This window comes from Vulpes lagopus, chromosome 2 (genome assembly GCF_018345385.1).
Source record: "Vulpes lagopus strain Blue_001 chromosome 2, ASM1834538v1, whole genome shotgun sequence".
Lineage (NCBI taxonomy): Eukaryota > Metazoa > Chordata > Mammalia > Carnivora > Canidae > Vulpes > Vulpes lagopus.
The window spans coordinates 36,893,146-37,181,503 of NC_054825.1; the positions used below are offsets into that span (position 1 = coordinate 36,893,146).

Below are 288,358 nucleotides of genomic sequence, written 5' to 3' on the forward strand. Positions count from 1 at the left end.
GGAGGGATATACCTGCCTGCAGAGGCTCAACACCCTTGAAAGCATATCTTAGAAACATTTAGATGTATTTAGAGGGACGGGGACTTAGAGATTAGCTTGTGGAAATTCAGATGTCTAGAGAGGCCAGACAGATAATATAAATAAAATGGACCAGATTGGAACTGGCATTAAATGAAGAGCAGCGTCCAATTTAAAGACCACTCCCTCTCAATCAGTTCAGGCTAGAATTTTCTTTCTCTCTTTGTCTCTGTCTCTGTCTCTGTCTCTCTCTTTTTTTTTTTTTTTTTACAACCAAAACCCCACTGTCCTCAGCATACACATCCTTTTCCTCAGGTCACCAGAAAGAACTGCTCTCAGAAGGGTGAATTCTGAGAACCAGGAACAGGGCATGAGCCTCATCATCTTCAGGTGCTACAGAAAAGGAATGAGGTGGGCAATTGGGCCTTTCTCCGTGCCATTTGCAAATGTGAGAAGCATGTGAGACATAGAAGGGAGTCACTGAGGCCAGATTTTCCCAGGGAATTCAGATTTGGATTTTGCAAAATCTTGAATTTCATGGGAAATCTCCTAATTTTAGAAGGTTGCCTATGAACTATTTTTTTTTTTTTTTTAATTCTGTGAGGGCCAATCCCCAAGCTTAGCTGAGAGCTAATTTGTCTCATTGCCCAGTGGTCTAATCTCTACCCTAATTCAATCCTCTAATTTCATACAGCAAATAACAGACTCAGAAACTAATGGCTTGCACAACATCCCTATTCTTTCCAGTCAGTAGTAAAATAGCTGAAAAAAGTGGAGGAAATGTCTGCCAACTATGAGACAACTCTTGTCAACTTTAAGTTGGGCTTGATATGAGCCATGCTACTTGGCAATGTTGGTGCTAGGATGCTTCAAAGATTTATCCTAACAACGAACATAGTACCCAATGTAGAAAATGGTGATTATCGCCAAGGGGCCAGTATGAAAGCAAAAGATGCACTCCAATGGCAGCCATGGGTTTCAAACGGGCACTGTGATGGCCCTGTCAGACATAAGTAACAGGAACATAACCGCGTATGGAAAATCAGCTGCAGGATAACACGTCAAGAAATCCTGGGTAAGTTTGCCATCGTACTATTTCACAAAACTAATAAGAGAAGTGCTTATGGATTTTACTATTAAGAAAGTAATGGCTCCATATCACACAGGAAATACAGTGAACATGTTGGTCTGGTGCAGAAACTCAAATGAAGAGGAAATGGAGAAACATTCAGAAGACAGCTGGAGATTCAAATTTTGGGGCCATTTCCAATGCATCCAGTGGTCTTTTCATGGAAACAGGAACTAAAAATATTTTGGTACCATTCAAGAAATTCCATTTTTTTATTGTTCACTCCACATGGCTAATTCTTGTGTCTTGATATTCCAATGGGAGAGCCAAGTGCTGACGTCATCCTCAGGTTTTGTGAAGTCTTGTTCACCTCCCACTTATTCTGTTAGGGCAGAGCAGGTGTCTAAATTTTCACTGTTCTATTCCTAGCGCAGTTTCTGACACTCATAAAGCCCTCAATAACTTTGTTTTAATTGGGTTGAATTGGCTTAGATGGAACTAAAAAATCAGAAGCAATTGGAAGGGATCTTAGACATAGTTCTCATGGTCCACATACACTCCCACCTCCCTTAGTGTGACAATACCCCCTCCTCTCACACATCCACTTCCATCAGCAATGGGAAATGCGATATACTAGTGTGCTATAGTTGATAAGCAGCCAAACCTAATTGCTCTAGACCCTCCCCAGATGATAATGACTAACTCCAAAACAGATTGTCATAATGTTCTTGGCCAAAAGCCCATAGTTTTAAAATGAGATTTCATGTGATTCATGGATTTTAATATAACCATAACAAGTATTAATAACACATGCTGCATAATCAATTGGCATTCTCCCTCAAAGAGCTCTAACTCTTCCTATTTCATATTGTGCTATCTTTGTACTTACAAATGAACATTAATAAATCTTTCTTCATAAGGGGTAAAACAAGCTTTTAGCTCCATGGAACTTTCCCAACAACAATGTGATCTAGCTCTGCTAGGCTGGAAGAGCAAAGGGCTTGGGAATTTTATTTTTTATTTACTTTTTTAAAATTTTACTTTTTAAGTAATGTCCACACCCAGTGTAAGGCTCAAACTCACAATCTCAAGATCAAAAGTTACATGCTTTACCTACTGAGCCAGCCAGGCATCCTATAGACTTGGGAATTTTAGTCACTGAGGTAACTCCAGAATGGCACTTAATTTCTGAATGCACACTCTCACTCCATCCAAAATGAAAGTTTCTAACTTGTTTAAATCAGGGACTTCCACACCTTGAAAACTTTGTGTTCTTTTATCCATTCACCCAATAATTAAGTTCCTCATATATGTCAGGCACCATGCTAATTACCAGCGACACATGGTGAGCATGATGGACAAGGCTCCTGTTCACACTGAGCTTTCTAGTTTAGAGCCAAACAAAATGAAAGCAAAGAGCAACAAAAAGCTCAAGTTGCAAAAAAATTATGAAGGAAAAAATATGCTAAGATGGAGGAAAATGGAGAATCAGGGAAATTGAGTTTAAATAGAATGGTATCAGAAGACCTCTGGGGAGATGACATTTTTAGCTGAGGTCTTTGCAAAAAAAGATGCAGGGCTTTCTAGGCAGGAGGAAAAGGGAATACAAGGGCCTCTGCTTCCTTGGCTTGATGCTGAGGAAAAACAAAGCGTGACCACAGTTCTAGCAAGACATGGGATGTGGCACCAGATGGTGTACAGGGACATGACACACTCATGGGACATGCTCAGAGGGGCCCAGATTTTGTTTCAGGGCTTGGGAGCCACCAAAGAGTTTTAAGCTGTGAGGCAATGTGGTCTAATTTAAATTTTGAGAAAAATGTTCTTGGTGTTCTAATGAGAATGGTCTGGAGGAGGCAAAGAGCAGAAACAAGTAGATGGGTTAGGAGGATACTACCCCAGGAGTGGAAGGCCAGACAGCAGGCTAGATTAGGGTGTTGGCCGAGCAGATGGAAAACAAGTGATGTGGTTCGGGTGTTCTATTTTGATGAGGTAATTGACGGGACTTGCTGATGGATTGATGTGGGAGGTAACAGGATGACTCTTGGATTTCTGGCTTGATAAATGGAATGCATGGAATCTCAATATAATAAAACCATAAATAGAGCTGCTCCACTTAAAGAGGAAGAAAAGAAAAGGGGATGGCTGGGTCCCGTCTACTGGGGTGCCTTCCTCTTTTCCAACTCTCCTTGGGTCTCCCCAGAATACCCACATGTGGTTCACTGTTTGTAGGGTGCTGAGCCACTTGCAAAGCTTATTAAATGCTGGTTCCTACATGTAGTGTTACTGGAACAGAGCACTTAGAGCAGAGACAGATCAGAATGGTTAATCTGGATGTGTCTGCTGATAGGAACTACATATCCACTGCTTTCAACTAACCCGTGGATTGTTGATTAGAAATACCTTAAAGCAACTGGCAAGCAGTTTGCTGGCAGGCTTATGGCTCCTTTTTGTAAGCTTTTTCATTTTTTTTAAAGAAGTGTTTTTTTTTTTTTTTTTTTTTGTGGACCTTGTGCTTTTCTATTCTTCACACTCTACTGAAATACAATAGAGCCAGAGCCAGTAGCTATTATTTATATTCCTAGAAACTCTACCAGTGGTTCTTCCAGTGGTTGGGATGAATTGTCCTTCCTTTCTTCCTTCCTCCCTTCCTCCCTCCCTCTCTTCCTTCCTCTCTTTCTTTCTTTTTTTCTTTTTCTTTCTTTCTTTCCTTCTTTCTTTCTTTCTTTCTTTCGTAGGCTCCACACCCAAAGTGGCACTTGAGCTCACAACCCTGAGATCAAGAGTCACGTGCTCTACAGACTGAGCCAGCCAAGTGTCCTTGAATTGTACTTTCTTAACTTAATGATGTTGTTGTGGCGTCATCTATAACCACAAGAACTAAGTAACAAGTAACATGGATGTGTAAATATGTGTCTCTGCTGAAAGCAGTAGAGACAATAGTGTCCCATAGTGCAGCTTCAGAACATTTTGGATATACTTACAGCATATAAAAAACTAAAAGAAACTAAAAAAGGATTTGGCCATTGTTTGTTTCCCATGATGCCTTATCTATTTGAACTGGCTTTACCCCCATCTTTTATCAATTTATACTTTCTGGATTTATTAAAATGAATAAAGGTGAAGCAGAAACATGCTAATTAATCCATTAAGAAGATTCAACACAGAAGGTCACAAAAGGTAAATCAGCCCCAAACAAAGCTGGCTGGTTTTTGTTTTCCGTTATAATGGTTTGGGTTTTTTGCTTTTGCAAGTAAGTGTAACCAGTCTGTAACGTGTTTCTGTTGTTAGCAGGTGAGTTGTCCAGCTGGAGCCACGCATCCCTCTGAATGACTTTCACAAGCCATGTGGTCCTGCTGAGAGCAGGTCCTGCCCATGATCACTCGTTCTTCTCTTGAAAGAGAATGTTTCCACTCTGCTGGTGTGTATCTCTCGCCCTTCTCTGAATCATTATCACACCTCTGTGACTCCTCTGCCACTTGCTACATCCTGCTCAGCAGTCCGCTGTACATCTTTCTTATCTCCCCTACTAGACATTGCGGACATTCCCCAAGATCCAGGCCTTGCCCTTCTGCTCTGGTTTCATCTTGGCTTGCTTGCACTGAAGATTTTCATACCATATCTCTCATTTTAACCTTTCCCCTTAGCCCCGGACCTGAATTTCCAACAGCCTGCTGAGCATTTCATACCCGCCTCAAGCTCCACATGTCTAACATTGAAGAGTTCCCCAGCTGCTACCACCTCTTAACTTCTCTGTTAATGATCACCATCCTCCTGGCTGGAGACACGCACAGTCCTCACGTCTCTCCCACTCCATCTCTCATCAGGCACTCTATCCTATTGATTTTCTCTGCCCTCATCAAAATGACTTATTTACTCTCTGCCAAATACACCTTGCACTTTCCCTTTGCTAATATTATTAGCTGCAGTTGCGCCTACCAAGACAGCCCTCCTATCTGCTTACTGAAAGGCTCCCAGAGAGAGTTCCAGCCCCACCTGTAAAGTCAGCCTCCACCTGGGCAGCTTCTCTGCCAAGAATTCCACTTCTGACTTCCTTTTTCAAAATGGTCACACATCTTTTCCTTTTGAGACATCAGGTTGTAGTGCAGGGTTCTTGAAATCTTTTCTCATTATTCAGTTTCTCTCATTTCATGGCTACCTATATGTCGGATTGTGAATTTCTTGAAGACAAGAACCATGTCTTAAAAACACTATTGTACTGTGCACAGTGCCTGAACAGACTAGACACTCAAAACTACTGGTTGGTTTGCACTGGATTTGTCTGATGAGAGAAATGAAGGAGAGACACACACTGCAGTTCGGTTTGCAATTTAGCTGCTCATTCAATTCACCCATGAAATGCAAATTATTTCTTTTCAAGTATATTGCTCACAATGTGTTTTTTTCCCAGCGATGAATTGAAAAGAACAAAGTAGCATGATAAAAACTGGGGGAAAAGGACTTCTGGTAGATGTGTTTGCAAAAGTGTATCCCTTCATAACGTACAAGAGTTGCTGGCTGGTGAATTTATTTTCTTCCTTGGCTAAATGATGCTTCATGACAAACAAGCACAACACCCCAGTGGCTACAACAGTAAATCATTTTTTCTGTGTGAGTGTGTGGGCTGGCTGGGCAGTTCTCCTGATCCGAGCTGTTCTCAGTGCGCTCACTAATGTCCCCCAAACCGGCTGTGAGGATCGTAGCCAGTTTTGCTGATCTTGGCTTGGCTTTCTTGGCATCTGGGGCCTTGGGTAGGGTGGCTGAGCTGACTGAACTCAGCCCCATGTGTTCTCCCATCTTCCTGGAGGCTAGCCCAGGCTTGTTCTTGTGGCCATGCAGTGTTGAGAGAGAGAGAGAGAGAGAGCGCTCACCAGGTGGGGGCATGGCCTCTTAAGATTCAGAGGTAGCCCATTGCTATTACTCTTTCCCACTGGCTAAAATAATCACCAGACTAGCTGGGATTCAAGGGGGGAGTAATAGACCCCACTTTTGATGAGGAAGATACAAATTCACATGACAAAGTATATGGAACTAGAGGTGGAGAGCGTCCCAGTTGTTTTGCACTCAGTCTACTCCAGACTTGACCAGGTTCCACATACCAGCACTGCTTCCTAGTTTGCATTGTATTGGGCAATCCATTGAACTACTGTGTAGGGGCCAAGGGCAGGCTGCCCCAAGATGAGTTGCTCCGGTATGAAGATTATTTGAAGCGAAAGACAATCGAGACCCTACAGGTTGAGAGACGTTTGCCTCTCTGTGAACTGCCTAGAAGAATCTAAATTGGGGGTGGGGTGGAGGAGGGCCTTTCCCAGAATAAGAGTTATTGGTAGAGGTAAATTTTATCTAAGTGACCATCTGTATGGCGGGGCAAACATCTAAATACCAAGCATCTGCTCTTTTTGTTTCCCTGTGATTTGCATTCCTTGTCTCTGAAGTTCTAGACCTGTTCCCTGTTCAGGAAAATAAATATGCCTCACCTCATTTTGCCTGTTTTCAGAATTTCTGTGTCTGTGTGGATTCCCTATAAATACACTAATAAATTTAATTTTCTCTTGTTCATCTGTCTCACGTCCATTTGATTCTTAGTCCAGCTAGAAGGACCGAGAAGTGGACAAGAGCTCTTACTCCCCAAAACTCTGAGCTACTTTCCCTCACTTGGAAAATTGGCACTGCAAGAATGAATGGAATACACAGGGCTGGAGCACTGGAGGGGATTCAGTAAACCCCCTCACAACCCACCTCCAGCCACATCAAGGTGGGAAACAAGTGTACACCAGCTGTGAACATTATGGACATTAAATAACTTTATTTAAATTTAATCTGGAGAACCAAAATGCTAAAACCAAACACATACGTTGGGGAAAAAATGACCTAAAAGTTTCAGCAACAATTTGAAAGATTGTGGATAAATTAACTGGGAAACAAAGCTCAATGTTATTAAAATCCTCAGGGCCTTGTGCTCCTCCAATGGGAGCAAGAAAGGGCAGGTCATGAAGTCTGTGGGTCAGGCCCTGGGGAACTTCTCACCTCCTTTTTTTCCATACTCCACATCTGGTTGGGACAAAACCAGTAGCTTTTGTCTCTTTCCCATTCTTTATGGAAACATGCATTTCCATCCCAGATGTGTTCCCTGAAGGAATCTCAGCTTGGTCAGAGAACTCTCAAACTGTACACACAGCAGCTCTGAGCCTGGGAGACTGTTGATTTCAGGGAGAAAGCATTGGGTTAGGTCTGAGGCTATCATGGTCCTGCCCATGGCTGCTGACTTTGTTCTGAGTAAATGATTCATAAATAGTAATTGAATGAATCTACCAAAGGAAGAACATCAGAGGTAAACAAACAAGGTGATGCATAGCTACCTTCACTCATCCTGCAAAGATTTCTTGAAATTCCTATTCTGCTAGCATGAGGTGGGGGGGGGGGGGGCGGGAATTGTAAATGGACAGGGTTCCTGCCACCAAGTAGCCTATCCTCTATGTGCTCAAGAGAGCAGTATTTGTTATTTTCAGCTAACATGTATTTTTTTCTTTTTTAGATTTTATTTATCCATGAGAGACACAGAGAGAGAGAGAGAGGCAGAGACAGGCAGAGGGAGAAGCAGGCTCCATGCAGGGAGCCCGATGTGGGACTTGATCCCGGGTCTCCAAGATCAGGCCCTGGGCTGAAGGTGGCGCTAAACCACTGAGCCACCCAGGCTGCCCAGCTAACATCTATTTTTATTTTTTCCCAGCTTTCCTGAGATATGATTGGCAAATAAAGATTGATCTAATATGCACAATGTAATGATGTGATATATATATATATATATATATATATATATACACATTATGAAATGATTACCACAATCAAGCTAATAAAACATCCATCATGTCACATAGTTACTTTTCTTGCGTGTGTGTGGTGAGAACACTTAAGATCTACCCACTGGGAAAACTCTAATATACAATAGAGTACTATTAACTATAGTCACCATGCAGTACTTTGGATTCCCAGAGCTTTCTCATAAGTAAAAGTGTATATCCTTTGACCACTATTTCTCCATTTCTTCCAGCACCGACAATGGCAACCACTACTCTACTCTCTGCTTCTGTGAGTTGGAATTTTTTAGATTCTACATGTAAGGAAGATCATACAGGAATTGTCTTTCCATGTCTGGCTTATTTCACCTAGCATGATGTCCTCCAGGTTCATCCATGTTGTTCCAAATGGCAGGATCTAGTTCCTTCTTTATGGCTGAATAATATTCCATTTTATAAACACATACCACATTTTCTTTATCCATTTGCAGCAGCATATATTTAGGTGGTTTCCTAAAAAGCATATAATTTCCTAATAGTGAATAATCACTTCCTATAGTGAATAATTCTGTGAACATTTATTAAGTCCTTACTGTGTGTCAACTCCTGTGCTAGGTACTTTAGTAGTATGCCTCATTTAACTTCCACAACAGACCTACAAGGAAGGTGTTCTTATTTCATTTTGTAGGTGTAGAAGCTGAAATTTTGCATTGCCCAAGGTCACCTAGCCAGCAAGAGGTGGAGCTGACTTTGAATTCAGATCTAGCTAAAAGCAGAGCCTGAATTCTTTTTTTTTTTTTTTTTAGAGCCTGAATTCTTAATCACTATGGGCTAGAGTTAAATGGGAAGGCTTTGATATGTTTATTTTTTTATCTCATTTATTTTTATTATGACAATTTTCAGAGAAAATGTTGAAAAAGTATACATCTGCTGCTTCCTAAATTCTAGGTTAACATTCAACTAAATTGCTTATCACCTGACTCTCCATCTCTCTCCCTCCATCCAACCATTCACTTTTTTTTTTATGCCTTACAAAGGAAGTTACAAGTGTCAGTAGAAGTTGGGATTTGAATTAAGCCTGGAAGGATGTTATCAAGTTTATAAAGATGGAAGAGAGAGAAGAAGCAGAAGTCCAGGTATGGGGAAAAGTGTGGCTGAAAGAACACTGGGCAGGAATGTGCATGATGACTTCACAGAGCAAGAAGGAGACTATGACAGAGGGTAACAGGTGGAGAGAGTGATAATTAAGGATGGACAGGAAGGCTGGATGAAAGAGAACTTTGGCAAACCAACAGAGGAATTCCATTTCAATGAGAATAAAAAGTAAAATAGGAACTACCAGAGTTTCCAGCAGAAAGAATGTAGGGCATGAACAGTATCGGAAAGGTTAGTTGTCCAGATGGGCAGGAGTAAGGGAATACTAAACTAATAGAAGGCTCTGCATAAGGGAATCTGAGTCTGGGGATCGGTAAGAATAGATAGGGAGAGAACATAATTATTAAGAAAATTTAATATAAAAAATTTGTTTTATTGTTGCTTAAATTCAAAAACAGTATTTGCTAGGATAGAATAATAATGTAGAACAACACAATCTAAATTAATTTTTTTCTAATAATGTTTTTCACCTGTGATCTTCAGAAAATACCTTCACTTGACAGAGCTTCGTGAGTGAGTGGATATCCATGTTCTGCAGATGTTAACCTGGTCAGGCTCTGTGCCAGCTGCATTCATGCCCATTATCTCATAGAATCCTCATAGACCCAGAGAGGGAGGCACTTCTGCTCCTCTCAGCATTCCTCTAACCCAGTGGTTGCTACAGGAGGTGATTTTGCCCCTGCCCAGGGGACATTGTGGCAACGTCTACAGACAATTTTGATTGACATGACCAGGAGGGTTACTGCTGGGTAAAGACCAGGGATGCTGCTGAACATCCTACAATGCATGGGGCATCCTCACGATGAAGAATTATCAGGTCCAAAATGTAATTAGTGTGGAGGATGAGAGTCTAACCTAATTAGTTCAGAAGCTGGGATAAGTAGCTGCTCAAGTCATATTTTTTGAAAAGTACTATTGGTCTAAGCTTATAGATGAGAAGCATGGGCTTAAGAGGGTTAAGAAATTTCCTAAGTTCATACTGCCAAGGAGTGGAAAAATGGGGTTTTTACTTTGGTCTTTTGGTTCCAAATTCAATGTTTCCCAGTTATATTAAAGACTCTGAGAAGAAGAAAAAGGGGTTAAAATAATTCCATTGTTTCAAGTCACAGGAAATGGGAGAATTTTAGCACCAAAGACCAAGGTGGTGATGTCTAAGAGGAAAAAATAGAAAGTCAGGGTGGGGGTGGTGGTGGTGGTGGCTAACCACAGAGTGTACTAATAACTTCAGTTCCTGATAGGTTAACATTTGAAGGGATGGGGTGGGGATAAGTTAAGTGACTATGTCCACTGGGGATCTGGCAAGAAGTCCTGAAGCTCAGAAAGAGGTCAGAATCAGAAATGCACTGCCTGTGACAGGCAGGTGTTAGCCATGGTCATGACAAAAGGGGTGTGGGATATGGGTTAATAAAAGAGAGCAGAGAAATAGAGGCTGAAGTCTAAGAAAATGTTCGTAAGAAAAGAAGTGCTGAAAAAGGAACCGAGGAAGACAATAAAGAAAATGGGATCCCAAAGCTGCCCACAGGATGTGATTTTATTAAAGAAGCCAGAAGATTAGGAGTTTGAGAAGAAGGTCATTCAGAAATTTATGTTTCTTGGTGTGCCGGGAACAAGGTCCCTGTTTCCCATTCCACAGATTGCCCTAATTTGTATAACTGGCAGCTGACAATACTCGCATCTTTTGTATGCTGTTTGTCGTTTTCCTTAGAATTGTTATTAGTCATAAAAATAAGCTTTCAACTTCTATTTAGGCAAAAGCCTCAAATTGCCAGCCCTAACCCTTAAGCTTCCGGTAGCTTCCGGTCTGACGTGGACACCCCAAATATTACTTACCTGGAGCCAATGTTCTCATTTCTCTCTGCTGAGTCCACACATCCTTGTTTGACCAAATAACAGGAACAAACAATTCCCTCTATAATGGATGTACCCTAAGGTGTCACGCTTCCAAGAATCTCAGCTGAAAATTGATTCCTCTGAACTATGGTGCAATATGATTTTAGTTAACACTCTTCCTATTGCTGGACCCAAATGGTAGGGATTTGAGCAAGTATGCCTAGCCTCCAGGCCAGGACGGTGGAGGTAGCGCCCAGCTCTGAGCAGGGAGGAAGAACGGAGGGGTGGGGTTGGAGCACAGCTCTAAATGGTAGCTGCAGTCCCAGAGCAGCTGACATGTCAGCAAAAGGCCATTTAACTAATAATGATGTAACTGTAGTACTATGTCCCCACAACAACTTTATTTTTTACAGCAAAATGGCTATTAATGCATATACTGGTAAGATTTTTTGCATGTTTGCTATATGTAGGGAATTACATTCAGTGCATCCTATGGATTACTCCATTCTGACCCTCACGAGGATTCAGTGACCACGAGGACTCAGTGGCCTGCATTTAATTATCAATTCCTCCACCCACCTTAGGACAGCTGAGGTTCTGACAAAGATTTGAAAAGCTGGAGTACTGGGGCTCGCTTCCTCATCAAAATCCTGGCTCTAAGCACCACTGTACACTAAAACTTTCTGTGATGAGGGAAAATGGTTTATATGCTGCCCAATACAATAGCTACAAGCCACACCTTGGTTTGGAGCCCTTGAAACTTGGTTAGTGCAACAGACTAGCACTAAACACACACACACACACACACACACACACACACCCCACCTGAATTTTCATTAAAACATAAATATAAATTGCCATATTTCATAGCCGTATGGAATGCAAAACATTTTCACCCTTGAAGGATGTTCTATTGGGTAGCGCTGCTTAGGAGAAATGTTGCCTTTTCCCTTTCCTCCCTGGTGGGATTCCAGGGCAAGCAGAAGGGTCTTTCTCCTCACCTCCCACCTCCTCCAAACCTCCAACCTCTGACGAAGGAGATTCCTCTCCTCTCCCCTTCTTTCCCTGCTCCACTTCCACACTGCCCATCCGCAGAGCGTCAGATTGTTCAACAGCCTTACCCACGCAAATGGAAATGACCTTTCCAAATCAGGCACTGCCAGGCGGCATCACCCTCTTCTTCAACAATCTGCAATTACTCCACTCTCACAAGACGGAAATCATTCTGCCAGAGCCACAATCAGGCAAACTAAATCTGAACATTCCAAGAATCAAAAACAAACACAAAACCCAAACACATAGCATTTAACGAAATAAACAAAGCGCATGCTTTGGGCTTTGCTAGAGCCGCTCTGTAAGTGGTGACTTTAGTTAGACAGAAAGGAAGCCTGTGAGGTTTCCTTCTACTCTCCAAAACTTTTTTTCCTCAAAACTTTTTCATAGAACTGGGGGATCCCTGGGTGGCGCAGCGGTTTGGCGCCTGCCTTTGGCCCAGGGTGCGATCCTGGAGACCCGGGATCGAGTCCCAGGTCGGGCTCCTGGTGCATGCTTCTCCCTCTCTCTCTCTCTCTCTCTCTCTGTGACTATCATAAAAAAAATTAAAAAAAAAACTTTTTCATAGAACTGGTTGTCCTACATTATTTAAATGGAGAATGGACCTTATTTGCCACCCAAAACAATGTTATGAAATGCAAAAGTATTCAAGCCTGGAACCTAAAGACCTTCACAGATGAGTGCTCAGGGCTTTCCAAGGCTCTGCGTTTATAAATCCATTTTCAGTGCTAATGAATTCTTTTACAAGCCGTATTTGTTAATTCTTAGGTGTGTTTTAGACATAGATTCGCTAATCATTACTTAGATGTAATCTAGAGGTTATTGCAGGGAAAATAGGACATAAAGTCCAGATTTATAAAGAGCAGAAGATTAGGGGGAGAAGAAACGATCAGGGGTAAACCGAGGAAGGGCTTTATTAGTCTATTTTTTAAATATCCTGAAGTATTGGGTGGGTACTGCTCAGTAACTGTGCAGTTCCCTTTTCAAATTTTCCTAAAAATCTAACTCATCCTGAAACTTTGATATACCACTGATCGAATCACCCAGGGATTCTTGTTAAGACGCAGATTATCACTTAGAGGTGCTGGGGTTGGGCCCGAGATCTCACACCCCTAGCAGGCTCCCAGGTGACCACGGTGCTGTTGAGCAGCAAAGGGTGGAGACGGCAAGAGGCTGGAATCAGAGGGCAGTTGAGAGAACTTGCTTCTGACACAGTGATTTACAGGAAGGTTAGCCTAGAATCTGCCTTAGGTGGGGAACGTCTGGGCAAACCTGGGACGCCGCTCTGTAGGCCCTGAGACCCCAGCCTTTCAGGCAACGTTTGAGGGATGGGGCGAACCTCCGCAGACCCACAGCAGCAACGTCTCGGCCCCGGGGGCGTCCTACGCGCCCAGCACCTGCACCTCCTTCTTGGGCCCGCGCCGCACACACAGGGACTGTGACTATTGTCCCTTCGCAGGAGAGGAAAGTGAGGCTCAGGGGCTTAACTTGCTCAAGGTCACGGCGCTTCAGGAGCGTTGAGTCCAGCTTCATCTAACTCCGAGACATCACGCTTTAGACGAACACTTTGGAGCCTCAGTTTCCCGAGCTGTGGGCGGCGGAAGGCGCGTCCCTGCAGGACAGCGTGTAAGGGCGCCCCTTGCCCGCCTTCTGCAGACCTTGCTCGCCGACCTGCGGGGAGAGGTTCCTCGGGAGAGCGCGGAGCTCCCTCCGCTCGCCCCCGGCTGCTAAGGGTCGCGGCGGACCCGGGAGCGGAGGGCGGTCCCAGAGCGGGCGGGCGGGCTGGGGACACCGCGGGACACCGCGGGCAGAGCCCCGCGCCCCGCGCCCCGCGCCCCGCGCCCCGCGCCCCGCCCAGAGCCGACCCCCGCCAGAAGCCCCTTCGGCCCGCGGGGCAGGGTCCGCCGCGGCGCTGGCGGGCGGGGGCCGAACCTGCGGCGCGGTCCGGGGTCCGGGCGCCGGGCTCCTCCCCGCGCCGCTCCCCCTCCCGCGCCGCCCGCGGGCCCCCGCCCCAGCCCGCCGGCGCCGCCGCCCCGAGCGCTCCCCGCCCCGCGGAAGCGCGGACCGCGGCGGCTGCGGCCCGGGAAGGGGGCGCCCGGGGGCATGTCCGCGCGCCGCCGCCGGGGATCCAGCGGTCCAGCGAGGTAAGGGCGCGGCGGGCGCGGGCGCGGGCGCGGGAAGGGGAAGGGGAAGGGGAAGGGGCAGCGGCAGCGGCCGGGCTGGGCTGCCGGGCTGGGCTCCCGCGGGCGGCCGTTCCTCCGCCGGTTCCCCGGCGCGGGGGCTCAGGGCGCCCGGGGCCGTGCCCACCTGTCCTGTGGGTGTCGGGCCCGCGCCCAGCAGTGTCCGGGCAGGTGGCTGCAGAGGAGGCGCCTCTGATCCCGCGCTGCTTCCCAAGGGCACATTTCCCGGTGGGACAGACACTGCTTTTCCGCTGGACTGGGCTGTCGGTGTCTTGAATCTTCTGCCTCAGGTAATAATTTGTATTTATCGTGTGCGATGCACCAACGACACGTCAGCCTTCAGAACCCTCAATTTACTGAACTTAATTTCTCTTCCGTTTCTTGTCCTCAAGGAGGGCCCTGATACCTGCAGTGCAGACGTAGGGACAAGTGTTGGCAAGCAAAATTTTAAAGCCCTGGGGCTGTTTGGTTAGCCTTCCGTTTCCACAACTCAGCTTTCTGACCATCTTACAACTCTCCCCGCCCCCCCCCCCCCATATGTTGAGTCAGATGGAACCTACCAGAACACTGGTTAAACCATTCCATTCTGATGGGACTCAAATTGTTTCATCCAACTTGTTTGCTGAGAGCTCGGCACTCTAAAGGCGTAGCCAGCTTAACCCAGAAGAAAGACAAGGTCTGACAATTTTTTTTTTTTTACATTTTTAAATTTAAATTCAATTCGCCAACATATAGTATAACCCGCAGTGCTCATCCCATCAAGAGATGCCCTCTTCACTGCCCATCATCCAGTTACCCCATCCCCTTAGGAGTACCCACCATTTGCTTGGAGGTGGAAGGCCTGACAAATTTAGAAACACATTGTCTCCACAGATACCCGAGATCACTAGCTTTTAAAATCATCAACGGATCCTGCAGTTTGTCTCCCTGCCAAACTAGGCTAATGGTGTCTGACTCTCCCCAGGTGCCCGAAGTATGTCTGTTAACGAAATAAATGATGAAAATAAAGAGTCATAAATAAGTGACTAGATTTGGTCACATAATCACAGGATCTTGGAAATTGAGAAGGGCTTTAGGGATCTTCTACTCAAACCCTTTACCTTGCCTGCCAGGAAGCTCAGATGCCGGTTGGCAAGGATTGGCTAAACTCATACTGTTCGTTGGTGATGGAAGCAACACCACAGTCCAGGCCTTCTCCTCTCCACTTAGTTCTGCTTTCAAAGCATCTTGCTTCTAGGCATTTTGAACAAAAAGGATATAAGTAGAATCACCTGGAATGATATCATTTTCCTGTTCTTATTTATTTATTTTAACTGGTGGTGTTTTGAAATAATTGAGAGGTGATTTAGTCAAACCACCTCTGTAGTACAGTTTTAAAATTACAAACCCTTAATTTTAAATAATATTTGCATTCTTGAACAATGATGAATAAATATGCAGATACATCCTAGATGAATATCCAGAGAAGAAAGGTACTCAAAACAGGTGGGCTCAGTTTATCTCCATCTCTCCTTGGAATCTCAGCTCCCTGTGGTGATGACTGGTTAGAGTAAAAGGTACAATGTATGACTTCGGGGCCAATTTGAGAAAAGGGGTTTATATGAGGATCATTTGTGTGCCATGATGAACAGCATGAACTTATAACAGAGCTGAGATGGGAACACTAAGCTGACTTCTTCAGCATTTTGGGCATTGCACATTGTTTATGTTTTTCAGTTTAGTTCAATTTAACAGAGATATTTATTCACCTACTATATTATATAGTGCCTACTATGTGCCTGGTGCTGTTCTGGGCATTTGGGATCTATCCGCCAACACAGCAACGAAGTTTGTTTCTGTGGAGCTCAAGTTGTGATTCATTCATTGGAATTTTTTCTGGATTTTGTTTGGCAGATAGAAGAGAATTTTGGTTTTGCCTAAAGTGGGGAAATGAACATAAATATTCCAAATTATCTTCCTTCCAATCCCCTGATCCTGCTGATTTTATAATCACTGAAAACAAACAAAAGAAGGGAATTCATATAAAGTACTTTGACTCCTATGAATGTATATCCTCCTGTACATGAAGAGCGGGTCCCACAGTTGTCTATTTTATGTATGTTCGTTTGGAGACCCTTAAATTATATTTCCTTTAGTGCAGGGCCATCATTGTGCTGACATTAAACTTAATGAAGTGTGGGAGAATTCGTGTTCTTGATAGTGTGAGCGCTAGCCATGTTAGTGTTGCATACTGTAATTGTACCAATGTGTGAGATGGAGCTTCTTATTTATTTATGAAGATGGTGTTCTGCTTTCATTTTCTCTCACTTTACATTCTGTCCCCCACTCCCCTCCGCATCCCCAGGCCTCACAGTGTTGTGGCTTCTCGGTAAATCCGTTACCACGGAAGGTTTTATTCAGACATTCCAGTTTTAAGCATTTTTCTAGTTCCCTCAACTGCTTTTTCTTCAAAATGGCATGGTTTGCAAGCTTAGGCATGTTTATTGTTTTTAACAAAGGCTTATCAAAATGAACTTGGCAGTTTTTCAGTCATATACAGCCAAAAAAAAGTATTCAGTGCAGCTTTTGTGGTTGTTTATGCATTCCTTACCTAACCTATTGCTTTGCTTTTAAAAATCGCTAATTTGGAAGCTATTTGCTTCTGAGAACCTTGGTAGGATATCTCAAAACTCACCCATTAAAGTGGTAGAGTATAATAATTTAATTGAGAAAAAATCAAATCCACATTTGATGTTGGGAGATTTTGAGTACCAAGATTTTTCTGTTTTTAATTTGTTCGACATCAAAGGATGTCAGAAAGTGTCATTATCTAACAATGTCCTATTTGAATATGGTCTCTGTTAAACACTTGGAGAAGAGTCACGATTTTTCTTTTGTTTTTTTTTATTTAAAAAAATATTCACGAGAGACACACATACACACACACACACGCACACACACACACAGAGGCAGAGACATAGAGGGAGAAGCAGGCTCCTCGCAGGGAGCCCGATGTGGCACTCTATCCCTGGACCGGGACCACGCCCTGAGCCAAAGGCAGATGCTCAACTGCTGAGCCACCCAGGCATCCCGAAAGTCATGATTTCTGATGGCTGCTAGGGACCCAGATTAGTTGATTGCCTTCAGCTGGCCACCATGTTGCCCCATCAGATGCTCATCTCCGCTTTCCCTCTTCTTTTATCCCACATTGATGGATGGGGTGAGCTGCTGTAGCCACATAGGAAGTCACACACACCTAAATAAATTATTTAATGTGCTCCTTCTTTGTTTACTTAATAAATAATAAATACTTATTGAACTTCTCCTTATTTTATATATTTGTATGAAGATGGGGTTTTGAGCACCTCTTTTTCCATGCTGGTGGCAATAGGGGATATAAAGCCACAGAACCTGCCTCTGCAATAGCTTACAGCCTCGTATGGGAAAAAAAAAAGACATTGTATGACTAGCTATAAGACAGGTTGTGAACACCATGAGGTAGGTAAGTACTTTGGAAATTAAAGGGGAGGAGAGAAAGCATGCAGAGCCTGCGGATGCTGTGAGGAGTACAAGGTTCGGGGAAGACGTGCTTGAGCTTCTCCTTGAAAGACAGGTAGTAGGATGGTAAAGCTTCCTAGAAGCAGGAGGGTATATCTGTCTTTATGGGAACATACCTTTGCTTTTTTTTTTTTTTTTTGAAGAACTATCAAAGAGTTCCTTTTAGGGGCCAGGTAAAGCTGTGTTGGGTTGCATGATAAACACTTATCACTTCTGCACTGTCTGCCTGCTTCGCCCTCCGTCTTGGGTAATAGAGTACTGACCCACACTAAAATAACTCGGGGTTGGGATGTTTAGGTGGCTCAGTTGGTTAAGTGGCCAACTCTTGGTTTCGGATCAGGTCCTGATCTTGGGGACCCGATCACCTTGAGCCCTGCGTTGGGCTCCACACTCAGCGGGCGTCTGCTTCAGGATTCTCTCTCGTGCTCCCTCTGCCTCTCCCCCTACCCTCTCTCTCTCTCTCTCTCTAAAATAAATGAATAAATCTTTAAAGGAAAAAAGAACAACCAACAACTCAGGGTTAGCCAGTACTCTCCTTCCCTCTGAAACCCCTCCTGGTTGTTGCTTAGATCACAGAGGTCACTGTGGCAAATAGCTATCATCACAGTAAATTGGTGTATTTTGCTTTTTTATGAGCTCTTGTGCATGCTTATAGTAGCGTTTGCTCATAGTCCTGTGTATTCCAGTAGCACTGGCCATTATAATTTTGCAGTTTAATGAAATATTACATAAGGTGATACAATGATACATTTACATAAGGTAAATGCCAAAGAATGCTTTTCTATAAAAACTAAATTGATTGCCATAGGCGCATAAAAGTAAGTTATTTCGAAAAACAATGTCAACACATGCTATAACATGAACCATGAAGACATTATGCTAAGTGAGAGAAGCCAGGTGCAAAAGACCACAGATTGTATGATACGTCCACAATAGGCAAATCCATAGAGACAAAAGTATGTCCGTGGTTGGCGTGGTGTGGGGCCGAGGAAAATTGATCATGACTGGCAATGGGTACGTCATTTCTTTTTGGGATGATGGCTTTGTTCTAGAATTAGATGGTGGTGATGGCTTTATAACATGTGAGTGCACTAAAAACCACTGTAGCCTTTAAAATGATTAAAATAGAAATTTTATCTCAACCCCTATTCCAAAGACAATGAAGCTAAAAAGAGAAAGGGCAACATCAACAAACAGCTTACTACTGCTGAGATGTGGTAAAGCTGTAAAAGATTAGAAAACTATATTAAAATACAGAAAGATTTTGTACTCAGGCTTTTCCACAAGTAACTTTAAGGTACAAGTACTTTTATTGTATTTGAGAAATGTGGTACCGTGATAGACAAAGTGAAAAATGCTGATCTAGTGGACTTCTTAGAAGTGATCTTGTTTTTAATGTCATTTGTTCTTATTTTACATAGTAATGGGAATTCTTACCCCTTGTTACCAGTTAGATATCCCCAAATGTATTTTCACTTTTGATTTTTGTATTAAAAGTAGCACTGTGGTGGATTTGAGCAGTCTGAACTCTGTTTTGCAGATTTCTGTGAGTTTTCAAAGAATCTCGGGAGCTGTTAGGGACATGGGGACAATGCAGGGAAAGATGTCCTTCATCCAGCGTGGGGTTCTTTAGGGTGATCTCTTCTGTAACCTGAGCAGGTGTGCTATTCTAGATTTCACATTTTGGGTTTCCAAGTAAGATTTTATCTGAACAATGGATTTCTTGGTGCAAATAGGTTTGTAAATGATTGGGCCACGTGTTTGTAAGTTTCTGTTTCCCTTTCCCTGCCAAATTTGGTTATGTCATTCTGGTAGTTCCTAATTATTTCAAAATACTACTGTGCACCTGTGTTGAAAATGCATGGGAAGACATTGGTCTTATTAACTTTATATCCTCTGTGCCTGAGAGAGAGCCAAAGAGCAGTTAGATATTCTGGGCAAGAAGCATAGATTGGGAGTTATTAGCATAGAGAGTCAGTGTAAGTCCTGTGTGTATGGAGGTAACCACCCAATGAGAGTGTTGATAGAGAGATGTGTGGTGAGTCAAAGATAAAATTCTGAAGAATGGCTGTGCTGGGTCAGGTACCCTCTGTACTCACATTTTGGTCAATAAAGTTTTCTCTTTAGTTTGCTATTTCCCCACATATGCTTGGGCATAATTGTCAAAAGAACTGGAGCCTGAGTGTATACAAGTGGGGGTGGGGGTATGGGGTAGGGTCGGAGCATAGGCTGTGGAAAGCAGCCAAGGAAGTTTTCTCTTTCTTTGAATACCCTACATCCTAGAGGGCTCCTTCTATATGTGTATTGATGTACAGAACGAGAAGATAAACTTGAGTGTTTGCCTCATGGATTTGGTACTGAGAGAGCCATTGCTGTGTTTTTGGCATGCAGTGATTTATTAAGAAGCATTATGGTTTCTTGGTTTTTAAAAACATGGACTCCACCCCCCGCACCTCACTCCAGGTCTTCATTCTAAACTTGTGGTACTAAAGTGGTGACTGCCAGGTTCTGAGTATGGTCCCAGTGAGACCTCAGGTAAGTCCCCATTCTAAGGGGTCTGAAGCTTTATTTTGTTTCTTTGACACAGTTCCTAACTTCAATGCTGGCCAGCTGTTTGGCAGATTTGTTACAAGTCTCAATAGGCAACAGCCTGTTAACATAATTTATAAACTCATAAACCCTCTCAGAAAAAAATCAAAGTACCATGGTAAAGAATAAATAAATGTTCATAAATAAGACACTGGCAAAAATATTTTACTTAATAATTAGGGAGTTCCAGTGATAAGGGTCATTGTATCAAAAAATTAAGCACCACATATTTTTCCCTCTTGTTTTTACTTCTTTCATTTGACTCCTTCCACATTCAAAAAAGATAAGTTCTAGGGACACCTGGGTGGCTCAGCAGTTGAGCACCTGCCTTTGGCCCAGGGCGTGATCCTGGAGTCTCAGGATCAAGTCCCGCATCGGGCTCCCTACATGGAGCCCGCTTCTCCCTCTGCCTGTGTCTCTGCCTCTCTCTCTCTCTCTCACTGTGTGCCTATCATAAATAAATAAAAATTTAAAAAAATAAAAAAAAAGCTTTAAAAAAAGATAAACCTTAGATAACCATATATTCTAATTTTATGAGAAATTAAGGTCTAATTAAAATTTCAAATTTCGGGATCCCTGGGTGGCGCAGCGGTTTGGCGCCTGCCTTTGGCCCAGGGCGCGATCCTGGAGACCCGGGATCGAATCCCACATCAGGCTCCCGGTGCATGGGCCTGCTTCTCCCTCCGCCTGTGTCTCTGCCTCTCTCTCTGCCTCTCTCTCTCTCGCTCGCTCGCTCACTCGCTCTGTGACTATCATGAATAAATAAAAAATTAAAAAAAAAAATTTCAAATTTCATTAGAGGGCACCTAGGTGGCTTAGTTGGCTAAACATTTGACTCTTGATCTCAGCTCAGGTCTTGATCTCAGAGTAGTGAGTTCAAGCCCTGTGTTGGGCTCCATGAAGCCTACTTAATCAATAAAATTTTAAAAATTAAAAAAATTTCAAATGACATTGAATAGCTGATGCATCTGAGTTGGCGTTTCAGAATCATTCTGGCACATTCTGCTTTCTTCACAAATTTTTGCATGATCATATATCTAATTAGCAGCAAATACAGGCCGTGTTAAGGTAAAGTTTCAGTTTTGTTTTTAAAAATTTTTTGTTTTAAGCTTGGAAGAGACATTTGAATGAGATAAAATAGAATTAGTTACTTTTAAAGCCTCTAATAAAAAATACTGGGATTAAGCAATGTTAAAATAACTCAGTGAATTTACCTTTTCATCAGGCAAATGTTTGCTGAGTACCCAGCACGTACTAGACACTGTGTCAGGTGCTGAAGGCCCACAGGGAATAGACAGGGTCTTACCCAAAGGTTTACAGTCTCCTAGGGAAGGCAGATGTGTGGACAAGTAGTTAGGGCATGGTGATGAGTCACCTAAGTGACCACTTGCTTTGGTTCAGAGCCAGAGGTACTTAATGCTGTCAGGTACTTAATGCTTCCTCAGGTGAAAAACCTGAGGAAGGGCATTCTAGGCAGCAGGCACAGTTTGTACAAAGGCGCTGAGGTAGGAAAGTAACACTGGGCACTGAAAGACTCGTGTGGTTCTTCAGGGGGGTTAGGTGTAGCTGACCTGCAGGGCGAACATGTGGCTGGAAGCCAGATGGGATCAGAGGAACTGGCAGGAGCAAGATCATTCAGGGTCTTGATGTACCACACAGAGGAGTTTCGGTTTTGCTTTGGCTGCTAAGAGGAGTTCTTGAAGGCTTTTAAACAGATGAGTGGGGGTGGGAATGGGGGTTTGGTGATAAAATTAGCTTGTGTCTCAAACACACATTTCTGAATGAGGCTTGAAGAAAGGTCCAAGAAGGTGATGAGGTAGGGGTCTGTTGAAATGGTACAGATGGGGAGTAAGGTTCCTGCCTCATGATGAAGACTTCTACTTTATTCCTATTTATATTTCTTGGTGCTTGATGACCTTTAGGGCATTTGGTGGAGATGTCTGATAGGCAATTTGATATTCTGGGCGAGCAATCCAAGTGTGGACATCATCAGCTAATAGGCTCAGTTGAACATGACAGGATTGGACGAACGAGACATAATTGGGTGTAATTACCCAAGGAACATATAAAGAATGAAGTGTGAAATGGGTCAAAAAATTGTGGAGAATAATTAGGGTATGTTCACATTATACCCTGGGCACATGTTGGTCATTGTACCTTTCTTTTTCCCTCAGGTTACATGCTGATCTTTTTCTAGACCAAAAGAGAGGGCAGGGACTATGTCTTCTTTCCAATGTCACTGCCATTGTTCGCGGTTCAAGTCCTGTGTTTGGAAATAATCAGGGAGAGTGTTTATAGAGAGACGTGAGATGGGTCAGAGATAAAATCCTTGTGCAGTTCCAGAAAGCACCACTCATGTGTCTGAGTAGATGCGCCTCACTGGGAAGAGTGCCTTCTGGAGTTGTGCTTCAACTGTTGCTGCTTCGCTCGGGCCAGCAGCTGTCATGGTACCTGAGATGTGGTAAGTGTTCCATGTTTGTTGAATATATGAATCAATGACAGAACATCTAATGAGTGGTCAGAGAAAGAAGGATCTAGCAAGAAGTGTAGATCTATAGGGAAGAAGAATAAATAGGGAAGACTCCTGTCATGGAAATTCAAGGAAGAAAGAGTTTCAATAATGAGGGAGTGCCAGATGCTACAGAGAGGTCAACTGATGAAGGATGGCAGAGTTACCACGGGCAGTTAGGAGTCACTGGTGCTTAAAAACAGCTTGAGTTAGGGGAGGGTGGAGGCAAATTCCATTCCATTGAGGTGGGAATGAGAAAAGAGATGAGGAGAGTGTAGACGGGTCCTTAAGAGGCTGGGTTTGTGAAGGGAAGAAGGTAAGTGGGGGCTGCTGGGAGGCAGGCAGGGTTGACCGGTGTGGGGCCGTCTTCCCGTCTTCAATCCTCTTCCCTTCTTTCCTCTCTTGCATTCCTCCTTCCTGCTTTCAAGGTGAGAGATATTTGGGGAAATTTATAGGCTAAAGAGGATCCAGTGTAAAGGTCTAGGTTCAAAATAGAGAATCCAGGAGAGGGGAGACTCACCTGAGAAATTAAAATACAAAAGGGAGCGTCTTTCTTTGTCAAGGGAACAAAAGGGATTAAGGATGCATGTGGATAGGGATGAACTGGAGGAATAAAGCTGAAGGAAAAAATGGAAAATAAACAGCCCACGTGGGCAGCCCGGGTGGCTCAGCAGTTTAGTGCCACCTTCAGCCCTTCAGCCCGGGGCATGATCCTGGAGACCCACATCAGGCTCCCTGCATGGAGCCCGTTTCTTCCTCTGCCTGTGTCTGCCTCTCTCTCTCTCTCTCTCTCTCTCTCTCTCTGTGTGTGTGTGTGTGTGTGTGTGTCTCTCTCATGAAAAAATAAATAAAATCTTAAAAAAAAACCAGCCCATGTTTTCTCTACAAACTAGTAACTGGCATCTTGGGGACATTTTATATGTTCTAAGCATTGTTAAAACCACTATGTATGTTAACTCTCTGAGTTCTTGCAACAGTCATGTGAGGATGGAGTGATCATCCTAATTTTACAAATGAGACAACAACAGCAGAGATGGGCTAAACATCTTGCCGGAGGTTGTGCAGCTGTTCAGAGGCCGGACCAGGATGCCTTTCAAGCTGGTCCCCATCCTGCTGTGGAGTACGTAGAGTACTTAAGATCTTGAATAAGCAGTGTGCATGTGGAACAGGTACAAGTGTTGTTGCTGAGTCACTCCACGCATTTAGTTTGGGTTGGAAATCATCATTGCGCCTTTAATTTGCAAGGTTGAGAGACTTCCTCTGGCAAAACTTGCCTTACCAGTTATAGGAACTGAAATATTTGGATGGTCAGATTGATTCAAAATTGGGGATTGGTGGCTTGGAAGGAGTGGGGGTGTCAAAAAGAGAGCAATTGACATGATGGAGAACAAGCTCCAGTCTCTAAGGAGCAGGCAAGCTAAGGGAATGGGAGAGGCCAGGGCCCTGGGAGCTCAAGGAGGTTGGAAACCAGGTGCAAGAAGAGTTAGGGAATTGTGGAGGAGAGAAGGTTGGGGTTAGGGAGGGATACTAACATCTCACAACTACCGTAGATTTCAAAAGTGAGGATTGGTGCAGGTGACCATTGGTTGATGACTTGGGGAATACAGGGCTGAAATTGAATGGAGGTGAATCTTTTTTTTTTTTTTTTATGATAGTCACAGAGAGAGAGAGAGAGGCAGAGACATAGGCAGAGGGAGAAGCAGGCTCCATGCACCGGGACCCTGATGTGGGATTCAATCCTGGGTCTCCAGGATCGCGCCCTGGGCCAAAGGCAGGCGCCAAACTGCTGCGCCACCCAGGGATCCCCTGGAGGTGAATCTTATAGGATGTGATGAGGTCAAGATTGAGGCTGAGATTGGCAGAGATGTTGGGCATGTGTTTACTATACTCTGATTCTTGTTGGAAGATGGTGCCCAGTAGCCCTAAGGACTGCTCTGGACTTTAGAAAGCTACAACCCAAGCATGTTATGGTTCTCGGAAAAGATGCAAAAGGTTGGCTGATCTCTGGCATGCAATAAATATCATCTGATAGTCTCAATAGAACATTGTCAAAAAAATGGTTGAATAGCTTCTATTTTGCATGGTAGCTTTTGAAAAAATAACTTGCAAGTATCCGTTGGCAAAAACTACGTTTCACAAGCAACTTCAGATGCTTTAGCCAAATCATCATTATCACCATGGAAAGAAAGGACTGTGTGCGCTCAGATGAAACCTCCTCTTCTTCTTCCTTCTCCCCCATCTTTCTTTTCTCTGGGAATGTGCAGTACAGCACTCTGTGGGTAGAGAAGCAACTGAAGATCATCAGGCTTCCAGCTGTTGAGCTTTGTTGTGATCTGTGGAGGTGGGGGTCATGGGAGAGGGGCCAGAAACTTAAATGAGGACTCAGTGTGGTGTCTTTGCCTCCACAGCTGTGCATACCACTGTCTGCTTTTCTCTTCTGCCCATTCAGGATTTCAGGAAATCAAAATTAGATCTGATGTAAGCTCAGCAGCCCCACACGTGAAGACATGGAACTACTGCCTAGGGACAGAATATGTGTGCTGGGCATGATATGCATGTGAGTGGCATGTGTAGATAGTGAATCAGGTAGGCTGTTCTGGGGTATAAGGAACAGAAACCCCAACGTGGACTGGCTTCACTGGCAAGTAAAAGGATTTCTTCATTTAGCAGAAAGTCTGGGAGCAGAACATTTGGGCTCTGATGTTATTTTTCTGTGATTCTCTTGGCTCTGTCCCTGCCATGTGTTGGTTTCATTCTCAACCTGATTGCCCTTGTGGTTCCCAGATGGCTACAATTATTCAAAGAGTCACAAGGAGATAGGAAACATCCAGTGGAGGGGGAGAAGCTGCATCTTCGTGCCTTCTCAGTAGTGAGGAAATCTTTCCCAGAAGCTCCCAAAAGACTTCCTTATCCCTGGCAAAGATGGGGTCACTGCCCTTTCCTTAAATCAGTCCATGACTGGCAGGCCCAACAGGATTGCTGTAATTCTTGATTAACCACTTGGGATGGACTGGATGTTGGGAATCACGTCCATGATAGAAGGCTTGAGGCCATGGTTATAAATTTCCAGCGTTTTCAAGGGTAACAAGCCTCGGATGGCGGTCAAGCCCCACTTCAGCATTTGCTGGCAGTATGAACTCGGGCAAATCACCGGCTTCTGTGAGCTTCTGTTTTCTCTTAGAGGATCATCGTGGTCTGGAAAACACTTTATATAAATGTTAAGGAGCTAATTTGTCATTTAGCAATGATGATGATTAACGATGATGCAAATAACAGTTCCATTTACTGAGCACTTATGTGACCCAGGCACTTGCTATGGGCTTTGATGCATTTTCTTTATTACTCACTAAACACATATTAAGCAACCATCATACTCAAGGCATTCTACTAAATGCTTTATTTCTGATCTCTGTTAAGCTGAGATCTGGAACTGTAAGGCTAGGGACAGAGAAGGGGGTGGTGCTCAGTTCACCTATGCGTTTCAGTTTTTTTGGCCTGTGTGACCCAGTAGTGGAAGCTGGCTATGGGGCCTCTGACAATTGCTCCCTTGTCTGCGGATGATGGTCTTTAGCTAACTAGTTCAGGGTTCACCTCACCAGGGATTTGCAATACACAGGTGTACAAGTGCTTTTAGAATATTTGATACTCTTCTTTTCCTTGTTCCTGTATTTCCCAAACATAAGTTTTTTTTTGTATATTTATGCTTTAGCAATATGAGAGGGATTTACAAATGTTTATTAGATGCTTGTCTATATTGTCTCTGAGCCTCATGAAGAAGTCAAGCCTGGATTTGCATTTGTATTGAGGCTTAGTGGTCAGGAGATCCATCAGGTAATGAAGTCAGGAGGTGGTGAGTGAAGTCAGTAGGTGGTGGGGCGTCATTTTTTGTTGTTGTTGTTGCAAATTACCCTGCTTTGAACATTGTTGTGAAGTGAACTTTTCCCATATTTTGGTTTCTGTCCTTAAGATAGTTCCCCTGAAAGGGAGAATCTAGGCCAACGGGTTTGAAACTTTTTATATGGATTGCCCGATTGATTCATGGAAGGTTTTTTGTTTGTTTGTTTTAAAGATTTTATTTATTTATTCATGAGAGGCACAGAGAGAGAGAGGCAGAGACAGGTAGAGGGAGAAGCAGGCTCCATGCAGGGAGCCTGACGTGGGACTCGATCCTGGGTCTCCAGGATCATGCCCTGGGCTGAAGGCGGTGCTAAACTGCTGAGCCACATGGAAGGTTTTTGAATTGTGAAAATGACACACTAGAGTTATTTGGGGATTATGCGTTTTCTCGTTCTATATTTTATCTGTCTGGGATCATAAAATATTTTGAACTGTTCTAAAACCCCATCCAACTTACATTTTCCCAGGTCCCCCTTGCAATTATAATAAAAACAGTGTTTCTGTGGCTCAGCCTATGCTGGATTTTGAGGAAATCCAGTCTATGTCATTCCTTCTCATTGGTTCGTCGTAAAGTCCTGGGGAGAAACTAGTCCATCTTGGTTCATCCTTTCCTTAATGTGAGTTACTGCCCTTGAGGCTTCTTGGTCTGCCTCCCTGAAGGTATCCCTGAAGAGACAGACTCCCTGAAGGTCTATCTTTGATATACATCTGCTTTTTTTTTTTTTAACATCTGCTTTTTATTCATAGTTCTGGCTCTCATGCTGGGAACTCTGCTCTTAGACGATATTCAAGTAGGTTGTTGCAGACAATGAAGTGAGATATACTGGGTTTTTTGCTGATGCAGTATGAATATGGAGAATCTGTTTTGGCGTTGTGGTAGAAATATGAAGACTTGTATTCATATGACTTGACTTCCCTTGTAATTCTCTCAATGGTTCCTAAAAAATGCTTCTTCCCACCTCTTCCTACCCCATCAGATATATTGATGAATAAAGCTATGTGAGCAATGGAAAGTCAGAGGAAGGAACTGTCCTTATTCTTAAATAGATTTTTTAAAAATTGTAGCTGCAACCATAGCATATACAAGTTGTATTTGTATTTTGTCCTTTGTACATTTCCTTTTTTTAATAATAAATTTATTTTTTATTGGTGTTCAATTTGCCAACATACAGAATAACACCCAGTGTACATTTCCTCAGCTAATTTTAAACACAAGTGTGTCAAGTGGGTAATAGGAAGAAGCAAAAGAGTGGGACTCTGGAGGGGACCATCAGTAGACCACACAGTGTGACCAGGACTGAGGGGGACACAGAGAGTGCTCTGGCAGTGACAAGTTGTTTGGGGGAGGGCCCGTACCACCCTGGGCAGCAGTAAAAACTGGAGACCCCAGGACGCCCATCCTACCTGGTTACACAGCAAATCAGTGGGAGAGCCTGAATTTCAACCCAGATCTTTCTACATTCAAATAGCACCTTCTTTATTTGCTTCTTTTTCTAGATTTGAATTTTCAAAATTATCTCTAAAATAATTCAGACTTTACAGAAGGGAACGGGAGGGCATACTGCTTCTCCTACTTTCTCTTACATCTCAGATTTACATTATTTTTTTATTATTTTAATTCCAATATAGTTAACCTACAGTGTTATATTAGTTTCAGGTGTACAATATAGTGATTCCACATTTCTCTACATCACCTGGTGCTCATCACAAGTGCCCTCCTTCATCCCCATCACCTGTTTCACCCCTCCCCCCACCCTCTGCCCTTTTGGTGACCATCAGTTCTCTAGAGTTAAAAGTCTGTGTCTTGGCCTGCCTCTCTCCCTTCCCCCCCCCCCCCAACTCTCATTTGTTTTATTTCTTAAATTCTACATGTGAGTGAATCAGGTTTACATTTGATATTTCTAACCTCCCCCTTCTACCAATAGGATTTTCGTTTTGAATTTTTTTTAAAAAAGGCTCTTAAACATTTGAATTTTTCTTGAATTAGGCCTTGTCAAGAACTGTTTGCCTATCATGGATTCAGTGGGTTCCTGACCCTTATTGGAAATATCAGATTGGCCACAAAACTCTTGTAACTTGGCCAGAATGTTGACCCAGAAGAAGTGCTACAATTCAAATGGGAAACTACAGCACCACTTAGTTCCTGTCATTTGCCAAGTAGTACGAGGGGATTTAAAACAGTTACTCACTGTCTTCCTCTTCAGTTTGGAGAACTTTCCAAGGGCAAAGACCAGGCACTGAGCTAAAATTTCCCTTTCCAGCTTGATTCAGCCAATTTGCCCTAATAACAAGTTTAAAGGAGTTTATAATTGAGTAGGAAACAAGGTAGGCATTCACCTTGCCAGGTAAAAACAGGGTGCTAAGCAAGTAACTTGTAGAAACAAGATCACAGAGAGAATACATATATTCCTACAAGAAATCTTATCAGTTATTTACAGTATCCGTTTATGAGTAAATGATCGGTCATGGCACTTAAACCAGAGGTTGCAAAATCCCCGGTCTTTAGGAGCTCAAGCGTGAATGTGATCTAACAGGGAGTGTCTGGATCTCGCCAAATTAAGAACATTCTTTCTATTCGTTTTTGAGGCCCTTTCACATGGCCAATGTTTCTGGATAAGTGAGATGACTGTAACTACAATATAAGCCTCAGCCTTCTGCTTGTTCTGTTGTCTTAATTTGCCAAATAACCACAATTCTAAAATATTAGTGGCTCTACAAGGCAGCCCTGGTTTAGTTCATTCTAGTTTTGCTATTTCGTGGAAAATGCAGCATTGTGAAAAATTCCACCTGTCCTCATATTGATTGTGACGACTGCTTGATGATGACTTGTGCAGTTTCTGAGCACCCCGGAGGACAGAGGACGGATTCCCTGGCTCGGGGCTCCCCCATCCCCGAAACCCCAACACCTCCACCCCCACCCCCGACAGGGAGCAGTCCTCTCATGGGCCTGGTTTTCTGCCTAGCAGTGTGGCTCTGATGAAGTCACTAGAATAACAAGCCCGGAGCTTGGACCTAGGAAACCATGTGCCTTTTCTTTGAGCTTGTGGGAAAATGGGGATAGGAAGCATCTGTGACTGTACTTTTATCTCATTTTCACAAACGGAACTTCTGCTGGGCTTCCAAAGTAAGGTCAGATTGATAGTTTTGAAGAGAGAAAATGCTGGCTGCTGGCAGGTATTAAGAGACCTCTGTCCTTGAGAGACTGTCTTTAGCAATTTAGCGGGTACTAAGGACATGAATGTGTGTGGGCTGGATTCCTGTCTTGGGAGCTTGTTGGCATGTGTGCCTGGGAGCTCCTGTTTTTCTCGCACTTCGGGGGTGCTGTGCTGACCCAGGAGGCAGCAATCCTGTCCAGCTAGGGTCTCAGCATCCCCAACCTGGAGCGTTTTTGACTGGGGGGAACTGCGAGCCCTTATGACCACACCTATTACAGAAGTGCCTTGGATTGTTCTAGTGAATCCATGTGCCCCAAGTGATCATATCACCCACTGAAACCGTGGCCAAACATCTCATGGGCACCTTTAAATTCACACAAAGTCCCGTGGGCACTTTAGAAGGCCAGTGTTTGTTTCTCCCCTTCATATATTGAAGCCCCAACACGTAATGGGGCCGTGTTAGAAGAGGGGGCCTTTGAGGTTTAAGTCTAGATGAGGTCTTGAGGAGGGAAGCCCCAGGATGGGATTAGTATCCTTAGAGGAAGAGGAAGGGAGATAAGAGCCGAGGGAGGCCGTGGGAGCACGCAGCCAGAAGGTGGCCCTCTGCAAGCCACAAAGAGAGCTCTCACCAGAGCCCCACCCGGCTGGCAATCTGCTCTCGGACTTCCAGCTTTCAGAACTCCAGTAAAATAAATGCCTGTCGTCTAAGCCAACCCAGACTGTGGTATTTTGTGGGGACAGCCTGAGCAGACTAGGACAGGCTCCGTGCCTCTTCTTAGGGTCTTACCTGATCTGTTGATAGGCTTGATAAGCTTTTCCCTTTCTTCTCGGACGTCTGACCCTGTGCTTTCCTGGATTTATCTTTACCTTTCTCAATTTCCTTGCAGCCTCTGCTTTTTCTAACCTTCCCTGAAGGACTGGCGTTCCTCAGAGTCTGCTCTCTCTTCTCTTCCACCCACCATCAGGATACCTTGCTCCTCAAACTGGGGTCTGTGGACCAGCATAGGCCTCACTTGTGAGTTTGTCAGAAATGTGAATCTGCTGAATCTGAATCTGCAATTAAGGAGATACCCACAGAAGTCTGAAAGGCCTATTCTGTAATATCTCCATGACCTTTGCTGTGCCCCAACACCAAGTATACGTCTGGACACCAGATCTCTCCTGGGCTCTAGACCAACAGAGCCCCTGGTCTGTCCACATCAGGGTCCCAGGATGTCGCACTTTGCCAGTCTAGAGTTTTGCTCCTCTTTTTTCCAAATATGCTCCTCTTCCTCTGGGCAACCAATAAAAGATAGGGGCTCTTCAGAAACTTCTACTTTAGAACTCCCATTCAACCTCATACTCCTAGTTTAATGGTTTCTTTGGGGTTGGGAGGGCTAAAAGCCAGGCTAATAGCTCTGATCTGGCTGGCCCATTGTTCAGCTTGCCTCTCTTCTGATGGATTGGTGCACTAACAGCCTTTTGTTAAATATTTTGAATATCGCCCATGGTGTCATGTTCAATTAATAACTTGTCTCACTTTTTTCTTCTGTAGTAAGTTTGAAAGTACATAGGTACTGAATATTTTAAATTATAGTTAATAACAAATATGAATAATTCTAATATATTAAAGGTACTCATACTTAATACATATTTTTGATTGTGAGCAAATTGGAGGTTCTCTGACTGAAGTGTAAGATTTTCAGAATATTTGTGATCATGGATAGCCCAAGGAAGGTTAATTGGGAATGTAGTGTGACCTGATGTGTCACATGATTAAATCCTACAACATCTTTTTGGGAGAGAAAAATCAGAGGCAATATGACTGTCCACCAACAGAGGATTGGTGACATCAATCATGGTGCAGTCATACAAATTCTTTGTAGCTATCAGAATGATCAGAGTATATTTGTTAACATTCATGGTATCAAATTAAGTGAAAAGAACAAATTACAGATAAAGTGATAAGTTTTAGATTTTTGTGAAGTGTGGTGAAATAAATATATATTTATTTATTAAATATATATATATACCATGTATATTATATGGTATATATGGTATAATATATATATTATACCATACATACATATATATATATATATATGTATGTATGGTACAATTTACCATTTTAACCATTTTAAGAGTATAGTTCTGTGACATTAAGAACATTCATATACTGTTGAGCCACTATCCCCACTATCCATCTCCAGAACTTTTTTTTTATCATTTCAAACTGAAACTCCATACCCATTGGACCATGACTCCCCATTCTTTGTCCATCCAGCCCCTGGCAACCACTGTTCTTTTTGTTTCTATGAATTTGACTCCTCTAAGTACCTTGTATAAGTGGAATCAGATAATATTTGTCTCTATGCGACTGGCTTATTTCACTTAGCATAATGTCTTCAGGGTTCATCCATGTTGAAATGTGTCAGACCTCCTTGATTTTAAGGCTGAATAATGTTTCATTGTGTATCTGTACCACATTTTGTTTCTTCATTCATTTGAACACTTGAGTTGCTTCTACCTTTTAGCTATTGTGAATAATGCTGCTATGAATAATATGGATGTATATATATCTGTTTGAATCCCTGCTTTCACTTCTTTGGGGTATATATCTAGCAGTGGAATTGGTCAATTGTATGATAATTTTTTTTTAATATTTTGAAGAACTGTCATATCATTTCCAATGGAGGCGACACCATTTTACATTCCCACCAGCAATGCACTAAGGGTTCCATTTTCTCTGTGTCCTTGCTAACACTTGTTATTTTCTGATTTTGTTTTGTTCTGTTTTGTTTTTTATAATAGTCATTGTAATAGATGTGAAGTCTCAGTTTTGTTTTTAAAAATACATACTTACATACATATATATAATATTGAAAAAATTTCTCCAAGGACTGACTCCAAATAAAAGCAGTGCCTATTGGATGGCAGGATGTCGATGATTTTTACTATCGTCCTTTTGCTTTATTCTCTCCTTTTTCTGCATTAAGGATATATGTTATGTGTAATTAAAGATGCCTGAAATTCAGAGTCAAGCTGTGTAAATTCAGGTGTTGGCAGTAACTTGTTTGCCTCTGGCTGTGCAGCCTTAACGTGGGCTCTCATATTTGCTGATTTGGGACTCAGCGCTGCCCCAGCACATTACCACCTTGCCACTCTTCCTGTCAAGGCCGTCCACGGACGCTCCAGTGCTCCAGGCCTGGCTGCCACTCCTTCCTCTGCAGAGTGGAACAGCACCAGGCTCTCTTGGTAGTGGATGAGGTGAAGGAAACTATTATAACCAGGTCTCAGCATGTGGCCCTAGGCCACCTTCCTTCACCATTTGGATTTTTAGCACAAAGAAATCTCCTTTTGCTGTCTGTTTATTCAGCAAGGTTTTGGCTGGTCCTCTTAGTTGATGACAATTGAAAGGGAAAGTTACTTTCTTCCTATTCTGTGAATTATATATTCTGTAATTTTCCAAAGAGTTTCAGGGCTCCTTCATCACAAGAGCCCGTGTGCTTCCAAAGCAGTAAGGATTACACATGTACCAGTTCAGAAAGAGCCAAAAGTAATCCTTTCATGGAGCACATCACTACATTTATGCAAATGAGAGTTGTCCAGTTTACAATAATTATTCCTTTCTTTTTTTAAATTATGTGCAGGCAGCAAAAGGGTGGCTTTTTGGCTTGTTTTTGAGGGAGTGAGAGGGAACAGGGTGGGGGGGGGCAGGTGATAAGGAAACACAGCTTCTGTTGAGACTCTGTACCTGTGACTGGGTGTTTTAATCAATTATCAGTGACCTTTTGTGGGAACCTTCTCATGGTGGTTTTGTTTTGACCTGATGGTGCTGGCTGCCTAGTTTGAGGGCCAAGATGTTGAAGCAAAGTCAAAGCGACTGTTGAACAGTTCAAATTTGAACTGTCAGCACCCGGTGCTGGTTTCGGGTCGACAGGAGAAAGACTGGTTAAGATCTGACAACCAAGTCTGGGGCCTCTTAGAGATAGAAGGAGTTGAAGCTGAGGGCAGATTGTGTACCGGGAGGCACAGGAGCAGCTGCACGTCTTCATCATGTTCCATCTGGACAAGGTATCACTGTTCCTTTTCTTTCAACATTTCTTTCTTGTACCCAGATGTCTCACAGACTTCTCAAAAGAGAAGCGGTCAGTGACTCTGGGTGTGGCTTTCTATCACCTTCCTCCCTCACTTCCCGTGTCTCAACCCGGCGGCTTGTCTTCCTCCATGCTCGCCATTGGTTTCTGGCACCGTGGCCCCACCTGGCACAGGCCTTGGTGGCCCAAATCATCTGGGGACGACTGCGGACCCCCCTGCAAAGCACTCTGCCTGCCCACAATTGGAGTGTGGGCTCAGCTTCTCAGGTTAGACAGAGCACACTTGCCCCCAACCCTGCTGGCCCCATGGTGTTCCTCAGGTCACTGCCTATGACTCACCCGCTTATGTCTCTTCTTTCTTTAGACACACCTAGAAAAATCCATGTGGTCCAGCACTCACTGGACTTTCCCTCCTCTCTTTCCCCACAGGGTGCAAGCCAGCTTCATGTTTGTCTGTTCACCATTGTGTATATGCGCATGGAGAAGGCAGCCAGCCATTGGGAGAGGTCCTTCTTAGGTTAATAGGGTTTTTACAGGGAACTTTTAAAATTCTAGATGGGATAGCAACTGTGGATTAGAGGGCATTGCATTAACTATTTGTCAGTTTTCTTCTTCTTCTTTTTTAAATTTATTCATGAGAGAGAGAGAGAGAGAGAGAGAGAGAGAGGCAGAGACACAGGTAGAGGGAGAAGCAGGCTCCATGCAGGGAGCCCGACATGGGACTCCATCCTGGGTCTCCAGGATCAGGCCCTGGGCTGAAGGTGGCGCTAAACCGCTGAGCCACCTAGGCTGCCCTGTCAGTTTTCTTCTTACCAAAGTTAAGTCACCACCTTATTTTAAAATCTTTCTCAGATAAAAACAAGACCATGTTTATGTAACATGGCTAATCCAGGACCTACCACTTCAGTAGGACAGATTTAATATAAAAAGAAAGTAATGAAAAAAAAAAAGAAGTCACAAGAAATAAGTCATATTTATTTATTTATAAATTTTATTTTATTTTATTTATTCATGAGAGACACAGAGAGAGAGAGAGAGAGGCAGAGACACAGGCAGAGGGAGCATGCAGGGAGCCTGATGTGGGACTCCATCCTAGGACCGCGGGATCACACCCTGAGCCAAAGGCAGATACCCCACCACTGAGCCACCCAGGTGTCTCCGTTTTGATGTATTTATAATTTAATAAGATTTGTTATTCAAAGAGAGGGTTGCCGTATCCTTTTTAAAATTTATTGTTTTGAATGATGTGGGGCTGCTTCTGAGAACATTCATCAGAGAGAAATGAACTAAGTGCTAGTCTGTTCTGTAAGGTACTTATTACCTAACGGGACCCCCCTGACTCTGGCCTCAGATCCAATTTTGGTTAAGGGGAGAACACACGTTTTCTATAAGTTTTGCTGGGCACTATTGCTTCTCATTTTTAAAATTTTTGCTGAAGAGGTAAGAGAGAGCCAATTGCTGGCTTCTTTGGACAGATGGAGGTCTAATGGATATGAAGTTGGGGAATTCCTGATCCCCTGCCAAATTAATATTTATAAGCATCTGTTGGTCTCAGTCTGTGGCAACCCATGTGATTTGGTAGCTGGAAACTTAAATGTATGCTCTTTATGGAATGGGTATTGACTTTATCGATGCCTGGCAAATGCATAGCCAAGATGAGTGATGTTTATTTGCTTCTGCAATCACAAGGGCTCAACGCACTTGACACATTTTTGATAGCCCTCCAGTGCCTGGCTCTGAAATCCTGCAACCCCTTGGGCAAGATGTTGAATTCTCAGGAGCATTGCCCGTCAGCTGGTGAACGCATGCAGGCTCCAGTTCTGTTGTACCAGGAATATTTCTGTGAGTGCCCCTCCTGCTTGAATTCCAGCATCGGATGGTACTTGTGTGAGCTGTATATTCCCTTCACTCCTCTCAGGCAGGGCTCCTAAGCAGTTGTGAATTTGTGAGTAGCCAACCTATGTAACTGAAATGAAAAGCAACATGGTAAGGATCAAACTGTTTTCTATTTGTGAGGCCATTAATCTCTCATTTTCAATAAACATTTGTTGGGGGCTTGCTATATGTTAGACTTATTCTAGGTATTGGGACTCCAGCAGTATTTAAATAAGAAAGGCAAGATTCCCTCCCTCAGGGAGCTTACAGTTTTATAGTGAAGACAAATCAGAAACAATTAATGAATGAGACTTCAAATAGAGGTAGCTATAAGGGAACGAAAAAGTCTAATTAGTAGAAAGTTACTAGGGGTTGTGGGGATAAGGGACATTGTAAATTATGATGGTGAGGAAGAGCTGTCTTAGAAAGAGGCATTTGACCTGACATCTGAATGACAAGAAGGAGCCATCTATATGACCATGCGGAATGAGGGGGCTTTCAAGGCGTAAAGGAGCAAGTGCCATGAGGCAGAAATGAATTTGGCAAGTTCAGAGAACAGAAAGAAGGCATAGGACCCTACTCCTTCATGATTTCATGAAAGGAGGAATAGTAGAAGGTAACATTTGAAGATTTGAAAAGGATCACATCAAAGGGCCTTATGGGTTATGAGGAGGTTAGGCTGTATTTTCAGGGCAAGGCAGAAGCGATTAGAACATTTTAAGCAGGGGAGTGATATGATTTGATAAATGGTGCTGCCTACTACCCGACTTTGCATTGCTAGTCCATTGTCTTCCCTTTTTGTATCCTGACCTTTTAACATGTAATATTCCAGATGTTTTATAAATATTTATGTTTGATAAAAATGGGGTAGATCATGCATAGTTTGTAACTTAGTGCATTTACATTTCTATATATTTGGAACAACTTTCCTTGTCAGTAATTATGTAAATGAGAAATCATAGCTAATGTAATTAATCTCAATCAGTTGAACTAGTAAAAGTTACTGTCCTTATTTTTACTGGTCATAAAAGTAATACTTGTTTCTTGTTATATTTTTTATTTGCTTTGTTTTTTTCTTGTCACATTATTTTTTAAAGATTTTATTTATTTATTCATGAGAGACAGAGAGAGAGAGGCAGAGACACAGGCAGAAGGAGAAGCAGGCCCCATGCAAGGAGCCAGACATGGAACTCAATCCCGGGTCTCCAAGATCAGGCCCTGGGCTGAAGGTGACGCTAAACCACTGAGCCGGGCAGTCCCGGTGGTGCAGCGGTTTAGTGCCGCCTGCAGCCTGGCGTGTGATCCTGGAGACCCGGGATGGAGTCCCACATCGGGCTTCCCGCATGGAGCCTGCTTCTCCCTCCACCTGTGTCTCTGCCTCTCTCTTCACTCTCTCTGAATGAATAAATAAATCTTTAAAAAAATAAAAATAAAAATAAACCGCTGAGCCACCTGGGCTGCCCCATGGGGGATGTTTTTGTAGTGTTTTTCGTCATATATTTTCTCTGCTTTTGGGACACCTGTTATCTGTATGTTGGATCTTCTGAGTTAATCCGATAATTTTCTTAGGTCTCCTCTCTAATATTCTGTATTTTTGTGTTTTTGTCTGCTTTCTGGGCAGACAAAAATTTCCTTTCCAATTTTTCTATTAAATTTAACATTTCTACTCTCATTTTTTTTAAGATTTTAAAATTTATTCATGGGGGGGGGGCAGAGACACAGGCAGAGGGAGAAGCAGGCTCCGTGCAGGGAGCCTGATATGGGACTCGATCCTGGGACTCCGGGATCCTGCCCTGGGCTGAAGGCAAGCACTGAACTGCTGAGCCACCCAGGCGCCCCTCTACTCTCATATTTTTGTTTTTTAATTCCTATTTTTTAAATTATCTTTATATATTTATATTTTTTAAATTATCTTTATATTTTTAATTATTTTTTAATTATCTTTAAGTGGGCTCCATGCTGAGATCAAGAGTCAGATACTTATCCCACTGAGCCACCCAGGCATACCTCTACTGTCATCTTTTTTCTTTTTTAAGATTTTATTTATTTGAGATAGAGAGTGCACATGCATGAGCGTGGGGAGGAGAGGGCAGAAGGAGAGGGAGAGAAGCAAGCTCCCCGAGGAGCAGGGAGCCTGATGTGGGGCTCGATCCCAGGACTCTGGAATCATGACCTGAGCTGAATACAGATGCTTAACCAACTGAGCCACCCAGGTGCCCACTGTTGATGATTTGCTTTTTAGGTTAGGGTCTCTCTAAGTAGAGTTAAAAAAAGCTATTGGAAAACTATATATATCCATTCTGGCTTGGAAACACCCCCCCACTCCACCCCACCCCCCATATAAAGAAAGCACTCTTTCCCAGTTGAAAAGCACACATTTCCCATTTCAGCAAATGTACCATGGCTGACTCTTACTGGTCTAGCTTGACTCCCGAGTCTCTGGATAAATTGGTGTCTCCAAGTGGTCTGGCCTCTCCAGGAGCATGTAGGTTCCTAAGCCATGTGGACTGAAAAGGGATAGGATGCCCAAAGAAGGGCCATGGATGCTGGGCAGAAAGAGAAGCAAGAGCTGACCATTTCCCTTCCCTGCTTTTCTCACTAGATTGTTGGAGACTGAAATACAGTAATGTTTTGAATTATAAGCTCCATAGTGCTATATAACCAATGTAAGATATTCTTTTTATACATTTTATGGATACTCATCTATGACTAGGTAGTACAGAGTTACCTACATAAATTATTTGTAGTTAATTTTTTCAAGCTCTTTTAGGCCTGAACAGAGTGTCCTTGTGCTTTTTCCCAAACTGTTCTCATCTCAGGCTCCATGAACTGAAGAATAACTTCAAGGGAAGATTGATAATAACCTTTAGTGGATAGTCTATGTTCATTTATCATCATCATCTATATAGAGTCTTGTCAATGATATAATGATCATGATAGATTATTCTGTCTTGGTGCATAACAGTTATGGCCAATTAAGATATGCACAGTTTTAAAACATTGAAATTGATCTTTTGTTTGCTTGTAGGTATCACACAGAAATAAAAGAAGCTAGTGGGAAGACATGGTTATTATGTTAGCACAAAGTATGACAGCATCTTCCAAATACTCCCTTTTTCTCTTGGCGACCTATTTTGATAATATTTATTTGATAGAGAGCAGGGGGAAGGGCAGAGAGAGAAGCAGGCTCCCTGCTGGGCAGGAAGCCTGATGTGGGGCTGGATCCCTGGACCCTGGGATCATGACCTGAGCTGAAGGCAGACCCTTAGCTGACTGAGCCACCCAGGAACCCCTTGAATCTATTTATACTTAAGTTGGTATTGCCTCTGGAGCTGAGTTCCAAAACTTTTTTGTGGGTCCTATCGATATACCCTCATTTTGTATAGATGGAATTTTGAATGAGCACTAGTTATAGAATGTAATAAAGCTGCAATTTTATTTTTATTTTTTTGAATTTTTACTTATTTATTTATTTATTCATAGAGACACAGAGAGAGAAAGAGAAGAGGCAGAGACACAGAGAGAGGGAGAGGCAGGCTCCATGCAGGGAGCCCGATGTGGGACTTGATCCCTGGTCTCCAGGATCACGCCCTGGGCTGAAGGCAGGCGCTAAACCACTGTGCCACCAGGGCTGCCCTGCAATTTTACTTTTCATCTCCTATTTTCCTTTAGAACTTGTTCAGTGGAGAAGAGCTCTCTGCCATATCCGAGTAAAGACCTAGACAGGTACCATGGCTTTCTGTTCAATGTTGGATAATAGGTGGTCCCTGGTCACCTCAAGTCACAAAAACGGTCTCGATTCAGAAATTAGAATAGCTAACCCATGCAAATAATAAGAACATAGAATTTAATTTAATGCCAATCCTCAACCTCTCCCCCAGGCAGGGCCACTAAAAAATTGGCTGTTTGAAGTGGGAGAAGGAGGCATGATTCTTTCGTTTTGGCCAGCCTAATGTTCCTTCCTTACTAGCTTGCTATAATTTTTTTTTTCCTTCTAGGGCCTGGCTCAAGTAGGAGAGGGGATGAGGAGAATAGGGCACAATCTTACACTTGTCAGCTCTTTATCTAGTGGATGGTGTTTGTTTGTTTGTGGCTCTTGTTTTTTGGTTTTGGGTGGGTTTTTTGTTGTTGTTGTTTTATTTTTGTTTTGTTTTTTTGCTCAACCCTGGGATGCATATGGTACTTCTCCTCTGGCTGGTTGCAAACTGTCTTGGCTCCTGGTTCTCCAGCAGTTATGGACTTTTGGTGTTAGAGAAGCACCACCCCCAACCCTGGCAGGAAGCCCCCTTGGTTAGGACTCTAAAGGCTCTAGACAGCTCTTCCCTCAGCAAGGTCTGGGCCTGGCCTCTTGAGTCATTGTGAGAGAGGGGGAAGAGTCACTCTACTTTGTGCCAAGGTCAAAGCCATGTATCAGGCACTCTTCTGATTCACTGGGCCTGGAATCAGATCCCCTTGACTATGTTTTCTTTTTTTTTTTTTTTAAAGATTTTATTTATTTATTCATGAGACAGAGAGAGAGAGAGGCAGAGGGAGAAGCAGGCTCCACACAGGGAGCCCGATGTGGGACTCAATCCCGGGTCTCCAGGATCAGGCCCTGGGCTGAAGGCGGTGCCAAACCGCTGAGCCATCCGGGCTGCCCTTGACTATGTTTTCAAAAGCAGAGTCCCAAGTAGGATCTCCAGTGGTTTCACTGATACCTACCTTTCTAAGCTTGAGGCAGGATGGGGGCATTCTCCATCTCTAAAAAAAATTGCCTTAAAAGAAAAAAAAATCTTGTTTTTAATTTCCACTCTCTCAGCTTTTTTGTATTTTTAGAGCCTGGTGAGGAGCCCAAGAACTGTGGAATGAGTTTTTTTTGTGTGTAAATTCTGAAGATAGTCATCTGGCCAGTCACAATAGGATTTCACATTTATTTTACCTGGATGTTTCAGATGAGACTTTAACATTAACATATTTCTGGTATGATTAAAAAATCTATTTGGTCTTTGTTCTTGGCTCCTGGCACAGCACTCCTAAACTCTTGGAATTTCCTGAGTGTTAGGAAAATGTCTTTTGTCACTTAAATGGAACTGCTTTTGAGCTTGAGTTTGTGCTAATGAGGTAGCTTAGGGTGGGGCCCCTGGTAACCTCAGGATGGATCTGATCACTGGAAACACCATGTGATTTGGGTTTTCCAGCCCTCACTGATCTCCTGGAAGGGGAAAGAAGTGGAATTGGAGATTAAGCACTATGACAACTCTTGAACATTAAGATTCAGAGAGTTTCCGGGTTGTTGAATACATCCACATGCATGCACCTGCCAGGAGGGTGGATCACCCCAATGCCATAGGCAGAAGCTCCCAACTCAGTACTCCCAACTCAGGACCCTTCTGGACCTTCCCCTATATACCTTTCCATCTAGCTGTTCATCTGTATCCTTTATAATAAACCGGTAATCATAAAGTGTTTTCCTGAGTTTTGATAGCAAATTATCAAGTCTGAGGAGGGGGTCATGGGAACCCCAGTTCCTAAGTGGACGGTCAGGAGTATAGGTGATCCAAAACTTGAGAGGGTGGCTAGCTAGAGTGGGGGCAGTCTGCAGACTATGGCCTTTAACTTGTGAGGTTTGGTGCTAACTCTGGATTGGTTGTGTCAGAATTTAATTGTGGACACGCCGCTGTGGAGGATTGTAGGAGAGTTTGAGAGAGAACATTGTTTCATGTATAAGCCACCACAATCTCTTCTAGGCTTTAGGAATTGCCAGCAGGTTCTAAGTTTGTTGCAAGTCCAGATTCATCATGATTTTGTAATCCTTGAGCCCTTCAACATTTGATCTATTTTTTTGCCTGCTGAAGAAGAGCCCTACTTTTTAATTCCTCTTCCTGTGAAGACTCTTGAAGTCTTGAGACACTGTAGTTATCTACCTTTGACCCTTCTGAAATTGTTATCTTTTTCTTGATTTTGAAATGAACAGAACTCTAGCATTATGGATGCTGATGTTTGATACAAGGGGAATTATATTTTGTAGTTTGTTCCTATTTCCAGTTGGTGATGACCAGTAATTATTAATTATATTGACCCTCTTGATTGTAGAAGTGCATTGAACTAATACCATTAGGAACCAGTCAACAATAACTTATACACCTTTTTTTCATCATTTCAGAAATAACCTTATTATTTTTCAAAAAGATTTTACTGGGATCCCTGGGTGGCGCAGTGGTTTAGCGCCTGCCTTTGGCCCAGGGCATGATCCTGGAGACCCATGATCGAATCCCACGTCGAGCTCCCTGCATGGAGCCTGCTTCTCCCTCTGCCTATGTCTCTGTCTCTCTCTCTCTCTCTCTCTGTGTGACTATCATGAATAAATAAATAAAATCTTAAAAAAAAAAAAAAAAGATTTTACTTATTTGACAGAGAGAGCGTGCGTGTGCACAAGCAGGGGGAGGGGCAGGTAGAGGGAGAAGGAGAAGCAGGGCAGGGCTCTTGGGGCTCCATCCCAGGACTCTGGGATCATGACTTGAGCTGAAGGCAGATGCTTATCCGACTGAGCCACCCAGGTGCCCTGTATAACAAACCTTATTATATGTTCACATGTTCAATTTTTTTTTCATTTAAAGATTTTATTTATTTATTCATGAGAGACACAGAGAGAGAGAGAGGCAGAGACACAGGCAGAGGGAGAAGCAGGCTCCATGCAGGGATCCCGATGCAGAACTCGATCTCGGGACTCCAGGACCATGCGCTGAGCTAAAGGCAGAAGCTCAACCACCAAACCACTCAAGCACCCCCACATGTTTAAAAATTTTAATACAATATTGAGTCAAAAAAATATATATATATCTTAAAAACAGCCACTTTAGGCATTTTTAAGGTCAACCTATCATCATTCACAATATTTTAGAGCCTCATTTTTTTGAAAGTACTGTGATTTTGCAAACATCAAACAGTCATTGGGAGCCATGTCTGAGGTGTGATTTTTTTTTTTTTCCTGAGGAGCGATATTGATGATCACATTGAGCAGTACTGTTTTGATCAAAATAATGTGTCTATATAAAGAGGTAGGCCTGGTTTCCTTATTTAAAGGAAAATAATACCAAGAGTAATTTTAAAGGTTTCTTGACAATGATAATGCCACTGATACTAATATGCCCACATTTTCTAGAGCTGCTATTTAAATAAGCAAAGAGCACAATCATTCTTTCTATCCTTCTGAAAGTCTCCTTCCCTGAGGCTGGACAGTATCCAGAGCTGACAGAGATGAAAGCCACTCACTTGTCACTTTTCTGACATGTCCATTTTCATTTTGACTCTTGTCACATCAAAGCTTCTACTTAATCCTGATACTGTGCAGAGTAATCTCAACCAGGCCTGGGTATCACTCGGTAGAGCCTGTATCTTACTTAGTTTCCTATGGGCTCTTTGCATCTTTGACTGTATCCTTCCTCCTTATTTCTTTTACAAAAAGGTGGTGGTCCTTTGGGAATCCATAATGCTCAGAAAAGGAGCGTCTCTAGATTTCTAAGGCATCTGGTGGGAAACTGTCACTTTGATTGGTTTGTTGCTGCTCCTAGCCCAAGTATATGCATTACAGTGACCAAATTAATTAAAGCTAGATTATTTTCAAACTTCCCTGAACCTTTCGCACAGCCTATTAATTTGAGGGAGAGGGTGTTTGCTTGCCAAGCTCTTATTAGCACTTCTTTAGGCATGGAATCAATTTGGAAAGGAAAGTGAAATTCTGCTAAACAAAATCATGGTACCACGATGCCAAACTCCACCGACAGTGAAGAGCAGGTACCCAGATCCTCTTCTGAAAGACCACTATGTATGTGAGTCCCTGAGCACAGTGCCTGGCCCATAGATCAGTGCTCACAAAACAGGTGCTGTTGCTATTATGATGATATTAATCTATAGAATTAAAATGTTGAGTTGTCTTTTTTGCCACACCATTCTGGGCATTTCCTTTAAATACCCAATTAGTCAGTCAAATGTTCTTTCCCTTAGAGAAGACTTATTGCCTTGTGCATGGTGGTCATGCTTGTTTGGAGGAAATCTGATCCTTTATACAAATTGCACAGAGCCTATGGCCTCCTTCCTAACTGGCTGTGAAAGGGAATCATGGTGGCTGCCCACTAGCTTTCTGAAGCACTGCCTACTGGAGTGAAAAAGTCTGCGATTCATCCCATTCTTCCAAATTTCATCCTTCAGTGTCTTTTGCCCTGCAGGGATTGATTTGCTACCAGGAAGCACACACATCTCTTCTGGAACACTGTGTATTTACTGTTTTCTGACCTAGGACCTTTGACCTGCCAATTGCAAAAGTAACTTTTCTTCAGAATCACATTTCCATATTAGAAGCAAAGCTGAGAAAAAGAGAAATAAGAGATTGAGGAGGCTTCTGTTTCTGTAACATTCATTTCCTTTTTTCTTTGTTTTTAGACTTATTTGTATTTATTATACATCAGAGTCACAACATAATTTGCATATGCTAATCACCAACAGCATTTGACTCTGTTTTTTAAAAATTTTCTTCCTCAGAGAAATTTAATGATTCTTTTTTGGGGGGCACCGGGGTGGCTCAGTCAGTTAAGCATCTGCCTTTGGCTCGGGTCCTGGGATTGAGCCCTGCGTTGGGCTCCCTGCTCAGTGGGGAGTTTGCCTCTCTCTGCCACTCTCCCTACTTGTACTCTCCCTCTCTCTCTCTGTCAAATAGATAAATAAAATCTTTAAAAAAAAATAATGATTGTTTTTTTTTAATCCTGAAACTCCTTCTTTGACTGAGGTGAGGGGATGTCTATTTCTCAGTCTTTGTGGACTTTTTCTTTTTTCATATATAGAAGGAAACCATATGGCATTTACATGCAATGCCAGATGCTCCTAGTGCCAGGTAGTGAGCTGGCTGCTCACCAGTCCTGCAAGTTCCCCTTACATCTCTGGGGACCAAACAGCTCATTGAGGACCCTTTCAGCTGATGGGCACAAGTGCTAGAGATTTCTGCCTCTGCTCTGGTTTATTTAGCAAAAATGACTCTAAGCTCTTGAATTTACTGGATCTTTTCTTTTTTTTTTTTTTTAATTTTTCTTTCTTTTTTTTTTTTTTCTAGGTCATCTCTATTGCTCTTAGACCCTTAGCAATGATCTCACATTTGGTTACAGATTTGTCTGTGATACCTCCCTCTCCCTTCCGATGATTCCAGCTTATCATTGGTGGGCCTGAAACCCATAACTTATTTGTGTAGAATACACAGTAAAAATACACTGGCCTTTGAAATGTAGACTTCGGCCATTCAATCAGCCTTTTTTGCTGTGTTCTTCACTGGTTGTGTTTTTGAGAAATGAGAAGCAGAATAAATTGAATTTATATTATTTGACACTTGATTTTTAAAAAAAAATTTTATTTCTTTATGAGAGACAGACAGAGAGAGTCAGAGAGACAGGCAGAGGGAGAAGCAGGCTCCATGTAGGGAGCCCGATATGGGACTCGATCCTGGGACTCCAGGATCACGCCCTGGGCCGAAGGCAGATGCTCAACCACTGAGCCACCCAGGTGTCCCTTGACACTTGATTCTAAGTGAGGAATTTCAATTTAAGACATGAGTAATTAAATACACACAAAGCTATACTTTTAAGTCTTATAGATGATGGTTTTGTTGAAATAAAAATGTTTATTGGGCAGCCCAGGTGGCTCAGTGGTTTAGCGCTGCCTTCAGCCCCAGGCGTGATCCTGGAGACGCAGGATTGAGTCCCACGTCGGGCTCTCTGCTTGGAGCCTGCTTCTTCCTCTGCCTGTGTCTCTGCCTCTCTCTCTCTCTCTCTGTCTGTCTCTCATGAATAAATAAATCAAATCTAAAAAAAATTAAAAAGTTTATTTTCTCTGTTCAGATTATTCTCATTCCAAGATTCTAGGAATTATCCAATATAATTCAAGCCTGTATTCTTATCCTGAAGACATTAAGTAACTACTTTTCCCCCTTGCCCCCAGTGAAGATGATTTTGTCATTGTCAGAGTTCCCTCAAAAAGCTTGTCAAAGAAGAGAGAATAATGTTCTCATGTGAACCTAAGATGCTGTGAGCAAGGACGTCACATTCTCATTTTCTCCAGTACAATTGTCCTAAGGCAGACTTTTTCATGCTGTTACTTACCCATCGAATATTGCAACACTATGTAAGAGGAAAAGAAACTTGAAAATTATAGTAAAAGATCAGGAATGTCTTTATTTTATACACACAAATACACACACATTATACCATATATATATATATATATATGAAAAAAAACAATAAAACTAAACTCTGTCAATTTAATCTTTCCTTAGACAACCTTAAATATGATCAGAAATCTTCTCTTCCCACAGGTACATTTCTTGTTTTCTGCCTGTTGGGAAGAAAGGAAGTGAAGGATGACTTTTAACTCATGTGTGAGAGGGTGGTCCCAAAGCAAAGCCTCCTTAGGTATTACTGGGAGGATAAAATCTTGACAAGTTGAATAAAGACAGCAAATGTGATCAATATATTCAATGGGAAATATTATCTATGTCAAATATATAAGAAAGCATATATAAACTGACGTAAAATGGAAGAAACAGCAAGTACACACTCAATTACAAGTATGTAGAAATGGTTTTATTACTTTTTATAAGAAGACCGAGTCTTCCAAGAAATTCAGAAAAGAACATTCATAATCTTACTTTCTTCACACAACTACTTTCTATTTTTGTGCATTCCTTCCTCATTTTGTCTTTATGCATATGTATTTTCTGTAGTTGTACTCATGGCACATACATTTTGTGTTCTGAGTTAGCTGAGCGTTGGCGTGGTTTTGGTGCTGCTACAGTCCTGACCATCACTGGGAAGGGTTTATTGTAATCCATGCCTGGGACGTGCTATTCGTTTACCTCTTTGGAAGAGTCATCAAAAGGGAAGAGAATGTGGATTCAGATATTTGGTGTACAGATAATTGCCTGCAAAGAATTTCAGTGTGCATTTCCAAAGAACCAACTAAAATACTGCAAAGTGAAAATTGATCTAAAAGTTCAAAAACTGAGTTCTGCTCGAATCTTCATTAACTCTCTTCTTCTGCTGGGTGTAGGATCTATTTGCTGTTTTTTTCTCTAGCTCCTTTATGTGTAAGGTTAACTTTTGTATTTGAGTTCTTTCCAGTTTTTGAATGGATGCTTGTATTGCGATGTATTTCCCCCTTAGGACTGCTTTTGCTGCATCCCAAAGATTTTGAACGGTTGTATCTTCATTCTCATTAGTTTCCATGAATCTTTTTAATTCTTCCTTAATTTCCTGGTTGACCCTTTCATCTTTTAGCAGGATGGTCCTTAACCTCCACGTATTTGACATCCTTCCAGACTTCTTGTTGTGATTTAGTTCTAATTTCAAGGCATTATGGTCTGAGAATATGCAGGGGATGATCCCAATCTTTAGGTATCAGTTCAGACCCGATTTGTGACCCAGTATATGGTCTATTCTGGAGAAAGTTCCTTTTTTTTTTTTTTTTTTGAGAAAGTTCCATGTGCACTAGAGAAGAATGTGTATTTAGTTGACTTTGGATGTAAAGTTCTGTAGATATCTGTGAAATCCATCTGGTCCAGTGTATCATTTAAAGCTCTCGTTTCTTTCTTTCTTTTTTTTTTTTTTAAAGCTCTCATTTCTTTGGAGATGTTGTGCTTAGAAGACCTATCGAGTATAGAAAGAGCTAGATTGAAGTCACCAAGTATAAGTGTATTATTATCTAAGTATTTCTTCACTTTGGTTATTAATTGATTGATATATTTGGCAGCTCCCACATTCGGGGCATATATATTGAGGATTGTTAAGACCTCTTGTTGGCTAGATCCTTTAAGTATGATATAGTGTCCCTCTTCATCTCTCACTACAGTCTTCGGGGTAAATTTTAGTTTATCTGATATAAGGATGGCTACCCCTGCTTTCTTTTGAGGACCATTTGAAATCGAGACCAGAAGAACTGTGGAACAGATTAATAGTTGGTTCTTTGAAAGAATTAATAAGATAGATAAACCATTAGCCAGCCTTATTAAAAAGAAGAGAGAGAAGACTCAAATTAATAAAATCATGAATGAGAAAGGAGAGATCACTACCAACACCAAGGAAATACAAACGATCTTAAAAACATATTATGAGCAGCCATACGCCAATAAATTAGGCAATCTAGAAGAAATGGACGCATTCCTGGAAAGCCACAAACTACCAAAACTGGAACAGGAAGAAATAGAAAACCTGAACAGGACAAAAACCAGGGAGGAAATTGAAGCAGTCATCAAAAACCTCCCAAGACACAAGAGTCCAGGGCCAGATGGCTGCCCAGGAGAATTCTATCAAACGTTTAAAGAAGAAATCATACCTATTCTACTAAAGCTGTTTGGAAAGATAGAAAGAGATGGAGTACTTCCAAATTCGTTCTATGAGGCCAGCATCACCTTAATTCCGAAACCAGACAAAGATCCCACCAAAAAGGAGAATTACAGACCAATATCCCTGATGAACATGGATGCAAAAATTCTCAACAAGATACTAGCCAATAGGATCCAACAACACATTAAGAAAATTATTCACCATGACCAAGTAGGATTTATTCCCGGGACACAAGGCTGGTTCAACACTTGTAAAACCATCAATGTGATTCATCATATCAGCAAGAGAAAAAACCAAGAACCATATGATCCTCTCATTAGATGCAGAGAAAGCATTTGACAAAATACAGCATCCATTCCTGAGCAAAACTCTTCAGAGTGTAGGGAATAGAGGGAACATTCCTCGACATCTTAAAAGCCATCTACGAAAAGCCCACAGCAAATATCATTCTCAATGGGGAAGCACTGGGAGCCTTTCCCCTAAGATCAGGAACAAGACAGGGATGTCCACTCTCACCACTGCTATTCAACATAGTACTGGAAGTCCTAGCCTCAGCAATCAGACAACAAAAAGACATTAAAGGCATTCAAATTGGCAAAGAAGAAGTCAAACTCTCCCTCTTCGCCAATGACATGATACTCTACATAGAAAACCCAAAAGCCTCCACCCCAAGATTGCTAGAACTCATACAGCAATTTGGTAGCGTGGCAGGATACAAAATCAATGCCCAGAAATCAGTGACATTTCTATACACTGGAGACTGAAGAAAGAGAAATTAAGGAGTCAATCCCATTTACAATTGCACCCAAAAGCATAAGATACCTAGGAATAAACCTAACCAAAGAGGTAAAGGATCGATACCCTAAAAGCTATACAACACTTCTGAAAGAAATTGAGGAAGACACAAAGAGATGGAAAAATATTCCATGCTCATGGATTGGCAGAATTAATATTGTGAAAATGTCAATGTTACCCAGGGCAATTTACACGTTTAATGCAATCCCTATCAAAATACCATGGACTTTCTTCAGAGAGTTAGAACGAATTATTTTAAGATTTGTGTGGAATCAGAAAAGACCCCCAATAGCCAGGGCAATTTTAAAAAAGAAAACCATATCTGGGGGCATCACAATGCCAGATTTCAGGTTGTACTACAAAGCTGTGGTCATCAAGATAGTGTGGTACTGGCACAGAATAGAGAACCCAGAAGTGGACCCTGAACTTTATGGTCAACTAATATTCAATAAAGGAGGAAAGACTATCCACTGGAAGAAAGACAGTCTCTTCAATAGATGGTGCTGGGAAAATTGGACATCCACATGCAGAAGAATGAAACTGGACCACTCTTTTTCACCATACACAAAGATAAACTCAAAATGGATGAAAGATCTAAATGTGAGACAAGATTCCATCAAAATCCTAGAGGAGAACACAGGCAACACCCTTTTTGAACTCAGCCACAGTAACTTCTTGCAAGATACATCCATGAAGGCAAAAGAAACAAAAGCAAAAATTAACTATTGGTGTTTCATCAAGATAAGAAGCTTTTGCACAGCAAAGGATACAGTCAACAAAACTCAAAGACAACCTACAGAATGGGAGAAGATTTTTGCAAATGACGTATCAGATAAAGGGCTAGTTTCCAAGATCTATAAAGAACTTATTAAACTCAACACCAAAGAAACAAACAATCCAATCATGAAATGGGCAAAAGACATGAAGAGAAATCTCACAGAGGAAGACATAGACATGGCCAACAAGCACATGAGAAAATGCTCTGCATCACTTGCCATCAGGGAAATACAAATCAAAACCACAATGAGATCCCACCTCACACCAGTGAGGATGGGGAAAATTAACAAGGCAGGAAACCACAAATGTTGGAGAGGATGCGGAGAAAAGGGAACCCTCTTACACTGTTGGTGGGAATGTGAACTGGTGCAGCCACTCTGGAAAACTGTGTGGAGGTTCCTCAAAGAGTTAAAAATAGACCTGCCCTACGACCCAGCAATTGCACTGTTGCGGATTTACCCCAAAGATACAGATGCAATGAAACTCCAGGAGACCTACACCCCGATGTTTCTAGCAGCAATGTCCACAATAGCCAAACTGTGGAAGGAGCCTCGGTGTCCATCGAAAGATGAATGGATAAAGAAGATGTGGTTTATGTATACAATGGAATATTACTCAGCCATTAGAAACGACAAATACCCCCCATTTGCTTCCACGTGGATGGAACTGGAGGGTATAATGCTGAGTGCAGTAAGTCAATCGGAGAAGGACAACGTATGTTCTCATTCATTTGGGGAATATAAATAATAGTGAAAGGGAATATAAAGGAAGGGAGAAGAAATGTGTGGGAAATATCAGGAAGGGAGACAGAACATAAAGACTCCTAACTCTGGGAAACGAACTAGGGGTGGTGGAAGGGGAGGAGGGTGGGGGGTGGGGGTGAATGGGTGACGGGCACTGCGGGGGGCACTTGACGGGATGAGCACTGGGTGTTATTCTGTATGTTGGTAAATTGAACACCAATAAAAAGTAAATTTGTTAAAAAAAAAGACCATCTACAAAAAATAAATAAATAAGTAAATGTTAAAAAACTGTGGTATTTCTTTGATGTTTTCTCTGTCATTTTCTCTGCTACTCTCTGTCCATTATTGAACTCTTTTGTATTGTCTGTATATCATAAGAGAAAGTTGACATAGCAACATAAAGTCATTGAACGTCTCCTTGCCTTTTTTTCCTTTGGATGCTTTAGGAAGGGAAATATGGGTGCCTTCAGCTATGATGAAGATATTCATTTACTAATAATTTGGTAATCTTGTCACTATTTGAACTGGTCTAAGTTTAACTTAGGTAAGCTTGTTTTGAGTGTGTACTGTGTTAATCTGAGAATATTTTAATAGGTGGGAGGTGCTTCTACATGTACTTTGCCCTTTACTCCTTACTAAAGCCCTATTAGAGAGGAACTAGTAACTCCGATGTACACAGCAGGAGTCTGGGATTCAGAAAGCGACGTCACGTGTCAAGGTCGTTCAGCCAGTGGTTTTCTGAGCTGGGTTTCCAAGCCAGACAGGTCTGAGCCACCCCAAATGCACTGTTCTGTGTGTTTAACAGTGTGATGCAATGTTCATATTTGTGGCAGTTTAAAATGCCCAAAGAGCAGTAGTAGAGGGGAGAGAGAACCCCTGCCATCCTTTAGAGTGGGGTTCAGTCAGAGGAATGTGGGTTTCTTTTTATGTTTTTAAAGATCTATTTATTTATTTATTTTAGAGAGTGGCGGGGGCAGGGTGCAGTGCAGAGGGAGAGAAGCAGGCTCCCTGCTCAGTGCAGAACCCAACGTGGGGCTGATCCAACAACCCTGAGATCATGACCTGAACCCAAATCAAGAGTTGGACACTTAACCAGTTGAGCCACCCAGGCACCCCTCTTTTTTCTTTTAAAAAATTGTTTCTGGCCATCTTATGTTACTGTTTACCACTGTATCATGGCCTGAGGGCCTCTTGTAAGCCTCCTTCTCAGAGAACTGCTCTCTCGGAACATTTTTCGCACCCAGCCTCAGAACACACATACATGCTCCAGTGTGAAGTCTCTGGACGGGGAAAGATGATAGGTCTTCGTTTGCAGTTTATAAAGTTCTACCTGATGTACCTGTTACTCTCCCATGCTATCTCAATATAAAAAATTATAATAATCATAGAATATGGAAATCTTAAGTTCCTAACCCCTCTCTTAATGCCCATAGAGACAGTCTACAATAACAAGACTAATAATAGCTACCATTTATTTGAATGCTTATGCTGTGGGGACAGCCTATGCTTCATGATGTAATATGGATTATTTCATTTTATTTTCCAAGTAACTCCATGAGGCAGGAATTGGGATTTGAAAGGATCAATGAAAAACATTCCTCCTGGGGATCCTTGGGTGGCTCAGTGGTTTAACGCCTGCCTTCGGCCCAGGGCATGATCCTGGAGTCCCAGGATCGAGGTCCGCATTGGGCTCCCTGCATGGAGCCTGCTTCTCCCTCTGCCTGTGTCTCTGCCTCTCTCTCTGTGTCTCTCATGAATGAATAAATAAAATCTTAAAAAAAAAAAAAGAAAAGAAAAACATTCCTCCTTTCTCTAAGCTCAAAGCCAATTTAGAAGTAGAAACAGGAATCCAACCGATGAAGATCAAAATGCCACCTTCAGTGCTCATGATACTAATAATCGGGGAATGAGGCTTACGACTACCAGCCAAGTAGGATTGCAATACTTTCCCCTGCGTAAGTCTGTAAAAAAAAACACACACACACTTACCTAGTCATGATCCCTGCCACTTGCAAGGGTACCTGGCCCTATTTCATTTATGGGAGACCTGAGAAGGATGAGCACTCTCTACTAACAGGCAGATCCCAGGAGGAGTGAAAACAAACAGACACCAAAGAGGAAAAGGGCTGAACCGAGCATATGTGCACCTGTTATCTGTTTCTCCCAAACTCACAAATCAGATAACTGCTTTCCTCCTGTGGGGAAAAGTCAGTGAGGAGGTGGAGAAAGGCCAGGATGTCACAACTACCAGGGTTCCTGACACATGAATCAATGTAAAGGAGGTCTTTGTGCCCAGTTGTAGGTATTGTCCACAGATCTGTCCTGCAGATAAGGTAACCCAGGCCCTGAGAGACTAAGTAAGAGTTTGCGATTAGTGAGTAGCAGAGAAGTCTAAATAGGGTCAGTCTCTAAGTGATGGATCAAGCTGGACAGGTTGGGGCAGGCTCCAACTCCATCCCAGGTACAAGACAAAGGGAAATAAAAATGGAAAGGCAGATGTGAGAGGCACACAAGCAGAAGTGATAAGAGTTCTCCTATGGGGCACCTGGGTGACTCAGTTGGTTAAGCATCTGCCTTTGGCTCAGGTCATGATCCCTGAGTCCTGGGATCAATCCCTGCGCAGGGCTTCCTGCTCTTTGGGTGGCCTGCTTCTCCCTCTTTATTGCTTGTGCTCTCTCATGTGCACATGCATGCGCTCTCTCTCTCTCTCTCTCTCTCTCTCAAATAAATAAATAAAATCTTTAAAAACCAAACAAAGAGTTGGCCTCACTTGTTATGAGAGCTGGGGAGTTGTTAAAGGGACTCAAAGTGTTCTAGTATGCCTAATTGGAAAATGCTAAAAGTATTACACACACACACACGTTGTGTTTCCAGGGGAGAAGAGCCTGTGCTTTTTTGCACAGGTGAGTTTGAGATATCTTGTCGGCTGGGCTGTTGGAAGTTTGAGGGAAGGTTGGGAGCGGAGATGCAGATTTTGACATTGTCCCTTTAAAGGTGACTGCTGGCTGAAATTAAGGGAGCACTAAAGTCAGAGCAGCAAAAGAGGCAATCAGTTTCACAACTGAGTTTTGTTTTCAAAATAAGACAGAGGATCTGAGTTGGTAACCTTGAGTGACTTGATGTTTAAAGGTGAGCCCATAACGACTTAGGGACTGACCTCATCTTTTAACCATAGCCCTGGTGCATGACACAAGCTGACAGCCCACACTGGAGTGCAGGCCAGCTGCCATTTGTCCCTCTAAGTTCACTGCCCATCCATTTCTACCCTGGGAGAGTGACATGTAGGAGCTGCATCAACTGGATCCCCATTGGTTCCCCATTGGTTCCAGCCACTTGGGAGGCATCAGGAATGAGAGGCTAGTGTATTTGTGTCCTTGGCTCTTTTACTGTCTGATCCTCATGGACTTGCTGCTTTCCTTTGCCCAAGACTTCCTATGGTAATTTTATAGAAAGTTCCAGTAATTGCTTTCTCTCTCTGTCCTTCAGGCCTAGAGGTGGTAATATCTTCCACTATTATGAGCCCCAGGGGATTCAGCTGACCTTTGTTAGAGTTTATGAACACAGCTCACATATTTTTTTAAAAAGATTTTATTTATTTATTCATGAGAGACAGAGAAAGAGAGAAAGAGGGGCAGAGACACAGGCAGAGGGAGAAGCAGGCTCCTCGCAGGGAGCCCGATGTGGGACTTGATCCCAGGACCCCAGGATCACGCCTTGAGCTGAAGGCAGACACTTAACCACGAGCCATCCAGGCATCCCAGCTCACATCTTTATAAATGTCTTTGTTGAAGTCTTCCCGACTTCCTGGCCCCTACTAGGACCATGGATAAATAATATATCTAGTAATTCAGAAGGAATTTATGTTCTCTAAAGTACTAGCCTTATGCTTAATAAACAGAGAAGGGCTTCTAATCTGAGGGTCTCCGACCCGGAAAGGGACAAGAGAATTAGTACAGGGTATGCAGGTCCACATGTACATGCAGCACCGTCCATGAACAGAATAATAGCTTACACAGTTGCTAGGCTTTTTCAAATGTTTGTTAAGTGCCTTAGTGATTTCTAAAATTAAAAAAAAATGCATTTGAAAATACCATGAAAATGTTTTTTTTTTTTAAAGATTTTATTTATTTATTCAAGAGAAACACACAGAGAGAGAGGCAGAGACACAGGCAGAGGGAGAAGCAGGCTCCATGCAGGGAGCCCAACATGGGACTCGATCCCGGGTCTCCAGGATCAGGCCCTGGGCTGAAGGTGGCGCTAAACTGCTGAGCCACCTGGGCTGCCCCTGAAAATGGTTTTAACTGATATCTTTATATATTTCCTTTTATAAATTTTTGTTTGTTTGTTTGTTTGTTAGAGTGAATGGGGGGCAGAGGGAGAAGGAGAAGCAGACTCCCCGCTGAGCAGGGAGCCCAAGACAGGGCTTGATCTCAGGACACTGAGACCATGACCTGAGCTGAGCCAAAGACAGATGCTTAACCAACTGAGCCACCCTGTCACCCCTTTATATATTTTCTTAACCAACAAATAACATATAAAAAATATAACTATTGCCATGTTTGGCTAAGGAAATATTTACTTTTAGGAAATATTTAAAAATATATAGAGTGAATTCACATGTGAAAATGTTGGTTGGGAACTTAACTTCTAAGACTTTTGTTGTTAAAGTTCACCAAACCTTTCCTTGGGTCCAAAACTAGAAGGAAGTAGAATGACCCGGGTCAGTTATAGCTATTTCTCTCATGACGGAGACAGACGACCACCCACATCTTGAAAGAATTTTTGTAAAATCATTTCTAAGTTTTTCATTTCCAGAATGAAATTCAGGTCCTTGATCTTACACTAAAGAGTACACCACATTCTCAGCCTTGGCAACACCTTGTCCTTTGTGTGACCTACTGTGGCTCAAGCAGTGAGCAGAGTCTACAGAGCGCAAAAATAAACATCTCTAAGGGCCTGTGGAATTTGATGGCCTGTGCAGTGTGGGGCAGACAGTGGGCTGAGTGCCAGGCTCTGTAGGTGAGCCCTCCAGCAACCCGCCTGCATTTTCAGCCGCTCTCTTGGTCACCAGAAAGGCCAACCCGTAATTAGAAACTTGGGATTTTCAGCCCCACACCCACCTCCCTTTTTCAGAGAGAGGAGAGGGGCTGAAAATGGAGTTAATAATTGATCACATCTATGTGAGGAAGTTTCCATAAAATCAAAAGTATGGGGCTCAGGGAGCTTCTGGGTTGGTGAACACATGTAGGTGTGGGGGAAGTGTCATACCTGGAGAGGGCACATACCTTGCTGTATGTGTCTCTTGCATCTGGATGTTCATCTGTATTCTTTGTCACAGCCTTTCATAGTAAACTGGCAAACATGTGTAAGTGTTCCCCTGCTAGGAGCTGCTCTAGCAAATTAGTGGAACCCAAGGAAGAGGTAGATCAGCGGTTGGTTGATCAGAAGTTCAGATGATACCCTAGGCATGTGACTAGTGTCTGAAGGGAGGGCAAGGGACAGTCTTCTGGGACTGAGCCCTAAACATGTGGGATCTGACACTTTTTCTGCATAGAAGTGTCAGAATTGAGTTGACATCTTGGATATATTGTTGGTGTGCAAGAATTGCTTCTTGGTGTGGAGGTCACCAGAAGTGTCAGAAGTGAAGCATCCTATGTAAGTGGTAAAGGAGGCTCATGGGAGAGAAACACATAGTAGGGAACAACTGGATTTTCCCTACTCAGGAGGGAAAAAATCTGAGTTTTTCCATTATACTGACAATGATGTTTCCAGGTTTGGCCTGGTCTGGGATTAGTGAGATATATTCACTTAAGGCTCTGTTACCCAGATGCTGGAAGGCTGGTTAATCTGGTTTGACAGTGGATAAAAAGAATAAAGAACTGATGGGTAATTCCTTGCCCCATACTCCTTCCCCATGTGATTTGAGAAAAGATCCAGAACTCGAGAGTTAGGGATGTTCATTCCCTAAATATCTACTGAGGGCCTCTTCTCTTCCAGGTCGTGTCAGAGGCAAAGGAGCATCAAGGGCCCCCCGGCTCTTAGGGAGCTCGTACTCCATGCAGACTTGAGTCCTGCCTACACTGTCTTACAAACACCAGTTCTCCACAACACTGCATGACTTGAGGGGTTAACTTCTAGCCAACTGAAATATTTGACTGGTTGCCTCTCCCATTCTGACAACATGGCGCATGGTAGTGATTATAGAGTGAGGAAACTGTTGTGGTATAGACAGGCAGCGCTGTTCTTCAATAAAAGGTTCTCTGTGAACTAACAAAAAAGACTCTGTGCGATACATCTCAAGCCCCGAGATTCTCCTCTGCAGCCAAGCAACCTCTGATAGAACATATTCTGACCTAATAATTCTATTCACTGTAAGAGTACAAAATTCGAATTAAAGACTTCTGCAAGGCCACAGAGTTAGACACAGGAATTTATTCCCTGAGCCACACAAATGTTGAGCATCAGCTATATGCCAGAAACTGCCAGGGACAGGCATCCCTGTGTATCATATTTTTTTTATCGGAGAGGGCCATAGCCCAGGCCTATCACTTCTTTTATTGGCACTTGCAAAGAAGAGAGACAAGAACTCCATCACTGTAGAAAATGGTCATGGGGGCAAGCTCCTGGTTATGAATTACACCATCAACAAACTATTAGGTGCAGAAGTAAGCATTTTTCTGATGTTGTCTAGAATCAGTGACTCTAGGGGTTAGGAGCTGGCAGGGAGGGAAAGAAGGGTGCTTTCTACTCTCTGTGTCTTATGTGGATCACAAGTTGTACCTTTCTCTCCCTTTCTGTAAACCAAATGCCATATAAATTGCTCTGCTGTTTATTCTAGGTCTTATGTAAAGTCTTCCTGTCCCCAGGGTCTCATACCCAGTGTAGGCACTCAGGCAGCTTCGTTACCAGAAGCCAGTGTTTAGTGCTCAAAGGCACCCGACAGACACCCCCACCCCACACACAAAATTTCTGGTTGAAGTCTATAGTTATGTATTCCCTGTTGCCAGAATCCGTGGGAGGACTAAGCAGAGAGAAGCAGAAAGGAGAGGGGAAAAAAAGCAAATGACTAGTTTTTCTTTACTAAGAACAATATTATTTTTCATAGCACATGTGTAATACCATTGAGCAACAAAAATAAATAAATCCATATGCATTAGAAGGCATCTCTAAGACCAGAAACTCCAGATGGAAAAAATAGTTGGCTCCCTGGGCCAGAGACAGTGCAGACCCAAGCAGGGGTTTCTTTAATTTCCCTCCACATTGAGTCCTTTTCAGAGCTTGTGCTTGCCCCAGGCTAGAAGTCTGTAAGGCCAGCAGCTGGAACACTGCTCTGCTGCTAGGAAGGCTGGGCGGAAAAGTGTTGGAATCCTCTCCCAGCATACTTGGAGGATTGCCCTGCGGTACACAGGCTGTCCTCTGTGATTCCCGGCCATTGAAAGTTATCAATCAACTTGGGTAGACGACATCGTCCGTGGAAGGAACATAGTATCTCCCACTCTCTTTTAGGCATTTATAGACTTCTCTCAGCACTGTTTTGTAGTTTTTAGAGTAAAAATAATGCAAAGATTATGTTGTTTATTCCTGGACATTTTGTGGTTTTGGATGCTACCAGAAAGTGATATTTTTAAATTTTAATTTGTAATTGCTGACCATGAATATATAGAAGTACGATTGACTACATAACAGAAAAAAAAAAAAAGAATAAATTCCAGTTCATCAAAACTAATAGTTTCTGCTCTTCAGAATGTACTGCTAAGAAACAAATGGGCAAGCCACAGAATGGGAGAAAATATTTGTAATACATGTCTACAGAGGACATGTATTCCAAATACAAAGAAATGTTATATCTCAATAAAAAGACAAACAACCTCCCCCAAAATGTGCGTGATATTTGAATAGACAAAAGAAGATGTATGAATAATTAATAAGTACATGAAAAAAAAAGATTAACATTCTTTGCTGTCAGGGAAGCATAAATTAAAACTACAATGAGACAATTACATGCTGGGGAAACTGGACTTCTATTACTCATAATATTGTGTAGCCATTTGGAAAAATAGTCTGGGAGTTTCTTCTAAAGTTAAATATATACTTACAATATGGGGATGCCTGGGTGGGTGGCTCAGTGGTTGAGCGTCTGCCTTTGGCTGGGCATGATCCTGGGATCTAGTCCCACACTGGGCTCCCTGCAAGGAGTCAGCTTCTCCCTCTGCCTATGTCTCTGCCCCTCTCTCTCTGATTCTTATGCATAAATAAGTAAAATATTAAAAAAAAAACACAGAATGACTCAGTAATTTCATTCTTACATATTTATTCAATAGAATGAAAGTAGATGTCCACAAAAAGACTTGTATATGGATGTCACAGAATCTTTGTTCATAATGGTCTAAAACTAGAAACAACCCTAATGTCCATCAACAGGTGAACGCATAAATAAATTGTGTGTATTGTATGTTTTATGTATATCCATAATACAGATTTCAGCAATTAAAAGGAATCTACAGATATAATATCCTAGATGATGTGTCTCAAAACATTATCATGAGTGAAAGAAGCTGGAAACAAAATAGTCCATATTGTGTGATTCCATTTTTACAGAATTCTTGGCTGACAAAACTAATCTATATTGGACAGAAAGTAAATTAATGGTAGTGTGGTGCTGAGGTTGGTGGAGATTGACTGCAAAGGAGCATAAGGGAGTATTTAGGGTGAGGAAAATATTCTCTATCTTGGTTGTGGTGGTTGTGGTTGCATGAGTTTATACGTTGTCAAAAGTCACCAAAACATAGATTTAAAAATGGGTGCGTTTTATTGTGTATAAATTATACTTCAATTTTAAAAAGTTTGTAGCAGTCTTTGCCAGTTTGAAGTACTCTCTTTTAGTTAAAAATAGACCTGCCCTACGACCCAGCAATTGCACTGTTGGGGATTTACCCCAAAGATTCAGATGCAATGAAACGTCGGGACACCTGCACCACGATGTTTCTATCAGCAATGGCCACAATAGCCAAACTGTGGAAGGAGCCTCGGTGTCCATCGAAAGATGAATGGATAAAGAAGATGTGGTTTATGTATACAATGGAATATTCCTCAGCCATTAGAAATGACAAATACCCACCATTTGCTCCAACGTGGATGGAACTGGAGGGTATTATGCTGAGTGAAATAAGTCAATCGGAGAAGGACAAACAGTGTATGTTCTCATTCGTTTGGGGAATATAAATAATAGTGAAAGGGAATATAAAGGAAGGGAAAAGAAATGTTGGGAAATATCAGGAAGGGAGACAGAACATAAAGACTCCTAACTCGGGGAAACGAACTAGGGGTGGTGGAAGGGGAGGAGGGCGGGTGTTGGAGGGGAATGGGTGAGGGGCACTGAGGTGGACACTTGACGGGATGAGCACTGGGTGTTTTTCTGTATGTTGGTAAATTGAACACCAATAAAAATTAATTAAAAAAAAAGAAAACAAAAAAAAATAAAGTACTCTCTTTTATCTTAATCTTTTTTGGATCAACAGTTAGCGAAATCCAAGGTTAACCTCTAAGTAAGTGGTGTTTCTTCTTTCTGTGGTATTTTTCCCTCCTTCTCCTTTCTGCCCATCTGGTTTAGGGGAGAACTCCTGTGTGTCTTCATGAGGTGGTTGGCATGCAGGTCCTTGAATTCTCATTGGCCTAAGCAGAGCTTTCCTTAGTATTGGCGCTTAGGCATTCTGCCGGTGACACTCATCTTGCTGGCCTCTAGGTACTGGCTTCTGTCCTCACCGTCTCCCGTGCCACACGTCTGCTGCTGGTGGACCTTCTGGTTCGTACTGTCTCTATGACCAGGACCCAAGAGAGTTGCCTACCTTTCTTGTTGCAGCTCTTCTTGAAGATCAGTGACGACTTCCATTAGGCTCAGACTATTTCCCTTTTGCCACAGCTCTGCCTCTCATCTCTTAGTTGTAGTCCATGTCTCCACTGAGAATATGGGAGAGCATCTGTTACACTCCTGTGTCCCAAGGGAGGTGAGGGACAGACACTGAGCTCTGTCTTTGGCTTTCTCTCTGCCCAGACACGTCAGAGGCCAAGGGCACCCAATGAAGTTAGGTCTTTTCCCAGGTACCCACGGGATACATAGCACAAGCCTCCTTATTGCAACTCCCTCTCCCAAATACCCGGTTTCCTAGTTCTTCACTCTACCACTTATCTACTCCTGGTCAAGACTCAAGGCAATGGGAAATGCAGTCCTGAAAAACCTAGGCAGCTCATCACTATTCCTTTATAAAAAAAACAAAAACAAACAAAAAAAAAACAAAACCTTTCCCCCTTCCTCTCTGGGTAGGTGTCTACTTTCCCTTTGTATAGTAGAAATTTCCCCTACAGTACAATCCTATGATTTCATAGTTATAGATGAATTTATTATGGATGGGACTCATCTTCCTGTGTCCCACAGCAATAAACTTCTTGGCTTAGCTTTAATGATAGAAGGGGACCAGTGAGAGAAAACCAGCTTGCCCGCAAAAGGAAATAAGTACCTCAAGAGATATTCCAAAAATATTACTTGCAGTATCAGAATATTTTAGAAGTGCCCCAGAAAAAAGAGAGACTGGCAAATGTCATGATTCTTAAGTAAAAACAAAGAGTAGAATCAATTAGAGTTTACTGAGAAGTGCCCAGTCTACCAGAAGAGATACCTAATAATCAATTACCTGGTTTGAAGGATAAACGTCCCTTCAGTAATCCAACTCCCTGGTTTTATAGATTAGGAAATGGTAACAAAGAGGAGGTAATTTGCGCAGGATCATCCAACTAAGTTGTGTCACTTGGACCCAATGGTCTTAACTCCCGCTCTTGGTATCTTTCTCCCACACACCTTTATCTGGTTTGTGGCTGCAAAGCAATTTATAAAGAAGGGTATAGCTAAAGGTTAAGGTGCTGGAAGTAAAAGGGAATGGAGGAAGGAACGAGCAAGAAAGATAGTTGGAAGCCTAACAAAACAAGTGGTTCCAGGACCACTGTCAGACTTTTCTCCTGTAAGAAGTACAGTAGGTCTGCTACCGACAGAAGAGATCACTTCAGAAGACTTTACCAAGGATAACACGAAAGATTTGCCCCACAAATGCTATGCTTTACTGGAAAGTTCTTGACTGTTAGCAAGAATTCTTTGCAAATGGTTAGATTTTTGAAAGCAAGGAGGATGAAGTGAAATTGAGCATATATCCTAATTTGTACTATTAAGGAGTAATCTTAGAGGAACATCATGACATAGAGCCTCTCTTGTTCCAAAAAGATTTTTCTGGAACTAGAAAGAGATGCAGAATGCAATTATATTTTAGTGGTTGGATGTCAAAATGAAATAAATTGGAGGCTGATTAGTAAAGTGAAGAATTATGTGATGCTAACATGCTTCCTTTGCATATAGTTTTAGGTATACTATTAACTCAGTAAAGGACTTTTTTTTCCCTTATATTTGTGCCATATCAGGTCAGTTAATTATTTATAAGAATGCACAGGCTAATATTCTAGGGGAACTGCAGGCTGCTCCAAAGTCTCTATGAAACTAAATTAGCCTTGTGTAACCTGTGCATTCTTCTGAATACATATGGATCTATTAAATGACCTGTTTTGAAAGAAACACAAGTTGTTTTTTGGGCAGTATACCCTTGGGCAGGCTTTCCCCTGTCTTTTGTCGTGATCACTCACACAAATGGGTACTCAAGCTTTACCATTGTTTGCACAGCTTATTGACAGAAATGACCAATAGCGGTTTTGAAATCTGGAGGGTGGATGGGCAAGTGCACTGTCCAAAATCTGCCAGAGCCGCTGGTCTCCACCTGTATCTCCATGGAGAACTACCAGGTGAGTCTCTTCACTTCTTAGGGCTTCAGCTTCATCATCATGAAAGGGAGAAAACCTGGAGGATCTGTCCCTGGGGCTTGTGAGGCTCAAGTATGCCTTGTTTATGAGGAATCATTAATCATAGTACTGCATACCGATGCCTTCAAAGCCATTCCTCCCCACCCTGGAACCCTGTGAGAATGTTCCTGGTTCTGTGGTTGACTTTAATTTACAACAGACTGCTGCTCACTGTGCTGTCAGAAAAGCACTGCTTGGGCATGTTACTCACATCTTTAATTTGGACTAAGTAAGTGTATCTTTTGAGAGATCCTCACAAATTGCTTCTTAACTCGGGCGCCTGGGTCGCTCAGTGGTTGGGCGTCTGCCTTCAGCTCAGGTCATGATCCCGGGATCTGGGATCGAGTCCCACATGGGGCTCCCTGTGGGGAGCCTGCTTCTCCCTCTTCTCATGTCTCCACCATTCTCTCTGTGTATCTCATGAATAAATAAATGAAATCTTTAGAAAATTACTTTTTAACTCATAAAATGTGGGAATGCCAAAGAGAAGTTGCTCAACTAAAACAAATGAAAATAGAATCATCTGGAGACTCAAGTGGCAAAGTAAAAGTTAATGATGCTTAATATTTTTGTAATGAAATGGAACATTTTATTTTGCCAGGGCTTGTTACCTATATCACATTCTACTGTAAAATCACCTAATTTTTATTGTGTTGTACAATAAATGATATGGTTCTTTCTAGTTCTTGAGATACTATCCAGGGGAAATTTTTGTGCTCATATTTACACCGCAGGAATAGACCTGAACTATCTAAGAAAACTATATATAAATTGGTATTGGGGGTGCCTGGGTGGCTCAGTTGGTTAAGCATCTGCCTTTGGCTCAGATTATGATCCCCGAGCCCCCTTCCTGCCCCCACATTGAATCTCAGCATTGGGCTCCCTGCTCAGTGGGGAGCCTGCTTCTCCCTCTGCCCTTCCCACTATTTGTGCTTTCTCTCACTCCTGCTCTCTCTCAAATGAATAAAATCTTTTAAAAAATAAAATACAATGGTATTGAATACAATTTTGAAAACAAATCATAACAATTATGCCAGCTGTATACCTTTTTGCATAGTCTTTGCAACTGTATACCTTTTTGCATATCCTTCCTGTTCTTTGTGACAGCTGCAAGTATACAACTTTTATGTAAGTTTTCGATAGCTTCGCCTTGCCATGTGCACACAATTTTAGGGATATCTTTTTGCCTTAGCATGGCATCATAGATGCTTTCCCATATTACAGTATTATCTTCTTGCTTATGGTTTTAAAGGACTGGATACTGTTCCATTTGTTCCATGTGTTATAACTCTCGGATCACTTCCTAGTTGTTGAGCACTTAAGTTGTCTTTGTTTTATATATTATTCATGATACAACTATTATTTTCCACCCCTAGTGTCTGTCTTAAATTGTCTTGTTAGGATAACTTCCCAGCAATGAGATTACTGTTCAAAAAATTTGAATAACTTTCTAATTCTTGATCTATTGCACTCTATGACGTGGCGTGTTTTAGCATTCTTGAACAGCCCTGAGCAGCACTGACTGATGATGGTCCTTGTACAGGACATTTATGTGTTGGTGGATTTATAGTCTTCAATTGGAAAACAGCTTAACCTTAGAGTCATTTTAATGGAAAAACTGTGAAGAGGCTAGAACTAAACCAAGACAGAGGTTTCTGAACTTTGGCTTTCTTGCTTGTACAATTGATTCTATCATTCCATGATACTTGGCACCAAATTATGTCTAAGCAGTGAGTTATTTCAGAGTGTGTGTGTATGTATGCCCAGGTGCAGGTAGAACCTTGAATGCTAATCCTATTGAAATTGTGAGAGAGAGCCCTAGACATAAAGCATCCCATAAATGTGACACATCTGGCTGTTTAAGAAACTTTGACTTATGGCAACTTGGGATGGGCAGATGTTGAGAAGCTGTTGCTTGCAGGGGCCTGTCAGGTGTTGTATATGAGTGAGACAGCAGAGGTTGGACAGTACAGGAGTCAGGGACAGAGTGAAGTGGGGTTACAGGCCTTATCCAGGAATGTGCTGGTACTTGACTCTCTCTGACAGCTGCCACAAAAGAATGCCTGTCTGATATCTTCAGCACTTTCAAACTTTCAAGGGAATTGGGAAATCTAAAGTTTTAGGTGTCTTAGTCCATTTGGGCTACTGTAACAAAACTACCATTGACTGGATGGCTTGGATAACAATCTTTATTTCCCACAGTTCTGGAGGTGGATAGTTTAAGATCAAGGGGCTGGCAGAATGGGCACGGGTGAGAGCCCACCTCCTTGCTCCCAGACAGCCTCCTTTATGCTGTGTCCTCATCTGGCAGAAGAGGGTTAAGGAGCTCTTTGGGCCGCTCTATGAGGGAATGAATGTCATTCACTGTCTTTGCTCTGTATTTGCTCTCTGAACCCATAGGCTGCCAGGTTGTTCCAATGGCTTTAAAGATGCATATTTGCAAGATTCTACTGTGAGCCCTCCCCACCCCCAAGAATTATAGTTTTAAAGTAAAATTTTTATTAGTTTGATTTTCCCATAATTTACCAAGTGGTACATAGCCTATGTTCTAAGTAATGCATGCTTTGTCATAGTTAGAATGATGTTTCATTGAATTATTTTTACTTAGGATTTCTTCTGGTGCTCATAATCCAATTGTACCAAGCAACTGAGTGATTTGCTCTGTCCAGGGGAAAAAAGTATCTGTCAAAACTCTTATTTTTGCCTCTTAAACAATTAATCCCTAACAATAATTCAGAAGCCTGTCTGACATGTTAAAGAAGACTTTAAGAAGCACCTTATATCACAGTTTCTGTGAGTCCAGAATCCAGGACTCAACGGGATCCTCGGCTCAGGATGTCACAGGCTGTGGTCAAAATGTTGACTAGGCTGCATTCTCAACTGGAGGTTCACCAGGAAAAAATCTGCTTCCAAGCTCATTTGGGATATTGGCAGAATTTGTTTCCTTTCTGTTGTAGGGCTGAGGACTTCAGCTTTTTACTATCTTCCAGAGGCTGTCCTCAGTTCCCACAGGCTGCACACAGTGCCCTCCACGTGGCCCTCTTTCTAGGCAGTGTGCAATTAGCTTGTTCATCAAGGTCAGCAGGAGAGTGAGAACAAATTTTCTAGCAAGATTAGTCTTACATAGCACGATATAATCTTGGGATTCATCTCCTTTCACCTGTGCCCTACTCTCTGGTTAGGAGCAAGTCACAGGTCCCACCCACACTCAATGGGAGGGTTTATACAAAGTCAAGAAAAACAGGAGGTGGGACCATAGGAGTACCTTAGAGTCTGCCCCCCATAAGGATTCCCGGTGCCTTGAAATACTACCTGGGACATAGTAGACACTCAGTAGATTCTGGTAGTTGAATGACTTAATGTTGCAGATATTACTTCTTTGCACCATGTATTGCTAGTGTTTTTTTCGCAAATCTATAGCTTATCATTTGGCTTCATTTATTACATGTTGTGATATGTAGAAATGTTAAATTTTAATTAGACAAATTAACTCAAATTTCCTTTTGGTTTATTACATGACTTCACATCTCAGGGAATCCTTCTCCTATCTAGAGACCAGATAAATATTTGCCTGTATTTTCAGCTGGAATTTTAATGATTTCTTTCTTTTTCTTTTTCTTTCTTTCTTTCTTTCTTTCTTTCTTTCTTTCTTTCTTTCTTTCTTTCTTTCTTTCTTTTTTCTTTTTTTTTTTTTTGCATTTAACTCTGACCTATCTAGAAGGTTAAGAACTAAAGGGAGAGAGCTGCCAGGGTGGCTTAGCTGTTTAGCGTTGCCTTCGGCCCAGGGTGTGTCCTGGAGACCCGGGATCGAGCCCCATGTTGGGCTTCCTGCATGGAGCCTGCTTCTCCCTCTGCCTGTGTCTCTGCTTCTCTCTCTGTGTCCTTCATGAATAAATAAATAAAATCCTTTAAAAAAAAGTAGAACTAAGGGGAGAGTTGTAACATAATATAATGAGTAATCCCTTTTTCTCCACCAATCTTTACTACCTTATTTAGCTATGTTGAATTATTATGTACTTGGTACTGGGCCCTCTATTCTAGTTCATTTATTTGTCATTCTCTTCTTGCTTTAACTATACACGTAAAATATTATAGTATTGGGGACACCTGGGTGGCTCAGTGGTTGAGTGTCTGCCTCTGGCTCAGGGTGTCGTCTCGGAGTCCCAGGATTGAGTCCCGCATCAGGCTCCCCTCGAGGAGCCTGCTTCTCCCTCTGCCTATATCTCTGCCTTTCTCTGTGCCTCTCATGAATAAATAAACAAAATCTTAAAAAAATATAGCATTGAAGAAGAAATTTTAAAAATAAAAAATAAAAATTATAGCAGTGCTAGTCAGAAATGCCAGAGAAGTTACTATCAGACTCATTCAGTGTCATAGGTAGGACATGGTCTAAGTTGTTGTAACAGCAAGACTCCAAAATACAAAGGCTCAAATAAAATGGAAGCTTTTTAGTATTTAGTATTATGGTGTAGAGGTACGTGAAGTCCAGAGCTGGAGAGGCAGCCTTTCTCCACCATCCTCTGGGGACCTAGGCTCCTTCTACCCCGTAGCTCTGCTAGCACCCAGGGTGCTATCCTGGTCTATGTGGGTGAAGCTGTCTCACCCCCACATCCATGCTTGTCTTCTATGTGTTAGAAGTCCTGGGAACGTACCTTTGCCTTTGGGCTCATGAGTCAGAAATGGTATATTACTTTTTCTTCCATACCTTTTATTTAAACAAGACCATGTTGCCACATCTACCTTCAAGAGAGGCTAGGAAATATGGTATCAAACTGGGTGGACATGGATTTGGCTAAAATTTGGGAGGCTCTATTATTAAAAGAAGAAAAATGGTGCCAGGGACAATTAATGGTCTTTGCCCCAGTCCAGCATTCATAGTTACAAATAATCGAATTTAACAGGAAAGTAGTGATCATTTTTGTCAAGTGAAAAAAATCAACCTTTGGATATGTCAATAAAATATAATTATGTCCTTATTTTTGGTTTTAGATGGCCAGTAACTCATGTGCCAGGTAGCATTCTATGCCAATCTTGAACGCCAATCGGAAGTCACTGCACGGCATACCTGGTCCAGGATCATAACTGGGCTAGTGGAGTAATTCAAAAAAGAAAAAAGAATTGAAGCCATGGCAAAGGGAACTAGAGTTCGGTCTACCTCTCCTCCAGATGGAGGCTGGGGCTGGATGATTGTGGCTGGCTGTTTCCTTGTCACCATCTGCACCCGGGCAGTTACCAGGTAGGTGGCATTCTCTTCTTCATTAATAAGATGATCTGGCTTGTCTTTTCTTCTAAGTTTGCTTCATTCTATTTCTGAACCTGTCATTCTGAAAATATCTGTTTAGGTATGGGATATGTGGTGTGTATATTTCCTTTGTTTGAATGTCTTTTTCTTTGCAAGGAATGTGATGTTCTGACACTTGAAAGTCCTGGATAGTGGTGTCTTCTATAATATCTGGCACATAAACCTGGGGTATTAGGACATTTTTAGACTAATGTTGTGGCTATTCCAGTCATTTGTTTTCATAAGCAGCTCATCCCAGAAAAGAAAAATATGTAAGGTCAAAACATCCTTTTTTTTTTTCTTAGGATTTTATTTATTTATTCATGAGAGACACATAGCGAGAGGCAGAGACATAGGCAGAGGGAGAAGGCGGCTCCCTGCAAGGAGCCTGATGTGGGACTCGTTCCCAGGTCCTGGGATCACACCCTAAGCCAAAGGCAGACACTCAACTGCTGAGCCACCCAGGCGTCCCCATAAGGTCAAAACAATTCTTGAAAACCTCCTGACTCACCAGATACTGAGCTACTGAAGGCTTATAATCTAGAATTTAAATTCTTCTGCTTCATTTTACATTTGTCTGTGCTGCTGGACGCTAAGTTCTAGGTTGAAGGAAAGGAACAGCATAAGTACAGGCTACTCTCATTCTCATTTGTTCATTTCTTCTCTCTTTCTTTTATCCAAGGGCATACTGTTGAATATACTTAAATTACACTTGTATACCTTGTGACTCATTCATCTTATTTATATGTGGAATAAATACATGCTTGAACTCTGCATGTGCTAGCTCTTTCCTCTACACGTGCTTTCTTTCATTCAAGTAAGAACTATTTGTTGCTCTTCTCTGGCAACACACCTTTAGCAGTGAATGAAAGTAATCTGCAGTAAAAACTTTTTTTAATGACATCCTCAATACACACACGCATCAATATTTCCCCCCCATAGCAAATATATAATGCAAGAAAGAAGCGAGATATTTGTTTTTGCTACAATAAGAGTTGGTTGATTATGTATCATTAAAACTATAGGTTTGTTTAAAATAATACGATTGGTATTGAAGCTGATTTTTTTCTTCTTCTTTTTTTTTTTTTTTCGTAGTCAATTGCAGGAACAACCTGCACCCCAGAACACTTTATTAAGACCTTATTGCTTACATAGTTAGAGACACAGACTGAGTTATACCAAATTTCCCTGTGCCTGGTTCCAGGTTACTCTGTGTAGAGCTTCCCTAAGCTATTGAGAGCTAGGACACTGCTAGGCAGGGGCAGGACCCGCAGTGAGAAGAATGGTACCTCCTAGGAGTTGTAGAAGGGGCAATGGGCTTTGAGAAGGCCCTTGGGGTGAGCAGAGAGATCAGGAATATAGCCTTAAGCCAGGGCCTAGGGGCAACATTCCCTGAGATGAGTCAAGCTCCAGCCCTCTCTGGAGTTTCCAGAACAAAGCTGGGTGGATTTGGAGAGCAGCACTGTGAAGGGAGCAGGGGGCATTGTCTCCAGGTGCTGCTGGAGCCAAGGGAGCTTGGAAGAGAGGCTGGGTAGCAATAGGGTTTCTTGCATTATGGTGCGGGGATGAATGTCTCTAATGGGGGATTCACGTACCAAAGCTGGGGTGGAATAGCTGTCACCAGGCCTGGGGGCAATGGGTCTGCTGGGGTGACCACAGGAGGCAAGGAAAGCCAACTGTTGCCCACACCCCACTTAAAACAACTGCATTCATGCAGGATGAGGCAGGGAGTCTCCTCTAATGGGGATGGGGTCGTTTTTAGGCCGAGGTATGGATGCTCCCTCAATTCCTTAGTGTGGATGAACTTTTGGGAAGTTAAGTTTCTTTAATTAAACTCAGTCTCCTGGAGTAACCCTTCATTCACTCACTTCCAGAGACTAACCTGGCTGCTCTCACTTCCCCACCTGTTGTCACAAGGCACTTGTTACAGGGCTGGCTGCTGAGGAAAAGGTCGGGAGGCCTGGGAGGTGGCTCTGATGGTGGCCAGTCTTCAGGGTCAGGAGTCCAGGTGGAGGTGGTCAGGGGCTAGCGGCTGCCATAATACAGGTGCACAGCCAGACCAATGAGCAGTGTGGCCAGGAAGAAGGCAGCTGTGAGCTGTAGCCACAGCAGGGCTGCTGAGAACACGGCATTGACCACAAGTGAGCAGAACACAACAAACAGGCGTGTGATGCTGCTGCCGTGCTTCATGACAGCTGACACGAGTAGTCCATTTACTGCCTGGCTCAGTACCACAAGCGCTGCCCATCCTGAGAAAACCTTCAGGAGCCCCGGGCCAGGGCCGCCACCTGCATGCAGACCTAGATTTAGGAGCACACCAAAAGTGTAGAGGAAAAGGTTCTGAAGTGCTAGGGGCAGCCGCTGTCGCTTCATGAGCAGTTCTGTGTACACGGACGAGAGGCCTGAGATGAGGCAGTACAGGATGAGAAGCAGCAGTCCAGTGGAGTGATATGCAGGGGCATGGGGCCAGCAGCAACTGCTAATGCATAACAAGCCCCTGCCACCATCAGCAGCAGTAGTGCTAAGCCCTGACGTGCAGAGAGGCGGTGTCAGAGACAGAGGCAGTAGAACAGGGCCATGCTTCCAATCTTGAGATTGCTCAGCACCTGGTAGGTGCTGGGGTCCATATAACGTTGAAGATAGATCACTAGGTTGTTGTTAGCTCCGTAGAGTAGGGCTGATAGTGCAAATGGGGCAGCCTGGCACCATGGTGGGGCCCCCTGGGGCCATGCCTGCCAGCCCACCAAGAGGGAGAAGGCGCACAACAGTAGCTTGGTCAACTCGGTCAGCCAAGGAGGGCCGGAAAGGCACTTTGCCATTCACATGGCACAGTGTCAGCAATGGGGCATGGGCACCATACATGGCAGTGGATAAGAGTAGCATCAGGGTCCAGCGGGCCTGCCTGGGACAACCCAGGCCTGGCATACCCCCATCCTCTACACTCAGGCCCAAACCAGACCCTGGGGGGGCCTGTGTAGCTAGCAAGGGGGCAGTGGGAATTGTATCAAGTTTGGGGAAAATCAGTATGGAGCCAGCTCCCCGGAGGGAGGAGCTGTGGTACATTGCTAAAGAGTATACTGAGAATCAGAGTCAGCAGCAAACTCCACAGTCAGGGATGGAAAAGAAAGGGGCTGGTGGCTCTAGAAGCCACAGTTTTGGGGTCAATCCCATGGGGTTAAGGAAGGGCATCCAAACTGCTGGCTGATAAGCCACTGTTTACCCTCTGTAGGAAGGAAAGCAAGGATGAAGGCTGTGGGCAAGTTGGAGGTAGCAAAAGGGTGATAGGTTGGGAAGCCAAATATGGTGTCTGTGGTTGAAAGGCCTCTACCTGCAGGCCAGAGGTGTTCATCCTTTCTCCCCCATGGGATCCAGAGCTAGTCAGGCCCCTTCCACAATGACCGAACATAGTCCCTCAGTGTCTTCTCCACATTGGGCACGGCATATGCCTGAGCCGTGTTGATGCCAGTGCAGGTACCCACAGCAAAGCCCAATACTGCTGATGCCCTCAGTTTGGCCACCACATAGCCGGCTAAGAAGTCCTTGAGGAATGGGGAGGACAAGAGCGAGCCATCCTGGCTCATACCACTGCTGACTTCTTCTTTCACACGCTGCTGCAGGCATTCCAGATGGTTCTTGAGAAATGCCAGGTCCTTAAGCTTGGGCGGAGAATCCTTGTCATCCGCCATCTTCCCCGGCTAACTTGTTCTGATTTTTTTTTCTATCTGTATCATGGATCTTGTGTGCTGGGTGTGAGGAGTCATAATGTTAAAAAGGAATCTCTTGATTCTTACATGTGTAAGCTTCCATCATTTCCATGATGGGAAAGTTCTGGAAGTGAGTTTAGGGCTTTATAAGGAGGGCTTAGGTTGATATATTTTGGGTAGTAGAGTCTTCATGACTCAGTTTAGGCAGAATAGGCTTATTTACCCCCATGTAATAGATTAGGACACTGGTGCTCCGAAAGGTTAAATGATTTACCTACAGTTTTGATCTGGTGAGACAAAACTGGACTGGATTGCTAATCTTTTTTTTAAATTATTATTTCTTGTGTATTTGCCATTGCGCATGCACACATGATCCATTGACTCCTTCCAACACAAGTCAGGCACTTTCCTATCCTGTTATTTTTCATACATGCCCCATACTTTGGCCTGATCTTCCACATACACATGTCCTCTCTTATTGCCTTTTCATTGTGAGAAGTGACTTTGCTTCAATCTTTGCTTTCAGTCTTTGCCTCTGCTCCAAGATGTAGGCACTTTAAGGAAGCTCTGTGGCCAGTTCCTTGTCCCATCGAATACTTTGCACCTTATCCTCTAGGACAGCATAGTCCTACTAAACATAGGTTTTTAGAAAAATTGCCTTGGTGATGGAATCATTGTCTTAAGGTAGGCTACTTCCTAATATCCATAGCGTTGTCATGTCAGTGATGAGAAGTCATGGTGCCAGGGGACAGTTGCTTCTAAATTATTTTTACAGAGGGTCTCTCCTCTCCTCATCCTGTTGGTAACCAGTCGTAAGAATTGTTACCCCAATTTGTGTACAAACAACTACACATTAAGGTTGGGAGATGTGGATTCTTTGAGTGCTGCCCTCTGGAACTGTGAAAATAACTTGGGGTAAGGTGTCTGTAGAAAATGGAGGACTTATATCAAGGACACTGATATATTGTTGCTCTTTAATGCCATTTAGCATCTTGTGTGGCTTGTCTTGTTTGGCAGGACACTGAATCTCAGTTTTTTTCTCAGTCACAGTGGATTTGCCAGTGGAACCCATGACTGTCGCCAAAGGCTGAAGGTCTTGCATATATATATTTTAGGTTGTACCCCTAAGTTATCAACTTCAACTTAACAGAAATCAGGTCCGCTACTACATAACAATGCATTCATTGAGGACAAGGCTCTATCTAGGTGCTTCCCCAAACACAGATGTTGGCACACCACCCAGTGGGCTCAGGCACAAACCACTGAAATACAAATCAAAATGTTCTAAATATACATCAGGTAAAAACAGAGTGTAAAATAACACTGGTGAGGGGTTCATTCTGACCTTGGAAGTTCAGGGCAGGCTTTCTAGAGAAGTTGTCCCTGGAGTGAAGTCTTGAAGAATGGGTAGAACTTGGCCAGGAAGAAATGGAGACAGATGTTTCCAGCTGCATCAGGTCCATGCGCTTCATCTGCTACTTGGTCTGTGGTAACGGTGGGCAGCCCCCATTCCTGAAGAGCTAAGAGTTTAGCCGGGAACTGGAAGAGGGTTGCGGCTGGTAGAAAAGACCTATTTATTATCAGAGGTTAATGGGAGAGACTGAGAGGGGGCATAGCTAAGCAGAATTAAGCATAGAGGAGAAAAGTGTGAAGACACAGCCAGCATTGGAACTCAGTGTCTTGAACAGGCAGCAGCCAAGAGGACTGGAGATAGGGCCAAGGAAAGCCACCAGAAGGATGATTTGTCAAGGCAGAGGGTCAGTTAAGTCTTTTTCTCCCATTTAAACTGTATACTTAAAAATTAAACCATATGGGGGTGTGGGGCCTGGGTGGCTCAGTTGGTTAAATGTCTGAAAAAAAAAAATGTCTGACTTCAGTTCAGGTCATGATCTTGCGGTCTTGGGATGGAGCCCCACATCAGGCTCTAAGCTCAGCAGGGAGTTTGCTTGTCCCTCTCGCCCTTCCTCTTCTTCTCCCTGGGCTTTCTCTTTCTCACTCTCCCTCTTTCTAAAATAAATGAATAAATCTTAAAAAAAATTAAACCATATATGCAGATGGTAAAAATTTGGACAACAGAGATACATATAATAGTCTTTTTTCCCTTACTTTCTGAATGCCAGTTTTACTGCCAAAAGTTAACCTTGTTGGGCAGCCCCGGTGGCCCAGGGGTTTAGCGCCGCCTTCAGTCCAGGGTGTGATCCTGGGGACCGGGGCTCAGGTCCCACGTTGGGCCCCCTGCATGGAGCCTACTCCTCCCTCTGCCTGTGTCTCTGCCTCTCTCTCTCTGTATCTGTTATGAATAAATAAATAAAAATCTCTCTAAAAAAAAAGTTAACCTTGTTAATAGTTTCTTTGGGCCTGTACAGAAAAATTTCAAGAACTTTATATCCATATATAAAGCATATTCTTTTCATATTATACACAGTGTTTTGAACCTTTTTTTTTTTTTTTTTTGCTAAGTAATATCTCTTGGAAATACTTCTATACCAACACATACAGTTCTACCTCACTGAAAAATAACTGCTTAAAATTCCATCACAAGGATGCATGCATAATTTAACTTATTTTTATTGAAGGACTTTTGTTCCCTGGTTTTTGCTTTACAGATAATGCTACAATCATGACCTAGGCCACTTTAAAACCGTATTTCAGCTCCTGCCTTGTAACTAGTGATACTGCCTTACATGTAAAATTTATGTAAAGCTTAAAGTTCCCCAGGCTATTAAAGCCATCATTCTTACTTATTTTCCCTCTGTTTGTTAATGTGTATTGATTACTTTTTTCCTTCAAGATAACCTTATTAGCAAACACATTCTCTATTTTAAGAATCATATTTCATTGTGAAATTACATGACATTCTATTTGTAAACTGACAGCTTGAGTTGCGGTTGACTTGAAAAGCAGTAGTTGATTTAAATGTTCAAGGAAAACCTCCAGCTATGTGACCTATTTTTCTCTTAACGTCTTCTGGATCCAAATTAACTTAATTGCAGTAGATGTCTAAGTCCTGTGAAATTGAGGAGCTCTTTTAACAACAGCTGAATTCCTATAAATGATAGCTAATGTTAGCTGAGTACTTGCTCTGTGCTGGTTAACATTGTTCCAAGCACTTTTCATTCATTAAGTCATTTAATCCTTGAAACAACAGAGGTTGAATGATATATCCAAAGTCACGTTGTTATCCTGAAACCAACATTGCACTGTACGTTAACTAAGTAAAATTTAAGTAAAAATTAGAAGAAAATTATACAAATAATACACGTTTACTTTAATTAAAAAATTAAAGAGCTGCAAAAACCAAAAATAAAACAAACTCACACAGTTAGTGAGTAGTAGTTCTTTTTACTACTAGGCTGCGCTGTCTAGTGAATCACTTCCTGCATTGATGTAGTGGATAACTTCATCAACCAGAAGGAAGTCTTAACCAAATACCAGATGTTGTCAATATCCAGCTCTACAGAAGCCAAAGAAGAGTTTTATAGCAGAGTGGTAAGGTGGAGATAGTAGGCACTTTGTCCCCTTGAGAGAATGTATCTTTGAGAATATTATTTCACACCAGATGACACTTGGGTGATTCTTTGTTTCCTCATTCTTCAGAATAGAGCCTATCAACCCTTGAGGGATGTAGGAGTTGTTTGCTACTGCAGCGTGATCTAATACCTTACGACAGATCTAGTTGTGTTTATCAAACTGCTAATTTCGTAAATGAGGAAATTGAGACCCTGAAAGATAAAGCTTTATCAAAATTCTTACTCAGTGTGAGCATCAGAGATCAGGACCCAGCTTTCCTGACATATCAGATGCACAAATTTTCCAAAGTACAGTAAAAATTACTTCTGGAGTGAGAAGCATATGTGCTCCCAATAACATTTGTTTTCTTTAAGGTCAAGCCTATGTTTAGAAACCATAAATCATTAAACTTTACCATTTGAAAAGTACTTCTCCCTTTTGAGAATAAATAAGAAGTGATACAATATTCTTCCTGTTTTTTTAAAAAAGATTTTATTTGTTTATTTATTTGACAGAGAGAGATAGAGAACAAGCAGGGGGAGTGGCAGAGAGAGGGAGAGGGAGAAGCAAGCTCCTCAATGAGCAGGGAGCCTGAGGGGCTCGATCCCAGGACCCTGGGATTATGACCTGAGCTGAAAGCAGACGCTTAACAGACTGAGTCACCCAGGTGCCCCTATTCTTCCCATATTTTATGAAAGTCACAGCCAATCAGAAGCATACGTGTGGTTATTAAACTACCTCTGGCACACTGACTCACATGTTTATTTATTTATTTTTAATTAATTTTTATTGGTGTTCAATTTACCAACATACAGAAAAACACCCAGTGCTCATCCCGTCAAGTGTCCACCTCAGTGCCCGTCACCCATTCCCCTCCAACACCCGCCCTCCTCCCCTTCCACCACCCCTAGTTCGTTTCCCCGAGTTAGGAGTCTTTATGTTCTGTCTCCCTTCCTGATATTTCCCAACATTTCTTTTCCCTTCCTTTATATTCCCTTTCACTATTATTTATATTCCCCAAGTGAATGAGAACATACACTGTTTGTCCTTCTCCGATTGACTTATTTCACTCAGCATAATACCCTCCAGTTCCATCCACGTCGAAGCAAATGGTGGGTATTTGTCGTTTCTAATGGCTGAGTAATATCCCATTGTATACATAAACCACATCTTCTTTATCCATTCATCTTTCAATGGACACCGAGGCTTCTTCCACAGTTTGGCTATTGTGGACATTGCTGCTAGAAACATCGGGGTGCAGGTGTCCCGGCGTTTCATTGCATCTGTATCTTTGGGGTAAATCCGCAACAGTGCAATTGCTGGGTCATAGGGCAGGTCTATTTTTAACTCTTTGAGGAACCTCCACACAGTTTTCCAGAGTGGCTGCACCAGTTCACATTCCCACCTACAGTGTAAGAGGGTTCCCTTTTCTCCACATCCTCTCCAACATTTGTGGTTTCCTGCCTTGTTAATTTTCCCCATTCTCACTGGTGTGAGGTGGTATCTCATTGTGGTTTTGATTTGTATTTCCCTGATGGCAAGTGATGCAGAGCATTTTCTCGTGTGCATGTTGGCCATCTGACTCACATGTTTAGATAAGAATGTCCGGTGTTATTTTTTAATTTTACATACCTTAAGTTTCACTGATATCACTAGTCAAGTCAGTTAAGAAAACCATCAAGCAGAAAACAAAACCATAAAGCAAGAAAACAAAAAAGTCACAGAGACAAACATAGTCGTACAAATATTAAATCCTTCAGAATGATTTAGTGATGAGAGGGACTATGATTCACAATCCCAAAATGTCTTATCATCATCTGGGACCGTTTTTTCTTAGGCTTCTGCATTTCCCTCCTACTAATTCGTCTGTCAGCATATGAACTCAGATTCTTCATATCTCTACTGTACCTTGTCTAGCTACACGTTCCTGGGTAGCTATCATCTGGTCTTCGTCTTTCCTTTCCTTCATATATGTCCTTGAAGCTGCTACTCAGCCTTGCTTCCTCAGCTTCCAATCACTTCTTTACTCATGCTAATCATTTCCTCCTTCAATACCTTGAACCTTGGACAATATTTAATGAGCACCCACTACATGAAAGGTAGTATACTAGATATTTGGGATTAAGTGCAAGATAAGACAGATATGGCCTTTGCTGTCACAGGGCAACAGTCTGGTGGAGAGTACACACAAAGGTGAAGGGAATTGCTATAAGCCTGTAATGTGGTTAAGTGTCCTGCATGTCATGTAAACATTTAAGAGAGGTGTCAAACCCAGATTCAGGTAGTTAGGGAAAGCCTTCCTGGAGGAGTTGACTGTTATCTTGAGAATAAAAGGATGAGGCAAGCTGAGAGAGAATCCTAGAAAGGAAGAAAAATCTTTGATGTTCAGAGGTGTGATACAGTACAGGTGGTGTGTTGAGAGTAAGCAGTTCCATCAGTGTGAAGTGCAGAATGCATTTTGGGGTGGGGGACAGGGGTCGGGGGTGCACACTGAGAAGGGCCAGTCATGTAGGTCTCAGAAGTTGTGTTAAAAGGTTTGAAGCATCAGGATATATTTCACGTCCTAGTAAAGTTACTCTGACCATTGCATGTAAAATGTAGCCAAGGCAACCGTGTGAGTTTGGGGAGAACAGTTAGGAGGGTTTGGGCTGTAGTCCAGGGGAGAGGTATTGTCATGAATTATGAATGATAAGGGGAATGCAGAGATGTGGAGGCATTTGGGAGATAGGTACAAGGTAGAATAAGTAAAACTTGACCATAGATTAGACTCTCAACCAGGCTGATTTTGGTCTTCAAGGGGCACTTGGCAATGTTGGGAGACATTTAGGGTAGAGGCCGGGGATGGTGCTAAACATTGTATGATGCACAGGACAACATGACCAAAATGTTAGTAGTACTTGGGTTGAGAAACCTGGGCTAAAGATAACTATTTTGATAATGAGGCTAAATCCAAGGGGTGCCAGAGTGGCTCAGTTGGTTGAGCTTCCAACTCTTGATTTTGGCTCAGGTCACGATGTTGGGGTTGTGGAATTGAGTCCTGTGTCAGGCTCTATGCTCTGAGCAGAGTCTGCTTGGGATTCTCTCTCTCTCTCTCTCTCTCTCTCTGCCTCTTCCCCAGCTCACACACATGCTCTCTCTCTTCCTCTCTCTAGATAAATAAATAAAAAAATTTTTTTTAAATGAGGCTGTATCCAAGAAGTTATTTTTCTCTTAAATTGAAGGCCTTGTGATTAGGAGAAAATAATAGACTTTTTAATGCTGGTCAAACAATCTTTGAGATGTTAAGAAACATGGGGCTCCTGGGTGACTCAGTCAGTTAAGCGTCTGACTCTTGATTTTTGGATCAGGTCATGATTTCAGGGTCATGGGAACAACCCCCACATTAGGCTCTGCACATCAGGCTCTGCACTCAGCAGTCTGTTTGAGATTCTTTCCCTCTCCCTCTGCTCTCTCCCTCCAGTTGTGCAAATACTCTCTCCCTCAAATACATCTTTTACCAAAAGATACTAAGAAACATCACGGAGGTTTTTTTGTTGCTTTTGCACTGAATTAAAACTAGCTTAAGGCTGTTGCAGTTAATTCATGCTTTTAAAAAAGCTCTGCAATATTTTAATTAAATTCAAATTCACGGGACGCCCGGGTGGCTCAGCAGTTTAGCGCCACCTTCAGCCCAGGGTGTGATCCTGGAGTCCGGGAATCGAGTCCCACATCAGGCTTCATGGATGGAGCCTGCTTCTCTCTCTGCCTATGTCTCTGCCTCTTTCTCTGTGTCTCTCCTGAATAAATAAATAAAATATTAAAAAAAAAGAAATTCATATCATCAGCCCAGTAGTTTATGTCACTATTCTCCATAACATTACCTATGACTGTGTTACGGTACTTCAAACTCTGATACAATGATTAATCTAGCATCAGATCTATTGCAGTATGTTGTCTGGCTTCTTAAATCAGTGGATGCAGAAGGGCCACTTTTCATATCCTGTGACAGAGAGAATTACCTAGGGTGCTCAATGCGGGGAACAAGAGCAAGACTGTGGTGAACACAGTGGAGTGCCACTCAGACAGGCTCAGCCATGGTGGATCCATCAACAGAGGACCTGCAGCTGTCAGCGTCCATGGGCTCCCTCCCCCACGGGTGGCCACCTCCCCCAATAGCGGGAGCACACCCTGCCAGGGGCGCCCACCCACATACAGGGATGGATTGAGGGAGGCGCACAAAGGGTCACCAGAATCCTCAGTTCTTTGTGTTCCTTAGAACACCATTACCTTCTTTCTGTATTTGAAGTAAATTTTGGTTTGAAAAAAGCATGACCTCTCTACCTCCATACTTGCTCAGTTCTAGATGTAGCTTACCTTGTGCTCACTCTGCATCTTACCAGACTCCCACACATTGTGAGTCTACCAGAGTTTGTGTCTCTAATACTACATCTGTCAAGGGAAAGGCAAAGAATCGAAGCACATTGTATTTGTGTCTCCTCTGCTTGTGTGCGTGCCCCATTGTTCCTTTCAACTTCACTTACAAAAGATAAATTCAAAGATAAAATTGTTAGGAATTTTAAGACTGTGACAGCTGAAATTCTGTGCTTCTGAGTACCAAATTCTGGGCAGTTGCAGAGGATGCATGCTGGTAAAGCTAGACTTGCCTAACATAATCACTCTGGTTATACCTGATTCTCTTCCTTTTTCTTTTTCTGCATCACCCACCTTCATATCCAGCAGCAACTGGAGAGGGGAGGAGTGAAATAGCAGGTTACCATGGGCTGCGGAAGCATAATGAGTCAGACTGTAGCCCTCTCGAAAGGCACTGACAACCTCCTGTCTCATCCCCATCAGGGCCTGATTCACCCTTGCTGTCCCAGAGTACTGAAAGCTCCTGCCCTGAGTTAGGAAACTTGCTAATCTGTATGATGTTCATTTCAAATTGTACAGTGATACGAACTATTGCTCCTGAATCACTTAGGTCTTTTTTCCCTAATTAACAATTTTCAACATAAAGTTTCTCTTCTCTATTTCTCTCTCTCTCGATCATTTATAATCTCACCATTCAAGTATTTTCAATTTATATACTTTGGCATTTTTCTATTTATATGAACTCTGGGGTTTTTTTTTAATCAAAACAAGCCTTATTATATAAAGTACTTTGTAACTTACTTTTTTACTTAACATTGCGTTGTGGATTTATTCTCAAATTAATAAATATATATAAAATCATCCTTTTTAACACCTAAAAATATTTTATTGATAATTCAAAATGTATTTATCCAGGCTCCTTTATTGATGGGTAAACAGATTCATTATGATATTTGGCTATTATAAATAGTTCTCCAGAATATATCCTTTCATGTGTATCTACTATTGCTATTATTATCATCATTTGATTATTACCTTTTGTTAAAACCTGGAACTGAAATTGCCTGGTGATGTATAACTCTTAATTGTCAAATTTTAATTTGTATAACAACCTCTTAGAAGTTACAGATGTTAGTGAAATATTAAGATAAATATGAACTCATGTTTCTGACCTGCCATCTTTTCCATAAAACCTTCCCTACAGCAGTCATCCTCATACCCACTTGGCTTCAGCAGCCCTTCCAGTGGATAAATATTTGTTTTATCCTTTAAATGGCCCAATAGCTTCTGACATCCCACTTACTATGGTCCAATAATGTACCCCTGAAAACCAGTTAAAGCCTATGGAGATTCAAACAGCTGAACCAGAATTTCAAGCTGTGGTTTAGATCCATGTTCATTCATTAAAATAATAATAATAATAATAAAATGCTTGCACTGTATTTTTCAGATGTATTTCAATTTTTTTTGTGGAGTTCCAGTCGTACTTCACTCAGGATTATGCACAAACAGCTTGGATCCATTCCATTGTAGATTGTGTGACCATGCTCTGTGGTGAGTATTACTTACCAGGGATAGATAGTTACTGGATAATCTTGAACTATACACAACAATGGTCTTCTACTGCTTTTGTTTATCCATTTTTTTCTGAAGAGCAGATCTTTGCTAAAAATTGGCTAACACTATGTAAGAAGAAAAGACCAATCCTACTCTCAGCCAAACCCAACCAGACATGCTCTTGGAATTAATGATGTTGGCTGAGGGCAGGTGGAATAGGTAGTTAATACTCTGAAGAAGATACATATTATTTGGTTCTCCCATAATGAGATAGGATGCTGGGCATCACAGGACTCCTCCTGATTTGGGAAACAGGTAACCATACAGTACATGCAGGGCTTCTCTCTTCTAAATGCTATGGTCGCCTCATTCTCCAGGCATGTAAGCAGTCATTGGATAGCACTCTGAGCCATTTCTATACAATCTCCTTAAACAAGTGCCAACAATATGTGCATCACATCTCAAGTCTTGTTTTCATTCTGTTCCCTTCCAAGAGGTTCAAAATTTGGCTCATGGATTTCATTTTTCATGCATAAATCTTCATTCTTAGAAAAAGTATGAGGGAAGGATCGGACGGTGTAGTCATGAGATAAGCACACTCACCATGGCTATAACTTCATTCAAAGAACCCCAAGGGTACAAACAAAGTATATAGAGTATTCTCAAAATTTGTGGAATCTCTCAATCCATCATATAATTGAGAAAAACTAACCTTGAGATTTTTCTTTTTGAACATTTTAAACTGAAGTTACTAATACTTAGAGAGTTTCTGAGATTGGGTCAAATTGAAATGATCTGTTTGCATTTTATTTAATTATTTATTTCCATTTAATTATTTTATTTAGATGAATCTTTAGTATTAAAAAACTACTTATCTCTTCAAGCCATGTTTTGGTGGCAAAAGGGAAGTACCATATTATTCAATAACTTGTAAATAACCTCAACTAACTTCATTCTAGATACTGATTCATATTATTTTTAGAAAAAAATGTACATACTCAGGAATCAATTGAATTGTGCTGAAATGTACTTCCTTTGTTGGGAGGAATTTGAAAGCAGTTTTAGCGAGTTTCATGAGAAGGCTAAGTTGACTCTGTCTCCTGATAACACTGGAAGGTCTTATGGGATCAAAAATAGCTTCGTGTTCACTAATCTGTTTTTTTAAAACCAATAAGACAATCACTTTGTTTTCAGGGTCACATTATTAGTCACAGCCTTTGTATGAGCATGCTGAGTGAGCCATGTTTATCTTTCTCAGAGGACACAGGTGACTCATTTCCCTTACTGTTACCTCCTGGAGAATATTTGTAATCCCCAGAAGAGGAATAAATGGCCTTCGGTGACCAACATGATCACGGTGACTGTGTGATAAAGCAGGGTCATGTTAGATGTTGCATTTTTAAGTTCAAAGACTTGAGGCCATGCAAGGACTTCAGACCTGCTGTATCCAATTACCATGTGCCCACTTGCTCGCTCACCTGGCAACATTAGTTAAGTTCAGGAGATGGACAAGAGGCTGCAGAGTCATATATAGGACACTCACTAGGGGCATTGTGCCCTATGATAAACAGAGAAGTAAACATTTTTCACTGAGTTTGGTCGAAATTTTCTCACTTGCTGATAGCCATAGCAGTAGCCTGGAGAATTAGATATATTCTCGGGAGGTTTGCTCCTTCCTGTGTTTGAGAGGTTGTCTATAGAGCCAGCCACTGTTTTAACTAGACAGGAGACATCAAGCTGATGACTGGTTCCATCACGTACATTTTTGGTTTTGTTTTTGTTTCATTTATTTTTTTTTATTGGAGTTTGATTTGCCAACATATAGTATGACACCCAGTGCTCAGCCTGTCACGTGGCCCTTCAGTGCCCATCACCCAGTCACCTAATCCCCCCCACCCACCTCCCTTTCCACTACCCCTTGTTCGTTTCCCAGAGTTAAGAGTCTCTCATGTTCTATCACCCCCTCTGTTTTTTTCCCCACTCATTTTCTCTCCCTTCCCCTATAATCCCTTTCACTATTTTTTATATTCCTCATATAAGTGAAACCATATAATGTTTGTCCTTCTCCGATTGACTTACTTCACTCAGCATAATACCTTTCAGTTCTATCCATGTCGAAGCAAATGGTGGGTATTCGTCGTTTCTAATGGCTGAGGAATATTCCATTGTATACATATACCACGTCTTCTTTATCCATTCATCTTTCAATGGGCATCAAAAATGTCCATCAGTTTGGCTATTGTGGACATTACTGCTATCAACATTGGGGTGCAGGTGTCCCAGCGTTTCACTGCATCTGTATCTTTGGGGTAAATCCCCAGCAGTGCAATTGCTGGGTTGTAGGGCAGATCTATTTTTAACTCTTTGAGGACCCTCTACACAGTTTTCCAGAGTGGCTGCACCAGTTCACATTCCCACCAACAGTCCAAGAGGGTTACCCTTTCTCCACATCCTCTCCAACATTTGTGGTTTCCTGCTTTGTTAATTTTCCCCATTCTCACTGGTGTGAGGTGGGATCTCATTGTGGTTTTCATGTGTATTTCCCTGATAGCAAGTATCACATACATTTTTTAATCAGGCCCCAGGTGCAGCCTGATCAATATGAAGTTATACTCCACAAATACCCAGAGAACTTGCTCTTCTGATCTTGTTACTAGGAGTACTGGGATCAGTATGAGTTGTTCCATAGAAAGAATCCACATGCTTTCCCCACCCATCTCCCTAGCCATCAGTCTGGGAGGCCCAAGGAGACAGAGTTAAAAGGGTGAAATGACCCTGCACTTGGTGTCGGGTGCCCCGAGCTGTACTTCTTGGTGATCCTGGACATGTCATATTCCCCCAAACTTCAATTTCTCCTCAGTCACTTTCCGCTTTATTTGATTCTCTATAACCTGGAAGTCGGCACAATTCTGACACAAATAGAGTGAGGCCCACCAAAATGTCACCATGGATGTGAAGCGTTTGTTTTGATTTCTCATCCACAGGGTTTCCTAGAGCCTGAAAGCAGTACCAGATTGTGAAATTTGTCTGTGGGCTTTTCCTGGCCTTTCCTGCCTAACGCTGCTGGCCACCTGGTGTTGCTCATTTCCTTCCTCACCAGCTAACAGTCATAATTATTGCTAATGGTACATGATTAATACTATATGAAACATATAAAGCCCTGAGATGATAGAATGGAGAAGTGGAAGGGATACTGAAATGCAAGTCAGCAGACTCGACCCTATGTCTAGCTTTGCTACAGGGTCTCTGTGTGACCAGGGACAAGTCGTTTCCTCTCTCCTCAGTTTCCAAATCTGTAGAATGAGTAGGATGGGCTTGATGCTATAAAGGTCCATCATTCTTGGCTTGGTCAATACCACACCAGAGCCTTTTCACAGTGCCATCAAGGCTTTTCTGTTGAACCTATTTATTATTGTTTTTGAAGCTCCACTTGGGAGTGTTGTCAGTAACCATTTATCCTGTCAAGTGGGAATCATGCTGGGTGGCTTGCTTGCATCTACTGGTCTCATCCTGGGCTCATTTGCCACCAGTCTGAAGCATCTCTACCTCACTCTGGGAGTTCTAACAGGTAAGGGCACTTTGTACCACTTTGTCTCACCCCTCCCCATTCAAGTATTGTCAAGCACATCAACAGAACCATAATCCATAAAATATTCATCTTGTTAGATGCATAATTTAGCTGATCTCTCTTTTGCCCACCTACCTATCAGTTAAAAGAGCTAGAAATACAATTGATTGTACTACTGTAATGAAAATGTATCACCACTTGAATTCAGCCATATGATAGAAGTAACTGCTGGCCTCCCCTTTGGCAATAGTGTATGGCTGCGATTCTGTATCGGAAGCAATGAGATATTAGCCAGCATAACATAAATTTTCAGCAATGATCTTTCCCCCAACATCTTTGCCAAGACATAAAAATACTGCCTGTGGTCAACCTGAGTTGCCCCTGCTTTATAGTGAAGATCATTGTCTAGTAAATGGGAGTTTAATTTAAAAAAGAAAGCCCCTTATTGTGAATATTCTTATATTATACATTCTCTCTCAATGTTATGGAAGTATACTTTAGAGAATTATAGGGAACCCTGTAGGAAGAGAAGTCACCTATGTACATTCCATAAATCACACCTAAGGAGGCTACTTAGCATCAAGGTGGGATTGGTTGGTAGCACTGGAGTGGCAATTTGCCCCATCACTCAGAGGGATGTGTAGTAGCATTCATAGTCTGGGTACTGTGCATAGGGTTAGCATGATCTGGCCAATAAAGGACATAATCTCATAATGATTTTATAAATCTAGCTCTGTCAGCTAAAAAAAAAAAAAAGGTATCTGTCCCATGTCACCCAAAGGGCCCACCTGCTAGGGTGTCTAGTCATTTGTTTCCTGAGGAGCATCCTGGTCTTAGCACCCAAAATCTCACATCTGGGAAACCCATCAGTCCAGGCGGATCAGGATCATTGGTCACCCTGCAATACAGATGGAAACAGGAGCTGATGGTGGTTCTGTTTTTCCATTTAGATGCCATGAATTCCAGGTTTTACACCCTTCAGATTTTCTTGACTTAACAGGAATAAGAGCTGAAAATTTTTAAGAGGCTTTCTGCTGACTTTAAGAAATATTTTCAGGTTATATGTTCACATATAAAGTTGACATAAAGTTTCCCAATTATGTGAAATTATGTGAAATTCCCAATTATGTGAATTGCTCTGGAACTTTCATGTATGCTATTTAAATCCAAATTCCAGGGTGGTCCAGATTATCCGAGTTCTGTTTTCTTTCTTTTCCTTTTTTTTTAAAAAAAGATTTTATTTATTTATTCATGAGAAGCACAGAGAGAGGCATAGACATAGGCAGGGGGAGAAGCAGGCTCCCTCTGGGGAGCCAGATGGGGGACTCAATCCCAGGACCCCAGAATCAGGCGCTGAGCCAAAGGCAGGTGCTTAACCACTGAGCCACCCAGGTGCCCGCAGAGTTGTGTTTTCATGGGCAGTGAAGAGTTGAGGTAATTCTCTGGATAATTTATGATAAAAAAGAGTGTTAATGGGGAGAATAAGTTTGTTAGGTCAGCATTATCCTGATTTTCTTGTTAATTCAAATTCAGTTTGTGTAATAGTTTCTAAGTTCTACATTTCATTTTAAGAAGTCCTATTTTTTAAGATTTTCTTCCCAAGGGGAAAGTCATACATATGCTGTACTCTCCAAACTGGGTGACCGGTGGGGAAGACAGCTTCAGCTTGGTGAGGAAATAGTTTTAAAAGGGTTTGACAAAAGGCCAGATTCTCCTTTATCCAAATAAATGTATTCTGAGAGGTTTTCTTTCATTGGCTGTTGATGGTGGCACTCATAGACCTCTCTCTCTCTTTAGGTCTTGGATTTGCACTGTGTTACTCTCCAGCTATTGCCATGGTTGGCAAGTATTTCAGCAGACGGAAAGCTCTCGCTTATGGGATTGCCATGTCGGGAAGTGGCATTGGCACCTTCATATTGGCTCCTGTGGTTCAACTCCTTATTGAACAGTTTTCCTGGCGGGGAGCATTACTCATTCTTGGGGGCTTCGTTTTGAATCTCTGTGTTTGCGGTGCCTTGATGCGGCCTATTACTCTGAAAGAAGATCAGACAACTCCAGAGCAGAATCACGTCTGTAGAACGGAGAAACAAGACTTTAAGCGAGTATCTCTCTGCTCCACTTGGACTAAAAAATGGGGGCAGACCTGCCTTTGTTGCTCTTTGCAGCAGGAATACAGTTTTTTACTGATGTCAGATTTTGTTGTGTTAGCCATCTCTGTTCTGTTTATGGCTTACGGCTGCAGTCCTCTCTTCGTGTACTTGGTACCTTATGCTCTGAGTGTCGGAGTGAGTCACCAGCAAGCTGCTTTCCTTATGTCCATACTTGGCGTGATTGACATTGTTGGCAATATCACATTTGGATGGCTAACTGACAGAAGGTAAAAGTCATTGAAACCACACTTGGTTCCCTACCAGGGGACTTTGAGTTTTGAGTTCCCCTCGTCCTCTTACCCTGTAGAAAACCTGTGTCTGAATCCTGTTTTCAATTCAATTGCTGGTTTTTCTAGTGAGAGGTTGGCAAACTTTTCCTGTAAAGGGATAGCTAGTAAACATTTTTGGCTCTGTGAGTCATATGATCACAATTATTCAACTCTGCTGTTGCAGCGCAAACCAGCTGTAGACAATATGGGAACAAATGGCTATGTGCCAGTGGACTTATGGATACTGAAATCTTAATTTCTCATATAATTTTTACATATCAACATAATGTTCTTTTGATTTCTTTAACCAATGACTTGAAAGTAGAAAAACATTCTTAGTGCACAGATAGTGCAAAAACAGGTGGTGGGCTGGATTTGGCCATAGTTTGCCAGCCTCTGTTCTAGATGGTTTAGGATAGTGAGTGGGTCTAAGTTGCAGAAACCTGTGTTAACTACAAGTCCTGGTGACAGATTTATCTCCATCCCAAGTCAGTGTTCAGGCTGGGTATTGTGCTTTTATTTTTTAACGACCCCAGAGACTGTCTGGCAATGGAGAGAGGAGCAGAATTCAGTCCAGGCAGGAAGATCAGATGCAATAACTATATATAATCTATAGGCATATATTTCTGTTTGTCAATACAAATAGCAAATACTTATTTCATTATCATTTTAGGCTTAGAAATCAGAGTTGTAAAAAAAAAAAAAGAAATCAGAGTTGTCAGAAATCTGCCAAGTAGTTTCTTCAGCTAATGCTTATCTGTTAGAATTGAAGAGAGCGAGGTACTCATCTTCTCATCAATGATGGACTCTTCACACTTGAGCTATGACCTGGGAGAGCAATCATCCTGTGGCTTCTCACATATTATGTCTTTGGTAATTAATCAGGGTTCAACTGCCATTCACCAGTGCTATGAATATAATATTTAAAATTCATTCCAAAAAATGTAATGGTTAAGGAAAAGAGGGGAGAGCAGAGGTATCTATATTGACAATCAACTCAACAACAGCCCAGTGTAGGTTTGATAGAGGTATCTCTAGTTGGAGATGTTCAAGACCTAAATTCTTGTGCTGGCTCTGTCCCATATTATCCCTGTGACCTAAGGAAAATCACTAACTCTCAGATCCTCAGGGGTCATCATCTATAAAACAGGCCAGTGCAGTATTTTTCTGTTAACTTCTTAGTATTCTGTGAGGCCCAAAGGGGACAGTGGGTTGAAAAAAATGTTTGTAAAGTACTAATTACTGATATTTGCTGAGTCTTTGAAATAGTGATGTGTTGTGCTTTTAGTTATTTTTTAACAGTGCTGATATTTTACTGAGCCTTTGAAATAGTGATGGTATCAATGCCATTTGGTATCAGTCATGAGTTTGGAGATATAGAGGAAAAGTGGAATGCAAGTGCCACTGGCAAGTCAAAATAAGACTTAGTCCTAGTACAAGACCTTCATAATCCCTGGCAAATCATTTTAATGTCTTCATATTCTAGCTTCTCCCTTGTATAACTTGGGTTTTTGAGCATATATAATGTGCCAGACACTAGTGGATGTCCTATATGAAAGCATATAATATGATAGAATGCTAGAAAATATTAGTCTCCTGATACTCTACATGTTATTTTACAACTATCCTCAGGGTAACCCTATGAGATAAACTTCCCATTTTATAGCTAAAGAAATTGAGATTAGAGTTAAGCAGTTAGCAGATGATAGAACTGGATTCAAACTTCCATCTTTCTAACTTCAGAGCATATATTATTTTCTGCCACACCATGTTTCCTGGGAAGATGAATTGTGTTTTCATATACCAAAAGAAAGATAAGCAGACAACATAGATAACACACCATGGGAAGTTATGCTCTATGAATAACTGCAGTGCTTACTGCTGCATGGCCATGGTTCTAAAGCTCTTTGATAGAACCTGTGCATACAGCACTCATTCTTGATCTTCAAATCTACAGGTGCCTGAAGAATTACCAGTATGTCTGCTACCTCTTTGCCGTGGGACTAGATGGGCTCTGCTATCTCTGCCTCCCAATGCTTCAAAGTCTTCCCCTGCTCGTGCCTTTCTCTTGTACCTTTGGCTACTTTGATGGTGCCTACGTGACTCTGATCCCAGTAGTGACTGCAGAAATAGTAGGGACCACTTCTTTGTCATCAGCACTCGGTGTAGTATACTTCCTTCATGCAGTGCCATACTTGGTGAGTCCACCTATTGCAGGTAAGTTTCCAGAGAGATCCCCCAAGCACCTCTTCTCTTTGCTATACTGATGTGAAAAAACAGTGAACTCACACATAGACAGTGATGATTGGAAGTTATGTTGGGATAATTTTCTTCCAATTGAGCGGGGACCTTAACCTACTTGGAAAGAAGAAATCCAAAATTAAGGTCCTGATTCGATTCCACACTAATGATGGGAGCAATGGAATGGAGCAGCTGTTCAGATTTATAAATAAGTTAGGCACATTACAGAGGGAAGTCTAGAGGGAGTACAGGGTCCCACTTGGGGATAGGGGGCAGTGAGGCTGAAATGGTAAGTGACTGTCATAGTAGCATGTCTTGAGTGCCAGCCAAAGGAGCTAAAAGGTCCCTATATTCTTCAGAGACTATGGATAATATTATAGTTTTTGTGCAAAGGGGTAATATGGTAAAGAGTCTATTTTAGAAAACGTGACCTAGCAATCGATCTAGTGCTTTAGGGGAGAAGCAGTTAGGATTCCATTCTAATAGTTCAGAAGCAAATTAATAAAGTCCTGAACTAGGGCCGTGGCAGCAAAAATGAAAGTGAGCTCTGGGGGTGAGGAGGAAGTTTTGGAAAAAAATATCAACTGAATTTAGCATGTGAGGGTGAAGGAGGGGAAAACTCAAAGATAAGCTAGAAAAGAATGGCATAGTTGAAAGCAAGAAGGAAGTTAGAAAAAGTGGCTTTGCCAGAAAAAATAATGAATTAAAAGTTTAGAGAGATTCAGAAATCTGAAATACCCAATAAAATGTCCAACATTGCTGTGTGAGGATGAAATCTGAGCTTTAGGGATCCCTGGGTGGCTCAGCGGTTTGGCGCCTGCCTTTGGTCCAGGGCACAATCCTGGAGACCTGGGATCAAATCCCACGTCGGGCTCCCGGTTCATGGAGCCTGCTTCTCCCTCTGCCTGTGTCTCTGCCTCTCTCTCTCTCTCTGTGTGATGACTATCATAAGTAAATAAAAATTTAAAAAAAAAAAAAAAAGAAAGAAACCTGAGCTTTAGAGGGAGGCCAGATTTAGATTTAGAGTTTTGGAGATCATCAGATAAAGAGCATCTAGAATGTTTTGTAAACTGTCAAATGCTATCGAAATTTAGTGTGGTTAAACAAGTAACTTGACAAATATTTATTGCTTGTGTACACTAGCATTGCTTTTGGTGCTACCAGAGCAGCCAACAGGTCAAAGTCCCTCCTTCCTTCATAGAGTATGTGGTCCAGACCAGTGTCTCTCAAAATGAAGTCATAGGACCGCCCACCCACCCACCACGTCAGAATCTCCTGGAGCCCTTGCTACAAAATACAGATTCCTTGATCCTCCATTGTGATCTGAATCTTTCCAGGAATCTATATTCTCAACGAGCTTTCTTGTGATGTTCATGCACACTAAAGACTAAGAATAACTGGCGACGCCTGGGTGGCTCAGTGGTTGAGCGTCTCCCATCAGCTCAGGGCGTGACCCCAGAGTCCCAGGTTCGAGTCCCGCATTGAGCTCCCTACAGGGAGCCTGCTTCTCCCTCTGCCTGTGTCTCTGCCTCTGTGTGTGTGTGTGTGTGTGTCTCTCATGAATAAATAACTAAAATCTTGAAAAAAAAGATTGAGGATAATTGGTTCTGATTATTACCTGCCTGAAATAAAGCCAAGAGAGTGAAGATCCCTGAAGACAGGCAAAAAAGAAATGAGCCAAACATTTGCTTAGAAGAAAGGAAAGGGAGTTTTTGAAGAAGGCAGGATTTCTGCTTTAGCTGCTATTATGAATAAACAATTTAGAATTATTTCCAAACCTCAGCGATTGCTAAATCAGCAAACTAAGGGAAACTGCTTAATGGCTACAGATTAAAAATCCTGGTCAGTTTAAATTCTGTGATATAAGACTATGCGTTTAGGAAACGCCCCCCAAATGTCCCCACATCCTCCCTCAATAGCCAATTTTTGTGTTTACCAACCTTTAGGAGCAGTGTAATTCTGTTAAAAAGTCACAGTGCATTATGGAATTGGGATTCCTAGATCTTTTTTCAATCCATGGCCTTCATTTGGCAAATCAGACATCATACTCGTTGCCAGGCATCAAAGGATTAGGGTTTAAGTTCTTACTGTAATAGTTCTCTTATTTAGTCACCTTTAAAATGACAACTCTCAAAAAAAAAATGACAACTCTCTACTCAATCATTTCTGTTTGGTGCTACAGAAGTACATAAGTAAATCACACAGTAACTAAAATATTTGAGAGTAGTTTGGATTGCAAGAAACTTTGTGAGGCTTATAACAACTTCTACATACCATTTTTAATTAATGAGTTGAAGTGCGTGAAAGGAAAAATCATATATTTTTACAGTGGATTTAAGTTTAGAGGAACTTTTTAAAAGATTTATTTTATTTATTTTAGAAAAAGATGGGGGTGGGAGGAAGAGAGAGAGAATCTTCAAGCAGACTCCTTACTGAGTGTGGAGCCCAGTATAGGACTTGACCCCATGATCCTGAGATCATAACCTGAGCTGAAACCAAGAGTTGGATGTTCAGCCAACTGAGCCACCCAGGCACCCCAATTTAAAGGAGTTTTTTAGAAAAACTTTTTAATCACAAAATAATTGCCTGCCGAGGTCTAATTTGACTCCATTGATTCTCTGATCATTATGGCCCATTATTTTCTTATCATGTGCCGTGATACTCCTCAAAATTTAGAGCTGGAAAAAATATTGAGATTCATTTGTTGCAAGAAGAAATAAAGAGGAAAAAAAAGCCATGATTGTAGAATGATACCTGATGAAGTTTGCATTGACAACCTCTACAATGGCCCAAAGTTCTGATTTTCAAACTGCATAGGGTACAATGACTGGATCTAATGGAAAATATGGATTCGGCTTCATCCAAAGGCATGTTATGTTACTCATGATAGACAGTATGTGGGTACTGGGAATATTACTAACGTTCAGTACTATTATATTCTCTCAGCAGACATAAATGATCTCAACATCAATATTTTGAGTGACACCATTTTTATCTTTTCTACCATATTAAAAATAATATATATTGTGTGATTATTGAGAATGAGACACTCTTCCAAGTACTTTACAGAACAACAGTACATTTTAGGAGTTTCCTAGAAAACAGAATGCACTTTTCAATTGCTGCACAATATTTTTAGATATGCTTTTTGTGTCAAAATTATAACGGTGATGATAGCAATCTATCGTCATTATCCTTAGAAATTATTAGATTTGGGAGTAGGTAAACAACTGGATTTTCAACTCAACAATGTAATTTTGCTGTTGCTTGTTACAGGATGGCTTGTCGATACAACTGGCAGCTACACTGCAGCATTTCTTCTCTGTGGATTTTCAATGATATTTAGTTCTGTGTTGCTTGGCTTTGCTAGACTTGTAAAGAAGATGAAAAAAACCCAGCTGCGGTTCCTTGCCAAAGAATCTGATCCGAAGCTGCAGCTCTGGACCAATGGATCGGTGGCTTATTCTGTAGCAAGAGAGTTAGATCACAAAGATGAGCAGTCTGTGGCTCTAGCTCTGTCGATTACAACCCCACATGACCAATGGCCTTGAGCCTGGGAATCTTCAGGGCTGAGAGAGGTGGGACCACTAGATTGTACATGTCTCTGAAGCATTTAACTTTGGCAGAAGCGTTGCCTTCCAAGGAAATTATTATTATTGTTTTATTAACATGTTTATAGGGGAAAATAGCAAATCACAAAGCAAGTTGGAGTGGCTCAGAGTTTCCTCATTTAGCATTTGTACTCACAATTGAACTCCTATCTTTCAAGCAATGAGCATCACTCCATGGGGAATGTTAGGATGTAGCTGCTATAATTAGCTGTATTAGGGGTAATTTCAAAATATGACAAAGGCAGACTTGGGAAGCTTTGTTGCAAACTCTCTGTGCCTCCATCTTACTCCCTCAGAATGTAAACAGAAACAATACATGGAGGTTTGCTTACTTTATGCTTTACTTTATGGAGAAAAGGGTCTGTATTAATCACTGCCTTTTGAAGAATCTAAATCTTTCTTCAACAACCCTGTCTAAAGCCCTAGTGAGAGACCCCATTATGAGGAAGGTTTGACATCTTCACCTTCCACCTCCACCACAAGCTTTCTTCCTATGACTGAGCCCTGACTTCTGACCAGGCACTCACCTCTGTTACTATCACATATAATACTGAATTTAACAGAACACACCACGAAATCAGAAGGTTATTTCTAAATCCTACCTGAAATGTGAACACCAACGCTTCCCCTTTTTTTTTTCTTTAGAAACAAAGCTTTTATTTGAATTGCGCACACATTCCTGCTAGGAACTGAAAAATGTGGGCAGTATTCCAACTGGGCAGGAACTGAATTCTTGGATCAGCAGGTCTCTGATGAGAGTTTTCTTTTCAGATCAGACATTTAGGTTCATCATTACCCAAAACAGACCTTGGGAGGTTAGCCTGAAAAATATTGTTCTAGAGATAGTCTAAAGGTGAGATTCCTTTTCCCTGTGCTAATGCTTGCTTGTTCCAATGTCCACAGCCCGTTATCTCCTTATCGAGAATCATTAGAAACTTGATGGGCCTCTTCAGTTGAATGAGAAGGCTTCAGGGGTTAAGCTCAGCATCACAGTACTCCTTAATTAGAGCTTTGGTCAGGGGAGAGGGAAGAGAAGGTTGAGAAGGCAGTGGCCTTGTAAAGTGATACTTTACAGTTCATAGAACTCTTTCACATACCTTCACTCATTGGATTGGAATAGTTAACTCATTCTTAAGTACTCTGTTTTCCGATAGTTTGGGATAATCTCTGACTTTTCAGAGGGAGGATGTGGGAAAGAAGGGAAAGGTCAGATCCTTCAGCTGGTCGTCAGCCATTTTATATCCACAGATGATAGTGCTGAATCCCCAAATCATAATATACCTGTAAATGAGGAGCAAGTTGCACAATTGGAAGGGGATTTTAATTGTTGAAAAATTTTAAATCTGAACCCCAAAGAAATCATTTGTCCCTGAAGAGGCTTCACAAATTCCCTGCAAGCACTGAGGAAGATCCTAGGTGGGCTAAGCATGTTCAACAAGAGTTTTTGCCTATTACTGGATTATTTCATAAAATTACATATTAATATATTGCTTTCAGAATGAAATGCTGACTTGATTGAATGGTAAAAAAGCTGTAATATTTCATAGTTGTTTTCCAAAGATAAATTTGAATGTTGCCTGTTATCTTTTACTTAGACTTTCGTTTTGAACCCATTTACTTTGTCATTTTCAATTTAAAAACAATATTTGGGAAATATCTGTAAAAAGTCAGTTACAGTGAACTTACGTGTGTTTGGAACAGCACTTTACACTAAATGTCATTTCTTGAATCTTCAAGCCTAAGGATTTTTTTAAATATAGTTATAAATATTCTTATATATATATTTTTCCTAGTGATCACAGTAAAATTTTGTTTATCCAGCTCTGCAATATAATTTCTCTAAAAGTATTATAAGTATTCATGAAAAATGAGTATAGAAACCAGAGCTTTAAAAAATTTGTATAAGATATTTCAGATATTTTTACTTTATACATGCATAAATTTATATCTTATTTTCCCTTTTGGAGCAGCATTTTTAGAAAACCAGCAAGGGAAATGTAGATATTAGAGTCTACTGTTGTCAACTCCACAAGATTTTACTGTTAAGGTTCCATGTGCCTATACTGTTTATTTCAAAAGGGAGGGATTTGTGGAAATGATGTTTTGTGGGATCAAGAATAAAATTATGGTGCAATGATTCTACATCTAAATATTACTTTTTATCACTGTAAACTCTACTTTGAAATTCACTAGAAAAGCAAAGAAACTAACTTCTATAGATACATTGTACCATTGGGCCTTTTTTCCAGATTGTGATTCTACTAATAAATCAGATATTTATGCTAATATTTTCTTATTTCAAAAGCATAATAAAATGAGTTTATATTTGTGTTTGGAAAAAAATCTTTTCCTTGTACAAGGGATTTATATTGAATGGTGACTGGGCTTGTCTGAATTGCTAAAATGTAGCTGGCATATAAAGATGTGTAAATAATCAAATAATTTTCCAAAAGCCAAACCCCATTTATTGAGTACTTCCAATGTATTAGCTACTGTACTAAGTACTTCCTATGCATTGTCTTATTTAATCCCCATAATTACCTATATTATTGTCATTTGATAGATGTGCAAACTGGGACACCAGGTGGCCACTGCATTTCTCTGGTTTCAGTGAAATCCTGTCAAGCTAGGAAGCAATCTGATGCTGGAACCTGCCTTCTTCCCTTTGCGTCTACTTAGGTTTTCTTCTTACATGAATTCAAAAAGCCATTTGAAAACAGGCCCTCTTTTAGGAAGTTAAAATCCTTTGGATTATGCTTCACTCTTACAATTCATATAGATGGGAAGATTCTAAAATGGAAATTTCCAAGAGTTTTCCCAAGAGTCTTGTTCTATCAAGACCACTACTTCCAGGCTAAGTGGTTTAATTTGCTGTCTATTGATCCAGGCTTCTCTTTGGGAGTATTTATGTTTGTGTAGCAGGGAGAAGGTTGGAAAACGTACTTTGTCCCAAAAGAGAGTTCTATCTTCTGCGTTACCAGAATTGCAGGTAGGAGTTGAATTCTTTCTTAAGTGCCTGCGCCATTCATTGCCCAGTGATAACGAAGATGGTAATGTCTATCTGGCACTCACCTTCCTGGTCTCTGAAATTGTTTATTGAACTGAAATAGCGTGAACTCAAGGTAGATACTGGAGTTTCTCTTCTCATACTTCAAAATTCAAGTCTTTATTTTTTCTACTCTGCCAAAGAACAGATTTAAAAAAAAATTTTTTTTAAATGATTTTATTAATTCGAGAGAGAGAGAGAGCATGATTGGGAGAGAGGGGCAAAGAGAAAGAGGGAAGCAGACTCACCACTGAGCAGGGACCCCAATTGGGGATCGATCCCAGGACCCCAAGATTATGACCAGAACTGAAGGCAGATGCTTAACTGAACCACCCAGGCACCCCAAACAATAGATTTTTATACCTGTTGCCAGAGCAGCCACCAGTGAGAGATGACTGGGATTTCTTTCCATAACACAGAGAATTATTTGTGAAATATTTCACAAATAGAATAGAGAAATACTAAATCACAATAAAGAGACTGACATTTAAAACATTTTATTATGGAAATTTTTAAACGTACAAAAATAAAACAGTAAAATGAACTTGACATAACGATCCCGTAGCATCTACAATTACCTACTCTTTACTCTTCTCCTTGATGAAACTGTTTGAAATATATAAACATGCTGACAGGACATGAGTTCCTTCAGCTGTCAAGGAATAACTGAACCTGGCAAGAATAATTTATTCATGCAACCAGAGGGTATGGGTGGTTGGTATCACCTATTAATGGATCATATCGTTACAAAGCTGATCGATTCCCCCCTTTTTTTTTCTGTGGACTTTGGGTGTCTGAATTCTAGGTTAAAATGTCACTTTCTAGACAGCCCATCTTTAATCACTGCCCCATCTAAATTACATATCCCCACCATCACCACCTACATTACACTCTCAGAACACTGTTCTTTTCCTTTAAAGAATATATTCTTGGGGATCCCTGGGTGGCGCAGCGGTTTGGCGCCTGCCTTTGGCCCAGGGCGTGATCCTGGAGACCCGGGATCGAGTCCCACGTCGGGCTCCCGGTGCATGGAGCCTGCTTCTCCCTCTCCCTCTGCCTGTGTCTCCGCCTCTCTCTCTCTCTCTCTGTGTATCTCTGATGAATAAATAAATAAAATCTTAAAAAAAATAAAGAAAGAATATATTCTTTAAAATGTTATCTCCTTCACAAAACCACAAGCTTTCTGAGGATAGGGATCATACTGACTATTCACCAGTCAGTCCAGTGTCTAAAATATAGTAGGCACTTTATAATACTTGGTGGGTAAATGAATTTAAAAAAAAAGGAAAAAAAGAATGAAAAAAGCAACTGCTAATGAGAATTATAACACAGCAGGATGGGATCTGTTTGAAGGGTTGGGTTTTCTTGAAGTTGCTCTTTCACTCAGAATGGATATGATATGTTAGATGTTTCTAATTCCATGGGTCTAAATAAGACACCTGGTGTGAAGTATCACATGATAGTAGGAGCTCCAGAGCACCAAGTATCATGGGACAGGTTTGGGACAGCAAATAAAGGTGGCAAAGAGAAAAGTTGGTAAAAGTACATGACTAAAGCTTTTGATTGAGGCCTGAAAGTGTTCAACCCCAACAGGCTTAACTAGAAAGTTTTGTTGGGCTCAGATTGAGCAGAAGCCCCAGGGGTAGGGCACTGCTTACGCAAAGAGCCCCAGAACATTAGGGTAAAGTGGAGCATTGTGCCTCATGCATGACAAGAAGGGATTTCAGGTACAGGCACCTCACAAGCTGCTTTTCCTTTACAGGGAAGACTACCTGTGTTTGGCCAGGGGAAGACTAGAGTCTTTTGCACAGTCCTATGGCTGTCCTCTAATTCATAGCGCATTACTGAAAATTAGCATGCTGGCAAACATTTTCAAGAGTTGGTGAGAGGCTTTAATCACCTAACAACTATTTATCACGCACCTCATCAGAATCTGATATCATTTTTTTATGGCAGGGAATCCAAAATACAGAGAGCACACCCTCCATGATTTCAAGTTAATTGCCTAATTGGTAAATCGAAACCATTGCCTTGAGAACAACAACACCATGAAGTTGTTAAATGCTGACCTGAAGCTAAGAGCACTGCATATTATGGAGGTTAGGAGAGGAAGAATTCATTAAGGGCTGAAGAAATCTGAAGGTCATTCCAAGGAACTCAGATATAAGGCTGAATGGGTTGGAATCAGCCTCTACTCTTTTTAGGGGAAGAAGCTGGGAGTAGGGAAAAGGGGTGTGGGCAGCCACTTTATGTGTGTGACCCCCGAGGTTCCCACATACACTCAACACCAAGGGAGCCCTGAATACAAGTTAACACTAATAAATGTCCTGATGAGCGGATCTATAAGGGTGTCTGAGACTTTGGGGATTGCTGTGATTTGGGTGTCTCTAAATTGAAAACGGTAATTTTCAGGGAATGGGGTTATACTCGTTATTCACTTCTCAACTCTAAAAAGGAGCCATTTAGGAGTGCCTGGCTGGCTCAGTTGGAAGAGCGTGCAGCTCTTGATCTTGGGGTTGTGTGTAAGTCCCACGATGGGTGTAAAGGTTAATAAATAAAACTTTAAAAAATTAAATAAAAAGGAATAATTTGTAAGTTTTCTCTCTTAAAGGGTCCAGAGCTTCAGGAAGTTTTTGGTTTTCGTTTTAAATCGACATGTTATGCAGCACTGCCATCTGCTGGAATTAGTAAGACCACCTCCCAAAATTTGGTGGCTCCTCCAATTACAATTCAATTGGACAAGGCCAGCATTAGAAAAAACATGGAAGTTTGTTGTTGTTTCCTCCTCCTCCTCCTTCTTTTTTATAAAGATTTTATTTGTTTATTCATGAGAGACACACTGAGAGAGGCAGAGACACGGGCAGAGGGAGAAGCAGGCGCCCTGCAGGGAGCCTGATGTGGGACTCCATCCCAGGACTCCTGGATCACAACCACTGAACCACCCAGGAGCCCTCTTTATTGTTTCCTTCTCTTCTGGCCCCCAGTTCCTGCTCATTATCCATCCCATGTTTATCCTCTTGCAGTAAAAATATAGGAATAAAGATGCTGTGTTCTATTTTTCAGCATTTTGATTGCCTATGTCAGTTTTCTATGTGGAGTATTAAAGTTAATATGAAGGTTTTGATCGACTTAACTAAAGATAACAGTTGGTAAATTTTAACATAAAAATTTTTTTTGAGGGCTCAGTGGTTTAGCGCCTGCCTTCAGCCTAGGGCATGATCCTGGACAGCCAGGATCAAGTCCCACATTGGGATCCCTGCAGGGGCCTGCTTTTCCCTCTGCCTGTGTCTCTGCCTCTCTCCCTCTCTCTCTCTCCCTCTCTCTCTCCCTGTGTCTCTCATGAATAAATAAATAAAATCTTAAAAAAAATTTTTTTTTTGAGCTTCTGCCTTCCTTAGGAATCCAGATTGCCATCCCGGATCCCCTTCCCGGTTCCCTACTAATATGTTAACTGATTTGATACGTGAGACACAGACTCTTAACACATATCAGAAGTCAGATTTTGAGAAATGTTGAAACCAAGTGACATAAAGGAGTGTATTCTGTGCCAATTTGGAAACATAAAATAAAACATCATGTTTATTGTACACAAATCATGAGAATCAGGGACTGGATTTCCTTTAAAATGTATAATTCTTATGAAATAAAAGGGGATACTATTTGTGTATAACAGTAATTGCCTTCAAAGGAAAGTGGATGGTGTTAAAAAGGAAAGATCCTTTGGTTGAACTTGATGACTTGGCTATGCGTAAGTGGATCTGTGGCTGATTGTTAGGAAGATTTAGAACTGAATTGCTCTTTAAGGAAAATGGAGGAATTGGTTCTAACTTCAGAGGGAGAGTAATAGAGGAAGGAAAGACATAATAAGGCCCAGAATCATGGGAAAAGGCAGGAGCATCAGGAAATGGTTGAGGGTGTTTCCTTCTTTCCTTCTCTGTCTCCCTCAATCCCTCTCTCACTTTTTCCTTCTTCCTTTCTCCACCCCTTCTTTTCTCTCTCTCCTTTTCTTTCAAAAACAAAAGGGGGGGGGGTTATTTCATATTAAGTTTTAAGTTGTAGATTCTTCCCTCTTGAAACCTCAATAAAGGGGGCAGCCCGGGTGGCTCAGCGGTTTAGCGTGGCCTTCAGCCCAGGGCGTGATCCCGGTCCCATGCTGGGCTCCCTGCATGGAGCCTGCTTCTCCCTAGGCCTGTGTCTCTGCCTCTCTCTCTGTGTGTCTCTCATGAATAAATAAAATCTTTAAAAAAAAAAAAAAAAGAAAGAAAGAAACCTCAGTAAAGGGTTTTTATATACAAATGATCTGCAAATGGTTTTAATTTTTTGTGTTTGTTTTGGTTTTTATGTTTGTTGTTGTTTGCTTGTTTTGATGAGATTGAAGCATAAGGTTGCTGGAGTTAATGTGATATGGAAAAGAGAAAGCATGTGAAGAGAGGTGAAGCTACTCCAACACTAAATTAACGTCCAGTGGAATTAGAGCTCACAGCCACTTTCCAAAGTCCACACCTTAGAGGCTCTAGGCAAGCCCAGACTGTCTTAAAAGGCAGGTGGTCCTAGCCTACCTCTGGCTGTTATATTGTTACAGCACTTTTCTCCCTTGCCTTCTCCTGGGGCTTTCCACACTGGGAGGAGGCTGTGATTCCCTTTGTTGTGAGAGACATAGCCTTCCTCCCTAGGACAAACGACTGCGTGTCTTGGCTTCTAATTGTTTACTGGTTCTTTAGCTTTCCAAAGTAGGTTTACTTCCTTTTCTGGGGAATTTATTCCAAATCTCTGCTTTCCAATATCCAACTCAAGACAAGCCTCTCCTTTAAATTGAGTTCCTTGGTTTCTTAGGCCATTTTCTCCAGGGGTTTCAGAGCAGCTTTTTTTTTTTTTTTTAATTTTTATTTATTTATGATAGTCACACACAGAGAGAGAGAGAGAGAGAGAGAGAGAGAGGCAGAGACACAGGCAGAGGGAGAAGCAGGCTCCATGCACCGGGAGCCCGACGAATCCCACGTCTCCAGGATCGCGCCCTGGGGCAAAGGCAGGCGCCAAACCGCTGCACCACCCAGGGATCCCTCAGAGCAGCTTTTAATCCCAGGATCAAAGGTAGCTAATGAGGACAACTAGATCTTTTTCATAATGCCTTCCAGGGAGTTTTGGGACTCTATGTAAAACAGTGTTGGGGGACCTATGATTGTAGAATGCCTGAGCTTGTGATCCTCTGTAGCATTCTCCTACAGTCTCTATAAAGTCTCTATAAAGATTGGTCCTTTAATTAAAAAAAAAAAAAAAAAAAAAAAGATTGGTCCTATCTCATTCATTATTCCAAATTTTAAGACTATATCAAAAGTGGTTAAGTATCAGACATCTAGGGTTTGGATCCCCTTTCCACCTCTTCTTAGCTATGTGATCCTGGGCTTACTTAATTTCTCCAAATTTCAGTTTATTCATATGCAAAGGAAAGAATAAAAATGCTTATCTATAGGGATTTGGTGAGGACTTTATACGTTTAATACATGTAATGTACTTAGAACAGCACCTGGTACATAGGGTATCCTGTGTAGAAGTTAGCTATGGCTATTCATGTGTCACCAGTACCTACAGATGGCAGAGGGAGAAGCAGGCTCCACGCAGGGAGCCCGATGTGGGACTCGATCCCAGGTCTCCAGGATCATGCCCTGGGCCTATGGCAGGCGCTAAACCGCTGAGCCACCCAAGGATCCCTTAAGTTTTTATTTTTAAGTAATCTTTATAACCCAACATGAGTCTCAAATTCATGACCCTGAGATGGAGCCACATGTTCTACTGACTAAGCCGTCAGGTGCCCCAGAGTACGGTATAGTTTTAAATAAAATTTAGCAAGGCTGATGGGGAATCCTTGAGCCTAGATTGCCTGTCAGAGGAGTTGTGCATCTCTCAGGTTAGGGCCTGAGTTGGTATCCCTGCCATGCTGGGAAGGGTGGCCTCAATGCAAATGCAATGATAGATGTCAGCATATAGCAGATAGGACCTTCAGCCAGTATAATCCTTGTAGCTGGAGATCTGAGAGGTGCTTCTCATGGCCATCACGCTAGGGTTATAGTGTTGTTCCTGAACTACTCAAAGGAGACTATTCTGATTGTCAAGGCCAAAAAGATTCTCATTTCTTATAATCCACCAATAATACAAAAGCATTTTAATGTGTTTTATATTTCTGTCATGTTCTTTAACCTCAACAATAAATACATTCCATAAAAGAACCACCCTTGGGCCTTGTGTTGTGGTTGATGTCATTTAGGCACAGTCACATCATGGCCAAACTGTCAAAGGTTAATTGATATGACAAATGTTATTGATTACAGGTAGAAACTGTCAAACAGTGAAGAGTGCTGTTGAACTAGGAGCAGGGAGAAGAAATTATAGTCCAAAAAGATGGTAGATCTTAAGTGATGTTATCAATGTGGGGCTCAACTTTTTTATTGATATATTTGGTTAGAGCAGGGTCCTCCTGGTTCTAAAGTTCTGTGGATCTATGAAGTTTTTCTTGAACTGAGGTAATTTCCATCTTGGACTTCTAGGAAAGAATACTGACTGTTTATATTGTCCTTGAAAGTCAAGCAGATAGCATATGATCAACTGCTAAGATCAGCTCTGCACCCAGAGAGGTTAGAAAATGTTTAAAAGCTCCATTACTCTGAAGCCAGTTTTCTTGCCAGCTGATTCATTTGTGGAAAGGGTTTAATCTCAACTTTTGTGAGACTGGCAGTATAGCTTTAGTGAACAAAATAGCTTCCAAGAGCACCTGCCATCCGTTGAAAAAGGCTCTTCTATTTTCTTGAAGAGACAGATTACCTAAAGGGCAATTACAACCACTTCCCTGAATATATATACATACACACACACACACACACACACACACACACACACACACACACACACACATATATATACACACATACATGGGTATGTTTTTTTGGTTTGTCTAATAGGCCAAGAAATAAACTCAGGCCTGATGTCCTGGACTTTGTCAGGCCAAATGATGAGTTTATATAACTACTATGATTTGGACCCATTTTACAGATTTTGGGTCAATTGTTAAGGTTGGCTTTCAAACTTTGCAGCACAATAGTTTCACCTAGGGAACTTAAAAACCATAATGCTGGGATCCCTGGGTGGCACAGCAGTTTAGCACCTGCCTTTGGCCCAGGGCATGATCCTGGAGACCCAGGATCGAATCCCACGTCGGGCTCCCAGTGCATGGAGCCTGCTTCTCCTTCTGCCTATGTCTCTGCCTCTCTCTTTCTCTCTGTGTGACTATCATAAATAAATAAAAAAAATTTAAAAAAAAAACCATAATGCTGGGTGATTAGGTGGCTCAGCAGGGTAAGCATCTGACTTTGGCTTGTGTCATGATCTCATCCTGGAGTTGGGTCCAAGTGGAGTCTGCTTATCCTTCTTCCTCTACCCCTCCCCCTGCTCAGGCTGTCTCTCTCACTTAAATGAATGAATGAATGAATGATGAATGAATGAATAAATAAATAAATAAATAAAATCTTTTTACAAAATTGTAATGCCAGTTTAGTCAGCCTCTGAAATGGAATCCAGACACCAGTGTTTTGTTTTTTTACTTCTCAAGTGATTCCAATGTGTAGTCAAACTTGAGGAGCAATGAATGATGTAGACTCTTACCTGAAAAATAGCAACATTATGATGTTGCTGGGACCTTGCTTAAAGTGCAGAATCTCAGGCCCTCTGTGAAATCCACAGAATCAGAATCTACCTGTTAATGAGATTCCCAAATGATTTGCATGTACATTAAAATCTGATAAGTGTCGTAGTAGGCCATGTTTCCCAAAGACTTGTTGTGTATGAGGCAGCTCTTCTCTGCTGGTTTTCAAAAAGAAGTTATTGAAACAAATAATCTTTTCAATGATTCATTGTCCAAATGGTCCCTGAATGTGAGTTTTATGAATTAGGTGGCAAATGTCAAACTTATTATATTCCTTGTTATCTCCCCTAACCTCTTTATTTGGAGAGCTTGCACATAACAGATTGAGAATTGTGTGCCTAAATTTGGACTGTTAACCTTTACCTAACATATATACAGCTTTCCTTAGGATTTCTACTTGCAAATGGCATGCATACGATATAGAACAAGGCCACCCACCAATAGTATTAGAGGCTGTAACAGTCATTTCCCTACCTGGCTAAACCTCAGAATCACTTTGGTTGCTTTATAAATATGTAAATTTCCAGACCTCACCCCTAGAGGTTCTGGTTTAGTTGGTATGTGGTGGGACCTGGGAATTTGAGTTTTAAAGAGCTTAACCAGTGACTCTGAGAGTTAGGGTTGTGAAACACTGATACAAAGTGGACCATAAATTAGGTCAGATCTGATTTTATTTTTTTTAATTTTTTAATTTTTAATTAATTAATTTTTTCAGATCTGGTTTTATTTTTTTTTTTTATTTATTTTTTTTTCAGATCTGGTTTTAAATCTTAGTCCTACCACTTAGTAGCTATATGATCTTCAAAATGTTACTTAACCTCTCTGAGCCTGTCTCTATTCATTTGCAGTGTTGAGATAGTTAAAGTGACATACTAAAGTGCCTAATATACGGAAATGCAAAGCAGTATTTTTACATGGGTCTTTGCCATCATGAAATACATATATATGTATGTATTATATATATAGGCTGATCACATGGGTAATCTGATTTAGTCCTTCAATGTCCAGATCTTTCCATGCCTACCTAATTTTATCCTCTCCCTTTGTCACCTTGAATTTGCACTAGTCCTGTTCAAGGCCTGGAGACCTCACAGCAGCTGGTGAATAAGGTGATGATGGCTTTATCGGGAATTGCTCAGCTTTACAGATATAATTTCAGTTGTCATCTTTGGTACTTCAAACACATTCACAGGTCATAATGCTTCTGGTTGTTTTACTTTCTGAAGCTGTCTGAATTACAATTGGTAGTCATCACTACAATGTATGACTACTTCCCTTCTTCTGTCTGCCATACACCATCCCCTTACGAGTCTGCCCTCTATGATGCTAAAGTGGAAAACATATCTGAAGGAATAAAGAGGAGTAAGAGAACCAGATTAAGAAGACACAGCACCTGAAATCTCAAGAAAGTTTACCAGGGGCTTCAATGTTAAGAAGGACTCTAGCTCTTTTTTGAAGTATTTTACTTGCTACAGGGAACTATATGGAGTAGGGGAAAAAGGTATTAATTTGAATCTATATACCCTTGGTGTTTGGGCTGTCAGTATCCAATACCAATTTTCTTGAAAATTTCACCCCTGCACCTTGTAATCCATATGCTTCCAGGGAAGTCCATTTTCTTCCTATTCCTCACTTTCAGGGGCAGCTATGTGCCTCAGGCCTAACTAAAGAGCATGATAACTTCCTCCCTGGCCATGATGACTGATTTGAGAATGGCACGTACTCTACGACAGTCCTATCAGACAGCAAACTTGGACTTCTTAGGTCCCTGGGGGAGCAGACACATGCTTTTCTACTGCATTGTGACAGAGTACATGTGGCAGCCATACATGTGGCATATCACAAAGATGGAGCTTTCTTAGAATAGTGCAATTTGATCACAGCTGAGTAGAGTATGTCTTGGTCACACTGCTTAAACAAGATTAGGTCTTGCTTGAAAACTATTTATTTGTTTGTTACTATTGTATTTATTTATTTGTTACTATTTGTTATTTGTTACTATTATAAATATTTATTTGTTACTATTATATTTATTTGTTACTATTATAAAGATAACTTCGGTTTTCCATTATCTGTTATTTGTAGTGATTAGCATTTTATATACAAACTTTTTCTCAACTTCTTTAAGAGGTATAGGTTATCTGAATTGAGGTGCTGAATGCCACCAAGTGACATAAAACACTTTCAAAAGCCAAATGTTCAGGTACAGGATGTGAAAAACATCCCTTAAAAGGCATGTGTGGAAAAACCAACACATGGGTAGTTACCAAGGAGAGATTTTTATTTTGGCTTAATTGAAGTATAATTTATAGAAAAAAGAAAAGGTCATTCTACCATCTTCCTAAAACCTTACTTTGGGTATTATTAAATTAACCTCTTAGCACAAACCACTAGCAAAGGATAAACATAATTTGGAGAGAACTAAAGTTAATTATGATGGAGATGGGGATAGGTTTAAAGAAAATGGCATATTTAACTTGAATTCTTAGGGGACATAGAGTGATTGTCTTCAAACACTTTTAAGACATGTATAGTAAACATTTGGTTTTTGGCTAGTCAGTATTACTTGATTTACAATAGCCATGTTATATATATTTGGTGACTCACTTATCCCTTCAAATTTATCTGAAAGTAGTACTGCCTCTAGACTATTAAATTGCAACAGCCGTTACATTCTCATTTTTGCTTAGGTCAGTTTGAGCTGGGTTTTCTGCCATTTGAAACTATGAGTTCTGATATCCTGATATCACATCTATAAAGGATAAGATCTTCGAGGTCCCTAAAGACAGCTCAAAATATTTAAACTTTAGGCTAGAAGTCTTCAGTTAAGTTGAAGGAACAAATTTCTAAGAATAAGGACTACCTGAAGATGAAAATATCACTTATGAAGATAATTCAAGCTCTAAGTTTTGATGGTTAATTGATAAAGGTGAGTGAACTCTGAGGTCTTTTTTTTAAATCCAAGACTATGAAATTATCTCTAAATATTTTTTTTAAATTTATTTATGATAGTCATACAGAGAGAAGGAGAGAGGCAGAGACACAGGCAGAGGGAGAAGCAGGCTCCATGCACCGGGAGCCCGATGTGGGATTCGATCCCGGGTCTCCAGGATCGCGCCCTGGGCCAAAGGCAGGCGCCAAACCGCTGCGCCACCCAGGGATCCCTCTAAATATTTTTAAATTTTAGGAAGGCAAGCGCAATTAGTGACAAAATTTAAAGTTATTATAAATATACTAATTTTAGTTCAGTATTTTATAGTTATATTTTTCATATGCTGATTTTATACTTTCTTGGTATTTATGACTTCTTATATATTGGTATAATATCTAGTGAATTTTAAAGTCACTTAATAAACTTTAAAGACTAAATATCTAAATAGAGGCTTATAGTTGTATTGTTGTTTTGATATCATAACTGTATTATATTGTGTGTGCCTTCCCTACTTGGGAACATAACGTCAATTAGAACATTAATCCCAATGGAGGAAGGTGACTTGCTGCAAAATAAAATATTTGCTACAAAATGTGACAAATGCTTATACTGATCAGTTAGGACTTCAGTCCTGAATTTCTGAAATACTTAAGTATCATTCCTTTCCTCATTCTTCCTTCTCGAATAAACAATGAAATGAGTAAAATAAACAAAAACAGCAGGGACTTAAGTAAAGCAAACTTTTAAAACATTTAATTTATGAAATACATTGCAGTATCCATGTATGTTTGATTATGCATAGAAAAAATATCTGGAAGGATACAAATTAAATTGTTAACAGGTTACCATGGGGGTGTAGAATTAGGGAAGGGCAAGGGGGTTCCCTTTTGCCTTTAAACTCATATGCATCTGTTATGTTTGAAGTTTTACAATGAGAATTCATTACTTTTATAATAATAATAGAAAAAAATTTTTTTTAGTAACAAGAAGTAAAAAAACACATAAAACATGTATACAGTAGTTTTAAGAGCTACATTAGAGGTATAGAGAATTAAAGCACATGGCACACATTTCCACTAATACTGTGGTGGTAAATATAATTGTGTAGTCTATAATCAAAGAAACCACATTAGAGAAGCTATTTTTAGCAACATCCCATTTAAAAATGTCCCCTGGGATAAGAGCCCTTAAACAGTGACCCTTCCAAGATGGTATTAATACTGAAAGTAGGGCTTAACTATTCCTGTAGGATCTATCGGAAAACATGTCATTCTGAAAATCTTAGACAAAAGAAAAAGCTTTACAGAAGTAACTCTGGAATACTAAAACAGTTAACCAAAGGCCAGAAATTGGGAGTATGAGAATGATCCAGTCCAGGCCTGAAACCAAACCATGGAAATTTTGGTAATCTAGGATGTAGGTTAGGAACATCTCTATTATCCATTTGTTTATCATTTCTCCCAATTTCTCAATTGACCTGCTTTCTATCTCAATGATTTTAACCTAAAAATACTGGAATTTTAATGGGAAGGAATAAAATTGATTTCATCTAGATTAGTTCAGGTTCATTCTTCCTGTTTTAAAAAAACCAGAGAAACTTACATGATTTTCCATTATTCTTTTTTTCCCCTCATAACTATTTCTAGCTATTTAATGAACATTTTGAGAGATACTTGTGATTTCTCATGGGTCGCTTAAATTCTGTATTTGAAGAAATCTTTTTTTTTTCCTATGCGTTTTTTTCCTCCCTTTTTTGAAGTCACCACAGATGACAAGCTTTTTATTGTTAAGAACTTTTTTCTTTCAACAAAGTGGATTCTTTAGGTTACTATCAGGTTGATGGTTAAATTCTCATCTAAGTCAGAACATCTATAACTGGAAGGGCCCATGTTTTGCAAGCTACCTAGTTAAGGGCTTAACTAATAGGATTTTGCATTCCTGAAAGATTTTCTTGACCTAGGTGTCAAAGGTTTATGCAGAATTATACTCACTGTGTAATATGGGAAATTTAACAATTTAATAGAAAATTATTATAAATAGTACAGATAAAGAGTATAAAGTCATAATGGCCATACCATTTTTAAAAGTTACAATAGCTGAAAGGTTTCTGTTTCTTAATGGGTTATATTAATTAAGAAAAAAGAAAACAGCAAAAGATTCATCATTGCATATATATAAAATATTTAGCATGATGCTTGGTATATAACCATTAAAAAAAAATGGCTCTGTAATGAACAACGGATTAAAATAAAAAAAATATAATGACCCAAAATGGAGAGAAAAACTTAGAACTAGTTTCCTAGAGTATGTATTTAAACAGAAAGTCGAAGCTCACAGAGAGCAGTAAGGAATTCTGCATTTTCTGGATCTACCTTTTGGGCCCTCTCATAGTATTCAGCAGCTTGCCTCTTTTCTCCTTCCAGCTTATAAACAAACCCTAGGGCACTTAAACTCTGCACATCTGAAGCATTGTGACCAAGTCTCTTGATAGCCAGTTTCTTCAGAGCACTTGCCAATTTGGTGCGTAGGGATGACCGGTCTTTGACCTTTAAGGCTTCTAAATAATGGTGGATAGCAGTACTTTCTGATTTTCGGTGAAATTCCTGAAAGCGGCCATAGTGATAGTGGATCTGATGTTTGTGATCATCAGTTATGTTCTCCAGACGAAGGGCTTTCTGGAAAACGTCTTCAGCATTGCTATACTGGCCTCCCTCAGCATACATGTTGGCCAGATCCGTGTAGGCAAATGCAAACATAGAGTCTCTTTCCACAGCTGCTCTGAAATGAAATATGGCAGATGTAATCAGCTCATCAACTTTCATTTTATCCTTTCCTTTAGGTCTGTTGCGTGTGGCCTTCTTGATTTGGATCATTTGTGCCCTATAGCAAAGTCCCATCTGGTGATGCAGAAAAGAAGAGGTTGGTGTCACTTCCAAGGCCTTTTTCAAAAGTTCCAGAGCTTTGTCCCAGGAATTTTTTCTCCTGTAGAACTTGGCTGCATAACGAAGGACATATGGTTGGGCTGATATCTGGTCCAGGATTTCTTCAATATACCTTTCCCCTTCAGCTTCTGCATGTACATCTTGAAGCTTTAGTGCCAGAAAAACTTTAATGTAGGAGTTATCTGGGTTCAGGGTAACAGCTTTCCTCAGAGGGCCCAGGGAAAAGCTCTTTATAGACCCCTCTCTGTCAGAATCATCCAGCCGATACACTGTGATGGCATAGCCAATGTTAAATTCTGGATTGTCGGGTTCCACTTCCAAAGCCTTCTCAAAAGCCGCTTTAGCCTTTTGGTAATACTTTCCTCCAAATTTCAAGAGTGCCCACCCTTTTTCACAGTCAATCTCAGGACGCTCCAACTTGTAGTTAGAAGGACTGGACAACTTCTTGCAAACATTCCCTATCTTGTCTATATACTTCTGAGATTCTTTGAGCTGGTCCATGTGATAATATACCCAGGCATAATTTCCCCAAGTGACCAAACTTCGTATTTCCTCTTTGTCTGAGTGTTCTCGCCGGATTATTTCTTCTGCGTGTTCCAGGCACTTTAGAGCATCTTTATTTTGGCCTTTTAGGTGTTTCACATAGGCCAATAGGTTATAAAGAGTGAGTCTGGATTTTGTGGTAAGAAATTCAAGCTGTTGCCCAATTGTATCTTCCACATCAAACAGATCAATGTCTTCCTTAAGTAAATTCCACGTAAAGTGACATTCTAACTCCAACAGAATGGCCTTCAAGGATTCCTTAGGAATTTCACTGTGAAAGACAAAATTCCCGTTAATTTTGAAGAAATGAAGGAAATAATCAATCTTTAAACCTTAAATACTGTTTTTTGCTTAACAACAATTCTACCTTTTATTTGATCTTACAGTTCAAACACTAGTCCCCTGTATCTTTATATAGGCTTCCTTGGTGTAGAATTAAATTCCAGAAATATTCTCATTATGTACTGCAAAAGCAGTTCTGAAGAGATGACAGGGTTTTCTATGTCGCAGGAATCTATTTCCTTTTGGCAGTCTTTAGCTCACCAGTGCCTTCAATTTTTACTGAAGGGAATTTTAAATGTTTTATTTACTTAACTTGAAAATTAAGAATAGTAAATATATACAGTCAATGCTTAATATAAAAATTCCATTCCTATATTATGAGTAGGAAGGGGGAGAAGAAGAGGTGAGAAATAAGAAAAAGAGTACACTAAAGGAGACACAGAAGCCACACCAATGTCATTTTTGCAGAGGAGAAAGAAAGGGAAGGAGAGAGGGATGAAGGAAAAGAAAGGAGGAAAGAGGAGAAGGAAACTCCATAGAGAGAAAAAGGACAGAAAAGGATAGTAACTGGTATACTAAGAGATGGGGAGAAGCATAAGTTTGAGATAGGTAAAAGGAGAGTAACAGATTTCCAGAAAGATGGGGGAAAGGCACAAGGAAATTAAGTAAGCTTATTAGATTCGATATAAGTGCCACATCTTTTCAACCTCTGGGGTTGTGGGCAACTATACTTATTATTACCTTAACATTGCTCTTAAAATTCACTTCACAAATATTTGTTGAGCTCCCTTTGTGCAAGGCACAGTATAATCTCTGCAGGGCACAATGGAAACACTACCTCTGAATCTACAAAGATAAAGGAGGAAGGAAGGACAAGGAAATGTTTATTCATTACTGAGGCCCTTTTATGTGCAAGATCTTCTAAATAACCCTGGGTATGTAACTGTGAACAAGACACAGCCCTGCTTATGCAGAGCTTTTAAGTAAACAATTATAATTCAGCATAAAGTTCCATGGAAGTGACCCAGGAAGTGTACATAGTCCAGTGCAGTGGACATCCGTGGTTTTTACCTGGTGAGGATCCTTTCTTTTGGTTTCCATTTCTGGAACATCTTCTCCCTCTACTCTTAGTCTATGTAATCTGAAATGGACTGTCTACTGTTTAGTCTGGGAAGGCACATGATATTCTGGCCATTCCCTGGTCCCAGTGATTTATTCAGAGATAGTCCAATTAAAATATATTTTTGTTGGGATCCCTGGGTGGCACAGCGGTTTAGTGCCTGCCTTTGGCCCAGGGCGCGATCCTGGAGACCTGGGATCGAATCCCATGTCGGGCTCCCGGTGCATGAAGCCTGCTTCTCCCTCTGCCTGTGTCTCCGCCTCTCTCTCTCTCTCTCTATCATAAATAATGAATAAAAATTAAAATAAAATATATTTTTGTTGAAATGGGACTTTGATGGAACTATCTCTCTTCCTTCCAAAGGTTCTATAAGCTTGGGTTTGCTGGTGGCCATCTTTCCAAAGTTGGCAAGAGTCACCCTGCCTGAGAAAGAATCTAATATAGAGGAAAGCAGAGCTTAGGAAGATAAACTGCTCATGACAGTGACTAAACAGTCTTGCCTGGATCACCCTGTCCACCCCTGCCCCTTCTATTTACTTAAGGAAATTACCCCCACACACACACCTTAAGCCACTCTAAATTAGGTTTCTACTGTCTGCAACTGACAAAATCCTAATTAACATTCTTGGTTTTATTTATTTGTTTTGCCAATAGCAATAGCATGGCACTCAAGAAGACATTCTTAGGAGCACCTGGGTGGCTCAGTCAGTTAAGTGTCTGTTCTTGGCTCAGGTCATGATCCCAGGGTCAGAGAATTGAGCCCTGAGTTTGGCTCCCTGCTCAGTGGGGAGCCTGCTTCTCCCTCCCCCTCTGCCCCCCCATGTTGCCTGTGTTCTCTCTCTTGTGTTCTCTCTCTCAAATAAATAAATACAATATTTTTAAAAAGGCTTTCTCAGTCTACGATTAACCATAATTAAGGAACGTACAGAAAAAAAAATTCCTTAAGGCTTCTCAAAAAGAGGAAAATGCCCTAATTGTGGGATGAACAGTATACAGGGCATGTGTGTATGAATGTGTATTTATTTCCCTTTCTGGTGCATACCGAACACCCCCCCCCTTGTATGTAAAATATAAATATATAGTCATATAAATGTTTATAGAACTATGTAACAGTGCCATCAAAATATTCATTGAGGGGAACCCTGGGTGGCGCAGCGGTTTAGCCCCTGCCTTTGGCCCAGGGCGCGATCCTGGAGACCCGGGATCGAATCCCACGTCGGGCTCCCGGTGCATGGAGCCTGCTTCTCCCTCTGCCTCTGTCTCTGCCTCTCTCTCTCTCTCTGTGTGACTATCATAAATAAATTTAAAAAAAATTTTTTTAAAAACCAAAATATTCATTGAGCACCTCATGTAATATATGCCATGGCATATGCTAGGTAATACTATAGTTGTAGTGGACAAGTTAGAAAATGGCTCTTTCTTCATGGCAATTCCATTCTGGGCGAGGAAAGAACTAAAGGAGTTGAGGCAAAACAAATATGTAAACAAATCAATATGAAAAGAAATGGGCAACATAATGCCAGATAGTAGTAAATGTTAAGAAGGAAAAAAAAATCAGAATAACGGGATTAAGGGTAGTGGCGGTTATGGGAGGGGGAGGGGTACGTTAGTTATAATTATGAAGGATCAACTTTTGTAGAAAGGGACAATTTGAAGTAAGAGCTCAGCAATGAAATGGAGGCAATCATAAAAGATCTGAGGGCAGAATGATCTAAGCCACTGCTTCTCAACCAGGGTGCTTTTGCCCCCTAGGGTATATTTGGTATGTCTAGAGATAATTTTGGTTGTCACCACTAGAGGAATGCTATGAGCACCTACTGGGTAAGGGCAGGGATGCTGCTAAATATCCTACAAAGCACAGCTCAGTACCAACAACAATGAATTATCCAGCCCAAAATGTCAATAATATTGAGACTGAGAAACCCTGAGACCAGTGAGTGCAAAGGCCTTGATCTGAGAACAAACAGAAGTGTTCAGGGGACAGAAGGAAGAAAAGTGTGGCTGAAGCATAGTAAAGAGGAATAGCAGAAGATGAGGTGTAGTACTAGGCAGGGACAGATGATGCAAGGTATGGTAGTCCATGATAAGGAACATAAATTTTACCCTAAATTTCGAGATGTCTAAAGCGAAGATGCCAAGTATGAAGTTGGATATTAATGAATAAACGACTGAGGAAACCACTGAAGGAAACTTTTTAAGTAGGAAAATGATAATGTTTGATATAGGTTTTAAAAAGAAATCCCTCTGTCTACTGTGAAGAGAATGGATAATGGAAGGTCAAGGGAGGAGGCTGGGAAACTGATAGGGAAGCTATCTATTCAACCAAGAATTACTGAGACGTACAATGTAGAGGGTACTATTCGAAGTGTAAGGATACACCAATGAACAAAACATAAAAAACACCCTGATTTCATGTAGCTTATATTCTAATAGGGCAGTCGGTGTGTCAAAAAAAGACCAAAAAATAAATAAAAATATATAGTATGTGAGATTGTAATAAAGAAAAAAATAAAGCAGAAAAGAGAAAAAAAATGAGAAGTTGGCAGGGGAGTCTGAGAAGTAGTTAAAATTTAAAGAGCATGACCAGAGGACATTTCCCTGAAAGAGACATAAAAGCAGCTGTTGAGGAAATTCAAGGAGAGATGATACAAGTTTACACTATAGTTCTAGTGGAGGGTTAGTCAGGACTGGATTGGTTATACATGAGACAGAGCTGACAGGTCTTTCTGATGGATTGGGTGTGGAGAGGGCCATAAGAGGGAATACCCCAGGATGATTCCTATGCGTTCGACTTCAGGAAATGGTAGATAAATCAAGAACACTATTTGGAAATGTTAATTTTGAGATGTCTAAAGCGAAGATGCCAAGTATGAAGTTGGATATTAATGAATAAACGACTGAGGATAAAAAGGAGTGAAGTTGGGATGCCTGGGTGGCTCAGCAGTTGAACTGGCACTGGCGTGATCCCAGAATCCAGGACTGAGTCCTGCATCAGGTTCCTTATGGGGCGTCTGTTTCTCCCTCTGCCTATGTCTCTGCCTCTGTGTGTGTGTGTCTTTCATGAATAAGTAAATTAAAAACAATTTTTTTTTTAAAAAAAGGAGTGAATTTAGAACTAAAGATATAAAATCAGGAGTCACTGACATGCAGATGAACTTTAAAACCACAAGATCTGGAATAAAATTACATAATGACTGAGCATAAACCGAGAAGAGGGTTTTCAACTAAGCTGTAAAACACTCCCAAGTTAAGCAGACTAGAAGGACCAGGAAAGGAGGCAAAAAACAAAAACAAAAACAACAACAACAACAACAACAAAAAAACAAACAAAAAAACACAACAATGAGGGAGCTGGAAAATTAAGAAACCGGGTATCAATGAAAGCCTAAGGAAGAAAATGTTTAAGAGAGATGAATATTCAATGTCTAAAATGATTCTAAGAGACTGAGTAATTGAGGACAGAGATTATTATTTTGTCAGGAGTAAAGCTGAGGAGGACCATGATAGGTGTTTCACTAGAAAGGTAGGGATGAAAACAGTACTGGAGTGGGTTGAGGGGATAATATTTGGTAAAGAAGTGGATATGGGGAATAGAGGCCACTCTTTCAAGAAATTTTACTAAAAGAAAGTAGAGAAATAGAGCTAGAATGTCAATTGGCATCTCAAATAAACATATGCAATCCAGAAATCTGGATTCCTTGAGCCTGTTCTTCCCTCAATCTTTTTTGGCACCTCTTAATTCCACAGGCCAACAAATCCAGGAGTAATCTGATTCCTCTTCTCTCAACCTCTCATCCAATCCAAATGGAAGTCCTGTTAATTCTACCACCCAGTTCCCATCCACTTTCCTCCAATTTCTACTGCTGTTTTACTAGTCTAAACCATAATTACTTTTCCTTTGAGCTGGGGTGAAAATCTGGTCTCCCAGCTTTGACTCTTGATCCCTTCGGAGTCCTACTATACTTCTGAAAATGTAAACCAGATGATGTCAGTCTCCTGCTTAAAATCTCCCACTGGCTTCCCAACACCCTTAGATATTAACCTAGCCCTTGCTGTGCCCTACAAGTTCCTAAAGAACTTGGCCTTATCTGTCCAAACTTTTCTCCTTCTACTCTTCTCATTCACTGTGTTTTGGACATACTGACTTTCCTTTCTCAAACATATCAAGTTTCAAGGACTTTTCTACCTGTTGTTTTTACTCGTGGAATATTCTGCTTCTAAATCTTTGCATGACTGTTTCTTTCCTGTAACTCAGGTCCAATATTCTCTACCCAGGCTACTCATAGCAGAAATATTTAAAATAGACCCTTCCATTCGAGGTCACTCTCTTAGCCCATTAATTATTTTATTTTCCTTGTAGCTCTTAACACTTTCTGAATTGTTTTAGTCAAATATCTATTGTTTATCTATTTCCCCCATTTAAATGTACGCCCCATAAGAACTGGGACCTTGTTCTGATTTTGTATTTTTCACTACTGTGCCCCCAGCACTGCGTTCCTGGAATCTATTATTGAGCTTCTGTTAACAGAAGCTCAATAAATAAACATTATTAGAATAATAGTTAATAGAAGCTCAATAAATAAACATTTGTTGAATGAATACAATCATATACTGGCAGTTTCTGCTATGTCCTAACCCAGGCTTAGCATAAAAAGTACTGGATTCCAGATTAGGGGATTCTTACTAGTTGTTTACCTCCTGCTAATGCCTCCCAACTCTCTCCCATTTCAGTCTTCCCTATCCCACTTGTCTTTATATCTTGGCATACTCTGTGCCTTCATGTTTGGATTCTGAAAATACGTTTTGGACTGTTTCCCATGGTCCTGACTGGGAAATCTGGTATGACTGTCCCTTTCTCTGGTATAACTGCACCAAACTCATGGGCAAGCCTGTCCAGATCCATGGCAAATGGGCTTATCATACATCTGCCCATTCAAAGAGTGAAATGAACATCTACTTCTGTTGTGAACTTTTATACCAGCCCAGCTCAAGGATGATGATGAGGGCTGCCTTAAATAATATGAATGTGGGTGTGAGATCTCAAGGGGATAGTGTGCCTTACCCAGGTTCTGTGGAATTTATGCACAACTGGATGCTGTGAGAAGTTTTACCTTTTAAACTTTGCTTAATTTTTAAACTCTGTCTCTGGGAAGCTGGCAGAGAGAAGCTACTGTATCTGAAGAGGCAATATTTATCTTTAGAAAATTTTGGTATTTTTGGCAGTTAGCTCCCCAAGTTGGGTCCACTCCCTTCCAGCCTATCTGCATACACATACAGTGCACCTACCCTTTCCTCCTCCTTTCTTCAGGCACACTTTTTTCAGGCACTTCCTACAAATGTGAGAGGTGAAGCCCGGATTACATTTCTTTTTCACTTAAAATAATAATAAACAACATTTGCAAATATTAAGCACTAAGCAATCAACTAAGCACAGTCCTAAGGCTTGGAGGTCATTAATTTGTACAGATAAGCAACAGACTCAGAGTTGAAGCAACTTTGCTTTGGATCACCCAACTAATAGGTGTTCAGAACAGGATTTAGAGGAAAGAGCCGCCTGCTTCAGGAGCCCGGGACCTTACCCTCTCATCCCTTAACTTACTAACTGCGGACGGTTCACCCAGCAGCAAAGGGCAGGGGGCCAGTCTCTGGGGACACAAGGCGGGTGAGAAAAAGGCCCCCCTCACACAAGGGCAGTAAAGGAGACCCCCTAAAGTAGCGGACTGGGCGGAATAAGGAGAATCTCAACGCGGTACAAAGGCCGCTCACAGGAAGGGAAGAACTCAGACCCAGGAATCTGAAAGGCAAAATGGCAGTAGCCGACCTAGGTGACAACTGCAGGGCTGCGGCCGAACCGTGTCGGCCCACGTCGGGGGAACGGCAGCTGCGGTCCCGGCGAGGGGGGCAGGCGACGCGCCTCAGGAAGCCCGTGCCACGTAGAGGCCGCCCGGAATGGCCCCCGGGGGCGGCGGCCAACCAAGCACGCTCGCCGCCTCCCAGAAGAGCGGCAGGGAGGGTGGGCTCCCGGGGCGCGTCGCCGGCACCCCCCACCCTATCCGCCGGCCCGACCGCCGACCGCCGAGCGCCGACGCCCGGCAGGGATGCGGCTCCGGGGAAGCGCGCGCTCCGCCACCCCCTCCGCCAGGCCCGGCCCCAAACGCCCGGACCGGGACAGCGCCCTCGACGAGCGCCCCAACCCGACGCCCCGCTGCGGGCGCGGGGGGCTCGGCCCCCTGAAGGGCCGCGGCACTGCGCGGGCGACGGCAAAAGAAAAACACGGGCTTGAAACAAAGGCCGACGCGGTCGGGGGCAGAAGCCGGGAAGCCTCACCTCATGGTGGCTGCGCGCTCCGAGCGGTCCCCTCGGGCTTTCTCCTCAGGACTGCGATCCCGGCCTGCGGAGCGGCGGGCGGGCGGGCGGGCGTGTGCGCGTGCGCGACCAGTGCGGGCGGGCGGCGCGCGCTTCCCGCGGGGCGTCTGCGGCGCGAGGCCTGGGGCCAGACGTCGGCTTTGTTACACGCAGGACCCGAGCGGGAAAAGGAAACTGGAAAGTGAATCTCATCTCGGACTAGGCGGAGTCCTGCTCCAGGAAACGGAAACTTCTGCGGGAGCGGAGTGGGTCCCCGGCCGCCGAGAAGCGGGGGGCGGACGCTTACGGAGCTTCGGGTGCTTCTGTGTGGAATTTGCCCTCAGGACTTTGGCCTGGGCTCTCACCCAACCTCGTTTCTTTATTTTATTTTTTTTTAAAAAGGAGGCTGTTATTTTTGTTGTAAAGGGTGACAGTGATGCTCTTTTCAGCTTTCTGCATCCTAAGCTGAAACTGAAGCCCTTGCATTTTAAAAGTTGATTGGTGTTGCCAAACAGCTTTGCGAAGAAGTTTACACATTTCTACTCCCAATTGTGTGAGACTGCTCGCCTTCTGTGCCCTTACCAACCATACTCACCATAGTAGGACTCTAGCAAACACGGGATTGGGCTTGGGAATCCAAGCAGAAAATACTAAATACCGATAACCCGAATTTTTGTTCCCCTTGGATTCAATCATTCATTCGTTCGACAACTTATATTGGACAACTGCTAAGAACCAGACCTTGCTCAAGGCACTGTCAATATAGTAATGATGAAAACAGAGGACCTACTCTCCAGGAGTTATCTTCCAGTATGGGAGATAAAAATAATAACAAATGAAACATTGTATGTCAAATGGTGCTATGGAGAAAAAGCGAAGAGAGGTTTGGAGTCAGGGTATTTCCTGCTAGTATAAATCTGCTGGTAATAGCTGGTTTCACCGAGAAAGTGGCAACTGAACAAAGATCTGAAGTGGGTGAAGGAATGAGCACTGCAGACATGGAGCTAGGGAAGAAAGTTCCAGGCATGGGAAACAGTAAGTGCAAACCCACTAAGGTGGAGCACACTTGCCCTGGATGGTATGGTTACAGTGGGAAGAGCAGGGGAAAGTCCTAGGAATTGAGATCAGAGAGGTAATGTGGTGGGCCTAAAGACTATTGTAATGTCTTTTTTTTTTTTTTAAGATTTTATTTATTTATTCATGAGAGACACACACACACACAGAGGCAGAGACACAGGCAGAGGGAAGAAGGAGGCTCCATGCAGGAAGCCTGACGTGGAACTCGATCCCAGGTCCCCAGGATCACACCCTGGGCTGAAGGTGGTGCTAAACCGCTGAGCCCCCCTGAGCCCCCTGCGCTGCCCTGTAATGTCTTTCTGAAGCAGGAAGCCATATTTTAGAAAAGGTACTGAATGGTTCATTATGGATAGAAAAATAAACACAGAGTTTCCTTCTTACTAAGGATTTAGAAAAATTTAATAGTGCTCCAGTAATTGAAAATATTTCCAGTGTGTTAATCATGTTTTTTCTTCCTTGTTCCTACTTCTTTCCCTTCCTTTCTCTTAGCTGTATCTGGGCCAAGAGATCACCTTTGCTTATTAAGGTTTAAATGGGTAGCAACTAAGCAATCAGAGATAAACATCAAAAGAAAAAGAGATCTTGGTTATCTACCTATATTGTTAAGAATTCAAAATCAGAAAGACAAAAACCATCTGTAAAAAAATTGAAAGAATATACACTTTCAGGATTGAAAGGAAACAAAGACCTGACTGTTGAGTGGGTGTTGAACATGTTAAAATTATTTGATGGAATTTATATATCAATATTTCTTTCCACAGAATGTTGGATTGGATGTGTTCTTGGGAGAATCAGTAGTGCATTGTCTTTTGTATTTATTCTTATCAAGACGTAAAACACAGCAACAAAAGAAATAGGGAAATAGAAAGTGAAACATGGCAACTGATCTAAAATCTGCCTGAGAAACTGAAATAGATGAAGGCAGGGTTTCCTGACCTTGGCAACTGTTGACATTTGGGCTGCATAATTCTATGCTGTAGAAAACTGTCTAGTGATCTTTAAGAAGCATCCTTATGTATATATACCCACTAGATGTCAGCAGCACCCTGCAGTTGTGATTTAAAAAAAAGTTATCTCCATAATTTGGCAAAAGCAACTTTTTTTTTGCTCAGAGGCACAAAATCCTCTCCTCTGTTATATCCCTCCCCCAAGAATCACTGCTGTAAATAATACCATCATGTATATAACTAATTTGTTCCAATTTGTCTTCAGAGCACAGCCTGAAAGACGTAGGAAGTGGACTTCAGTTCAGGTAGGAAAAGAATGATTGAATACAGATAAAGAGCAGTTGGGGATGGTACTGGAGTTCAGGAGGACACCTGCAGGAAAGGGTGGATATCAAAGGGAATGTCCCAGAAGGCCTACTCCCTTCAGCATAGGCCCTAGAGTAGAGTTGGCTGTATCACATTTGGCCTGGCTGGGGACAAGCTACAGAGCTGTGGACTCAGACTGAGAGTGATTTATTCAAGCTCGACAGGCTACAGCTAGGGGACCTGAGTCCCATTGTAATTCCAGCTTTCACAGCATCATAGGAATGGAGACATTGGTGGTTGGGGTGATCCCCAAAGAGCTGGAGTTTGCAGTGGTATATTGGCTGCAGTTAGGAAAGACTTGGGCCGGAGTACCTTAACAATAGTGAATGGCAGGCACTGTGGCTTGGCTTGATTGAGGAGTCCATGAGAGATGCCCCGTGGGCACTTGGAGAAATTCTTGAGTGGGGGTAACTTTAAGGACACAAATGAGGTTCTGTCAGTCATTTGCATGGGAGTAACAAGCCCATGAATTTCAGCTGTCAGTTTAAAGAGACCACTTGTTGGGCAGCCCCATGGCTCAGCGGTTTAGCGCCACCTTACAGCCAGAGACCACTTGTTGGGCAGCCCCATGGCTCAGCGGTTTAGCGCCACCTTACAGCCCAGGGTGTGATCCTGGGGACCTGGGATCAAGTCCCACATCAGGCTCCCTGCATGGAGCCTGCTTCTCCCTCTGCCTGTGTCTCTGCCTCTCTCTCTCTCTCTCTCCTTCTTGTCATTCTCTGTAAACATCCAAGCTGTCCCACACTTTAGAGCCCCAAGAAGTGCGGAGAACTCTCCCAGAGTAGGGAGGGATGGGATAGAGAGATGGGTTAGAAGACACTCTAGTAACCATAATCTCTGGAGATTGTTAAACAGGCCTCACATAAACACACCACATAATCCAGGGAAATAACTTTGCATCAATGAGCTCTGCTTTCTGGGTGCAAGTGATGTATAGCAATACCTGAGAAGAGTTGACTAACTGTCCAACAGATACTTACCTTTAATATCTCTCACTCTAGGACAGTTGGTAATGGTTAAACTCATTTTAGCGTCACACAGCCTGCTTCTCCAAACCAAGCACTTTAGAATATCATTCTTGTTAAATCTAACAAGTCTTTTGTTTTAGTGATAAACAAAAGTTGGGAAGTTGGCTTCTACCTGACTCTGATGCCTGCCCTTAATGATACAAAGTTTGCTTCCCTGCAATTTCTTTCCTGCAACAGATTACTTACCTTTATATCTCTCACTCTGGACAGTTGGTAATGGTTAAACTCATTTTAGCGTCACACAGCCTGCTTCTCCAAACCAAGCACTTTAGAATATCATTCTTGTTAAATCTAACAAGTCTTTTGTTTTAGTGATAAACAAGTTGGGAAGATGGCTTCTACCTGCCTCTGATGCCTGCCCTTAATGATACAAAGTTTGCTTCCCTGCAATTTCTTTCCTGCAATTTAGAGTTCAGTAGAAATCCAAACCCTACCAGATAGTTCTATAAATACCTGGGGGATTTGTAATCTTGTGGATTATGGGTCTCTACCAGGGAATGTAGGAAGCTTCTAGAAGCTGGAAAAAGTACAAAAAGGATTGTCCTCTAGAGCTTCTGGAGGCAGTTGGCTCTGCCAACACCTTGATTTCAGTCCAGTGAAACTCATTTCCGATTCTGACCTCCAGACCTGTAAGATGATAAATTTGTATGGTTTTAGACTAACAAGTTTGTGGTAATTAATTAAGCCACAATAGGAAATTAATAATTTTCCCCCCAAAACAAATACAAAAATGAAAAAACAGTACCATTGTTTCCTTAATTTTTTCCTTTTAAGAATAGTACTTGGTGAGGGCACCTGGGTGGCTCAGTTGATTAAGTATCTACCTTCAGCTCAGGTCATGATCCCATAGTCCTGGGATCAAGCCCCAGATTGGGCTTCCTGCGCAGCGTGGAGTCTGCTTCTCTTGCCTGTCCCTGTGCTCATGCTCACTCTCTCTCTCTCTCTCTCAAAAAATAAGTAAATAAAATATTTTTCAAAATAAAAATATTATATGGCATGCAACGTCTTTTAATAAAATGTCATAATCAAAGGTGTTTGCTATTGATGGTCTCTCAAATCATATAGCAACCTTCTCATGTTTCTTGATCAATACCAGCAAATGACTGAATTAATAGTGCTTCAAACCAAATGGCATAAAACAAGAGAACTGCTTGGAACACTTTGGCAAATTAAGTTCCAAACTTCTTCATGGAGAAAGCTGACCTTTAATCAACTGCGAACTTGTTTTACTGTTTTTCTCACTGGATTATAAGCTGCATGAAGTTTGGGTAAAATGTCTGCTTTCTTCATTGAAGTTAGTTACCTCAGTTAACTTGAGGTAGACCACATCTGTCCATTCCTAGTTCCTAGTTCCTAGAAGAATGTGCTGGCCCACCTGACATCTTATGACCACAATATAGTTTAGATCCATGTGTTCATTTCCAAACCCAACAAATCAAGATTACCTAAATAATAAGAATCCCACTCCCTAAGTAAACTATAATTATAGAAGTAGGTAGTAAAACTCTCTAAAGAAAATTGGATCATAGAAATGGAGAATAGAACTCCCTAAAGGAGTAAAGGAAAGGGGACCGTGGCCAGGTTAGCCCATTATGGGAGCCTAAATTCACTTAAAGGGAAGAGTGGCTATTAGACAAAGCTTGTTCTATTGGAGATGAACAAACCTAATGCATTAGAAAGAAGTCTTAGACCTGTTCCCTTGACAGAATTACCTGATGGTAGGGGATTCATCAGGCATACACCATCTCACTTATTATAGGGCTGTGTGCTCTGCATAGGTAAAGCTCCATTACAGTACAGTCCTTATTACCAGATATGGGACCAATGAGACATTTTTCCCCCAAGATTTCCTTCACTCCTCCGCAGCTTGGGCACAATGAAAAATATTAAGACATTTCATCTTCATTTGCTTTTGTGCACACAAGACACAGCGGTGAAGCCACCTGGAATCACACTGTCTGGTTTCAATATTGGACTTTGTCATTTACTGGCTAATGTAATCATAAGCTAGTTGGTTCACCTTTTTTTTTTTTTTTTAAGTTTATTTAGAGTAATCTCTATACCCAACGTGGGGCTCTAACTCACAACCCTGAGATCAAGGGTTGCATGCTCTTGGGGTGCCTGGGTAGCTCAGTCTGTCAAGCGTCTGCCTTCAGCATAGGTCATGATCTTGGGGTTCTAGGATCAACCCCCAGACCCCCACATCAGGCTCCCTGCTCGATGGGGAGCTTGTTTCTCTCTTTCCCTCTGCCCCTCCTCCTGCTTGTGCTTGCTCATTCTTTCTCTGTCAAATAAATAAAATTTTAAAAAAGAGAAGAAATTTATGGGATCCCTGGGTGGCGCAGCGGTTTGGCGCCTGCCTTTGGCCCAGGGCGCGATCCTGGAGACCCGGGATCGAATCCCACATCGGGCTCCCGGTGCATGGAGCCTGCTTCTCCCTCTGCCTGTGTCTCTGCCTCTCTCTCTCTCTCTGTGACTATCATAAATAAATAAAAATTAAAAAAAAAGAAATTTAAACAAAGTGCCGAAATGTATCAAATAGATCACTTAAGATGCATATGTACATTAAAAAAAAAAAAAAAAAGGAGTTGTATGCTCTTCCGACTGAACCAGCCAGATGCCCTGGTTCACTTTTCTAAGCTATAATTCCTTACCTATCAAATCAGGATAGTAATATATCTTTCCTCATGTGGTTGTGATGAAATGAAATGAAATAACACATGGATATCATGTCTCATTGAAGAGCCATCATAACTGTGGATGTTACTTTCACTATTCAGACAAGTCCCTCCATCTGTGCAGTAGGCAGTCTGCACTAACCTCCAGCAGGAGCCCTTCCACATTATAATTTGGGGAATTATGTCATGTCTCTGTGCAGCTGCTGAGGCAAATGCTCTGCTGTGATCCTCAGGCAATCTAAATCTTCCCATCTTAGGGCCTGAGTCAGGGAGCCCTGGACATGCCCACACATGAAGCTTGGCAAAGCCTCTTGGGCAGGAGGCATCCAACCTTCCCTTAGAGGGACTGACCTATATGGGGGAGAAGAGAGTTTGGAAAGGGGATCACTACTCAGTTCTCTCCTAGTTCTGTATCAGATGGGATGCTTCTAGCAGACCAATTGAGTTTTCAGGTGAAAATATTTTCTGCAAGGTACCAGGTCTAACCTAACTCTGAAATAAAGGGATGGAAATGTAAGCAAATACTGAAATAAAGATTAGAAGGGCTGTATGCACTAATAGCAGTATGGCTTTGGAATTTTTGTGCACAAATTAGTGCACATAAAATACCATTTTTAAATTGAAGTTGACATATATTAGTTTCAGGTGTAAAATTCATTGTTTACCTACATTATATATTGAACACTATGGTGAGTCTATACCATCACCAAAGTTGTTTTAATATTATTGATTATATTTCCTATGCTGTACTTTGTATCCCTATAACTTATTTGCTTTATAACTGAAGATTTTTGCCTCTTCATCCCCTTTACCTGTTGGCACCTAGTGACAGTATGTCAGAGAAACAGAACAAGTGTTTATCTTGTGATCACTATGAATTTGGCAGCAGTCCCAGTTCTGTGGGGCTCTGACTTAGCTGATTAGGTATGTGGAATCTTGACCACTGTGTCTTTGGTATAAACAAACCCGTGAACTCACAGGACAGTAGCATTAAGGAGAGATGAAATAGCCAATATAGTATGTAAGTGTGTCTATATGTATATGTGTGTCTCTGTGTATTTACAGATAGGAAAGAACAATGAAAACTAAAGAGGGAAACTCATTTCAAATGAACAAGGTTTCGACTGGAAGAAATGAAACTTGAGCATAGAACTATGAGTCTAATATCAGAATTCCAGGACCAGTTCTGTGTTTGACTGATGAGCTAGGTGAGTCAAATTCTATGTTGCCTTATCAGTTAAATAAAAGGGTTAGCCTTGGACAATGGTTACAGCCCTGGCTGCAAACAGGAAAATTCCTTGGGAATCTTTAAAAACAAACAAAAACAAACAAACAAAACAAAACTAGATACTGACATCTGAGCTGATCTCTAGTCTGGTGAATCAGAATCTCTGGTAGTGAAGCCCAGGTAACGGAATTACCAGTAATTAAAAGAAAGAAAGAAACTCTGAGGTAATTTTATTGTACAAATATGATTTAAAATAATTGCACTAGGGGTGCCTGGGTGGCACGGTTGGTTAGGTGTCTGACTCTTGGTTTTGGCTCAGGTCATAATCTCAGGGTGGTGAGATTGAGCCCTGCATCAGGCTCTGGGCTCAGGGAAGTGTCTGCTTGAGATTCTTTCTCTCCCTCTCCCTCTGCCCCTACCCCTGCACTTGTGCCCACTTTCTCTCTTTCTCTGTCTCTAAAATAGATAAACCTTAAAATACAAGAACAACAACAACCAAACAAACAAACAAAAAAAACCACTGTGCTTGGTTTTTGCTTTTCAGTATGGTCTCTGGACCAGCAGCAGCAGCATCAACTAAAGCTTATTAGAAATGCAGAATCTTAGGCCTCTGACACAGACACTCAATCAGAGTATTTCTTTTAATAAGATGTCCAGATGATTTGTTGGTACATTAAAGTTTGAGGGGTGCCTGGGTGGCTCAGTTGGTTAAGTGTCCAACTCTTTATCTCAGCTCAGTTCTTAATCTCAGGGTTGTGAGTTCAAGCCCCATGTTAGGCTCGATGCTAAGCATAGAGCCTACTTTTAAAAAAAGGTTTGAGAAGTACTTTCTTAGATGATTCCTGGGTCCCTTTCAGGTCTAAATGCTGTAGAAGTGTGAGTAGGGACTCATTCCCAGTATGTGCCCATCTTTCTTTGAGGCTCTGAGTCAGCAGCTTTGTTTCTCTGTACCTTAATATCCCCGTGTTCACCTTAATAATTCACACAATATGATAAAAGAATATAGATCAAAGTGCTTTGACCTCTATACATAGTGTCTGATGTCTGCCTCAGAGATTACTCATGTTTGCAAATGCATGCCAATCACATCCATAGAGAAAATACTCAGCTACCATGAGCTGCACTGCTCTGAAAGGTACAGTAATTTTCATACCATCTTCAATGTCTTAATGGCTGTCTTTGGCCTACCATGATTTACATCTCTGGCTGACTCCTTTATATTCTATATGGAATATAAGGAATATATGGAATTTTTGTGTTTTATTTTTACAGGTAAAGCATTCATTCACTTGGAATTGTCAATATAAATGTTAAGGAATATTTACACCATTGAACTAGGCTCAAGACATTGCAATACCTGCTTCTATGATGTCTATGGGAAAAATTCTCAGGATCTTAGGAGGCAAACAGTTTTAGATTTGTCTGAAATGGGATCCCTGGGTGGCGCAGCGGTTTGGCGCCTGCCTTTGGCCCAGGGCGCGATCCTGGAGACCCGGGATCGAATCCCACATCAGGCTCCCGGTGCATGGAGCCTGCTTCTCCCTCTGCCTGTGTCTCTGCGCCTCTCTCTCTCTCTCTCTCTCTGTGACTATCATAAATAAATAAATAAAAAAAATTAAAAAAAAAAAGATTTGTCTGAAATTCCTTGGATTTGGGGAGTCCAGTCTACTAAGAAAAATGAAGAGAGCTGAAGATATTTTCTAATTGCAATGTTTAGAATTCTAAATTGGGCAAAAAGCACAGGTTCCACTATTCATATCATTTCATAGCTCTGTGAAGCCCTTAGATGTTCAGGGAGCCTGTGGCTTGAACATGTTGTTGGTATGTCCAAGGCAACCTTCATTGCCATTAGCTCCTTATTTTTTTCAAAAGTCAGCAAGCCATGAATGATCATTAGTTACATGCAGGCTGCTCTTTTGATACCTGGATAAACCAGGTATACAATATATACATATTTTCTCTTCCTAAGTGACTTGCCATCTAAGTGGAGTGATAGATTTATAAGCATTTATTCAAATGTTGTAGATGTTGGTTGCCTTGTAAGCACAGAAGTAACGTTTATCTTTTTCTCAGGTACAGAAAAAAAAAAACAAAAAAACAAAAACAAAAACAAAAACAACCTTTTTTGGTTAACTCTTGAGGTTTAACCTGAAGTGTTTTGGCAGTCATAGTTCTGCTGGCTCCCCACCCAGAGAATACTCCCAGAATGTATACTGTGACCAGGCCTGGCTCTGCTAAGGGAGATTTTTAGACGCTGCTCATGCAATGTGTAGTGATGCTGGTTGCACATGTTAAGGTTTTCCAGAAGGCTTTGGTCTAGGACCACCAAAGCAGATTTGTATCTCAAGTCACAGTAATTCTGCAGAAGCAGAAAAAGGGAATATGTCCCTGTGTCTGTGAAAGTGCTGCTGACCACCAACTTGATATCCTAGAAATTGGGAGTTTTACAATAGGGGCCCAATATTTAGTATATGTCCTTAATGTCTACTCAAGCATGATTTTGTTTCAGGTGTCCTGTAGGTGGAGTGCAGGATATTTTTAGGACGGTGAAACTCTTCTTATGATACTGTAATGATAGATACCTAATGTTATGTACAGTATAAAGAATGAACTGTACTGTAAACTATGGACTTTAGTTAGGAATAATGTATCAATATTGGTTCATCAACTGGAACTAATATACCATACAAATGCAACATGTTAGTATAACATCATGACAATTGGTGTTAAGGGTTGATTTGCTTCAAGTTAACACACTCCTTACTTGGTGACCTAAGTCCCTTGATTTGCAACAGACTAATTTACTTACTTTGAGATTTGCAGACCACTGGCTTTGAGGAGTGAAGGACCAGAACTTTCATAGGCCACAGAAATCAGCAAGTCTGTTAAAGCTGCCTCAGCTTTCTGATTAACCCAGCAATTTTTTTTTTAGCAAAATGTTTTTATTTTTATTTTTTTTTGCTCACACAAATGATATTACTGACCTCCCTTTATATATCTGTAGACATTGCCTTCCTTTGCAGAAAGAACAGAGTACTCCTGCACATCGCGAAACAAGAACTAGACCTCCCTTTACACAATTCCCAAGCACTAAGATAACTTTTGTAGCTGGTATCATGGAGTCTGCACATAATCAAGAATTGTTGCAGGCCGCTGCACTCCCTTTGCTGATTAACTACCCTTTAAAAACCCTTGAGCCAGGCAGAACCCTTGGAGCTGACTTTTGGGCAAGACCCCATCTTCTCCTCAGGTTGCTGGCCTCCTGAATAAAGCCCAGATTCCTTTCCAAACAAAAACCTGTTTCTTGAGTAATGGCCTTTCGAGGGACTGGCAGCTGAACTTGGGTTCAGTAACATTAATAATAGGGAAGCTGTAAGAAGGGTGAGGGGGTGGAGACAAATGTATTAAAACTTTGTACTTTCTGTGCATTTTTTCTAATAAGCCTAAAAGTGCTCTAAAAATAAAGTTTGTTAAGTGAAAAAAAAAACCTATTGCAGTAAAAGAAGGTGACTACTGCAACGAGAGAGAGTGACTATGGAAATAGGGAAACATCTCCAATCTTAGGTTTGCAAAGGTCTGAAAGATTAGTTCCAAAAGTGTGTGTGTGTGTGTGTGTGTGTATGTTTCTTTACAAATAGGAAAGAGCTCATAGAGTAGGCAGTTAGATCTGAGCCGGTGATAAATAGGTGACACATTTGAAATCTGAGGGTACAACATCCTGATTTTGTGGCTTTTAACAACCTGGCCATAGGGCTTCCAACACTCTAGGGCTGACAGACCTAGGGTCACAGGTTCAGAACACACCTCTCCTCCTCAATCTCTGCCCCAGGGTAACCTATATCTTCATTATAATGTATTTATACTGTGGTTTCAACTGCTCCCTCCCCAAGGGAGAACGTGGCCAGGATAGTTGTGGGCCAGAATCTCGTTGGGCTAAAACTCCCCCTCCCAACTGGTAGGGGTCCCTTAGATGATTGGAGACAACCTCTGAGGCAGCCCAGACTTAGCGCTGCCTTCAGCCCAGGGCATGATCCTAGAGATCTGGGATTGAGTCCCAAGTCAGGCTCATGGAGCCTGCTTCTCCCTCTGCCTCTGTCTCTGCCTCTCTCTCTCTCTTTCTCTCTCTCTCTGCTTCTCTCATGAATAAATAAAATTTTAAAATCTTAAAAAAAAAAAAAAAGAAACAACCTCTGTTGGAGACTGCCCTAACTAGACCCCATAGCCTCTGCAAACGTGAAAAGAAAGACACCTATAACTCAGTGCAGTTGCCACTTCTGGGCTGACACCCTCCCTTCTCAAGAGTGAAATGTCCTTAATTAAACTGCTTTGGGCTTGCTACTTTCCTTCTGGCTGTCTTTACTGGAGCATGGATCCATCCTTGCGTAAATCTTTTATGGGTAATTCAAGGATCAGTACATCCATTCATACAATGCAGACTCTCCCATTGGTAACAGAGCAATGAAAACTAAAGAAAGAAACTCATTAAAAAAATATTTTATTTATTTGAGGGAGAGAGAGAAAGAGAATGAGCAGTGGGGAGGGACAGAGGAAGAGAGAGAAAGAGAGAAAGAGAGAGAAGCAGACTGCTCAGCAGGAAGCCCAAGTGAGATGTGGGACTCAATCTGGGAACCAGAGATCACAACCTGAGCCAAAGGGAGACACTTAACCTACTCAGCCACCCAGGAACCCCGAGAAACTCATTTCTTTAAAATGCAAGTGTAGACAAGGCTAGAAAAAACTGGGTGTCAGGAGCAGGGAAGTGGGTGGCAAGATCAGGAAAGATCTTTCCATTTTGTCAGCCAAGTTTTGAGAAGGATCATTTGGCATTCCTAGACTTGATTAACCTTAGGAATAAGGCAAATTTCAGGGACAAGAGACATTTGGTCAAGTTAAATTTACAGGTATTTTGTTCTGATTGGTCATGGGAATGAATGGTTCAGCTGATCATTTATGAGGCATAGAATGGGAATTTGGTGGGTTTGTGTCTGGTTTTGTAATAGCTAAACAAGGGTCCTATGAAGTCTTATCTAAGTAATACAGAAAAAGATAGTTCTTTGCAGTTTACAAAAGACCACAGAAGAAATTGAAATAGACAAGTTTATTACTCACGGCCTTGGACCCAGTAGGAAGGTCAAGGCAGCCTGCAGGCAGAGAGAGGGAGGCATCACCTAGGCCACAAACCTTTATTGTGTTCTTTGAATAAAATGCTTTGGAGCTCCTTGGGTAAGGCTAGATTGGTCAGTTTGTAAACCAAAAAGAGCTGGGGAAATAAGGTGGTGGTTTGTTAAACACCCAAAAGGTGGGGATCCCTGGGTGGCACAGCGGTTTGGCGCCTGCCTTTGGCACCCGGGATCGAGTCCCACGTCGGGCTCCCGGTGCATGGAGCCTGCTTCTCCCTCTGCCTCTCTGCCTCTCTGTCTGTCTGTGTGTGTGTGGGGGGGTGTGACTATAGTAAAATAAAATTTAAAAAAAACACCCAAAAGGTGCCGAGGCAAAGACTTACGGGAAATGTAGTTTTCACTCTGGTTTCAGACTTCCGGGCTGCTTTTGCGCGTGCTCACTTTCACTCCGGGTCTGTAAATTGTCTTTGCTTAGGTCCCTTCTCCGCGTGGGTGGCGCTTCCAGGGTCGTGGAGTCTTTGCGCTCCCTAGGGGCAGTGCGACAGGATAGGGGAGTGGCAGGTCAGTCCTGGAGGGTTGGCGGAGGGCCAAGAAGAGTCATTGCAGGCTGTCCTTTGATCAGCTGTAAGAACTGAAATAAGGCGGGCCGCAAGAGCAAAGGGTCGGCAGCACTAGCTGAGGGCACCTCACGGAAGGCTTGGTGACAGCACGGTTCATGGAAAGGAGTCATCAGCCACAGAAGGAAAAATTGCCCTTCTTATTCACTCTCGGGAGCCACGCTCCATTCTTTTTGCGCTTGCTGTACAACCTAGAGTGGTGCATCACTGCTCCTTCTAGTCGGCCAGTATAAAGAGTTTGAAGATTTAAAATTTTTGCCTTTATCTAAGCGGTAACAGAGCAATGAAAACTAAAGACAGAAACTCATTAAAAAATATTTTATTTTTATTATATTATAATATATATATTATATATATAATATATATTAATATTATAAAATATTTAAAAATATTTTATTTTATTTATTTTGGCACAGAAAAAGTGTGCCAAAAGGTAAATGACTTGTTTAGAGTCACATAATTTATTAGTGGCATGCCTGGAGAACTCCTTGCTGTCACCCCTTCACAATAACATCACAGCAATTTTTTTTTTATCATCACAGCAATTTTTTATTAAAAGATCCTTTTGAGAAACCATAACCAAGTTAGAATAAACAAAGTACCCCATCCCTTTCCAGGAGATGAGGATTTTCAAATTCAAGGAGCAAACATTGTTATTAGGCATGCAGAGAAATAAAGGCAATTTCTTTCCTGTATTGTTCTTTGTTTAATTAGTTTCAGTGTTTTATTTTTTTTTTTTACAATTTATTTCTTGTATATTATTTTATTGGAGTTCAATTTGCCAACATATAGCATATCACCCAGTGCTCATCCCGTCAAGTGCCCCCCTTAGTGCTCATCACCTAGTCACCCCAACCCCTCGCCCACCACCCTTTCCACCACCCCTTGTTCGTTTCCCAGAGTTAGGTGTCTCTCATGTTCTGTCACCCTCACTGATATTTCCCACTCATTTTCTCTCCTTTCCCCTTTATTCCCTTTCGCTATTTTCTATGTTCCCCAAATGAATGAGACCTTATAATGTTTGTCCTTCTCCAATTGACTTTCTTCACTCAGCATAATACCCTCCAGTTGCATCCAAATGTTGGGTATTTGTCGTTTCTAATGGCTGAGTAATATTCCATTGTATACATAGACCACATCCTCTTTATCCATTCATCTTTCGATGGACACCGAGGCTTCTTCCACAGTTTGGCTATTGTGGACATTGCTGCTAGAAACATCGGGGTGCAGTTGTCCCGGCGTTTCATTGCATCTGTATCTTTGGGGTAAATCCGCAACAGTGCAATTGCTGGGTCGTAGGGCAGGTCTATTTTTAACTCTTTGAGGAACCTCCACACAGTTTTCCAGAGTGGCTGCACCAGTTCACATTCCCACCTACAGTGTAAGAGGGTTCCCTTTTCTCCACATCCTCTCCAACATTTGTGGTTTCCTGCCTTGTTAATTTTCCCCATTCTCACTGGTGTGAGGTGGGATCTCATTGTGGTTTTTTTTTTTTTTTTTTTTTCTCATTGTGGTTTTGATTTGTATTTCCCTGATGGCAAGTGATGCGGAGCATTTTCTAATGTGCTGTTGGCCATGTCTATGTCTTCCTCTGTGAGATTTCTCTTCATGTCTTTTGCCCATTTCATGACTGGATTGTTTGTTTCTTTGCCGTTGAGTTTAATAAGTTCTTTATATATCTTGAATACTAGCCCTTTATATGATAGGTCATTTGCAAATCTCTTCTCCCATTCTGTAGGTTGTCTTTTAGTTTTGTTGACTGTATCCTTTGCTGTGCAAAAGCTTCTTATCTTGATGAAGTCCAAATAGTTCATTTTTGCTTTTGTTTCTTTTGCCTTTGTGGATGTATCTTGCAAGAAGTTACTGTGGCCACGTTCAAAAAGGGTGTTGCCTGTGTTCTCCTCTAGGATTTTGATGGAATCTTGTCTCACGTTTAGATCTTTCATCCATTTTGAGTTTATCTTTGTGTATAGTGAAAGAGAGTGGTCTAGTTTCATTCTTCTGCATGTGGATGTCTAAATTTCCCAGCACCATTTATTGAAGAGACTGTCTTTCTTCCAGTGGATAGTCTTTCCTCCTTTATTGAATATTAGTTGACCATAACAGTCAGGGTCCATTTCTGGGTTCTCTATTCTGTTCCATTGATCTATGTGTCTGTTTTTGTGCCGGTACCACACTGTCTTGATGACCACAGCTTTGTAGTACAACCTGAAATCTGACATTGTGATGCCCCCAGATATGGTTTTCTTTTTTAAAATTCCCCTGGCTATTTGGGGTCTTTTCTGAATCCACACAAATCTTAAAATAATTCGTTCTAACTCTCTGAAGAAAGTCCATGGTATTTTGATAGGGATTGCATTAAACGTGTAAATTGCCCTGGGTAACATTGACATTTTCACGATATTAATTTTGCCAATCCATGAGCATGGAATATTTTTCCATCTCTTTGTGTCTTCCTCAATTTCTTTCAGAAGTGTTCTATAGTTTTCAGGATGTAGATCCTTTACCTCTTTGGTTAGGTTTATTCCTAGGTATCTTATGCTTTTGGGTGCAATTGTAAATGGGATTGACTCCTTAATTTCTCTTTCTTCAGTCTCATTGTTAGTGTATAGAAATGCCACTGATTTCTGGGCATTGATTTTGTATCCTGCCACGCTGCCAAATTGCTGTATGAGTTCTAGCAATCTTGGGGTGGAGGCTTTTGGGTTTTCTGTGTAGAGTATCATGTCATTGGTGAAGAGGGAGAGTTTGACTTCTTCTTTGCCAATTTGAATGCCTTTAATGTCTTTTTGTTGTCTGATTGCTGAGGCTAGGACTTCTAGTACTATGTTGAATAGCAGTGGTGAGAGTGGACATCCCTGTCTTGTTCCTGATCTTAGGGGAAAGGCTCCCAGTGCTTCCCCATTGAGAATGATATTTGCTGTGGGCTTTTCGTAGATGGCTTTTAAGATGTCGAGGAAAGTTCCCTCTATCCCTACACTCTGAACAGTTTTGATCAGGAATGGATGTTGTATTTTGTCAAATGCTTTCTCTGCATCTAATGAGAGGATCATATGGTCCTTGGTTTTTCTCTTGCTGATATGATGAATCACATTGATTGTTTTACGAGTGTTGAACCAGCCTTGTGTCCCGGGGATAAATCCTACTTGGTCATGGTGAATAATCTTCTTAATGTACTATTGGATCCTATTGGCTAGTATCTTGTTGAGAATTTCTGCATCTGCGTTCATCAGGGATATTGGTCTATAATTCTCCTTTTTGGTGGGGTCTTTGTCTAGTTTTGGAATTAAGGTGATGTTGGCCTCACAGAATGAGTTTGGAAGTACTCCATCTCTTTCTATCTTTCGGAACAGCTTTAGTGGAATAGGTATTGTTTCTTCTTTAAACATTTGATAGAATTCTCCTGGGAAGCCATCTGGCCCTGGACTTTTGTGTCTTGGGAGGTTTTTGATGACTGCTTCAATTTCCTCCCTGGTTATCGGCCTGTTCAGGTTTTCTATTTCTTCCTGTTCCAGTTTTGGTAGTTTGTGGTTTTCCAGAAATGCGTCCATTTCTTTTAGCTTGCCTAATTTATTGGTGTATGGCTGCTCATAATATGTTTTTAAAATCCTTTGTATTTCCTTGGTATTGGTGATGATCTCTCCTTTTTCATTTGTGATTTTATTAATTTGAGTCTTTTCTCATTTGTTTTTAATAAGGTTGGCTAATGGTTTATCTATCTTATTAATTCTTTCAAAGAACCAACTCCTGGTTTTGTTGATCTGTTCCACAGTTCTTGTGGTCTCTATTTCATTGAGTTCTGCTTGAATCTTTATTAGCTCTCTTCTTCTGCTGGGTGTAGGTTTTTATTTGCTGTTCTTTCTCCAGTTCCTTTAGGTGCAAAGTTAGCTTTTGTATTTGAGTTTTTTCCAGTTTTTTGAGGGATGCTTGTATTGCGATGTATTTCCCTCTCCGGACTGCTTTTGCTGTATCCCAAAGATTTTGAATGGTTGTATCTTCATTCTCCTTAGTTTCCGTGAATCTTTTTAATTCTTCTCTAATTTCCTGGCTGACCCGTTCATCTTTTAGCAGGATGGTCTTTATCGTCCACGTGTTTGAATTTCTTCCAAATTTCTTCTTGTGATTTATTTCTAGTTTCAAAGCATTATGGTCTGAATATATGCCGGGGACAATCCCATTCTTTTGGTATCTGTTAAGACCTGATTTGTGACCCAGTATGTGGTCTATTCTGGAGAAAGTTCCATGTGGACTTGAGAAGAATGTGTGTGTATTCAGTTGCACTTGGATTTGAAGTTCTGTAAATATCTGTGAAATCCATCTGGTCCAGTGTATCATTTAAAGCTCTTGTTTCTTTGGAGATGTTGTGATTAGAAGATCTGTCATTTGCAGAAAGCGCCGTGTTGAAGTCTCCCAGTATTAGTGTATTATTATCTAAGTATGTCTTTACTTTGGTAAAGACATTAACTGATTGATATACTTGGCAGCTCCCACATTAAGGGCATAAATATTCATGATTGTTAGGTCCTCTTGTTGGATAGATCATTTAAGTATGATATAGTGTCCCTCTTCCTCTCTTACTACAGTCTTTGGGACAAACTTTATCTGATATGAGGATGGCTACCTCTGCTTTCTTTTGAGGACCATTTGAATGGTAAATGGTTCTCCAACCTTTCATTTTCAGGCTGTGGGTGTCCTTAGGTCTCAGATGAGTCTCCTGTAGACAGCAAATAGATCAGTCTTGCTTTTTTATCCAGTCTGAAATCCTGCGTCTTTTGATGGGATCATTAAGCCCATTCACATTCAGGGTTACTATTGAAAGATATGAATTTAGTGTCATCATAATACCTATTCAGTCCCTGTTTTTGTGACTTATTTCTTTGGGCTTCCTCTTTCTTTTACAGAGTCCTCCTTAATATTTCTTGCAGAGCTGGTGTGGTGGTTACATATTCTTTCAGTTTCTGCCTACCTTGGAAGCTCTTCATCTCTCCTTCTATTCTGAATGAGAGCCTTGCTGGATAGAGTATTCTTGGCTGCATGTTCTTCTCATTTAGGACCCTGAATATATCTTGCCAGCCCTTTTTGGCCTGCCATGTCTCTGTGGAGAGGTCTGCTGTTACCCTAATACTCCTCCCCATATAAGTTAGGGATCTCTTGTCTCTTGCTGCCTTAAGTAATTTTCTCTTCATCTTTAGAATTTGCAAGTTTCACTATTAAATGTCGGGGTGTTGAACAGTTTTTATTGATTTTAGGGGGGGGGATCTCTCTATCTCCTGGATCTGAATGCCTGTTTCCCTCCTCAAGTTAGGGAAGTTCTCAGCTATGATTTGTTCAAATATGCTTTCTGGTCCACTGTCCCTTTTGGCGCCCTCTGGAGCCCCAATTAAACATAGAGTTTTCCTTCTGAGGCTGTCACTTATTTCCCTTAACCTTTCCTCATGATCTTTTAATTGTTTTTCTCTTTTTTCCTCAGCTTCCTTCATTGCCATCAACTTGTCTTCTCTGTCACTCTCTTGTTCTACCTCATTAACCCTCATCGTTAGGACCTCCAGTTTGGATTGCATCAGATTTTTAATTTTGGCCTGATTAGATCTAAATTCTGCAGTCACAAAATCTCTTGAATCCTTTATGCTTTTTTCCAGAGCCACCAGTAGCTTTATAATTGTGCTTCTGAATTGGCTTTCTGACATCGAATTGTAATCCAAATTCTATAACTCTGTGGGAGAGAGTACTATTTCTGATTCTTTCTTTTGTGGTGAGTTCTTCTCTCTAGTCAGTTTGCTCAGTGCAGAGTGGCTTAAAACAAGTTGTACTTGTTAGAAGCACAACTCTTCTCTCTGTAGTGTTCCAACTGTTCTCTCTTTAAATCTCAGGTCGAATTCATAGGTTTTCAGGATGATTTGAAAGGTGTTTAGGTAAGTTTTTAGGGATAGGTGACTTGGGGACCATACCCTATTCCTCTGCCATCTTAGTTTTCAGTGGTTACTTTATTTTTATTTATTTTTTTGTTTTTTGTAACGAGAGGGGAAGATAAATTCTTTCCATTAGGAAATTAGTAGGAAATGTTTACACTCATCCAATAAAAAATTTTATTGTAAGCTCTCTTTGAGCCATCAGAGTCAACATAGACAGTGCTCCTCCACAGACTCTGTGCTGCCCTTGGGGGCTTTGTATGTAGCTGCTGTGTGAAGCTTGCTAGGAAGGTAAGTCTGAGAGCTGCACAGCTCACCTGATGGCATAGGACCTCATTTTCTTTCCTTTTTTCCCAGCTGTACCTTTACAGTTCTCTTCAGTTTTCCAAGAGCAACAGGAAATGAAAAAAGCACAGATGAGTTTTTTATTCCTGCTTTGTTTTACAGTGGGTTTTGTGAGGTTGGTGAACAAATTAAAATAGAAAAATAGAAATAGATGAAAATTGACATAACAGATATATAGACTTTCAGGTCAAGAGCTGAGCAAAGTTAACAGTAGATATGCTGGTCCTATAAAGTCCCAGAGTTATCAAAGGTGAACTGCAAGTTTGCCTCTGATCTTTCTGACAGCAAAGGAGAACCAGAGAAAAAAATCTGTTAGGGCACTAAAACACTGACACTGCTGTAACAAATTATCAGAGATTGGTGTCTTAAACAACAAACACTAATTTCTTATAGTTCTGCAGTCTGGGAAGTCCAAGGTCAAGGCACCAACACATTTGGTTCTTAGTGAGGACTCTTACCCAGTTCCCACATGGATCTCTTCTCACTATATCTTTGCATGGTGAAGAGAGAGGCTAGGGAGCAAGCCCTCTCATGTCTTTTTTTTTTTCAGGGCTCTAATCTCCTCAGGGCTCTATACTGATAACCCAATTACCTCCCAAAGTCCCCATCATCAAATATTGTCATATTGGTGCTTAGGGCTTCAATACATGAATTTTGGTGGGGCGACACAAGTGTTCAGTTCATAACAGAGTTCGGGTACACGGTTTTCTAATGTCTTGCTTGGCGCAGCAGTATAGAATATTTGGAAGAAGGCTCAATGGTCTACATGTCCTTTACATGGCTCTGCATGAATTTCCCTCACCTAGATGGTTGCAGTATATTTGGGACTGCTACTTAACCCTGCTTACCTGTCAGCACTTGGTGTTGTCAGACTATGGGCTTACTGCCAGCCAATCTAACTTCTGAGAAAAACTCATCATTTTAATTTGCTTTTCTGAGATTATTAATGAGCTTGTACACAATATATTTATTGGCTCTTCGTTGCTTTTCTGAATGACTTCATTTTTAATCATCTTTCTATATTTTTTAGAAGATGTATTTTCGACAGTAATTCTTTGTCTGTTGTATTTGTTGTGAATGTTTCCTCCAAGTCTGTCCCTTGACCTTTACTTCTACAGTGCCTTTGGCCTTATTAGAGTTTTATATTTTTACATAGACCAATCTTTTTTATCTTTTCCATTTTCTTTTTTATTCTTTAATTTTCTAAAAGATTTTATTTATTTATTCATGAGAGATACACAGAGAGAGGCAGGGACATAGGCAGAGGGAGAAGCAGGCTCCACGCAGAGAACCTGACGTGGGATTCAATCCCAGGACTCTGGGATCATGACCTGAGCCAAAGGCAGATGCTCAACCACTGAGCCACCCAGGTAACCCTTTCTTTTTCATTTTTAAAATTCTTCCCTAACTTAAGATAATGATATTTTAACTTTTTGTTTAATCAATATTAATGCTATTAAAACTATCTAAGCCTTGAATCAATATAGAAATCATTGTTGTAAAAAAATAAATAAAAAAAAGAAATCATTGTTGTAGATAATATGAGGAGGGAATCTAATTTTAGCTTTAAATGCATAAAGCACCAAGTCTTTACTAAGGTTTTTCCCAATGAATTATAATGCCACAGCTATCCAGTATATTACCATGTTTGCATGTATCTGTTCCTGGGTATTCTAATTCATTTCATTAGTCCTTCATTCATTCTTCTTTGGTTCGTCTTGTCCTTTCTAACCTTATTTCCAGTTTTGATGCACCTAGCATTCTTCCTTTGTGCCTAATTTTCAGAGATTACTCAGGAAGTGTTAACAAACACTAGAATAGTCTCTGTGGGTTTTGGTACATGCTGATTATCCCATTAAGTTTCTTCCTACACCTTAAGTTGTGAATATCCATTATATCTAGTGGTTTTTCTACATCCCTTAAGGATAGATTTGATTACTTATTTGATTTCTTGGATGGTTTATAGATTTTTTCAAGTTCTGAACTTTTTGGTTCAATTTTGGACACATTTTTAAAAATTGTACATTTTTAGAAGTTCTCCAATTTCTTTGCATAACTATGTTTAAACGACTTAACTTGAAATCTTTAGTGAATGCTTATTTTTGTATTCCAGTTTTTATCAGTTATTAAATTGCACTTTGATGTAGTAGCTGCTGACTAGAAGTGGAAAAACTGTGGTCTGGCTGGTCAAATATCTGGAAACCTACAATTATAGCATGTGGATATAGGATTGATATATTCAGATGGTGATAGCATTCTCAAAATGCTTTGCCAGGAGAGGGCACATAGAGTTGCCATAGTGATGCCAACCATTAATGCATCCCAAGCTATTGTGTTTTTATTTATTTTTTATCTGTGTGTGTGTGTGTGTGTTGTGTAATGTAGTAACATTACAAAATCAGTACAACCACAAACAATACAAATAGAAGTCAATTCTTACTCCCATGTCTGTCTTTCACTGAAACTTCTTCTTATAATTGCAGGGAACAAATTTTGTGTATGTGTATTTTCTCCATTTTTTTAAAATGCAGAGTCAAGTGAATATGATTTTATAGCTATCTATCTGGGTAGAAATATATAAATACATATATAAAATATATACACCTAACTATGCATTTCATGTATTTGTATGTATATATTGTGAATGCATATGTATATACATGTATATTCATGTATATATATATGCATGTATTTATTTTTAATCCTTCTTACCCAAAGGATATAAGCATATTATATAATAACATGTTATTCACCTTAATTTTTGCATTTAGGAATATATACTGGAGATATTTTGAAATTAGTATATAGTAAAATTTATATAGTTAATTTAAAATTTTTTTATAAAGATAGAATTCACATATCATAAAATTTACCTTTTAAAAGTGTTCCATTCAGGAGCACCTAGCTGGCTTTGTCTGTAGAGCATAGGGTGTACAACTCTTGATATCAGGGTTGTGAGTTTGAGCCCTACATTGAGTGTAGAGATTACTTAAAAATAAAATCTGAAAGAAAGAAAGAAAGAAAGAAAGAAAGAAAGAAAGAAAGAAAGAAAGAAAGAAAGAGTTCAATTCAGTGTTTTTTAGTATTTTCACATACTGGTGCAACCATCACCAATATCTATTTTCAAAACATTTTCATCATTCCAAAACAAGATACCATACCCATTAGTTGTTACTCCTCTATTTTACCTCAATCCCAGGCAACCACTGATTGGCTCTTTATGTATATTTTCCCATCATGGATATTCATGCAAGGGGAATCACAAAATCTGAGGTCTTGGGGCACCTGGGTGGCTCAGTGGTTGAGCATCTGCCTTTGGCTCAGGTCATGATCCTGGAGGGTCCTGGGATCGAATCCCACATCAGGTTCCCCAGGGGGAGCCTGTTTCTCCCTCTGCCTATGTTTCTGCCTCTCTCTGTGTCTCTCATGAGTAAATAAATAAAATCTTTAAAAAATCTGAGGTCTTTTGTGTCTGGTGTCTTTGACAGCATAATGTTATCAATGTTCATCCGTACTGTAACATGTATTTCTTTTTTTTAAATGGCTGTATTACGCTGTGCGATATAGCACATTTGGTTTATCCATTATTAGTTGATAGACATCTGTGAATTTCCCACCTTTTGTCTATTATGAACATTTATAAACAAGCTTTTGCATGAATATATTATTTCAGTGCTGTGGGTATGTACTTGAGAGTGGGAGTGGAGTTGCTGGGTCATATGGTAACTTTATATTTAACTTTTTGAGGAACTACCAAACTGTTTGCTACAGGGGCTGCATAATTCTGCACTCTAACTAGCGATATATAAGGGTTCCAACTTCTCTATATCCTTAACACACTTGTTATTGTTCGTCTTCCTTATTACAGCCATTTTAATGGGTATGGAATGTAATACCATTGTGGTTTTGATTTGATTTTCCTGAAAGATTAAAATTGTTGAACATCTTTACATGCACCTGTTGGCCATTAGTGTATCTTCTTGTGAGAAATGTCTATTCAGATTATTTGCTCATTTTTAATTGTTTATTGAGTTATGAGAGTTCTTTATATAAACTGGATATAGACTGTTGTCAGATACATAATTTATAAATATATTTCCCATTTTGTGGATTGCTTTTCACTTTCTTTTTTTTAAAGACTTATTTATTCACGAGAGACACAGAGAGAGAGAGAGAGAGAGAGAGAGAGACACAGGCAGAGGGAGAAGCAGGCTCCATGCAGGGAGCCTGATGTGGAACTTGATCCCAGGACTCCAGGATTATGCCCTGCGCCAAAGGCAGGCGCTAAACTGCTGAGCCACCCAAGGATCCCTGTCTTGGTAAATTACCTTCTTGGTAATTTTTTTTAAAGATTTTATTTGCCCATTTGAGAGAGAGTGTGTGAGAGAACACAAGCAATGGGGAGGGGCAGAGGGAAAGGGAGAAGCAGACTCCCTGCTGAGCTGGGAGCCTGATGTGAGGCTCAATCCCAGGACCCCAAGATTATGACATGAACCGAAGGCAGATGCTTAACCAACTGAGCACCATTACCCAGGTGCCCCTTGGTAATGTCTGAGGCACAAATATTATAATTTTATTGATGTCCAATTTATCTTTTCTTTAGTTGCTCATGCTTTAAGTGTCATACCCAGGTGCCCCTTGGTAATGTCTGAGGCACAAATATTATAATTTTATTGATGTCCAATTTATCTTTTCTTTAGTTGCTCATGCTTTAAGTGTCATACCCATGAAACCATTCCCTAATCCAAAATCTTGAAAATTCAACCCTGTTTTCTTCAAAATGACAATTGTTGTCTTAAAGTCTCTTTTACTTGATATTAATACAGCCGTTCTAGCTGTCTTTTGGTGACATGTTGAGCAGAACACCAGGCACAAATTACCAATACTGGGAAGACTGACTGTGTTGGAGATAGTAAATACCATCATTATGCTAGTCTGAAGGACTAGAAGTTCAAACACTTCTGCCCCGCTGCATCTTGGTATTGGAGTCACCAAGGAAAACTGAAAAAAGTGTCTTTTAAATCAGGAGAAAAAAAGAATTACAGATAAAAAAACACATTTAGACTATTTTTTGCTTAGATAGTATTACCTTTACCAGTGCCCTTTGTTTCTTTGTGTGGATTTGTGATACTCTCTAATGTCCTTTCATTTCAGCTTGAACAACTCCCTTTAGTATTTTTTGTGAGGCAGTTGTGGTAGCAATGAAGTCTCTTAGTTTTTGTTTATCTGTGGATGTTTTAATTTCTCCTTTATTTTTCAAGGACAATTTGGGCTGACAGTCTTTTTCAGCACTCTAAGCCTCTGGGGTTTCTGAAGCAAAATGACCTGTTAATTTTATTAAAAATCCATTATACACAATGATTTGCTTTGGTTTTTCTGCTTCCAGGATTCTGTCTTTGACCTTTAACAGTTTATGATGTATGTAGTTAATTGATGTTTTTGAGTTTTATTTGTAGTTTGCTCAACTTTGTGGATGTGCGGGTTCCTATCTTACATCAAATTTGGGAGATTTTTGGCCATTGCTTTTCAGCTGTTGTTTCTGTCCCTGCCTCTTTTCTTTTTCTGGGTTTCCCATTATGCATATGTTTGTACATGTGATGCCCCACAGGTCTCCAAGGTTCTGTTCAACTCTTTGCATTTTTGCTTTCTAGTCTTCAGACTAGATAAATTCAGTTGAACTGTCTTCCATCAAGTTTGTTGGTTATTTCTTCTACCGCCTCAAATCTGCTATTGCACCCTTCTAATGAACTTCTAATTTCCAGTTACTGTATTTTTTAACTCCACAATATCTTTATGGGTTTTTCTAAAAATAATTTTTATCTCTTTATTGGTGTTGTCTACATAGTAAGACATTGTTCTCATACTTTTCTGTATTTATTTTTTTAAGGTTTTATTTATTTATTCATGAGAGACAGAGAGAGACTGAGATATAGGCAGAGGGAGAAGCAGGCCCCACACAGGGAGCCTGATGTGGGACTTGATCCCAGGTCTCCAGGATCATGCCCTAGGCCAAAGGCAAGTACTCAACTGCTGAGCCACCCAGGCATCCCAACTTTCCTGTATTTCTTTAGATGTGGTTACCTTTAGTTGTTTGAACATATTTAAAACAGCTGATTTAAAGTCTCAGGTCTAGCTAGTCCAGTATCTGTACTTCCTTAGGGACAATTTGTATCAATTGTTTTTTCCCCTATTGTATCAGACATACTTTCTTGTTTCTTTGTCTTATAATTTTTGTTGAAAACTAGACATTTTAAATAATATTGTCAGCTTTCAGAATCTCTCCTCTCTAGTGTTGGTTGTTATTGCTGTTATTGGTATGTTGCCAGGTGAATTTTCTAAACTGATTATGTAAAGCCTGTATTCTTTATCATGGGCAGCCACTGAAATCTCTACTCAGTAGGTTAGTCAGCTAATGATTTACCAGATTTTCTCAAATGCCTGGAATTAATAAATCTCCTAGTCTGTGCCCAGGGGCTCTCTGTGCAGTTTTGGTGCCCACCCTCAACACTCAGACATGCTGTGGACAACTCTGCCATAGTCTTCACTCCCTGCATGTACAGAGCTTCCAGGTTAGCTGAGGATAAGAGCTGATGGTCTTGTTAGGTCTTTTCTGAGCATGTGCATGCCCCTGGGCATGCATGTGGATTTCTAGATTCCCAGGAATAAATTGAAGCTTTCAAAGCTCCTATGGGCATCTCATTACTTGCTTTTCCCTTTTCAGCTTTTAAATTAGTCTCTTGCTTGCTCCGACTGTTATTTACCACTGCAGGCAGCTGTGAAGTTAATAATTTTCCTCTAATTCTTTTCCAAGTATGTCACCTGAGGAAAAGGTTATTTGTATTGTGGAAGCTCCAAGTTAGCTTAAAGACAGTAGTGTCTTCCATGGAATAATCAGCCAGGTAAATAATGACATTTCTTTGGGAATGAGGCTTTAAAAGAGCACCATCCTTCTTCTGTTCTCTCTGCTGGCTGCCTGGTTGCTGCTTTGAACTGTGTTTACAAGCTGCTCATTTTCGAGGCTTCTGTGGAGCTGGGTTGTGAAGGATAGGAATGAAGCAAGTTAAAATGCCACAAATTTCACTTCATCAGTGTTTCATGAAACTAACAGTGTTTATTTTAAAAAGTGCTCCCTGGATTTATGCAAGTGTTTGGTTAGTTTCAAACTTTTTTAAAATTTATTTATGATAGTCACACACACACACACACACACAGAGAGAGAGGCAGAGACATAGGCAGAGGGAGAAGCAGGCTCCATGCACCGGGAGCCCGACGTGGGATTTGATCCCGGGTCTCCAGGATCGCTCCCGGGCCAAAGGCAGGCACCAAACCGCTGCACCACCCAGGGATCCCGGTTTCAAACTTTTAAAAAAGCTGATTGTTACAATTTTTGCTAGTTTTCCTAATTTTATGGAGGAATTTTTGGAATCTTTACTCTTTTTATTACTTTTACTCCTCATTGTGTATAGTAGCTGCATGGTTTCTGTTGTGTGCATTTGTCATCCATTATTTAACCAGTTCTCTGTTGAAGGACACTTGTTTAGAGTCTTTTGCTGTTACTAACAATGTTTCATTGAATAACCTTATGTAAATGTAATTTCATATGTGTGAATCTTAAGGAAAAATTTTCTAGAATTAGAATAATTGGGTCAAAGGTCCAAAATACGTCATTTCTTAATTTTAATAGATACTAAAAAATTGCCCTGAACCACTGTATCATTTTGCATTTCCACTGAAAATTAATTTGTAACCCTTAGTTCTTTAACTGTTAATTGAGTATTGCTTTTTGCCAGGCACTATTTTACATGTCCAGGATACTGGCAGTGGTCTGCTGGTAAATGTTTAACAAGTAGTTCTCTTAGGAGAATTCCACCCTCTGCTGTAGTGTTTTCTGATTTTTGTAGTGTTAATGCACCCATCATTCCTAGTTTTAGGCTAGCAACCTGATGGTACTGAACATGGAGTTGGGGAGAGATATACACATCAACCCTTTCAAGCTGGTATGAGCTAGTTCTAGCAACCACTGGATGCAGCCATGAATAATGTTGACTAAAAATAATCCCATTCACCTAGAGGAGAGGGCAGTAGGCAATACATGTCATAAGTAAGTAAATTATACAGTATTATTAGAAAATAAATGGTGGAAATATCAAGTTGTATAAGGCACATGGGAAGTTGCAGGGTTATTAAATAGGATAGTCTGGGTAAAACTAATAAGGAAGTGACATTTAAACAAAAACATAAGGAAGTGATGGAGTAGAGCAGTGATTCTCAAGCTTTAGCAGGCATTAGAATAACCTGGAGGGCTTGTTAAAACACAGATTATGGGTCGCATTCTTAGATTTCCTGACTCAGTATGTATGGAGTGGGGCTCAAGACTTTCCTTATCCAAAAAGTCGTAGGGGGGCAGGGCAAGATGGAGGAGGAGTAGGGTCCCCAAGTCACCTGCCCCCACCAACTTACCTAGATAACTTTCAAATCATCCTGAAAACCTACGAATTCAACCTGAGATTTAGAGAGAGAACAGCTGGAATGCTATAGAGAGGAGTTCGCGCTTCTAACAAGGTAGGAAGACGGAAAAAAAATAAAGAAATAAAAAAGCCTCCAAGGGGGAGGGGCCCCGTGAGGAGCCGGGCTGAGGCTGGGGCGAGAGCCCCTAGGACAGGAAGGCCCAGCCCGGGAGAAGCAGGAGCTGCACCAATCTTCCTGGACGGAAAGGCGCTCGCAGGGAGCTCGGGCAGGATCCCAGGAGGGCGGGGATGCATCCCGGTTCCCAGGGTCACCTACAGAGGAGGTTCCCCCCCGGGGAGAGCGCCGCACACCGCGGGCCGAGCTCCCTAAGAGGCTGGAGCGCACCCAGCGGGGCCCCAGGAGCAGCTCAGGCTGCAGCTCTGGCAGCGGCTCCGCGCGGAGGGGGCTGCGTGGTCCCGGGAGCGCGATTGCAGCGGCTAAGGCCACGGAGCCCGAGGAGCGGGCGACACAGCCAAGATCCGGTGCTCCCCTCTCCCCTGACGGGCGGAGGCCGGGAAGGCACAGGACAGCGAGGACGCTCCTGCCACTGGGAGGCTTCCAAGCTGTGCAGATCAGCTGTCCCCCACCCCTGGAACGTCCAGGCCCGGGCGGACTGGGAGCTGCGGTAGTCACTGCGGGAGCTGACTCGGGCTGGAGAGCTGGCCGCCGCCACTGTTGTTGTTCCCCTGGTGTCACCCTGTGCCTGGGAGGGTCGGGGCCGCCGGGGAACAGGGGCCTCACAAGATCAACAGCTGCCACTGAGCCAAGCACCTGGCAGGGGCGGGACAGCTCCCCCAGGTGCACACACCTGAGAATCAGCACAGCAGGCCCCTCCCCCAGAAGACCAGCTGGAAGGACAAGGGAAGAGAAAGTTCTTGACCAAGCAGCACTGAAAAGCTCCAGGGGAAGTCGAGGGATTTACAGTATATAGAACCAGAGGATATCCCTCCTTGTTTTTGTTTTCTTTTGTTTTGTTCTGTTTTCTGTTCTTTGTCTTTTTTTCTTCTTTTTTGTTTTTTCTCTTTTTTCTCTTCCTTTTTCCAGTACAACTGTTTTTTAGCCACTCTGCACTGAGCAAACTGACTAGAGTATGTATTTGAATATATCTAACATGAATTCTTTTTATTGTTAAGGGTTTGGTTAAAAAATATTCTTAATTGCTTCGGGGCTCCAGAAAGGATGTCAGTGTCTTTACCTCCAGTGAGAGATGCTACTCTGCTGAGGTTGAAATAAGCACTGTCATCATGCATGACAGTCCTAAAGTGTCATGAAGCACAAGTGTCTGGATATGAGCCTTGTGTCATTTCCCATTGACAGGGTGTCTTACAACCAAACCAGATGTGATCTCCCACTTGGAGTAAAGAGAAGAACCATGAATAATAAAGGTGTCATTCTCAAGCCAGAGCCTTCCAGGTGAATTATTGTGTACCCAAGAGATGGAGGCTACTGGAAATGAGATCTCATGTGGACAGTTGGTTGCTTCCTTGGCATCTATATTATTTTTCTGATAATTGTGCTCAACCTTCTAGACATTTACTCAAAATCTTTTACCAGTACATAAACATTTAATAAAATAAATGTGAATAAAATTCACATTTAACTACTGACATACTGTGGAAAGAAACAACAAAATTTAAGAGACACACATAGGCTACTTTTCAGGCCCAAGATGAGAACTTGACTCTTTTTGTTAGAGTTACAATATATTTATACTGTACATCTTCAAGAGCTCTCTGAAGGGAGAGCTGTTTCTCCCCCCCAGAAATAAAACATTTTCTTTCTTTCTTTCTTTCTTTCTTTCTTTCTTTCTTTCTCTCTTTCTTCTTTCTTTTTTCTTTCTTTCTTTCTTTTTCTTTCTTCCTACCATAAGAAGCTATATGAACTAGTATTGGATAACAGTTAATGAAAAGTAGAACTTACAGTCATGATAGGCAAGACTGTAAAGGTATGAACATTACAGCTTTGGGTGGAAATGAACAAGATTTCATAAAATTTACAGGTGAGGAAGCCAATGCTCTTGGATTAGCAATTGGTTCTTTAGAATATGAGCCTTGACAAGAAAAATACCTTGATTATTTTTTGCCATTTTTCTTTTTGGTACAATGGAAAAAAAATCAATTCCTTATAGTAATTGTATGTGGGTGATCATTACCACCAAAATGATAATGATCATTTAAAATATATTTTAAAGTGAATCTTGCAAGATTGCAATGGCATTTAAAAATCTTTGCTTAGTTTGAGCATTTTCATTTGCTGTCATTTCTTTTAACTAATTGCTATTTCAAACAGTTCCTGTCCAGAATACTTATGGGTAATATAGCACAGGAGCAAATTTGAAGCCAACTTGAAAGAAAAAAAGGAAGTTCAAGAGACAGAAAGCTAAGTATAAAATAGAAAAACTTCATGATAAGTTTTAAACAGCATCTTGCTACAAATTCTCAACCCAATATATACTAGTATATTGGTCCAGGCAGGTTTTAAGCACAATAGAGAAGATAAGGCTTATAGTTCATTCATTCACTTCCTACTTCAATCGTTCAAATGCTGAAAATGTCCTAGAATTTAAGGAATTCTTAGTAGATTAACCTGAGGAATTTTTCTTTGTTCTAGTGTAGAGCAAATATTTGTTTATTGAGAAATCTATAAATCTTTTCACCATCTGCATAAAATTTGCCAGCATCCACCTGTAAAGAGATGAATACAGGCTGATAGTCTGTTCCTGCAGGCTCCTAACTCAACTCAGTGGATGTTACAGAGTCCTGGCTTGAGCTTTACAGCTTTACCTCAACCTTTCATGACAAACAGATGAGATTTTTTTGAAGCATAAGATATACCATCATATACTCTAATTAATTGTACCCATCCTTTTTACTTGTCTTAGACAACTTTAGATGAGTGTGATCACACCTGAGCATTGGCAGGAGGCTCAGTCCCACTTGGAGGGAAAACTGTAGCCATATTGCCCATCCAGATCCAAGCCAGGTAAATAAGTTGCAAATACCATTGAGATTAACTGTAAAGAGGTGCTTCTCTTTCAGGTGGGAGATTGATTTGTTTACTTTCCATGTTTTGGGAATCCAGCTAAAGCAGTCACACATACTTTTTCTTGTCTGGTCAGCAGGAAATCCTGGATAATGTGATTGTTTTTCACCACTCACACTATAAAGTTTATTAAGTTAAAGGCTGATAGTGTACTGAACCAACATGGCTGTGTTACCACAGAGAAAACTGTTATAAACTTTATATGCAAAAGAAAATTCCACCAATAGGTCAAGTCACAGGCTGTGGTGCTTGTCCAGGAAAAACTCCCCTAAAATACATGTTGCTACATTTTCACTGATTCATTAGCAATAGACAACAGGATGGCAGTGTGCTTCAGTGCCTAGCAGCAGGTCACACACTGTTATAACAGATTGTGTAGGATCCTTTACTCCTATTGTCACCCATGTGGACTCCAATGGAAAAGGATCCTTTGACAATGAATATCACTGAAACCAACAGGTGTTAGTTTAGGCTGATCAGACCTGAGCCACCCAGATAAGAACATTGACATCTGGATATACCATCACATGGGATGTGCATCTACATCCCAGTATTGAGACCAAAATCAAAGTTGAGTGATTCAGCCTATGAGGCCCAGAAGCCTGACAAATATGCCTACAGTACCAATACCACAGTTGAATGGTGTACTAGTTTCCTAGGGCTGTCTTAACAAAGCACCACAACCTGGGTGGCTTAAAACAACAGGCATGTACTCTTGTGGAGGCCAAGAAAAATTAAGGCCATCCCACCTTAAGTTTAGCATTAGCACAAGTACAGCCATCTTAGGCCCCTGTGAATAAGAGCTGAACTTTACGGGAAAAACTGCAGAATGTTCTCAATGTCCTCATCAGGGACTCCCATATCAGAAAGACAACAGAGCCCATGCCCATGGTAGAAAGTCCCATATTAGAATGAGAACAGAGCTTAATGCCCTTGAAGTTTCTTTTTAATTTTTATTTATTTATGATAGTCGTCATCACACACACACACACACACACACACACACACACACACACAGAGGCAGAGACATAGGCAGAGGGAGAAGCAGGCTCCATGCACCGGCAGCCCGACGTGGGATTCGATCCCCGGTCTCCGGGATGGCGCCCTGGGCCAAAGGCAGGCGCTAAACCGTTGCGCCACCCAGGGATCCCGGGTCTTTGAGATTTGGATCCATGAATCAAACTTCTAAATAAATTGTTTTGTCTTTTAAGGCCAGGTTCCAGCCCCCTTGGAAGAAAGCAGCTTTTGTGAAGTAAGAATGAAGGAAGCCCCAGGAATAGGAATCCCACTGTGAAGATTGCTCCTCTGACCTCAGATTTCTCACCACAGCTTTAGAGCAGAGGCAGGAAACTGCTAGTAAGGAGCAAGGCCTTGGTTTTCATAATCTGAAGTAGCAGCTCTTTATTCTGCTCAGAATGAGCATGGCCTCACTTTCCCCATACTCAGAGGGTCTCACGATGATGGTGAAAAGTCTGGACCAAGCTTCAGAAAAAATAGGTGAGTGGGACACTGAGAGTAGTGGGTGAGGGGCAGGTTGCATAGAAAATATTAATTCATTAGAGGGTTCATGTCTGCATGGTCTGTAGGGAGAGAGCACTAGGCACAACTGAAGGAATTCTACCTCCAGCCTTAGTAAATATCCCTTGCCTTCAACCTCCACTCACTTTTCCTAGATTTTGACCTGCTCTTCTATGTCCCTTTAGAGGTATACTACATCTCTATCTACCCTGACATTATAGAGGCATAGAATAGGGTCATCTGTGTCTGCTTAATTTCAGGGCTGAGAAACCTTGACTCTTATCACCAGATTCTATTGCAACTTAGACACAGATTTTAAAGTAGGCCTGTCCACAAAACAGCTTCATCCATTTCTACAGAGTGATTTCTAGAACTCTAAGGATAAATAACTTAGCAGGAATGTAAGTAAACAATTATCTTGAGTATTTTTTCCTACAACATTGATAATGAAAAATAACAATTTGTTTTTTGATATATTTGTTAAATTAGTTCTGCATTGGTTCTAAAAGAAACATGAAATTAGTAATGATTAGGAAGTAAACAGTGAAAAATTGCTGAGCCAGGCTCTATGGTTCTTGTCAGAGTCACACATGTGTATTCTCTCTGCACGTGGTTCTTTCTCACTCTCTCAGGAGCCAAAGTACTTATTCTTACAGGGTAACATTTAACCAGCTGGTGGGCATGGGGTTTTAGGAGCTGAATCTCAAAAGTCTATAGTAGCCAGATATCACATGACTTACTGTTTTTTTTTCCCATAGCTGTACATTCAACCTTCTCTGTACTTTCCCAAAAGGAACAGAAAAAGAACAAATCCCAGGTGAGCTGCTTTTCATTTCTCACATTGTTTTCCATTGTATAAAACAATGAAGGATAAAAATGATAAAAGCTATCATAGAGTTAACAGATCTAAAGCAAGGAAAGGTCAACACGTTAACTGTGTGGTAATTTCTTTTCCATTAGTATAAATATTACATGATATATTATGTAACAGTAATTTTTTTAGTAATTTTTATAACAATAATTTTGTGCAAATTTATCTTTGATACTCTGTCCAAAAGGAAGATGCTTTGTTTTTTTTAAATTTTTATTTATTTATGATAGTCACAGAGAGAGAGAGAGGCAGAGACATAGGCAGAGGGAGAAGCAGGCTCCATGCACCGGGAGCCTGACGTGGGATTCGATCCCGGGTCTCCAGGATCGCGCCCTGGGTCAAAGGCAGGCGCCAAACCGCTGCGCCACCCAGGGATCCCCAAAAGGAAGATGCTTTGATTTGACTAAAAAAATAAACAAAAGTAATTCTTCATGGAACACAAAGTTTTCCTGGCCTAAAGTCTGAAAAACTTTGCCTTCCTGAAAGTAAGGTAGTTGACAACTGCAGTTAACAAGTCTGAAATGAATGCTGCCCATCATCTTCAACTCTGATTGTTCTTTAGTAGGTGCAGAGAGAAGGCCAAAGCATAACTTAGATGATTCAAGTGGATGATTTTTTTTAAAGATGTATTTATTTATTTGAGGTGGGGAGGCAGACGGAGAGATTCTCAAGCAGACTCCTGCTGAGCATGGAGCCCCACGTGGAGCTCTGTCTCTCAACCCTGAGATCATGACCTGAGCCAAAACCAAGAGTTGGACACTTACTCAACTGAGCCATCGAGGTGCCCCTCAAGTTGATGATTTCTTTTGTCTGCTTCACACTATTGTCCTTTTCCGGTTGCCTTTTAGCAAAGCTTATCTTCATGTGATTATCTTTGGTCCATTATAGTTCTTACCTTATTTTTCTTGACTGATTTCATCATCTGTGGATTTTTTTATAGTTGAAAAAGGATGGACAACCACCCAATTTGAAATTCAAAAACTGAATGTTATGCTTGTTTAAGTGAGAGCTATTGCTGGTCAGATGTATTCCTACTGAGCAAAGCAAACTGTTGATTTTCTATACGGTTTTTGCAAAGAGTTGATGTATTTGTTTCCTGTGGATGGTGTAACAGGTTACCACAAATTTGGTAGCTTAAAACAGCAGAAATTTATTTATTCACGTCATGGAGGCTAGAAGTGTGAAATCAGGGTGTTGTCAGGGATGTGCTCCTGCTTAAGCTTCCAGAGGAGACTCCATCCCCTATCTCTTTCAGCTTCTGGTGGTTTTGGGGAGAGAGGCAGGAGAAAGAATGGAGGGAATAAAAACTAAGATGAAGAAAAATAAATATTTTGTAAGCCCTGTATCCATGTTCCCCAGAGAAACAGAACCAATAGGATGTGTGTGTGTATGTGTGTGTGTACAGGTAGCATATAATATAGATACATGAATACACATAGTATACATTTGTTTTATGGAATTGGCTCATGTGGTTGTAGGTGCTAGCAGATCTAAAATTCGAAGGACAAACCAGCAGACTGGAAACTCAGGAGTTAATGCTTCAGTCTTGAGGCAGAATTTCTTCTTTTGAGGGAAACCTTAGTTTTTGCTCATAAAGGCTTTCAACTGTTTGGATGAGGTCCACCCACATTATTGAGGGTAATCTATTTAAAATAATTGATTGTAGATATTAACCACATCTAGAAAATACTTCATAGCAACACTTAGACAAGTGTTTTATGAAATAACTGGATACTGTAGTCTACCAAGTTGACATACAAAACTAACTGTCACAAGCCCTTTAAGAAGATACAACAGTTATCTGTTATGTTGTGTGTGTATGTATACATATATATATATTGATATTTATGTGGCATGTGAATAAGTAAATACATATATACATATAAAAATAAGTATATACATGTGATCATGTGACTAGTAAACAGCACTTGTCTGGATTATTTTTATGGGCGACATTAGATCTCATTTTATATTGGGAATTTAACTCATTCACATTTATTGTGGTCACTGATGATGTTTAGTTTTAGTTCCTCTATCTTTATTTGTATTTTTATTTATCCCATCTTCTTTCCTTTCTTTAATTTTTCTCTTCTCTTTCAATTATATATTTCTCCCTTCCATTGGTTTGAAAATTCAGTAGTCTACTTTTGTCCATTGGTTCTCCTGGAAACAGTTAACATAGTTTATATTTGTACTTTTTCTGTAAGCATCAAGAATTTTTATTTTCTGGACAGACCTTTTCATGTTTTACTTTCCCTTTCTTCCGTATCTCATGTTCTATAGAAGTGATTGGAATTGTTTTTTAATATGATAAAAATTTTAAAATCCTGTATTAACAGGTGCAGTGTGTAGACATGACTAAGCTGTCTGGTTATTCTCTGTAATTTCCAGCCTCCAGAACTGTGAGAAAATAAATTTCTTTTGTTTAAGCCATCCAGCATGTGGTAGTTTATTAGAGTAGTTTAATAGGTAGTTTAATAAAGTACCATTATTATTATGGGAGCCTTAGCAAACTAATAACAATTCTATTTTTAATTTTTTGAGGACACACTATACTGTTTTCTGTATGGCTGTTCAATTTTCTGTTCCCACCAATGTGCACTAGCGTTCCAGTTTTTCCACAGCCTCACCAATGCTTTTGTTTGCTCATAGGTGTGAGGTGAAGTAATGTTCTTTTGAGTACATTCATCTCCAGTGTCTTTAAAACTCATGGAATCATAATAATTATATAGTTTGTTTTCTTCATACTTTCTCACTTTATCTGGTGCATGTCTTTGTTTTACTGGTTCTAAATTTCTAGTGAACCTTCATTGTCTCTTTATATTTATATGTGAAGATTTGGTTTGATTCATGTAGGTATCTATTGTGAGTTTATTCAGAAATGTAGAATGCTGTTCCTTTATGTTTTCTCTCCTCGGTGAAAGAACTGACTTCAAGATTTGTAAAGGAAATTGTTAGAAAGATAAAACCTGGTGAATAACCTTTCAAGTTATCAGCAGAGAGTATATAGGCAACTTTAAGGGATTATTGATTTGTGAAGTGGAGATTTCCTATACTATAGAGTTAGACCATCATGATCTGTCTCATCAGAACCTGTCTTAAAACAAAGTCAGTGTCCATTTTCTTTCTGGCTGATTGGCCATTGCCAGAGACCCTGAAGCATTTACCTAAAATATTTTTTTAAATCTGGTTTATCCTTCAGCCATCAGCTGTGTTTATACAGAGTGGCAAATGCCCAGAGTGTCTGACAATACTTTAGTTAATTCCTTAGCCAATCAATCAGCACACTGCCCACTTTGAACTTAGATGAATTTGGTGGTTATATGTACTATATACTGAATGTATGCAGACACATACATGGGACCCGTAGGCAGTTCTTACTTTGCAATATAGTGTGGGGCTATAAAAATAGGCATGTACACTGAAAACATACAAAGCAATCTTAATCATTGGGGTAGTTCTGCAGTCTTTAAAAATATTTGTTAAAACATTAAAAATCTATTGATGATACATATGTATACATATTTTATGTATATATTATACATATATATAAAAATTAAAAAATACTGTAACTAATATTTAGTACTGAGTACCTCTTCATTAAGATTTTTTGGTTGTAGATCTAGAGTGTCTCAAATGGAAGCAGTATCAACATCCCCACAGTCAGGCGTTTCTTCTAAAACTCCATTTATATTTAATTTGAGTTTCGCTTCTACCATAATCACTTCTCATTTCTTTGCTGCTTTTTCATTTTTGTTGGCCAGTTCTCTTTTGCAAACCATTTAACCATTTTTGCAAAATGCCATATTGCTAGGAGACAAGAAGGGGACATATGTTTTGTTGTTTGTGTGCGGACTGAGTAATAGATAAGCAGTGATCAGTTACTGGCAGACTGAAAAAAATGACACAATTGATCATTGTTCATGTTTGTTATTTATGTGGTGATTTGTGGATTGAAGAGCATGCAGCAAAGTTTGTACTTTATGTGATTACTCACAGATACCATAGTAACTGAAATCTGATTGTATTGTTGGGGGACTGTTGTTACTTAAGTAAATAAATTGTGGTAATTGAAATTCATGCATGTCAGGACTATGCAAAATATGGACTACCTGTAGAGAGAAACATTCAGACATATCAATACATTGCCACAAATTGGTGCCAATTTGATGCTTAAAAGTTTTCCTCCCTTGAAGGGTGAGTCATCAAATACTTTGGAGAACTCTTATCTAAATGAAAAATGCCAAAATTACCAGAGATTAGGGCATTTTGTACCATTAAAGTCCCAAATTCAGTTCTCTCTTGATCTTATGCTATCATTTAATCCAGTTTGCATACATACTAGATTGTAAGCTTCCTGAAAGTAGAAACAATGTTTTATGTATTTTAATGTCCACAGAAACCAGGACACTTTCATGTTTATAGCATTTTTTTTTTTTTAGTTTTTTTATTTATCTATGATAGTCACAGAGAGAGAGAGAGAGAGGCAGAGACACAGGCAGAGGGAGAAGCAGGCTCCATGCACCGGGAGCCCGACGTGGGATTCGATCCCGGGTCTCCAGGATCGCGCCCCGGGCCAAAGGCAGGCGCCAAACCGCTGCGCCACCCAGGGATCCCTATAGCATTTTTTATGCTTGTGTGTGTCTGTATGTGTTTACTATTATTATTATTATTATTATTATTATTATTACATTTCTCATTCTCCCACCACATATAAAACAAAAGAGGGACTGTGGTAAGTCTCCTGTAAAAACTTTTTCTAATAAACTCAGTAGTAAACATGGTAAAGAATTGGTTCCTAAATATATTTCTTCTGTCGTGTAGTTTTGACTACTTTTGATTGATCAGATACATGTCTTACAGGGATCAATTTCATTTGAGGATGTGATTGTGAACTTTACCAAGGAGGAGTGGAGTCATTTGGACCCTGATTTGAGGACCTTGTACAGGGATGTGATGTTGGAGTTGTATCTTCATCTCACTGGGTAAACAAAGCTTTTTTGAGTAACATCAGGCTTGTCCTTTTGCTGTTACCAAAGCATGTGGACCTTTTGTAGAGTTTAATGATACTTAGCTGTGGACACCAGGAATATTGTTTGTTTTCTCACATACCCATTGAAAGATTCCAGTGGGGGCAGCCCCGGTGGCACAGTGGTTTAGCGCCACCTGCAGCCCAGGGCATGATCCTGGAGACCCCGGATCGATTCCCATGTCGGGCTTCCTGCATGGAGCCCACTTCTCCCTCTGCCTGTGTGTCTGCCTGTCCCCCCCATCACCCCCCACCGTCTCTGAACGAATAAATAAATAAATCTTTAAAAAAAAAAAAGAAAAGAAAAGAAAAGAAAAGAAAGATTCCAGTGGGTCCCCTCACTTCATTTGCAGCTCCTGAAGCTGGACCTTGGTTTTTCTTCTGAGTTCCTAAAGCCAGGCAGCTTTTCATATGTCCTTTATAATTTTCCATTAGCAGGACATTGCATTACCAAACCAGAGGAGATCTTCAAGTTAGAGCAAGAAGCACCATGGGTGTTAGAGAAAGAATTGCAAGCCAGTGTTACCCAGGTGAGTAATCCAGAGGAAATTAGATCCCAGGTGGTTTCAGGAATATGCATCTTTGGAGTGTTTTTAAGAATCCTTTTTAAGAGTCTCTGTTTGGAAGTGACTAAGGATAATGAGGCTGTATACCTAAATTCACCACAGATACACTGTCACACATGTATGTTCTCTTTTCTTGCTTGGCTTTTTAAGAGTTTACTCCCTTTTATTTGTACCTTGAAATTCATTCCTGTGTCATAATAAATATTTTATGTTGGTCAGTCTCCTTCTTCTAGCATTCTTAGCTTCATATTCCTTTCCATTATTCCTAATTTTCCATATTCCATATTCCATTCCATATTCAATTTTCCATATTCCATTCCATTATTCCTAATTTTCAAGGACTTGTTTTCTTTTCAGAAATTAATAAATTAGTTTAACCAGTATTAATTGAACACTTGCTCCCCATGCCACTCATGTTTTAAATGAAAGAGGTGGAGCAGTCATGAAATAAGTTCTTTTATCTTATGGAATTCGTATTAACCGGAGAGAGAGGCAGGAAACAGATTGCCATGAAAGTACAGAGTAGAAGGAAGGGGACTAGTTAGGAAGAATGACACCCCAAAGACTAGGTTTGAGGTAACAGAATGTGCAAAGTGATAGAATTCTGGCTATTTGTTGAAGGTAGGATTAACAAAATCAGCACCTAGACACTAATTCATCTCTGAACACTTCATTCCTCTAATAGTTTTTTGGAACAGCAATCTTGTGTACCTTGTATCTTGTGGCACATTTACTATATAATTTTTTTTATTGAGCATATCTTACTGTGAATTCCACTCATTGTTATTCATCCACTCTTATTGAATCCTTTATTTTCTGTTCATTTGTGGATTATGTTTATTTTCCCCCTTCTATCCATTTGGAAATGTATATTCATGAAGGACCCAATAAATATATGTGCATTCATTGCCAATTTTACTTTCCCCTTGTCTACCACAATAGCTTAATAGCTTTGGTTGGTTGTTTGGTTGTCACCTCCTTCTCCCAGCTGCTCAGAAAAGTAGAGGGAATGGAACATACTGATTTGGTATTACTTTTATCCCAAACGACTGGCTCTGAAACCAGAGAGCTGGGTATATAAAGGGTATTTGTGTATTAGACCAATTTTATTGGAAGTAGTTTCAGATTCATAAGGTATGTTTTTCTTATTTCTAGAAGAATTGAAAGTTGATGGCATGATAGAGAGCAAAGAAAATCAAGACAGACATTTATGGCAAGATGCATTTTTCAATAACAAGAAAGTAATTACAGAGAGAGAATGTATTAAGGAAAACATTTAATTTGTACATAGACTCTATTTCTTCTAGAAAAATCTCCGGTAAATATAATCTAGATGGAATCAGTTTAGAAAATATGTCAGAGTTAACCACTAATAATAGAAACTATTCAGGAAAGAAATCTGATGATGCCAATGGGTATGAGAAATTGCTTTCTGATATTATTAATCATGAGAAAACTCATACTAGTGAGAAGTTTAATGAAATTAAGAAAAATGAGAGCATCTTCTATCATAATGAGGATTTTATTCAACAACAAAAGATTCACACTGTGGAGCAACTGTTTGAATATAATGAATGCATTAAAGCCTTCCACAGTAATGCTCTCTTCATTACACATAAGGGAACTCACACAGGAAAAAAATCATGTGATTATAATGAATGTGAGAAAATTTTCAGGTATGAGTCAAACCTCATGTTACATCAGGTAATTTACTCAAGGAAGAATCACTATACATTTACTGGATGTGGGGTAACCTGTGATAAGTCAGTCCTTTGGAAGAAACGTCCTAGAATTCATATGAGTGAGAAATACCATGAGTGTGATGTATGTGGGAAAACCTTCCTCTGAAAATCAAATCTCACAGTACATCACAGAATGCATACAGGTGAAAAACCCTATAAATGTAATGAATGTGGGAAACCCTTTTACCATAAGCCAGCCCTCACTGTACATCAAAGAATTCATACAGGAGAGAGACCGTATGAATGTGGGAAATGTGGGAAAACTTTCTACCAGAACTCAGCTCTCTGTCAGCATCAAAGAACACACACAGGGGAGAAGCCTTACAAATGTAGTAAATGTGGAAAATCTTTCTCCCAAAAGTCAGACCTGACTGTGCATCAGAGATCTCACACAGGAGAAAAACCTTATAAATGTAATGAATGTGACAAATCCTTTAGTATAAAGTCAAAACTCACTGTACACCAGAGAATACACTCAGAGGAGAAACCCTATGAGTGTAGTGAATGTGGGAAAATGTATTACATGAAGTCAACCCTCAGTAAACATCAAAGACTTCACATAGGGGAGAAAATATAGGAATGCAGTGAATGTAGGAAGACCTTCTGTGGGAAGTCAATTCTCCTTAAACATCAGAGAACTCATACAGGGGAGAAACCTTATGAATGTGTAGAATGTAAGAAAACCTTTTCTGAGAAGTCCACTCTCAGTAAACATCATAGGATTCACACTGGGGAGAAACCCTTTGAATGTAACAAATGTGGGAAGGCATTCTGCCAAAAGTCCCAACTCATTCAACATCAGAGAATTCATACAGGGGAGAAACCCTATGAATGTAAAGAATTTAAGAGAACATTTTGCCAGAAGGCATCCCTCAATGTACATCAGAGAACACACACAGGAGAGAAGCCCTATCAATGTAGCGAATGTGGAAAATCTTTTTATGATAGTTTGACCCTCATTAAGCATATGAGGATTCATTCAGGGGAGAAACCCTATAAATGTAATGAATGTGGGAAGACCTTCAGCCACAAACCAACTCTTGCCACACATCAGAGAACACACACAGAAGAGAAGCACTGTAAAGATGGATGGTGAAACTGTTGCTGTAACTCAGAACTTTTGGCCTGACAGTATATCTAGGGAAGTAACCCTATGGTTGTAATGAATGTAGGAAGAACTACCAGAAGTCAGCCTTCAGTTTACATCATAGAACTCATACAGGAGAGATACCTGGCAATGTTTTTACCAAACTGGTCACAGAACAAGTCGTTCTCACCTGCTGATGCACCTGCTCTTGCATCCAGGTAGATGAGATGCATGATGATGTGCATGAGAACTGGCCAATGGGATGTGAGTATAATGATGTAATTCTCTTCTGGTCTGACATATAATGGCCTCCATGTAAATTCTTTATAGTCTCTGTTCTCTTTGGGGGTAGGATATAGAATTCCTTCTGTTGAGGGGTCAGCACTCACTGTATGTTGGTGAAGTCACACAAGAGTAGAAATTTCTGTCAACATCTTGATGTTTCAAAACCTAATCCACAAATGAAACTGCCTGTAACTGGAGAAATCAGAGTTAAGAAATCTTGAGATTGCAACAAATTTAGAAAAGCCTTTACAAGAAGGCTTGTATCTTGTTCAATTATCTCATTGAACCTCAGGTAAATAATAAACTAAAACCTTATAAGCACATGATTTTCTGAAAGCTTTCAGAAACAAAAACATACTTTGTTGAAACAAAGGTGAAACAAAACATACTTTGTATTTCAGAGAATGATTACTGAGGGAAACCGAATTTAGAAAATACATTTAAGTTGTAACATAGGAAATACAGAGGCCAAGTATAATACATTTTTCACTTCTAGCACAAGTCTGAATTTAAGAAACTGCTGTGAACAGAAAGCTAATTGTACTTATCACCATAAAATGTATTCATTAAGAAGCCCCATCATTGAATATCCTGAAATGTTTAATTGGGGTATCTAAGTAGGTTTGAGTGTGCCAAACCCAACTTAGTTGTAACTTGGGAACTGTTTGTATATAACATGCCATATGTTGTTCTTTGCCTTCCTAGTATTGGCAACCATGATATGATGCAAGAGTTAGCAAACATTTTCTGTGAAAGGCTAAATAGTAAATACGTTAACCTTAGAGGTTACATATGCTTTCTGTCACTTTTTTTTTCTTTTTTTTTTTACAACCTGTTAAGAATGTAAAAAGTCATTCTTAGCTCATGGGCCATTGAAAACAGACTTGGCCAGATTTAGCTTGTAGGCCAAGTTTGTGAGCCCCTGATATCATGGTTAAAAGCAAGGACTCTGGAACTTTATTTCCTAGGCTCAAGTCCCAGTTCTGTTGCACATTAGCCATGTGGCCTGGGATAAATCCCTTAACATTTGTTCCTCAGTTTCCTTATTTGCAAAACGATGATCCTGACATTATACTACTACACGGAGTTCTAGTAAGGACCAGGTAAGTTAATAAATACAAAAGTATTAAACCACTGTATAGAATACTACAAGTGTTAGCTATTCTGTGACTAGCAATGGATTTGTTGGTGCTTTTACAGGCTTTTGATTACCTACTCAACAGCTGTCCCTCACTCCATGCTAGTAGACCAGTTGTTTTTGTTTCATTGTCCATCTTCTGTATAATTCAGGAAATGAATAATAATTGATCTAACCTGATTTTTTCCAGCTTATTGAAGTATAACTGACAAAATTATAAGATATTTAAAATGTATAATGTGATGATTTAAGTGTACATGTAAAAAGATGCCCCTGTCAAGTTAACTAACCATCATTTCATATATTTACTAACCTCACTCCTCTTTTTTGGTGAAAACATTTACATTCCAGTCTTAGCAAATTTCAGTTATATAATACAGTGTTATTAACTCCAGTTACCATGTTATACATTTGGTCCTCATGGTCTAACCTAATTTTGAAAAATGTGTCCTGATTAATGATTCATTTGAAATATGCATCGGACCCAGCTGTGGCCAGTGAAAAACTCTGAAGAATATTCAGTGAAATACAGGGAAACAGGATTCCCAGGGGCTAACAAACATTTGATTAAAAAAAAAGAAGCCCTGATTTTGCTGGATGTTTTTATGTTTGGATACGATATCTGATTGCATTTTTGATCCTAAGGTAGTATCTGGGGATGGGAGAACACAAAGCTGGGAAGACGTTGGGTCAGCAGTGTCTTTTGAGCAGGTGAATCAACCCCCCTCACACCGGGGCTTCTATATATGAGATCTATTTTTTTCTAATTATACCATTTGAGTTGGGATTTTCTATTTCTTATTTTATTTTAATTTATTCATGAGAGACACAGAGAGGCAGAGACACAGGCAGAGGGAGAAGCAGGCTCCCCATGAGGAGCCTGATGTGGGACTGGATCTCAGGACCCCGGGATCACGACTTGAGCCAAAGGCAGACTCTCAACCACTGAGCCACCCAGGTGCCTGGGATTTTCTGTTTCTTAGAGCTAAAGGTGGTTTAACCAACTTACATGTGTATCTTTTTGAAAAGGTGTTAATTCAGAAATACTAACATTCCTCAGCCTCAGGAGAGGATATGTTCTCATGAGTAACTGATTCAGAGGTGACTGTTTTTCAGTCCTGTAAATCTCCATGATGAATTCCACTAGAAATAAAGCTATTTGCTAATCCATTATATGAAACAAGTGTCTAATTCATTGAGCTTTCGTTGCATCTAAGCAAGAAAAAGCATTTAGAAAATAATTAGCTCGGGATCCCTGGGTGGCGCAGCAGTTTGGCGCCTGCCTTTGGCCCAGGGCGCGATCCTGGAGACCCGGGATCGAATCCCACATCAGGCTCCCGGTGCATGGAGCCTGCTTCTCCCTCTGCCTGTGTCTCTGCCTCTCTCTCTCTGTGTGACTATCATAAATAAATAAAAATTTAAAAAAAGAAAATAATTAGCTCATGTAGGTCTTATATTTAAAATAGGTGAAATAAACACTAAGCTAAATTGTCCATTGATCTGTCTCAATGTTATTGCCTGATTAGGTAAGGTGTGAGATGGATCTAATGTTTTCCCAAATGAATAAACAGTTCTCAACACTATGATTGAAGTTTGAACTACCATCTTTATCAGGTGCTAAGTTATCATTTGTAGGGAGTATTTTTGCTCAGGACTCCATCCCTTTATTTTTTTTTAATAACTAGCTTGCCCTCATGACATAGCAACTAGTAGATCTCCCAAAGATTCCACATCCTCTTGCCTTCACATTTACTCCTGGGAAAAACATTTGATCCAATTGGGCCAATAAGAGCCCCACCTGGGACTTTTGTAAAAGGAGAACATCATGTTCTGTGGATTGGTGACCATGGGACTCCTCACAGCCAGGAGAAAGTGTCTGCATGAAGGAAAATAGTTAACGTGGAGAGGAACATTTAAGAGAGAGACAGGGCAGCCCGGGTGGCTCAGAGTTTTAGCGCTGCCTTCAGCCCAGGGCCTGATCCTGGAGACCCAAGATCGAGTCCCACGTTGGGCTCCCTGCATGGAGCCTGCTTCTCCCTCTGCCTGTCTCTGCCCTCCCCCCTCCATGAATAAATAAATAAATAAAATCTTTAAAAAAAAATAAGAGACAGAATCTTGATGTTGCCCAAGACCAGTCAGTCCTGGACTCCCTTTTTCTACGTGTTCCAAAGATATACACTGTCATGTTCTTCTAGTTTCATTATTAAACCAACATGTGTTAACATCCTTTATGTACCATGATCAGTTTGATTCTGTTTCACTGAATTCTCTATTTATGCTTATGCCAAAGGTAACATTTTAATTAGTATGGCTTCCTAATACTTTTTATTATAGAGCAAGTCCTTTCACCCATAATTATACAATTAATCTTCAGCAAAGGAGGAAAGAATGTGCAATGGGGAAAAGACAGCCTTTGTTGAAATAAGGGTTAGTGAGGTACATAATTTTACATAAAATAAAATTCACCATTTTAAAAGTGTACTCTTTGATGAGTTTTGACAAATATATGTGATTGTGTAACTACCACCATGCTCAAGACACATCTGGCAGCCACTGATCTGTTTTATGCCCCTACAGTTTTACCTTTCCTAAAAGATCATATGAGTGGAATTGTAGATTATGTATGCAATCTTTTATGTCTGTATAAAAACTTTTGAGATTCATCCATGTTCTTGCATACATCAGTAGATTGGACTATTACTCAGTAATACAAATAAACATTGTATGGACTGTTTATCCATTCACCTGTCAAAGGTCATATGATATATTTTCAACTTCTGTCTATTATGAATAAGTCTCCTATGAACATTTCCTTAAATCTTTTTGTGGACACAGACTTTCATTTATCTTGTGTAAATACCTATGAGTAATGGCATTGGATCATATAATCAATAAATGTGTGTTCAGTATTTGCTTATTTCATTCCAATTTCAGAGATAAAAAAGTTATGGAACCACTGTGTCCTGGTTAGGATTAATTAAAAGATCACGCCTGAATATAGCCTAGTAAAAATTTTGAACTTCAAGATCAGAAGTCTTCAAAGCTTCCAATCAAGGAAAATCAGTCACTTACAAGGAATGATGAATTATAGTGGTGTTTGATTTCAAAATCAGTAGGAATACTACAACATTTAAAGATATATGGCAGAAATGGACTATATGTGAGTGACTCAATAACTGTTCAAAAGTGCCTGTAGGAAGGGAAAAGATTTGGAAAGTGTTCTAAAAATGTAAATTTCAGAAGGACTATCTGAGTAAGCTGTTGTATAGAGCCCAATTAAGTTATATCAAAAACATTAATAGGGAGAAATTGCAAGAGAAAATGAATGTAGTAAAAATTGTAGATCTCAAAGGATGATACTAATGATTGCATTATATTTGTATATAAGTGTTAAATTTATGAAATAGAATTTAAGGTGTATGTATTAGGATTTTTGTTGTGTGCAGCTCCTTTGAACAGAACAAGAGCTTAGTTTACAGATAGAGAAATTGGAATAAATACTGTGGTGTTGGCATTGTTAACCAACACGAATTTATGGCTTCCAGTATTAATAGATAAATATAAATATACAAAAGTGCATATGAGGAGTGTACAAACACATTTCTTGGCTCTGTAGAGCTAAGTAGAGATGGTACACACACACACACACACACACACACACAAAAAAAAAAAAACCCAGTAGAAATAGACATGGCTAGTTCCTACATTTTGGTTTCTTTCTTTCTTTCTTTCTTTCTTTCTTTCTTTCTTTCTTTCTTTCTCTCTCTCTCTCTCTCTCTCCTCTCTCTCTCTCTCTTTTTAACATTTTGGTTTCTAAATCCATTCTTCACCAAAAGGAACTAGAGAGTTCTTAAAGAAATAGCTGATTCTAGGAGTGGGTCAGGGAAATTACAAGATGAGCCTGAACATTTTTTGTGTAAGAAAAATTGCTAAAGAATAATGGGACCATGTCAAAAGGACATGGCTTAAAAACAAAGAGACTTCTACTAGCAGACTATGGGACAATGTAAGAATTGAAACAATTGTACAACATTGAACAAAATAGGAATCCAGGAGTCTATGCTAATATAATGGGTACATGGGGAAAAGAATGTGTTTTTCCTTTCAGGATAACATCAATAAATGGAAAGGGAAATAATGGAACTGAGAAGTTACCATTTGGTTATCACAGTAATGATTACTTCAGGTAAATATCAGTGGATACTAAAACTAATGGATGAAAATGGATGAAGAATTGTATGGTCTCAAAGTATCTGTACAAAATAATTACAAAGGGTGAAAAAATAATTCAAAGGATAACATGGCAGACATCCTCTTAATCAAGTAGTCAAAGTTAACCCTCTCAGTAATGGTTTAACCACATCATGGGCCACTTGTAAGCAACACCATGTACACCTGGGTGGATACAGTACAAAAACCCAGCATTTCAATGACAATTCAGCCAATAGATCGTCTACTCATGAGAAAGTATCAGGCAAAGCAAAACTGAAGTACATCCTACAAAGTAGATTATAATCCTCAAAAATACCAAAGTTATCAAAATCCAGGAAATTGAAGAACTATCTCAAATTGAGGGAGACTAGAAAGATTGAACACCTGAGTAAACCACATGACCCTTGAAGGATCCCTCTCAAAAGGGCATTATAAGAACAATTGATGAAACTTGAATTTGGTCTTTAAGTAAAATAAATGCATGAGTTTTTATACTGTACTTTCCTGAAGGTTCAAAATTTTTTCATAATTCAAGAAAAAACACAAGGGAGCAAACATTAACATTATGGCAGCCTAAGACCTCCCTTGTTTTCATCCGCCCTTTCAACACCTAAAATTCAGCATCTAGCCATGGCCAAAAGTGCCTTTGTGGGAGCTGTGAGATCCAGCACAATCCTCCCAGGGATCCAGGAGGAGTTTTCCCTGTCTGTATCATGCAATAAACAGACAGATCCCCATATAGTCTGTGGAACTGACAGGAACCTGTGAAGTGATTCTAACACCTCTTGGCTGCAGTCCAGGAACACCTAGAAAACTCTGAATTTTGGCAGACACCCACTGACGAAAAAGCCTTTGTCGAAGCCCAGGTCTCTAGCGGAGAAATCCAGTACTACCCTGCACCAAAACCAAAATAAAATGAATTTGGACATATTTGTGAGAGGAACTTGCCTGCCTCACCCCTTTCCTTAAGGCAGCACAGCTTGGAGAAAGGATGCTGGGGGTCCCTCCAACGGGAGAAGAGGGAGAGGAGTGAGTCAGCAGCCCGCACAGCTGCTGTTAAACCCATCTCTCCAGTATCACCCAGAATATTAAAGCAGAGCTCCCAGATGGGGAGGAAGGAGATCTGGAAAGATGCAGATAAGAATATCAAAGGACATTAAAGAGATGCAGTTTCTACTGACTGCACTCTAGACTTCAACAGGAACCCCACTCATGAATCGCTGGGAAAATGTCACCTGAGAGTCCCTCAACTGGTGCATGAGCACCACCAATGCTCCAAGTGCCAAACCCACATCTTCCCCCAGTTTGCAGCCAGCTCCTTGTGTAGACTTCCAAGGGCAGTAGTAAGAGCAAGATCAGGTGGATGGAGTATGTGCCGAAAGCAAGCCAGTGTCTGCAGGTATGGGAGAAATCACAACTTAAGCACTTTTGCCACATTTGGGAAAACAAAAAAAAAATTACCATCAGCAGACTTGGTAAGTTGTAAGATCAAAAGAAGATATACCGGCTTAAGAATTCTGCCACAAGAGGGAACAAGATGAATGGAGCAGGTGTATTCATACAAGAGCAGGGAAAGCCCCCAGAACATAAACAGGATCAACAAAAGGTATCTCCCATCTAAAGGCAGCTAGTAAAGACTGGAGGAGATGTCTGCTATTTGAAATGTAAACACGGCAATGCAAAACCCCAAGGAAAATGAAGAATCAAGGAAATGACATCACTAAAAGATCATAATACTCCTCCAATACCAAACCCAAAGACATGGAAATCTGCGATTGGTAAAAAAATTCAAAATAGCTGTTTGAGGAAACTCATTGAACTAGAAGAAATCCCAGACAATTCAACAAAATCAGGAATCAATACATGAGCAAAATTAGGAATTTAACAAAAATCACAAAGAAGGACCAAACAAATTCTGAATTCTCTCAATGAATGAAATAAAGTGATAGAGAACATCAATAGAAGAATAGGTCAAACAGGAGCTAGAGGACAGGCACTTTGGGATAACCTAGTCAGAGGAGAACCAAGGAAAAAGGATGAAAAGGCGCCAAGAAAACCTATGTGATCTGTGGGAAACCATCAAAAGAACGAATAACAGAATTGGAATTTCAGAAGGAGAAGAGAGGGAGAAGGGGGCAAGAAGTTTGTTTAAAGAGAATAATGGCTGAGAACTTGCCAAACCTGGGAGAGACTTGGATATCCAGGTTCATAAAGCTAATACATTAACCCATTATTTCAATTCCAAATGATCTTCTCCAAAACACATTAAACTGTCAAAATTCAAAAAGACCCTACAAGATCCAAAAAGATTAGGCTATCAGTAGATATATTCAAAGTCCTGAAAGAGCAAAGTTACCAGCTAAAGAATATTATGTTGGGCAAAGATATCCTTCAAAAATGAAGGAGAAGCAAAGAATTTCCCAGACAAAAGCTCAGGGAATTCATCACTACTAGACCTGCCTTATAAGAAATGATGAAGGAGATCTTCAAACTAAAATGAAAAGACACTGAGTAACATGAAAACATTAAACTGATAAGGAAGGGTAAACATATAGTGAGATTCAGAAAACTCTAATTCTATAATATGATGTTGTGTTACTTTTTATAGCATAAAGGTTAAAGGAAAAAGTATTAAAATAACTATAGCTACTATAATTCATTAATGAATATACAACATAAAAAGGTAAATTGTGACATTAAAAACGAGAGTAAAAGGTTAGAATTTTTATATGCAATTGAAGCTATGTTGCTATCAGTGTAAATGAACTATTATATTATGCAACTATTATTGCATACAGATGTTTTATGCAAGCTGTATGATAAGCACAAAGCAAAAACCTAGAGCAGATTCACAAAAGATAAAGAAGGAAATCAGCATACCACCACAGAAGATCACCAATGCATAAAGGTAGGGGGCAAGAGAGGAGAAAAAGAATAGGAACCTATGAAGAAAGTATCACCATGTTAAATGTGAGAGACTGAATGCTCTTCTCCAAGACCAGTACAAAAAAAAAAAAAAAGGGACGCCTGGGTGGCTCAGCAGTTAAGTGTCTGCATTGGCTCGGGGTGTGATCCTAGGGTCCCAGGATTGAGTCCCATATCAGGCTCCCTGCATGGAACCTGCTTCTCCCTCTGCCTGTGTCTCTGCCAGTCTCTCTCTGTGTGTCTCTAATGAATAAATAAAAAAGATCCTTAAAAAAAAAAAGTTTGCTCTCATCACTTGCATTGAACATTGTACCAGAGATTTTACGTTAACCATTGAACCTAGAGTTAGTACAATAATGCAGAAAAGAAACAGAAAGCATCCACGTTGTATCAGTAAAACCTATTCACAAAAACATGATCATCCATACAGAAGAATCCAGTAGAGTCAACAACAACAAAATCCAGAATATGTAAGTTTCACAAGATTGCAGGGTACGAGATCGATGTACAAATATACAATTTCTCAATATCCTTGCAAAAATTTATCTTCTATTTTTAAAACTATAGCCATCCTAGTAGTGCAAAGTGGTATCACATTGTGGTTTTCATTTGCATTTCCCTAATGACTAATGATATTGAGCATCTTTTCTATTTAGTGCCAATGAATAATTGAAAACAATATAAAAATACAGTACCATTAACAATAGCATTAAAACATAGGAAAAATCAGGGATAAATCTGAGAAAAAGATAAATAAGACCTGTACATTTTGTAAAGTGGAAATTATTGATGAAAGAAAACCAAAAGACTTAAAGAAATGTAGGTATGGTAAACACTATTGATAGACTCTAGGAGTCATTATTGTTAAGATGTCAATTCTACCCAAACTGATATGTAGGTCAAATGCAATCTGAGTTAATATCCCAGCAGGCTTCTTTTTTATAGGCACATAACTTAATATTTATTATATGTATTTTTATATATACACTATTTTTCAGTAGCTGTATGTTTGCTATGTGGTACAATCTTTTTAAAATTTTTTGTTTAAATTGTTAATATATAATGTATTATTAGTTTCAGAGGTAGAGGCCAGTGATTCATCCGTCTTATAACACCCAGTGCTCATTACATCACATGCCCTCCTTAATGTTCATCACCCAGTTACCCCATCTCCCTCCCCCACTCCCCTCCAGCAAACCTCAGTTTCCTATGATTAAGAGTCAGTTATGGTTTATCTCCTTTTCTAGGGAAAATACTCTCTTAAGCATTACACAAACAAAATCTTTAGTTACACCATAAAATTAAACTTACCTGAAAAAAAAAAAAACCAGGGATAACTAGTCTAACAGATTTCAGCATTTTTATTCAACTACTTTTATATTTTGTTAGTAAATAGCAAATAAAATTTTAGTACAAATGGTTTTAAACAAGATAGTTTTGTTTAGAATCATGGTAAACCAAGACACATATCTTGGGGAATCATCTTGGTTTGTAACTTAAACTATAAAATATTCAATTTTTGGTCTATTTTAGAAGATTCAAAGAGTTCCAAAATAAACTAGTTCCTTTATCACATTAAAAAAAGGATATAAAGATTAACAAAAAGTGAAATAAAAAATTAGGCTGTTAGCAAGATGGGCAATCCTTGATAAACTTGTAAATATAGTAAAGTGTACACATAAGTATGCCAAGTACACATAAGATGCCAAGATTAGGTTTTGTTTCATTTGGGGATTTTTTTTAGGAGTTCATTTGGAGTACTAAACTCCGTTGTTTCATTTTAACACAGTTAATAGTCCTTGGTTTATGAAGACAATTATGTGATGATGGTGATTTAACATCTTTAACAGATGACTTAGCTAAGCTATCTGTATTAGGGAAAAGAAGAAAAGAGGTGGTTACACAGCAGCAGGTCAGACAGCAGCAGGTCAGTGAGATCTCTGTGTAGGTTGTGTAATGCATAAGAACTTCAATCCTGACCACTGTTGTGATAGGTTAAATATATAAAAAGACTTACAAAAACTAGAGTTTTATTCAAACATTTTCTGCAACCAATGCTAAAATATCTTGTTAAATTTTTAAGCAAAATAAATTTAAAAAGAATTTGTGGCAGTCCTCTGATAAACAGAAGATCACTAAGAGATGAAAAAAACCTACTCTTGGAGCTCACCTCCCTTTAACAAGAGCACCACATTTCTAACCCTAAGGAAGCATACAGAGTCCAAAATAAAAGTCTTTTGTAAGATTAGACTCCACATTGGCTTAAGACACCTAAAAATCAGACATATGCAGTACAGGGCACAAATACTGAGTCTTTTCCTTGTCCCACAAAATATAGTAGTTACAGTTAAATGAATGAGCCAGAAATTAAGAAGTGACTTCCACTGATTTATGTTTACCCCCAAATAATCTTCATCAGGCGGATCATATGCAGTTTCAAAGCAGTAACCTCTTGATGGCAGTGTTGCAGACCCTCTTTCTGTCCAAGCAAATCTGTTGTTATGATGCAAGTTTTTGTTGATTCACACAAGTACTTTGGCAAATGTATCAGCTTCTACACTGGTAATAAATGTTTTGATGGATGGCAAACAAAATAATATGTTGATTTATCTAATTTCTTCATATGTACTGTCTAAATTCCACAATCTCATGAAACAGCCATGGCTCTAGAGATCAGATTGATTCCATTAGGGTCTACTGCTATACTTGTAACACCATCAAAATGAACTACCATAGAATGGGTCATTTTACCCATTTTTATTGTCAAAATTTGATGTGTCTATTAGCATTTTTTGTAACAAAGTGTGGGATGATTTACTACTCCTTTAATGTGTTTATTGGATTGTAAACCAGAATCTATGTGTGATGAAATCATCACCAAATGACTGATACTTCTAAATCCTAAATTACTGTACTTCCAGTGTTGAAAGAGGTCACCATAAACTGAATCCCAGCTATAGAGTGAACTGATGTAGGTATTACACACTCCTTGTTTCTAAGTGCAAATACATGGCAGTTCTTCCTGGATTCTATAACCTAACAGTGCCATCTGCTGAACAAGACAGTAACTGATATTTTTTTATTCCACTACAAGCAAGACCCCAAACAGCAACTATATACGCAGCTAAAGTGCCAGGTAGAACATTTGGTTCATATGTGTAAACAGGGCTAGGCATATTCTACAACTGGATGGTTGCATCAGTACTACCACTACATTAGAGCTAATAGCGAATGACCGAACATGGCCAGTGTGGGCTCTAAATGTGTAGGTAGGCTTTACATGTAAAGAGACACTCTTTTGAACAGAAGCTGTTTTCAAAGTTTCAGAGCAGTCCTCAGACGCAGTAACCAGCACAAGTTCTACAGGATGAAAAGCTAATGTCTATATTCCATCAAAATGCCTATGTAGTGTATACTTGGGGTTTCCATATCTTTTGGAAGACAACGTTATTGACAGCAAACAAGCCATAACTATAGTCTGCATGGTTTATTACTGTCAAGTCTCCAAGGTCTCCGAGGCCCATTACACTAGACAAAACATCATCAGAACCGATAAAAAAAATAGCCTCCTCCAGATGGAAACAGTATTGGTTCAGCCCATTCTGTAACATTCTTCCCTGCACCTCATGATTCTTCAGCTCCTTCACCATATTCAGCAGTCTCAAAACACATTCTTTCCATATCAGGATCATTAGGCCAACCTTCGTTACCTATTTTGTGTTTATTCATCCAATGTTTGTCTTTTCTTTCTGGGATAACTTCAGTCATGCCATTATCCTCTTCTTCATCCATATCATCAGTATTTTCTAAGAAACAGAGTATCTCAAGAACACCATCAGAGGACCTTTTTGGCTTTTTTTTTTTTTTTTTTTTTTGCTTAGGAGACTTACTTCCCTTCAGGATCGATTTTAAAGTCTTTTTTTTTCCATGATCCATTTGGTTTTGGATTAGTCCAAGTTATGACACTGCTGACACTGTATATCTAATGTCTTTGTGTAACCTCCTTCCTAAAGATGTTGTCTTAACAGCTGTCTGCCTTGTTCCCACTCTAACCACCTTTTCTGATGTACTGTGGGAGTCTCTGTTATCTTTGGTTTCTTCTCACCTAAAGGGTGGCATTTTCAAATCATCACGGTTCAGTTTTGTGCCATATAACTCGTGATATTTTACCCTCTCTTTTTAGTGCATATGCTAACATCATTATTCTCACAAAGTACTTCAAGTTTTCTTGATCTTTTCTTTTTCTTTGCAAAACTGCTATCTGAGTTTGCAGTTTGGCCCATTCCACCTTCTAGTGTACCCACTATATCTTCAGACAAACCCCTAGTGCTAGATATAGTGCAGTGTCCCCAGATTGTGTATTGTGTAACTGCTGTGTGGACAACAGCCTGGGCCTGCCAAAGGACCCTCTCCATTACCCACCCCCTCTGAGAAAGGCTCATGTTTCTCCTAGGTCTCAGGTCTCCCCTGCTACCAGGGTACAGGGTGAGATGCCTACAGCTAGGGAGAGGGTCATTGCTATATCCTTATGTAAATCAGAGCAAGGAGCTGCTGGAAGCCACCATTAAAGGCCCTTGTCCGTCTGCTTCAACAGGCTTTTATAAAAAAACAGACATTGAGAACTTGATTCTAAAACGCATATGGAAATGTAAAGGACCTAGAATAATGAAAACAACATGGAAAAACAAGAAAAAAATTGGAGGATTAAGATTTCCTGGGTTTGAGTTTTATAAAGCTACATCAATCAAGACACGGTGGTATTGGCATAAATATTGACAAATATATTATTTGGACAGAAAATAGAGTCCAGAAATAGACCAGAATATATATATCGAGAACTGTGTATGAGCAAAATGCAAAGGCAATTCAGTGGAGAAAGGGTAGTATATTCCACAAATGGCATTGGGACATTTACATATTCTTACACAAAAAAACCTTTGATCTATACCTTCTACAATATATAACAATAAGTAAAAGTGGATATAGACCTAAGTGTTATACCTAAATGTATAAAACTTATAGAATAAAACCAAGGAAAAAAATCTTTGTGATCTTGAGTTGGACAAAGAACCCAAAATCTTGTGATTGTTCAATGTTTTGGGGTTGTTTGCTAGTGGCTATAGATAAAGAGAACACTGAATTTAGTAATCTCAAGGGCTGCTTCAGGACAAGCCAACACCAGTCATCATTTAGACCTACGTGACTACTGTAGGTCTGCCATATAATTGTCTCCATCAAGCGCAGCTCTAAATACAATATTTATCTCATCATTAAGTTATCTGAAAGATACTGGGACAGCTTATTGAGTGAAAACAGATTTACTCATTGTAAATATTGACAGCTTATTGAGTGAAAACAGATGTACTCATTGATAGAGCAAATGAATAGACTGCTTTTCATATCATATCTGAAACCCTTTCGATGTCCCCTAGACCAAGTTACATGAGCACAGGGAGAAGGCCATGTAGTGGAACTAAGGGAGTCAAGTGTCTGCCAGAGGGGAAGCCAGGCAGAAGCCCCAGAATGAGAGTACTCATTTCCATGCCCAAGATAAGCAGGTCCTTGTGATGGTTAATTTTATGTCAATCTGGCTGGGCCACAGAACCAGATATTTGGTCAAATATTATTATGGATGTTTCTGTGAGAGTGTTCTGGATGAGATTTACATTTAGACTGGTGGACTTTGAGTAAAGTAGGTTGCTTTCTGAGATGGGTCTCATCCAATCAGTTGAAGGCTTGAATTTTAAAAAGACTGACTTCCCCCAAGCAAGAAGGAATTCTCCAGAAGACTACCTTCAGACTTCATCTGCAATATTGGCTCTTCTTGGATTTTGAGCAGATAGTCCTCAGACTCAAACTGCAACTGTTTCCTTAGTCTCCAGTCTGCTAGCCTCCTTCATCAGATTTTGGACTTGCCAAGCCTCCTCAATTACATGAGCAAATTCCTTAAAATAAATCATATATATATATATATATATATATATATATATATATGACTGCTATATATATATATAGACTGCTAATGCAGTCTCCTAGGATGGTCTTGCTTGAGGGAAGCATGATCCTAAGATGGTGGGAAAGTTTCCAGCTTAGGGGTTGGGTATTAACACATCACCATCTCTTTGTCTCCCTTCCCTGATTTTTGAAAATCCTCTCATCATTTATTATATCCGTATATATTTCTCCCCAACATATGCTCAGGCCTTATGAAACTCTGTTGCCTAAGCGGAGGAGTACTGAGGAGAAAAGTCTACACAGTGGTGTCTAGTGAAGAAGAGAATGTGTGTTGGGAAGCAAGTTACTCAGGGTAGATGCAATCTTGGCCTTAACGTCCACTGCAGATGGCATGTAATTTTATGTCCTTAGAGATCTCCTCTTTGATGTTTTTACTTAGATGTTTATTTCCTAATGGAAGTATAATTTTCTTAAGCACAATGTTACATGGTCATTTTAAGGGGGAAAGTAAGGTTTTGTGTTAGGGTCCTGGGATTCTAGACTTCCAGCTCTGGAGAGGATTGGCACTACAAAGGTTATCACACCTTAGCTGTATTAGCGTGTGATCAATAATTATGGGAAAACATTTTTCTGAAGGTGAAGATTTTGTTCATGAATATTAATGTATAATGAATATTCTAAGAGCAGGTATGGATAGAGAGATGGAAAGAACACTATCCTTACCCACCTTACCCTATGTTTTAGCTTAAACTGTAGCAGGAGAATGTAGTTGTGAACTAAATGGAAAAGAGAAAAAAAATCACCCTCAGTTGAAGGAGCCAGACTATCACTCTTGAGTCATTCAACGCCGAACCCTAACTCTCCCTTTAACACCCCAAGGTAAGGGAAGGACAACGTTTTCCGGGTGATTAAGTTTTATTTAACTCATGTATTTAGGGCTAAGAAGGTAGGTGCCTTGCTTGAGTTTATAAACCTATGTGGTCTATGTAGGAATCTACTGAATTGGCTTTGTGCATTTTCTCTTCGCTACAGAGAAAAAGCCTTAAATCTTCTATTTCACTAAAGTTGCCACCATATCCATATTTATAAGGTTTTTGAAATCAGATGTAAATATTTGTCATTAGGGGAAGTAGAGATTCAGGTCTGGTCAATACTTCTCTTGCCACCACTGCCAGAAGAAGGTCCTTTGCAGCCTATGGTTCTCCCCCACCACCACCATCAGTCCCAGGTGAGGACATCCCAGAATCAGGGCTGCAGCCCCAGCCCACAGTCCAGCCACACCAGCTGCAAGGGCATCTGGGAAGGCTGGCTCCAGCTTCATCTCAGGAATGGACAACATGAAGTGTGGGGGAACTCTCAGACATGAAGAGTGGACAAAAGAAGGTAAATAGTGCCAAAGCCTGACAGGTGTTCCTCTATGGACTCCAAAGAATCTGGGAGCCAATTTACCATCTCATTGAGAACTATAAAAGTGTGGGGGTGCTTGGGTGCCTCAGATGTTTGGGAGTCTGCCTTCAGCTTAGGTCATGACCTCAGGGGCCTGGGATTGGGCTCCACTTCTTCCTCTCCCTACTTCCCCTTCCCATGCACACTGTCATTTTATTGCTCATTTGGTTCAGTTTAATGGTGGGGAACTTAAGTAAATGCAAACAGCCCTTGGTCCAGTGGGCACTCAAGAACTCATGATCAGACCTGCAGTCAGGTGGCACAGTAAGCATGACGTGGGCTGGTAAAGGTGGACAGCCATTGCCTGCACTGTGACACTGGCCCCACAGTCTGTGACCTTCAATGACATAACTTTTCTGAGCCTCAGTCTTCACATCTGTAAAATGGAGATAATAGTGCTACATCCTAGTCATTCTTGTGAAGATTAAGTGAGATAATATTTGAGAAATAGGCTACTCAGAGTCCTGACTTGGAATGAGCTGCACACAGTGGCAGCTGTTTTAGGTCACTGGGATTATTCTAGTACACCGAGGGGACACCTTGATGTCTGTGTTTCCCTGATGATTTCCTTGAGGGGAGATTCTGAATTGGAGGCCATGAGTGTGTTCAGACTCCATACACAGTATTAGATTGCTATACAAGTGGTTTACATGTCATCTTTACTTAGATTCCACTTGAAATGCCCTGCCTTGTAAACCTCTACAGTTGATCAGTGGGAACTTCATTATCATTGAAGTGCCAACAATTCCTCAAAGTCTTCTCCAGGTGACTCCATGCTGAATCACATGCAGAAATAGGACACATTTCACATTCCTGGATTTCTAGATGATTCAGGCTGTGAGGGGCCTTGAAAACAGGCTAATACAAGTGCCCCATTATACCTGTAGTCCTGGTTGTATCAGTCTGGGGAAAGGGCCCACTTGGCTAAGTGGCTATGTGGTCCACCACATGGCAGAAGTAGATGATCAAGCTGAATTCAAACCAGGGCACCTAAATCCTGGGATCTCAACTACTGTGTTCATGTCCTCAACAGAAGAACAAAAATAATCAGCCCTCTTGTTTCATATTAGTAGACATACAGAATGGGAGCTGCTGCCCAGCAATGCTCTGGATAGGTGTTCTCTGGGGGTTTTGGGGTACCCTGCACACAATAGTCCGAGTCCCTCAAGCTCCAAATGTGTGCATGAGAGAAACACTATGCTTCATGATACCAAAGCAAATCAACAAAAAAATCTCATATGGATCTGAAGGCTGCTTTGAAATGATCATGCACCCTGCCTCTTATAACAGTGAAAGAGGAGAACCTACATATGCATTGTTCTTTGGCATATGGGAGATGTAGGGGTGGGGTTAGATGATTCTGGAACTCTATACCTTGCACACTCTAGATTCAATGATCTGAGGATGGCCCAAGACCCCTTACACAGGTAGGACAATGCTGGGCTTTTCGAGGGGAGGGGCTGAGTATGGGAAGTGGTAGGCAACACAGCACGGTAAACCCTGACTGGAGAATATGGCATTCTAACAGAGCAGTGCAGGCTTTTGTGCTCTCCCAGTGTGCTGGCTCACAACTGGGAAAGGCTGCAGCTAGTGAGAGAGAGCGCTCATGGTCTTCTCGGTAGTATTTGAGGACAGACCTGTCCTATGGAGCACATCTGTGGGATCCTTCCTACAAACATCCATTCTGTGCTATGGCCCTGCCCAGGCTGCTGGAATGTGCTCCAGCTGCCTAGGGGGCATCCCCTGCATATGTCTATGATCTCTACCAGTGCTCCATCCCCCCTGAACTGAGATGAGAGCCTAAAAGCTAAAGCACATGAGCCTATTTATCTAAAAGCAGAGTTATCTGTAACAAAATCCTGCTCTACAACTATTAGCTCTGTGGCCCTGGGAGGTCAGCACCTGTCCCCCACAGCTGCTGACTTAGTGACTGCAGATGCTGAAAGACGTGCCCAACCTGTGCTAAGCATGTGGAATGTTTACACATGAAACGTTTTTTTCTTTAGTTTGCACTTCTGACTATAACTTTCTACTGTATTTGTCTCAGGTCAGGGATTGGATTCTATTTCACCCCTTTGGGTTAAACCATAGGGAGTGAGATCTGATCTGCAGGGTTCCTTCTGGGGTGCCCCATGATAGCCCTTCCCATAGGACATGCAGATCCAGACGACCAGAGGACAGAGCAGCACACAGAGCAAGGCTGAGAAAATCAGTCACCAGATTCTGGGGTGCAAAGGCAAACTTGACCCAAGTTCTTCTGCCAACAAGGCAATAGGCTGAAACCTGACTGCCCCCCTCTCACTGCTAATCTGTCCAACCTTCCCTGCTGTTCTCAGGACCCAAAGCTTCACCTCCAGCAAGGTGACTCCACCATGGCCTTGCCTCCTCAGCACAGACAGCGCCTCTGCCTCTCACCTCAGCTCCCTCATTGATTCGGCCCAGTAGCTCAGCACTGCCTGTGCCTCACTGGCCTAAGTGCAAATAGAAATAAAGTATTAAATCGAGGCTAAAGATGTGTTAAGTTTTTCCTCCAACTTGGTCCTTTTATCACAGAACAGCAGGGAAGGTTGGACAGATTAATTAGATTTTTTTGGTCCTCATTATAGCCATTAGCCCAGTGAAATCAACATAAGGTTGGCTCAAATTTCTATCAGCTGTGGAAATGAAAGCACACCAGCCTGGACTTGAGAGTATCCCCCAGTGTGGGGCTGGGTGGCAACAGCTCAGTGTAGGTCTGGCCTGGCTATCCCAGGGCTTGGGGCTTATATAAGTTTCCTCAGGGTGCTGTAACAGATGCCAGAGAGTGGGTAGTTTAAATAACAGAAATTTACTTTTTCACAGCTCTCAGTCTGGAAGTTGGAGATCAAGGTGTTGGTAGGTTTTCCTGAAAATTCTGTCCCCTTGCCTTTCAGATGGCTGTCTTCTCAATCTGTTTTCACATGGTCTTCCCTCTATGTCTGTGTCCTAATCTCTTCTTGTGATGACAACACTCATAGTGGATTAGGCCCATCCAGGTGACCTCATTTCAATTAAATTGCCTCTTCAAAGAGAAACACAATTCAGCCTATATCAGGGCTGAAGTGAGGAGGCCCTAGCTTTGGAACAAACCTATTAATGGTTTCTAAGGATCTGAGTACAAAGGCGAAGAGAAGTAAACATCTCCAAATGAAAGGCAGATGGGCTTGACCACGTTAAAATTCTATATATAACCTTCAGGTTGTATGCCTGGGTTAGGGAGGTCTGGAAATGGCTGGTATAGAGAATATTTAAAAGTAAAATCAAGAACATCCACAAAGTCTGGGTACTAGTCACATCTGAAAGCCACTGGTGGTGATGGGTGCATATGTGGTGAGGAGTGGGTGCTGTCGTCTGCCCCCTCTAGACCAGAAAGTCTATATGGCTAGTTCGCCTGAGAACAGCACAGGCTCTGCCTAAGTGGCCTGCAGGTAAGTCAAAGGGCTGAGTTCTCCAGCACATTTCAAGGCCAGAGTGGTGATGGACCCTTCCTGGGGGCCAAGTGCTCTTCTCTTCAGGAGTTAAGCAGGGATCTCTGGGCAGAACCTCCCACACAGGTCTGGGCAGTCACTGGATGCTGTTGGACAAGAATGGTGCTGTGTTCACAGCTCTGCCTGGCCTTCTCTGAAGTCGGCTGTTGCCAACAGTGGTGGCCTCACCTGCCCCTGGGGCCCTCATCCAGAGGGGATGAAGAGTCACACTGACAAAGACTCAGGACTCTGAGGGAAATGGCTCTACAAGTTAAAAGACATCAGAGTTGAATGGCCCTCAGGCATAGCCATCCTCTTGTGTTCCAAAAAAGAAAAACAAGGCCTACAAAGGGAAAGAGATGTGTACAGACCCTGTGAACCAGGCTCTGTGCACTGCTCCAGTGCCTATATAATTGTAAAACCAATGTTAAAACAAAGTAACAAAGTAAAAAGGGAATTTGGGAAGCAGCCATTGTATCCGGATGGACAGACTTAGGTGCTACATGCCTATGATTCTGCATACCTATGTACCCACAATGGTTGCCTGCTCCTGAAACAACTAGTTTGCGAGACTAACCTGTCTACTGAATGGCGAAGAGCATTGGCTTTGGGCTCAGATGCTCGCAAATCATGTTACTGGCACAAGTTTCTCTGATTTTCCACTTTCTCATCTACAAAAGACAGATGGTAATGCCTTAGTCATAGGCCGTTAGTGAGAATTGCTTGGGATAATGTAAAGTTCTTAGCAGATTTCCTGGCAGATGGAAAATACAATGCTGGTAGCTATTATTTTGATTGTCATTATCATTATTACTGCATCACTAATCCATGTTGTTTTTGCTCTGACCCCAGAACCTAGTTGGACTCACTGGCTTGGAAATGGTTCTCCATCTCTGTCCCAGCCACACTAGCCTTTTCTATTCCTTGGGGCCTACAAAAGGTTGCTACTAGGCTAGCCTTGAATGAACAGCTGGAAGGGATACTTGGATGTCACTCCTGGGTGCTCCCAAAATAAGTGGTGGTTTTCTCTGATTTATTTCTACTTCATTTTCTAGATATCCATGATGTGTCTGCTTTTTTCAATTAGGTTGTGAGGTCACTGAAAGCAGGGTTGTCCCTATGGCTTCTAGATTGCCAGGGCCTCGTACCAAGTGGGCATTCATGGATGCTGGTAGGGAGAGAGGGATGGGAAAGGGGAGCAGGGGCCTGGATGGGGTCATGGCTAAAATGCACAGCTCCACCTGACTGGTCATGGCTCATTTCTCTCTCTTTTAGATCCATCCAGGTTCCTAGCAGCAGCAGGCCCGCTGCCACCTCACACACATTCAGGCAAGTGACCTTGCCTTGGGCCCCCCCTTCTGGCACTTTTCACAGTGTGCCCTGGTGTGGAGCTCAATGGAGAAAGCAAGGGGCTGGGTTGAGCAAGAGAGCTCAGAGTTATAGAGCACTAAAGAACAAAGCAGGATTCAGACACTCTTAGTCTCACTCTCCTATCAACACACTGGATATGCTGCTTAACTGAGGATCACAGAGGAGAATTGTACCCCTTGGGCTACTGGACCTGCCCCATGGCCTCTGGTGCATGTCTGGGTGTCTGGCCCTGTGTCTGAGTCTTCACAGCTCTTGTGAGCATCTGCCTGCCTTCACCTACCTGAGACTTCAGGACGTCAAGCCAATGAGGCTGAGTGACCTGCCACCCATGGTGAATGCCAGGGCTGAAATTGGAGGCCAGATCCACACCTCATTCCTCAGCAGGTGCAAGAGAAAGAGAGGAGGCTGATGATACTGAGGGATGCTATGGAGATAGTAGCATTTGGCTGGCTTCTGCTACATCCAGGAAGCAGCTCTTACTAGCTCCTGGTTGTACTTTGTGCCATACAGAGGGATTTGGCAAGCCACAATTACGGGCAGGACCTGAGTCTCCAAGATCAACTGGATGGATAACACATCTATAGAGGTAGGGCCTCCTGCAAACTTGAAATCCTGTAGACTGTGGTTCTCAATGCTGGTCCTAGGACCAGCAGCAGCAGCTTCTCCTGGGGAACTTCTTGAAATGCAAATCCTCAGTCCCCACCCAAGTACTACTGGATCAGAAATTGAGGCAGGACTGTCAATCTATGTTTTAATGAGCCCTAAAAGAGATTCTGATGTGTGCTACAGTTTGAATACCATGGCCCCACACCAACCTCTTACTCACTTGTAGCCATCAGCCCTTCCAATCCCACCTTCCCAAGTCCTCCAGTCTGTTTCTGAAATTGCTCTAATGGGGCTTGAGTTTACAGGTGAGGAGCCCGGGTACTTCTGAGCACTTCTCCCTTCCAGGGACACAAGTCCCTTTCTTGCAAGTGGAAGACCCAGGAGGTAGATGGCTCTGTACTTCATGTGGAGCATCTTTATGCTACCATGGGACTGAGCTGGTGGTTGCACAACCTGACATAACCTGTCTGGGTCCCCCTGTCTGACCATAGCGTGCTCATGATAAACCTTTGATAGAGTGTTCCTACTGAGGTAAAGTGGTCCAGCAGTCATCCAGTGATGCCATGGACACCCTAGCAGCTTCTGTGACAGTTGAACAGCCTCACCTCCAGCTGACCTGAATAAGGGTCTCACTGACTGTCTACTCTCCCAGGCCTGCCCCTCTGGGCTAGGGACGCCTTGCCTCATACTTGGCCCACTACCCAGAAAGCAACAAATGTGGAGGAGACTGCCCCTTCTTCCCTGTAGGACCATCTAGGGTTGGACACCAGCTCCTCTTCCTGCAGGTGAACTCCTGGGGATTTCAGTAGACTCTGGAAAACTTTAACCTGGGCTGTTGTAGGCTTTCATGGGTCCAAAAATGTGTGAAATTTTAACAACTATATGTGAGGGTGAATTTTCTGGACAGGCATCAGATTCTCCAAGGGATCTATTACCCCAAATAGGCTAAGAATAACTTTCTTTAAGGAACCCCTTTGCAATCTCTGAAAGATTCCTAGATGTAAATAGGGAATCTTAATCCATAATTAAGAATTAAAGGGAAAGAAAAATGGCAAAGAATGTAGGAAGATGGCAATTTATTGACTACAAAATATGTCTTATAAACATGAATAGAATATACATTCGGAAAATACACAAAGCTCAAATGTATCACTCAATAATTACTTACAAAGTCAACAACCCATTAACTAACACCCTGTGAGTAAAGAGAACATTACTAGATACTCTAGAAGCTGTCCACAGACCCCTCCCAGTCATATATTCCCCTCCTCTACAAAAGTAACAATTACCTTGCCTTCCGCTGCCATATGTCAATTTTCTCTAGTTTCAAGCTTTTTTTATTTTTTAAAGATTTTTTATTTATTTATCCATGAGAGACACACAGAGAGAGAGAGAGAGAGAGAGAGAGAGAGAGGCAGAGACACAGGCAGAGGGAGAAGCAGGCTCCATGCAGGGAGCCTGATGTGGGACTCGATCTTGGGACTCCAGGATCATTCCCTGGGTGGAAGGCAGGAGCGCAAGCGCTGAGCCACCCAGGCATCCCACTAGTTTCAAACTTCAAACAGAAACAAACATGTTCTCCTTTGTGACTTGTCTTCTTTTACTAAACATCATCTATGTTGTCCCTCATTGTAGTTTATTTTCATTGTTATGTATTATTCCATTGTACCAACATACTAGTTTATTCATGTTTTTGTTGACGGACTTTTGGAGTTTTCTTGGTTTGGATGATGCTATGAACACTCTTGTACATGTCTTTCTGTATATATGTCACTGGCTCATAGGATAAGTCTATGCTCAGTAATAATATGCTGAACCATTTTCCAGTGTTTATACCAATTCAAATTCCCAATGGCACTCTTATGTTCACAGAATCACCTCTGGCTGCTGCATTGTGAATTTGCAAGGGCAGGGTGGAAGCAGGAAGATCATCAAGAGGTTTTGTATTAATTTATGTGATAAGATGGGGCTCAGTTCAGAGTGGTGTATGAAAAGTGGTTGCATTCTGGTTGTATTTTAAAGGTAGAGTCAACAGGAATTTCCTGACATGTTGGATATGGAGGATACAAAGAGAGGAGACACGGATGTTCTTAAGTATCTGGCCTAATCAACTTTATGGCTGGGATAGTCATCAACTGAGATAAAAACTTGGCAGTTTGAGAGAGATCATGAGTTCTATTTGGGCACGCACATTTGAGATGTGCATTAGGCATCCAAAGGGATATGTCAACTCAAATTTAAAGGCCCCGCCACACATCACAGTATACGTTGACTTTCTAGCAGGGGGAGAATAAAATAATTGGCAGAAAAGATTTTGGAAAGTTTTAAAAATGTTTCTTTTATTCTCATTTAAAGTAGATAAATATATTCACATCATTCAAAATTCGAAAGATTTGTAAATGCATGAAGAGTCCCCATACTTTTGTCACCATGCTATTTGGTTCCATTACCAGGACATAACTGATTTATTGTGTATTTTTAAGTGATTTGTAAAATTTTTCTTTTTTGGCATTAACAATTGGAGTTTCTATCTCTCTCTCTCTTTTTTTTTTTTTTAGATTTTATTTATTTATTCATAGAGAGAGAGAGAGAGAGGCAGAGACACAGGCAGAAGGAGAAGCAGGCATCATACAGAGCCTGACGTGGGACTCGATCCAGGGTCTCCAGGATCACACCCTGGGCTGCAGGCGGCGCTAAACCGCTGCCACCGGGGCTGCCCTTGGAGTTTCTATCTCAAACAAAACAAAACAAATGGATATGTCAGGGACGCAGTTGGGGTTCAAGAAAGAGGTCTAAGTCATTTATATAAATTTGGGAGTTGTTGGTAAATGATGGTGATTGGTAAGGGTCCAAGAAAAAGAGAAACTCACTGTGATTTGAACAGGAAAAGTTTACATCAAGCATTATTTTTTAAAAAGATTTTTTAACATTTATTCATGAGAGACACGCACAGAGAGAGAAAGAGAGGCAGAGACACAGGCAGAGGGAGAAACAGGCTCCATGCAGGCAGCCTGATGTGGGACTTGACCCTGGGGTCTCCAGGATCACGCCCTGGGCCAAAGGCAAGCACTAAACCGCTGAGTCACCCGGGGATCTCCTACATTAAGCATTATTAACTACAACAGGTAACTGGAGCAATGGGAGGGTATGGCGGCTAATAAGAAGAGAATTCTAAAGAATATTAAGAATAGCAGATCTGAGGAGCAGCCACTACCCTAGGACAGGTATAGAGGCCCAGGAAGAGTCCCTCTTCTCAACTCCACCCCCCATCAGCTGAGATCTAGATCTCATTGAAGGGGTGTGGCCATGGCCCACTGCTGTCAGGATGGTCCCTGTGATGCTACACCGCTGGAACTTGTTGGTGTTCCCTCTCTGGGTGCTGGGGAAAGATAGGTGTCTCAGGAGAGTCACTCCATGACAAAAGTGCCAGGAGGTGGGGGTGGGGGAGAGAGTGAGGTGCTGCTGGCCAATGGATGCTTCTGGCCACCACATACTGGAAGAGCTGGCCTTGGAAGAATGACCCATCTGCAGGAGTCTGGCCAAGGAGCAAAGGAGAACCAGGCAGAAAGACTGCCCCTGCAAAGTCTCTCCATCGCTCCCTATTGACAAAAGTTGATATATATGCCAGTGTCAAAGGAAATGTTTTTAGAGTAGGCAATTAAGAATGAATTTGTAGCAAGAGACAATAAATTGTTAACTGATACAGATGACAAATAAAACTGCAAGACACAATGAAATCATCCAGGGAATAAGTATGGACATAGAAGAGAAAAGCAAAGGTTGAGTCCTGTGGGCTGACATTTAAAGACGTCAGGTAGGAGTGGAAGAACCTTTAGCAAAGGCTACTGAGAAGGAGCAGCCATGATTGTGGGAGGTGTGCTGGGAACAACAAGAATCTAAGAATAGGAGGAGAGGAACTGGAGAACATATTGACAATTCTTTTGTGAAATTTTGCTACAAAAGGGCATGGAGAAAAGGTGTATTATCTGTTATAGGAAATGGGTCTAGAGGTTTTGTTCAATTTTTGTTTTGAAGATGAGAGAAATAACTACACATTGTAGGATGACAGGAATAGCTCCGTAAAAGCTGATGATGCTGGGGAGAGGACAGACTGGGTGGAGCGACACCCTGGAGATGACGGGATCTTGCACCCAAGTGCAGGATTTCTTTAGGTGGACATAGTGGTAGTTCACCTACAGTAACAGGCAGGCAGCAGAGGGGGGCATGTGTGGATGTGGTGGTGGAAGTCTGTGACAGTGGGAGTCTCACTTCCATTTTTTTTTTTTTTTAGTGAAGTCAGAGCAAGGAAGGGAGAGGTGGTGGGAAAGACTGAAGAGAGAAGAGGAGATGAGAAAAACTCATTTGGAAGAAGACACAGACCAGGCAAAGTTAGCATTATTGAGCTGAGGGTGGTCAGCATGGCTCTGGGTTTTCCTCCAGCCATGTTTAGTTTCATATGTTGTAGCAAGGAGTAGATGGAGAATTGGGCTTACCCTGGGCTCTTATTTTACCAAGCAGATATGATGAAGTGATGGAGGTGAGGCAGTATACAAGAGGCTGATGGTAATGAGTGCCCTTGGAGTTTAAACTAGCTTACTAGAGAGGAAGGGTAAGTCACCAAGGGAGGAAGGTAGTAGGATCTGGGTCAGAGGTACCGACTGGATTAGTTGGTATTAGAGGGACTAACCTTCTAAGACAGGAAGTGGCAGTCAGGGTGGGATGCTTTGGGGGTTGCAATCCTTGGACCTGACAAGGTCTAGGGTATATCACGGGGGTGAAGGGCTGACAAGACAGGACAAGCGTGGGACTCATGGAGCCAAGAGAATGTTGGGAAGATCGACTTATACTGAGCTCCAAGAAGACACTGTCCGAGGGAATTACAAAATTACACACTCTTCACGGATGCGGGAGGTGTGTGTCCTGTAGGGCAGCCCTCCCTAGCACTGCCGTGAGCACCTGTGGGATGCTGACGGAGAGAACAAGCTCACTGTGAAAGGCACGAAGCACTGCGGTCTCAACTACCAGAATGAGCCTAGTTTCGTGGGCGGGGGGTGGGGGGGGCTGAGTCTCAGGAACACTGGTGGGTTCATATTGAAAAGAAAACCTCAAAAAAAAAAAAAAGGAAAGAAAAAAAGAAAAGAAAACCTCCAAGACAAGGAGACACACATCCTGAAAATGTACACAGCTGTTGGTCACGAGGACGACCGGCTCACCTGAGATGGGGGTTAAGTGAACTTTCAGGCAGTCCCTCAGGTGGGAATGCGTGGGATCCTCCGGGGAAAGCCCCTCTTCCAGGCACAGAGAACCTGCCGAGACAGGGCGTGTCCCGGGCCTCCGTCCTGGTGCTGGCACCGGAGGGAATTCCAGCACTGAAGTCCGGCAAGTGCCCAGCTCCGTCATCTTCAAGGATGAGCCCGCAGATGAGCCAGAGAGACTCCCAACATCAGGCCACGGAGGGGCCGTCAAGACGCCGGCTGACCGAGACTACATAGGTTACCTCGTCCTCCGTCCTCCAACAAGGAACCGGCGCCGGGGGTACCCGGGGTCGCACGGCGAACGCCGCTCGGAGCCCCGACCGAGTCTGCGGCGCCCGGCGGGGATTGGCGGGGATTGGCGGGGCGGCCGGGGCGGGGCTCGCGCAGGCGCAGTCGTCGCCTGCGCCCGTCCTCAGCCAATCCGAAGCCTCCCTTCCGGCCCCCCCGCGAGTCGTCCTTTCGTCGGGCTCTTTTCTTCAGCTTTCTTGTTTCCTGCCGGCGTGGAGAGTCCGCGCGTAGGGCGCATTTCCGCTTCCGGCGCTGTCCATGCGGGCCTGAGGAGCAGCGGTTGTGAACTCGGTAACGGCCACGGGCCAGAGGAGGCGGGGGCGGGAGGGTCCCGGGGCCTGGGCCCCGAGGGTTTGCGAGTCGTGCTCGGCACGGTCTGCCGGGACAGTCTTTGCCCCCCGAAGAGCGTTCAGGCACTGGGCAGCCCCGCCTACTACCTGCCGGAGACGTGCGCCGAGGTCGTTGGAGTAGCTCCGTGCATTGGTGCCTGGAGTCCGGACCGGGTCGGGAGGTGGCAGGGAGAGGAGCGGGATCGTTTCTTGGCGGGATAGTCCGAGCAGGTGACTCAGAGCTGAGCCACATCTGTTGATTCCAAGCTGTTTTCCCCAGCTCTCTCCTCGCCCCCCAAGAAAGAGAGAAAAGTGTCGGTACAGATTTGGGACTAAAATGTGGTGGGTGGAGAAAAAAAAAATAATGCCCCGAAACCACAAAGCTGTTTAGTTTGAAGGTGTTCCTAGAACTCGGCTCTCCTAACTCTTGGATAGTCTTTCTTGACACTATGCCGGTATGTGTGGACTTTGTATTTGCGCGGGTGGGATGTCTGACTGGTCCGAGCGCAGCCCGCTCCTGGGCCCTTGACTGCACGGCCCGCCCGGAAATGCTAATTTGCGTTTGTTTCCTCGCTAGTCGGATCACAGTTGTCCTTTCCTCACACCACGCCTAGTACATCATAGGCAGACACAAATACTTATTGAAATTAATTCGGTACCTTAAATGAAAGAAGCGACTTTTTTCTTAGTTTCTTTTCCTATTTCTTTTTTCTTTCTTTTTTAATTGGCCAAGCGCTCAGATTGTATGCAGTCTAGTTTCCTAAGAAAAGTCACTAATACAGTGGTTCTCAGTTTATGGGCCATGAATTTCAGGGACCCTCAGAAAAATGTTTGCAAGGGTTTCTGCAAATCCATGTGGTCCCCAGGCAACACCCATAACCAACCGTATGTCACACAGCTAGATGTTAACTGATTTTTAAGATGTATATAAATGATTATTATAATTTAAAAGTTTTACAGAATAAACAGGTACTAAAGGCAACGCATGCCGTCATGTTGGAGGATTATTAAAATGCTTTAGTTTTTTAAACTTAAGTATCTTAAAGATAGTTTAAGTTTGGAAACCACTTCTTTAGTCCAGTTGAAATTTTGGGCTGAGCTGTCCAGCATGGAAACTCCTAGTCACATATGACTATTTAAATTTAGAATGGAATTAAGATTAAGTACAATTTCAGTGTCAGTTTCTCAGTTTCACTGGGTACATTTTAAGTTCTCAGAAGCCACATGTGGTTAGTGGCCACTGTGTTGAAAAGTTTATGTAAAGAGTATTTCTATCATTGCAGAAATAGTGCTGATATAGACACTTAAAATGAATAAAAAGTAACTTAAGCAGAAGTAACTAACAAATCTGCTGTATAGCATAACAGAGAAATGAAACTGGGGATAGTATGAAGCAGTTTCTATCCTTGTTGCTGGAATACATATCTCTTAATAAAGAAATAAGAAAAGTACCGTTTTTTCTTGGGTGTTTCTAGATTGTAAAATGCTTCCCCCTCTCTCCCCTCTTCACTGCCCCCTCCCCCACCCTTGCCTCATCAATGTAGGTTAGAGTTACTTGTAAATTGGTAAAAAGTCACTATGGAGACTAAGGACCAGAAGAAACACAGAAAGAAACACAGTGGGCCCAAAGCTGAGAAGAAAAAGAAACGGCATCTGCAGGATCTCCAACTTGGAGATGAGGAAGATGCCCGGAAGAGAAACCCCAAAGCTTTTGCAGTCCAGTCTGCTGTGCGGATGGCTCGATCCTTTCACAGGTATGCTTATCAGGAGTCTAGTTGCTCCTCCATTTACTTTTTTTAAGCAGTAGGAGCCTGCCTAGATTATGTTTGGATTTATGAGTCTAACAGCTTTGAAGGACTTGAAGATGCATGCCATACTCCTTTTACTAAAATGTGAGCGGGGCACTTGGGTGGCTCAGTTTGTTAAGCGTTCAACTCTTGATCTCTGCTCAGGTCTTGATCTCAGGGCTGTGAGTTCAAGCCCCACATTGGGCCCCACACTGTGCCTGAGGTCTACTAGAGAGAGAGAGACAGAAAGAAAGAAATATTGTAAACTTTAAACAGTTTCTATGGTAATAGGTGTGCTTGTGTTTTTTTCTGGATATGTTTTATATAATAATGTAATAAATAGCTTTATTTAATAAGTTTTTGTTATATGTACTTTAAACATTATTGAATTAAACTCTAATAGCCAAATTTAATTCCAAAGATTCTGCTTTTATTCACTATGATACACTGCCTGCATGTTTATCTTTTCTTTTTTAAACTATTATAATAGTTTAGTCAACTAATAGTTTAGTTAACTATTATAATAGTCAGTTAATGAAGCAATCAGATTTAAGGTGTGTGTAGTTTTAAAATTCTCTGTACTGTTGAAGTAAATCTGTTATATGTTTACTGAAGGGGTTATTTGGATTAGGTCTAGAAGTTAACAAGTTAATTGTATCCATATTGTCTTTTCTGTGGTCTTTAAAGATCACTTTACTTACAAGGATGATGCCTTTTGTATTTTAAAAAAAAATTTTTATTATTATTATTTATTTATGATAGTTACAGAGAGAGAGAGAGAGAGAGAGAGAGAGAGAGAGGCAGAGACACAGGCAGAGGGAGAAGCAGGCTCCATGCACCAGGAGCCCGATGTGGGACTCGATCCCGGGTCTCCAGGATCGCGCCCTGGGCCAAAGGCAGGCGCCGAACCGCTGCACCACGCAGGGATCCCGTGCCTTTTGTATTTTAAAAATTGATATACTTTTTCTTTCTTTTTACAAATAGGACTCAGGATTTGAAGACAAAAAAGCATCACATTCCAGTGGTTGATCGAACTCCATTAGAGCCCCCACCAATAGTGGTGGTGGTGATGGGACCTCCAAAAGTTGGAAAGAGCACTTTGATCCAGTGCCTCATTCGGAACTTCACCAGGCAGAAACTGACAGAGATCAGAGGCCCTGTAACAATCGTGTCAGGTAGGAGTCTACTACCTCAGGCTGATTGGGCATGTGTCGTCTGAGGGACAGGCATATCTTTGTCGAACATTTTCTTGACTGGTAAATATTGAAGTAATGTTCTCACTTTATTACCTTTCCTGTACTACTAAGTTGGCTATAGTTTAAGAAAAGGATAGATTCTAGATATAACAATGATGTAGATGTACACCTTATTTGGACTGCTATATGGATTTGCCAGGTGTGTTCCTCTGAAAGGTTTGGCAGGCCTGGGCAACCTGGGTTGGTCATAGTGATCACCTTTCTTTAACAGGTAGTGAGTATCTGCTGTGTGTCAGGCATACCTACTTGCCCTCATAAGGCCATATCGTTAGGGAAATGAGGGGGTTTTCCTCTTTTTCTGTGAGAATTTGCCTGTTCTGGGAGATGGTGACCTTTCTGTTTGAGGGAAGATGAAAAAAAAAAAAATCCCAAAATGGTAATGGAAGAATCTGAATTTTCCCCCCCCTTTTTTTTTAAGGTTTTATTATTAAGTAATTTCTCTACCCAACGTGGAGTTTAAACTCACAACCCCAAGATCAAGAGTCACATGCTCAACTGTCTAAGCCCTGAAATTTATTATAGCAATGCTATAGTTGGATTGAGGCTTTTCTTTTTCTTTCTTCTTTTTCTTCTTTTTTTTTTTTTTAAAGATTATTTATCTTAGAGAGAGAGCAGCATTTAAGAGCAAGTGGAGCAGGGGCAGAGGGAGAGAATCTTTCAAGCAGGTTCCCTGCTGAGTGCAGAGCCTGATGCAAGGCTCAATCCCAGGACTCCAAGATCATGACCTGAGCCAAAACCAAGAGCTGAACACTTAACCACCTGAGCTACCCAGGCACCCCAAAGCTTTTCTTGATCTTAAAGGCATTACTGTTATTTTTACTGACTTTTTAATTTTTTTTTAAGTGAACTCTATCCCCAGTGTGGGGCTTGAACTCCTGACTTGGGGATCAAAGAGTCACATGCTCCACTGACTGAGATAGGCAGGTGCCCCACTTTTATTTGTTTAAAGTAAACTCTATTCCCAACATGGGGCTTGAACTCACAACTCTATGATCAAGAGTCGTAGACTGATTACTTTTAAGGTAATTTTGAAATAACAATTGTTCCATGGAGATTTCTCTTACGTTAGGTTTGAGGATGTTTTTAGCTCTAGTAAGAACATGCAAAATTTTGATAAAGATAGAAGTGTTGGCCTCCTGTGCTTACCAGCAGGATCACAATCACCACGGAGCTTGCTTGTCTGCCCATTCCAGTCAGAATTGTACCTGCTTGAGCACTTTATTCATGTGGATAGACTTTTGATACTATTTTAAAATTAGGGAACATAGCAAGAAAACCAAGATGGTATTTATCAGTTTGCTCCTATAAAAATGAACTCCTGGCATATTCCTGTAAGTGTATATTGTGCTTTACTGGATACAACTTAAAATGGTAATTAGAGTAAATGGATCATATTTTTTCAAGGTTTTAATTTTTGTTTATTTATTTTTAAAAGATTTTATTTATTCATGAGAGAGACAGGGAGAGAGAGCCAGAGACACAGACAGAGGGAGAAGCAGGCTCCGTGCAGGGAGCCCAATGTGGGACTTGATCCCGGGTCTCCAGGATCAGGCCCTGGGCTGAAGGCGCTAAACCTCTGAGCCACCCGGGCTGCCCTATTTTTTCAAGATTTTTCAAAAGTCTTGTTTCAGGGGGTCCTTGGGCGGCTCAGTCAGTTAAGCATCTGACTCTTGATTTAGGCTCAGGTCATAATCTCAGAGTTATGAGACTGGGCCCTGTTTGGGGTTCCACATTCAATGCAGTCTGCCTGAGATTCTATCTTTCCCTCTCCCTCCGCTCTTCCCCTTGCTAGTGTGCGTGCTTTCTCTTTCAAATAAATAAATAAAATATTTAAAGAAAAAAACTAAAATCTTATCTCTTTACTTACAGGTAAAAAGCGCAGACTCACCATTATTGAATGTGGGTGTGACATTAACATGATGATTGATCTGGCTAAAGTGGCAGATTTGGTAAGTCAGTGGGAGCAGTGTGAATTTCTAATGAGGATTTAGCAGTGTGGTAGATTATCCCATTTGAAGGAAAGAAAGACTTAGGATTATTAAAGGGATGATGAATATAATCAGGATCCCATTTGAAGGAAAGAAAGACTTAGGATTATTAAAGGGATGATGAATATAATCAGGGATACTATAGATGTGTTTGAATTGATGATGAGGTTGATGGTGATATTGTTATAATAAAAATGGAATGTGCACAATGGAATGTAGTCTCAACTCTGAAAGTAGAGAAAAATCCTTTAACAAACGTAGTTAATTAATACAGATAGACATATGTACATAAAAACATATAATAGTAGGACCATTTCTTGGACCCTTACAAGGTACTGCACTAACACCTTTCTCGACATTTCGCTCATTAAATCCCCCAATATGCTTTGGAGGTAAGTAGGTATTATTATCTCCAGTTTACATAGGATGAAATTGAGGCCCTAGAAGTTAAGTAGTTTGTCTAAGGAAGGGAACTTTACTCTTGGTGGTGCCAGAACCTCCAGTTCTTAATGATTGTGACAAAGTAAGTACATGAGTTGCCTTTGAGAAGTTGTCAGGGTTTATAATAGAAAATCTAGACAGCACATAGCATATGGAAATCGTGCAACTTTGATTGCATTGAATGGTAGTGTTCATTAATTACATTTTAAATTAGCAAAAATAAATCTAAGAAAAAAGCCATATTGATTAGGAAGAGTGGGGTAACAGAGGTGGTTTGTTTTTTGGTTCAACAATTTCTAAAAAACTGGTGACAAACAGCTACAGATTTTGTCCTTTGGCCCAGGAAGTCTCCTAAGATACAAAATAAAAAGTAATTTAATGTAGATGTTATAGCTATGCCATTCTAATATCAGAAAACTCAATGACATTCAAATTTTGAACATATAATGCTACTATTAATAGAAATAAGTGTCAATTGTCAACATAAAATAGTATAAACTTATTAAATCTTGTGTTTTTGAAATGATTAAAATAGTTTATGGAGTCCCTAATTTTAAAAGCATAGACATGTTAAGAAAGATGTCTTTCATATACATCTTTTTAAGACTTAAAAAGGAAACCATGCATTTGGTAAAATATTCAAACTATATTACAGAGTACAGTGCTTTTTTTCTCTTCCCTACTCTGACCCCTAATCTCTTAGTTTCCCTTAAAGCAATATTCTAGATACGTATATGAATACACATTCATCCCTCATAAAGCACATACTTTATTATACATACTATTCTGTACTTTGCTTTTTTTCACTCAATGTCTTAAATGTATATAAGTAGTATAGTTCAACCTCATTCTTTCTTAAGTATTCTATTGCATGTACCATAATTTATTTAACCTGTTTTATGTTGATTGCTCTGGGTTGTCATAAAGCCTCCTAAGTCATAGCAAAGGTGTGTAACAGTACATGGATTTGTGTGTGTGTGTGTGTATGTGCATAGAAGGAATAATATATAGGCTTCATTTGTCTTTAATTGACAAGGTTGTCATCTAAGGGCCTGTTGACACCTGTACTGTTTCTATAACGAATTGCTTGCCCCTTGGCACTTTATGGTGTCAAATGGAGCAGGCTCCATGCAGCGAGCCCGATGTGGGACTCTATCCCGGGACTCCAGAATCACACCCTGGGCCGAAGGCAGGCACCAAACCACTGAGCCATCCAGGGATCCCTGAAGTGGAAATTTATATTGTGGTGGATATTGTCTCATGCTTGCCTTTTAGAGAAAGTCAAAAGGTGGTATTTTCTCTTATCAAAATGATCCCTAATCATTTCATTTAGTCTAGAGTAGGAATTGGGAAACTTTCTGTAAAGGGCCAGATGGTAAATATCTTAAGCTTTGGGGTCATGGTTTCTCTTGCAAATGCTTAACTTTGTAGTTATAGTGCAAACACAGTTGTAGACAATACATAAATAATATGGGCAGCCCTGGTGGCTCAGCGGTTTAGTGCCGCCGTTGGCCCAGGGTGTGATCCTGAAGACCAGGATCGAGTCCCACGTCAGGCTCCCTGCATGGAGCCTGCTTCTTCCTCTGCCTGTGTCTCTACCTCTCTCTCTCTTTCTCTCTGTGTCTCTCATGAATAAATAAATAAAATCTTAAAAAAAAAAAAAACATAAATAATATGGCTGTGTTCCAGTGAAATTTTAGTTATAGAACAGGTTATGGGTCAGATTTGGCCCATAGTCCGTAGTTTGCTTATGGTCTGTTTTGAGTAGCTTCCTTGAGTAATTCTGTTTTCTGTTTTAGGTTCTGATGCTTATAGATGCCAGCTTTGGGTTTGAAATGGAAACATTTGAGTTTCTAAACATCTGTCAAGTACATGGCTTTCCCAAAATTATGGGCATTCTCACTCACTTAGATTCCTTCAAGTATAATAAGCAACTGAAGAAGACAAAGAAGCGATTAAAACACAGGTTCTGGACAGAAGTCTACCCGGTAGGAAGAGAATTAATTTTTGAATACTAATACTATAATCTTTCAAAAAAAATAAGTAGGATAGATTTATAAACATCGCTTCAGGATTCACCTATGGCATATATCTGTTCATAGTCCCTGCAATATTTCCTCAAAATAGTCTGTATTTCAGAACTCTTGGTGTGTCTCATTTGTCTTTGTAGCTCCCTAGCACCAGGCAGTACCTGGCTCTAAGTGTTTTAGATTTATGATTGTTTAATAGTTTATCCAAAGTTTCTCCTAGTTGCAGGACTAGGAGCTATAGTGCACACATACTGCCACTCCACCCTCCCCTGCATGCTGCTGTGGCCCATTGGTCATAGAATTTTTTCTGTGCCCAGAAGACTCACTGCTCTCTCTGTGTAATACTCCAGATAGATGCCATCATTTGACTGGAGACAGTCTTGAAGCTAAGTGTTTTGGCAGTGTTGCCTTTCTTAAGTCCCAACAAGAAGTTTGGGAAGCATTAATAATAAGTGGCTTGCTAGAAGTCTGCCTTAGGATTGCTTCTTATTTAGAGGTCTTTATTTGATGTAGTATGACAAGAATTTAATTGAAATTTAATTTTTTGTTTTTTTAATGTTTAGGGTGCCAAGCTGTTCTACCTTTCTGGAATGGTACATGGAGAATATCAAAACCAAGAAATTCACAATCTGGGCCGTTTTATTACAGTAATGAAATTTAGGCCTCTTACGTGGCAAACCTCTCATCCTTATATCCTAGCAGACAGGTAAAAAGTGCATGTAAAGTTTTTCTTCCTGGCCCATGTATTTCAAAGCTGCAAAGGTTAGAAAAAGAACAATAAGAGAGCTTATTTTGTACTTCTTTTTGAATACTGAGGGAGAAATGTAGTTGGAAATACCTCCTTTTTTGTATGATTACCTAAAGATGCACTGGCTTCAGGAGTAAAGTATGAAATGTTTAGAAATATGTGAGGTTTTTGAAGCATTTAAGGCTACATAAGATGGTCTTATCCTGCTTTTTCATCTTAATCTTCAGTGATCATGTCTTTAGACCATGGTGCTCCAGTCACCCAGACATACCCTGGGCTTTCTTTCCTTTATATTTTTTTTCATACTGTTTTCTCAGCCTGTAATCCCTTTCTCTACTTGCCAGAATCCAAGGCACACCAAAAACCCAGATCAAAGCTTAATCCTCTCCCATAAAGGGTTTTTATGGGTGTGTTTTCATCTCTTCCTTAACCCCAGATGCATGTTATTTTCACTTTTTGGTGTCTTACAGCATGTATATTATATAGAGCCTAAGAGCAGTGAATCCTGTGTTTGCTTCTTTTCTTTTGGTAGATGGTGAACTGTGCTTCCTTCCTTCTGTATTCCCTAGAAGTTTCTGAACACTGTGTTTAGTGAACTAGTGAATTTGACTAGTCTTTGACACGTGAAGGGAGATGCAAAAATTTTGACATTTATTTCTGCCATATGATTGGGTTTTATTTTTCTAGGATGGAAGATTTGACAAACCCAGAAGATATTCGAACAAATATCAAATGTGACCGAAAGGTGTCTCTTTATGGTTATTTAAGAGGAGCACACTTGAAAAATAAAAGCCAAATTCACATGCCAGGTATCCTTTTGTTGTAAAATGTACCAAATTTGTAGAACTTGTGAGATGACTTACTTCATTTCTCAGGAAAACTGAAAAATGGCCAAACAAGATAGAGCAACATTGCTAGAAGTTTTAAGACTCAGCTCTGACTCAGCTAGCAAAGTTGAGTTGACCAGATCTCCTCTGTTCTGATGATGTTGGTTAGTTAGAGAGGCACAGTGCCAGTAACCAACAATACACTTGTGGTTGAAGCCTTCCAACTGGGGGCTACTTTTGTTGATAGTTGATAAACTTGTATCTGAAGCTATCTTCCTCTGTCTTCCAGGTGTAGGAGATTTTGCTGTGAGTGATGTCAGTTTCCTCCCGGACCCCTGTGCACTTCCTGAACAACAAAAGAAGCGCTGTTTAAATGAGAAGGAGAAGTTGGTTTACGCACCTCTGTCTGGAGTTGGTGGTGTGCTCTATGACAAAGATGCTGTCTATGTTGATCTTGGTGGCAGCCATGGCTTCCAGGAATTGGTGAGAGGAAAGTCGTAGGAAGTAATGTACTGTAATGTACTTCAGCTTTTATATACTGAAACATTTTATTTGTATTTGGTAAAAGCTACAATGTACATTGTAAATGTACAAAATACTTAATTGCGCCAGGCAGAAAGTAAAAGTCATGTTCTCCATTCTGTTGCCAAGACACACGGGATCCTAGGTCTTTTAGTGGGAGCATTGCAGGCAGTTTGGTGCTTGTACTTTCTGTCTCTCTCTTTATACAAGAATACCTCATTTTATTGTCCTTCGCTTTATTGCGTTTCGCCAATATTGCCTTTTTTACACATTGAAGGTTTGTGGCAGCCTTGTATCGAATAAGTCTGCTGGTGCCTTTTTTTCAAAGGCATTTGCTCACTTTGTGTTTCTCTGTCACATAATGTTAATTCTAACAATATTTCAAATGTTTTCATTATTATTATATTTATTATAGTATCTGTCCTAAATGATGAGCTCTCACTGCAGCCTCAAATAATGATTGGCGTTTTTTAATAATAAAATATTTTTTAATTAAGGTATGTACATTTATTTTTATTTTTATTTTTTTATTGGAGTTCAATTTGCCAGCATGTAGCATAACACCCAGTGCTCATCCCGCCAAGTGCCCCCCTCAATGGCCATCACCCAGTCACCCCAACCCCTGCCCACCTCCCCTTCCACTACCCCTTGTTCATTTCCCAGAGTTAGGTGTCTCTCATGTTTTGTCACCCTCACTGATATTTTCACTCATTTTCTCTGGTATGTACATTTTTAGATATAATGCTATTGTATACTTAATAGATTATAGTATAAACATAGTTTTTATATGTACTGGGAAACTAAAAAAATTCATTTGACTTGTTTTATTGTGGTGGTTTAGAACCAAACTCAAAATATCTCTAAGGTATGCCTAGATAATATCAGTGTGTTTTCTAGCTTTCTTTGGCCTATTTCTTTTTTTTTTCTGTAAATATTTACATATTTATCTATTTATTACATATTTAGATTATTGAAATATTATATGTAAATACCATGTATTTGTATCCATATGTATGGTCTTTGTGTGTCTGTGAGAGAGAGAGAAGTAATATTTCTTTATTTTATTTTTAAATTTTTTTAAGTAGGGTTCCCACCTGAGCCCAAAACAGAGCTTGAACTCACAACTCTGAGGTCAAGACCTGAGCTGAGATCAAGAGTTGGGTGACTGAGCCACCCAAGTACCCCATAATACTTTTTATATGGGCTCCAACTTTAAATGCTCTTGCAACTTTTGAGGGGCACCTAAGAATATGTGATCCCATTGCTCCCTATTAGTATTGATAGAGCTGCTTTGGTCTTTGTTATAGCTGTGTGGTATTTCATTGTCTGGATAAACCTTATTTATTGAACCAACCCAACCCTTGGAAATCTGGACGGGGGTAGTTTACCCCTACTTCCCCTTGTTTTTAACATTGCTGCAGTTGGCACCCTCAAATATGAGGTTTTGGTCGTTTTGGTCATTGGGAGGGATTTTCTTTTTTTTTTTTTTTTTTAATTTTTATTTATTTATGATAGTCACACAGAGAGAGAGAGAGACAGAGGCAGAGACATAGGCAGAGGGAGAAGCAGGCTCCATGCCCCAGGAGCCCGACGTGGGATTCGATCCCGGGTCTCCAGGATCGTGCCCTGGGCCAAAGGCAGGCGCCAAACCGCTGCGCCACCCAGGGATCCCTGGAGAGATTTTCTATGCAGTAAATTCCTTGAAGTGAAAATTTTGGATTTTTAAAAAAATGAATTTTCATTTCTTTATTTGGCAGTGGAATATTGGACAAACTAAATGTTTATTAGCATTGGCGCTTAAGGTTTTTCTAGCTAAGTGTATAGGTTACCAGGTTGTATACTCTATGAACTTTGGGAAAGTTTAATGAAGACAGAGGTCAAATTTAGACTTTAAGATTTTTTTTTTTGAGGCAATAGAAAATGTTTTCAGGAACCATGTTTAGGATAATTTTGAGAAACTGATTGAAACCAGTATGTCCCTCTTCAGAATTCTTGTATGTTCCTCACTTTCCCTTTCTTGGTGGCCTTGACAGGACGAGGTGAGGCCCACCCATGAACTGGTACAGAGTCTCATTTCCACCCATTCCACTATTGATGCCAAGATGGCTTCAAGTAGAGTGACACTTTTTTCTGATTCCAAACCACTGGGCTCAGAAGATATAGATAATCAAGGGTAAGTTTGCCATTTTTTTGGTTTTTCATAAAAAAATATTATATTATAGAAGTTATATCACCTATCATTCTGCCATAAATAACATTTTAGTGGGATTCATTCCAAGTTTTTTTGTTCGTTGTTTTTGCTTTGTTTTATACATACACATGTTTCTGAGGGCTTTTCAGTTATGTGACCTTACATGGAAATATTCTTGAAATATTATATAGGATTCAGTTTTTGGCAGACCAGAATATTCCTTACATATCACAAAATATTTTCTATAAGTTGCTTTTGGTTTCTTACTTGGCTTTCTTTTAGTGGCCAAATACTAGTCCCAGCAGAGTAAGGAAGCTTATTCAGATGGTGTTTTGGTTTTATTTAGTGGTTTATGTGTGACTCCTAATAAAAATCAGCCTGAAAATGATTGAACTTATTATTTTCAGTTTCTAGTTTATAATTTATCATAAATGTATATAAACAAAGGAACATTTTTGGAAAAATTTATCTGCTGCCCTGTAACTAGCAAATGATATAGACGATAAGTACAGTATTCTTAATGTGTTATTCTTTCTACGTTTGTTAATTGACATTCTTTAACAAGAAGTTCTCACTTCTACCCCTTTATTGTAAGATCACTGTTGACTAATTGACTTTTTAAAAAATTCCATTTGTTACCCCATTATTATTGTTCTTTCTGATGCCTAGATTGTTCCTTCAGTCTGTCTTGTGTGTCCTTTTGGCACTTCCTTGTTAGCCTTTGAGCATTTCCTAGCTTTCTGAAACAATAGGGTATTCCAGGCTTAACTTTGTACCTTCCTTGCCTTAGATCTGGAGTCAGTCATTTAAGGATCATCTGTTTCAATTTGGAAATGATTAGTCTTCTAAAAAGATTGATCAAACATTCACTGTCCTTTAGAGCAGTTTTTCCCTAATGTTAGACATACATTTATTTATTTATTTATTTAAAAGATTTTGTTCATTTATTCATGAGAGAGACAGAGAGAGAGGCAGAGACATAGGCAAAGGGAGAAGCAGGCTCCCTGTGGGGAGCCTGATGTGGGACTTGATCCTGGATCCTAAGATCACACCCTGAGCTGAAGGCCGATGCTCCACCACTGAGCCACCCAGGCGTCCCACACTTTTGTTATTTAAAGGTTACCTCTTTATTCTCTATAAGTTCTTTTGAAGATGAGGGAACTGTTTCATGAGTTTGCTTATTATCTATTCCAGTGTTTATCAAATCATTCTTTTCTGTGCTATGTTATTTAAAACCTTAGCATTCCTTGATATTATCTTCTATTTGCATAATTATTGACTTGCCATGTCTAGCATAGCCAGTTACTGTACAAATTGAATTATTTTGTACTTACGTGGTAATATAGGCAGTGGATGCCAAAAGAGGAAAAGCAGGTGGATTTGAAAACTGGTCGCGTGCGTCGGAAAGCCATTTTTGGAGATGAAGAAGATGAGTCTGGAGATAGTAATGATGAAGATGATGAAGAAATGTCTGAAGGGGACAAGTTGGATGATAGCTGTAGTGATGATGAAACAGAAGATGAAGCAGATACCGAAATGATGGATATGATGTATGCAAGGGAAAAAGGTGTCAAACGCCAGAGACTCCAGGAGATGGAAGAAGACCTCGAGGCAGATTTGCCAGCATTTGCTGACAGTGATGATGACCTTGAGAGAAGCTCAGAGGATGAAGGAGAAGCAGAGGAAGCTGATGAAAGCAGTGAAGAAGAGGATTCCCCTGCAGAAGAGAGGGATATTTCAGAATCTAAAGTTGTTGGAGACTATAGTAAAGCAGGACTTTTACAAACTAATGGCTTGAGTAAGAGTTTGAATCTGGAGAGTTCTTTGCCAGTCAACAAAGCAACCCTTGCCATTTCAGATTCAGGCCATTGCACAGCTGAAGAGGCATTTGCATCTGAAGATGAAACTGAGGAAAGCTCCTCTCTCAATACAGAGGAAGAGGATTCAGAAAATGAAGAGGTTATTAGGAAAAAGTTCCCAAAGTCTTCTCAAGTGGCTGGTGATCAGAGACTGGGGTCAGAGAACTTAATTGGTGAGACCAGTGATGTCGAAGACTTACTCAAAGAGGAAGAAGATTACAAGGAAGAAAACGACTATTCCACAGAAACTTCAGGTATGCTTAAATTTAATGTAACTTGTGAACTTGGCACTGAAAATGTTCTACAAATAGAATGTCTACATTTGGAAGTCTGCTGTTTTGGAGATTTTGTTAACTTTTCAAATATTGCACTCAGAAGGATTTGAGGATGAATGAGTAGTCAGCTTGAAGCAGAAAGGACAGATAAACACACCTAACCGATGTTGGCATTGGTCCTTTCAGGTGCCCTCAAGTGGAAGGAAGACCTTTCCAGGAAGGCAGCTGAGGCCTTTCTGAGGCAGCAACAAGCAACTCCAAACCTTCGAAAACTTATTTATGGCACAGGTGAGGGAGCTCTGGTTCAGATCTAGAAACGTTTTTGTTTCTTAGGCCGTTTTCTGGAAAGGAGATGAGGAAATTGGTTGGAGGATTTCAGTGGTACTTTTGAAATCCATATGATATCCTTGGTTGTCATAGTTCCATATGTGGCAGATATTTTTAATCATCAGCTCATGGGCTTGCTATAAAACTTTTGATGAGAATACTCTCCATTATGTCATTTTATATCTGCCATACAAAATCCTTCATGAGATTTTTTGTGGGGGTAGAATTTAGCGCCAGAAAAGAACAAAGTGGTGCATTTTATGTTGTGGTTCCCAATTACTGTTTGATTAGAACAAGGCCAAAAGAGTATATGGGAGCTAGGAGCATTGAATTGACTGATTGTTGTGTACTGATTTCCATTCTATTCAGGTTTTGCCTAAGTACTCTTAGTGATTAGAGACTTTGCCATCTTCAAAAGAAACTATGCTAATTAAAAGCTCTGCCTTTAAATGCCCCTTCCTTTTCCCAGCCCCCAACATTCTGTTTCCTTACTGGACTCTGTTGCTTTCTTGTAGGAGGGCCTAAGTCCTACAGACACATTGAGCAGTAGTTCCTTGGCCTTTTCTTTGTAGCTGATGCACTCAGGGGCATCACATTACCTACTACAAACAGGGAACCTTAGTCCCAGGTCCTTTAGGGTGAATATTTGTTCTCATGTTTTCATCATGGTGGTCTCTTTAGTGACAGAGGATAATGAAGAAGCAGATGGTGATACCAGGGAAGAACTTGGAGGGTTGTTTCGTGTCAGTCAGCCTTCAAGAGAATGTAAGCACAAACTTGACTCTTTGGACTGCTCCAGATTTCATGTGGAGGCGCCCCATGATTGGGATTTAGAGGAGGTAAGGTTGAATGTGTATCATATGTTTGACTTATGAGACTATCAGAAAATTGCTCTAAAAAAAGATTATGTGATTTCAGTAATGCCTACCTATTATTAGCTTTTCATTTTTATAAGATAATAGGACATTCCCCCAGATATTGGACTGGATATTTCATGCATTCCAAGCAATAACGTGTTTTGAGTTTAGGCAGACTGTATGCATATGTTATGGAGAAAGGAAATGTGGATAGTAGTGTTAATCTTTATTTTGAAGCATTGCACATAAATTTTCATTTATTTGAAATATTTTGTTTTATAACTAGGATATACCTCATGTCCCTGAGTTAACATTTATAATTTCTACTATTTGTAAACAAAAAAATCCATGACACTGGTAAATTTTCTCCCCCTGCTCACAATTCTTTAGTCACACTGGAATTTATTGAGTTCTCAAACTTGTAAGGCTTAATCCCTTCTTAGACCTCGTGCCCCTCTGTTTTCTCTTCTAGAATGTTCTTTTTTTTTTCTCTCTCTCTTCTAGAATGTTCTGACGTTCTTAAGGCTGGCTTCTTTTGAGCATTTGGTTTTGCTTAAATTTCACTCAAGAGAGTCCTGATTACTATCATATTACTTGGTTTATTTATTTTTTAATATTTTATTTATTTATTCATGAAAGACACAGAGAGAGAGGCAGAGACAGGCAGAGGGAGAAGCAGGCTCCATGCAGGGAGCCCAACGTGGAACTCGATCCTGGGTCTCCAGGATCACGCCCTGGGCTGAAGGTGGTGCTAAACCGCTGAGCCACCCGGGCTGCCCATATTACTTGGTTTAATTCATGAGTAGCACTTAAGCACTTTATGAGATTTCATGTAACTTTTTTTTGCAGTATAGCTTCATACAAATTATAGAAAACTACATAAAAATAGCTGTTTAAGTTAATGGATTTCTAGGTGAGGACCCCTGTAACCACTGTGTGTCTGTCCCAGTGATAGTCCTATCCTCCCTGCAGAAGGAACCATGATTCTTATGGTAATCATTTCTTACTTTTCTTCATAATTTCATCCTCCAAGTTTGTACCATCGTCCGTTTTATCATATTTTGGGGGGTTTATTTTTCACTGTGCCTTTCCTTTTTCTTAATTTACAGTCCCCTCCATCCATCTTTTTTTTCCCCTTATATTTTATTTGTTCAAGAAACTAAGTGTTTGATGTGTAGAGTTTCTTATATTCTGGTTTTTGTGGATTGCATTACATCCTTATTTGCAGTTTATCAGGCTGTTCTCTTCTGTATTTCCTGTAAAATGATGCAAAGCAATACTAATAGAACTGTCTGTGATGATGGAAATGGAAATGATCTATAGATCATTGAGTATCCATTGTGGCTACTTGCGTCTGTTGAATACTTTATAGCTAGTAAGACAGAAGAACTAAATTTTAATTTTATTTTAGTTTTATTTAATCTTAATTCATTAGAATTTAAATAACCATGTGGTTGTAGCTACCCTATGGACATCTAGAGATTTGATTAGATTTAGGTTTGGTTTTTATTTTGGGGAAGATTGCTTCCTAGATGATGGTGTTTGTGCATTAGGAGGCACATAAAATCATCTTATGATGTTAAAATCTGTTGATCTTCAATGCCTGGATCCATTAATTTATTAAGGATGTAAAATGGTGATATTCTGTTCAAATTACTGTTTATTGTCTGGAATATTTCTATAAAGAGAAACTTCCCCTCATCTACTATTTGGTTACTTAGTTTCCGTAAGAGCAGGATAAATACTTGATTCTTTGTATCAGTTTTCAGAATGATTCTCCAAAGGTGACTCTTTTTTCTTTCTTTTTAAGTATCATTTTGAACTCATAGAATTTAATATAATTTTTTCCTTCCACTGAACTTGTTATCCTTATGGATACTCGTATTTATCCCATTTCTGGCCAGTGGGAGTCTCTTTAAGTTGGTTTCTGAATTCTTTTGACATCCTCCTAGTAGTGTTTGATTACTTCTTTGCCATCTGATATGATGAGGTGTTCCAGGATCATCATCTACATTTCTGATGCCCAACTTGGAAGCAGCCATAAGAAGTCCTGATATCTTTTAGTGCAAAGTGATATTCTGGTGTCATAATCTAGACATAGGAATACACACTGCTATGAATTGGTCATTGTTTCTAGGCCTTTCAGTGACCAGAGCTAGGAGAATTCATATAGTTATTTCCAATTCAGATTCAGAATTGTAAGGTTCTTATTTAAACTCTTTTAGCTTACATTTGTCTGTTTTTCCACTGGGGAATTAATTCCATTTGACTCTGAAGATGTTGAAATTAGAAAAGTGTGTAATTTGCTTTATCCCACTTATGCACAAAATAGTGTCAGAATAACATTACACATGTTACTGTTTCTTTTTTACACTTGTTATTATTAATATGATTACTGAAAACAAATTTTTCCTTCTTATTTTCCCCCATTTTTCTTTTCAGAAGTGGCTACATTTCCACCAGCAGTGTATGTGGCTTCTGATTTCTCTACATCCTCACCAACACTTATTACCTGTTCTTTTAATTATTATTATTATGGCCATTCTGTTGGTATGAAGTAGTACCTCACTACAGTTTTGATTTGCCTTTTTCTGATAGCTAATGATATTGGGCATCTTTTCATGTGCTTACTGGCCATTTGAAGAAATGTCTGTTCAATTGGTTTGCTCATTTTAAAAATTGTGTTTTTTGTCATTGAGTTGTAAGAGTTTTTATATATTCAATTTGTCAGATATATGATTTACAAATTGTGTAGGTTGTCTTTTCTGTGCCCTTTGAAGTGCAAAATTTAAAAGTTTTTTTAAAGTGCTCGCTTCGGCAGCGCATAAAATAAAATTTTTTTTAAAGATTTTATTATTAATTAGAGTGAGTGCGTGAAAGAGAGCATGAGTTTGTGCGGGGTGGGAGGGAAAGTGCAGAGGGGGAAGGAGTAGGTTGCCTGCTGAGCAGGGAGCCCCATGCGAGGCTGGATCCCAGAACCTTGAGATCATGACCTGGGCCAAAGGCAGACACTTAAATGACTGAGCCACCCAGGTTCCCCAACAAAGTTTTAAATTTTGATGAGATTTAACTTATATTTCTGCTGTTTTTATGTTTGGTATCAAATCTAAGAAACCATTGCTGAATCTGAGATCCTGAAGCTTCACTCCTATGTTTTCATTTAGTTTAGTTCTTACATTTAGGTCATTGATCCATTTCAAGTTGATTTTAGTATTTGGTGTGAAGTAAGATCAACTTCATTCTTTTATCCAATGTCCTAGCACCATTTGTTGAAAAGTCTATTCTCCCCATTCCCTTGTCTTGACGCTCTGAATGAAAATCACTTGACCATAGGTACGAGGGTTTATTTATGGACTCCTAATTATATTTCACTGACTCATATCTTTCTTTATGCTCGTACCTGACTGATTACTACTGCTTTGTATTATGTTTTGAAATTGGAAAATGCGAGTCCTCCAGCTTTGTTATTTTTTAAGATTGTCTTGCCTATTCTAAATCCCTTGGGTTTTCTATATTGTAGGATCAGCTTTCCTATTTCTCCAAAGAAGCAAGTTGGGATTTTAATAGGGATTGTGTTGAATCTTTAGATCACTTTGGATAGTATTGATATCTTAACAATATTAAGTCTTCTGTTCCATTAATGTGGGATGCCTTTCCATTTATTTAGATCTTTGATTTCTTTCAAGAACGTTTTGTAGTTATCAGAGCATATGCTTTGCATTTCTTTTATTGAATTTATTCCTAGTATTTTATTGTTTTTAGTGCCATTGTAACTGTTTTCTCAATTTCATGTTTGGATTGTTCATTGTTAGTGTATAGAAATAAAATTTGTTGTTATATATTAATCTAGTATTTTGCAACCCCACTAAACTCATTTATTCCGAAAATTTTTCAGAGGATTCCTAGGATTTTTTATATATAAGATCGTATCATTTATGAATAGAAGTAGTTTTCCTTTCTAAAGTAGATGCCTTGGGCACCTGGGTGGTTCAGTGGTTGGGCGTCTGCCTTTGGCTTAGGTTGGGATCCTGGGATCAAGTCCCATATCAGGTTCCCTGTGGGAAGCATGCTTCTTGCCTTTGTCTCTGCCTCTCCCTCTGTCTCTCATGAATGCATGAATAAAAACTTAAAAAAAATAGATACCTTTATTTCTATTTCTTGCCTAATTGTCTTAGCTAGAATGTCTAATATGGTGTTGAATAGAAGTAGTGAGAAGAGACAGCCTTGTCTTACTCCTGATCTTAGGGGGAAAGTTCTCAGTTTTAATCACTTAGTATAATGCTAGCTGTGGGTTTTTTATGGGTGCTCTTTATCAGATTGAGGAAGTTCCCTTCTATTCTTGGTTTGTTTATTGTTTTTATTACAGAGGGTCTATTTTTTAGTTTTTTTGGTCTTTGGTTTCCTGAAATCAATTGTGAATCTTCATGAAAGTAAGGATTTCTTTTTTTTTTTTTTTTAACAGTTTGCCATCCTTCAGTGCCTACAAACCTTCTTGGTATAGAGCAGATGTTCAGTAAATATTTAGTGAGTGATGATAGGAATGAGTAAATGAACAGATTTGCTTTTGCATCCATGGTAATGCTAGTCTCAAAGCTGTTCTTTGAGAGTGAGAAAAATATGATTCATGACCAAAATGTGATTGAGATGACCTATCTGAAGATTTCTGTAAGTGTACTTTTGAAGTCTTGGCATTGAATGACATGTGAAGTCTTGGCATTGAATGACATCTAGCACATCAGTTTCCCCAAGGAAAGAGATTCTGAAACAAAGTTGTATATAGTATTACTTTATATTTAAGCAGGGCACCCAACATCCACTACATGTATATGCTAGATGATATAGCAGGTCTGAGACTGGGAACCTCATCAGTACTTTCTGCCCTATTATTATCCAGGACATATTATCATTGGTCAAATAATTAAATTTTCAAATAGCCACAATAAGTCTGGATTAACAAATGGTAAGACCAACTTTCTAAATACTGTCTGCATTGCCTCAGGAACACTAATAAACTTTGAAAATCAGTTGTATTAGTGAGTATCTGTTTGTTTACTTATGAGAGGTCAATGAGCTAATAGTACCTCTTCATCCACTGCTTAATGTTAGGACATTTAAGTCTTTACCTCTATGGTTATACCATCTATATCAAAGATAAAGTTATTTCACTTGTCTACTTGGAATGAGAATTTCCAAAAAAATGTGTCTTAAAAAGTTTTTTTTTAAAGATTTATTTATTCATTCATTCATTCATTCATTCATTCATTCATGAGAGACAGAAAGAGAGAGAAGTGGGCAGAGACACAGGCAGAGGGAGAAGCAGGCTCCATACAGGGAACCTGACGTAGGATTTGATCCAGGGTCTTCAGGATCACGCCCTGGGCCGAAGGAGGTGCTAAAACTCTGAGCCACCCAGGCTGCCCTCTTGAAAAGTATTTAAAGGCAAGTTGTCACTGACTACTTTTTTTTTTTTTTTTTTAAGATTTTATTTATTTATTCATGAGACAGAGAGACAGAGACATGGGCAGAGGGAGAAGCAGGCTCCCTATGGGGAGCCTGATGCAGGGCTCCATCCCAGGACCTGGGATCACAACCTGAGCTGAAGACAGATGCTCAACCACTGAGCCACCCAGGCACCCCAGCTACTACTGTTTTAATAGCAATTGTTTTATTGAGTGATTGGAGTATGTCAACTAAGTGCTGACTTTTCTGTGTAAGGTTATGAACAGTATCAGAGATTGCTTCGTGACTGGGAAGTGGGAAGAAGATAAAGATGCAGCCAAGATTTTAGCAGAAGATGGTAAGTAAAGGGCCATGTTCTTCAGAAAAGACTGTCTTCTCTATATTTTATTCCGTATCTTTAAAAGTTAGAAATAATACACAAATGTGAAGTGCTTTGGGGAACGCTGATGGAAGAGTTTATGGATAATATTCTGGTTCTTCTTTTTATGATGATCTTATTTTCTTCCCTTAGTTAACTGACTTATTAGATAGAGACCTTAAAGAAAAATGGGAGGCTTTCCATAAATTTTATCATGTGTTAAAAATGGATTTTTGTGTGCATGAAAAATATACTCAAATAACATTTTTCTTTTAATAATGAAGGTGTCACACATTGTAGAACATCTAGAATAAAAAGTTCATGTCATACCATAACCTTCACCATCTGTTAAAAAACCTTTGTTAATTTTTTGAGGTTATTTCCTTCCAGTCATTTACAAATTTTTAAAATTTCTAGTTATAATCCTGCCTTATATAAATTGCATCATTAAATTTTTTTCAGAAGTTTAATGTTTATGATTTAACTCTATCATATCCTAAGTTAATTCAGTTTCTCATTTAAACAATGTCCATGTTATAAATAACTTTGTCCATATTATAAATAACTCTGCATTGGACCACCTTTAAAAAACTCTTAGATCACATTTTTTTGTTTTCTAAGTTAGATTCATAAAAGTTAGAATTGTTGAGTCATTTTTATGGACCACAACTGCCAAAAGGTTTTTCAGAAAATTGTGCTTATTTATGCGCCCATAAGCATTGTACTCACATTTTACCGCTTTCATTCAATATTGAATACTACCCATAAAAAATTTTTTTGGCAATTTGATAAGTGAAAATTGTTTCTTCTTGTATTTATGACTGACATTCTTTTGATTACTAGTAAGAGAATACTTATTTATGGTATATTGGCTCTGGCATTTCTTTGCTGAATTCTTTGTGTTCTTTGCTCATTTTTCTAATGGGATATTCTTTAACTTCTATCAGCATAATTATTTTGAAATACTCCATCTTGTTGCATTTTCATTCCTTTTTATTGCTGAATAGTTGATTTCTTTTATTAGTAGTATTCCATTGTATGTTGCACTGCAGTTTATCTCTTCACCTGTTGGTGACATTTAGGTTATTTCTGGAATTTGGCTATTGCAAATAAGTCTTCTGTGTACATTCTTGTATGAGTTTTTGTGTGATAACTGCCTCCATTTCTCTTGAGTCCATACCTCAGAGTGGGCTAAATGGATCATATGATAGATGTATAATTTTTAAAGAAATAGCCAAAATGTTTTCATTTTTCTTTTTTTTTTTTTAAGATATTTATTTATTTACTTGAGAGAGATAGCATAGAGGGAGAGGGAGAAGTAGACCCATGCTGAGTAGGGAGCCTGATGTGGGGCCTCCATCCAAGGACCCTGGGATCATGACCTGAGCTGAAAGCAGATGCTTAACTGACTGAGCCACCTAGGTGCCCCCCAAATTGTTTTCCTAAGTGGTTGTACCATTTTGTATTGCCATTAGCACTTTTTGAGATTTCCAGTTATTCCACATCCTTGCCAATACTCGATATGGTCAGTCATTCTTTTTAGTTTTGGTCTTTGGGTGTTAAATAATATCTCATGGTTTTAATGTGTATTTTCCTAATGATTAATGATGCTGAGCATTTTTGTGTGCTTATTTTCCATCTCTTTGGTGTTCAAATCTCTTGTCCAATATTTTAATCTATTTAATTTATTTAAGTCCTTTATCACTTGTACTTTTAATTATTTTTGCCCAGTATGTGGTTTGTCTTTTCATATTTTTAGCAGTGTCTTTTGCAGAGCAAAGGTTTTTAATTTTGATGAAGGCCAACTTTTTTTTTAATGGATTGTGCTTTTGATAATGTATCTGAAAAATCTTTGCCCCACTTAAGGTCATGAAGATTTTCTCAGATATTTTCTTCTGTGACTCCTAGGTTTTAGGTCTATGTTTAAGTATGTGATCCATTTTAAGTTAATTTTTTATGTGGTATTAGATATGCATCAAGGTTTCTTTTCCTTTTTCTTGCTTCTGGATATCCACTTTTTCCAGTATTATTTGTTAAAAGACTGTTCTTTACCCACACTAAATTGCCTTTCATTTGTTAACTATATATGGGCGAGTATTTCTGGACTCCATTCTGTTTCATTCATATATTTATTTATTTTAAAGATTTCATTTATTTTAGAGAGAGAGAGAGTGTGCATGTGCAAGTGGGCAGAGGGTTGGGGGGGGAGAATCCCAAGCAGACTCCACACTGAGCATGGAGCCTGACACAGGGCTAGATGCCAGGATCATGAGTGGAAGATCATGACCTGAGCAGAAATCAAGAGGTCGGATGCTTAATCAACTGAGCCACCTAGGCGCCCCTGTATTTGTTTATTTTTATATCAATATTTGACTGTCTTGATTAATTATCACGTTATAATTAATCTTAAAATAGGGTAGTTTATGTCTTCAAACTTTATTCTTTTTCCAAAATTGTTTTGACTGTTTTGGGTCCCTTGCACTTTCAGATAAGTTTTAAAATCAGCTTGCCAATTGCTACCAACAAAAGCTCCTTGCAGTTTTGATTAGGATTTCATGGAATTTGTAAAAACAATTTTGGGGAAATTGACATTTTAGCAATATTGAATTTTCTGACTTGTGAACATAGTAAGTCTCTCCATTTATTTTGGTTTTTAATTTCTCTCAGCAATGTTTTCAGGATAGAGTTCTTATCTCTTGACAAATGTATCCCTAAGTATGCCATATTATTATAATTAATATTTAAATGATATTTTAATTTCAGTTGGCATTTGTTATTAATACATAGAAGCATGATTTTTGTATATTGATCTTCTATCCGGCAGCCTTGCCAGATCACTCATTAGTTATATATAGCTTCTTTTTTTGTATATTTCACAAAATTTTTCTACAAAGACATATAATCTGTGATTAAAGACCATTTTAGGGATCCCTGGGTGGCGCAGCGGTTTGGCGCCTGCCTTTGGCCCAGGGCGCGATCCTGGAGACCCGGGATCGAATCCCACATCGGGCTCCCGGTGCATGGAGCCTGCTTCTCCCTCTGCCTGTGTCTCTGCCTCTCTCTATCTCTCTGTGACTATCATAAATAAAATTAAAAAAAAAAAAAATTAAAAAAAAAAAAAAAAAAAAAAGACCATTTTACAAAAATAAAATAAAATAAAAAATAAAGACCGTTTTACTAAAAAATAAATAAATAAAGACAGTTTCACTTTTTTCTTTCCTATCTGGATGACTTATTATTTTTCTTGTTTTGACACAGGCTTAAACTTCCAGTACAACATTGATTAGAAGTCAAAATAGACATCCTTGCTTTGTCCTGATTTTGCTTATTTTTCCCTCTGAACTTCAGAATCTTTTCTATTTCTAGAAGAAAAATTGGTGGTGTTTTTTAATCTAATAAACTTCTTGTTTTGAGATAATTGTAGACTGAATTAAATTGACATGCATGTCTAAGAACTAACATGGAGAGGTCTCTTATATCTTGTACTATGTCATATATAGTACAAGACCACAACCTAAATGTTAATGTTGATACCATCCACTACTCTATATTTTTCCCAGTTTTACTTGTGCTCATGTGTTTTGTCTGTATGTGTTTAGTTCTATGCTATTTTATCACACGTATAGGTTTATGTGTCTATAAACAATTATGATAAAGAACATTTTCATCACCATAGTAGGATACCTTGTATTGCTCTTTTATAAACACATTTATTAGCTCCTTGCTATCACCCATCTCCAGGTTCCCACTTGCCTGTTTTTCATTTCTCTACTTTTATAATTTTTAAGAGTGTTAAATAAACATCATATTGTATGTAACTTTTTATGATTGATTTTTTTTTTCTATTCATCATAATTCCCTAGAGAGGTTCATCCAAGTTGTTGCATATGACTGTAGTTGATTCCTTTTTATTGCAGAGTAGCATTCCCTGGTATGGATATAGCAGTTTAACCATTCACCCACTAAAGTATATCTGGGTTGTTTCCAGTTCTTAGCTGTTGAGAATTGAACTACTATGAACATTTATGTACAGGTTTTTTTTTTTTTTTTTTAAGACTTTATTTATTTATTCATGAGAAGCAGAGACAGTCAGAGACACAGGCAGAGGGAGAAGCAGGCTCTATGCAGGGAGCCTGATGTGGGACTCAGTCCCGGGACTCCAGGATCACACCTTGGGCCGAAGGCAGGGACCCAACTGCTGAGCCACCCAGGGATCCCCTATGTACAGGTTTTTCTTTTTTTTAATAAATTTATTTTTTATTGGTGTTGAATTTACCAACATACAGAATAACACCCAGTGCTCATCCCATCAAGTGCCCCCCTCAGTGCCCTCCTCCCCTTCCATCACCCCTAGTTCGTTTCCCAGAGTTAGAAGTCTTTATGTTCTGTCTCCCTTTCTGATATTTCCCACACATTTCTTCTCCCTTCTCTTATATTCCCTTTCGCTATTATTTATATTCCACAAATGAATGAGACCATATAATGTTTGTCCTTCTCCGATTGACTTCACTCAGCATAATACCCTCCAGGTCCATCTACGTTGAAGCAAATGGTGGGTATTTGTCGTTTCTAATGGCTGAGTAATATTCCATTGTATACATAAACCACATCTTCTTTATCCATTCATCTTTCGATGGACACCGAGGCTTCTTCCACAGTTTGGCTATTGTGGACATTGCTGCTATAAACATCGGGGTGCAGGTGTCCCGGCGTTTCATTGCATCTGTATCTTTGGGGTAAATCCGCAACAGTGCAATTGCTGGGTCGTAGGGCAGGTCTATTTTTAACTCTTTGAGGAACCTCCACACAGTTTTCCAGAGTGGCTGCACCAGTTCACATTCCCACCTACAGTGTAAGAGGGTTCCCTTTTCTCCGCATCCTCTCCAACATTTGTGGTTTCCTGCCTTGTTAATTTTCCCCATTCTCACTGGTGTGAGGTGGGATCTCATTGTGGTTTTGATTTGTATTTCCCTGATGGCAAGTGATGCGGAGCATTTTCTCATGTGCTTGTTGGCCATGTCTATGTCTTCCTCTGTGAGATTTCTCTTCATGTCTTTTGCCCATTTCATGATTGGATTGTTTGTTTCTTTGGTTTTGAGTTTAATAAGTTCTTTATATATCTTGGAAACTAGCCCTTTATCTGATACGTCATTTGCAAATATCTTCTCCCATTCTGTAGGTTGTCTTTTAGTTTTGTTGACTGTATCCTTTGCTGTGCAAAAGCTTCTTATCTTGATGAAGTCCCAATAGTTCATTTTTGCTTTTGTTTCTTTTGCCTTCGTGGATGTATCTTGCCAAAAGTTACTGTGGCCGAGTTCAAAAAGGGTGTTGCCTGTGTTCTCCTCTAGGATTTTGATGGAATCTTGTCTCACATTTAGATCTTTCATCCATTTTGAGTTTATCTTTGTGTATGGTGAAAGAGAGTGGTCTAGTTTAATTCTTCTGCATGTGGATGTCCAATTTTCCCAGCACCATTTATTGAAGAGACGGTCTTTCTTCCAATGGATAGTCTTTCCTCCTTTATTGAATATTAGTTGACCATAAAGTTCAGGGTCCACTTCTGGGTTCTCTATTCTGTTCCATTGATCTATGTGTCTGTTTTTGTGCCGGTACCACACTGTCTTGATGACCACAGCTTTGTAGTACAACCTGAAATCTGACATTGTGATGCCACCAGATATGGTTTTCTTTTTTAAAATTGCCCTGGCTGTTCGGGGTCTTTTCTGATTCCACACAAATCTTAAAATAATTTGTTCTAACTCTGAAGAAAGTCCATGGTATTTTGATAGGGATTGCATTAAACGTGTAAATTGCCCTGGGTAACATTGACATTTTCACGATATTAATTTTGCCAATCCATGAGCATGGAATATTTTTCCATCTCTTGTGTCCTCCTCAATTTCTTTCAGAAGTGTTCTATAGTTTTCAGGGTATAGATCCTTTACCTCTTTGGTTAGGTTTATTCCTAGGTATCTTATGCTTTTGGGTGCAATTGTAAATGGGATTGACTCCTTAATTTCTCTTTCTTCAGTCTCCTTGTTAGTGTATAGAAATGCCATTGATTTCTGGGCATTGATTTTGTATCCTGCCACGCTGCCAAATTGCTGTATGAGTTCTAGCAATCTTGGGGTGGAGGCTTTTGGGTTTTCTGTGTAGAGTATCAGGTCATTGGTGAAGAGGGAGAGTTTGACTTCTTCTTTGCCAATTTGAATGCCTTTAATGTCTTTTTGTTGTCTGATTGCTGAGGCTAGGACTTCTAGTACTATGTTGAATAGCAGTGGTGAGAGTGGACCTCCCTGTCTTGTTCCTGATCTTAGGGGAAAGGCTCCCAGTGCTTCCCCATTGAGAATGATATTTGCTGTGGGCTTTTCGTAGATGGCTTTTAAGATGTTGAGGAAAGTTCCCTCTGTCCCTACACTCTGAAGAGTTTTGATCAGGAATGGATGCTGTATTTTGTCAAATGCTTTCTCTGCATCTAATGAGAGGATCATATGGTTCTTGGTTTTTCTCTTGCTGATATGATGAATCACATTGATTGTTTTACGAGTGTTGAACCAGCCATGTGTCCCGGGGATAAATCCTACTTGGTCATGGTGAATAATTTTCTTAATGTGTTGTTGGATCCTATTGGCTAGTATCTTGTTGAGAATTTTTGCATCCATGTTCATCAGGGATATTGGTCTGTAATTCTCCTTTTTGGTGGCGTCTTTGTCTGGTTTTGGAATTAAGGTGATGCTGGCCTCATAGAACCAATTTGGAAGTACTCCATCTCTTTTTATCATTCCAAACAGCTTTAGTAGAACAGGTAAGGTTTCTTCTTTAAACGTTTGATAGAATTCCCCTGGGAAGCCATCTGGCCCTGGGCTTTTGTGTCTTGGGAGGTTTTTGATGACTGCTTCAATTTCCTCCCTGGTTATCGGCCTGTTCAGTTTTTCTATTTCTTCCTGTTCCAGTTTTGGTAGTTTGTGGCTTTCCAGGAATGCGTTCATTTCTTCTAGATTGCCTAATTTATTGGCGTAGAGCTGTTCATAATGTTTTTAAGATCGTTTGTATTTCCTTGGTGTTGGTAGTGATCTCTCCTTTCTCATTCATGATTTTATTAATTTGAGTCTTCTCTCTCTTGTTTTTAATAAGGCTGGCTAATGGTTTATCTATCTTACTAATTCTTTCAAAGAACCAACTCCTGGTTTTGTTGATCTGTTCCACAGTTCTTCTGGTCTTGATTTCGTTGAGTTCTGCTCAAATCTTTATTAACTGTCTTCTTCTGCTGGGGTGTAGGATCTATTTTCTGTTTTTTCTCTAGCTCCTTTATGTGTAAGGTGAGCTTTTGTATTTGAGTTCTTTCCAGTTTTTGAATGGATGCTTGTATTGTGATGTATTTTCCCCTCAGGACTGCTTTTGCTGCATCCCAAAGATTTTGAACGGTTGTATCGTCATTCTCATTAGTTTCCATGAATCTTTTTAATTCTTCCTTAATTTCCTGGTTGACCCTTTCATCTTTTAGCAGGATGGTCCTTAACCTCCACGTGTTTGAGGTCCTTCCAAACTTCTTGTTGTGATTTAGTTCTAATTTCAAGGCATTATGGTCTGAGAATATACAGGGGACGATCCCAATCTTTTGGTATCGGTTCAGACCCGATTTGTGACCCAGTATGTGGTCTATTCTGGAGAAAGTTCCATGTGCACTTGAGAAGAATGTGTATTCAGTTGAGTTTGGATGTAAAATTCTGTAGATACCTGTGAAATCCATCTGGTCCAGTGTATCATTTACAGCTCTCATTTCTTTGGAGATGTTGTGCTTAGAAAACCTATCAAGTGTAGAAAGAACTAGATTGAAGTCACCAAGTATAAGTGTATTATTATCTAAGTATTTCTTCACTTTGGTTATTAATTGATATATTTGGCAGCTCGCACATTCGGGGTGTATATATTGAGGATTGTTAAGTCCTCTTGTTAGATAGATCCTTTAAGTATGAGATAGTATCCCTCTTCATCTCTCACTACAGTCTTCGGGGTAAATTTTAGTTTATCTGATATAAGGATGTCTACTCCTGCTTTCTTTTGTGGACCATTCGAATGGTAAATGGTTCTTCAACCTTTTATTTTCAGGCTGTAGGTGTCCTTCTGTCTAAAATGAGTCTCTTGTAGACAGCAAATAGATGGGTCCTGCTTTTTTATCCAATCTGAAACCCTGCGCCTTTGGATGGGGTCATGAATCCCATTCACGTTCAGAGTTACCATTGAGAGATTTGAGTTTAGTGTCACCATGATATCTATTCAGTCCTTGTTTTTGTGGATTGTTCCACTGAACTTCTTCTTAAAGGGGAGTTTTAAGAGTCCCCCTTAAAATTTCTTGCAGAGCTGGTTTGGAGGTCACATATTCTTTCAGTTCCTGCCTGTCTTGGAAGCTCTTTATCTCTCCTTCCATTTTGAATGAGAGCCTTGCTGGATAAAGTATTCTTGGTTCCATGTTTTTCTCATTTAGGACCCTGAATATATCCTGCCAGCCCTTTCTGGCCTGCCAGGTCTCTGTGGAGAGGTCTGCTGTTACCCTAATACTCCTCCCCATAAAAGTCAGGGATTTCTTGTCTCTTGCTGCTTTAAGGATCTTCTCTTTATCTTTGGAATTTGCAAGCTTAACTATTAAATGTTGAGGTGTTGAACGGTTTTTATTGATTTTAGGGGGGGATCTCTCTATTTCCTGGATCTGAATGCCTGTTTCCCTTCCCAGATTAGGAAAGTTTTCAGCTATGATTTGTTCAAATACATATTCTGGCTCTCTGTCCCTTTTGGCACCCTCGGGAACCCCCATTAAATTTTCCTCAGTTTCCCTCTTTGCCATCAACTTGTCTTCTATGTCAATCACTCGTTCTTCCACCTCGTTAACCCTTGTCGTTAGGGATTCTAATTTGGATTGCATCTCATTGAATTGATTTTTAATTTCTGCCTGATTGGATCTAAATTCTGCAGTCATGAAGTCTCTTGAGTCCTTTATGGTTTTTTCTAGAACCACCAGTAGCTGTATAATAGTGCTTCTGAATTGGCTTTCTGACTTTGAATTGTAATCCAGATTTTGTAACTCTGTGGGAGAGAGGACTGTTTCTGATTCTTTCTTTTGAGGTGAGGTTTTCCTTCTAGTCATTTTGCTCAGTGCAGAGTGGCCAAAAACAAGTTGTATTGGGAAAAGGAGAAAAAGATAGGAGAGAAAGAAGGAAAGAAAAGAGAAAAAGAAAAAAGAAAAAAGGAAGAAAAAAAGAGAAGAAAAAGAAAGAAAGGGAAAAAGGGGTGGGGGAAGCAAACAAATCAAAAAGCAAAAAAAAAAAAAAAAAAAAAAGGGAGTATCTTCTGATTCAGTATACTTTAAGTCCCTTGACTTCCCCTGGAAGTTGTCCGTCTAGTTGGTCTTCTGGGGGAGGGGCCTGTTGTGCTGATTTTCAGGTGTTAGCATTTGGGGGCGCTGCTCTGCCCCCTGCCTAGTGCAGGGCTCAGTGGGGTTGTTTACCCCGTGAGGCCCCAGGAGGAACAACCCCAGAGGCGGTGGCCAGCTCTGCAGCCCTGGATTCAGCCCCGGCAGTAACTACGGAGCTCTCGGTATCCAGGGCCTGGAGGCTCCGGGGCGGGGCCGCTGATCTGCTCAGCTCGGGGCAGGAGCGTCCTCGCAGTCCTGGGCCCTCCCGGCCTCTGCCTGTCCCGGGGGGGAGGCCGGATCCTGGGCTGTGTCCTGGCGCCCAGTGCTCCGGGCCTGTGTTGTTGGATTCGCGCTCCCGTCCGCGCAGCTGCCTCTCCGCGGAGCCACTGCCCAAGCCTCTCCGAGCTGCTCCCGGAGCCGCACAGCCCCCTCCGCACGGAGCCTCTTCCTCTACCCGTGCCCCTCTGAGCTGCTCCCCGGCCGCGCAGCCCGCCGCCCCCTCCGCGGAGCCGCCGCCCGAACCCCTCCAAGCTCCTCCCGGGCCGCGCAGCCCCCTCTCAGCGTAGCCGCCGCCGGAGCCCCTCCAAGCTGCTCCCGGTCCCGCTGTGCGCGCTGCAGCCCTTCAGGGAGCTCGGCGCACTTTCCCCGGGGCACAGGTGTCTGTTACTGTCCCAGGGAGCCCGAGGGCATTCCCGCCCTCCCTCCCGGGGTCCTGCTCTAACTCCCTGTGAGCGCCTTTCCTCCCGGGAAGGTTGCTGCAGCTCCTGCTTCTCCAGGATGGGGCTCTCCTGTCCTGGGGACACCCCCCCTGGCCTCAGCCCAGCTCCTCGCGGGGCCCCTCCCCCTTGGATGCCTTTTGTTTATTTCTTTTTTCCCCCGGTCTTCCTACCTTGATAGAAGCGTGGACTCTTCTCACTGTAGCATTCCAGCTGGTCTCTCTTTAAATCTCAGGCCGAATTCGTAGATTTTCAGGATAATTTGAAGGTTATCTAGGTAATTTGGTGGGGACAGGTGATTTGGGGACCCTACTCTTCCACCATCTTACCCCTCCTCCGTACAGGTTTTTATATAAATATGAATTTCCTATTTTTCTCGGATAAATGCCTAAGAATACAATTGCTGGGTTGTATGGTAATTGCATATTTAGCTTCATAGGAAACTGCCAAAGTAATTGGCCATTTTATATTTCCACCAGCAATATATTAATGATCTAGCTTTTTCACATCCTTCCTAATATTGGCATCCTTACTATTATTTATTTAGACAATCTAATAGTGGTATTTCACTGCGGTTTCATTTTATATTTCCCTGATAGCTAATGATGGTGAACGTTTTATCACTTATTTGCCACATTTTATTATTTGCAGTGTATTCTTTTTTTTTTTTTTTATTTTTTTTATTTTATGATAGTCACAGAGACAGAGAGAGAGAGGCAGAGACACAGGCAGAGAGAGAAGCAGGCTCCACGCACCGGGAGCCCGACGTGGGATTCGATACCGGGTCTCCAGGATCTCGCCCTGGGCCAAAGGCAGGCGCCAAACCGCTGCGCCACCCAGGGATCCCCTGCAGTGTATTCTTTTATAAAATGTTTGTGGGTGTCTTTTGCCCTTTTTCTTATTGGATTCTTTTTTTAAATGTTGAATACTGGGAATTCTGTATATATTTTATTCCATTATTGGAGATGTTGTTTGTAGATATTTTCTCCTAGTATGTAGCTTGTTTTTTCATTTTCTTAATAGTACCTTTCATACAGCAAAAGCTTTTAGTTTTGATGAGGTCCAGTTTATCATTTTATCATCTTTAGGGATCATATCAAGTCTAGGAATTATTTTCTATTCCTAGATCCTGATGATTTTCTCCTGTGTTAAGAATTTTATACTCTTATTTTCTGTTTATGGCAGCAATCTATTTTGATTTCTTTTTTCTAATTTATTAATTTATTTTAGAGAGAGATGGAATGCACCTGCATGTGAGTAGGGACCGAAGGAGAGACTCTTAAAGTAGATTCCCTGCAGAGAGACTCTTAAAGTAGATTCCCTGCTGAGTATGGAGTCTGACGTGAGGCTCTCACAGCCCATAAGATCATTACCTCAGCGGAAACCATGAATTGGCTGGTTAACTGTGCCAACCAGGCGCCCCTATTTTATTTTCTTTATAAGCTGTAAGGTATAGGTTAAGGGTTATATTTTTGCCTAGGTGTGTATTCCTCGAGCAATTTTGTTCCGTTTACTTATTTTACACCTTTGTCAAAAATTAGTTGAGCATCTTTGTGTGGATTTATTTCTGGGTTCTTTGTGTTCCATTGATTTCATGTGTCAGTCCCTGCACCCATACCACACTATCTTGGTTGCTGTGGTTACATAGTAAACATTAATACTGGGTAGAGTGATTCTTCTCACTTTATTCTTTTTCAAGATTGGTTTATCCTAGGGCCTGTGACTGCATATAAATGTTAGAATAAGCTTGTCTGTGTCTACAAAAAAACTGCTGCGATTTTAATATGAATTGCATTAAACCTAGAGACCAATTTGGGGAGAATTTTAACGATTTTGAGCATTCAAATCCAGGAGCATTTATTTGTCTTTAATTTCCTTCATTAGTATTTTATAATTTTCAGCATCCTAAATGGCACATATATTTTGATAAGTTTATACTAAAGTATTTCATTTTTTTAAAGATTTTTAAAAAATTATATGATAATGTGAGAGAGTGCACAAGTAGGGAGAGTGAGAGAGGAAGAAGCAGGCTCCCCACAGAGCAGGGAACCAGATGTGGGACTCTATCCTAGGATGCGGGGATCATGACCTGAGCCGAAGGCAAACATGTTTTTGACGGATTGACCCACCCAAGCACTCCAAAAATATTTAATTTTGATTTTTATGTGTCATCTTTTATTCTGCTGACCTCACTTATTAGTTGGGAGGGGATTTCTTTGTTGTAAAAACCTTGGGATTTTTTACATAGACAGTTGTGTTATCTGCAAATAGGAACAGTGTTACTTGTTTCTTTTCAACCTATGTGCCTTTTATTTTTATTTATAATCACTTTATTTATTTATTTTTTCATCATGATAAGTGTACTCTTTAATCCCCGTCTCCTCACCTACCTTCTCTCTGATAACCATTAGTTTGTTCTGTACAACTAAGAGTCTGTTTCTTGGTTTCTCTCTCTTTTTTGCTTATTTATTTTGTTCCTTAAATTCCACATAGAAGTGGGATCATATGATATTCATGATATTCATCTTTCTCTGATTTATTTTGCTTAGCATTATACTCTCTAGATCCATCCATGTTGTTGAAAATGGCAAGATTACATTCTTTTTGATGTCTGAATAATATTATAGTGTGTGTGTGTGTGTATAGAATATATATAATAATATATAATAATATGATCTATTATAATTTATAATTTATTATAATATATTATAATATTATTATTATATATTATTATATATATTCTATACACACACACACACACACCACATCTTTACCCATTCATCTATCAATGGACACTTGGGCTGCTTCTATTGTAGATGCTGCCATAAACATGGGGATGCATGTATTCCTTTGAGTTAGTGTTTTTATATTTTTGGGGTAAATACCCAGCAGTGCAATGATAATTATCTTTATATGTATATTAAATATGTTTATATATTTTTTCTTATATATTGACCAGGATTAGTGCTAAGAGGGAATCTTCCCTGTTCCCAGTATTTTTCACTGTTATGTATGATGTTACTTTGATTTTTCTGTGGATGCTCTTTTATGTGCTCTATTCCTCTATTCCTAGGATGTTGAGAGGTGTTTTTTTCTTTTCTTTCTTTTTTTTTAAATAATAAATGGGTGATGAATTTTGTAAGATGCCTTTCATTGTCAGTTGATATGATCATATGAATTTTATTCTTTACCCTTTTGATACAGAGGATTACACTGATTAATTTTTGAACTTTGAAACAGCTTTGCTACCTGGAATAAATCCCACTTGGTCATGATATATGATTCATTTTACATATTGTTGAACTTTATTTGATAGTATTCTGTTATAGAATTTTACATCTAATTTTATGAGACATATTGGTCGATAGCATTGTTGGCTTTTGTTTTTTGAGGGGTTTTTTGGTACTGTCTTCATTTAGTTTTGGTATCAGAGTAATACTCGCTTCATAAAATGATTGCAAAGTATTCCCAATTTTTCTGTTTTCTGGAAGAGATTGTGTAGAATTGGAATGTTAATTTTTAAAATGTTTGGTATAATCTCCAGTGAAATGGTAGGGCCTGGAGATTTCTTTTGGGGGAGCTTAGAATGACAAATTTTATTTATTTAATGGTTATTGAATAATTTAAATAATTTAGTTTTTTATTCCATCTTGGCTAAATTTTACTATCTTAAGTTTTTCAAGGAATTTCAAAGGTGTTTGGCGAGGTGGAAATTTCACTAAGTGCCTTCTCCAAGAAGCTAGCTTAGGTATTCTGAATCTAATACTCAGAATATTTGTTTAATAACCTTTCACTGGCTGCAGGATCTATTGTGGTAATCCCATTTCATTTTTGGTACTGGTGGGTTGTGTCCTCCTCCTTTTTATCTTTGTCAGTGAAGTTTATTAATTTTGATTTTTTTTCAGATAATCAGCTTTTGGTTTCATTAATTTCTGTGTTCCAGTTTTCAATTTTATTGGGTTTTGCTCTTTATTATTTCTGTTCTTTGCTTCTTTATGGTTATTTTGTACTTTTCAGTTTTCTTAGATTATTGGTTTGAGACCTTTTCTCATTTCTAATGTGAGCATTTAGTGCTGTAAATTGCTTTCTCTGTACTGCTTAGCCTTTTCCCCCAAATGTTTATGTCGTATTTCCATTTTCATTCAGTTCTATGCCTTTTTATATTTCCTTTGAGAATTCTCTTTGACTCGTGCATTTAGTGTGTTGACTACAAAATGTTTAGAAATTTTCTTGTCTGTTACTGATTTTCAGTTTAATTCCAGTATATTCTAAGAACAACTCATGATTCCATGTTTAGATTTGCTTTATTGCCCAGACTGTGCCTTGTCTTGATAGATGTTCTGTGGCTGCTTTAAAGATTTTGTATTCTGCTGTTGGTTATCATCTTCCATATGTCTTTAGATTCTGTTGAGTTGGCTATATTGTTCAAATCTTCTATATCTTTGCTGATTTTCTGACTAATCTTATCAGTTGCCAAGAGGAGGATATGAAGTCACCATGTATTATTTTGGACTTCTCTTTCTCTTTCAAGCTCTGTCAATTTTTGCTTCTTGTATTTGAGGCTCTGTTTAGTGCACACACATTTAGGATTGTTATGTGTTCTTGGTGGATTGTCCTTTTGTTGTTACATATTATTGTTACCTCCTATTTACCCATTGGTGAAGGAGAGATTCCAGGCCTAAGGTTATGGATATGGCTGAACACACAATATCTGACACTACACAGATAAACAGTTGACAGCAATTTATTAGTCACATACACTCACAGCTTGAGGGAAGAGAACACTGCATGCCATGAAGAGATTGAACAAGCACGGTCTTTGGGAGATAGGCTTTGTACCTAAAGGAGCATAGGATGACCATTGGTTCCCTTGACAGGATGTGATCAATGTGTTTGAATAAATTCATGGGCTGGCAGAGAAGTGAAGTGAAACCAGAGAGGGATAGGTGGGGTGCAGGTGGTCCAACTGAAAAAAAACTATCAGGATGGGGAGCCTTTCCTATAGGGCGGGAACATATCTGGCAGGCATACTCACAGGTAGACCTTTGGGACCCTGTGAAGCTCCAAAATGTCAAGGCAGCCCATGAAATTTTAGGTCTTCCAGTTTAGTTAAGTCCTTCTTTGGCTCTGATAATCTTTGCTCTAAAGTTTATTTTATGATTGAATAATTTAGCTATTCTTGCTTTTTTAAAAGATGAGTTGCACAGTGTATATTTCTTTTTTCTTTTGCTTTTAACTTGTTTGTGAGTTGTTAATTCTAAGGGGAGTTTCTTGTAAACAGCATATATAGTAGGTTATGTGCTTCTACCCTCTCTGTCAATCTGTATTTTGATTGGTATATTATGCCATTTACACTTAAGGTACTTACTGATATGCAATTATGTAAGTCTGATATTTTACTATTTTGTTTGTTTACTCTGATTCTAGTGCTTCTGTTTTTCCTCTGTTTTCATTTTCTTTCTTCTCTCATGACATATTTACAGTGTTTTTGAGTGTCTCTGTCTAGTTTTTATAGTGGCTGCTCATTGTAATGTATTAGCCTGCTGGTGCCAACATTTTATTATTTTGAGTAACACGTGGAAACTATTCTTCCATTTCAGTCTCTTTATCTTTCACGCTTTTATTTATTTTTTTCTTTCACACTTTTAAATATTATTGGCTTCAGTATTAGGTAGTGCTATAATTTTTTTCAATAATCAAATATGACTTTAAAAAGTCATAAGGGGATCCCTGGGTGGTGCAGCGGTTTGGCGCCTGCCTTTGGCCCAGGGCGCGATCCTGGAGACCCAGGATCGAATCCCACATTGGGCTCCCAGTGCATGGAGCCTGCTTTTCCCTCTGCCTGTGTCTCTGCCTTTCTCTCTCTCTGTGACTATCATAAGTAAATAAAAATAAAAAAATAAAAAGTCATAAGAAGAAGGCTATTTTATTGTATGTATCCGTATTTCTGGTCTTTTGTCTGTGTTTTCTTTTTTCCCAATGGTCCCAGATTTCTTTATCATTTACTCACTGCTTAAGAACTTTATTTAGCCATTTTTATTTATTTTTATTTTTTTTTAAATTTTTTCTTTTTTTTTTTTTTCAAGATTTTATTTATTTATTCATGAGAGGCACAGAGAGAGAGAGAGAGGCAGAGACACAGGCAGAGGGAGAAGCAGGCTCCATGCAGTCCTGACATGGGACTCGATCCTAGGTCTCTAGGATCACACCCCAGGCTGAAGGTGGTGCTAAACCGCTGAGCCACCGGGGCTGCCCTATTTAGCCATTTAAAAAAATATATTTTATTTATTTGAGAGAGAGAGGGAGCGAGAGTGAGCAGAAGTGGGGGACAGAGGGAAAGGGAGAAGCAGGCTCTTCACTGAGCAAGGAGCTCAATGCAGGGCTTGATCCCAGCACCCTGAGATCATGACCTGATCCAAAGTCAGACACTTAACTGACTGAGCCACCCAGGTACCCCACTTCAGCCATTTTTTAAGGGTAGGTATGCTAGTGACAGATTCCTATAGTTGTTCTTCATCTGAGAATGTTTTTATTTCCAACTCTTCCTTTCTGAAGGATAGTTTCACTGGATATAGAATTCATAGCTGACAGTTCTTTTCTTCAGCATGTGAAAAATGTTGTACCACTTCTTCTGACCTCTGATTTCAGAAGAGAAATACACTGTCATTTTGAATTGGTGTGAATCTGTTCTTTCTTTCTGGCTGCTCTCAAGATTTTTATCTTTGTTTTCAGTTTTCAGAAGTTTGGTGTAGATTTCATTGGGTTTATTCTTTTTGAAATTTGCTCAGCTTCTTGAATCTGTTAAGTATATGTCATTTACCAAATTTGGGAAGCTTCAGTCATTATTTCTTTCAATTCAGGTATCCCATGTAAAATCATGTAAATTGTGGATCTCTTGTTTCTCGTGCCCCAGGTGCACGAGGCTCTGCTCATTTGATTTTTGGCTATTTTTCTCTGTGTTGTTCATACTGAATGAATTTTCTTGATGTGGCCTCAAATTCTCTGATTCTGTCCTCTGTCATCTCCACTCTTACTATTGAGCCCATCTAGCAAGCTTTTAAAATCTATTGTTATTTTTCAGTTCTGTAATTTTTATTTTGGTTCTTCAGTTTCTTTGCTGAGATTTTCAGTTTTTTGGTTATTGCCGAAGGATTTGTAGTTACTTGGATGAAGCATTTTTGTAATAGCTGCCGTAAGATATAAGTCAGTTAGTTTCAAAATTTGATTCATTTTATTGTTGGTGTCAGTTGTCTTTTCACATTTCAGTTAAAATTATATCAATTTGGGGTATGACAGGTGGTTTTCTATTGTATCCTACACATTTTGAATAAGTTAGGAGACAGTGGATCCTATGTAATCTTTTTATTTTAGCATGCAGTCATCTTGTTTAGGTTTAGTGTACAGGTCCTGGTCTACTTTATGGGCTATGGTTCCAATGATAATTTAATTTTAGAGCCTTTATGGTACTCTTTTGATCTGCTTAGTTTATCTGATGCCACTAGTCTGCAGATGCCACCTGAGGAGACAGAGGAGCTTCCGTAATCTGGGCCCCCTGTTGTGGCTAGGTAGGGGAAGGTTGTCTTGGCCTGTGGGGCTAGTTTGCTTGTTGTGGGGGGATCTTTGCTGGTCCTGCCTGGGCACACATGAGGAGGAGAGCCTCATGCCTGGCACAATCTCCCTTTGCCAATAACCTTTCACCACCTGGTATATCTTGGTGGAGGAAAGGAGATTCAGGATCTTCGGAGAAGGCAAACTTCCCCTCATCACTTATTGTCAGTGGGGCTTTGAAAGAACCCCCCTTGCCAGTGCTGCCTGGTTTACCTGGTGTTGCTGCTAAGATTAGAGTTTGATTTGGGAGAAGATTGAGTCTACCTGGTCTACCTTCTGTTGCTAGCTTGGAGATTGGTAAATAGTGGCTCTGAATTGCCTTTCTGTGGGTTGTGGTATAGTGAGCCACTGGCTATTATGTCATTCCTCCTGTCCTGGGGCCCCTCACCAGCCCTTTTTTCTTTACACCTTTCAGAGTTCTTTGGTTTTCCTTGGACTCTTGGGTTATTTTTGGAGTTGGTTATACTTAGATGAGAGGAACGGAGGAAATAAGTCTATACTATCTTTTCCAGACAGAAATCCGTGGTGGTATTTTTTTTTTTTAATTTTAGTTTTAGTAGTTAACATACATTGTTATATTAGTTTCAGGTGTACAATATAATGATTCAACAGTTATGTATATTACTCAGTGCTCATCATGACAAGTGTACTCTTAATCCCCCTATTTCACTCATCTCCCGACCACCTCTCCTCTGGTAACCATTGATTTGTTCTCTATAGTTAAGAGAGATTTTTGGTTTGTCTCTTTTTTCCCCCTTGCTTGTTTGTTACTTATGTTCTACATATGAATGAAATCATATGGTGTTTGTCTTTCTCTAACGAATTTTGCTTAGCATTGTACTCTCTAGATCCATTCATATTGTTGCAAATGGCAAGATTTCTTTCTTTTGGATGGCTGAATAAAATCCATTATTGTGTGTGTGTGTGTGTGTGTGTGTGTGTGTGTGTGTGTGTGTGTGTATACACCACATCTTCTTTATACATTCATCTATCGATGGATGCTTGGCCTACTTCCATAATTTGACTATTGTAAATAATGCTACAATAAACATAGGGATGCATATATCCTTTCAAATTAGTATTTGTATATTTTTTGGATAAATACCCAGTAGTGCAGTTACTGGATCATATGGTAGTTCTATTTTTAACTTTTTGAGGAACCTCTGTACTGTCTCCCTGCACCAGTTTGCATTCCTACCAACAGTGCACAAGAGTTCCTTTTTTTCCACGTCCTTGCCAACACTTGTTTTCTGTGTTTTTTATTTTAGCCATTCTGACAGGTGTGAGTTAGAGCTCATTGTGGGTTTGATTTGTATTTCCCTGATGATGAGTGATGTTGAACATCTTTTCATGTGTCTCTTGGCTAGTGGAGAAATGTCTATGTCTTCTGCCCATTTTTAATTGAATTACTTTTTTTGTGTGTGTTGAGTTATATATATATATATATATATATATATATATATATATATATATACACAGCTATATAGAATCATATGTATATATATGATTCTAACCCTTTATTGAATATGTCATTTGCAGATATCTTCTCCCATTCAGTAGGTTGTCTTTTCTTGATGGTATTTTTTATTAGAACTGTGACAAAGGGAGAGTTGACATCTTTCTGATATTGAGTCTTCTTTTTCCAATATATGCAAATCTTTATTTGTTCAGTAGATAATGTTAACAATACCTACTTCATTGGGTCATGTTGAAGAATGTAGTTAATGCCAATTAAAGTATTTAGAGCAGTGCCTTGTCTGTAAAGCACTTGACAGTGTTAGCTCATGTCTATTCCATGTGTTTGGTAGCATATTAAACTTTTTTAAGTTTTTAAAATAAAGCTCCAGCACATTTCTTGTTAGGTTTATTCCTAAGTATTTTATCCCCTTTTTTTTTTCTTTACAACCAGAATCTTCCCATCTATTTTATCTTCTTTGGTTCTTTGGCTCTTATATGAAAATGTTTTATCTAAACATTGCTTCCCAAAGGAGTTTTAGTGTCTTTTTCTTTTAAGGATAGAACCCATAGCTAAACTTAGAGCTTTAAAAACATGGAATTAATGAGTTCTTCATGTGGTTCAGCATTGTTTTGGGTATGATTCTTACTCTAATTACTGTACTTTATTTAATCTAAGATTTTTCCTAGGTATGCCATACATCGTTTAGTGTTGCTTCTACTACTGAGACTCTTTGCCCTATGTGCTGTTAATCAAGCCATGGTTTTTTCATGTTTTGTGTGTGTGTGTGTGTGTGTGTGTGTGTGGTTTTTTGTTTTGTTTTGTTTTGTTTTCATGTTACTGTTGATCTCGGGGACTCCCCTCTAGGGCCATGCATGTATCTCTGTGCATCTCTGCTATGAAGTGTTTACTACCTGTATTAGAAAAATAGCTCTTGGCTAAGTGGGATATCAAAGAAAAGTAAGGAAATATGGGTTGAGTCCATGTGCTTCATCCAAAAAGGTGATGAAATACTGACAGTTTAACAAGAAAAAGAAGCCAGTGTAAGTACAGGATTCTCCTAGGGTGTGTAGTAATAAGAGGGATAAAAACGAAATTTGGGCTTCAGAGTACACAGTGAACCTGGTGGTGCTGCAGTGTCATATGCAAGCCCTATTCATAGAAGACATTTGGGTGTTCTTTTCCCAGAAGAGCTCTATGGTGACTTTGAAGACCTGGAAACAGGGGACGTGCACAAGGGAAAATCAGACCCAGATACTCAGGTATGATTTTGCCATGGCTGGCAGTCAGTCACTGGTCACTATGTTCTGAGAGAGGCCCATATTAAGAAACGCAGATCTTATTTATCTGTGTAGATTATAGAGTGGATAGATTCCTTCCTAAAAATATGGAGATTGGGAACAAATCAAAGTTGTTGGTTTGTTATTCGTGAACTTTTGGGTGACACCTACTTACTTCTTGTTGTCATTATGATTCTTCAGTCATTGAAAGTTTAGCTCCCGAGTCACCATCTTTCTTTCTACCATTCCTTTTGCCATCATTCTCCTCTTCTTAAATTTAAGTACCATTTAAAAGAATTAAATACGTATTCTCCCTAATATTTCTTTAAAACCGTGTCTGGGGAGTATCAGAGTGGGGACACTTGCTGTTATTTTTATTCATATTTGGCATTCCCAGCAAGATTAAGAAGCCACAGTTTATTGTAATGTAGATGTTTAAATGTCTCTTACAGTAGTACATGTTATTTAGAACCAAAGGCTGTGTTTTAGTTTGTTTTGTTTTCATGATGATCATAACCAAGATTTTTGCAGCTCAGATAGAACTTTAAAAATATGCTTTAATGTTTAAAGAAAAGATTTCCACAGACTTTTACGAAATTTTCTCTTCTCTAAATTTAAGATTGAAGATGTAGAAGAAGTTAATAAGGAAGAAATTGACCCCAGTACAGAGGAAAGTGCCAGGAAAAAGCATTTGGATAAGAAGAGAAAATTGAAGGAGATGTTTGATGCAGAATATGATGAAGGAGAAAGCACATATTTTGATGATCTTAAAGGAGAAATGCATAAACAAGCACAGGTAAGAAAACTTGGTTCCTATCAAGTTTTATTTCAAGCCTTTATTTCAATGCTATAATTGTGTTGTGAATACATAATTTTGTTTAGGTCTCTGCTTCCTGACCTGCTTCTGTGCCTCTGGTTTGGACTCTTAGGTCAAGATGCAGATGAGTCTGTTTATTTATGCAGTCATCTGATTATGATCACTGGCAAAGATATCGGTGTCTATTTTGTACCAAGCATTGAGGAAGCAAAAATGACTGAGACAGGCAGCAAGTGTTGAGGATTTCATGCTGTTAGTGACTTGAGACAGTGTGTTTCATTAGTGCAGGCATTGCCGAAGCATTCTCATTACTGCTCCCTGGAATCATAATTAATTTGAATGGCTGGGTGATTCTTGCACCTACCAGTGCTTGTGCACACACCTGTGCTCTCCAGGGAAGCTTTTCTAAAAACTTACCTTGGTCAGAGTTCAGAGGATATTTCAAGTGCCAGGTTAGATGAGGAGATAAAGGGAACATGTGGAATACTGAAAAGAAGATGGTCTGGCCCCCCTGCTGGGGACGCAGAACAGACTGAGTTGATGATGTGCCTCTGAAGGAGACACAAAGATGTATATGCAGTTGATGGCGAGTGTTTGAGTTGTGCTTTGACAAAGGGGTCCCAAGGATTCCTGTAAGCTAGAACATACCTTAATACACTTATATAGGTTAAGGATATGATTTGTGAAAATGTGGTCACAGGTTTTGCCCAATTTAGGCCTTCATCTATTCAAAGAAAGTATCTCTTGTTTAGTCATTAACATAGTGGCTCCAACTCTATACTGGCCTTTGATAGAAGTAACTAAGACATGTAAAGCTAGTTCTGAAGCCTTTGCTTCAGTCCATTTATAACTTAAAATCACCTAGAATCTTGTGTCCTTGTTGTAAAGGGCTTTGAATTTTTTATTCTGAGTGAAATGGCGACCCATGGGAGTTTTTCTTTTTTAAAGATTGATTGATTGATTGATTGATTTATGATAGACATAGAGAGAGAGAGAGAGACAGAGACACAGGAGGAGGGAGAAGCAGGCTCCATGCCAGGAGCCCGACGTGGGACTCGATCCCGGGACTCCAGGATCGCGCCCTGGGCCAAAGGCAGGCGCTAAACCGCTGAGCCACCCAGGGATCTCCCATGGGGGGTTTTGAACAGAGTAAAGACATGTATGACCTGCATACCTTTGAAAGGATTGCTGTGGCAAGAGTAAGATTAAGGTGATTCAACCCTGGGGGGGTAAGGAGGTATGTGGAAGTGAAAGAAAGAGTCAAATTCTGGATATACTTTTGAAAGGTATATCAAAGATAGTTTGACTGTGGGGCATGTGAGAGGAAACAAGGATGACTTGCTGGAAGGATTGAGTTGTCAGTAAGGTAGGAAAGACTCTAGTTAGCGTAGGTTTGTCTAGGAAGATGAAGTGTAGAGCTGTCAGGTTGGAGGTCTCTCTCAGACAAGTGGAGCATCAAGCAGTCAAGGAGGAGCCCTTGAGAGAGGTTGGGGCCAGGGACTTAGATAGACAGTTCTCAGCATCTTGATGCTGCTTAAAGCCATGGAATAGATGGAATGCCCTGGGAAGTGAGCGTGGAGTCAGGAGAGGACTGATAGTGGGTACTCCATTGTCAGAGGCTGGGTGGAGAGGATAAAGCAGCAGTGGAGATTGAGCAGTGAAAGCTAAGAGAACACAGAGTATGCTGGAAGCCACTGGAGAAAGAGGGATAAAGTATTCAAATCCTGCTGATGTGTTAACTACAATGAAGATAAAATTGACAACTGGATTAGAATGTGGAAGCCCTATGTGATTTTGGCAAGCATTTTATGGAATGTGGGTTAAAGTCCAAGTTGGGGGAATTTAAGAGAATGGGAGCAGAGGAACTGGAGACTATGAGCACAGAAAACTTATGAGCCATTTTACTTCAGAGAGAAGCAGAGAAATTAGGCAATAGTTGGAGAAAGTAGAGTCAAAAGAAGATGTTAAGAAGAGAGAAATAATAGGCAAGACCCGTTGGAATGAAGTTCAGTAGGAGTGGATATTATCTAGTACATAAATGAAGTTTGGCATAAAATAATCTGTAGCAACTGCCCAGTAGAACTTTCTATAATAATGGAAAGGTCCATCTGTGCTGGCTTATATGATAGCCACTAGCCATGTGTTGATACTAATCACTTGAAATGTGACTGCTGTGACCAGGGAACTGAATTAAAAATTTTTAATTATTAAAATAATTAAATAATTAAAATTTTAATTATTTTCATTAATATAATAAGTAATAAATATTATAACAATAACAAGATATAATAAAAGTCTGGATGTGGGTGTAAACCCTGGTAGGGGTGGCAGTGGAAATTCTCTTAGACTGCTTAGCTTTGGGGGCGCCATGGTGGCTCAGCTAGTTAAGTGTCTGCCTTCTGCTCAGGTTGTGATCTCCGGGGCTTGAGGGTCTTGTGATCAAGCCCCATGTCAGCTCCCAGCTCAGTGGGGAGTCTGCTTCTCCCACTTCCTCTCTCCCTGCTTGCTCACTCTCTATCTCTCTCTATCCCCCTTTCTCAAATGAATAAATAAAATTTAAAAAAAAAAAGACTGCTTAGTTTTTCAGTGAATTAAGAAACAGTCAACAGCTGAGAGTGAGGATGAGGGAGGAGATACTGGATATTTGAAGAAAGGAGAAATATGAAATAACTTTTTGGAGAGTAAGAATAGAAAGTGCGGATTGGGAGGTTGAGAGTATTGGCTGACCAGCATTAAGTGTTGCTTTCAGAGTGATTTGCATTTGCTGTACCTTGGAGCAACAAAGAAGAAAACAGTTGGGACATATACTGAACAAACTGTAAAGATAAGAATGTATGTTATTTTTAATTAGGATAAAGCATAAGTGATATGTCCATGTTCCTTCATGAGAAAGTGCTCATTTTTTAAAATGTAAATTGTGTATTTATTAAAGATCACAGCATTGTGGGTTTTTTATTGTTTTTTTTTTCTGATCTCATATATAGCTTAACCGAGCAGAATTTGAAGATCAAGATGATGAAGCCAGAGTTCAATATGAGGGTTTTCGACCTGGGATGTATGTTCGAATTGAGATAGAAAATGTCCCCTGTGAATTTGTGCTTAACTTTGACCCCCATTACCCAATTATTTTGGGTGGTTTGGGCAATAGTGAAGGCAATGTTGGATATGTACAGGTAGGTATCCTTTGCTGCATGCTTGACAATTCGGGTTCTTCGGCCATGCTTCCACCAGTAATCTAACTGAAATCTCTTCTCCCCTCAGATGCGTCTGAAAAAACATCGCTGGTATAAGAAAATCCTTAAGTCCCGAGATCCAATCATTTTTTCTGTAGGGTGGAGGAGGTTTCAGACTATTCCACTCTATTATATTGAAGACCACAATGGAAGACAAAGACTTCTAAAATATACCCCACAGCATATGCATTGTGGAGCAACCTTTTGGGGTAATATGTGATTAGAATAACTTACTTGTAGGTTAACTTAAGCCTTTTAGGCTTCATCATTATAGTTTTGCTTTTCTCCATTAAATCCCAATTCATAAGAATTTTCTCTTTTTTTTTTTTTTTTGAATTGAAGTACATATATATGTGAAACAGAATCCAAAGTTTGTGATTCACTGTATTTCTTTCTTATTTTTTTCTATTTTCTGTAAGGTCCGATCACTCCACAGGGAACTGGGTTCTTGGCAGTACAGTCTGTCAGTGGCATAATGGTAAATATCTTGAATGTTTTATTTTCCACATTGTGTCTGAGAAGTATGTCTTGGATATGGAATATGTACATGAAACTCTTTAAGTTGAAAATGACTTATTTTAATATTTATAGCAAAACTTCTCTTTGCTTTTAATTTTCCTACATCTTTTTTTTTTTTTTTAAAGATTTTTATTTATTCATTCATGAGAGACACAGAGAGAGAGAGAGAGAGAGAGAGAGAGAGAAGCAGAGACACAGGCAGAGGGAGAAGCAGGCTCCATGCAGGGAGTCTGATGCAGCACTCGATCCCGGGACTCCAGGATCATGCCCTGGGCCAAAGGCAGGCGCTTAACCGCTGAGCCACCCAGGGATCCCTTCCTACATCTTTTTAAGTAGGATGTGTGAGTGAAGAAGGGAGAGGTAGAATTATTAGGATACTGATGACATTTTATATTCTTACGCATTTTTTGGACTTTTAAAAATTTTTTTAAAGATTTATTTATTTTAGAGAGGGAGAGTGTGCACGCATGAGCAGAGTGGAGCCAGAGAGAGAAAAATCTTCAAGCAGACTCCCTGCTGAGCTTGGAGCTGAATGTGGGCCTCAAATCCCATAACCCTGAGATCATGACCCCAGCTGAAATCAAGAGTCAGATGTTTAATTTGCTTAGCTACCCAGGCACCCTTATTTTTGTAAAAGTTTAAGTAGTGCTCACCATGTGCTAAGCATTGTACTAGGTTCTAAGGATACATTGGATACGAGCTAGACATAAGACTACTCCCCTAGTAATTCTGGTTTAGCAAAAAGTATGTTCATACAGTCTTCATTTGATCAGTCAGTAGGTTTTATTGACTCTATTTGACAGAAAACAGAATAATGAGCAGATGAAAACTGCCCTGAGGGTCTGCAATTTATTTTCTTAAACATTGTAACCAAATTTTCATATTCCTTTCCATTCCAAATTGGCCATTGGTTTTGAAATGGTGTTATTGTGAAATCACCCTCCCAAGAATACTCAAGATATCACCATTAGTTTGGCTTATATATATATTATAGCTTCAGATTGCTTTTGTTAAAATACTACTTTCTTTCTTAGGTGGTTGTAAGTGAAATGCACTTTGGTAATTTATTGCATCATAGAATTATAGTTTTTCTCTTGCTGTTATTATTCCTATATTCAAGTTTTGGGGGTTCTTCCTAGCCTGATTTCCGGATAGCTGCCACAGGAGTTATCCTTGATCTGGATAAATCCATAAAAATTGTGAAGAAATTAAAGCTAACTGGTTTTCCATATAAAATTTTCAAGAATACATCATTTATTAAGGTTCGTATATCTGTATACTCACATATTTATAAATGTGTATTTTATTGAAGGAGGAATGAAATATTTCTAAGATACAGTCTGATGTTTTCAAAAGAGTATTTACAATCTTGTATAAACTTGGTCTTTGATATTTTTGGTTTACTTCTTTGTATTAGTCTTGTCTATGTTACTTAAATATGCTCAAAATTTTAAGGTGAAGTTAATAGTGATAATAATCGAGGGGCTATTCCTTATTCTGTGTGAGACTGTGACAGAGCTAATATTGAAGATACATTATCTCATTCACTGGGTTTTGTTTCCTGCCTTTTTGGTTTATATTAAGAAAGGGAGAGAATCATAGGTTTGTTAAACAGCTCAGTAGAAAAATAGACAAAGGTATTTTGTAAAATACTTATTGGCAGGGGTATGGAGAAATGGATACTCTGTTGTGCAGTTTAATGTGGGAGGGTAGTTTGAGTGACATTTATTGAGAATTTTATTATTAGTAGAGTTTCCATAAAAGTACAGAGTTAAGATGATCATAAAATATTCTTGTAATATCAGGTAATATCACCAGCATTTATCCAGCTCTCTTATCTTCTGAGCACGTGCACCTGAGTCCTAGGATATGAGCTGCAGCCCAGCTCTGGTTGGTGACAGCAAAGGCTATCTAAGCCAGTTCAGTCCAATAAATATCTTTTTGATCTTTTCTTCTACAAAGGCATCAGTGATGAGCATGCTAATGAACCTACAGTAGAATCTTGACTAATGTTATTTTTGGAAGATGAAATAGAATTGTATTCTTTTTGACCTAGTAATTCCACTCATAGTGGGGAAAAAGCATTTTGATTATTTTATCACCATTAAAGAAGTTTTTGTTTGTTTTTTACCAACTATTTATTTGTGAACTAAGAAGTAAAATATCTGATTTTGTATGTATGATTTTTTTTCATATACCTATAGGGAATGTTTAATTCTGCCTTGGAAGTGGCCAAATTTGAAGGTGCTGTGATTCGAACTGTCAGCGGCATAAGGGGACAGATCAAGAAAGCACTCCGGGCTCCAGAAGGAGCTTTCCGGGCCAGCTTTGAGGATAAGTTGCTGATGAGTGGTAAATATAACTTTCTGTGGCATAATCTTAACAGTGTGTTACCATTCATTATTGATTTCTAGCAAGTGTGGATTAGAGATTGTAGTTCAGGTTTTAGAAAATTGGAATCAGCTCTAGCTCTCCCCAGTTGAAGCATCTTATGCAGTATGCCAAGTCATGCTGTGTATGGAACCATGTGGTTCAGACCCAGTAAAAGTTTTGTGATATTTAAGAGTAGTTTACTTGGTGAAGTTTCTTTTCAAAAACTGTGCAGCCAATTAGGATTTGGGGTGAATGTTTTGTTCTTTTGTTTGTTGAGATGGTTATGAATCTTCTTTTGAAAATGTTAAAGTAAGTTATCTTTCTTTCCAGATATTGTCTTCATGAGAACTTGGTATCCTGTCTCCATTCCAGCCTTCTATAACCCAGTAACATCTTTGCTGAAACCAGTTGGTGAGAAAGACACCTGGTCAGGAATGCGGACAACTGGTCAACTCCGGCTTGCCCATGGTGTCAAACTAAAGCCCAACAAGGATTCTTTGTATAAGGTACAGTCACTCACACATGTGCTCCATAGATGGGGGTCATCCAGATGCTCTGTACATAATGTTTTCTATGTTTTGAATTTTCAAGTAGGAAATCTACCATTAAATTTGAATGAACACATATATTCATAGAGTATTTTGGAAAGAATGCAGGAAAGTTGTAATAGTGGTTTTAATAGGTTGGAAAGGAGACAAACTTTTCATTGTATGCTCTTTTGAACTGTTTTTTTCTTCACCATATACATGTATTACTTTTAAAAACATTAATATGCTAATTTTTATTGAAGCAGTATGAGTGGGTTTTTGTGGAAAGTTATAATAAACCTTGTAGTGAAATATTAACATAAATATAGAAAAATACACAAATCGTAAGCTCATGAACTTATTAACACACCCAAATTGCTGTCACCTGGATCAAGTAATAGAATTACCAGCACAACAAAAGCCCCCCCCCCCCCCCCCTTATGATTTCTTCTAGTCACTACCCTACCTCCACCTCAAAGATAGCCATTCTCTGGACTCTTGACATGTAAATTAGTTCTGCTTGTTTTTTAGTTTTATAAATATAGCATATACTGTTTTGCCTGGTTTCAATTCATTCAGTTTTATGAGATTCATTCATGTTCTTGAAGTTAGCAAGTATTCATTTGTTATTATCGAGTAGAATTCTGTTGTGTTACAGTGTCCGTTTATTCATTAATGAACATAATTTCCAGTTTTTGGCCGTTATAAATGTTGCCCTGGGGACACCTGGGTGGCTCAGGGATTGAGTCCTGCATCGGGCTCTTTGCAGGAAGCCTGCTTCTCCCTCTGCCTGTGTTTCTGCCTCTCTCTCTCTCTCTCTGTCTCTCATGAATAAATAACTAAAAAAATTTTTAAAAAATAAAATAAATTAAATAAATAAATAAACAAATAAATGTTACCCTGAACACTAGGTGTGACTTGTTTGGTGTATATGTGCACACCTTTCCTTTGCATAGATTTCCAGCCCCCCCCGCCCCAACCAGGTTGGGATTGGCAGATACGGTATGCATGTGTTCAGCTTCACTGTAGTATGCCTGGAGTATTGTGGTGTAGTATACCAGGTTAAACTCCCACCAACAGTAGTTGCTAGTAGTTGGCATCATTCATTATTTTTTAAATACTAAGTTCTCAGTGCCTTTCAAAATCCCATTTCATTTGGATTTTGGTAGTTGAGAACTTTCATTATTTTCTTCACAGGTTAACAATGAATTTGAAACAATTTGTTTTAATGCAGGATAAATATAAATTATTCTATAATAAGAGGGGGTACAGGATACCTGTCTGCCATTCTGCTAGAAACTGAAGTTTCCCATGCATTGCTTTTTAAATAAAACAGTAATAAAATTTTGAATCATGTTACATAAATTTCTAATAAAGCACGCTACAGGACATGGTATCTATTGTGTGGTGCTTACTCTTTTTCAGAATGTGATTTCTCTGAGTTCCTTCATTCTAAGCATTTTAGGTTCTTCCTAAACAGAGAATATTGAATATTATTGTGGATGATGTCTTTAATAATAAATTTAAAGACATAGCAGAAATATTCTCAACATAGTGGACGTTGACCTTGGTAAAAATCTAGGGCAAGACTTTCCACTTATTATTTTTGAGGCAGGTAAAAATTTTGGTCTTCTCAATTTAAGCTTAGGAATTAGATAACCTTAAAAATTGAATGTAGAGAATGTTTGGCCTTTATCTGTCATTAAAATCTCCTTGTTCTCAGCTGGCCTTCCATTGGAAACAGAATAAAGTTAAACTTCAACGAGGATCAGGTAGGGGGACACTTGAGCTGCTGCTGATTGGAGGAGGAACTATGTCCTTAAACCCACAGAAGTAGATAGTGAAGATGAACACCTAGGTTGTTAGGCTAGAAGAAACCACCTCAGTGCCCCCCCCCCCCCGCAAAAAAGGGGGTTTTAATGGGTTTTCCATTAAAAGAAACTTGGGATCTGTTTATCTGCTCTGTTGAGCTCCCCATAGTTCATACCATAAATGTGGACACAGTTGATTTTTTGGGAGAATTTAAGTATATTCTGTGTATTTCTCTGTTTTGCCTACAACACTGTACATCCATTGAGGCAATCACATTTGATGGATGATTGAATCCTCATTTCTGATGATTAGTAGACTGATATTACTGATGATGTGGAAAAGCCAATCCACTGAGAAAATTTTTGGCACGTTTTAAATGCATATAGATCATAATTAAAATAACATCGCGGTGTTTCTTTTTATTTTTAGCCAATCGTGAGGCAAAAGAAACATTTTAATTCACTGCACATTCCAAAAGCCTTGCAGAAGTCCCTGCCATTTAAGAACAAGCCTAAGACGCAAGCAAAGGCAGGCAAGATACCGAAGGACAGGCGGAGACCAGCTGTCATACGGGAACCTCATGAGAGGAAGGTACTGTCGATGGATGGCTTCCTACATGTTGCATTTAGATGTGAAAATAATGCTTTCAGAAGCACACTTGGTTTTTCTTTCTTTTTTTTTTTTAATTAATTTTTATTGGTGTTCAATTTACCAACATACAGAAAAACACCCAGTGCTCATCCCGTCAAGTGTCCACCTCAGTGCTCGTCACCCATTCCCCTCCAACACCTGCCCTCCTCCCCTTCCACCACCCCTAGTTCGTTTCCCCAAATGAATGAGAACATACACTTATTCATATTCCCCAAATGAATGAGAACATACACTGTTTGTCCTTCTCCGATTGACTTATTTCACTCAGCATAATACCCTCCAGTTCCATCCACGTTGAAGCAAATGGTGGGTATTTGTCGTTTCTAATTGCTGAGTAATATTCCATTGTATACATAAACCACATCTTCTTTATCCATTCATCTTTCGATGGACACCGAGGCTCCTTCCACAGTTTGGCTATTGTGGCCATTGCTGATAGAAACATCGGGGTGCAGGTGTCCCGACTTTTCATTGCATCTGAATCTTTGGGGTAAATCCCCAACAGTGCAATTGCTGGGTCGTAGGGCAGGTCTATTTTTAACTCTTTGAGGAACCTCCACACAGTTTTCCAGAGTGGCTGCACCAGTTCACATTCCCACCAACAGTGTAAGAGGGTTCCCTTTTCTCCGCATCCTCTCCAACATTTGTTGTTTCCTGCCTTGTTAATTTTCCCCATTCTCACTGGTGTGAGGTGGTATCTCATTGTGGTTTTGATTTGTATTTCCCTGATGGCAAGTGATGCAGAGCATTTTCTCATCACACTTGGTTTTTCTATTGCATTCTCATTTTTCATCAGGAAAGGAGAAGAGCCAGACTTATTCGAGGCACCAGAACCAGAAGTTAGAGGAAAGGCCAGAGTCCATTTCCCTTCTTTTGTTTAATCATGCTGTGTCTTATGCATTTTAATGGGGAGAAATAGGTACCCAGCGAGCAAATCACTGTGTCTTAGTTGTACAGTGTCCAAAGTGATTAACAAAGGTGACTTTGTGGTGAAGGCCATTATTTCAGTATTTTGCTCCTACTTACGCCTCCATGCAATATGATTTCCTGGTTCCGTATAAATTTTCCCTGAGTTAATATTCATTTGGATCATGGATTGATTCTAGCTTTGATACATCAGCTGAGGTGTTTAGGTTCCCTGAAACTTGGAAGGAATGCACGATGTCTGAGTATTCTGACGCTCACTGGGTTTTGTCCTTGTCAGATCCTTGCACTGTTGGATGCTCTGAGTACAGTGCACAGTCAGAAGATGAAGAAGGCCAAGGAGCAACGACATTTGCACAATAAAGAACACTACAAAGTGAAGCAGAAGGAGGAAGAAGAGAAACTGAAGCGACAGAAGGACCTCAGGAAGAAGCTCTTCCGAATTCAGGGTCAGAAAGAAAGGAAAAATCAAAAGTCCAGCCTGAAAGGGTCTGAGGAGCTATCAAAATGAGCTTCAGACAGACACTGTCATTTGGATCTGCAGAGAAGGATGGTTTCAAATATTACAGTATTTGTAAACTGACAGCAGGGCACTAGAGCCCAAGAAAGACCTTTGTTGGATTTGTTGCCTAGACTGTGCCTTGGAGAAGATAAATGGAAACTCTACTTATAGAACACCTATTCATTCTCAGCCTCTAGGTTATGTCAAGATTTAAAGGAATATTATTTATGCTTTTATAGATTCCTTCACATTCCTCTTACCTAATTTTTGTGCTCACAAAAATACCATTAAAATACTTTCCTGTTAATTTTGGCTTAATAGTTTTCATTAGGGATGAATGCTTGAGGATTGTGGACAATTGCTCCTTCTGCCACCTTCATGATGATTTCCTCTTCCAGAGGGGGGAAAGTATTAACTTGAAAATTTAGCTTTAAAATTTTAGAAGAGAGTATATGGTCCATTGCATAGCTGAGTTTTCCAGAGGCCATGTGATGTGCAATAGCACAGTAGGGTGACTATAAATGAGAGAATTCAGCTGCTTCTATTAATTTATGTTACCATGTAATGGGCAAGTTTTTATTCTTTTAAAACAAATAAAAAATACTTTTAAATTTTCTTAGCTTTCATTTCTTATATAGTGAAAATTGATAGATACAACCTACTTGAAGAAAAAGTCTTTGAAGTCCTCATTTTTAAGAGTATAAAGATCTTGAGATCCAAATACCTGGAAAGTGCTACCCTGAACTACTCCCTCCTGAGGTGGCCCCCTGTGCTGCTCACCAGCTCACAGTTCTGTACCCAGAACTTAATGCTAGGAGTTAGGCACCTTACAGGAGTACAGTAAATGCAGGGATGAATTAATTAAATTCCTGCTCTATCACTGAATGTACTTCGATTTTTTCCTTAGCTGCTAAGATGCTATGGCCTGGCAGCTAGAGTACAGGAAGACAGAAAAAGAGCTGCTGCTGAGCTTTCTGCCTCTTCCCTGTACCTTTCTAAACACACTTCACCTGCCCAAGACCAAGCAGTAGGTGGCCTGCCAGTCTCAGGGTTGGGGGGACTTAAATGTGATAGTGTGCTTTACAAACTGTAAGTTCTGGCAAAGTTAACTGTGTAATGAGATCCTCATAGGGAAGTTGTTATTTAAGTGGAGTTATTTTACCATCGTCTTAAAATTTCTTTTCCCTCCCATGGACTCCTGACTGAAGAGACAGAACTGAAGACTGACCTGGTACACAGGGCTGGCTCAGCTCAAGGAGACAGATCCCGCCCCACACAACTTTATGCTCTCCACTGAGGGTAGGCAGCAAGAACCGCAGCCTGGGGGGCCAGCATGGGCAGGCTTTCTCCTCTGGACAGTGCCTTCTGAATCTGATAGAAATATGATACTACCACATTAACTAATGCAGAGGAAGAAGAAACAGGTGAAGCAGACTTTATTTTTAATTTTTAAAATTTTATTTAAATTGATTTTGTCAACGTATAGTATAATATCTAGTGCTCATTACATCACGTGCCTTCCTTAATCCTCTCACCAAGTTACCCCATCTCCCCAGTCACCTCTCCTCCAGCAACCCTTTGTTTCCCAGAGTTAGGAGTCTCTCATGGTTTGTCTTCTTCTCTAATTTTTCACTACTCAGATTCCCCCCTTTCACTATTTCTTATATTCCCCATAGGAGTGAAACCATATGATGATTGTCTTTTTTTTTTGATGGCTAAGTAATATTCCATTGTGTGTATGTATGTATGTGTATATATACACACACATACAAGATATATATATATATATATATATATCACATCTTCTTTATCCATTCATTCATCTGTCAATGGACATCATAGCTTCTTCCACAGCTTGACTATTGTGGACATTGCTGCTATGAACATTGCGGTGCGGGTGTACTGTCGTTTCACTGCCTCTGTATCTTTGGGGTAAATACCCAGCAGTGCAGTTGCTGGGTTGTAGGGTAGCTCTATTTTTAACTTCTTGGGGAATATCCATACTGTTTTCCAGAGTTGGCTATACCAGCTTGCGTTCCCACCAACAGTATAAAAGGACTCCCCTTTGTCCACATCCTTGCCAACATTTGTTGTTTCCATCTTGTTAATTTTAGCCATTCTCACTGTGTAAAGTGATATTGTGGTTTTGATTTGTATTATCAAATACATCACTTGTATTTGATGACAAGTGATGTGAACATATTTTCATTTGCTTGTTGGTCATCTGTAGATCTTCGTTGGAGAACTGTCTGTTCATGTCTTCTGCCCATTTCTTGACTGGATTATTTGTGAAACAAATTTAGTACCTTTATTTTTAAGCCAATATATCTAAAATGTTATCTCAACATACAATCAGTAGAAAAATCATTAATGAGATATTTGACATTTCTATTTTTTGCCTTCTTTAAAATTTGTGTCCTTTACTCTTACAGCAACTCAACTCAGATGTTAAATTTTGTGGACAATACTTGATTTATAGTTAGATTTCATTAAATTTATAGTTTAAAAACTAAGATTCACATACCCTAGTTGTTTCAAATATAATTGAACTTACTATCATTTTTAAATTGAAATTAATTACAGTTAAACAAAACTAAACGTCCAGTTCTTAAGCAGCAGTCACACATTTCATTTGCTTGATAGTTTGCATAGCCCCGTGGCTATGTTGAGTACAGTGTGGCTCTATAGTGTAAGAGGACTGGGAAGGCTCCCTTAAAGGAAGCAAGTAACCTTTGATGCATGATCTGAAGAAGCAGGTTAACTTGGCAAAAGGTACGAGTGGGAAGGGGAAGAGTGTATCGGCTAGCAGGAATGTATGTACAAAGGCTCTGTGGCACAAGGCAGCACAATACCTGTAAGCCAGTGTGTTTGGAGCCAGGATGGGCAGAGGGTTTCAGCAAGGTGCAGAGGAAGGTAGAGAAGGAAATGGAGAGGCAGGCGATGAGGTTGCATTAAGATACTGTCTTTTATCCCAAGATACTGGAAAGCCCTTTGGAGGATGCTTAGCTTGGAAAACATGGTCAGATTTGTATTTTTGAAAATGTCTCTTTACTGCTGGATAGAGAATAGCATGGAGGGAATCCAGAGGTAAATCTTGGAAGGAGGTAGTTAGGAATACTGTCTGAAGCTTACGTTGACACACTGTCTGGGTTTAAGATACATTCCAAAGAGACATCAACACCTTCCTGGAAGTGGACTGTTACTAGCGAGGGGTCAAAATTGAACATAGGTGGATCTTAGTCTAGTATTCTTCCTACTAGTTCAGTATTTAAACACCTCAAAATCAGTAAGTCCAACCCATATAAGCAGAGCAGTGCTGCCCAAGAAGCCCAGTGATTATCTTGCAGTTCACTTGACTAGAGCTGAGCAGGTTTAGTTAAGCAAGGCTGTGCACAGAAGCTAGACGTGTAAGTGACATCAACAAATAGGACAGCCTGTCTTTCCCAGAGTCCTTACACTACTGTAGGCAGACTTGAACATCCCAAGTGCTGGAGTGTAGTTAGGGTCTGGGTAGTGGACTCTGGGCTCTGCCACTCACTGTGATGTGACTGGGCAAGTTCCTGAGTATCTCTGAGGTATATCTTAGAAGGAGATTACATGACATTCTCAAAACAGAGCTGTGGTGTCCAGTAACATGCCAGTAGTTAGTAGGGTGGTGTGAGGGATGGTTGGGAGGGCTACCTTGCATAAGTTAGTACTTGAGAGAGACAGGATCATTTGGTATCTTGATTGCAGTAGAGGTTACATGAATATATATTTTAAAATATTATTCCCCACCACAGCTTTGTTCTGAGAATGCCATGTAAGTAGAATCATGAGGTATGTAATCTCTTGTAATTGGCTACATTCGATAAGCATCATGCCTTTGAGCATGGGGATAAGCATCATGCCTTTGAGCATGCAGAGGGAGAAGCAGGCTCCCAATTGTTCTGTGTATCAGTGATGCTTTCCTTTTGATTACTAAAGAGTATCCAACTGTATGTACTACGGTTGGTTATCCATTCACTAATGGAAGGACACTGAATTTTTCAGTTTGGAACAATTTATAAATAGAGCTGCTGTACACATTTGTGTGGAGGTTTTTGTGTGAACATAAGTTTTCATTACTCCAGGGTAAATACCTACGTGTCAGAGTAGGTCAGACTCTTCCCGAGTGGCTGTAGCATTTTTGCTTCCCCACCACCAGTGAGAGAGAGAGTCCAGGTACTCTGCCTCTTCCCTGTCACTTGGTACTACCAGTACTTTTCATTTTAGCCATCTAGTGGGTACGTAGTGGTACTTGTTGTGGTTTTAATTCACATTTCCTTAATGACCAATAGTAGTGAACATCTTTTCATATGCTTACTTGACTTTCATATACAGTGACCTCTTTGGTGAAGTTTAGGTTCAAGCCTTTGCCTTCTTTTTATTTGTATTGTTTTCTTAATGTGGATTTAAAGAGTTCTTTGTACATTTTATTCCAAAGTCCTTTGTCAGATACATGATTTGCAAACATTTTCTCCTGGTCCACAGCTGTCTTTTCATTCTCTTAGCAGTGCCTCTTGCAAAGTGTTTTTAACATTTATCAAGTCTAATTTGTTAATTTTTTTCTTTTATGGGTTGTGTATTTGCTGTCATGACTAAGAACTCTTTTTAGTCCTAGATCAAAAAGATTTTCTCCTCTTTCTTAAAGTTTTAGAGCTTTATGATTTTCATTTTGAGTTAGCTTTTGTATGAGGTATAAGATTTGAATTGGGATGGGTTTTTGTTTTTTAACTTACAAACAGTTTTTCTGATGCCATTTGTTGAAAGACTATCCATTGAAATACCTTTGTATCCTTGTAAAAAATCAGTTGGGCACATTTGTGAAGGTGTATTTCTGGGCTCTCTCTTCTGTTCCACCGATTGAGGTGTCTAACTCCTTGGCACACAATTTATTATTGTAGCTTTATTTTTTTTAAGATTTTTTATTTTTTTATTTATTCATGAGACACGGGGAAAGAGAGAGGGGGAGAGAGGAAGGCAGAGACACAGGCAGAGGGAGAAGCAGGCTCCATGCAGGGAGCCCAATGTGGGACTCGATCCCGGGTCTCCAGGATCACGCCCTGGGCCAATGGCAGGCGCTAAACCACTGCGCCACCCAGGGATCCCTGTAGCTTTATATTAAGTCTCAAAATGGGGTAGTGAGATTCCTTTAAGTTTATTACTCTTTTTCAAAATTTTGGAGCTCATCAAGGGCCCTTCCCTTTTGATATAAATTTTAATAAACTTGCCTACATTTGGAAAAGAAAAAAATCCTTCTGTGATTTTGACTGCATTGAATCTGTGAATCAATTTGGAGAGAGTTGGCAACTTTGCTCTGTTGGGTGTTCCAGTCTGTGAGCCTGCCATATCTCTCCATTTACCTAGAACTTCTTTGGTTTTGTTCACCATTTAATAGTTTTCAGCGTACAGATCCTATGCATGTTTTATTAGATTTATGTCTAGGTTTTTAATAATTTAATAATTTGGAGCCATTGCAAATAATACCAATTACTTAAAATTGTGTTCATATTATTGTTCACTGCTCGTTTTTATAGAAATGATTGATTCTTATGTGTTGAACTTCTATCCTGCAACTTTACTAGAACCATTTATCAGTCCTAGATCTTTTGTTATTGTTTTTTTTAGTTGATTCCGTAGGATTCTATACATAGACTATCATGTTATCTGCAAATAGGGGCAGTTGTTATTCCTTCCCAACTGTATCCCTTTTTTTCTTGATATATTGGACTAGGTAGGACATTTCATATGTGGAACTGGAGTGATGAGTGTGGACATCTTTGCCTTGTTTCCAGTTTTTTAGTAGATGTTCTCTCTTTCTTAGTTTAAGGAAATTCCTCTCTATGTCTAGTTACCTGGGAATTTTTTTTTAAATCACAAATAGGTGTTGAATTTTGCCATGTGCCTTTTCTGTGCCAACTTGTATAATCATGTGGTTTTCATCTTTAGATTGTTAGTGTGGAGGATTACATGGATTTATTTATCAAATAATGTGAACCAACATTGCATTCTTGGGATAAACCTCACTTGGATATGGCATAGTATTCTTTCATATGTGGAAAGAATTTTGTTATATTTGATGCACTGATGTTTTATTGAGTATTTTCGCATTCTGTGTTTGTAGAGGATATGGAACTGTAGAGTTTTTGTGTCTTTATCTGATTATGGTATCAGAGTAATGCTGGTCTTATAAAATGAGTTGGAAAATGTTCTTTCCCTTTCTATTTTCTGGAAGTGATTATGTGGAATTGATGTTACTTCCTTAAATATTTGATAGAATTTGGCAATGAACCACCTAGGCCTTGAGATTTTTTAAAAATGCTTTTAACAATAAATTTGATATCTTTAATAGTTATAGGACTATTCAGATAGTCTGTTTCATCTTCAGTGAATTTTGATAGATTATGAAATAGAATTAGTTTATTTCATCTAAGTTGCCAAATTTATGGGCATAGAGTTATTTGTAGGATTCCCTTACCACCATTTTATCATTTTTGAGGTCTATAGTGATAATGCCTCCTTTATTCCTAACATAACTTGTGTCTTTTATTTTTTGGTAACTTGTGTCTTCTGTACTTTTGTTCTTTGTCAGTATTCCTAGGGGTTTATTAATTTTATTGATTTTTTTTATTAAAGAATGAGCTTTTGGTTTTATTGATTTTCTGTATTGCTATTTTCAATTTTATTGGTTTTTGTTCTTTATTCTTTCTTTTCTTGTGCTTACCTTGGTTTTATTCTGCTCTTCTCTAACATCTTAAGGTTAAAGCTCAGATTAATGATTTGAGGCCTTTCTTCTTTTCTAATAGAAGATTTAATGCATCACATGTCCTTGTAAATGCTTTTTTTAAAAAAGATTTTATTTATTTATTCATGAGAGACACAGAGAGAGAGAGGCAGAGACATAGGCAGAGGGAGAGGAGAAGCAGGCTCCATGTAGGAAGCAACGATGTGGGACTCGATCCTGGGACTCTGGGATCAGGCCCTGAGCCAAAGGCAGACGCTCAACCACTGAGCCATCCAGGCATCCCAGTCCTTGTAAATGTTATTTAGCTGCAAGTCCCAACCAGCCTTCTGTGAGTTCTGACAGTTTTCAGTTCCATTTATAAAGCTCTGATGGGGGATGCCTGGGTGACTCAGTGGTTGAGTGAGTGTGTGTGTGTGTGTGTGTGTGTGTGTGTGTGTGTAGCTCTGATGGTGTTATTTGGACATTGATCTATCTTTTAGGTCCATTCTCAAAGTCAGTGATAGGGTCAGATCTATGTATGCACGGCTTAGGAGGGAGTGCAGGTGCTCATACACACTGTCCTGAACTCCCACTCCATGATTTCCCTAGGACTTTGCTGTTCCCTGGGGCTCTCCACTTCCTAATGGCTAATGATGTTGACCATCCTTTCATGTCCTTATGCTATCTGTATACACTCTCTTTGGCCAAATATCTGTTCATTTCTTTCGTGCAGTTTCAATTTTGGTTAATGTTGAGAGTTCTTTATATATTCTAGGCACAAGTTCTTAGGTATATGATTTGCAAGTATTTATCCTAATCTGTAATTTTTCTTTTCATCATCTTAATAGGATCTTTTGCAGAGCTACAAAAAACTTAATTCCAATGTGGTCCAGTTTTTCAATTTTTCCTTCTATGGATTGTGCTTTTTGGTGTCAAGTCTAAGAATGCTTTGCCTAGTCCTTTCTCTATCTTCACCTCCCTACCCCTTACATCCCCTTCCTCTACTCCCCCCACCTTCTACCAGTGCTTTGATCTTAAACTTCCCAGCCTCCAATACTGTGAGAAAGAAACTTAGGTTGTTTAAGCCACCTAGTTTATGGTATTTTTATAGCAGTCCAAATGGACTAAGACAATGAGAGATAAAAGGAAAACCCAGGAATTTACCCCTCAAATCATTCCTGTGCCTCCTGGCCAGTCTGTCTTCCTCTTCCACCTTATAGAGTCCTTTTATGATTGTCTGTTAGATTATTTCCAGCATATTTAGCAATATTTAGAGGGAGGGAGCAGAGACAGGCAACTCTACACCATCCTATCATGGAACATCCAATCGATTTTTTTGTCATTTGGAATATGTTGCCACAATACCTTGACAACTCCATCAAAGGGCGTAACAGTTCATATTTCCACCACCAGCAATGCCTGCATACACCCGTTTTCTTTACCAGTGAAAACATCTGATGTTATGACTTTTGTTTGTCAATGCTTCTGGTTCCTAATAAGATGATGAATTAATATGGGCTGCTAGCTGTATATCCTATGAACCCAAACCTTACAGATGTCACAAAAGGGATAATTAATTGATAGAGCCCAGAACCTAAGATGAAAAGCCATGAGAAGCCCCTGGGGAGATAGAGCATGAGAAGAGTAAACCCGGAGAGGAAAAGACCACAAACTGAACTCCAGAGGGAACAGATAAATAGACAAGACAGGAAAAGCATTTATGTGTGCATAATAAATATCCTCAGGAGGCTGTTGGAAATAGGTGGCTAGAGGCAGTTATGAGGAAGAACCAGCTGGGGATATTGTGTATGAGCACAATGATGAACTGTGCTGAAATGATGAACTTGACGGGAAGTTTAAAGAGCAGAAGAAAAAAAAATGAATGGGGATCAGGTTGGGGCTCTTCTAGAAGAGGTGAGGAAAGGCCAAGGAGGTGGAGAGTTAAAAGAGAGACATTCATCTAACACAAGTGCCAGGAGAGGAAAAAAGATCAATAGATAAGAGGAATTACTTGAAAAATAATTGAGAATTTTCCTAATTCCCGCCAGTGGTAAATGTGCTCAGTACTTTTTTGCCAGTCTGGTCGGCACAAGAAATGTTTCATTATTGCTTAAATTTGCATTTTTATTAGATAACCAAAAGGCTTCAGCATGTTTTCCAGTGTTTATGGACCAATTCTCAATCTGTGATTTGTGCATATCATTTGCTCATTTTTCTGTTGGGTTGTTTTGTCATATTAATTTTGTAAAACCTCCTTATATATTTTGAATATAAATCCTATGGTTGTTTACAAATCTTATATTCCCTAGTATGACACATACTAGTCTTTCAACAAATCCATGATGCTTTTCTTTATATAGAGGTTTTAAATGCCCATACAAATCTAGTATTTTCCTTTACTGCTTTGAGGTTTTGTGTCCTGTTTGAGTGAGTCATTCCTACCCTTTAATTTAAAAAATGACCTTCTATTTTAAATATTGCGTATTATAAAAGATCTTGCCGTATGTCTTCTAAATTTTTAATTTTTGTTCTTTAGCCTAAAAATAATTAGTAATTGTTAAACTCTTACTTTTCTTGGAACACCTGGCTGGCTCAGTCTGTGGAGCATGCAACTCTTGTCCTAGAGTTGTGACTTTGAGCCCTACCTCAGGTGTACAGATTATTTTTAAAAAATCTTTTAAAAACTATTAGTTCTCTTTTCAAGTTAATATTACAAGTTACTAGTTATTGGTTTTATTTACTTTTATTGATTAACATTTAATTATTTTGAAAAAAATTAATTATTTTGAAGTAATATATGAATATATTCAGTTTGTAAACATTCCAACAGTATAGAAATAGTGTAAACAGAACCAGTTTCCTCTGTAATTCCCTCCTGAACCTCTCATCTCATTATCCTGCTCACAGCTGACCGTGCTGATCTGATGTGTATCTTCCATATCTCTTTTAGACACTTACATTTACATACTGCCATTTCCTCCATATGATGTCTTTAAAAAACAAATACATAGAATTGTTTTGTTTGGAAACTTGATATTTTTAACTATTATACGTGTCTTGGGGGACCTTTCTACATCATTGCAATGTGTGCCTGCATGTGTATATATATGCATACATGTGTATGTGTGTGCTCATGTGTACACTCATGTGTGCAGGTGTGTGTGTGTGTGTGTGTGTGTGTGTGAGAGAGAGAGAGAGATCCTGTAGGTTTGTTAATCTTGTAGAGAGGCCTGGGGAGCTTCCCATTTTCTTCTGTGCTTTGGTAACTCCATATTGGCGATCCCCTGTCCCTGCAGGCTAAAGGAGTCCCTGTAATGCCTTCATGACCTGTTTAGTTAATTCTATATTTATTGTTCTTTTCAGGTTTTCTGCCTCCTGGTAAGCTAATTTTGGTGATTTATGCATTCCAAGAAAATCTGCCTCTTCATCCAGATAAAACAAAATCAGAATGAAGCTGTATCTACTTTCTTCTTGTGGTTTAAAAATATGTCCTTCATATCTGTAGTCGTATCACATTTTAATCTAATGTTTTCAAACTTAAACCTTTTTCTTTTGCTTGACTTCCCAGAGATTTGCTGATTTTAACGATCTTTGCAAGGAGTCAGTTTTGGATTTTATCAAGTCTACTTTTACTATGGTTGTTTTTTAAGTTAAATTACTTTATTTCTTCATTTTTTAGAATCTTGTATCATGTGCTTAATTATATCTTTCTTATACTATTTAGATACATGCATATTAAAACTATTCAATTTCCCCTGAATACTTCTTTAGGCATATTCAACAGGTCATGCTTTTATAGTAGTCTGTTTCTTTCTTTCTTCTTTTTTTTTTTTTTTTAGAAGATTTTATTTATTTATTTATGAGAGCCACAGAGACAGAGGCAGAGACATAGGCAGAGGGAGAAGCAGGCTCCCTACAGGGAGCTCGATGCAGGACTCGATCCTGGGACTCAGGATCATGCCCTGGGCCAAAACGCTGAACTGCTGAGCCACCCGAGTGCCCCATATAGTAGTCTGTTTTCACTTTAGTTTTTATTTTCTTTTTCACCCATCAGCTTTTTGCCTTCAGCTTTCTCTTCTATCCCTTTCTTCGTGTTTATTACAAATTCATTTGATGATATAAATTTCTATCAGTTTTGTTGAATTCCATAATTTTTATATGAATACCTTGTTGTCATGGAGTTCCAAATGTTTTATAATTTCCATTGTGGAAATTAATTTTGTTTCTAAGATGTATTTTTAACCTTGTCTTCTTTTTGTTTCTCATTTTATTGAACCTGGTGAGAGACTGTGGTTTGTGGAAGGTGTTGTGGTTTCCTTGCTCACCCAGTACGGGGCCAGTGTTTCCAAATGCTCTACATGAGCTTGAGAATACATCTTCTCTGTTGGATAGGAGTTCAAATATTTCTGTAACTCGAGTAAGATAGTCTCCTGTTTTTTAACAGCCTCATCTGTTTGGTTGGCCCAGATCTTTGGAGCTCGTGAATCTTTTAACTATCTATGATGTTTCTCTGTTTGCTTAGGCTGAAGGGAGTAGAGAGAGGCCAGAGATCTGTTTGTCCAGGCTGGAAAATTTCATTTGCTCTCATTGTGCTTTGCCAGGTTAAATGCTCCCTGGCTTCAGAGAGGGTAGTGAGTGCAGTTTTCAGTAGTTGCACAGCGAGGTATGCTTGCCCTGGGTCGGAGGGAATCCTGCCTCTGTTGTTATAGTGGAGACTGTCTATTTCTCTGATAGATTTTGCTTGTCAGCTGCCTTCCACTTGGCCTGGGCTACTGGCTAGCCCACTGTGTGAAGATAAGCAGAAATAAAGAGGAACACAGGCTTCCGCAAGCTGCCAACACCCACCCCCCCAATGCTGGGACCACTGCTCTTCTGACATGGAGGGTGTCTCTGGGAGATAGGCCCCACACACCTGTTTCCTAGCAGGCTTTCCTTCTTCTGTGGTGTCTTTCAGAGCACCTCCTCAACCTACAGCTTTCTCTCTTGCACCAAATCTCGTTTGCTCTCTCATCTCTCACTCTCTGCCCTTCCACACTGATGCCCATCTTCCCTGGAGTTTATGAGAGCTGATTCTGCATGGTGCTTAGAGTGTAGACTTTTTGAAATCAGGGATATTTGGAGGTGCCTGGGTGGCTCAGTCAGTTAAGCATCTGATTTTTTTAAAAAAAGATTTTATTTATTTATTCATGAGAATACACAGAGAGGAGAGAGAGAGAGGCAGAGACACAGGAAGAGGGAGAAGCAGGCTTCATGCAGGGAGCCCGATGCGGGACTCGATCCAGGGTCTCCAGGATCACACCCTGGGCTGCAGGCAGCGCTAAACCGCTGAGCCACCGGGGCTGCCCAAGCATCTGACTCTTGATTTTTGGCTCAGTTCATGGTTGAGGGTCATGAGATTAAGCCCCACATCAGTCTCCATGCTCAGCATGGACTCTGCTTGAGATTCTTTCCCTCTCCCTCTGCCCTTCCCCTGCTCACCCACACACACATACACTCTCTCTCTCTAAAATAAGTAAATAAACCTTTACAAAAAAGAAAGCAAGAACATGGGTGCATATTTGTGCACCCATGTTCGTAACAGCATTACTCTCATAGCTGAAAGGGGAACACCACCTAAGTGCCCGTTGGTGGATGAATGGATGAACAAAATGTAATATAGTTAGACATCCTTAAAAAAGGAAGGAAAATCTGAAACACTGCAACACGGATGAACCTTGAAGTTATTAGGCTTAGTGATATAAACCAGACACAAAAGGACAAATACTATATGAGTCCATCTACAGGAGATACCTAGAATAGGATAATTCATGGAAACAGAAGGTAGAACAATGGTTTCCAGGGGCCACAGGGAGGGAGAAAGGGGAGCTGTTGTTTAATGGATTTGGAGTTTCGGTTTGGAAAATGAAGTTCTGGAGATGGATGGTGATGATGGTTGTAGAACAGTGTGGATTCACTTAATAATACCACTGAACTGTACATTTAAAAATGCCTAAAGTGGTAAGTTTTATGTATATCTTACCATAATTTTTTTTAAAAAGGGGTATGGGTTATGGAGACAGTCTGCCTGTTTCAAATCCTGCCTTTGCTATTAAATTGTACAGCTGTTAGCAGGCTCCTGAGCCTCCTTGCACTTCAGTCCTCATCTGTAAAGTGGGAATACTAGCTATATTAAAGCACGGCTCTGGAGGCTGACACTGGCAGAGCTGTGCTCCTGGCTCCGTGTTCGGTGATGGATGCTGCATCCTTTCCTGGGTGCTTGTGTGGGCGTTGGAAAGGGAGCTCAGTTTACCATCCTGTTGATCCCCAGCCTTCTTCCAGGGGTGTGTGGCCATGCTTCCCCTCCCACTCAAGTCTCAGCACCGTCCTCCCTGCCCATTGTGCTCTGCTTGTTTCTTGATCTCCAGTAACACCCTGTTTTTCACACTCAACCCCAGAGTCCCCTCCATCAGCCCCTGACCGCTGGGTCCTGGTTCCTGAGGGCTCTGAGAAGGTGTCCGTCCTATATCTCTTGATACTTTATTGTGTCTGTTTGTTGAAACACCTGCTTCTCCTATGGATGCTAAGGTCCTGGACAACGTCCTTCCTGGCCCCAGGGCGCTGTTTTCTGAACTGGAAACTGACCACAAATGGCATATTCCTTGCTGCCCTAACATGTGGCCCTGGTTAGCAAATACTGTGTCCTCTTTTGGGGCCTCAGTTTCTCCATCTGTGTAGTCAACAAATGATGTCATCATAGCTCTGATACTGTGTGCCTTTATGATGGTAATTGGTGTCAAGCCAAGTATAAGTCTAGGGGACCCTCTCCTGTGAGAGGGAGAGTGCAAGAGTGTGTGCATGTATTGTGGAGGAACGTGGGTGTGTGCATGTGTGTGTTCAGACAGGAAACAGCCTCAGCTCCCAGCAGTGTGGAAGACTTCCTTTCTCTCACGATCCTAGGGGATAGAGGTGGAGGACTGTCCCACCTGCCTGAGTGACTGGGTGTTCAGTGTCCTGGGGTAAGAGTGTTGCTCCCGGCCCTCATTACCGGGAGTTACATGCAGAAGCCAGGAGGGGGCACCAAAGACAAACAAATGCAGAAGGCAGCGGGTGGGCTCTCAGCTCCACCTCCTGCCTGATTGGGATGGAGCTGGGAGCCTTGTCTCTGATCCAGGCCTCTGGCAGACAATGACAATAATAATTATTACTCACTACAGTTATTGCTTATTTAGCATTTATACTCCCCAGGACTGGACTGACTGCATTATGTGGATTTTCTTGTTTTATTTCCCTATTATGGAACCCTATATTTTTGTAAATCTGTTATTAAAAACACCCAGAGTAGAGCTAAAAGCACTAAAGCCCTGAGTCCTGCCTCTCAGTAGTCATGTGACTTTGGACACATCTTTCAGCCTGAGGTTTTTCTACATAAAAGAGATTTTTTAGCACAACTCTGTGTTCAGATATGTGGGAATATGTGCATAAATGTGTACACGTGTACATGCCCATGTGAGTGTGTGTGTTTGCACATGTACGTTAAAGCTCCAGGGGATGGAGTTGAGGAGTGAAGGGGAGATGCCCGGAAGGCAGTTGACACCAGGAATTTGGTGCCCAAGAGAGACGATGAGATCCAGATGCATTCTGGGGGTCTTATTTCAGAAGAGAGGCCAGGGAGCACGTTTACAGTACAGAGAGGAGAGCACCAAGGGCAGGCCCAGGGCAGTCCTATGCCTCAGGAGAGGTGGAAGGAGCATAGATGAAAAGCCAGAGAGGGTGCTCATAGAAAGAAGTGGGAATGGGAAGCATCAGGATATGAACAGGTGGCGAAAAAGGCATCTTGGTGCCTGGGTGGGTTAAACTGTCCCTTGGGGAGGAGACTGCCACAGGGTTGTGCTCAGGTGATGGAACAGGGCCCTACAAGGGTGCCCCTGGGGTATGGACCAGCAGGCAGACCACAGTGGTGGTGCCATTTCAAGGCACTACTGAAACTGGAGAGAGATGAATTATTCAACAGGTATGCTTGGGACCCCTCATCAGTCCATTGAAAAAAACATCAAGTCACTCTTCACACTATAAAATAAATTCTAGCTGTTAAAGCTTTAAATGTTAAAAAGGAAAACACAAAAGCCTTGTGATCAAGTGTTGAATTTGAGAGTGATCCCAGGAAGCAGGGGTGATGGAGTGGACACAATGAGGGGTGGATAAGTAGCTGACCGCAGGGCCTCTGACTGAGGACCACACAGAACACACTGGTGGCTGGGGTGGTGGCTTCTCCTGCCACTGCCCCCAGAAATTCCTCTGAGGTGTGGATGGCTTGCACATCCGGGCGCCCTGAGTGAAGAGAGAGGAACACAGGTGACACAGAACTTTTGAAATCACAGGGCCCTGAGACTGTCCTGGACACAAGCACCACAAACAGGTTTGAGGAAGAGAGAAAAGTCCCCACTCCCAACCACGGGGTCTAAGGACCTACGTGAACTTGCTTAGACCCTTCCGTGCTTTGTCTCAGGCCTGCACATTTTTCCCATAGTTGCATTTATGGAAAGTTGTGCTTCTAAGTAATCTTTACTTATCCACTTAATTTTAATACTCGGATCTCTTTTTTAAATGACGCCACTTAGTCCTGATACTGCCGTGCTGGAATCCCTCGTGACTGGCCATTCCATTGTCATCCGCGTTCTGCTCTTCGTGTTGTGAGGCTCCTCCCGTGGCCTGCGTGGACTTTGCGGCGACTGCGCTGTGGACCGCGCTGTGTGCTGCGCGGCCGTCTCCATCCCAACCTTCTTCAGCCTCCTTACCATCCCTTCTGGCATGGACAGGGAACTTTCCACGCACTGATCCCAGTTTCATGTGCTTTACGGGCATTTCTCCAGCCCTGTTACTAGAAAGGGAGGCATGGCTGTCGCCCACGTATGGGTGAGGCTCTGCAGCTCACAGAGGCTAGCTAACACGACCACCGGCTCACCATTGCCATTCTCTCCTCTCCCATGTGCCCTCAGCCCAACCCTTCTCCCTACACCCACTTCCTTCTGATCTTATCAGAGACATCAGCAGAAGCCTCCTTGGGTCCACCGGGGGGCCTTGGGGTGCGCTGTTGGACCCTCAGCCCCTGGGCGTCCTTGAGGTATGGGAGCTGACTGGGCTCTCCCCGGTCCCAGGAGGCAGACTGCCACACGTGTGGCCTGTGGGGTTTCCGCGGGGCCTGGCACGGGCGTGTTCCCGCTAAGGGAGCCAAAATGCCTGTCCAAGAGACATCTGTCCTGCTGGCTTTAGGCTCAGGGTAAAGTCCTAGAGAGATCTTGTTCTGTGAGCCTCACGTGCACTCAGCCCCTGCCCTGGCGCACGTGCATATATGCACGTGCACACACACACCCCACACACCCCACACACCCACACACCCCACACACTCTTGTCTCTGTGCCTTGAACTACAACCCCCCTGCCTGCTTGCCCATCCTTCAAAGCCAGCTCAAAACCCATCTCAGAATCTCTGGTCCTCTTTCCTTCCCCTCCTCTTAGAAGACGTGATGCTCTCCTCAGCCACCAAGTATTCATCAGGCATTTAGTGAAGGCTTAGGACCTCCTGTGTCTGGCGCAGCTCCTGAGCATGTTCTATGAGCCAAGCCCAGAATCCTCTGTGAGTCCAGGGCAAGGTGAACCTCATCGGACAGAAGAAACTGAGGCACAGAAAGGCCATCTGGCCGAGCTGGGTTCACACTCAGGCTTCCTAGCTGAGCCTTCTCCCAGAGCTCAGGTGGGCAAGGTTTGGACACACATTCAGGGAGGTGTGAGGCTCGGGAGTGTGGGAGCAGGCGGCAGGAAGCTGTGCATGTCAACAAGGGCATCCTGGAGTCCTGGAGCAGGAGCTGGCAGGAGGAAGGAGGGGAGGAGATAGGAAGGGGGCTGGAGGTGGAGGAGGGCAGGACGAAGGCTGGCCCAGGCGACAGAGGCTCTGCTGGACAGGACAGGGAAGCTAGGAGTCCAGCTGGGTACGGAGGCCCAGGTGGGCTGCCCCTGTCACACCAGCAGGTCAGCTGAGCTGCTCTGTGACATGGTCTCTAGGTGTGTTCTTTCATCCCTGTGCCTGTATATTTGTTCAACGAACCTATGTTAAGAAATCCTCATATATACTTTCTTTCCATGGCCCAGGACATAGGAATATGATGGGAGTTATTATAAAATATTCTTAGAAAAGAAAGTAGGAGGCATCTTTGTAGGATGCTTTGTAGGATGCTTAGGAGGTCCTAAGCCTTCACTAAATGCCTGATGAATACTTGGTGGCTGAGGAGAGCATCACGTCTTCTAAGAGGAGGGGAAGGAAAGAGGACCAGAGATTCTGAGATGGGTTTTGAGCTGGCTTTGAAGGATGGGCAAGCAGGCAGGGGGGTTGTAGTTAAAGGCACAGAGACAAGAGTGTGTGGGGTGTATGGGGTGTGTGGGGTGTGTGGGGTGTGTGTGTGTGCACATGCGTATATCTTGGGTGTATCCCTTAGTCTTCTGTGGTTGGGTTCGTAGGAGTTGTGCCCCGAAGGTGCTAAAACCGAAAAGTGACGGAACAGACTTTGAGGTCACCACTCATGCCCCAGCCACTCACTCTGCTGAGAGTGGGCCTGTCTTCTCTTTCTAACAACAATAAACTTGGCAATAGCCACTCTCATCTACTGGGTGCTTTCTCTAGGCCAGCCTCTGTGTTTATTTTTTTTTTAATTTTTTTTTTTTATTTTATTTATGATAGTCACAGAGAGAGAGGCAGAGACACAGGCAGAGGGAGGAGAAGCAGGCTCCATGCACCGGGAGCCCGACGTGGGATTCGATCCCGGGTCTCCAGGATCGCGCCCTGGGCCGACAGAAGGCGCCAAACCGCTGCGCCACCCAGGGATCCCAGCCTCTGTGTTTAGTGCTTTGCATATATTCTGTTATTTTGAACCTTAGAACAACCTGATATGATTATTCCTATTCTGTGGACAAGGAAACTGAGCCCCAAGGAGGTCAAGTAGGTTCCCCAAAGGTCTCTTAGCTAGAAGGTGACAGTGCCAAGGTTGGCCCAGCCCCAGGAACTCTGACACTTATTGCCACAGTCTCAAATCATATAATCTCTGTTCCAGAGTTTTCTGTGTTCCAGCAATTTTGACAAGCAGATGTGATTGGTCCTGCCCCACTGAGGCACAGACAGACCAGAGCTGGGAGCAGGGAGCTAGAATGAGAGCTGGCTTTCTCCCTCCTCAGAGCCATACATAGCTCATTTCCCAGAGCAGGGTGCCCATGCCCTGGTTATGAGAGGGCGCCTGTCCCCACCTGCAGCGCGTAGCTTTTCTAGGCACCGCCCCTTACCTGTAAGGCTAGGAGGGCCTATGACATGGGGCCGCTGGTGAGGAACTAGGCCCTCAGTGCCGGGTGCCTGCACATGTGGTGTCTGGGAAAGGCTGCCTCCTGGTGAGCACTGCTTATTGGCCATGTGCTGCCCACAAGGCCCGAGGCGGTGGCCCCTCTCCCCTCCTGCCCCAGATCCCAGCATGGGGCTTCCCTCATCTGCTGTGTCTGGCCCTGGTTGCCCTAATTCTGCCATGTGTGAGCAGCAGCCCTTCTGGAAACCACGTTCTCCAGGGAGATTTGATTATGTCCTGGTGGTGCCACCTCGTTAATGCAATCAGGAAGTTTCTTCAAGACTTCAGCTGCTTTGCTGGCAGCCGGGCCTGGCTCCCGGGACATCTATGCTGCTCTATTGCTCACAGTGTCTCTCCAGGCTAGAAGGGCCTGGCACCCTCCACTGACCATGCCAGTGTCCAGAGACAAGGACTGGCTGCCTCACCAGAGTGTCCTGTTGTTGCCCTCGTCCCTTCTCGGAGTGAGGTCATTGGCTCTGATTTTATTCAGAATCATTGAAGGTCTTCAACTATTTAGAAAAAGTACTCTGTGATGGAATCAGCACTTTGGAGAACATTCCAGAAAATGGCCATTTTCCATTAAGGTTAGGCTCTTAATTGAAAATTTTAAGAAGAGGAAATTTGGGGACAGTCCAGAAATTCTTTCCATTATGATAATAAGCTATAATCAGAACCAAAGAGTTGTGTTAATTCTCGTGGGTTCTCTCCCCAGGATTGCCTAGAATGTGTCATCAACAGACTCTGGGATTTGAGGTGAGGGAATTGATGAGGTCAAATATGGCAGGAAACAGATACAGGGAGGGTAGGAGGTGCATCTTGCCCCTTGGTTTTCCTGCATCCCCACCTCCACCTGCTCACCCCAGGCTACACTCAGGTCTGACCTCAGAGTCATGCAGTTTGAAAGCATGGGGACAGGGCCTTCCAGGCAGAGGGTGAGCATGAGTTGTGTCTGGGTGAGTGGGTGCCGTGGGGACAGTGCAGGGTGGGCAGCAGTCAGGGTCTGGGGCTGAGTTGAGTGTCTGAGCTTTCCAAGTAAGGCAGGGACTAGATGTTGTCAGTGAGGCTGCTGCAGGAAAAGGATCACTGAGGGAAGGGCAGGTTTCCCAGGTGATGGCCAGAGGAAGCACTTGTCCAAGTGCATCTGAGTGGCTGAATATGGTTCTTGAGGGCACAGGAAGCCTTGCCTGCTCCATGTTCCCTTTCCATGTGGGGTCAAGTGGAATTCCCTCTGAACCAGCCTGGCTTCCTCACTCTTGTACCTTCTGGCTGGCACCCCACGGTTTCTGTGAGTGGAGCTGTCCAGATAGAGATGCCCAGCCATGTCAGGTGTCCCCAGGGGGCTTCTTAGAGCCTGGACTCTGGGCCTGGATCTGCCCCATGGGCTGAGGGTCCCCAGACAGATCTCACTGGCTTCAGTAGAATTCCTCACAAACCCACCCCATTGGCCCACTGCCTGACTTCACAGAATAGCTACTGTTTGAATGTAAAATTGTCAGGGCCTTGGATATGGGGGAGATAATGGCAAGGAGGGTGATGGTGACACAGCCACATAATCATTAATTTCCTCCCCTTTAAGGCCCACCTGGAACTTTTTTTCCCTTTCTTATTCCTGAAAACTCCCCACTTGCAATGAGCAGTTTCTCTCTCTGTTGGGTCAAGGTAATCTAGGAAATTAGAAAAAAAAATACCATTAACATGTATTGAGAGACTATCGTGTGCCAGTAGCTTTACATACCATAAGATCAGTGGCTGGCCACAGGTGGCTTTTTCCAGATGACACAGCCTACTTGAAGTGAGGCTGGGATTGGAGCCAGGTCTTTCTGGGCCCCTGCCCTCCCTCCAAGGGGCTGAGCCATGAAACGTGTCAGTGGAGGACAGTGTCAACTCTCTTGGGACAGCTGGGTCCCCATGTCCTTCCAGCCCCTCTCCTTCCTGCTGCCAGCCTGAGTCCTCTGGACACTTTCAGGCCACATGGCAGCAAGGACTTCTGTGCCTCAGAAGGGACCAGGATCCCTGAGAGGCAGACATCTACCCACCTCCTGGCCCAGGAGACTGGGTGCTCTTTGCTGCTCTTATCATTTCATCCCCCCCCCCTTTACATTCATGCTTATCACAGAACAAAAAATAAATAAAGCTGTGTCAGGAAATTGGGGGTGGTGGCCAAGACTGCCATCCATTTCTGACAGTATTCACTTTTGGATCAATTCAGAAAGTGACCTCTCTTGGTTTCTTCATGGAGTTCCCACAGAAATGGTCAGAAAACCAAAGCTTGACATAGCATTTTGATGAGGCTGAGATGAGATCAGATCACACAAAGACTGTTCCTGTATTAGCTGGGAAACCATTGGAAACCCTGAGATGTCTTCAGGACTTTTACATGAGCAAACACATAATAGCAAATCTCCTAGATTAGGGTTAGGAAAACACTGGTCTTTCCCAATGAATGATTATGGCTTTTTGTCCTGGATAATAAGGGTTAAATTACATCCTGTGTTCCTTTTTACCTTAGCTTCCAGGAAGCTCAGTTTTATGTTCAACTCCAGACCTACTTTCTTTGGGCTGGGTGTCTGGTACAGGCCCTGGTCCCTGCCCCTTCTTCATCACATGAGCCTGTTGTTTGACTTTTGTACATGTTTCTCATTATTGCTTATTGTGGGACATCCTTTCTGGAGAGAGACACAGCATAAAGAGTGAGTGAGCAATGATGGGTGAGGCAGGCAACAGTGAAGGGCTCTCTGCTGAGGATGGATGAGGTATGTGGGCTGACAAGGAGGACACAGGACCGAGGCCTCAGGGGTGGCAATGAGGAAGCAGGTGTCAAGGAGCAGACACTGATGGTGACATCTCAACGTGTCATATTACATGGAATAAACAGAAGTGTTGCAAGTTAGCATCAACAGACCTCACAGCACAGAAGGGAAAACCCATCGACGGCTCCATGCCCTTTACTCAGGTGTCGCTGCTTTCCCATTTCTTGACTGTCTTGGCACGTGTCCCTGAGGCAATGTTGAATGTGTCTGTATTGTGCTTTGCTCTCTAGCTTTAAGCCAGAAAGAGAAGACTCAGGCTCCATATGCACTCGTGTCTTACCCTACCTCTTGTTGGGACTCACTTAAGTTATCCCTATTTTTTCTCACTGATGAAGATGGTGCTACAGTGAACCTGTTCATGCATGCAGCTTTTTTCCTTCTCTTACATCATTACCACGGGATAATCACCCGAATGTGGAACTACCACACCAGAGTATGAGCATTTGAATGCAGGGTGTGTGGCTGGCCCGAAGGACCTGGCCAGTTCCCAGGGCACCAGCCCCACATTGCCTGTTCCTGGGCCCCACACTTATACTATTGGGTTTGCCATGAAGACATTAATTTGCTACAAAACTGCACCTTATCACTCAATCTGAATTTCTTTGGTTGCTATGTGGTTGAACAGTTTGCTCTACTTTTTGTTGTCTTTTTTGTTTCTTTGTTTTTGCTTTTTGTGTTCATTCTCATGAACTCTCTATTCATGCCCATTGTACCTTTATCAATCAAGGACTTGATGAAGTCATTAACATTTGAGGGAATTTTTAAATACAATGGTAGCTATAGGTCTGCCATGTTTAACACAAATATCTTTCTGGCCAGTTTCCTCCTTTTTTTAGTGTTTCCCACCCCCCCTCAGAAGTTCAGATTGTTTTCTAGTTAAGTCAAGGGAACTGGCTGGTTGTCATTCCTCACTCAGTTTGGGCACCCCCTAAGCGGCTGCCATGCCTGGGTGGGAGTGGGCTTTGGGGGCATAGCTTGTGCATTTGAGGTCTGTATCCAGACACTGCATTGTGCTTTATTACCTCTTGGGCCCCAGAGTCTTGGGAGCAGGGGCAAGCCCAACACCTAGACAAGGGTTGCTGGCAGGGCATCAACCTCGGGTCTGAAGGACCAGGGTAGATGAGCTACCAGCTCAGTCCTAGAGGGTGGCCACAACCAATCTTTTCCTGGGCCATGGGGCTCTCCAAGACCTTCCCATACCAGAGAAAACAGGTCCCAGCGACATGCCCCTCATTGGTCATATGCCACCCTCTGTGCTGGTAAGTGCTTGGTGAGCCTCTGGGGATGTCGTTGTGGGCCATCCTGGGGGTGTAGTGTGAGCACTCACTTCACCTTCTGCAGAGGGTTTTGTGCAATCAGAGACAGGGAGGGGCTGTGTCACACATGCTCAGAAAGACCCCCTTTACCTCTTCCCGTTCTGCAGACCTTTATGTCCAACATCTCCTCAGCTTCCTGTCCCCTCGGGGTGCCTCAGTCACTTGTTAGTACTGCTGATCATGCACTGTTCCCTCCTCCAGAAGGCTTCCCTTGCCGCCTTCTGCAATTAATTCCCAGGCCTCTGCACTGTACTTCCTGGAGGGGCATCCCGAGGACTTCCCGGTAGAGGTGTCCCCACAGGCACAGGTTGGCTATTACCTGGCCTACAGAAAGGCACAGTGGATAGTTGTCAGACTGAATTTGTTGTTGGCTGGTCAAACCCCAGGCCCTGGCAGACAAATGAGGTATTGGGAACCCCTGGCCTCCTTCGGATGTGAAGGTAGAGTCTCAGGATGCTTTAGGGGGTGGGGGTGGGGGGTGGGAAGCTGAGAGTTGCTCCCTTCCTGCCTCATGGCAGAGCCTGGGCAAATCTTGGGAAGGCAGCCAGCCGCCCTCTGTCTTTGGCCTCCTTTGTGTATGAGTCACCATCTGGAAGTCGCCTTCGTTTGTTTTAATTTAGTGGGAGTCGGCTCATCTTGGGAGTACTGCCACCGGCTTGTCCTTCCTTCCACTGTGGCTTTATGCTCTGTGAGGAAAGGGGGTGGGGTGCAGAGTGCTTTGCAATAAAGCACTTTCTCCTCATCATCTTTAAAAAAATTTTTTCTTAGCAGAAGCAATGGGAGAAATTTACTGGCCTGTCAGAAAAGCCATTGCTCATCAGACTGGAGAAAGGAAAAGCAGGGGTCATCAATTCATGGGCAGTGTCTCAGGAAGGGATTAAATCATTTAACAGCATGTCCTTAAGAAATCATTGAGGCCTCATACTGCCATTCTCTTTTCCTGGACCTTCCCATCAAATACATTTTCCAAATGCAAAGCAAGCCAGATGCTGATGGTCATCTTCCCAGCAATTCCAAAGGCTGTGCCTGCACCATTTCTGGCAGACCTGTGTGTGCTGGGGCGTGGGGATGACACGCATGCGTGCGCCTACATTTGTCAACAAATAGGTATTTGTGTGATATGATCACATAAACACACACACAACCATTCCCTAGCCGTGATGGTTTTTGGTTTTCTTATGCTTGTGTTACGTTGTGAATTGCCATAAATTCATTCAGATAAATAAAGGTAGAAGGATATCTAGGTCCCTCGCTGCAGGATTCCAGAAGCCTCTTTAGTGTTCCCTGGTGTATGTCACCTCTGCCGTGCACAGGACTCTGCAGTGCCTGGCATGGTGTCACTGGGTGCCTGAGGGGACCTGCAAGCAGTACCAGGCTGGTGTGCCCCTTGACAGCCCATGGACTAGTGGTTGGGAGCTTCGGCTTTGATGCTGGCTGGACCTGCGTTCAAACTGCAGCTCCCTGCCATCAAGCTTGTATGGCTTCTCCTCTCTAAGCTGTCCTCTTAGGGCCATGTGAGCCCAGAATGTGTGGTGCATTTAGGTTGATAGATGAAGCGTCCTTTCGGTTGTCAGTGTGCCTGAAATTCTAGCAGCCTGTCTCACCAGGACACTTAACCAGTCATGATGCAGGAGGTGTGGAGAACTATAATATCATGATGGTTAATTTTTATATGTCAACTTTGCCTGGGCCACAGAGTACCCAGATTAAACATTATTTCTGGATGCATCTGTGAAGGTGCTTCCAGAAGAGATTAGCATGTGAACTGGTAGACTGAGGAAAGCGGATTGCCTCTCCCAGTGTGGGTGGACCTTATACCATCAATCAAAGGCCTGAATAGAACAAATAGAACAAAAGACGGAGAAAGGGAGGGTTTGTTCCCTTTCTGCCTACCCACTGAGCTGTGACTTGTCTCCTCCTGCCCTTGGACCAGGGCTTACTCCATTGGCTTCCTGATTCTCAGGCTTTTGGACTCCAAATGGAACCACACCACCGGCTCTCCTAATGACAGATAGGGGAACTCAGCCTCTATAATTGTGTGGGGCGTTCCTCATAATAAACCTCTTTTTATGTTATGGAGAACACTGACTAATACAGATGTGAAGGGGGTCACTACAGCCTGGCCAGTTACGAAAACACAGATGAAATATCCCTGATGGAATTAAATAGGAAGACTTTGTAAGCACTAATCATTCCGTTTTGTTCCTCTCACAAACACTTGAGGAATAAGCTCCCTGTGTTGGGCCAAGGTTGAGGGGTGGACCAGTCATCTCTCCAGCCTCATAGGTCTCGGGTACTTGTGGGAGATGGCTGTCCCCCAGTGGGTGAGCAGAGGCGCGGAGGGCGGGCACCAGCAAGGCCATGGTGCTGGGGGCTGAGGGCGGACGCTCCCCTGCACAGGGCACAGAGCCAGAGCACTGTGGGCACTGCCCACCTCTCGGGAAGGTGGGAGAAGCTCGGCAGGTCTGCAGAACTGCAGGGATCGGAGAGCTGCCAGACGCACGGACACCCACCCCCACGGGTCCAGGCAGCCGGAGCTCAGCTCGGCAGGCAGACTGCATCTTCAGGGTCTTATTTGCCGCTTACAGAAGAAACCGAGGGCAGAGGCAGCTCAGGGCAGGGCAGGGTGCACTGAAGCCCTAACAGGGCCTGACACCCTGGCCCACGGACTCCGAGGGCCCTGGAGCGTCTTCCATTTTCCTCTCCACGTGACAATATCACACTCCACCCCCCACCTCTGAGGGCCCAGTGTATGCGAGGCTGCATTCCTTTACCTGGTTTTCCCATAGTGTTACCTGCAGGCAGCCTTGCCCCTAATGGGGGTTGGGAGTGTGGGCCACACAGAGGGCCTGGTGAGACATCTATGGCCCTGGCCCAGTGGAAACTGAGAGACCCCTGGGGCTGCTATAGTGCTTGGAGATGAGCCCTATGGCCACCTCAGCTGGCATCATCTGGGGACTGGCCCACTGATCACCCCTGGTAGGTTCATGGGGCAGCTCCTGCTTCTCCCCTAACCCCCCTCTGTGCCTCTACCAACTAGTTAAGGGGGGTGGCAGCTGCAGCCCTTGGGCTGCTGGAAACGGTGGGGGGAGAGGGGTATGGCTGGAACTGTGTCCCATGTCCTCTGGGATGTGGCACATTCTCATGTCAGAGGATGGTGGGGTCAGTCTGGCATTGTGGGACAATGCTTACTCTCTCTGCAGGGGGCAGGGGGCCATCTGTACTGCCCACAGACTCCTTTCAGGACCATCCTTGTCTGTGGCTGGGGCAAGAGAGAGAGAGGACGAGGCTGCTTAGATGCACACCATTTGTCTGGTCCCCCTGTCTTTACCAGACCTTGTTCCTGGAGCTCTGAGTCACTGAGTGCTACTGCTCACTGGAGAGGCAGATGGCCCTGTCCTCGGTGTGTCTGCCCCACCCCCAGGGACCCAGGGGTAAGATACAGGGGCTCCTCTCTCAGGCCTCACACCCTGCCCAGGCTCTCAGGGGCAACAGTCATACTTCCTGGCCCAGGCTAAGAGCCTCCTCCAGGGGCATCACCTTTGCCCTGTTTTCCTCTTTTCCCTACCTTGCCCTCTCCCTGTAGGTGGACATGAGTCGTGTGAAGCCAGAACTGATCTTCACCACATTCCCTATGGTTCTGCTTCCTTCAAGAGAGGCTGAGGGCTGAGGTCAGAGACAGACACACCAGATCTATCATTGTGCTTCTTTTTAAATTTTATTTTCTTTATTTATTTGAGAGACAGAAGGAGCTAATGAGCATGAGCTGGGAGGAGGGGCAGAGGGAGAGGTTCCCCATGGAGCAGAGAGCCCTATGCTGGGCTCTATCTCAGGACCCTGAGCGGAAATCAAGAGTTGGATGCTTAATCGACTAAGCAACCCAGGTGTCCTATCTTTGTGCTGCTGCTGCTGCTTTTTTTTTTTCTCTCCAGACAGGTATATTTGCTTCCTTTATTTGAACAATGAGAAAAAGTCATCATTACCTGCTGTGTACAAGTGAGGACAGGAAGGGGCTACAGCGTACTCCCTGCGGGACAGGCTCCTGCCAAGGACGCACCTGCGCTGGCTTCCCCGCTCCCCCCCGCCCCCCTCCGCAGCCTCTGCCCCCGGGGGCGCCCCAGCACCGCCCACCCACGCAGCTGCCCCTCCACGCAGGCCCCCCTGCGCACCACCAGACCTCCCCTTCTCCGCCCCCCGGCGGTGGACGTCCACGTCGGCGAGTGTCCATTTACCTGGGCCTTGCCCTCGTCGTAGGTGAGGCGGCGCGTCCCTTCCTTTTTTTTTTTTTTTTTTTTTTTTTAATTTTTATTTATTTATGATAGGAACACAGTGAGAGAGAGAGAGGCAGAGACACAGGCAGAGGGAGAAGCAGGCTCCATGCACCGGGAGCCCGACGTGGGACTCGATCCCGGATCTCCAGGATCGCGCCCTGGGCCAAAGGCAGGCGCCAAACCGCTGCGCCACCCAGGGATCCCGGGCGCGTCCCTTCCAACACGCAAGGCCATCTGGCCTCCAGCGCCGCTTGGGGAATTTGTCTCTGAGCTCGAGCTCCAGTGACTCCGTCCCTTCTGCCCCGACTTAACATGCCGCCCCCCTAGCTTTGTGCTTCTTGAACAAGCTGTCAGTGAGGATCTCCTTGTGCCTGCAGGCCAGCTAGATAGGGATGCAGTTAACAACCGTGGAAACAAGGCCTATGGGGGTGGGCGCCAAGTTCTCAGGGATGTGAGGGCACACAGGGGCCTTGCCCTAGGGTGGGGTGTTGGTGGGCACCAGCTCTCCTGAGTGGGTCCTGGAGCAGCAAGCCCAGGCCTTGGGGGAAAGGGGACAACAGCTAGCACAACACCAGGGGGCAGGGAACATGGTGGGTGTAGGAACCAGCTTGTCTCTCTGGCCAGAACTTCCACAGCTTTAGCACCAAAGGCACCATAGGCCAGGAAAGCGCTCCATCTTGGCCCAACTGGGACTGTTTACCCTCCTGTAAGAGGAGAGGCCAGAAAAGCAGGCCAGGCTCAGAGGGTGACAAAACACACCCAGGAGCTTATACTTGACCGCTGCGGGTGGTGGTGGATCACAGAAAGGTTTGATCCAGCGGCCCACAGGTCAGATTGTGCTTCTGAAAGATTTTGAGGCTGCACTCAAAGACATGGGCAGGGGAAGGCAGGGGTGAGTCAGGAGGCTTTTGGTGATAGAAGCCAGGTTTTGAAGGCTTTTAAACCGGGCTGCAGTGGGGGAAGCAGGGGAGACATGGAGGAGGCAAGACCAGGAACTCAGGACCCAGTAGGTGTTGGGTGAGGCAAGGTGTCCAGGGGAGGGTAGATGGGATCCATTCCCCCAGAGAGCTGAGCAGCTCTGTGTTGGACCCATGGAGCAGGAGGGCTGTGGAGGCAACAGCAGATGAAAGGGTATCCTTCAGCTTTGCCAGTTTGCTGCTTCACAAAGAAACCAGTGTGAACCAGTGGAGACAGCGGGTGTGGATGTTGGTTTCCCCAGTGGATTCCTCGGGACAGAAGGGCACTGTGTTGCAGCACAACAATCAGTTAAGTTTGGAAATGCTGAATTTATCTTGCTAAACGAGCCTCCTCTCTGGCTGACCACCCAGAGCTGGACCTTGGCACCACCATGAGCTCCACAAGAGTTGGGGAGTTTGTGGTAATCAAGGTGTGGGTGGAAAGAGCTGGCACGCACTCTGCTAAGAAGTCAGCTGCAATAGGATGAGGAAGTGGGAGTCAGAGAAAAATAGGGGGCTGAGTGAGGGCCAAAGAGGGAGGAGCAGACCAAAGGTGCACTGAGGTCCAGCATAGTCCAAGAGGTGGGAAGACAGGCCAGATGATGGGAGCCAGCATCCCTCCGAGCCCCACACCTGCTCCTGGGCCTCACTGGGCTCTCCCTTCTCCTGATCAACCCATCCTCTTCTGTCTCCAATTCCATCCCTGGTTTATTCTATGCATCTTTTCCAAACGTCTGGTGTGGAATGTAGAGCTCATTAATTTTCATTCTATCTTTTCCTTAACATAGCACCTAAGGTTATAAATTTCCCTCCAGAAACTGAGTGGGAAAAAATAGAGAGGGAGACAAACCATGAAAGACTCCTAACTCTGGGAAATGAACAAAGGGTTGCAGAAGGGGAAGTTGGCAGGGGGTTGGGGTAACTGGGTGACGGGCACTGAGGGCACTGGGTGTTATACTATATGCTGGCAAATTGAACTTCAATAAAAACAAATGAAAAAAAATTCTGACTTGAACTGTATTAAAAAAAAATTTCCCTCCAGTGTCAGTTTACCTGTATCCCATGAGAGTCAATATCTGCTGCTTCTATTATTGCTTGGTTTTTCATTATCGCTTCTCCTTTGGTTCATGAATTATTTTGGTTTCCAGATGTATCTGGGTTTGTGGATTTTCCTGTGATTTACTTCTAATATCATTGTGTTTTGATTAGAAAGCATGTTCTGTATATTATCTTCAGTATTTGTTGAAGCTTTCTTTGTGACCGACTACACACTCAATTTTACAAACATTCCATCTGTGCTGAGAAAATGTGGATGTCCAACACATTGGTTGCAGAGTTCTGGATCTGCCCAATATATCAAACTTAAAAATTGTGCATTTCAAATCTCCCTAGTTTTATAATTTTTATTCTGCTTGATGTATCACCTTTCTGAGAGTGGTGTATTAAATCTCCCAACCATGCTGGTGAGTGGGTTAATTTCTCCTAAGTGTGTCATTGTCACTCTGAGCTTCCATTATTGTTTTGGCTCCATTATGCCTCTTGGTGCATTATCTGTGTCATCACCATGTTGCCAATTATTGTGTCACTATAGCCCTTTTACCCCTGCACTGCTTCCTGCCTTACTTGTTTTACAATGACTTTCTTTGGGAGTAGCATTGGCAGGTCCCTTCATTTTCCTATCACCTCACTTTTAACTTTGATAGGTCAGTAAATTTCATATGTGTCATATACTTGCTTTTAAAAAATCTAGATGAAGAATCTGTTTTTAAATTATATATATATAATTGAATAATTAATAATTACATATATATTTGAAGATTTATTTATTTATTTGAGAGAGAGAGAGTATGTGCACACATGCAAGCACCCATGAGTGGAGGGAGGGGCAGAGGGAGAGGATCCCAAGCAGACTCCACGCCCAGCACGGAGACTGACTTGGGGCTCCATCTCATGACTCTGAGATGACAACCTGAGCAGAGACCAAGAGTCTGATGCTTAACCGATGGAGCCACATGGGCACCCCTATTTTTTAATGATGTATTTTGATTTGCTTTGTCTTATTTTCTATCAACCATACTTTTTAGCTTTTTTTCCCTTTGTTCCTAGTGGATTCTGTTTTCTTTCTCTTCCCTGCTGGTCTAGAGGCTATAAGACCTATTTCTGTTTTAATTGCACTTCTTTTTTTGTGTTTTGTGGCTTTCACATGTACAAACTTGAGCACTCCTCAGTTCGTGGAGCACTCCTTTCTCCCTTCCCTTCTCCTCTCCCCTCCTCCTCCCTCTTCATCCTCTTTCCTTGCTCCTCCCCCTCCCTCCTCACCATCATCAGCCCACATGGCCCACTTCAGTACTGGATATTGTTGGTGTTTGTTCCCCCTTGACTCCTCATCTCCATACCCATTACTCAGATGTCCCTGCCCCCTCATGTATTTCTGTGTGCCTTTCAAGTCCTCATGCCACACATTTATTTTCAGCTATCAGTAGATAAGGGAAATATGAAATATCATATCATATGAGATGATTTGTGGCTCATAATCATGGTGTTGGGCTGTAGGTTTCATCCTGGTCCTTCCCTTTCTCATGGGCACCCATGCGTCCCTAACACACCTCCTGCCTGCTGCACCGTCCTGGCCTCACCACAGGCCTGACGACGGATTGGGCCTCTTCTGTGGTCTTGAGAGGTCTAGGGCTCTCTTGCTCGTCTGTAACCGCATTTTCCTCCTGAATTCTAACTCTTCTGCTGCTGGTTTGTTTGGCACTTGACAAACACTAAACTCTTATGTCTTTCTGTAATTCTTGGAACTTCTCTGTCAGCATTCCTTCAAATATTTTCTCCCCATTCACTCTTCTTTCTCCTTCCAGAATGCCTAGTATACAGGGACGGGGATGCTTCTTTTTCTGTCTTCCATACCTCTTAACTTTCCTCCCATGCTTTCCCCTCTATCCCCTCTGATGCAGTCTGGAAGAGTCTCTTAGTGAAATCTTCCAGTCCATTAAACCAAGTATATTTTTCACACCCATCTCCAACTGGTTTACCTTCATAACCGCCTTTAAGCTTGTGTTCCCAATATGCTCCTTAATGACTCTGAGCACTTAAGTTGCTTTCCTCAAGTTCCCACTCTGTCTATCCCATCAATCTATCTCCTTTGGCAGAGGTGACCCCCTTTGGGATCTCTCTGTCATGGGCCCCTGCATGCATGCATGTTTTAGGTCAGGCAGTGAAGAGTAAAAGAAAGTGGAACTAGACAGACTGAAGCTTCACCTATCAGCTAGGTAACCTCTGGACCTTTGCACAGGATGCTCTTTCTACTTAGATGCCCCCATTTCTCCTGGCTTGGCTAATTCCTATCTACAAAGTTTAGAAGCTTTTTCTCACACACATTCCCACCTTCAGTGGGACAGGTGCCCCTTTTCTGCACACCACGCATCCTGGCCTTTCTCCAGTTGCGACACTGGTCATGCTGTACTGTGATTACCCCTATGTGCACACACACACGCACACACACACACATCTCTTTTGATATAACACATGTGAAATATATAGAAGAATCCATGCAATGCAAATGTACTGTTTACATAATAATAGCACAGTGACTACCTCTGTACTTGCACCCAGTTTAAGAAAAGAATATTTCCAGTAGCTTGGAATATGCTCTCCTCCTCCCAGAGGAAATCACTGTCTTGACTTTAGTGATAAACATCTTTGATCTTCTGTTAGTGTATATAATGAACTTAATAGTATTGCAATTTAATTACATGTATTCTGTGATGCTCACTCTCTATGAAGTTCTTGGAATTTATCTCTGTCAATGCATGTAGCTGTCTATAATTCATTCCTTCTCACTGTTGTGAAATTATATCCCATCATATGTGCATACTACAGTTTGTTTATTCTGTTGCTGAAGAGCATATGGATTGTTTTGCCTTTTTTTTTCTATTGCTGACAGTGCTCCCACAAACCCTACAGGACACACGGTCAAGAATTTCTCTAGGATATGTGTTTATATATATTTGCAGGAAGTATATATATTTGTACAGTGTATTCAGAAGAGAGTAAGTGGGATCCCTGGGTGGCGCAGCGGTTTGGCGCCTGCCTTTGGCCCCAGGGCACGATCCTGGAGACCCGGGATCGAATCTCACGTCGGGCTCCCGGTGCATGGAGCCTGCTTCTCCCTCTGCCTATGTCTCTGCTTCTCTCTCTCTCACTGTGTGCCTATCATAAGTAAATAAAATTTAAAAAAAAAAAAAGAAGAGAGTAAGTGCTGGGTTGTAGGGTATGCACAGTTCATCTCTTCTAAATAATGCCACCCTATGTCTCAGAGTGTTGTGTACCACTGTAGGCTCTACCAGCAGCAGCTGAGAGTTCCCATTGCTCAACATTACCAACCCTGTATTGTCAAACTTACAAACTTTTTTTCAGTCTGGAGGGTGTGAAATGGTATCTTATTGGGGTTTTAATTTGCATTTCTCTTATCAGTAACAGGTTAAGCATCTTCTCATATTTATTGTTCGTTCAGGTTTTCTCTTTTATGACTTTATACAGTCTTCTTAAGTCTTTTGCCTATTTTCCCATTGGGTGATTTTTCTTTTCCTATTGGATTTTGGGATGAAGCTCCTTATACAGGCTCATGAAAACCAATTGTGCCTGTCTCTTCCCATCTCTGCATTTCATGACCTCACACTGGTGGCTTGAAATTGGTCGCACGAGAATATTTACATCATGAAGATCAGAAAATGCTACAAATCAGGACCTTCTTGGGCCTGGAGAAGATGTTGTTAAAACTTTTCCAGCACACCACTGCTTAGAAGAGGTTTTTTTTTTTTTTGTATCTGGGCTCTAGTCATTTGTTAATTATTTGTGCTACAAATATTTTACCCCATATTGTGGCTTTTAAAAACATTTCCTCTGAGTAAATTTTGATTAACAGAAGTTCTTAATTTTAATGTGGTTTCATCTTTAAATTTTTTCCTATATGCGTAGTATGTTTTGTGTCTAGTTTAAGAAATCTTTCCTATTCTGAAGATATTAGGAGATCCTCTCATGTTGTGTTCTGAAGGTTTTGGAATTTTGCCTCTTACATTTGAGTCTTTAATATACATGAATTTGTATGGGTTGTGGGGTAAGGGGCTCAATTTATTGATTTGTATATTTTTTTGAAAGCTGAGATGGCATCTTTCTTCACAGACGAAGAAGAAGAGTGCAGTAACAATAGCTGTGCGGAATTGAGTGAGATAAGACAAATATTTAACAACTAGGTTAGAATCAACTCTAATGAGAAGCTATCTATACATTTTTTGATTCTGTGTATATCATTTGGATGAACTGTCCCGAGACACATATCTATTTGGTGCTCAGTCGTGGTAAATTAGTTTCAGAATCAGGCCCTGTTTCTCAGACTTAGGAAGGGCCCTCCCAAACTGATGCTGGACTTGGTGCTATGACTTACTTTGGCCAGAAGGGCAGTACCAGAGGCTTAGAAAAGCACATGCACATTTTCATTCTTTTCTTGTACTTCTGCCACCACACCACCAGGAGGGCAAGCCTGACTTAGCCTGCTGGAAGGAGGTAAGTGACATGTGGAAGAGAGCAGAGTCGTCCCAGCTAAAGCCAGCCTGACTGAACAGTTCCTAGCCAGCCTATCAGCTGATCAGCCACAGTCATCCAAGTACTGCCCAGAGTGCAGAACTACCCCACCAACTCTGGACTCATGAGAAATAATCAGTAGTTGCTGTTTTAAGCCACCAGGATTAGGTGTGGCTTGTTACACAGCGGTATCTAACTAATAATATGTTAGTTACTCAAGAGTAGTCCAGATCCTTAAGGTTTTCAATGGCATTGCCTTATTTATTTAGGCTGTAATCTTTTTTGAGTACCTCCTACACATGAATCCTTAGGGATGTCCCTTCAAAATTTTGGTCAAAAAAAAAAAAGGTCATTTTATCCTTTGTTTTAACAGATAAATCAAGGTTGTTCTTATCATAGTTATGTTTTTGTCATCTCCTCCAAGGTCTAAGATTTCATCTACTCCAAGGTGCCAAAGTACTCTGCCATTTAAGCATGCTAAGAGCTAAGCAGCACTCTGGAAGAACCAAAAATGTAATAGTAATGGTTAATGAAAATCTCTTTTAAATTTTAAAGCCATCTAAACCTATTAATATACTACTGAGAAAAGCTTTGGCATTTTTCCTTTGACTCTGAAATATTTTGTTTTTATCATGAGCTGTTTTATTCCAAATTTACTCATTGATGCAAAAATTATTAATAAGGGAGTCTCGTTCATTCTAGCTATCTAATAGTAGCTGAAGAAAAATGCTGCCCGGTTCTGCATCTCACTTGAGTCCCCGTGTCCTCTTTCCTTTTCAGGTATAATCATTTTGCTGCTCTCTTCATTTATCTCTGTACCACCCACCTCCCTGGTTTAGTTCCTCTCTAGGAAGGACAAGTAGAAGATCCTGGTGGGACTAGAACCCAGTATTTTAAAACCTTTCCAAAATTAAAGAGGACTCACTGTCTGGATGAGGACTTACCCAAAGTCTCTGAAATAATATAGAATAGAAGTTTTAGATCACTAGGAGACAGAGATGATTAAAGGATTCTTTTTGTTTCCTTCTAATTAATAATAAGTATAATAATTAGCATTTGTGTCTGCTATGGTATGCCAAGCACTCTTGTAAGCGTTATAGATATACTGACTCATGTTAATTTTCAGAATAATCCTAGAAGAGAGCTACTACTTTTATACCCATTCTACAGATGAGTACACTGGACCAACCTAAACAGTTAACAAACTTGTGAGTGTAATAGGGATTCAATAATTCAGTTCCAGAGTCTGCATTCTTAGCCAAGATAGTAGTAAGCTATATTTAGATATCACCTGCATTGTTTACAGGCCTGTATTCTGTGTGAGAGCTGGCTTCAAATATCCAAGCAGCCTGGGATCCCTGAGCTAGGATGACTCCCTGGATTTATTATTTTTTTTTAAGATTTTATTTACTTATTAATGAGAGAGGCAGAGACATAGGCACAGACACAGGCAGAGGCAAAAGCAGACTCCTCAACAGGAGTCCAATGGAGACTCAATTCTCAGACCCCAGGATCACGCCCTGGGCCAAAGGCAGACACTCAACCACTGGGCCACCCAGGCATCCCTATAGACTCCCTGGTTTTAGAATTGACAAAGAGAAATTTAGTTGCACCCCACATTCCTTCTCTGCATATCCTTCATCTAGACTCATCAGCTAACATTTTGTCCTACTTGCTTCTCCTCTCTCTTTTTGCTGTAACATTTGAGAATGAGTTGCAGATATCACAACCATTCCTAAGTATTTCAGTGTGTCTCCAAAAATAAGAACATTCTTTTATATAACCATAATATAATTATCTAATTTAACATTGATTTTTTTTGACATTTTTGAAGAGTACAAGCCAGTTGTTTTGTAGACTGGGTTTTATTTGAATTTGATGTTCCTTCATGATTAGATACAGGTTATACATTTCCTGCAGGAATATTCCAGGAATGATGTTATATCTTTCTTAGGGCATTCCTCATGATGCTGGTTTATCTTATTACTAGTAATATTAATTTTAAGCCAATGTCAAGGTAGTGTCTGCCAGATTTTTCTATAACAAAGAAATTTCTTCCCCTGTAAAATTAATAAGCAATCTACTGAAATAATCTATTCATCAATTAACTTCCATCTAATGGTTTTAGCACCTATTGATATTTCTTGTCTGAATCAATAATTACAATGGTGGCTACAAAATGGTGGTTTTTAACTCTACATCATTCCTTCATTCATTTATTAATTTCTTTACTTATACTAACAGCATGATACCATGTATTCTGTTTTTACTTGCTGTCTTATAATTCATTCTGTTGTTATTCATTTTCACGCTGAGATGATCTTAGACTTGGGGACCTCTTCAATGTGGATATTGTGGCCTGTGTCATGCCCTAATCAGTTTTCCATCACTTCCTTATTTTCTGGCACAGCATAACATTCTAGACTCACAATGTTCTTATTCTGTTCCAGTCTTGGATTTAGCCATTTTAAGCCTTGACTTATGTTAGTAGGGGAATGGCATTTAGAAACTGTCACCTAGGCTCTAGTTGTACTCAATGGTCCCAGAATATCATGCTTCTAGTAGGTCTTTTAAGTGAACAGAGGTAGGAATTACATGGGGTTTTTGGGTTGTTTGTTTAAACTAGGAGTCTTATCTGATTACCTATAATTCCAATCCAATGCCATAGGATTCTTCTCTTTTTTTTTTTCCATAGGGTTCTTCTCTTTGCCTTATTCCATCTTTTTATTTCATTCTCCCCAAAAGAGTAATATACACACTCCTTTGCTCAGTTCTAAAATACACATAAAAATAGTTCCAGAGTTTCTTCCCTAAAGAAACCTTAAAATTTATTTGCAAGTAATCGCCTACAATCTTTAATATTTCTTCCATATCACTAATTTTCCATGCCTTATTTCTTACTTTACTTTGTTAGCTTTCTGTTTTTTAAAAAATTACACTAAATAACTAGAATTTTAATTTATTAATTAGTCCTACTGTTTTCCTGTTCTCAACCTCTATGATTTTTGCTTTTTATTTTATTGTTTTAATCTTTATGCTTATTTCTGGTGACTTTGTTTTAGCTTTATGAATTAGTTTACTCACTACTTTTAATTATGAATTATCCTTTGACAATACATTAGGTAAAGCATTTCTGCTGTTTTTTAGACATTCTATTTTATGTGGTTTTATTTTTCCTTTCATCCAAGAGTAGCTTAAGAGAAGTTTTTAAAATTGTCAGAGTTAAAGGCTTTTTAGAAAATATGCTATTAATTTCCAATTTTTATTGCAAAGTGATAGAAAGTGTTGGTTTTCAACTTGGTAGCTATACTTTCCTTGTGAACAAACATATGATCACTTGTGAATGTTTCATGTGCACTTGGGAAGGTATATCCTCCATTGTCAAGGTGTAATAGTTATTTATCTATAAGATCTGCCTTATCAACTCTGTTGCTTAGATTTTCTTTATTCCTAGTAATTTTTTTTGTCCACTTGATCTGTTTTGTATGTTACAGTCCCCTACTATTGGTATTTTCCTATCTTTCCCTAAAAATTTTTATCATTTTGATAAACATAAATTCATCAACTTTGGCATATGGTTCATGATTTGAGATTTTGTTTAAGAAGTCCTTTCCCATCATTAGGTCATAAATATATCCTTTGTGTTTTATTTTGTTGCCTCAGATTTTAACATTTTATAGTTTGTCTATTATCTATTTGGACTTCATCTTTGTAGATTGTGTGAAGTAGTAATTCAATTTCATCATTGTAGTTTTAAATTTCTTTTAAAGATTCTTTATTTGATAGAGAGAGAGAGAGAGAGAGAGAGAGAGAGAGAGAGAAAGAGCGTGAGTGCACAAGCAGGGTGAGGGGCAAAGGGAGAGAGAGAAGCAGACTCCCCACTGAGCAGGGAGCATGACAGGGGGCTTGATCCCAGAACCCTAGGATCATGACCTGAGCTGAAGGCAGGCACCCAGGAGCCTCTCAATTTTATCATTTTAATTTCATCATTTTCATAACAGCTTTCCCAATACTCTCTGCCTAACTGAAATTGTTTATTTAAATTTATATATATACATGGGTCTATCTCTGAGATTTCTATTCTGTTCCCTTGGTCTGTTTGTCTGTTTCTGCCTCAATATCACGGTATATATTCCTTATTATCTATTTAGTAAAACAAGTTATTTTATTGTTCCTTTATAAAGTTATCTTATTCATATTCCTTTACTCTTTCATATAAATTTTATATTGTTTATCCAAGTTTCTCGAAAAATATAACTACATTTTATTGGGACTGTATGAATTTGTAGCTTAGTAGAGAATTGACATTTTGACAATTAATATTGTCTCCTCTCAGAGCTTGAATTGTCTCTTCATTTTTCAGATCATCTTGTCTTTTGATAGTTTTTAAGAAATTCTCTGTCTCTGTTTCTCTCTTTATTTATGAAAGAATATATATATTCTGCAAATGATAGCTTTATATCTTGCCTTCTAGGCACATACTTTTTACTTCTCTTTATTTCCTTATAGTCTAAAGCAGGAACTTCATCCTTTTCTTATTATTGGTACTAAAGAGGATGTATGAAGTTTGATGTTTGCTGCAGGATTTTAATATATAATCTTTACCAAGTTAATGAAATTCCATAACACTCGTAGGCTAAACAGTGTTTTTTAAATTCATAAGTGTTGAACTTTATCAAAAGGCTTTTCTACATCAGTCAAAAATCACATATTTCTCTTTCAATTTGTTACATGTTAAATGACATTGAAATATTTTATAATATTAAACCACCCTTGGACTCTTCCAACAGACTTTATAGGTTATACTGCTTATTTTTTATAATATATTACTAGATTTGACTATTTTGTTTAGATTAGTCAACAATTTATTTTTATTACTTTTTTTATAATAAAGTTATTTTTTACTGGTGTTCAATTTACCAACATACAGAATAACACCCAGTGCTCATCCCGTCAAGTGCCCCCCTCAGTACCTGTCACCCATTCACCCCCACCCCCTGCCCTCCTCCCCTTCCACAACCCCTAGTTCGTTTCCCAGAGTTAGGAGTCTTTATGTTCTGTCTCCCTTTCTGATATAGTCAACAATTTAGATTAGACAACAATTTAAGGTTGTCCTTAAATAGCTTTGGCATCAAAATCATATTTGCCTTATAAAATGAATCAGGAAGCTTTATCTCTGTATATATATTTTGGAACAACTTGTATGACTTGAGCATTTGTATATAATTTGAAAAATTTGTAGACTTTACCTTTAAAACAATTTTGGCCTGGATTTATTTATTTTGGGGGTGGGAGTGGGCATAAAAGAGAGAATTTTGACTACCAATTCAATTTTGTTACTGTTACCTGGTTTACCTATTCATATTCTTCTCATGCACCTCGGAATTTCTATATGTTTATGAGATCTTATTAATTTCATTTAGGGTTTCAGAATTTTTCACCTATAATAAAGTACTCCTTTAAAATAATTTTAAAAATATTCATGGATCACAAATGGAAGTAAGAGTTATGGAAGAAATAAGAAGTTATTGCCTCTTTTGGTCTGTATTTTCTCTCATGTTTTACTTTTATACTTGTCTTTTATCCTTGATGAGTATTATTAATTTTAACAATAATTCCATTTATGCTTTTGTTAGTCTTCATTGTTGTATTTAACTGATCCCTGTCCTGACAGTGATAGTTTCCTTCTTTTTTTTTTTTTTGCTTTACTTTGTTGCTCTTTCTCCAATTTCTTAAATTGAATTCTTAGCCTGTTTGTTCTTAATCTTTCTTTAAAAAAATACATTTAAAGTTATAATTTTCCCTCTGTAAAATGATTTTTGACAAATTGTGCTTTTATTATCATTTAGTTTTAAGTATTTCCTAATAACTTTTTAAAAAAAGATTTTATTTATTTATGAGAGACGCAGAGAGAGAGAGAGGCAGAGACTGAAGAGCAGGCTCTATGCAGGGAGCCTGATGCGGGACTCGATCCCAGGTCACCAGGATCACACCCTGGACCGAAGGCAGGCGCTAAACCGCTGAGCCACCCAGGGATTCCCCACCCTAATACCTTTTTAACTCAAAGTCTATTTGGGAATGTTATTTATTTCCCAAAAATGTGGGATTAAAGAAAAGTATCTCTTATATTGCTTTGAGTTATATTATATTATGTTTAGGAAACATGTTCTGTATGAAATTCATCCTTTGGATTTTATGGGGACTTCTTTTATGTCCTAATGCATAGTCAGTCTTTGTAATTGTCCCATTTGTGCCCTAAGTCAGGGTGTATCATCTATTTGTTAGGTTTAGGTAGCGTTCTCTACATTGTCTATCTATTATAATATTCAGATCTTGATATATGTGTTTATTTTCTTTTGTCTGCTTGATTTATGAGTTTCTGAAATGGTATGTTAAAATATCCTATCATAATTATTGCTATTATCTGCTATTTTATCCATAGTTGCCTTATATGTTTTACTGCTATACTGGTAAGGACACATTTTCATGATTGTAATATGCATATTCAATTTTTTCCTTAAGTAGTTTATAACATCCTTAGTTTTTCCTAGTATTTTATCCTAAAATCTATTTTGTGAAATACCATATTTCATTATTTCTAAGTCAGGCATCTTTCCACATTTTAACATCTCTAAATCGAGTTGCTTCTTATACTTGCTGTCAGAGAGGCAGCAGATGTGACCTAGTTGTCATTGCTGGTGCTTATGTGAACATAATGATAGCTGTTCTTTTTGTCATTACTTCAAATGAATTATGTACATTGTCGGTACTATATATGTTTAGTTTAACTGCTGTTTAAAATGTTTTCAAAAGCTTATGTTATGATTTGGCACTGAAATGAAAAGTTATAAAAGTTATAATAATATAATGCAGAAAGACATGAAAATAGAGCAAAGGGCATACATTTGCTATTCAGAAAAATATTGGTCATTGGAGAAATGCCTGCAAATTCTAAACTTTCATGCAAAGCAATAAACAATGCTTTCTGAAACCAAGAATTGAAGATACCCACAAATAGATGGAGGTATGTCACTTTTGTTATTAAGATTCATTCAGAAAAAATGCCTGTCACACCAAGTACTCCAACCAGAGTGAATATTATTTTTCCTATTCCCTGGAATGGATGAAAAGAACATGAAAAACAGCACAGGGCTGTTATGTCTAATGATATGTCATGCAGAACTATAGTCAAGAGTTCAAATGGAATCATACAATATGTGGTCTTTTGTGACCGGCTTCTTTTGCATAGCATAATGTTTTCAAATTTCAGCTATGTTGTAGCATGCATCAGTACTTCATTTTCATTGCCAAGTAATATTCCATTGTACAACTATACCACATTTTGTTTATGCATATATTAGTTGATAGACATTTATGTCATTTCCATTTTTTGGCTACTATGATTAATGCTACTATGAGCCTTTATATACGAGATTTTGTGGACATATGTTTTTAATTCTCTTGGGTATTAGAGGTTCTGAAATCAATTCTAGTGTGTGTGTGTGTGTGTGTGTGTGTGTGTGTGTGGTGTATGTGTGGGTTTCCCATACCACCAAGCAATTCTTGGACACTAGCCATGTGTCCTATAGTTCAACTCAATTCTGACATTCTCTACCCAGAGATAGCATCAGATTCTGGAAGGTAAGGGCTCAGTCCTACAGGACTGCCCCCTCCCTCCTCCACCTCAGCTGCCAATCACAAGTCCAGGTTGTTACCTGGGCTTTGGACCAATTGGCTATAAATTGAAGGTTCCAGTGACTTCTTCCTTGTGTTCAATTAATTTGCTAGAGTGGCTTATAGAACTCGAGAAACATTTTACTTACTGGATCACCAGTTTGTTATTAAAGGATATATAACTCAGGGGCGCCTGGGTGGCACAGTTGGTTGAGCATCTGACTCTTGGTTTCAGCTCCAGTTGTGATCTCAGGGTGGGGGAGCCCATGTGGGGCTTCCAGCTCAGTGCAGAGTCTACATATCTGCATAGGGTTTCTTTCTCCCTCTCCCTCTGCACCCCCACCTCTCTCTCAAACAAACAATAAATCTTTTTTTTTAAAGGATATAACTCAGGAAATATATTTAAATCAAATTGACCAAGTAAATCTTTATGATTCTTTAAATTTTCTGTTTCTGGCTTTTGCCTCCTATGTTATTTCTTCTTTGTGGTATTTTTTAAAAATTATCTTTCTCTAAGTGACTAAATGCACTTATTTAAAAAATAATTATACAGTGAAATTAACTTTTATATACTTTTGGTGTTTATGAATTGTATAGATAGATGATAGATCTGTGTAAACACTACACTAATGAGGATACAGAATGTTCTATGCTCTGAAAGAACAAAACCTTTTATGCTATTTGCACTTTACCCTCCATTCCCCTGTCAATGACTGATCTGTTGTCCATCACTATGATTTTATCTTTTAGAAAATTACATATTAACATGATCATATGGCATATAATACCTTTTGGGACCAGCTACTTACACTAATCACAATGTCTTTGAGATTCATCCAGTTTGTTCCAGGTATCAATATTTTATTTCTTTCTATTGCCAAGTAGTAGTCTATTTTATGGATGTACCACATTCATGCATTGGAGAACATTTGGGTTGTTTCTGCCAGTTATAAATAGAGCTGTTAGGTACATTTGTATACAGGTGCTTGTGTGAACATAAGTCTTCTTTTTTCTAGGATAAATTTTCAAGAGTAGGATTGTTGAGTCATAGTAAATATACATATAGCTTTTTTTTTTTTTAAAAAAAAAAAAGCTGAAGTATAGTTGACACACAATGTTACATTAGTTTAAGGTATGGCATAGTGATTCGTCATGTCTGTAAGTTATGCTATGTTCCCTATAGGTGTAGCTACTATGTGTCACCATACAACACTATTACAGGGGATCCCTGAGTGGCTCAGGGTTTAGCGCCTGTCTTCAGCTTAGGGCATGATCCTGAAGTCTTAGAATCGAGTCCCACATCGGGCTCCCTGCATGGAGTCTGCTTCTCTCTCTGCCTATGTCTCTGCTTCTCTCTGTGTCTCTCATGAATAAGTAAATAAAATCTTAAAAAAAAAAACCCACAATTGCAATACCACTGACTATATTCCTTATGCTGTGCCTTTTATTCCTGTGACTTATCCATTCCATAAATGGAAGCCTGTATCTCCCACTTCACCAATTTTGCCTCCAGTTCCACCCTCTCTATTTCATTGGGAAACCATCAGTTTGTCCTTTATTTATGGGGTCTGTTTCTGCTTTTTGTTTGTTTATTCACTTGGTGTTTTTTTTTTTTTTTAGATTCCACATATAAGTGAAATCATGTGGTATCTGTCTGACTTATTTAGTTAGCATAATACACTCTAGGTATAACTTTTTAAGAAAATGCTAAACTGTTTTCTGAATGGCTATACCATTTTACATTCTCACCTGAACAAGGAGAACCAAACACTTCTAAACAGTGTTTTACAGGGTGACACTATGAGACATATTTAAACACTACATGAGAAGATGAGCATAGAGTCTCCTCTGTGAAACCCTGTGTTTAGAAGTATGTGGTTCTTGTAGTTCATTCGCCTGTGAGACATGTTGAAAGAATATGCTTAACAGAGTTAAGTGTATGATCACAGGATTTTATTTACATTTGCCTAATACATTTGTCTGTCTTTTGCTTCTTCTCTTCTATTCAATGTTGAGTTGGGTTTCACTTTGTGATTTATTAAAATTCTTTTCTAAAAAAACAGACTGGAGGGATCCCTGGGTGGCGCAGCGGTTTGGCGCCTGTCTTTGGCCCAGGGCGCGATCCTGGAGACCCGGGATCGAATCCCACATCGGGCTCCCGGTGCATGGAGCCTGCTTCTCCCTCTGCCTGTGTCTCTGCCTCTCTCTCTCTCTCTCTCTCTCTGTGACTATCATAAATAAAAAAAAAATTAAAAAAAAATAAAAAAACAGAACTGGGGAAAAAAAAACTGGGGAACTCATTTGCAATTATTTGTAGTCCAGATATGTTAAGTCTGAGCTCCATCTCAAATGGTTCTTTTCTCTCAAATTCTTTTTAGCTCTTTCATGTGTATGTCATTTTTGATGCCTGTCTCATTTATTATTCTTTTAAGATTTTATTATTTATTTATTTATTTATTTGAGAGAGAGAGAGAGAGGGGGAAAATGAGCAGGGGGAAGATCAGAGGGAGAGGGAGAAGCAGACTTCTCGATGATCAGGGAGCTTGACATGGGGCTCAATCCCAGGATCCTAGGATCATGACCTAAGCCAAAGGCAGACACTTACCTGACTGAGTCACCCAGGCACCCTGCCTGTCTCATGTCTCTCCATGTCCCTTTATATGTTTTACTCATGTCTACACTTTCTGTATTCTCTTTAATTTTCTCACATCTTGTACTTCTGCTTTGTGTTCTTTCTTCATGTATGTTGTTGCTTTATAAGGTTTTTTTTTTAAATTCATAGAAAGATGTTTTGTTATGACAATTTAATGGCAACATTTTTTCAGATTGATATTCTTTACCTGTTAAGTTTTGCTTATCTTATTGACTTTCTCCCCCTGGTTTTATCTTTGTATTGATACCATGACAGCAGCCTTTTATCTTATGATGTCTTGATTGGATTTCCTTGCTTAGATATCTGAATGTTTTTCACTGGCATTTTCTGGGAACTGCCAGCCTCTCTCTCTGGATGTTTTTATAGCATTTCCTCCTTGGTTCCATCCATTGCCTCCTGCTCATGCAGGAGCTCATGCTCCCTTCCACAGCCATTGTTGTAGGTCTGGATGTAGGTGTATCATTTCTAGTCTGTCCCTTACCCATAGGAAAGGAGATTTTATTATTTTCTCCTGAGATCTGCTATTAGAAATGACTCCTCTCCAGCTTCAGCTTCTCCTGCACTTGCCCTATGTAGTTTCTGAGCAGATGTCAGTTTAGTTTGATAGTCCTTATAAAGATTTTGAGTCTATAGATCATTACCATGTCCTACTTTTGCCGAAGATGGAGTCTAGTCTATACTTTCTTTCCATTACCCTGTAATTTTTTATAGTCTATCACATCCATCCACCCACAGCCATCATTTCTAAACTAGGTCCACAGTCACCCACAATGGCTTATCTCCAACCATCCATTTCATATGTCCAAGCATCACTTTTTAAAAAGATTTGTGTTTCTTAGAGTGAGAGCATGCACATGCATACATGCATGTGGAAAGAGGGGCAGAGGGAGAGAATCTTCAAGTAGACTCCCTACTGAGTGTGGAGCCCGATGAGGGGCTCCATCCCACAACCCATGAGATCATGACCCAAGCTGAAACCAAGAGTCAGATGCTCAACCAACTGAGCCACCCATGTGTCCCTGTTCAGGCATCATTTTGTGTAGTCTCAACTATGTTGTCATTCCTAACAACAGATAGAAGAGTTGGCTCTGCATATTCAGATTTTAGGGTATAGCACCTATCATAGATATTTGTTTCATTATGTTAATTCATCCACCATTAACATTTCCTTTCCTTTCTTTTGATGTTGTGCTTTTTCAACAGGACTGCCAGGTATAGAAATATTATATAGAGGGTTCCTGAGTAACTAATGCAAGGGCATGGCTGCCTTCTCTAGGATCATCTATTTCCTGAAGAGCAACCCTTCTGCTCAGTCATATTTACAGACTCATCCACTTCAACAGAACACATTCTTTAGCACTCTTTATATTTTCAGATCCTACCAAAGCCATTTGCTTAAGTGCCATCATTGTCATATGACATGTTGTTCCAAATTTGTTAAGAACCTTCACAAAGTTGTCTTCCCCTGAAGATTTACTGTCTTTGAAATTCACCACTGTTATGGACTGTATAACATTTCTGTCCCCCCAAATTCATATATTGAAACCCTAATCTTATAGGCTGGTATTAGTATGTAGGGGCTTTGGGAGGTAATTAGGTCATGAGTGTGGAGCCTGCATGATGGATTAGTGCCTTTATAATAAGAGGAAATAAGTTAGGCTTCTCTCTTTCCCTGTCATGTGAGGATACAATGAGAAGGCAGCTGTCTATAAACCATGAAGCAGGCCCTCACTGGAACCTGACCATGCCAGCATCTTGATGTTGGACTTCCAGCCTCCAAAACTCTAAGAAGGAAATGTTTGTTGTTTAAGCCACTCAGTCTGTGGTAATCTGTTATGGCAGCCCAAACTGACTGAAATAGATGCCAGCAGGTGATTGCCCTTGCTTGGAGTCAGCAGACACTGAGTGAGCTCTTCAGGGCTCTACTCCCTGCTGCATTATCTGTGTCCTCCCTGCTTAGTAGTCAGGCTATCAATCTGCTCCTGTCCCCTGATGATGGCCAGGATGTTGCTGGGCTGGAGGCCCTGGGCAAGCTTGGCTGTGGTGGGGGAATAGGTGCAAAGGCTCTGACACCCACGGGGCTAGTCTCCTCTGAGGCCACCTGGTCACCACCCCCTCCCCAGCCACCTATGTCTGAGAAGGCCAAGTGCTCTGGCTCTGTAGTTTCTAATAAAAACCTCAAGCAGCAAACAAGCATAATTCCTGACAAGTTCCTGTTCTCCTTCATGACAATCTGTACAATTTACCTTCTGGAAAGGAACACCCAGCCCTTGGCATAACTTCCTTACAACTTCCAATATGTCATCCATTCCAAGAGAAGGGAAAAATCATTCATTACAGAGTGAATGCTGGGAGTGAGGTGACATGGGGAGTCTCAATCCTGGAAAGGGTGACTTGGCTGAGGGTTTTCCCATTGCCCCAGAGGTGTGGCGCCTGGCTGCCTGCTCTGTTCTCTATACCCCTTGCCTGATGCTAGCTCTATTTTATTGTCCTCTGTTGTTCCATGCCCTGACTCCCTGGGACCTATAGTTAGAGAGCTCTCATGATGCAACCCACTGGGGTTCTGCTCCGTTTTTGGAGGGGTTGGCCTGAAGCTTTTATCTCTATTTTTTATTACAAATGCAATACATGCCAGTTACAGGAAAATGCAACTAATACAGAAGTATATTAAGTGAAATACACAATTTTCTTTTCACATTGCCCTCCTTTAACCCTGATTTCCATTTTCAGGGATAACCACTATTGACACCATGGTAGATATTCTTTTAGATTATTTTCTGTGCATCTGCAGATAAACACACACACATACACATACACATACACATACACATACCTGTATATCTGTATTAGATACTGCTGGTGCTGTCTAGATTTTCTTCCTCTGGCCAGTGTACCCAGCCAAACTTCTGTTGGTCCAGAGTTGCATTCTCTTTTGAAGAATCACCCTCAGCAGATATGATCTGCCATATCCAGCACTATCTGGAAATTCTTGCCCATCCCATGGGGCAGCCCCCAACCAATGACTGAATAATACATGTACAAAAGTCTGACCTCCTTGCTATGAGTTTAGCAGCTCTGTGGTGTCATTCAAGTGCCAGAGCTCTAGGTGGCATCAGGTGAGGTTGGACCCATGACTTAGCCTGGCTTCTTCCCCTGCCCTTCCCTGCTTCCCTCATCTCTGATGGATTCCACCTGAGAGCACTCAACAAACCCCTTCACATAAATGTATGTGTATAATATATAATACATAGGTATATATGCATAAATACACATAGATATTTTCAGAAAGGAGCCCATGCTTATCTGAACCATTTGATTTGCTTTTTTCACTTAGCAGTATACCATAGACATCTCTGAATATAAGTCTATTTTTTTTATGGCAGCAGAGTTCTCACTGGAATGGATTACCCATAATTTAAGTAATCAATATTCCTGTTAATTAAATTGAGTTTGTTCTTCATTGAATGAATGGTACGAAGCATTACTGCATGCCAGGTGCTGTCTTAAGCACTGGGGTTGCCTCCAATTTTTCTTACAGAAAATAGTAACATTTTTGTCAGCATATTTAAGCATGTGCATAAAAGTGGTTTTGAAGGGCAAGTCCTTAGAAGTGGATTTGTGAATCAAGAGGAAACTGCATTTACAGTTTTAATGGGTCTTTTAAAGCCAATGTTCCTCCTTTAGCTCTGGTGATAGCTTATCGCTATGTATCTACTTTCTCTTCTGCAACCTGTCTTCCTGGGTGCTTTCCCACCTGTTCACTGAATGCCTAGAAACCCTTGGGGAGTTGGGACTTTCTGGTCAGCCCTCCTTGCTCTGGGGCTGCTCTTTCCCTGGGCTATGTTCACCCATCCTTCCTGCTACACAAGGCATTTGGCTACCAAGGACTCCTAGACCAGCTTTCTCTTGGGTCCCATCTTACACAGGAGGTAATTGGGACTCATAGAGGGTAAGGGTTGTACTGATCAGGGTTCTCCAGAGAAACAGAACTAATAGGAGATATACAGATATATGTAAAGAGATTTTTTTTATAGGAATTGGTTTATGCAGTTATTGAGGCAGAGAAGTCCCACGATCTGTCATCTACAGGCTGGAGAACCAGGAAGACTGATGTTATAATTCAGTCTGAACCTGAATGCCTGAGAATCAGGAGCCTGGTGGTGAGTCTGAAAGCCTGAAAACCAGGAACACTGATGTCCAAGAGCAGAGAAGATGGATGCCTCAGCTCAAGTAGAGAGTGAATTCACTTTTCCTCCACCTTTAAGTTCTATTTGAGTACTCAATGGATTGGATGATGCCTGCCTCCATTGGAGAGGGCAATCTGCTTTATTCAGTTCACCAATTCAAACGCTAGTCTCTTCTGGAAACACCCTCAGATCCACCCAGAAATAATGTTCTATCAGCTATCTGGATATCCCTTAGCCCAGTTATGCTCATATATAAAATTAACTATCATAGTGACCACTTTACTGGATTCCCTTGTTTGAGCTTCTACCAAGCATCTCCGTTATGCTTTCCCAGAGGCATTTCAAATTCACCATGTCCCAAATTATTCTCTCAGCTTCTGCCCCTAAAATCACTCTTTCTATTACCCAGGGAAATGTCACATCACCTTGGACACCTTGCTCTCCCTCCCTACCATGTCAGGCATGGGACTTTTCGGCCAGCCTTTGCTGCATTTCTAAGGCTCCCCTCCTGGCTGGGCCTTTATTCTGTCCTGGCCCTGGCTCTGGTCTGGAATCATGGCCTCTCACTGGCTTGCTCCCTCCAGTGGCTTTAACAGATCCTCCTCCTCACAGTCACTAGAGAGCTCAGTATGTCTTCTTGGCTCATACAGCCCTCTCTAAGTCTCCTCAGCTCATGGACTTGGTGAAAGGCCACTCCAGCCCTCTCTGGAGGTCTCTACCCTTAGCACCCCACACAGCCTTGTACCTCAGTGAGATTCACCAATGAAGCGTGTAGGAAATCTTCCTGCTGGAAGATGGGAGAGAACTGAGATGTACCTTTGTGAGGGGTGCCAACCTGGTTGTTTGGCTCCAGCCTCCATTGACAAATTTAGGGCAACAGATAGACTGTCCTACTAGGCTCTTCTAAGGAAGTAACTTTCTCAAGATCTAAAAGTATTTGGAGAAAATTGGGGACACCAGACCATTTTTATTGGCTCTTAGTTCTTCTCTGGACAAGGGTTTGTGCCTCTCCAGTGTCTATTGCAACACCTCAGTGCATATTAGGTAGTGGGTGAATGTGAAATAAATGAGGGAGTGAGAATCTATGCTCTTTCATTAGGAAAATGTATGACTTTCCTGATGGAGCAAAAGCTGAGATAGAAACTGGAGACTGTCATTGATTTTATTTGTTTAGAGAGTTGTTTTAGATGAAAGTTCCTGGCACACTGCTGGTGGCTATGTTTGTTGGTAAACCTTTTTGGCGGACAGTTTAGTAATCTCTAAGAGAAGTCCCCAAATTACACGTCTTTGATTTTTACTTATTGAAATTCTAAAGAAATAATTTAGGATATATGATAAGGTTTAGTCACAAGACTTATCTTTGCAAGTGCTACTTATATTGGAAAAAAGGTTGAAAACAACCCATGTGTCCCACAATAGGAGAGGGGCTAAATTCTGGAACTTATCTATATTGGAATTCTCTGTAGCCATCACAATTTCTTATTTTTTTATATGGAAATGGAGTCATAGTAAGTTATTGAGTCATGTTGCAAAACAGTATGTACCCCATGGACAAACTTTAGAACAGAAATGTATATACAGGTATATTTTAAAAATATCTGGCAGGGTGTTGCTACTCAAAGCAT

General features: G+C 40.8%; 6 protein-coding genes, 1 long non-coding RNA gene and 1 pseudogene across 15 annotated transcripts; 3 read left to right on the forward strand and 5 right to left on the reverse strand.

Annotated features, from left to right (window-relative positions):
* The first annotated feature begins 13,941 nt into the window (after positions 1–13,941).
* Positions 13,942–109,169, forward strand: SLC16A12 (solute carrier family 16 member 12). Of its 7 annotated transcripts, XM_041742472.1 has the most exons (8): positions 13,996–14,066; positions 22,403–22,689; positions 67,299–67,545; positions 80,605–80,708; positions 84,136–84,279; positions 86,077–86,656; positions 88,656–88,915; positions 92,216–94,893. In XM_041742472.1, exons 3-8 carry the CDS (start codon positions 67,436–67,438, stop codon positions 92,488–92,490), a joined length of 1,473 nt encoding a protein of 490 aa, XP_041598406.1. In that variant the 5' UTR covers positions 13,996–14,066; positions 22,403–22,689; positions 67,299–67,435; the 3' UTR covers positions 92,491–94,893. The 7 variants fall into 7 exon arrangements, with proteins under 7 accessions (XP_041598403.1, XP_041598406.1, XP_041598405.1 ...); XM_041742469.1 differs by lacking the exon at positions 22,403–22,689 and having other exon boundaries at positions 13,942–14,066; XM_041742471.1 differs by lacking the exons at positions 13,996–14,066; positions 22,403–22,689 and adding an exon at positions 14,108–14,392.
* On the reverse strand, positions 68,790–70,352 carry LOC121483967 (probable UDP-sugar transporter protein SLC35A4). The gene has a single exon (XM_041742478.1). It carries the CDS (start codon positions 69,961–69,963, stop codon positions 69,616–69,618), a length of 348 nt encoding a protein of 115 aa, XP_041598412.1. The 5' UTR covers positions 69,964–70,352; the 3' UTR covers positions 68,790–69,615.
* Positions 70,951–71,303, reverse strand: LOC121483968 (SLC35A4 upstream open reading frame protein-like). Its single transcript, XM_041742479.1, has one exon. The coding sequence runs from the start codon at positions 71,274–71,276 to the stop codon at positions 70,965–70,967; it is 312 nt and encodes a 103-aa protein (XP_041598413.1). The 5' UTR covers positions 71,277–71,303; the 3' UTR covers positions 70,951–70,964.
* On the reverse strand, positions 106,953–117,756 carry IFIT5 (interferon induced protein with tetratricopeptide repeats 5). The gene is made up of 2 exons (XM_041742477.1): positions 117,436–117,756; positions 106,953–109,977 (listed from the first exon to the last, which is right to left on the reverse strand). The coding sequence occupies exons 1-2, from the start codon at positions 117,438–117,440 to the stop codon at positions 108,534–108,536; spliced, it is 1,449 nt and encodes a 482-aa protein (XP_041598411.1). The 5' UTR covers positions 117,441–117,756; the 3' UTR covers positions 106,953–108,533.
* A 3,518-nt stretch (positions 117,757–121,274) lies between these two features.
* LOC121484881 lies at positions 121,275–139,746 on the reverse strand. The gene is made up of 3 exons (XR_005986136.1): positions 139,642–139,746; positions 130,281–130,424; positions 121,275–121,498 (listed from the first exon to the last, which is right to left on the reverse strand). It is a non-coding gene; the product is annotated as an uncharacterized LOC121484881 (long non-coding RNA).
* Positions 139,747–142,737: 2,991 nt separating this feature from the next.
* On the forward strand, positions 142,738–159,603 carry LOC121484880 (zinc finger protein 33B-like). The gene is given in 5 exon segments (XM_041744658.1): positions 142,738–143,667; positions 149,530–149,815; positions 150,595–150,653; positions 155,571–155,692; positions 156,172–159,603. A coding segment is annotated over 1 exon segment (963 nt). The 5' UTR covers positions 142,738–143,667; positions 149,530–149,815; positions 150,595–150,653; positions 155,571–155,692; positions 156,172–158,177; the 3' UTR covers positions 159,141–159,603.
* Positions 159,604–170,297: 10,694 nt separating this feature from the next.
* LOC121476983 lies at positions 170,298–185,954 on the reverse strand (annotated as a pseudogene).
* A 309-nt stretch (positions 185,955–186,263) lies between these two features.
* On the forward strand, positions 186,264–239,486 carry BMS1 (BMS1 ribosome biogenesis factor). 3 transcript variants are annotated; one of them, XM_041744655.1, is made up of 23 exons: positions 186,264–186,388; positions 187,971–188,180; positions 189,198–189,388; positions 191,339–191,418; positions 193,698–193,886; positions 194,492–194,634; positions 195,364–195,485; positions 195,793–195,986; positions 198,059–198,198; positions 199,563–200,329; positions 200,537–200,638; positions 201,359–201,516; positions 207,250–207,331; positions 227,730–227,803; positions 228,441–228,617; positions 231,623–231,811; positions 231,900–232,080; positions 232,291–232,349; positions 233,530–233,652; positions 234,595–234,742; positions 235,094–235,269; positions 237,532–237,693; positions 238,958–239,486. In XM_041744655.1, the coding sequence occupies exons 2-23, from the start codon at positions 188,005–188,007 to the stop codon at positions 239,186–239,188; spliced, it is 3,864 nt and encodes a 1,287-aa protein (XP_041600589.1). In that variant the 5' UTR covers positions 186,264–186,388; positions 187,971–188,004; the 3' UTR covers positions 239,189–239,486. The 3 variants fall into 3 exon arrangements, with proteins under 3 accessions (XP_041600589.1, XP_041600591.1, XP_041600590.1); XM_041744657.1 differs by having other exon boundaries at positions 227,733–227,803; XM_041744656.1 differs by lacking the exon at positions 186,264–186,388 and adding an exon at positions 186,634–186,657.
* The last annotated feature ends 48,872 nt before the right edge of the window (positions 239,487–288,358 follow it).

Excerpts from the sequence above, each read along its gene's own strand:
- LOC121483968 (XM_041742479.1), bottom strand. The coding sequence starts at position 71,276 with ATGGCGGATGACAAGGATTCTCCGCCCAAGCTTAAGGACCTGGCATTT.
- SLC16A12 (XM_041742469.1), top strand. The coding sequence starts at position 67,436 with ATGGCAAAGGGAACTAGAGTTCGGTCTACCTCTCCTCCAGATGGAGGC. Across the intron at positions 84,280-86,076 it reads CACTCTGGGAGTTCTAACAG|GTCTTGGATTTGCACTGTGT; the intron begins GTAAGGGCACTT and ends CTCTCTCTTTAG. Across the intron at positions 88,916-92,215 it reads GGTGAGTCCACCTATTGCAG|GATGGCTTGTCGATACAACT; the intron begins GTAAGTTTCCAG and ends TGCTTGTTACAG.
- BMS1 (XM_041744655.1), top strand. The coding sequence starts at position 188,005 with ATGGAGACTAAGGACCAGAAGAAACACAGAAAGAAACACAGTGGGCCC. Across the intron at positions 189,389-191,338 it reads CCCTGTAACAATCGTGTCAG|GTAAAAAGCGCAGACTCACC; the intron begins GTAGGAGTCTAC and ends CTTTACTTACAG. Across the intron at positions 191,419-193,697 it reads TGGCTAAAGTGGCAGATTTG|GTTCTGATGCTTATAGATGC; the intron begins GTAAGTCAGTGG and ends TTTCTGTTTTAG.
- LOC121483967 (XM_041742478.1), bottom strand. The coding sequence starts at position 69,963 with ATGAAGCGACAGCGGCTGCCCCTAGCACTTCAGAACCTTTTCCTCTAC.